Source organism: Podarcis erhardii (genome assembly GCF_964252035.2).
Source record: "Podarcis erhardii genome assembly, chromosome: 12".
Lineage (NCBI taxonomy): Eukaryota > Metazoa > Chordata > Lepidosauria > Squamata > Lacertidae > Podarcis > Podarcis erhardii.
In genome coordinates, this window is record NC_138513.1 from 20825613 (window position 1) to 21111845 (window position 286233).

A 286233-nucleotide genomic window follows, 5' to 3' on the forward strand; every position below is an offset into this window, starting at 1 on the left:
GATGAAAACAGAAATTGTGCTCTGGCAGCACAGCAGCAGCAGGAGGCCCCATTAACTAAAGTGGTGCTTCAGGTTAAGCACAGTTTCAGGTTAAGTATGGACCTCTGGAACGAATTAAGTACTTAACCTGAGGTACCACTGTAGTAAAATGCTGAATAAGGCCCAGTAACAAATCAGCAGCCAGAGCAGATCTTTGCAGGGGTACTATTCTGCCAGAATCTTACCCCTGTTAGCAATTGTGCTGCAACATTCTGTACTAAGGATAGCTTCCAGACTGCTTTCAAGGGAAGACCCACAAATAGTGCATCGCAGTAATCTAATGCTTGAAGTGCTGTGGCCAAGCCATCCCAACCAAGGCTGGCAATAAGTGCCAAGCTACCTGGGATCTCCAGTGGCAAACGTGGATCCAGGAACATCTCCAGATTGCATACCTGCTCCTTCAAAGTGAGTGCTTCACCTTTAGATTGTCACTTTGCAAATGAGTCTGCTGAGATCAACCTGCTACCTGTAGCACACGACTTTTATCAGCTGAGTCTGAGGCTATGCCTGTAACACTTGCTCAAACCACACACCCACACACGCACACCACTGTCAGCTGTACGTCCTCAGGCCAGTAATGAAGTAGAACAATTGTTCTTATCTGAGGAGTACTGTACTGTAGTTCTCTTTGGATATATGAAGATCATCAAATGGGGTTTGGTTTCCCTCTAGTGGCTGAAGGCAGGAAGACCTGAGATTCACAGAAAGGAGTTGAGACTCAGCTATATAACATTTTGAATGTGTTGTAAAGTGCAATATACAATTGTGATACTAGAAGGCGAATGTGAGCTATAGCAAATTCAATGCAATTTTCAAAACCATTTAAAAGAAAAAGCATTTTCACAACATTTTAAACATGTGTGTAGATTCCACCTGAGTCTTCTCCTTCATTTCACTCAACACTTGGACCAGAAGAGGCAGTGGTGAAAATGTGGAAAGAGCTAAAAAAAAGAGCTAAAATAGGATGCTGTGCACCTAAACAACAAAGAAAATGCAGTACTGTACAGAGCCAAGAACTTTTTATTGCTAAGTACCTGGACTGGAACTAGTGTTGGGCTAGAGATACTTGCTAAGTATCCTGTGAACAGAGGAGAAAAGGTAAAGGTAAAAGTAAAGGGACCCCTGACCATTAGGTCCAGTCGTGGCCAACTCTGGGGTTGCGGTGCTCATCTTGTTTTATTGGCCAAGGGAGCCGGCATACAGCTTCCAGGTCATGTGGCCAGCATGACTAAGTCGCTTCTGGCGAACCAGAGCAGCGCACAGAAATGCTGTTTACCTTCCCATGCTTTCAAACTGCTAGGTGGGCAGGAGCAGGAACCGAGCAATGGGAGCTCACCCCGTCGCAGGGATTCGAACCACCAATCTTCTGATTGGCAAGTCCTAGGCTCTGTGGTTTAACCCACAGCACCACTAAGAACACTGCTAATGGTAACATACCTCCTGAATGCTGCAAAATCAACCACACACCCGTGAAATAAATTTCTCCAGCTAGTTGAAACTTTTCAAACCATGCACTGAAAGAATATCTCTGTGCCATGAGAACACAGGCACTTAGGGTCCATCTGCACTATACATGTCAAAGCAGTGCTATACCATTTTAAACAGTCATGACTTCCCCCCATTTGTGAATATGCAGATACACAAATAAGCATAGCCATTTCTCCATTATTATTAATTCAGCATTTATTTGCTCTATCCATCAGCTCAGTCGTCAACTCAGGGTGGCCATTGGGCAAAATACTAGCTTTGCGTATTTTGAATACAAAGCTGCTGAATTGCCAAAAAAAACCCAGCGAAACTATTGCTGCTTCTAGCATGCAAACAAAAGTTCTGAATCAGGTGGGATTTGGGCAACTATTTTGTAAAGGAAAGACCGGGTTTGGATAGAATGCTTGTGGATTTCCATATGCGGTGTTGGTGTTGTTTTCCCGAATGAAGGACAGTTTGTATTATCCTGGACTAAATGGCAGCGTGCTCATTGCACTCCATGTTCATCACCAGGTCCTTTGTGTCGCTCGTTTCAGGGGTGGGGCTGCTATTGAAATAGAGAGAGTTCTCGAAGTTGTCATCTGTGAGGACGAGCCGGCTTCTTTTCTTGTAGAAATAGTAACATGCAATGGCCGCTACCATCACAATCAGGAGAGTCACAACAATCGCAGCGGTAGCTCTCCTACTGGAAGGCGCAGGAGTGTCGTCTGTCTTTCTCGGTTCTGTAATTAATGCACAGCAGTTACAACAACAGAATGGTGGAAATTATTATTACTATTGTATTTTGAACTCGGCCATCTTCCCAGTAGCTCTGTGTGGCATTCAAGGTCCTCCTCTCCCCATGTAACCTTTACAACAACCCTGTCATGTAGGTTACACTGAGACCAAAGGTCACCTGTTAGCATTGTGTTAGTTTAAATTTGCTGAAATGGGAATGTTTAAAGTATATTGCCATCGATGTTTACAGAAAGCCCTCCGAGTTTTGATTGGTTAAATAGCTAATCCCAGTATGTTCTCTAGTAAGCTCTAGTCACATCTGCGTTCTTGAGTTCCCTGTGATAAACACAGGGAGCATAGGAAGTTGGCTGTGAGTCAGTAAGATGTTATAAATACTGCTGTGAGAGAGGGCTGTGTAAAGAAGATTCTCTGAACAATGCTGAGAGAAACAGCGTTAATGTTCTTTTTCTGAATGAAGAAGACAGAAAGGTCTCTCTAAAGGAATAGAGGGGGGAGAGCAGTGCCACAGTTAAGGAGGTCTCTGAAATTAAACACTGAGAAAGACTGAAAGAAAATGGATTTAGTCACACAGCTGCATGGCCTATATGGAGTGCAAGGCTGGAAGAGGGAGACATAAAGATAGAGCTTCTGATTTAAAAAACCATGAGTGAAACCTGGATAAGCATATGTCTTGTGAATGCATATATATTGTTCTTTACCATCTGTTCTGCAAGTAAAGCTTTTAAATATTTATACATTTACCTGAACGATGATGTACTTCCTCATGCCTGAGGAAGCATCTTAACATTGGTTCTCCTCAGTTCTTGTATGGCACTAACACAACCTCCCCCAGCCTGGCATTTGCTCAGTGTTTTGGTCTTCAGCTCTTATCATCCCTGACCTTGACCATGTTGGCTGGGGATGATGGGAGCTGTAGTCAAAAACCACTAGGTTGGGAAAGTCCACTTTAACCACTATGCAGCACTAAGCGACTAAGAGTCACTCAGGCATAGGAATCATTAGGGCAGGGCTGGCTAATCTGTGGCCCTCAAAATGTTGAACTACCATCAACCCCTGTCAGAATGGCTAATGCTCAGGGATGATGGAAAAATTATCATTCCTTGCATATTCTAAATTAACTTATTCTTTTATTCATCTATTTTGATTATATAGTCTTTCGAAACTGCCATTTATTACAGTAATCCTGCCAATGTCTTTATCTGTTTACAATTTGTTTGTAGATATTCAATCAACCATTTCCATTTTTTTATTAAAAAACGTTTGTTATCTTGTTTTCTTATTCTTCTGGTAAGTTAGCTCAACAACATTTATAAAGCACAGCTCCCCCACCTCTGCAGTAGGGGATCAATAAGGGAGTCAATTCGGTGTAGGAAACAGTAGGGGACCAAATATTATTTACTTAGGTCATTTTCTATCTCCAGAATATAAGGTGGTATAAAGGATCACCATACATTTTTGGCATTTCATTTTTTTTTTTTTGAGACAAAAAAACTCAAAACAACAACAACCAATATCAAATGCCAATCTAATTATCGACTGAAAGATATTTAAATTTTAGACAACAAGTAGAAGTGGATGAAGGGAGGCTGAAATGAAAATGTTCTATTCTGCAGGAAATATATTGGCTTTTTATATAAGATACTCAAAAGATAAATTCCATCACGGTACATCCTTAATTTCTCATTTTATTTTTTCTTTATTTTGATTTTATTTCAAAACCTTACCTTTATTTTCTGGAACCTTCTCGGTAGACACAATTTCAATAACTAAAAATTGGAAGAGAAAAACCAAATGACCATGTGTCAAAAGCCTTTTTATTGCATATTCTGATTCAACTGAATTATTCAGCAGGGTTTGAAATGATCTTGGGCAATGTTTTGTAAGGGTATGGGAGACTCCCTCTGGTTCAAAAGCATTGGTTCAAAGCATATTTTCCTTCTAATTTTGTAACTGCTGATCTTACTGCTGAACCAGAAAGTTTTGTATAATTTATTTCTGGAATCACTCTTAACTTCAGAAATTGCCTGTTAACTCCCACCACTCTCTCTCACCTCAGAAAGCCCCCAACATTTCCACAACCTCCTTTCCCTTCCCTTTAAACTAGTGATGGGGAACCTCTTCTGGCCATTGGGCCAGATCCTTATCTCCATGAACCTGGTGAGCCAAATCGGAGAGATGGTAGAGTTTCCCACCTGTCAATCTCCTGGCACTACTGTTTGAGCCTTTGGTTTCCCGGGGTTAAGGGAACAGTGTGGGGCTGTTTAAAGGCGCTTTTGCAAATTGCCCCATGCTGCTCTTTAAACGTTGAAAGACAGAGGTTAAAGGAGCACTACAAGGGTGTCAACCAGCTCCACACTATTCTTTGAACCTTGTTCCAGGAGCGGGTAAGTGCTTTCCACTGAAACTAGAGTTAAAAAGGGAAGAAACATTCTCCCATTTCAGCAGCAGTTTCAATGGAAACCATTTTCCTCTCCTGGAGCAAGGTACAACCATCATGATGGGTGGGGGAGCATAACTTGTTCCAGCAAAGAAATGACAGGAAGCTTGCTGCAGACTCCTGGTTGTTCCTTTAATGCCACACCAGTACATACCCCACCACTGATGTAATATATGACAATAGGTGTGGGGTGAGTGGACATGTTTGGGGAAAATGCCTTGTGGGCCAAACTGAGAATGCTGGTAGACCAAGATTGGTCTGTGGTCTGGAGCTTCCTCCTCCTTCCTTAAAACTCTTACATACTGGCTCTACAAACTGGCTGAGCAAGCTATGGGGGCAGTGGGGGCAGCAGCACTAGCCCCTCTGTAAAGATAGGGAAGGAGGAAAGCCCACCCCTGTTCCCCAAGGAGAAAGGTCCCAGCAGTCCTTGGGAAATGGAATTTCCCCAAGGCCTACTGCAATGGAGATGGCACTCCTTTAGATTGCACTGTGGTCAGGAAAAGACCTCCAGTAAAAGGCAAGAATTGATGCTTTTGAATTATGGTGCTGGAGGAGACTCTTGAGAGTCCCATGGACTGCAAGAAGATCAGACCTATCCATTCTTAAGGAAATCAGCCCTGAGTGCTCACTGGAAGGACAGATCCTGAAGCTGAGGCTCCAATACTTTGGCCACCTCATGAGAAGAGAAGACTCCCTGGAAAAGACCCTGATGTTGGGAAAGATGGAGGGCACAAGGAGAAGGGGACGACAGAGGACGAGATGGCTGGACAGTGTTCTTGAAGCTACCAGCATGAGTTTGACCAAACTGCGGGAGGCAGTGGAAGACAGGTGTGCCTGGCATGCTCTGGTCCATGGGGTCACAAAGAGTCGGACACGACTAAATGACTAAAAACAACAACAACAAAAGGCAAATCTCAACCCCAACCACACAACCTCTTGATGTACAAGGTCTCTGAGGAAGCCAGACACTTCAGCTTCATTATAGAGTTTCAGGCATGCGGTGAACTCCCCTCACTTTTCCCTGTGGGTGCTTGCCACCTCCACTTGGTTTTTAAGAGATGGCAACTGGGTTGTGGGTGGGGGGCAAGATTGGATTTCATTCAAGATCAAAAAGAATTTGGGCCAAGGCTAAGGTTCCCTGGCATCACTTTTTGCAATGTAATGAATATTTCCCAGGAACTACTAAACAGAGTAAAGTATAATAACTGTATTACATACTTTTAGGTCTTTTGCAAATATACGCCCTGTAGGAGCTGCAGTAAAAATTATTCCAAGTCCCAGATGAAGAATACATTTCCACACAGTCTTCATTAGTTTGAGGCGAGGGCTCTCCTTCGTTCCAGTTAACAAAATCCACTACGCTGTTGTCGAGCCATAACCAATTGCCTACGGTTAAGTTAGAAAATAAATGAGAGAAAGAGCTCTAGCAGGTCTGCTTCTTGTATATGTTGAACAGGGTTTTCTGAACAAGGATGTGGAATTTCCACTGTGTATAATATATCGGAGCTGCTGGGCATGCTCATTGAGAACTTGATTCTTAATGATGTCAATACACTAAAGTAAATGGGTGTGTGATTTTCAGTTATGAGACTAAAACACGGGAGCAGGTGATTTCCTGGCCTTGTACATATCTGTGCCTGGAGGAGATCATGCATGATGCAGTGCTTGGGCTGGCCACCAGATTTTGCAGATTTTTATATCACTGTGGCAAATTAAGCTGCTCCCCCCCACCCCCGATCACTTTGGACCCTCTTCCTACAGAATTCCTCAGCAGACAACTAAGCAAATATAAAATGAAATTGTGCACAGTATTGATTTCCTTCTTCTCTCAGCTGAGTTACTTGCCAGTAAAGATGTTGGGACAAGATGGTCATGATCTCATTGGTATAGGGTAGGAGTGGGGGGGAAATTTGGCTCAGCGGATGAGATTATCTTTTCCATATCTTGCACAGTAAGCCATCCACCTGCCAATCACCTGATGTCACAATCACGTTAGGTGATCTTTTCAAAGCATTATCTTGTGCAGCGCTTTGAAAGCGGCTCCAGAAGATCAGCTGATGGTATAGCCCTTTCCAGGATGTCTGTACACATCCTTTCAGCTGAGCCAGGTTTTTACCTGCTCCGTATCTGGTGACATATATGGCATCAGGTATAGGGCAGATGGGCGCGCCCTTTCTAAAATGGCCTCATGGGCCAAATGGGGAGGCATATGGAGGCTCATTAGGCCCACAGTCTGGAGGTTCTCCCACCTGGTACAGGCCTTCAGAGAGCCTAGCATAATTGGTGGTACAGTCAATAAAAGACTTATTTAAATTGTAAACCCAAATGTCTACTTGTTCGTCTTCCTTAATAACTTCCTATCTGTTAAATTGTCAGTTAGCTAAGCAGGATATACTTCAGACTTGAATTTTTTAACAGGTTCAGCATTAAATCAATGTAATTTGTAGAATCTGATTTTCTAAAGAAAAGCTTACATTTTGGGCTGTGACCAGGATGAATGCAAATACCAGGTCATCTACCTTCATCCTCATCTTTCACTTACAAAGGATAACGTGCTGGTGAAAAAGTGGAGTTTTTAAGCGGTAGAGTTAGATTTCTGTCTTTTGAATTTGGCCAGATATGATTAACATTTAGATTATTTAAGTGTATACAGTGGTACCTTGGGTTAAGTACTTAATTCGTTCCGGAGGTCTGTTCTTAACCTGAAACTGTTTTTAACCTGAAGCACCACTTTAGCTAATGGGGCCTCCTGCTGCTGCCGTGCGATTTCTGTTCTCATCCTGAAGCAAAGTTCTTAACCTGAAGCACTGTTTCTGGGTTAGCGGAGTCTGTAACCTGAAGCGTCTGTAACCTGAAGCATCTGTAACCCGAGGTACCACTGTATAATAAAAACATTCACTGATTACATAAGCATACACTAAAGATTAAACAAAAAATGTACCATGTATATTTCTGAACATTCCTGTCCAAAACGTTCGCACTTTACTTTCAAGAGGTTCCACATTTTCTGCCAGAAAATGTGATTCAACTGCATCAACTACTGAAACCAGACCACCACCTGCAAACATGAGTAAGAAAACAAAGAGAACATAATTTAGGTGGTTAGAATGGCTAATTTCTAATTCTCATGCTCTGAAGACTAACTCCTGGGTGGGACTGTTACTCGGGCAAAATGAATTTTTGCAATTCAGAATGATAGATAATATTTTGACATTCAAGGGGGGAAAAGATCATCTCCTTCACTGTGTCTGATATTATTTATTTTTCAAACACTTGCTGACATCAAGATGGGCTGACCATGGCAGATTCTACACATGCCACTGAAGTATTTTTATTAACCCACTCACTGTGTTTTCTATGGAGTTATGTATATTCACAAACCGCTTTTTCATATTCTAATCTCTTTTATGCAAGACATACTCTCTTTCACTAAGCTGAGGTTTGCAATACCTCTATCACTTGTCTCTGGGGGAAACTGTTGTAAACATAAGGATGGGAAAGTTGGCAAATTAATCACAAAGCTTTGAAAGATGCCATATATACACTAAAATGTTTACCCAGCACCTGCACAAAGCACTTCAGGTGTTGTTGGGTGTAGTGAAGGGTTAACCTTCTGTGTCTCGTGCTTGAGGGGACGTGAGGTAAACAGCTTGTTATGCTGTGAACAGAGTGCTTTCGATTTCCACAGATCATTCGCTGTACTGAGGGAGAAAGGACGCAGAGACGATGCAGCTGGACTCTGATGGCTGTTATGGATTGTAAATACGCTATTTGTTTCCAGTAAAGAGATAATAGGATAGAAGTAACGTCTGGACTTATTTACTGCCCTTTCTACACAAAGAGGCTGTGCAATTCTGCTAATTGCTTTACGACGCTTCGAAGCTACACTGCGTAAACAGAAGCTGCAGAGGTCCGCAAGGGAAGCGTGGCTGGGCGCCAAACAATAAAGCAATAAATCTATCCAAGAGGTTTAGAGTCTGGACTCATCATTTTTCAGCTATCCCAACCTTCCTCTGTTGTTTTTCTCCCTACTTATCACTATTGCTGTTTGTTGGGACTCGGCCTTTACAATGGTCTTTGGAATTATGGAATATGCCTTAGACAGCTGCTAGAGAACAGTTAGGGCCAGAGGTGCCAGCTTGCGAGGGCAATTGGAGCTGGGGGGGGGGGAGTCACAAACATGAGCATTGTGCCTCCCTCCCTAAACCAGGCAGAAGCTTCCTGGGCTTTGGGAAGGAGATGCCAAGCTTTAATACTCTACTTTACTGGGAACATTTAGAGGACTAGCCTAGTCCCCCTAGTCCACTGATTGCTATTAATCCAAGGTTTTTGGATACTCAGATACATATTTCTCAGGTCAAGTCCCACCTTAGGTTGAAGTTTCTGTATGTACTAGATATCTCTCTCATTCTCTCTCTGATCAACAGAACGAAGCTTTCTAAGATGCTACAGTTTAGTGTATGATTTGCTACTAATCTTGCATTTTGTATATGCCTTTTGTTGCTAAAAGCCAACTCACTCCTAATGGAAAGGGGGAGAGTATCATGTAACTAAACAAGATGTAACGTCTTGCATCTTGCATCTATATGGAAAGGTACTTACCTAACTGTAAACAAGCTAAAGAAGCCTGAGGCCAAGATTTTTTAGATGACGTCTCAAAGTGGTAGCAGTGGCCACGGAAAGGAATCCACGGTGTCTCCAGTGATTCTGGACACTTTCCAGGTAGTTGAGGTGGCTCAGTAGGTGCCTTCACTATTGGGGGGGGGGGAGCAGCAACTTGTAATTCAATTAACTTTCCACCAGATTTTCTATGCTATGGCACAGATAGGTTTCTTGCATGAGGAACTTAATAGAAAGTCTGCTGGCGCAATTGAGACATCCCTATAACAGGTTATCAAAATGCCATTTTTAAATTAAACCGTTCATAGTACACAGGTACCAATGAATTATTAGTAATTCAGTGAACTGGAAAATCCAAAAACAGTGATTCAAAATAGAGGCAACTAACATTTTATTTCAATATCTATACTCTGTTTGGGATAGTAGACTTAAAGATAGTTTAAATAGATTCTGAAAAGAGAAATTAGTTACCTGACAAACTCCCTCCCCCCAAAATAAACTAAGGGTACTTCCACACACTCTGTTTTAATGTGGAATTATCACTCTTTGCCTTGTAAAAATTGAGGAGAGATTGGCATGATATTGAATAGGGGATGTACCTGCTGAAGTGTAGAAAACAATGCAGCTTACAGTAAGGTAAAGGTAAAGGACCCCTGGACTGTTAAGTCTAGTCTAAGGCGACTATGGGGTTGCGGCGCTCATCTCGCTTTCAGGCCAAGTGAGCCGGCGTTTCTCCACAGACAGCTTTCCAGGTCATGTGGCCAGCATGACTAAACCGCTTCTGGCACAACAGAACACTTTGATGGAAACCAGAGCGCACAGAAGTGCCGTTTACCTTCCTGCCACAGCGGTACCTATTTATCTACTTGCACTGGCATGCTTTCAAACTGCTAGGTTGGCAGGAGCTGGGACAGAGCAACGGGAGCTCACCCCTTCACAGGAATTCAAACCTCCTGATTGGCAAGTCCAAGAGGCTCAGTGGTTTAGACCACAGCGCCACCCGCATCCCTACGCACCTTACAGTGGGAGACCAATGACTGGGCAATGCTAAAAACAAAAAACCCCAATCCCAACCCAGTATAGAAACATTCAGAGTAAGACTGGAAAAGTCACTAACTCAGCTCCTTTCCATGTTCTCTTTGAATGAGTCGTGATATTTCCCCCTCTGGCTCATGGTAATGAGCCAAGATATGACAGGCTGCTTTCCACCATGTGACATGAGCAGGAAAGACTGGGCACTCGCTTCCCCTACCCTGTTCAACCACATTCAGCCAACCTTTACCCTTGGTTTAATGTGGGAACTTCCTGGCCATTGGACTGATGTTGAACCATGCAGGAGTTTTTCCCATACCAGGCCTAGACTGGACCAAGGTTTTATGGAGGTGGTGGGTTCTACCCCACTGAGTGAGTTGGGAGGGCATTATTAATTTGTAAAAGTATTTATATAACACCATTCATAAAAAATTATCAAAGTGGATTACAATGACATATAAGAAGCTTAAAAACATGCATCAGTTAACTATTGTGGAAAGATGCATTCTTAATCTCCTATTTAGGCCTGGCGGAATAAAAAAGTTTTCAGCAAGTGTTTAAAAGTTGAAACGGAAGGCGCCTGCTGAATCTCTGTTGGTGGAGTGTTCCACCATACTGGGCTGATGACACTTAAGGTGCCATTACTTGTTGTTGTCAAATAAGCCTTGCCAATTTAGGGAATGGCATGTGATGCTCCTGCAGATGGATCTCAGTGATCAAGCTGGGATATAAGGGCTCAGGAGGTCCCAAATGGGTAAGTGGGATAATCTTAAGGAATTAGCAGGTAGAAAAATGCTACAAATTGAGTCCTTTGGAAAATGGCGCAAGTTACACAGGGGTGGACCTTTCAAAATATTTTTGTTTATATAAACATATTTTGAAACCTCTGTGAAATGCAAAAGCCATGCTGTTCACTGCAAAAAGGCTAAATTATCTTGCCTGTGAGGCGATGCTTCAACGTGAAAGACAAGTAGTGAATGAGAAGTGTTGCTCTTCGTTTGCTTACCGTCAGAGTGTTTACAGAGTGGGAAATAATGTTCATTGCATGATCCTGTCTTCCAGCTTCCATCCAAATCCAGATAAACACAACCAAAATTTTGTTTTGGTTCCCCTGGAGCCCATTTTGTAAACTTCATTTTGAACTTGTCAATCCATGTATATTGTCCATCGGTCTGAAAAAAATTAGCATATTAGCAAAATGCATTGAGTATACAGGTTGAGACGCAGACCATTACAATGGTGTCAAGAGTCACTGCCATCTGAAGTACAGTCTCTAGGTTTGTTCTGGTTGTACATTCTATATATAGAAGGAGAAGATGAGAGGTCAGAGGACAGGAAATGCAAAGGTACAGGCAGTGATAACGACCTTTTTAACAATGACTGTTCTCAAAAAAATCCCCAGTGACTGATAATACAGAACTCCTGGCATTGGTAAGCCACTTTACACATGTAGTATGATATAAATCCATTGTGTCAATTCATCCCACAACTGATAGCATTGAATATCTCGATGTATTGCAATTCAGTGGAACATAACAGACAGTTTGGTGTCAACAAACCCTGTTCTCTGCATGTGATTCTCACTGCATGTGATATTCTGAACAGGGCTTTTGTCCTTGTAGCATAGGACAGGAAAATCTAACTGACTCAGTATATTGGAAAGTGAATTTAATATTAATCTCCTTCACCTAGGCTTCTTTTGGATTGAACTTACTTACTTTGCCAAACCTATATTAAGCATTACAAATATAGGCCATCATAAAACATCCATATATACAATTTCAAAATATATACAAATAAACAGCCATGTAAAAATATGTAACTAATGATTTTCATTGGAGTTTCTTCCTGCTAAATAGTGCCATTCATCACCCTAAGAGATACTATTGATAAAAAGTCAGCTTCCAGGTTAATATCAGAAAGATAGAATCTGGTATTTTCATTGTGCCATGATGTTAGACTATTCAGGAAAGGGGATGGCATGTCTTTGTGTAGCTTGTTGTACAATGGACAGTAGAAAAGAATATGTTCTACTGTGTCCGGCACATTCAGAAAACATCTACAATGTCTATCTTTTCTGGGGATATTTAAATATCTGTCCTTGACAAAAGCTGAGGGGGAAAGGTTCAGTCGGGCTATTAATTTTGAAATATGGGACACTGTTATCTGTTGTGTTTGAATCATAAAACTTGGGGGAGCAAATTTTATTTACAGCTGACTCGTTTTGTTTTTCAATGTCCCTTAGTCTGATTTGAATATTACAATACATATATTGCTCACTTTAGCAAGTCAATACCAATACATTTTGCTATGTAAGAGTTGGAACCATCTGGGTTTATAAAAGTCCTTAAGTAAGTTAGAAAGCAGACTTGAAATGTTGGCTGGATTGAACTGAATGTGTATTGTAACCTATTGTCCTATTTTAATTGCATGCTGATTGAATGACCTGAGATAAACAAATAACTAGAAACAAATAGAAGCATCCATATTAAGGCCCCTTCTAGATAAATATGTGATGTACTTACCACATTAGTATTGAGGCCAATCCACACTGGGCTTTTATACTTCAGCAGCCGCAACCAGAGGAATGAGTGGGTGAAAGGGTCTAAAATGCTAGCAAGGTTAAAGCTTTGTTGTTCACAACTTTTCTGAGCATCTTTCCATGCCATTTTGCTTTCAAAGAAGAAGTAGGTATTGTTATTGTAACGGATACGATATGCTGTTGTGGGTGTTGGAAGAACAGGAGTTTTGGGGTCTGCAAAAGGGAAAGGAAAATTAAATCCAATGCAGTGTTACTTTAAAGAAAAATATATAAAGGAGAAAAATAACTTTACAGACATGGGGCACTATCCAACTAACGTGCTCCATCAATGCAGTTTTCCACTCGTCCCACAGAATGCCCCCCTTCTCTTCCCCCATGCGGCCTCTAAACCTATTCTGGGGGTTCCACCAACCCTCCAGTGCAAATTTGGGGAGGATGTGAGGTACATGTGGAGAGAGGGGAGGGGACAGAATCCACTGCGCAAATGGAAATACATGCGCTGACAGAGTAAGTCAGTTGGATGCTGCCCATAAGCTTGTGATGAGATGTAGATTGGATAAGTCATTGCATGGAGGTAATGGGATGGAATGGAATGGAATGGAATGGAATGGAATGGAATGGAATGGAATGGAATGCAGCGGCCACTGCTTTGACCTAGGATATTGTGTGCAGAAATGTACGTAAAGAAAGGCCACAACTCACTGGTAAATATGACTCAAACACAGAAGGTCCCAGGTTCAGTCCCTGGCACCTCCAGTTAAAAGATCTCAGGCAGCTGAGCACTACAAGAAAAACCACCACCTGTGACCTTGAAATAGGATGCCCATGACCATTGCCATGCCTTGAGCTATACCTTGGCAACCTCCAAGATCCGAACTCGATGTGGCAAAAAGTGCTCTAAAACTGTTCCATGTGTCCAAAGGCCACCTTGCTATCTGGGCCACTTTAAAATCATTGAATTGTAGAGTTGGAGATTACCTTCTGCAATGCCCTTTACTGAAGCACAGAGGAAACCATGAAAGCTTAATCAGAGCTTGCATGAGATTTTCTTCTAATGTAAGCAGGGGAAACAGATTAGCAGAAGTACCCACCTGTATCTGTCTGGCAAATGTAGCCCTTTTTCTCAGAACAGTGAAAATGTCTCCATTTCCCCGATTCTTGAAGAGGCCTGTTTTTCATTGCGACACAATCTTCCTATGAAAGAAGAAGAAGGAGAAACAAATCCTAGAAATAGTAGTGGGATATTCAGAGCATCTTTGATTTCTTCCCGAGCTATATAAATTTAATTGCAGAGAGCCACCAGGAGTAGAATCGGGACATTTCAGATCTGTACGCTGTTGCCCCTTATGAAACCTCTTATTTATTCCCATGCTCCAGGGTGATTCCACTAACCCAACAACCTATTCATTTTCCTTAATATCATCAGGCTTCTGGGTCAGGCTTTGGCTTTGGCTGGCCAGGTGTCAGAATTGCCCTTGCCTTCCTAGCAGCTACCATAGGATCTTGTTTCCCTACCTACTAGATTTCCCTCTGCCACCATTCCCTCTTGGAACTCCTGCCTCAAAATACAACTTGCAGTCTGTGATGTGTAGGACCTGGTTTTATGGCAAAAAGTATCTGAAAAATACTGATTTTCAGTATTATATTTTTCCAGTTCAGTATTGCTGGCAATTTTGCTGTTCCTATTAACAATTAACTTACTTTTTGCTCCTCCACACTGCCTCTTTTCCCCTCACAGTATAGTTCTGACTTGAGGCCATGTACAGGAGAAGCTTGTGGGAAAGGAAGTGTTGTGGGGATGATATGGAGCAGTCTTCCAATTAACATTTGACATATTGTGCATTCATCAAATACCTACCCTCTCTGCATCGTAATTAGATGATGGGAAGCCTTTTGCCCAGTTGGTGTAACTGACTCTGCTTCCATCTGTCCAGAGGTACATCTCTTCTGAATTGATATCATTGAATCCTATCCATGCATCCGTTGGGAAATTGTTCAACTGGGAAGTAAGGAAAGCTAAGGAAGGGAAAGGAAAAGTGGAAGGAAAAGCTGACATCTCCAAAAACTGAGAACTATTCAAAACCAAACAGCCTTGAAAAACACTGAGTTTTGGAATGAATGAAATGAAAGGGGAATGCCTTGAAAATTATATATTATTATTATTATTATTATTATTATTATTATTATTGTTATTGTTATTGTTATTGTTATTGTTATTGTTATTGTTATTGTTATTGTTATTGTTATTGTTATTGTTATTGTTATTGTTATTGTTATTGTTATTATTATTATAAAACACAGAGGACTATGAGAAATATTAAAACCACAACTGTAAGTTTTAGATTCTGCTTGAGAGTGCAGAGAGAATTTCAGTGTTTCATAGCTTCAAATATTGAGCATTATTATACACTCAGGCATCAATTGTATTCAGATGGTATTTTGAACAGAGGCAGACTCAAGCCTACATGCATATATATTTGGTTTGCACATCTAAAGACATGAAGGTCCTCCCGCTCCCCACAAAATGGAAAAATTGTGGGAAACCCCTTCCTCCCGTTTTTTGGTTTTTCAACTTTTCAGAAACAAATGGGGGAAGTGTCCCCCTCAAACACACCTGGGGGAAACTCATGGTTCTCCCCCCTCCTGCTCCCCTTCCCAGGTGCCTCCATCCCTACATGAAGAAAAGAGCTTTGGAGTTTCCATTTTTGGCTTGTTGAAATTGTTGCTTTCCATTCCCAGGTCCCTGCAAACAACAGTGTTTACAATGTTTGTGCAAACAATATTTGCCTCAGGATCTTAAAGCAGGATCAAGCGGTGATTTGGGATCCAAGCTCACAGGCAAAGTATGGTTTGCCATTATGTCTATTTGAAGTAATGGGCAGGTGCCCATGCTGCCAAAAACATTTTTGTAGGCTTTATTGTATCATTGTTGCGTTATACAATTCACATTTTGTTTTGTAATCAATAGAAGATGAGTATCAGTATACGATAATACCATTACAGCCTTTCATTGCATACTGAAAGAGATGGGTGTGCAGACTGATGGCACATTAGTTCCAGAAAATATAAAACTGAAGTAATATTTTGCAAGTATTACTTGTGCTTGCATCTATAGATGCAAATGTGGAGTACCTTGAACCCTTTCACTAGATATGGTAGCCAGGTTTCCTCGTAAGCCTTTGCAAACTGTTCGTGCAGAATCCCAATTATTTCGGTCTTCATCTGCCAACCCAAATACTTTGTAGCACTAAAAAAATTGAAGAGAGAATGATTAAAAAAGAAAGAAATCTGAGTATAATCTAGGTCTAGGTAGGATTGTCATCTTCGAACCCAGAAAACAGACATTGGCTTTTAATTCTCCCTTTTCTTTAAAGCTGTGTCCTTTTTTGCACTTGAAATATGAACATTTTGAAATGCTTTCAGTTGCTTTCCTCCCCTACCCCTCAAGCTAGTGAACCAAACATACAGTTGGTTCAGATGTCATGCTAAGCCACTGCCTGGCACATGAATAGGCCCTCTGTTCACATGCTCCATCCTTCCATTTGTAACTTTATGGTCTCAGCCAACCATAGTTTGCCATTACTTCCAAATCAGCCAACTGGCCCCAACAAACCAGCATTAGAATCAAACCTTGGCTTTCTGTTACATCTGAATTAAGGGTATGTTTACATTACTCCTGGAGAAGTAAGATCTGAAAACATCCAGAAATATTTGTAAGAAGAACCTTCCCCAAACTCAAGATGGAATTCGTTTTTTTATTAAGCATTTTCTTTTTCAAAATAATTGGTGAAATTAAGTTCATTGTACCACAACTGTGGTTACCTTAAACTATTTGTGATAAGTTATTGAACCTCATATATATAGACTCATCTTAGCTCAAGCATGCAAATACTATGTCAGCTTCAGATATTTAAGAATCCCAGATTTTCTCTGCTAGGCTGTTTTCCTCAACACAATAAGTCAGCAAATTAACCTCTGATTTCTTTTGTACACTGTAGCTATTACAACTCAAACTTTAGACATTGTCAAACGGGTAAAGACGGAAACGACGATTCACAGTGCAGGATTGTCAATAGCAAGTAGCATCTAAAATTTCATGCAGAGCCAATCTGTTGCCAACCTTGTGCTGTGAAAGGCACAACATTCTCACATGCTTCTCTATTAACACAGAAGGTAGGAAGTTGCCTTAAAAGGTAAAGGTAAAGGACCCCGGACAGTTCAGTCGCAGACGACCCTTGGGTTGTGGCGCTCATCTCGCTTTACAGGCCAAGGGAGCCGGTGTTTGTCTGCAGACAGTTTTTCCGGGTCATGTGGCCAGCATGACTAAGCCGCTTCTGGCGCAACAGAACACTGAAACCAGAGCAGCACACGGAAGTGCCGTTTCCCTATTTATCTACTTGCACTTTTACGCACTTTCGAACTGCTAGGTTGGCAGGAGCAGGGACCGAGCAACGGGAGCACACCCCTTCGTGGGGATTCAAACCACCAACCTTATGATTAGCAAGCCCAAAAGGCTCAGTGGTTTAGACCACAGCGCCACCCACGTCCCATAGGAAGTTGCCTTATAACAAGTCAAACCACTGGTCTGCCTAGCTCAGTATTGTGGCTGCTGACTGCCAGCGACTCTTCAAGGTTTCAGGGAAGATTCTTTCTCAGTCCAACCTTGGGAACACTAGGAATTGAACTTGGGACCTCTTCCACACAAAGCATACCACTGAGCTAAAGCCCTTCCCTGGTAAATTTATATAAATTTATAGAGAGATAAGAGGGGGGAGGGAATTATTAATATTACAGACATAAGGCCTCTTTTTATTGTGCATTCCAGATGATTTGTGCTCATAATGCTGTAGGGACTGTGACACATGATGCTGCTTTCAAACTTTTGCAGCACTCACACTGCTTTGTTTCCAATTAGCACACATCCTATTGAAATCCCATACCCTTTTTCTTTTTTACCACAAACGTCCTGCTTCATTTCTGTCCCACTTCTCTTGTTCTATTGCAACTCCCGGCAACAATAATGTTGTAGCGCTGGGGAAGCACCACAGAAACAACTGAAGCAGAATGAAGCCACCACTCGTGCACAATTAGAGTGTCAATAACATGTTGGACCACATACCCACAACACCAATCTGGAAGTGCCCCAAACAAATGATACACAGCGCAGAATGGAAAGTACCAGATAAATGAGATCCATGCTCATTTTGATCATGACCAGCTGTATGGAGCAGAGCTGCATTATGATGGGGGTCTGCCAATACACATTTTGAATACACAAAAAATAAAAACAGACAAAGCCATGTGGGGCAGTATTGTACATATTTATAGCTGTTTCCCAGTGTTCCTTTGAAACAAGAACATTATAATGGTACCTTGTTTTCAAATGAAAGCCATGATTCTGGACATCCTCCTGGAACAGAAGGGGCTGTAGGAGCAACTGTTGCATTGATTGAACTGTTGTGTCTTTCACATATGAAAGGATTGGGGTAGCCACAGTTTATATCATTCCAAAGTCCTAAACAAGAAAGAATAAGCAATCTGCCATAAAAGTTAAACCATGCATAGCATTTAGGAATACCGTTCACCCTGTACAAATAAGATGCCTTATTATTTTTCCTGGAAATTTCATGTGCACAATGTGTTGCCACAAAAAAAAAAAAAATGTCGACAATCGGCAGACTACCCACCTGTCCTTCTGTAAATGACCACACAGTTTTCATCATTGTTTGCAAAGTTGGGTTCATGCGGTGCCCAGGCTAAATACTGCACGGGGGTTCCGTCCATCCAGCTTAAAGACAAATTATTCGGTTATCTTGATTTGTTTTCAACATGGCTTAAGGTGCAAGGGAAATTCAAGGGTAATCTTTAGGGAGCGGGGAACCAATAGCATCTTCGCAATAATGACTGCATCTTAAAAATCCAAGCTGAGAGCTGAACTAGATAAGAAGGAAAAACCCAGTGTTTGATGAAGATTCCTTGTCGAAGAAATATAAAGCAGGATTGCGGAGTCCTGTGAAGGAAGCTCAGGGGTTGGTGTGGATGTGAATCCTTCCGCTGCTTGCAACCTCTTCCCTATCTGCTTCCATCATAATTTGTATTTCAGTTCCACTAAGCAGCCCAAATATGACCTGGTTTGGAGTTTGAGGGCTGGGTGTCATCAGGATGTGAATTCCATGTTAACTTCCTTTAACCTGCCCATGAGTCAGCTTCACTGGAACAGTGATGGACTTTGGGCTTTAATATTTCAGCGGTGCCTTGTGCAACGCCAAAATTGTTCATCATTTTTGCTGCACCCCCTGCAGCACCCTCTCGGCTTTGCACCCAGTACAAGTGAATGGATCATGCTCCCCTAAATCTGCCTCTGGCTGGAACTAGAACCTTAATTCTAGTATTCTAAAAAGAGAGGGAGAAGGACTTCCCTCTACTTTTTTTCTACATCATTTTATAAACCTTGATCTTGCACCCCCTCAATTCCATGCCCTTTTCAAAACTAGAAAGCCCTGCATGTTATACAGTGGTACCTCGGGTTACATATGCTTCAGGTTACAAACGCTTCAGGTTACAGACTCCACTAACCCAGAAATAGTGCTTCAGGTTAAGAACTTTGCTTCAGGATGAGAACAGAAATCGTGCTCTGGCGGTGCAGCAGGAGACCCCATTAGCTAAAGTGGTGCTTCAGGTTAAGAACAGTTTCAAGTTAAGAACGAACCTCCGGAACAAATTAAGTACTTAACCCGAGGTACCACTGTATCTGTGTTTGCACCATACATTTAAAGCACATTCAAAGCATATACCCCTAAACACAAAACTTTCAGTTTACCACTTACACAGCTACCCTTCCCAGCTACAGTTCCCAGGATGGGGAAGAAGGTTACTTTATACAGCATACACATTATATACATCCCCACTAAGCTGATGCAGCCTTTTTCCAGCTCTGCAATATGTGTGCACACGCGCAGAGAAGTTACAGAATATACTGTATTGGGCTTGATTCTCTATATAGTACTACAATGGTACCTCGGGTTAAGTACTTAATTCGTTCCGGAGGTCCGTTCTTAACCTGAAACTGTTCTTAACCCGAAGCACCACTTTAGCTAATGGGGCCTCCTGCTGCTGCTGCGTGGCCAGAGCACGATTTCTGTTCTCATCCTGAAGCAAAGTTCTTAACCCGAGGTACTATTTCTGGGTTAGCGGAGTCTGTAACCTGAAGCGTATGTAACCCGAAGTACCACTGTAAGCATATTTATCTAGTGTTAATAAATTGAGTCACATGATAAGCTCCAATGTTTTCTGTTTACTTACCTGACGTCTTTATCAAGGCTCAGTTTTAAGCCAATGTAGTAAGCGTTGGTCCAGTCGTTTTTCGAGATCTAAAGCATGAAGATGAAAATGCTATGTCTGAGGCAAACATTAAGTTTTTAGACAACAAATGGCCATTGTAAATGTAATCCCTTCAAAAACACATTGAGAATAACTAAAGTCCCTAGCTACCCAGTTAACTGGGCCTTCTGAAATTTATTTAAAACAGTGAAAAGAAAAGAAATTTATTATTCCAGGTCGCCTACTATTGGATTGAACCCTGTGGAGGCCCCTAGGCAATCAAAACCTCAGGGGGGGGGGGGGCTCGTAAAATGTTTCCTAATATGTTTTTGATTTTTAGAGATAAATCAAGCAAGCACCTTCACTGTTCTCTTTTCAGCGCTTGCTAAAAACATTCTTGTTTAGACAAGCCTGCCCAAATACTTAGAAAGCTGAGGAAATTTTAATCTGTTTTAAGTATTTAAACTTTTGTATGTTTGAAAGTACAGTTGTGAATTTTTCTTGATTTTACTGTTTTATCTTTCATAAACTGTTTTGAGGTTTCTTACAAATCAAGCGGTGCATGAATCTTACAAAATAAATAAATACATAAAATAAAATAAAATAAAATAAAATAAAATAAAATAAAATAAAATAAAATAAAATAAAATAAAATAAAATAAAATAAAGGTGTGTAATTTAAATGGCAAATTGCTGTTACTCGGGGATAACAACATGAAAGGGAACAAAAGGTATGCCAAATTTCTAGAGCCAAATTTCTAGAGCAAGTGTTTCACGAAATGAAATTTCTGAAAAGGCATAGTCTTTTATAACAAAGAATGCTTACTACTCTGAAGTATTTATTTGAGGAAATAATAAACTAGCGCCTTACATATTTTGTTAAGAATCTTCTTTCCGTGTAGCTTTCAATGACTGCAAGATCTCCAAAGTTCTTCTTGCAAAACTCACGTCCTGTTTCCATGGGAGCAGTGTAAGTGCTGAAATAATACTGCTTGTCTCCATTGATGAGCCATCCATCACTGCTATATTGAAATTCTGCGAGAGAGGTGGTATGGATTAGGGGGGGGGGCGTGCATCGCTAACCACCCCTACCTGGGTCACTTCCTGCATCAGATCTGGGCTTTGAATAAACTTCTTAATGCAATAGGGCACAGTAGGGTAGAGCAATGAAGGGGTGTGTAAAAATTATCTGAGTAGGTCAGATCCATAGATGCCTGCCCTATCGCGTCTAGTTTTGGACTCTGAGCAACTGATGTGGAAGAAGCTGTGCTTGATAACCTTATTCCTGAAGTGCAGCTCTCAAAGAAATTGGAAACCTCCATCTGCCTGGGTGGGAACGGCAACACTCACTTAGCTTCAGTCCCTAGTTATTGACATGACATGATTTCTTCAAAGGAAGCAATGCAAACTTACTTGGTAGAGGTGGTTCTGTTGGTTCAGGCTTTGGTTCTTCTCCTGGGGGGGAAATGTGATCCACACATGCATTATCCTATTAAAACCAATAATTAAGCAATGCCTCGGGGTAATCAAGGCAGCAGGAGCCCCTGTGCTGGTGGACTTTGGTGAAGAGGAAGTTCAACAATATCTTTTTTAAAAAAATATATTCTTAGTTTTTAATTTAACTATTTGTACACATATTCCATTTGTTCTTCAAAACATGTTATCTTATTCACAAATGCAAACCAAAATAAATCAGCATTTCTTCACATGTGAGTTCCCACCACCTCCTTGCGACTCCTTACTTCTTCCTTATCTTTTAACTGCGTTTTTTTCCCTTAGTTCACTTCTCTTACATAAAGTATACACTATCTATCTATTATTTACTTTGCAAAATTTAGTCAAAACACATCAAAGATTTTGTTTGAGAACAATGTTTTTCCAAGTACTCTTTGAAGCAGTCCCACTCCTTTTTAAACCTTCGGTTTGGTTGATTCTTGATCATCTCTGTCATTTTTTGCTAATTCCAAATATTTGCACAATTTAATTTGCCGTTCTTCCTTCGTTGGTGTCCTATCCCCCTTCCAATTTTTAGCAACCAGCATTCTCGCTGCTGTTGTAGCATATAATAACACCCTCCTCTTATCAATTGAGATATCAATTTTCAGAATGCTCAGAAGAAAGGCTTACAGTTTTTCCACAAATGTTTGTCTGAACATTTTTTTTTAATTCATCGTAGACAATACCCCCCCTTTTAAAATTTTATCACAACCCCACCACATATGGTACTTTGTTCCTTCCACTTGCTTATACCCCCAGCATACATTTGAATTTGTTTTGTATATTTTGGCCAATTGGGAAGTTCAACAATATCATCCAGCATGTTGAACTGGGGGTTAGGATTGCTCTGCCCAATTCCCACATTATTTCCAAGTGGTATTTTAATATTATTAAGTTGAATTTGGATTTCTGTGTCACTCATATTTCAAAAGGATCTCATTTTGTAACAAAAATAATAATAGAATGACTCTTCACAATGGATTTTGAATTTGACAAATGGTGCCAAAGAAAAAAATGGCATAACTTTTTTGTATAAAAAATTGAAGTTCACAGCGATCCCTGTGAAGGTGGCTACATAATATGTTCAGGCAGAGTGGGGAATTTGATAGGTTTGATAGATTGCATACAATAACTGAAAATGTGAAAACTGGTGATCATATTCTAAGGTAGTGGTCAAACTATTGGGTTTTATTCTTTTGCAACTTTTTTTAGCACATCCGCTTACACTTAATTCCTCCCTAATGCATTCACCTTCCTCTAGTTTGGAACAGTGGTCTGAGGATGCTTCAAGGTGGTCTGTTTATTGAGATTTGTTTGAAAGGTAGGTTGGATGGCATTTGCTATTTCATGAGCATTTATTTGTTGGTTAAGGTTGCATCAAAGCAACCTTAACCAACGGAAGCAAAAAGCAAGTCATCTTGCTAGAGCTAAAATGGAAGTCTGTGAAAGTTGATAGAATTTCAATCAAAATTTTGAATTTAGAGTTTGGCTTCTAACTCCGAAATTCAAGAGGATTCCAACAAAAGGGGGAAAGAAACTTTTGACTAGCTCAGCTGAGCAGGATTACCACCAGATATGCAACATGACCAATACCTTTTTTTTTTTTTTTTAAGGATTTCAGTACAATTAGGGCATTCCTTGGAGAAAAATTATCCAAAGGTTATTCACTAGCAATGTAACCAATATTTCTTTTGTCTCTGATCAATCTCAGGGCTGATTCCACTCGCTTTGCTGCCGACTGTATTTCAACTCTGCTGACGCCTGGTATGAAGTATTTATGGCAGCTTTCACACCATAAACAGCCACAGATTTATTATTGTCCACATCTTTGAGATATGTGTGTGTGTGTTGAATTAATCAGAATGCTGATTTGTTTTAAAAACATTTTTAGTATTTATTTATTTTTAAATACCGTAGTATCACAAGCAATCTTCTGGTGACGTTACAGCTTAATAAGGCAAGAAATCTTACCTTTTTTAATCTGACAAATCCAGTTGTACAAGTCCTCACAGTGTATATCATTCCAGCGCATCCGATAATTTGCATTCAACTCTCCACAGTGCTCAATTTCATTGTAGTTATTGGGCTCTCCATACTCCCAGTTTGTATATCCAAGCTGAGGAGAAATAAGTTCGTTACATTGCTTGTCTGGAAATAAGGTGGTTTCATTTTAATGAAGGGTGCCTTCACACAGCAGGTTATTGCATACTCAGCACTGATCAGGCATGCAAATTCTTTTGCAGTGTCCACACTGCATTGTCCTCATCAAAATGCCATCTACAGCCTAGGACTCTCGTACCTATGGGACCGCCTCTCCTGGTATGCCCCACAGAGGACCTTACAGTCTGCAAATAATAACATCTTGAAGGTCCCAGGCCTCAAGGAGATTAGACTGGCCTCGACCAGGGCCAAGGACTTTTCAGCCGTGGCCCAGCCTGGTGGAACACTCTGTCACAAGAGACCAGGGCCCTGCGGGATCTGACATCTTTCCGCAGGGCCTTTGGTCAGGATTCAGTTTGACTCCCCTTTCCCCCATAAGAACTTGCATGAAAGTGGCCTCCTAACTTTTCGCACAAGCTCATATAAGTTCAGCACAAACAGCAGGGCCTGGTGAGCATTGAAAGTCTAGGATGATTCTAGGATGTATTTTAATTGATTGCTTGATTTTATCTTGATGTGTTACATAATTGATGTTACCTGCTCTGAGCCTGGTTTTGGCTGGGGAGGGTGGGGTATAATTTTATTTATTTATTTATTTATTTATTTATTTGTTGTTGTTGTTGTTGTTGTTGTTGTTATTGTTATTGTTATCTCCCCCCATTTTAATATGTTTTTACAGTGCAGGGGGTTACATCAGATGGAAATGTTAAATCCAGATGAAGTAGGAAATTAATATGGGATGGCATTTTGTACAGATGATGCAATGTAAACGCTGTGCAGAACATAAGCAGCACTAAGTCTGCAATAAAGTGCCATGTAAAAATGCCTATTATTATTATTATTATTATTATTATTATTATTATTACCCCACCCATCTGGCTGAGTTGCCCCAGCTCTCTGGGCATCTTCCAACACATAAAAGCACAATAAAACATCAAACAATAAAAACTTTCCGATAAAGGGCTGCGTTCAGATGTCTTCTAAAAGTTGTATAGTTGTTTATCTCCTTGGCTGGATTTATACTCACTCTTTAAGCATTCTAGAATGATGTTTTTGATATCATTCTAAAACATAAATACATCCTACTCTTCCTTTTCTACAAGGTCTACCCACTTATTTCACACGGGGAGAACTCTCAGTGTCCTCTGGTGTATCAACTTAATAATGCATTGTTGATGTCTTAAAATAACATCATATGGCTATATGATTATCATAATTATCCTTAAAAACCACAAGTATAGATGAGTCCCTTGACATCTAATGGCAGGGTGTTCTACAGGGCGGGTGCCACTACCAATAAGGCCCTCTGCCTAGTTCCCTGTAACTCCTTGCAAACTTCTCCTAATGGAACTGCCAGAAAGCCCTTGGAGTTGTATCTCAGTGTCCGCACTGGTGGGGGATGGAGACACTCCTTTGGGCATTTAGCATTTTGCAGTATTTGGTTTCAAAACTTTATTTTTAGCGTAATTTTCAGGCTCTGTATGTTCATTTGCTTCTCTTGGTTTTTGACACGTAAGTAGTAAAATTGGAACCACAATATTTTAAAAACAGTGCAAGTCACTCACTGGAGAGCCATCGCTCCACGAAAATCCTTCAGTTGGACTTTGTAAATTTAAGCCTAGCCAGAAATGTGAAGAGCTGAATCCTTGGTCCCTAAGATATCACACAAACATAAGGAGACTTGGGTAAATAGACATGTTGCTTTATGAAATCACTTTTAAACTAACCCAACTATGTTAGCTTGTAATTGTAATGCTTAGTTTCCAACTAAGCTTCTTGGCTTGTCTTTGAAATAAGATTCACTTTATGCAGCTCAGTATTCTGCCTCAAAGACCATCTGCTTATTACGACATATGTTATTTGTCACAGAGTGTGTTGTTTGCTATTTTTCCAATAGTCAAGTCGTCTACTGGTCTTATTTCTGTCAGATCAATACATTTCCCATCTGAGGCAGAACCACAAATATTTCCCCTTGCCTGCTCTCTGCCCAAATCGAGGTGCATAATGCCCAAGATGAGTCACGTTGTTTAGGCACCTTGATGCAGAAAATCCCACAAACACAAATCTCCCCTCCTTGACTAAAATCTACAGTTATAGTTACATTGAATAACTAACAATTCACCCAATGGCACCCAAAATCAGCTGATTGGAAGGACTTGTGGATTCACACAAAACGGTACTGCACAAGGGACTAAATGGCCATTTCCATCTTCTTATATGTAACATCCACACCATGGATGCACTCTTCTCCCTCTTTAATAGTCATGGCTTCACCGCAAAGAATCCTGGGAACAGTAGTTTACTCCCCACAGGACTACAACCATCAGCATCCTTAGCAAACTGCATTTCCCAGGATTCTTGGGGGGGGGGGGAGCCACGACTGTTAAAGTGGTACAAGAGTGCTTTAAATGTGGGTGTGAAATAGCTATGATAACATGGATAAATCAATTTACTCACGACAAATAGCGCTGCAGTGAACGTTCCTCTTGTGAGCTACTAATGGAGGCCAGCTCACCTCCCATGGCTCTACAAAAACTCTGAGAATCCGCCCACGATTTTTTATCATCACCCCTCATGAAAGCCTAATGATGATATATTATTTTAGTTAGGCACAATAAGATCTGTACATGACAAAAGTAAGAAACATTGCTTCATAATAAGGGAAGTGATAAATTGTGTCCATTATAACAAAATAAATGTAATATAATTTAGATATTTTCAGTTCAGCTCAGCCAGTGCTTTTCTTCTAGAAAAAAAATGGTGATGGAACTGTGTACACTTGAGTACCCTCAGAAAAAGAACCACTGAGTTCAGCTAACGTATTGTTATCATCATCTCTCTTAAACCAAGTCAGATGATTGGTTCACCTAGCCTATTATTATCTATTCCAGCTGGCTGCTGCTTTCCAAGACCTCAGACAAGTCTCTTTCCCTCTAACCCTTTTTCAACAGAGAGGCTGGGGATGGAAGCTAGAACCTTGTGCATGCAGAACAGATGCTCTATCATCAAGTTATCTATGGTACTTCAGCTATATCTGGAGTGAGAAAGGAGGACCACCTGTGTTACTGAGCTAGTCCAAACTTCACTTGCAATTTCTCAGGTATTTTCCCTCCAAATTGTATCCAAGCTTTTGCTCTATACATTCTTTAATAGCCCCATGGCAAAGTTGCCAGGCACAACCTTTCGTTAGGGAAACTACAGGTGCTGTGTATATCCGTAAATGAACACAATTGTTACAAAATGGCAATAAGCCTTCAGGGACCTCTTTCCTAAGTGCTGTATCTCTGGACTCTCCCACTGCTTGGAAAAGCGGGAAGAACATAAGGATGAGGGAACGCAACGTGTTTTTAACAAACGTTTCCTGTGCTAACTACAAAGGCAAATAGATGTAAACAAACTGCAGTACATATTTGGTAAGATTCATTAAAAAAAAAAAACCTTGCAATTGAATGTCATACTTTGAAGCACAAGTTCCTACTGTCACTTGGACTCCAGCCGTCAGCGCATCTGGGGGCAGCAGATGTCGTTGGTATCGGCGGAGGAGTCACTCCATCCGCAAAGCGCTTGCAGAGGAATTTTGCCTTTGTCTCACATTTCAGAAGATCCCATAAGCCACCTGTGATTCCAGTCCTCATGGCAACACAGCCTGCTTTTCTCCCTTCGTGGGACATGAAGAGAGACACACAGGGCCATGTAATTGACACAAAAAAGGAAAGGGAAAAACACATCCACTGCCAATTAGCAACTTAACCCCTAGATTTGTTTTAGCATAAAATCTCAATGGTTGAAAAAAAAATATTGTACAATCAACACAGCTTTTTTCTTGAGATCTGTGCTGGAGGGGTTGCTCAGAGGTGCCCAGCTGTGGAGATCCTGGTTTGGTGGCTCCAGTTGTGGGACCCTGCCTTTTAAGAGATTTGGCAGGCCTCATTCCTTGCAATCTTTGAGAAGTGTTCGATGTATATTGAGGGTCTTGCATGAGCCTCTTGGATTTCAATTTTAATGTGGTTTCATTGTTTTATTTTGACAGATTAAATATAGAATTATTATTATTACAATTGCTGTTATTCATTATTACTATTATCATTAGCCACAAATCATGAGCCGATCCCAGGGTAGGCTACAACTATTTAAAATTCAGAATTTGTAATGCTGTAATTTTAAATATAGTTGTAAGCTACTTTGTAGAGAAAAAATTCTCAAAGAACAGGGAATAAATTTATGAAAAAAATAAATTCCTTTTTTTCTATACTGCAACAAAGCTGAGGTTTAAGCAAGGGGGTTTCAAAAGTAATACATTTTCAGATCTAACCAGGCCTGCAAAAACTTAACAAAGCAACTTACTTATACCTTGAGCAAGCAGAATGGAAAGTTTAAATGGGGCAAGGTAAGTGCCAAAGAAGAAATATTTCATCATATATTTATTTGTTCTTATGTCTGTGAGCAGTTCTGTCTACAAAACAGACAGAACATTCTGTGTAATAAGGAGAGTAGTCAGAATTTTGCCTTTCACAGTATCTCTATAGAATTGGTCTACATACCAGGCATTTCAACATTCCAGTGGGTATATTCAACAGTTTCACCACTGGTCCACATGAATGTTCCTCTTTCTTGTATGTCAGAAAGACCAATCCAGAAATATTGTTCTGGCCTGAGCCCAATCAGACTAGTAAAATATGCTTGTTCGTATCTGCAGAAAAGGAATAAAAGGCAAAAGTAGCATTTCATTTCTATGAAATGTTTTGTGACGAAACCCCTGCAAATGTAGCCATGAAGTAGCATGGGCTTGTATATCTATCTACTGTACAAATAAAAGTGTTGGCTCCACTGAGATGGCACATTCATCCCTATGGGAATAAAATAATGTCTTTTTCAGGAAGGAAATATTACAGCACCCAAGAAGGTTCAAGAGACCAGAGGAGGACATGTTCAGACATTGCAGAATTAATGTTCAGAAATAAGTCTGGATCCTGGGGGCATGCTCTGCTTTAAGCCTCCGTATGCTAACCATTTAGCCTACAGGGCTTGGATCCTAAATTTCCATTTGTGAATTGAAGATTTCAGATTTATGGAATGGGCCTTTCCCACATATCCTTTCCCTTTGAAGCCCCCCACCCCATACCCCTTAAAAATATTCTCCTGGGGGTTAGGGAACAGAATTGAATGTGTTGTGGGGGCAGGGGTCCTATGGAAGAGGGAATTGGCAGAAATTACAAGAATGGAGGAGCAATTTTAAATCATCATCATCATTATTATCATCATCATCATTTATTATTTGTACCCCGCGCATCTGGCTGGGTTTCCCCAATTCAAGGTATGGATTCTCTAAGTTTGAAATCAAATGTGCAAGTTGTATATCATCAACTTCCTAAGTAAAACAACGTAACAATATCACTTTGAGTGGATGCAGTTAAACACTCCTAAATTCCATGCTCCCACCTTCCTAACCCTTCCCTGGCATGTTCCCACCTATCTTTCTCTTCCTGGCCTTAACAATAGCCAAGGTTTATGCTGCTACTGCTCTAAACTGTGGTTAATAGACACCACAACTACCATTTTTTATCTGTGATATAGCAGGGTGAGCAACCTCTGGCATGTAGGCTAGATACAGCTCTCTGGACCCCATCCTGCCCATACAGCTCTCCTGGTCCCCTCCCATCCATCAGTTTTTCAGAGGAGAGTAGCTGAGAGGGAAAATAGCTGTGGTGTTGTGCAAAGGGTACAATTGCAGCTCCTTCCTCTGCAAGAAGGTCTTGCTTCAAGAAGACCAGAGCACGGAGAAAATATTTCAGCAGAGACGGGTGTTCCCTGCAAATACGCCAAAAAGTCATCCATGAATTTTGCAGTTGCGTGCATGCATACGATTTTTACAATGCAATTGTGTTTTGAAGTTTTCTTTTTTCTTTTCAAAAGCCCTAAGACTTGCAGTTGATCTTGCATTTATGCTATGTACATATTTTTGCTGGGATTACTGAATTATTTTTGACTTTTGCATATTCAGGACAGAAAAGGGGCAATGCAGTGCTTTTGCATTTTATAACCTATAAAAAAAAATGATGTAAAAGACGGAATGTGCAACTTGAGTGAAATTACTAATAAATCAATGCCTCTGTTTCCATGAGAAATAGCTTTGTTGCATAATATTGAGGTATGGTGTATGAATCTGGCTCCTCCCATTTTTATGTCTAGTCCCACCCACTATCGGCATGTAGCCACTGGCAGCTTTCCAACAGAATTATGTAGTCGTCCACCTGAAAGGTTTTTCATCCTGCCTTAAATAGAAGACGTTTTAGGGAAGAAAGAATCCTGAGATTTCTGCATGATGGCACCAGGCCTTAGCTTAACAAAAATGTCATATTTTCACTTCAGACAATTATTTTTATAATTAATAATAATAATAATAATAACCTGTCTGCAACAGAAGCTAAATGAGCATTGTCCTTTATACATGTTTGATTTGCTTCTGCGAATGTTGAATATACATTTCCAATCATGTAGCAGTATAAACTGTGTCTTTTCCAGCCCTGTTTGGAAGGAAGAATAATGTACTTTACAGACAGCCTGTGAGGTCAAGTGTGCATATTATAACCTTTTAAAAACTCTGTTGAAGACTGATGAAGGTTGAGCAAGAGACAAAAACAGAATGAAAGGAACAAAAACTGGGTGAGTGCAGAAAGTAATACAGCTAAAATACTTCCTTAAATGAAATAGGATATTAGGAATGTTTAATCAGTAAAAAGGCCCTTTCCTGTAGGGATATCCGTTTCATTAAGAGTCTATTGTTTTATAGGAATATTAAACGAATTTAACTTATTATTGCATTTGCTCTGCTCCCTTGTGCAATTATGTTTGGGGGTTTTTTTAACTTTCTAAGCATGAATTCTGTTGAAATGATTTTTTGGTGGATCTGACAATTGTCTACTGTTGATGTTGGAAGATGGTCAGTTCCAGCTAATCAAGACTTTATTTTCCCAGATTAAGGGTTCAGCCAGACTGCCTTCTGTGCAGCATTTCTAGGCACACATCTGGGATTTCCTGGTCTGTGCCTGAGAGGGTTTTGGTTTTTTGCCCCACCACTTTCCCCGGGAAAGCCCATGTTCTACCCCTGAATCAGAGCAAATAGCAACCGGGTTGAGAACTTGATTTTATTTAATTATGCCAAGCGAATAACAACTGTTTATTCCTGTGTTTTACTATTTCCCTTCCAATAAAATAGCTGAGAGAAAAAACTCTGTACAAGAGTGAAAAAGACCAAAAAAGGAGGGGGAAAGGTTAGGATCCTGACAAATGCCTGGCACATAAAACAAGTTTACAAAATACCACTAATTCAATCTGCATTTTCCTAAATTAATGCTTCCATGGCCAAAATACAAAACTTACAGTGAGATGATTGCTTTAATTCCACCACATCAATAAATATGGTTTTGGGTTGGTTTTTTAAAAAAAGAAGGCTTACAGTTACAAAGCAAGTAAGATAAAATGGCACATCAAGACACATAACTAAAGACACATAACTAAAAAAGGGGGGGTAGCAGGCAGATAACATCAAGACAGTTAAAGGTCTCAGATTCCAAAAACTTCAGCCAAACAACCACCACCGTAGACCAAACATTAAAAGCCTGGATGAATAAAACCATTTTTACCCTTGACAAATATCCGTAAGTCTAGAGATCAGGAATATGGACCTGAGCAAGCCTCAGACAGGAGGATGTTGTGCGTGTTTGTTGCATGTTTGTTGTGATGCACTTTTTGAAAGATAGGCTGTTCAATTGCTATGGTTCTGCAGAGCATTTCGGAGGTGGTTGGAAGAGAACCTGAAGAGAAGGGGGAGCCTGGGGGATTTTTTCAAATAAAAAACCACAATATACAGTAGCTACAAGGTTTCCAGAATAACTAGTTATTATGAGCACTGACTGATGGCAACAGCAGGTGACCACCGAAGTGTAAGGTAAGCAACCTGCATTGGACACAGGAACAAGGTTTTATCCCTTGTTGCATTGTAGGTGCTGCTCATTGAATGTGAGCACAACAACCACTTGGGGGAAGTGGGCCAAAGAGCCACTGGGAATTCTGTATTGATCTACTTACTTTCTGGCAGCCTTCTTTGACTACATCTGCATCTCCCAGAGTTTCTTTTAGTGGTTTGCTTTTGCAAATGTATCCATGTTCCACATCACAAGGTTGATCTGCCCAGAACCCTTGCTGCATTGGACAAAAGGAGTTGCTTGGATAAGATTTGTGACATATTTAGACAGGAATATACTTGGTATAGTAGAAGCACATCGAATGAGCCATCTGCTTTACTTTACCTTTCCTTTCATAACCACACAGTCTTCTTGTCTGTTGTTAGCATGTGTTGGCTCTCCACGCAGCCAGTTCGTGTATGTTACAGGAGTCCCATCCGTCCATTCAAAGTACATTTGAACCTTGCGGTCATTCAGCCCAATCCACAATTCATCAGATGAGCCTAACAGGATGAGCATAGGCAAAAATGACACTCCGTTGGATGCAGATGAGCAAGGGGAAATGTAATTTCTGTACAGAATGTCTAAGGTCCAGGCATTTTGCTATTGAAGCAGCACCATGTCAGCCATTGCATGCCTAAGAACTATTTTCTCCAAGGTCAACCTGTTGGCAATAAATGTTACTCTGGAATTCAATAATGGGATCTCAGTTTCCTCTACCCACACATGAATTAAAATCTGCCCATTATTTTTAGCTTGCTGTTCTGAACTATTTCCTGTAAACTACTCCAGCTCTCCCCAAAAAGGAAAAGGTTTCTTTAATAGTGAAAAGGGACATTAAGCCTCTTCTTTAATTAACCAAAGTGGGGGGATGAAAAAATGAAATGTCCTTTATGCCAGCTTTCACTAACTTGATGTGCTGGCTGGGGCAATTTGGATTTGGTAATTACCGTATTACTGTTCTTATCCTTTGAATTATTTGTTCTCTTTGGACCAAGCTTCCTATGAACATCCCATGGGATGTGAAGCAGAGCCTCTCTTACAGACTTTAACATCTGGGCATGTTAAGTACATAAGCATGCAAAAGCAGATCAGTTCAGTTCAGTATCCTGTTCCCCACAGTGGTCAAATCAGATACCTCTGGGAAGCCCACAAACAGGGCATGACAGCAATACATCCTATTTGCCGCAATGGTCCTGTAGTAGCTCGACTATCCAATGTCATTTCCAGCACTTGGGTACTAAGTAGCGCACTACTTCTTGTACTCAGAGACATATGCCTGACCTCATTTAGATCTTCAAGGATTTGTGCTTGGATGGGAATCCAATGGAAGTGGGCAAGAATTGCTTTGTACGGCCAGAAGTGCCAGCAACGAAAGCAGAACCCGCCTTCTGAGCCAGCGCAGCTCTCAAATAAATTTTGAAGAACAGCTGCACATAAAATTGTAGAGTTGAAAGGGACCTAAGGGTTACATGCAGGTGACTCATATGGGGAATCAAACCCACAACCTTGGCCTTATCAGCACCACACTGTAACCAACTGAGCTAACTTTGGGGACACTAGACAAAGTGTCTGCTGTATCTCAAACCTATTACTGATAGTACTTTAGTGTGGTGGCATCGTTCTTTAACTCTGAAATCTGCCTTGGGTTAATGAATAAATCAGAATATGGATTTCAAAATCAGTAGCAGTGGCGTGCAGGCATTGGACTAGGGGGACTAGGCTAGTCCCCTAAATGTTCCCCTGGCACCTCCCTCCCAAAGCCCAGCTTAGGTAGAGAGGTGTGATGCTCCAATGGGCCCAAGAGCCCTCCCGCCACCTTCCCAAAGCCTGCCTAGCTTTAAGAAGGAGGCAGCAGGGCTCCAGCATACTGCCAGAGCCCAGGAAGCTTCTGCCCAACTTAAGGAAGGGGGCACGATTCTCACGGGCATGACATCAGCACACACACCCCAATCACCCTTGCAAGCTGGTGTCTCTGGCCCTAACTGTTCCCCTATGAAAAATTTCACTGCGTGCCACTGAGCAGTAGCAACAAAGAAAGGGAAATTATAAGGAAGGGGAGACAATGCTCTGGGACATGAGAATTTGCACAGAGGGATGAAGGGACACTGAATGGGCTGGATGAGAGACATGCAGAGACCGCTGATTTCCTGCAATGATCCCTCACCTTCTCTGTGCATATATCCATGCATACCCATAGATAGAGGAGCAGAGATGAAGCGGGAAACGATGGAACTGGTAGGAATCTTCCACTCATGGGCACTAGCACATCAGTCGTAGGCCGGATGGATTGCTCTTCAATGATAGTTTCCCAATTTTTTTTTTTAAAAGGCTACATCCAGCAATATTCAATTGTCACCATATTATTTTTTTTAAGAACCAGCGGCAAGTTAATATCTAAAAGTGTGTTCCTGGAGTTTCTTGCCCTTAATTATAAGAGATGTCACCACTGAGGCTGAATCCTGAACCCGAGCCCAAACATAACAGGTGTTTCCTTTCCAATGACCTGAATCACTAAGAACAAGATGGTGCTGCCAAGATGTGTACACAGGACTTCCTCTGACTAATTCAACATTCAAGCAGAATGTAGTACACTGTTTGGTTTTTCTGGCACCTACTGTCATTATAACCTCTGCTTCATGACAGAGATATTGCTTTTAAATGAGATTTTCCATTGCTCCTGGTCCTGCATTCCTGACACTTACATAATGTTTTTCCCCCTGTTTGTTCCCACAACAAGGTCTTCTCCCTCATTTTTCCACTACAGCATATCTGCATTATGCTGCAAGACACAGGATCCAGCCAGCTAGCACAGAAAGTTATGGCAGAATCCTCAAAACATCACCTCTCACTGAAACAACTTTCTAGACTGGTTCTCAAACGGCTTAGTTGCCGAACAAATCAGCTCCTGAACGCCACAAACCCAGAAGTAAGTGTTCTGGTTTGTGAATGTTTTTTTGAAGCCGAAAGTCTGACGCGGCTTCCGCTTGAGTGCGTCTTGGTTTCAGAAGTCGAACGGACTCCTGGAAAGAATTAAGTTCGAGAACCAAGGTACCACTGTACATACTGTATTGACTAGTATCTACGCACTTTTTAAAAATCCCAAAGGTCTGTATTGAAATAATCCTAGTTCTGCAGCAAGAAAAGATGTATTTTGTGATCTGTGCAAACTACACAAATTTTAAATTTTGTTTTGTTCTACAGTGGTACCTCTGGTTAAGTACTTAATTCGTTCCGGAGGTCTGTTCTTAACCTGAAACTGTTCTTAACCTGAAGCACCACTTTAGCTAATGGAGCCTCCCGCTGCTGCCACGCCGCCGGAGCACAATTTCTGTTCTCATCCTGAAGCAAAGTTCTTAACCTGAAGCAGTGGCGTAGCGTGGGGGGTGCAGGGGGGGCCGGCCGCACCGGGCGCAACATCTGGGGTTAGGGCAAATCCACGGGTTAGGGGGCGCAAATCCACGGGTTAGGGGGCGCAAATTATTTGCCTTGCCCCGGGTGCTGACAACCCACGCTACGCCACTGACCTGAAGCACTATTTCTGGGTTAGCGGAGTTGTAACCTGAAGCGTATGTAACCTGAAGCGCATGTAACCTGAAGTACCACTGTATTATTATACCCACGAAGAATGCTAACAAGTTGTTCAGGGTTTCTGATGTTCCATCACCTACTGAGCATGATATCTTATTCAGCAATCCCTTCCAGCAGGCTATCTTATACCAGGTCAGACTGGCCTATCTAGCCCAGTATTATCCTCACTGACTTGTAGCAGCTCTCCTGGATCAAATGAAGTTGTCTTCCTCAGCACCTGCTACCTTATTTTTGTTGATGACAATACCAAGCTTTGAATCTGGCACCTTTTTCAAGCAAAGTGTTTTCTCTACAGCTAAGCTAGATAGAAAAGCTTCCTCATATTGAGTTACACCACTGGTCTACTGGCTCTGTATTATCTGCATCAGGGATGAGGAACCTGTGGTTCTCCAGATGTTGCTGGACTACAACTCCCATCAGTCATGCTGGCTGGGGCTGATGGGAGTTGGAGTCCAACAACATCTGGAGGATTATAGCAGCTCTGCATGGTTTCAGACAGAAGACATTGGACATCTCCATACCTGGAGATGCTGGGATTAAACCTGGAATGATTTGCATGCAAAGCATGGACTCTGCCACAGTGTGATGGCCCTTCACTGCCAAGCCTTCTCTCCCAGCTGTACTGCCTGCTGTGCATTTTCTGCCCTTGAACCAAATCATAGCATTGGCACAGCCCAGTCAAAGCCGTTAGTCCAGGGGTTGTCAACCTGGTCCCTACTGCCCACTAGTGGGCATTTCAGGATTCTAGGTGGGCGGTAGGGGGTTCTACGGCACAAGCTGAATCCTCCTTCCATCAAGCACTGGTGGGAAGTAAGGAAATTTTACCGGCATGAAAGATGCATTAGTGGGCGGTAGGTATAAAAAGGTTGACTACCCCTGCGTTAGTCCTTGGAGCCTTCTGAGCCAATGCCTTATCTTTTCCCCACTGGCTTAGCATTGACATTTCATTAGGTCACTACAGATAATAATGATGATGACAATAATGATAATGATAATAATTTATACCCTGCCCATCTGGGCAGCTCCCAACAGAATTTTAAAAACACAATAAAATATCAAACATTAAAAACTTCCCTAAACAGGGCTCCCTTCAGATGTTTTCTAAAAGTCAGGTAGTTGTTTATTCCCTTGACATCTGAAGAGAGCATGTTTCACAGGGCGGGTGCCACCACCGAAGGGCCCTCTGCCTGGTTCCCTGTAACCTCACTTCTCACAGGGAACTGCCAGAAGGCCCTTGGTGCTGGACCTCATTGTCCGGGCTGAACGGTGGGGGTGGAGACGTTCCTTCAGATATACTGGGCCAAGGTCATTTAGTGCTTTACATCTATTGCCGTACCTCAAGCAAAACAACCTCTCCACAGATGCATCTTAATTCCCACAAGCCTGAGAAATTGCTAGGCTGACACATATGAAATCAAAGACAAAAGGAGGCACACTAGAGAAGAAAGCTTTACTGAGTTGAAAAATGTTGCGAAATAGCCACTAAAATTCTTGATACCATTGTAATATTTATTAATCCTAGATGGGGTGAAAGCAGGTGCCAGTTATGTAAACTACTGTTGCTACACAAAACATGCTAATTGTTAAGATACCATGTACAAATACTCACTGTACCCAAGCTGGGAAATTGTAAAGCTGTACTCTTCAACGTTGTGTATACTCGCCAGATCTCCACCTTCCTTTCTGCATGATGCTAAGGCATCATTCCACAAGGCCGGTGTTCTGTGAATCTTGTAACAGTGGCCTGCATATGATATCCATCCCTCAGGACACTTAATATTCACATTTGTTTCTGGGAAAACAACAGCCACAAACAATGATCAAGTAGGCACCTATGCACACAATGCTGTATAGATTCCACATAATGTTAGGGGCATGCACATCAGAAGGTCAGCAGTTCAAATCCCCGTGACAGGGTGAGCTCCCATTGCTCTGTCCCAGCTTCTGCCAACCTAGCAGTTTGAAAGCATGCCAGTGCAAGTAGATAAATAGGTACCACTGTGGCGGGAAGACAAATGGCGTCTCTGTGTGTTCCATCACAGTGTTCCAATGCATAAGAGGTAGTTTAGTCATGCTGGCCATATGACCCAGAAAGATGTCTGTGGACAAATGATGTCTTCCTTGGCCTAAAGTGAGATGAGCACCACACCCCATAGTTGCCTTTGATTGAACTTAACCATCCAGGAGTCATTTACCTTCTTTTACGTTACATACACACACCTTTTCCTCATCACTTAAGCCCCATCTTCCTCCAAAGATTTCCTTTTAGTCCCCAATCCAGCACACACACGATATTGGTGATCTAAGCCTCCTTCACAAGTTTGCAAACCATCATAAATTAAGTCTGTTTCTCACACTATTGATAAACAGGTGCATCAGCAGGGAAACTCTGCTAAACAAGCTCCCCACTTTAATTACTAAATATAATGATTGTGTCGCTAAAAGGAGCGGGGAAATCTTTTAAATAACGTAGAAATGCATTTAGGAAACACCTGGGCATGTTTGCGTAGAATGCTGAAAGGGAATGGAAGGAAACTGTGACAACGCTTTGGCGTAGCACACAGGGATATTTATCAGAATGTGCTTTTAAGAGCAAAGTGGTGTTTTCCTGTCTCTCAGTGTCAGCGTCTCTATTACAGATAATGGAATTTGCTGCCATAGCTGTCTAGAATCTGGATGCTTCCTTCTCACACTGAAATGTAAATACAATGTTTTAAATTCAAACTTCTGATGCCGAGGACATACACGTTCTTACATTTCAGGTGGGCTCTACCATAAAGGGACCCAGAATTGTCTCGTCAACTGCAGACTCCTTTAAAATAAAATACTTTGCATTCTGTTTCCTCTCATGTTCTCTTTGGATAATACAGCAATAAATAAACCTGAAGCCATGGGCCAGTTTATAAGGAAGACTTTGAGCATGCAGAAGCCCTTGGCTGCCAGCACAGAGAAGGAGGCACTACTGAAGGAAGAGGATGGATTATTGAAAGTGGAAGCAGCTGCTACTGCTGAAAGGGCAGAAGAAGGTTCTTCATGGATGGCTGCAGGAGCTGTCAAAGCTATAGCTGAGATGCTTGCACATACTAGGGATGCTGACTGTGTAGACGCCTGTGTTACGCAGCCAATAGACCCTTTTGAAACAACAGAAAACAATACTATCCTCTTCAAGAACTGGGTGTTTTGAAGACTCCTCTTCACAGAGCTTTTTGAAAGAGCTCCAAAATACATCTGAAGCTTTCCCTTTTTTCATCAGCCTACTGCCAACTTCTATTCATCAACCTACCTGAAGAAATAGTGAAGGAGTTCAGACTGGAATTCTCTTTTTTACAAATGTAACCAAGTTTCTGACTGCATTCTAGAGTTTCCCATTTGCCATTTTTACTGGGATTAAATGTTCCACAGGTTTTTCCAGGCTCTGGAGAAGGACTCCCTTTAAGAAACGGGCACAAATAAGAAGGATATTCACTTTACAGAGTTCAAGGTCTTCGTTACAAAATTCCATTGTAGCCAACGGGCATGTAAGAGGCGTTTACTACACAAAGTCAGCTCAGTAATCAGATCAGCACATTTAATTGATCCAGGCTGCAATTTTGCTCACGGCAAAAGTGCTCGGCTCAGTGTTTCGCCTCAAGATTTCAGGCCTTCAAGCTATATTTGTAATGAACATATGAATGATTCCTCACAAGTCATCATGGCCAGTGATAGGATGATGGTATGTATAGCTAAACATATCTGGAAGGCCATAGCATATTGGACCCAAGAACACATGTTTTGGATATCTAAACAAAAATTTCAGCATAAGAAGATGAAATGGGGCATCACTGCACTCTTAGTGGGGAAGGGACATTTGAAATTGTGTGTTTTTGTGCTGTTGATGTTGTTCTCTACTGCAAAAAAAGAGGGAAAACTGACAGATATGAGGAAAATTGAAAAGACAAATGCATTTAGAATATATAAACACCCAAACAACAGTGATTACCTGGTGCCCAGTTTAGGTATCTGAAAGGATGGCCACCACTCCATTGCCATCCACGGTTGGAGTCCAAACTGTTAAGACCAAACCAGAGTTCAGTAGTCAAAGTGGAAGTTAACCCTAAATGAGCATGCAAAACACAGCAAGGCATCAGTCTCAGGAATGCGGACTCTACAACAGGCAGTAGTAATTACAGGTAAGTGGGTAAGGATGAGCATCAAAGTTGCAGAGCGAAGGAGAATTTCAGCAATCGAAAACTTATTTTACTACTGCAGCATTAAGAAGGGAGAAGCACCATCTGCCAAAAGTTTACTTTGTGGGCACAACAACACCTTACTGAATTTGGTAAGTCTACTTCTAGACCTGCCTTTCATGGTTACGACAAGAAGAACCAGACAAGATGGAGCCAAGTTCTTGCAGAAAATAAGCATTTGCGATCAGTCTCATGCACCCACTCTCCTGGATTTTGGTGATCAAATACATGAAGTAAAATTTAAAATGTGCAAAGTACTTTTGGCTCACCACTAAATCTCCACAACCTGTTCCTACATATCTGGTGTCAGGAAGTGTGACTCCCACAGCAGAGAGTATGAAACATTGGCAGTTTGGACTGGGGCATCTGTTTTCACAGATTAAGCAATAAATCTGATCGTTTCACATTGAAATTGAAAATGTGAAAAGAGGCTTGAGCAAATAGTTTCTTGTGAATGCAAATCGGTTGCTCAGTATGTGCAAGACAGTCAAGCAACAAACGAGCCCACCTAACAAGGTTTAGAAAAAATAAGAATAAGACAAGAATTTGTTTGTATTGTTTGTTTTTCTCTTTGTGTTTATTTGTGTGATAAAATGAATAATTTTTTTTTGAAAAAAAAGCAACAAACAAGACTCTATAGTTTGGGTGCATGAGTTTAAATTTCTTCATTGCTGTGACAAGGCAGTGCAAAAGTAGGATTCTTAAGCAGGAGAGCTTGCTTTTGACATTTATGAAGCAAAGCTACAAGATCACTTTTCAAATGTTACCTTGCACACAGGGGAGGCAGAAAACTTAGGAGTGCCATCGCCACTCTCAGCCTTCACACATTCAGCTTATTGTGTTCATGTCTAGATATTACATAGAATCATAGAATTGCAGAGTTGGAAGGGACCCTGAGGATCATCTAGTCCAACCCCCTGCAATGCAGGAATAGGCAGCTGTCCCATATGGGGATCAAACCTGCAACCTTGGCGTTATCAGCACCACACACTAACCAGCCGAACTATATAGCTAGACTTCTTTCTGTGCGATTGGGAATCCTGCTTTTTCAGAGTTCTCAGTCGTAAAGACAAACGGACAGGCATAGTAGAAGCATAAGATCTATGCACCTGTTAATGCAGAGAGATCAGGAACGGGGATAATGCAAGTTCTGTTGTGCAACTTTCAAGTCTTTCACTTTAATTTATTTGGGATATAATATATGACATCCTACAAAATATCCATGCACGTGGATAACTTACCTGTTAGGTACATTTGCTCATGTAACTCAGTAATTCCCAACAAACGTGCACCTTGTTGCTGACAACTTTTACTCGCTTGGTACCAGGTTAGAGCAGCGTTTGAGTTTATTTGGTACTGAACATTGGTCAAATGGTCTGTATTCCACAGCTTGTCCATTCCGTCAGCTATAGGGGGAAATAAAGACAGGCTTCCAATGTTCATTACGACAAAATGAAAGAAGCATTATTTACTTATAAAGTCTGAATCCATAGCCCTGAAATTAACATAGACTTATAACTATTTTCAGAACTGAACTAAGGGACTTCAGAAACACCCCATTTGTGGTAGGTGACTTCTGCTTTGTTTTTTCTAAGGTAGCTTGGACATGCCCTCTCAAACAATGGATATCTAAAGTATATAATAATATTTTCCTGTTTCTGTCTGGATGGTTCTGTCAAATCTTCACCTCCTGTGGTCTCTATTGAGCCAGACAGTTTGTGAATTACTTCTACTCAGTGACACAGACTGCTTTCTGAGCTGGCTGGATCTATAGGTTTTTGGTTTTTTTTGAATAATATTTATTCAGAATTTTAACAATTACAAAAAAGTAAAAAACAAGGAACAAGAAAAATAAAAAAATAAAAAACAGAGAAAAAATACAGTCATTTTAGAAAAAGATAAGAGAGAGAGAAAAAACAACAAATCAAACCTTTACATATTTTTCTTTCTTTAACTTATTTCCTTGACCTCCTCACACCTCCCGTTTTTGTATTCTAATTCAAATTGATAATTCAGCAAATCCTTGCACATTCTCTCTTTCCTAACAAAATCCTTAAATTTACCATATTTTTTTAAAAAAAACGCTTTTACTTTATCCAATCTTAACTCTCATCCAAATCTATATATCTATACTTATTCTTAATACGTTTCCCTAAGGTCGGAAAAGGTTCCATTCCACGAATTTCCCCACTCTCAAAAACAAACAAACAAACAAACAAACAAACAAACAAATTATATTATATGCATATTGAGTTCCCAATTTCCCTTCCACCCAAACCCCTTCCCGGTTTCAGTCCCCAGTATAAGTCCATCAATCTCAAAAAGCCATCAACCCAGAGATCTTAAATCCGAGGCTCTTAAATCTCTCTCATGTCCCCTCTGCCAGTCTTTTTGATAGTCTTTAGTATTAAAAGCCAATTCTCGGGGAAGCTCCAACCCAGCAGCATCCACATTCCTTCCAGCCAAACCTCCATACTTAAGAGTAGGGCCTATAAGATATTCCAAATCTTGTTTCATTCTCCTTTCAGATCCAAATGTCCCCAAAGCTCCAACTTCCACCTGAATCAGATTTGTAATCCAAAGGTCATCTGATTTCCACATAAGGAGATCTCTCCATCTTTCACTTTCCAATTCAGCCAGGCTTCCATCTTCAAAGATTTATCTCTCCTTGTTACCATCATGTCAGGCCTCAAATTGTAGCTCGCCCTTCGCATCTGCAGGGTTACGGCTCCTCTTTTCTTCTCTTCAGAGACAACATAATTCTCCTTCTCAAATTTTCCTGTTTGTTCAGTTGAATAAAGTTCCTGCGCCAAGTTCTTATCAAGTTCTTTACTAGTGTTCACTCTTGTGCCCAGAGTTGTAACATTTGTAGTCAAAACACTTATCTGACCTTGCAACTTTCCCAAGAGAAGGAATGTCCTATTCAATTCAAACTGAATTTCCTTCCTGGCAGCCATTCTTAAACAGTCCAGGGTCAAAAAACTGTTTCTCAGCTGGTTCTTGATGCAATATCCCAAAACTCCCTCTAGGGGAATTTAAGTTTCTTTTTACTCCTTTCAGCACAGACCCAAAGGTCCCATACGTTAGATTGTAACAGTCCTTCCTTCGTTTTAAACATAAGCTTGTAGCAAATGTAGACAGTAGAAACAAAGTCCTCTTTTTGTATCTTGACAGCTAGCTTGACAGCTGTCAAACGGTTCTATTCCTCATCAACGGGCTCTCAGGGACCACTCCCGGGTCCGGGGGGGGGTGCGTCAAATCCCAAATTTTGTTCTTCTCCTGCAGGCTCCGCTGCTTCCAAATAAAATTTCTGATAGTCTCAATCAGTAGAATTAAAGTCCTTTACAAAAAAAAAAACTTTCCACGACCTTAGTTGACAGGTTCTTTGCTTTAGATTATTTACAGAAAGGGGAGGCGGACTTCCTGTTTGGACCTTCCCCGATCGGTGCCTAATTTAAAATTATTTTAAGAGTCCAATTTCCGTACTACTCACGGGTTGTTGTTTGAAATCCAAATATCCACAGGAAAGAGTCAGCGCTCTCCGGCAACGACTGTGCGGCTTCACTCCGCGAAAATAGCAGTCGATTCGAAACACCGCGCCGCTCACCCCACGTCACTTCGGAACAGGGTTTCCCTGTGAGTAGGGGGGGCGCTCCTGGTGTCAGCCGAATCCCACGTTCCCAGGCTTCCTCCGCCTGGGATTTTTAAAGGGTCTCCGCCTTTGCCGCGGCGGCAAGACCCGATTTTTGCGGAGCCGGTTCCTCTGACTCAGAGGAATTCCGCCATTGCCGATGGCGCTAACCCGGTAGTCCTCTGGCTGGATCTATAGGTTTGGCCATTCCTGTTAGTTTTAGCTGTTATCTTTCTGCTTTAAACATCAATAAAGATATATATATATACGAAAGCAAATATATATATATATATATATATATATATATATATATATATATTTAAATGCAATGACAAGCTACAATGCGACTCCAAGCGGTGGGACTGTAATAATATAGTGCTAAAATTCATAGGAAAATTCCTCCTGAGTTGTTCTAGGGCTCTGTAGAAAAATACAGAGTTTTGACATTGGGACAGTCAGACATGTGATCTTCTTTGATTTTGCCTTTATGTGTTTCTTTTCTTTTTGTTAAAGGCATTGACTTTTAACCCTTTGCCCACACCATGGTCCTGATAGAAATTGCCACATTCCCCCCACCCTTGCTATCCACAATGGAAGCTTTTCTCCAGTTGCAGATAACAGGCACAAGGACACCCTAGCTCCAGTCAGGACCCCGGCAGGAACAAGCAGTTAATATTTGTTAAATCATATTCATTTGTAAAAAAAGGAATATACAATGGGATAGACAGGAAGTCCAAAGTGTTGGCACATATATGATTTTGGAATAGTTTTTTGTCCTTGTTTCTTTTCTTTAGGTATATAAATTTTGTATATAAACTTTGTATACATGCTGAAAAATATATTATAATAAGCCTTGTGATGTAATATGATAATGTTTACCTATGTAACATAAGAACGTTAATAAATAAAACTCAAAAAAAGGTTTGTTAAATCATTACATCCCTGGCCTTTTCAGAAAAGTTGCCTATCTTCACAGTTCAATAATATGCACATTTATGTATGTTTTATTGACTAAATGATCAATTAAAATAGTGGTTTTAGCCATCCACATTTAGCCATATATTTAAGGCACAAAACTTCCACCAAGGAATCATGGAACTAGAGTTTGTTAACGGTGCTGGGAATGGCAGCTCCATGATGTAAACAACAGTTCTCAAGGTTCTTTGGGAGAAACAATGTACAGTCGTACCTTGGATCCCAAACGACTTGCAACTCGAATGTTTTGGCTCCCAAACACAGCAAACCCGGAAATAGGTGTTCTGGTTTGCAAACGTTCTTTGGAAGCCGAACGTCTGACACAACTTCTGTGGCTTCCTCTTGAGTGCAGGAAGCTCCTGAAGCCAATTGGAAGCCACGCCTTGGTCGTTGAACCTTTTTGGAAGCTGAACCGACTTCCGGAACGGATTCCGTTTGACAACCAAGGTGCAACTGTACTTTAAATATATGGTGTGTAAACGGCCTTAGATAGTGACATTTCATGATCCAGGCTTAAGAAAGAACTACAGAACTTACATTTCAGTGGGCAAAAGCCATATTTCTTGTCTGTATCATAGTTTCTAGTAGTTGAACACCACAGCCAGCCATCGGACCTGCCAGCATTTGTACACTCTGCGTACCAGTTACCATCATACTGGAAAGGGAATACACATGGTGCTCCATTGGCATTGCCATTCAGAGTGAACATGTCTGGAAAGAAAGAGGAAGAGAAAAGTGTAAAAGCAATAAAAGAACCAGTAATAAAGTAATCAAGTATACCATTACTCTGCTATACTTTAAGACAAAGTGTTAGCCAACTAGCCATGGCTTACAGCAGACACGGAACAATAATTGTGTAATTGTTGTACTGTTTTAGTGTTGTTAGCCGCCCTGAGCCCGGCTTCGGCTGGGGAGGGCGGGATATAAATAAAATTTTTTATTATTATTATTATAATACTTTAGAAGCTAGCAGGTGCATTATTCCATAAGCTTTTGTGGATTATCAAAATGATGCACCTGATGAAGAAGACTTTAACCTAAAAACCCCCACTAATGCCAAAATAAATTTGTTAATCTTTAATACCTTACTTAGTCTTTGATACAAGCACTGTTCTCTTTGTTGTTTGGCTCAAATTATATTGTGGTCTACTTTACAGCATTTTCACAGGGATAAAAAGACTAAAGCACTTTGGCAAATGTAAAAAGCTATTCCACAAAAATGGGATAGTGCCAGAAATGGTTTAGAACAAAGTGTGCAAAGCTCATATGTAGGAAGGCAGTCTACAGATGCCTATGCAACCCAACTAGCAAACAACCATACCGTTATAGGCCTGAATATCCTATCTGTGTTCAATATTCTTATTTCTTTTATTTTTAGAGGTTTTTTATTATTATTTCAAACATGCCTCCTTGCCCTAGTTCAAAACCAGAGACAGACAGGCTAGAGGAAGACATTTCATTTCATTTCATTTATTTGTTTGTTTGTTTATTTATTTGTTTGTTTGCTTGCTTGCTTGCTTGCTTGCTCGCTCTTTATTTATGCTTATATTCCTTCACTTTATTCCACATTCTGGAAAAAGGTATAGAAGTGAATAATCTGAGAGGGAAATAATCTTCTCCCCTAGGGCTGGACTTTTAAAAGACATCTGAAGGCAACCCTGTTTAGGGAAGCTTTTAATGTTTGATGGATTACTGTATTTAAATATTTTGTTGGAAGCCACCCAAAGTGGCTGGGGAAGCCCAGCCAGATGGGCGGGGTATAAATAAATTATTATTATTATTATTATTATTATTATTATTATTATTATTATTGACGGGGATGTGTGGGAGGGAGCTAGGCTACAGTTCATAATCACATGAAGAGGGTACGGCGAGGCAGGGAAGAGAGAGGATGACTGAATATGGCTTGGATGCTCTTCCTGTCTCCGTGTTGTCATGGTTACTGGCTGGGATGCCCTGGTTCATAAATCTGAGGTTGACATCGAGATGTCACAAAGTAGAGGAACTGTCTGAGCACTTCCCCTCAATGACACATCCAAGTGCAAACCTGGCATCACTTGCAAATATTAAATTGGGTAGAGGTTTCATAGAATTGTGGAGGGGAAGGGATCCCAAGGGTCATCTAGTCCAAAGCAGGGACCTCAGCTAAAGCATCCATGACAGACAGCTATCCATCTGTGCTTTACTTTTCTTTTTAAAAAGGGAATTAATAACATTTTGAACATCTCCACAACTGGATATTTGCATGTTGGTTCTGCCTTACCCTAGATGTTATCTATTGTTCATATAATTGGACACGGCAATTGAGTCATGCTCTAACTCAGGGGTACCCACACTTCAGGTGTTGCTCGACCCCAACTCTCATCCTAGCTGGCCACTGGCCATCAACCAATTGGGTTGACTGTGGCAGATGGGAGTTGTAGTCTAGCGATATTTGGAGGTCACCATGTTGGCTACCCTTGCTGTGACCATTTGTTGCCTATTCTGACAGAAATGATCTTACAGCTTGGCATTTCATTATACTTAGGCATTCGATGTGTGGCTAAATTCACCTTGCCTATTGGGACAATTCGGATAATTATGCTATCCTAGTTGTTGAGCTTTTTTAAGGAAGCCACTTTTTGATTGACTTGATGTATAGCAGCCCTGTCCTAGGATGACAAACCTCTAAAGGGGCAATTTACTTTATTTGTATGGGCTCTTAGTTCTGTGCATTATAATAATAATTTATTATTTATACCCCAGCCATCTGGCTGGGTTGTTGGCTTATATAACAACATGACTAAAGATTCAAGTAGCCAACTCAGAAGGAAAATGAAACAAAAACCAGGAAAATTTACCTTCATAGCCCCGGGAGCACAAATCGTCGCTGGTTCCATAGACCTTCCACCGACTCCATACGCCAGATCTCCGGTATAGCATAATTCTTTTTTCATTTCTGTTGCCATAGTTGAAATGCAGATCTGCTCCTTGGATGGCGAAAAGTGTGTCATTTTTGCATTCCCATCGCTGGAGATCGCTTGTTGAGTCACATGGGTACAGAGTAACTGGTGTCCAGTCAACCTTTGAAGATACTCCTAAACATAACTTCAAAGACATGCTCATCAGCTGGTGGCTGGAAATCCATCTAAATTTTTGTTCATCACTTTCATGGTTGCAAGTACTGGTAGTGACATAGCTTGCAGACCGTACATGAACACAAAGGCTGTGGTTTTCGTTATATATTAAAAATTTGCTGGTATCTGTAACCAAAAACAAAAAAATGTAAGTTCTATGGCACAGAAGACCAACTAGTCATGTGTATCACAAGCAGAAATCTGATTCAAGAAGCCCTTGAACCAGATTTGCACATTAATATGGAGTGAATACAAAACACAGCTATTAGGGCTCAGTGTGATCTCTCCAACAGATCTGTCAAAGCTCTATGAAAGTGTTTAAAGGAGAGAGAGAGCATTCTGGGAAATGATATATAATGAACTGGAAAAAAAGTTTAAAATAACTTTTACAAAAAACCCAGAAGCTTTTCTATTAGGAATTCTAGGTGCCAAAATCTTAAGGGAACAGAAGAGATTATTTATGTATGCAACAGCAGCTGTACAGATGCTGCTAGCCCAGAGTTGGAAAGAAGACAAAGTCCCTACCAGAGAAGAATGACAGGTCAAGTTGCTGGACTATGCCAAAATGGCAAAAATGACCAGAGAAATCAGGGAGACCAAAATTTTAATAAGGAATGGGGTAAATTTATAATTTACCTTGGAGACCACTGTAAACAAATAAAATCGTTAGCGGGACTGCAATAATACTTGTAATGTAATGAGAACTGGTGATACAATGGAGATATGAAAAGATCTGGATTGCTATAAAGATGCAGCAGGAAATGTTTAATAACAGGACCCACAGAGGGGAGGAGGGAAGTCCAGAGATTCATGGGAATCTTGTATTTATGGAAGGTGTTGTGGTATGATTGTAAATTTTAATATGTAAAATCAAATAAATTTGTTATACACACACACACATATATATACACATACATACACACACACATACACACACACACACACACATGCCAAATAGATGGCTCCACAATTGTTTTAAGATGCAGTGGCTAGCTCTTCTGCAAACTGGAAATGAATGTTTTTTTTGTTTCAGTGAAAAAGCTGACCTACACTTATCTAGAAGCTGGTTTCTTCCTCTTGTCCTCCTTGGCTTCCAACCCATTAGGAAGCAGCATAAAGTTGATGAGTACTGGAGACACAAACCCTTGCAGTTTATCAGTCAGTTTTCCTTACAGACAATACAAGGAAATGTACAATTATCACCAACGGTGATAAAGTCTTTCACTATATTGTTGTGCTAACAATTGCTCTGCATTTTTGTAAACTAGTATGTGCAATGCTTGCAAATTCTTCCTAAATACTTTTAGGGGAAGTCGAGCACAAAGTGGAAAAAAAGAAAAGGTTACTACTAATTGAAACATTGTCTTTTTTTTAAAAAAAAAAGGGGGTAAAACTTTTCCAGAGTTGCTGGAACTAAGACAGAATATTTGAACCAGGTGCTTAAAAAACAAATTTATACATTTGGATTTAGACTGCATACCTGCAGTTGTATTTTATATATATATATATATTGTTGAAACAGATATTAGACATTTCCTATGGTCACAACACAAATATGTGAAGAAATTTTTAAGCATAAGATTCAAATGTGGTTTTGAGATTTTGGACTTATCATGCATGTGCATTGAAGTATGAATGTAACTAATGCCATTTTTTAATGTGTTTATGTTGTCCATTGTCCAAAGAAGGATCATTTGTATTCCTCAACAAAACAAGCTATGTTTAAGATTGTCCCAGTGAGCATAGGCTTCTCTTTTTTTTCCTGATGGGAGCTATAATCCAACAACAGGGGGGCAACAGGTTCCTTTCCCTGCTCTGCCTGCTGCATGCCATATTCCAGGGGTGGAAGGACCTGTGGCCCTCCTGCTGTTGTTGAATGACAGCGCCCACAATTCCTGTCCATTGGCCATGCTGACTAGGGCTGACGGGAGTTGGAATTCAACACTTTTGGGAGAGTCATAACTTGCCCATCTCTGTTCTGTCCCTTTATTTTGCTTAACTCTGCGCTTCATCTGTTGAAGGAACTGGAACTAGAGATGTGAGGAAAAATAAGAAGCAAATTGAATGGGGAATTCAATTCAGTTCACATTTAAAGGTGAATCTACCTATTTCTCACCTTTTGAAATAATCTTTGTAAATCGCATTTTATTATTTTGTAAAAATGATTATGATGATAATTTATTATTTGTATGCTGCCCATCTGACTGGGTTGCCACTCTGGGCAGCTCCCAACAAAAAATAGTAAAAGCACAATACAACATCAAACACTAAACACCAAATGCTGAACAAGGCTGCCTTCAGATGCTTGCTTTTTTAAAATCACGTAGCTGTTTATCTCCTCAACATCTAATGGGGGACTCTTCCACAGGGTGGGCGCCATTACCGAGAAGGCCCTCTGCCTGGTTTCCTGTAGCTTCACTTCTCACAGTGAGGGAACCACCAGAAGGCCCTCAGAGCTAGACCTCAGTGTCCGAGTTGGACGATGGGGGTGGAGATGCTCTTTCAGATATGTTTTACAGTCAAATGGAGTATAAATTTTATGAAATAAATAATACGTGAATTGAAACACAGCCATGCTTTGAAATTCACAAATCTCTCTGAATGTTGCAATGCAGTTCTTTGGCCATCTAATGTTTACGAAAATGTATGTAAACTGCATAAAATGCAAGTATTAGTGAAAGCAACATTAAAAATGTGTTATATTGGGGAAAATATAAATGTTAGGGAAATATGCTTTGCTAAAATATGTACATTAGACAAAACTGCACAGACAAGTTATTAGAGGAAATAAGCACTAAAATGTTGAACTTTCATGAAGACTTCTTGTAAAAAAGAATCACAAGCTGGGAAACAGAAATAATGAGAAACCCAGAGAAAGGAAACAACTCTGGACAGGAATGAGCAGTGGCATATAATGCAGGAATGGGGAACCGGCAGGCCTACCAATGTTGCTGAACTACAGCTCCCATAATTCCTGTTCCTTAGCCATGCTGGCTGGGGGTGATGGGCGTTGGAGTCCAACAACATCTGGAGAGCCCATTCTAAAGGATACAAAACAGCAAAGTACCAATCCCAACACAGTATCTTGCTGCAGAAGCAGCTACTAAAATAAAGCAGCAGGACTGAGCCATAGTTTGAAAACCCTACAAATTTAAGGCAGGTAGGGTAATATAGCAGCCAGAATAGAGTCACAAGCTCAAGCTCCATCCCTGATATAGCACCCCTGTTGAGCATGGGGCTTCCTGTGTTGAGCATGGAGCTCCAAGGAAGGGATCCTTCTTGTAAGGATCTGCTCATGCCTAGGGGCTCCATACAAGTAAAACACCTGGTTGGCCAGGTGTCCTGCTTGCATAGAGTGGCTGCCCATGCAGCTTTTCTCATCCTTTGGGTTCTATCTGGAGCAGCTGGAGAAGGAGGAGGAAGAGAAGAAGAAGAAGAGTTTGGATTTGATATCCTGCTTTATCACTACCCTAAGGAGTCTCAAAGTGGCTAACATTCTCCTTCCCTTCCTCCCCCACAACACACACACTGGGGCTGAGAGAATTCAGAGAAATGTGACTAGCCCAAGGTCACCCAGCAGCTGCATGTGGAGGAGTGGGGACGCGAACCCAGTTCACCAGATTACGAGTCTACCGCTCTTAACCACTACACCATACTGGCTGGAGGGTGAAGAAAGAGCTCATACCCTCCAACATTTCTTAGATGAAAATAGGGACGTCCCATTCCAGAATGATAATTTTACTATTTAAACCCCACACATCTTATTGGGTTGCCCCAGCCACTCTGGGCAGCTTCCAACATATATAAAAACATTAAAAAAATTAAACATTTTTAAAACTTCCCTATACAGCAGTGATGGCCAAACTTGGCCCTCCAGCTGTTTTTGGACTACAACTCCCACCATCCCTAGATAACAGGACCAGTGGTCAGGGTTGATGGGAATTGTAGTCCCAAAACGGCTGGAGGGCCAAGTTTGGCCGTGACTGCTATACAGGATTGCCTTCAGACGGCTCAGGGGTCGGATAACTCCATACCTTCCAACATTTTTCTAATGAAAATAGGGACATCCTAAGGAAAAGTGGGACATTCAATCAAATCAGAAACTGGGGTGGCTTCACTAAATCAAGGATGTCCCTGGAAAATAGGGACACTTGGAGGGTCTGAGAGCTGTGAGTGGAGGGTGTCCTTTTTCCCTCATTTGGACCCCCTGGGAAACTCAACAAACCTGCTGTACCTGGAACTGGGTGTGGAGACTACAGCTGAATTGACAGCCTGAGGAAGTACCATCCACTTTGGGCCTGCCCATAAAAAGCAAGCCTAGGGTGAAAGGCTAGTTCCTCTTTCCAGGAACCCTACTCTTTGTAAGGCTTTTGTGGATGAGCTGAGAGTTTGTTTGGATCCTGGGTGAGAACCCGGAGGGTGTGCCAGAAGGAAAATGAACTGATACTGATTTTTATATATTAGTAACATGCTATTAATGTAACATTTTAATATGTATCTGTGTATTTTTGTAGTTGTTTTTTTTAAAAAGTTGTCTGTTGCTTCAGTTTTCTGTACACTGCTCATAGATATTTTTAATATATTAAGCTGTACAGAAATTAAATAATCACTCAATCAATGCAGAGATTCTCTTTTCAGGAATTCATGATCAACGCAAAAATTTAGTATAAGAGTCAGAAGTATAGCCCACAGCTCCTGCTGCACATTAGTGTGCTGCATGCAACTAAATGTGTGAATAGGCCAGGGCATCTGATGTACTAAGCAGCTAGTCACATGAAAAATGAACTATTCTTGCCTTCAAAGCTAACCCCCCCCCCCCGCAAAGAGACAGACTTGTACGTAAAACCAGTACATTGCCAGGTGCCCAAAATTACATCCTCAGTCCTAATTTATTTATTGCGTTTTTATGAGTATTGATTTACAATAATTAGGTAAAACCATGAGCTAATTTTATTTTCAACTTTGCATCTGAATATTATGCAACATGGAGAAGCATTCAATATCTTCTGCACTCACAGCAGCAACAACAACTGACTATTTCAACCTTGCAATTGTTAATTCAGGTATGAAACTTGCACATCAAAACTGACAGCTGCAGTTAGCCTCAATAAACCTAATTTGGAAAGTCAAAACACCAAGCAGCAGGAAAAACCCAGTTGGGCTGTTTGCACATGCCGAACCAGATTACAACTGTCTCGTAACACTCAGCATGCAGTTCCAGTCACTATACTAAATATATACAGTATTTGTATACTTGTTTTAATGATCCAAAATAGAAATCAGATTTGCAAGCCCCATTCTTGCCCCATTTTTGGCAAAGCCCCATTCTTGGCAAAGAACTGATTGGAACTTACCTACTAGCGAAAAAACGCAATGTTGTAAGGAAAGGAAAACCAGAAGCAAAGAAACAGGCATTTTACGCAAGTTTACTACTGTCTTCCCTTCCGCCAGAATGCGCCATACAAGGTTTCCCTTTTGTAGCAGATCTTGTTGAAGCCAGCAAGGAGGAAAGCCGTGTTCATTTCTGAGAACTTATAGTTGAGGGAGTGCATTCTGGTTGCCTAATGATAAGGAAATGCCCTGCCACACAGGGCATTGTGAAATAACAGGAATTCACCGTTCAGACTTTGCTTCTCTAAGCTAATTTCACCGCTGAAGGAAAAAGGAAGGAAGAGCTTCCACAGAATGGCAGGTGATAAAGTGATGAATGCTCAGCATTTTTTTATTTTTTTTTCTGGGAATGCCTCAGTTGTGTGTGGGAAACAGATTGGCTCATCAAATGTCTCCAAGAATTGTGTGTGTGTGTGTGTGTGTGTGTGTGTGTGTGTGTGTGTGTGTGTGTTATGATAGCTTTTCTACTTGTTGTGATTGTTTTGCCTGTACTTGTTAATTTTTATTTCTTATTTCTATCTTGCGTTTCAACATGTAAAGCCAAACTTCAACATGTAAAATCAATGTAATTTAAAACAAAAACATATTTAAATAGAAATGCCTCAAAATGGACTTTATTATGTTGACTCATTCCTAGATGCAGCCCTGCATGTAGCATTATAAAACAGCTTAAAGCAATATTGAAGATCCCACAGTGGTTCCTGTCTTCAAGGGGGAAGATTGGAATAATTAGTCTTAAAAACGAAATAACAGCAACTCAGCAAAACACCAGAGCTATCAAGAACAGCAAATGAATACAAATCAAGACAAGTGCCACCCCATATCATCAGGCAGAGAGAGGTAGTTAGTTGCCTCAGGTGGCAAAGACTATGGGGCAGAAACTAGGCAGAGCTATGTGTGCCACACAGCCTGTCCTTTGCCCCCAAAGCTAGTCTGCGCTCCTCAGGTGCATTTTACTTCCTGGATTTATAACAGAAACCTGTTGCAGTCAGCAAGCATCCAGAGTATGTCTATGCTCTATTTTCAAAGTGCAGGTTTAAACCTTTAAAGTACTTATGTAACCTTAGCCCAGCTCATCTTAAGAGAGTAAGCTTCTGGTCCAAGGGCCACTCACTCCAGGATTTCAGCTGGCCCTCTGTGTCTCCACCCATCAGCTCTTCAATGGAAAGCAGATGAGAGGGAAGTTGGCTTTGATGTTGCACAAAGAATGCCATTTCAGCTCCTTCCTCTGCAAGATTTGCTCCAAGTGGAGGGAGAAAAGCCTTAATAGATTCATTGCTGTGCCGGGCCCGGGGGGTAACCTGAGCAACGCGAGGAGTTAGTCCGACAGGGCCAAGGCAGGCCACGAGGCAGGAAACCAGGCAAGGTTAGGCACAGGGTCTCAGGCAAGTTCTGGCAAACAGCAATGTTGCTCCTGCTACCTGGGGTGGGGTCCAACAGCCTTTTATCTTTGTCAGGTTAACGGCTGGTCCTGATCCCCCGGTGACTCACCTCCCTGTCTCGCCCAAAGGTGAGCACTCCTCCTGCGAGTACTCAGGTCTCTCCTTCTCTCAGACCTTAGTTGCTGCAGCTCGGGAGTTGTCGGTGGGTTACCAAACCCAGAGGCCACCTCAGCCTCTCCTGACCCAACTGGTAGTGAAGCAGCTGTAAGTGATTGCCCAGCTGGAGGCAACGAGGTAATCCCCGCATCTGGAGCCAGGGCAGGCTCAGGCCCCTGACTCGGCCCAGCTGGTGCTTGTTACAGGGGAACCTGTGCAGACTGGGGCTCTTCAGAATCAGGCCCCAGACTAGGTTCAGCTGCTGCCTGAGGCAAAGGATCTGGTGCGGACTGAGACTCCTCTGGTTCCAAGCCCGAGCCCGAGTCGCAGGCCATCACAGTTGCAGACATGCAAGAAGGCATCCAGGCATTTTGCAGTTCCATGTGTTATGGGGTGCATCTGGATTTTGAAGTTTACAGCTTTGAATAGTTGCAAGAGAGAGCTATTTCAAGATCAAAAATTATTTGCACTGTTCTGTTCACCTCTGCCTTAAGACAATGTCTCCTCCTGTATGAAAACCCTCCTCCCTGCCACACACAAGAGTCACCTGAGCAGATCCCGTTTTTGAATTCCAAATATGCATCTCCTTCTACAGAGATGCCACCCACTTTAATTTCAGATGGTTTGGGGGGGCAGTGGCGTAGCGTGGGGGGCAGGGGGCGGCCACACCGGGCGCAACACCTGTGGGTTAGGGTTAGGGGGCGCAAATCCACGGGTTAGGGGGCGCAAATCCATGGGTTAGGGGGCGCAAATTACTTGCCTTGCCCCAGGTGCTGACAACCCACGCTACGCCACTGGGGGGGGGTTATGATTTCTGCTCTAGTAGGCCTTTGAGAAGTGGCACCTTGTTGATAAATGGCCCGGTGCACCATATCCTGGGGGTTTGGAAAGAGTTCTTGCTGTGTGGGGAAGCCTTGCAACAGGCTTCTCCTAACAACCGGAGCCAGAACTTCAATAGCTGTACAGATGTACCTTGGAAGTAGAATGGAATCCATTCCAGAAGTCCTTTGACTTCCAAAATGTTCGGGAACCAAGGCGCAGCTTCCAGTTTGGCAACTGAAGGAAGGCTAATTTAAACTCTGGCTTAAGGCAACGTCCATACACCTTAGCTGAGTGCACAGATTTATTAAATTCATTTGCTTCTCCTTTTAAAATAAAAGCTTTTAAATAAGAAACTGTATCACCTGTAACATTACTAATAAATGTAATTATGTCTGGGTTGGTATTTTGGGAATCTAGCAATCCCTGAGTCTCAGGAAGTTTTCAAAGCAGATTTATTGGGTTCACAGGAATCAGAGTTATGGAGAAGTGAATGTTTTCACATGCCTCCAATCAAAACCTACAAAAGCCAACATGAACCTTTCCAGCCACACCACATGTCTGTACTCTGGAAGGAAGCCTACACACCCGAAAGGTCAGGCAACTGTACAAAACAGGTGCCGTTTCCAGCAACAAATTTGTCCGTTTTGAAAACAATGTGTTCCAGTCGGTTGTTGATGCAGTTGTTATTGACATCTAGGCTCTTTTAATTTTCATTCAAAACATGATACTCATTGCTACATAGGAGAAAGCCTCTTTAATTCATTCCCAACTATCATTGTCCTTGAGATCTTGACTGGTGTGACTGTGTACACATTCTGGCTGTGTATCCATTCTCTTAGATCTTTAAACAAGTGTGTTTTCTGTTGGTGATTTGTGGAACATTTAGAAGACCACATATGATGGGAGGCCTCTTCAGGGCTAAAACTGTGTAGGCCAGGGGTCAGCAAACTTTTTCAGCAGGTCAGTCCACTGTCCCTCAGACCTTGTGGGGGGCTGGACTATATTTTGGGGGGAAATGATGCAAGAGCACCACAAACCCCAGTGGCTGCTTACCTGTGTCTTATGAGCGGCAGGGGCTGGTGATGACAAAAGAGCTCTGGAGAGGGGCTGCTTAAAATGGCGGCCGCTTAAGTGCTGCTGCTGCTGCTGGCACCAACAAAGCCTAGCCCCCTTCCTCCTCTAGGCAGGGTGGGGAGAAGCCAGAAGGAGGGAGGATGCGGCGGTGCCATAGCTGTGTGAGGGAGAGAGAAAGAACGCGCACTGGTGATCCATGCAGCGATTCCCGGACTGTCCACAGGCCAGATCCAGAAGACAATTGGGCCTGATCTGGCCCGCGCACCTTAGTTTGCTGACCCATGGTGTGTAGATGGACAGGGTTGTTCACACAAGCCCCGTCCTCAGTGTTCCATGTGCACAGGCTTTCCTCTCTGTGTGCTTCCTAAATCTGTTCTAGGGGTTCCTCCGATCCTCCAGAGCAGATTTGAAGAGGATGCAGGCAGAGGGAGGCAGGGAAGTTCCATTGCGCAAGCAGAAATCATGAAGCAGAATGAAGCAAGTTGCTTCCACTCACTTCCTTCCTCCATGGCTGGAGTTTGGTACAGTCATACCTCAAGGTGAATGTGCTTCGGGTTGAGCGCATTCGAGTTGCGCTCTGTGGCAACCCGGAAGTAACGGAGCACGTTACTTCCAGGTTTCGCCGCTAAATCCACCTCTGTCCACTACACACCCCTTCCACTCCTGCCTCCCACCCCACCCTGCCCATCAACCTCCGCTCTTGTTGCTGCATTTCCCTTTCTCAGGGAAGAGAGGTAGCTAATGGAAGGGGCACTCAAAACCACCAGCCTCCTCCTCTGCTGCGTGCCAGCTGCCCTGTTTCCTGTTATTGCAGCAGCCCATCAAGTGGTGAAGAAGCTGCAGCATCTTGTTCACATTATAACACGTATTCTTCCATGTGCTGGGGCGGTTGGGAAAGACATGGGAATATGCTTTATCTTCTTATTATTTCTATTCCCTCCCTTCCTTATCTCTGACATAAATCAATTAAAATTGGTGGAGAGGTCAGGCACGCGTACGCGTACACACACACACACACACACACTGTCCTTTTTTTGGAAATGGGAGTCTTTGCTATGACTGCACAATTTAAATGGCAAGTTCACAAGATAAGCACTTTGAAGTATAGCTTGCTTATAACATGTTTCTATGTTTGCAAGAATGCATGTGCCTAAGGCTCGGATCTAGAGGACAACATACATGTTTACGTCATGTGAATACATAAAGAGGACACTGCTCCATACAATCAGCTACAAAAACAGCTTTATGTTTATACTGAAAATGTCTGCACCCAATGAAGGCAATGATGAATACAAAACACTTTGTATTTATCCCTTATTTCAAAGGAAAATGTCACCAATCCACTTCAAATTCTTTAATTGCAATGGTTCAATATCCTGCATTTTTTTTATGGAGCATGTGGAGTGTTTATTCCTTTATTGCAAATTGATCCTTACACTGCAAGCCTCTCTGAGTTTAATGGAGCTTATTCCCATGTAACTGGGTAAAAAAATTGCAGCCTTACACAACAACCCTAAGCATTTTTGCTCAGAAATTAAGTCCCACTGAATTTTTTTATTATTACTATGTTTACTTAGATTCCACCTTTTTCCCTGAAAGGGATTCAACGCGGCTTGCAGCTAAAATAGAAATAGCTGGGTGGGGGGAGCAATCATTAAAAACGATCTATCTATCTATCTATCTATCTCAACATACAAAGCATTGCAATAAAAATATCACAGCACCAGCCCTTTCTTTAATAAGTCAATTCTTAAAAGCCTGTTGGAACAAGAAAGTCTTTAACTGCTGGTGGAAAGATAGCAAGGAAGGAGGGAGTCAGTTTAATTTTAAGAGACTTAATTAGAAATGAAAAGTCACTGCGGTTTACAATACCCCGAAAGCAAGAAATCCTGCTATTAAAGATTTTTTTTGTCCTTCAAGGGGGAAGTTCTGTGAAGATATTTCATAATAGCTGGTTCTCAATTTTTTAAAGAAATGGTGCAATAACTCCATCTTTGAAAGAGAGAGACTGACTAATATTGTGTTGCAATTACATCTTTAAAAGATTTAATTAAAAAAATGTGCATTCATATTCACAGACTTGAATCTGAACATCAGGAACTGCAATTAGATCAGCTTTTGCCCAGATTCAGAGCTGAACTAATTCAGTAGACAATACTGGGCTGGTTTTCTATGTGCTTAACTTGAACCCTTAGAAATCACTGAAACTTAGTGAATAGCATGACCTATGGATAGCTCAGTTAGAGTGTGGTGCTGGTAATGCCAAGGTTGCAGGTTCAATCCCCGCATGGGACAGCTACATATTCCTGCATCGCAGCGGGTAGGACTAGATGATCCTTAGAGTCCCTTCCAAATCTATAATTCTATGGTTCTGAGATTGATTTCAGTGGAACCCAAGTTCACTAACTTGATCTGGTTCTAGCTCATAGTATTTTTACATTGGGTGGGGGCACTGCAAGCAAGATTTGTACATAAAGAAATGAGTTTTATTTCAAGAACAGGACTCCTGAATTATGCAATCCTGAATCCAATTCTACTTTAAAGCACTTAATCCACTAATTGCCATTTATATGCTGCTGAAGACCACTAGCTAGATCTTCATCTGAAGATCACTGAATCACTACTCAACATCAATACTGACCATAGTTTTATTATGCCGTTTCAGAATAACAATAGCATTTTGCAAATGTGTTTAACATTTTGCATTTTAGACATTGGTTGTTGTTTAGTAAACTGCGATAGTAAACCCAAGTAAAAATGTTTTTATTATATATTGCAATAAATTGTCACTCCTGACAATTTGTACCATGCAAGACCAGTATTTCCTGATCCAGATGGCAGTGGCTCAGAGGTCTCTGGTGCAAGTCTTTCCTAGCTCTTCTACTTGAGTTCCGTAGCCAAAAATGTTTACAAGTGATTTATGGGTCTTCCATCTTGCTGTATTTAGTAGATATTCTCCCAAGAGTCATCAGGCAGGTGTCCTCGTCACTATTCTCCTCCAAGAGTCCTTGCCCACCTCAGGCAGAGCAGATGGTAGGGGTACTGCTAAGTTGTGGTTAGACTGAACACACAGGAAGACTATGTCATTGACAAAGGATCACGACTGCTGTTTTTCTGAGGATAAGAGACAATCCATGGGGTTTACTTGTTCCACATATAAACATAGACCATCACTGAGGAAAGATGAGTTAGACAACAGTTTGGCAGAAGCTCCAAAGCTCTATCTGAAGTGATATGATGGACCTAGAAGTTTATCATTAGTAATCCATTGAAAAACAGGAAGCAAGGAACTGTAAGTGAACACTTTTTGAAATGCAAGACAGACACATATGGACTTTCTAAAGATCTGTACTGGAATCAGTGCTAATTAACTTGTTCCTAAGTGAACTGGAATTAGGGGGGAAATGGACAAGCTTGCACATGACACCAGTTTAGAATGGTGAAAAACAAAGCTTACTGCACAGAGCTCCAAAAGGGCATCTCCAAAACGGGGAAATGGGCAATAATAAGGCAAGTGAGGTTAAATATAAATGAAGTTGTGCATACTGCAGCAAACAAGCTGCATGTGGCTGTATGTACCGGCTAATAGGGTCTGAAAGATCTTCGGGTCATGATGAATAGCTCAATGAAAATAAGTGGGCAGCAACTGTAAGATTATTAAAATAAAACAGACCATATTGTAATGACCCGTGGTACAACTGCATTTGGAAAATGCGACCCAAAAAATGCAACCAGAATGATCATGCGATTGAAACAGATTCCAGATGAAGCCAAACTGGTGTTTGGGGCTTTTCAGTTTTGAAAAATACACTGGGGTGGTGGTGGGGAAGACATGAGAGGTTGAGATTATTATTTACATGAGAAGAACATGATTTTTTTTTGTTCCTCGCTCATAATACCAGGTGTTGGAAGTAATTGGCAGGATTCAGGATGGACAAAATAAAGCACATCACATGATTAAGGAACAGATTGTCCTAGATGTGATGACCACTAGGCTTAAAATAGCATAAAGGAGGGAAGACAAACTAATGGAGGATCATTTTATCAATGAGTATGAGCCATGCTAGCTACATCCAAACTCCAGCGGCAAGAGAATATGCCACTGAATATCAGTTGCTTGAGGATAGCAATGGGGAAAGGTTTTGCCTTCCCACCCTACTTTTCGCTTCCCTAGAGGCATCCGATTTGTGACTATAAGAAACAGGTTATTTGACTAGATGGACCTTTGGTTCATTCAGCAAGGCTCTTAAGGTCTACCTAGTAATGGGAAATTTGTAGTCCTCCAGATGCTGCTAAACCACAGCTCCCGTCATTCCTGACCTCTGGCCATGATGACTGAGGCTATTGTGAACTGGAGTCTGACAACATCTGGAGGGCCATAGGTTAGCCACCCCTGGCCTGCACTTATATGAGAATCGCACTTGGAGGGATAAGGTAACAGTCTACTTTATTCAACGCTAGGACCATACAACACAGTGGAGGGTACAGATCAAGAGCAGGAGTAAAGAGCTTTGGAACAAAAGAAGTGGGTATCATAGCAGTCAACAGTGACCTTGGAATCCCCACTGTAGATACCAAGAAAGAGCCAGCTGTTGGATCAGCCAGAATTGGAAGAAATGCTGTGCAATTCTATTATATAAAGGCAAGTCACTCAAGTTCAGTGTTGGTTATTCTCAATGCTGCATCTCTGCAAGGTAAGCAGGAAAATGGTGATGCTTTAGAGGACCAATCCTAGTCAACATTTTTGGGATCTTGCTCTTCCCAAGCCACTAATGCTATTGCAGATGTGATAGAATGATCTGAATGCTGATTCAGCATTCCAATTGTGTCTGAAATTTGGATTTGTGGTCCCAAGAGCTAAGAGGAGTGGCAAAACTCAGAGGTTCCCAAACTGTGGTCCACAAGCTTCATTCAGGTGGTCCGTGGCATGTCTATAAAAATGCAATTAAAAATCACACAGCACTTAGCACAGCACATTCTAATTGCTAGAACAGACAGAAAATCCGCAAGGACTCTCAGCAATGTTCAAATGGTCAGAGTAGGTGGAAGAGTTTGGGAACCACTGACTTAAACAATATCAGGCAAAACAGAGCCATAGGTGCCTCTGGCTGAGAGAAGGCAGAAGCATTCTCAGCATTCTCCTTGAAGACCAAGATGAGCACATGGACTTATCCAAAGTCATCCTGTGGTCCTGGGGAGGAATTCAAAGAGGTATATAAGTTACTGTCCTCCATCCTGTGTGTAGGTTCCTGGTTAGTCTGAAGGTCATTAACAATCCTTATTTATCGCCTATTAGATATTGCTTTATTGAGGCAAACTTAGAAACCCAAACCCAAAGCAGCTATCATGCTGGCGTCAGAAGCAGATACAACAGCAAAAGGGATAGCAGAAACAGATGTGGTGGGTACCACAACAGGCACCAAATGAGCCAACAGTGGGCAGATTATCTCCTCTGTACTCACAGATCGAAGATCCATTGTTTGATCTGATCTCATAATGCCCAATATTGTGTCCTGCAAGGTGGGAAATTCTTAAATGCATACCAGGCACTACTTCTAAAAAGCTATGCCCTAAGTGTGCAGCGAAAGACAGAGATAAATACCTGCAGGGAAATAGCAATACCTGCAGGTAGAAAGAAATAAGTGGAATTAAAAACAAAACAAAACAGAGAGAGAAAGAGGTACCCACTATTCTATGTTCAGATAAATGCTAAAGTTCGCTGATGAATTCTACAGAAAATGTTCCCCAAGCTGCTGCGAAGAGAGAACTAAGCTTGCTCCACCGCTCAAGGCACGAACAGTTAATCAGAAGTCTCCCCATGAAAACAGAGGGCATAAACACCATTTCCATGGCTAGAACTTCTGGATGTAGTTGGGAGATGATCTGCATTAGGTGCAGTAGACATACTCTGGAACTACACAGAGACTATGAAGGATAAAAAGGTTACCAATATTTTAACACCATACACATAACGAAACAATCTGACAATTATGGCAGTCCTTAACAAGACTTTAATAAATGTAGTGTTTCTTCTTGTTCCAGTTTAAAAATGCCACTCACTCACATCCAAAGTGCCCCCTCTCTGTCTTTGGTGTGATCTCCACCAACGTACACAGAATATAACTATTCAGCATTCAGGTGACACAAAACTAGCATGAAAATGTAAGTTACATAATTTAAACAATAAAAGATAAAATGATTCAGATGTGTTTCATGGTCCCATATGTTTAGCAGCTTGCAAGTTATTATTTTGAAACCATTATTCATAAAAGCAGAATCTTTTCTGAATGCAGAGTGTCTGAAGTTCTAGACCCCTTACTTTGGTAGACAGTGTCATCTAGTAGCACCCAAAGGCTACAGGAAGGAAGGAAACACTCACATTCAATGTACAATTAATGAAAAAACTAGGCAATTCAGTTTCAAGAGCATATCCATAGCCAGTAAGTATTTGTGATATGCAGGTTAGAGCCTTCTCCTACACTCTGAACAAACATCCTTATAAAATCCATGAACATGTTCCATCTGTTCATGATTAATAAAACAGTAAATTATTTTAACACTGTGTTATATATTCACATGATCACCATAGTAATTCAAAACGGCCACTAACACAAACACACTATATGTACATAAACATATATGCCACAACAGTTTGCCAAGTTGACTCGTCACAAACTAGCCAGTTTCAGCAGACATAAATAACCTTGTACCAATTTTAGGCATTTTTAAAGGAATTAAATGTCCTCTAAGTATTTTAATTCCTTTGCAAACTAAAAAAATAATAATCCTAAAAAGTCAGTGCAAATAGAATCATTATACTTGTTCACCAAGAAAGATTCCTATTAAGCCGAGGATAACCCACGTTTAAGATATTAAAGGAATAAACTCATAACATTGTAAACTGCCGTCAGCAGAGGTTAGAGTAGATTAGGAATCAGAAGTCCTCTATCCTATAGTAGTGCCTTCTGGGAATAAGTGTTTTGTTGTGATGATGGAGGTTGTTGTTGTTGTGGTGGTGGTGGTTGGCTGCCTGGTGGCTGCGGCAGGGATGAGGCGACTAAGTTATAGTTTGGCACCTGAGATATAGTTCCAGAATTCTGGTAAGCAGCAACATCAGCAGTAGCAGCAGTTGGGGGTGGGCTGTAGACTGAAGCTTGGCTAGAATATGTGCTTCCTGGAACAGAACCAACCATTGTGCTAGAGGTAAGGGTGAGAGGGGGGAAAAAGAGTAAGTAGACTGAAAAGAGGTACGAAACAAAACAAAAAAATGGAAATTGGATCCTTCATCTTAAAAAACAAACAGGTCTCCCCACCCTACTGCATGCCTTGAGCCTGTTTTGCAAACCTAAGGAAAGCAGAGGTTTCTGTAACCTGATACAGAATGTCCAATCCAAACATACTGCAGGTGTCACAAAGATAGCTTTAGTGATCAAGTTGTCAATTATTATTTCCCTTAAGCATTTCTAGCTAACATTACATGCAAGTTTTGGATATTTGAAGTTTCACAATTACTTTGTGTAAGATGTCTGAACTGGCTGACTAGGTAATCCAGAGCTTGCTGCTGGAGTAATTGTGCCTTGATTCAGAGGTGGTAGCTGCTCTGATGGAAGACTGTAGGCTTGAACATGACCCATTTGGGCATTTCCTGCCACCAAATATGCATTGCTTTGAGGTTGTCCTGGATAAACCTAAACACACACATTGGGAAGAGATAAACACAGGAATAAGCTAATGTCAACTGACGCTTATTATTTTGTTCCACTTAAAGCCATAAAAACAGGATTTGAAACCATCTTAATAGTCACCGCTTTAAAGGCTAGTTTATGTAAACAGTGCTAGCTAATGACTCTGTCCCACCCCCAATTGTGAGCACCCCCACACCACTGGCTTAACCCCACCCCTACAAACTCCAGAAGCCTGGATCAGTTCCTCCCAGAATGCATGGAAGTTGCAGTTTCTTGTGTCTCTTGATCATATACAATGAATTGGGAGGCATAGTAAATGATGTTTTGTGAAATCTGTTAAATAATATAACCTCATTATATTTGGGTGCAGGAGCCCTCACAAGTTATAGGCCTCACAAGTTACTAATTTATAAATGTTAATGTTGAAGGGTTCAACTATACGTAACTGGCTTTATCACTTGAATTATGCATTATCCACCAGTTTCTTGGAACAATGCCACAACACAATTATCTACCTCAGATCTTTACAGCCTCCAAATACATACCTGAGAGCCAGAAACACCGGACTGAGCCATATAATACTGTTGGTTTTGTAGTTTTGAGTACATTGAATACATTGGATCCTCATTCATCAACTTGGTATATAATGAGAGTGCCTCCATCACTTTCACATTGAGCTCTGACAGCTCAGAATGTTTCCTGAATGAAACATTTCAATATCAATGAACATTATTTTACACAAAACAGATACTAGCTTTATAGTTTATCATAGGGTGGCTGGACCTCCAGATCCTTTTGGAATACAACTCCCATCAGCCCCAGACAGTCTAGCTAATGATCAGGGATGATGGGAACTGTAGCCCAACATTGGGATGGCCACAGGCTCCCCAACCTTGACTTATCCACTGAAAGAGGCATCATTTTACTGCAAATGGAGGAAGGGTAAAGTTGCAGTCAGAGTCTTTAAAAGAGAAAGAGTGCTCTCATGCTTTTTGACAGCAGCAACTAAGGGAACTTCCATCCTCTTCCTCCAACCTCCTAAAGAACCGAAGTGCTACACAGAGACAGCGGATGTTTCAATTTATGCAAGGGAACCAGGTATGGAGACTTCATGAAAGGAGGTAAGACAGAGAATTGAATGCCTGCCCTAAAGTACTACACAGACACTCAAAGATAACTAACAGATAGCTGCCAGGGAAGCCATCCATACCTCCTACTATGAGAAAATGACCACAATTTTTTGGGGGGGGGACGGGGGGTTGGAGACAGAGAATTGTGATCCTTACCATGAAGAATTAGTACAGGATATAAAGAAAGTTGTCTATGTACAAATACTAGTCAAATGTCTGGTCCATAACTTTAAAAAGCTGCATTAGCTGTCATTACTGAAAATGCACAAGACCTTCTGTTTTGAAATAGCTACCCTATCTCTAAAGATAAACCCATCTCATTTTAAACTTATTTATTTAATTTAAAGGGTTTTTTATCCCATTGTTAATCCAAAAAGGATTCAAGAGTAGCTTACGAAGTTCAGAAGTAGGACACATAAGTGGTTAAAACAAAACAATTGCTGCTTTGCAATATCAGGTGTTTCTCTCTTGATATCTGTTCTTACCTGTCAATATCTTCTAGCTTTTCATCAATGAGAGGTCCCATTTGATGGCACATTGCTAGAAACACAATGAAAATAGAAAAACTATAAATCTCAAAAAAAAAATTAATAATGAACATCAAGCTAGCTAAGAAAAAGTTATACTAAAAGAGAAGACTTTCCACAAAACAAACAAGATGACTTGAGATAATCATGGAAATATTTTAGAGAAATGATGAAGTTAGCATCCTGTAGTCCTTAGGTGGGAACTTGTTTGTGACTATGAGGACAGAACAGGGGGAAAGAAAGCTTACTTTCAAGGTGGATCAGCTCTGGGAGGTCTGGCTGATCATCACCTGGATCTGCACTTTGCAGCATCTGCAACAGTTGGTCCATTTTATCCTAGAATAGGACACACACATTATTTATTTGGGTTCAGATCTATGAGCAGTCCAAAATTTATGTTTCAAAGAATTACTTTAGGCACTCCCAGCAACTTGAGCACACGCAATGACTTCAGCACAACCAACAGCATTAAAAAAAACAACAACAGCAGCAGACCTCCGTGACATATCAGAAAGTGCTTTCAAAAGATCAGAAACTTTTAATTCTAAAAGTTGTCTGGCATGTAGCATGTGGGTGGCTGCTGAATCGGAAATATTAAGTCCAGGGTCCACTTCAGCATGAGAAACTATTTGCATTTTTCTACGGGCACAGTTGAAGTGTTACAATAGTTCTAATAAAAACATTACATGCACCGTTTATTAGCTGTTAACGTTCTGTCGTTCTATGAGAGAAACAGTGCCAGCACGGACAATACATTCTACAAGCAGGTTTGACAATAGTCATGTTTTCCTCTCAAGGTCTTAACAATAAGGATGTCCCTTCTATGAACAGCCTTGCCTTAATGCACACCTGGTGGAAGTTTTAAACTAAAATTTTTATAATGCATATACTGTACTGTAGTCACCCAAACAAATAATCTAAAATTATACTAAACTGCATAGCATTATAGTTCTGAAGGGGGAAAAACACTTTATTTTAAAAATGCTGCAAGAAGCATTCCCTCTTCAAAGATGCTGCCTCTCATCCACGTTTTTTGTAAGTTCGTACAATAATAAATAAATGAGTCAATTAAGTGGAGACTTTTCTAAATATTTTAAATTGATTAGTTAACTGGAATACAATAGAAATAACATTCTCTGGAAACTGCACATCTACTAACATGGTTATTAGCAACTTTTTATATGCAAGTCTTTTGATATACAAGTAAATAATAATACACCCACATGCACAACACACTGTGCAAGAAGTTCACAGCGTCTATATCCTTCAAACGCATAAGCTGTTTTCAACTGTCACTCTATAAGAATTTCTGAAATGGAATGCCAGTAGTTAATGTTACTCATACAGTACGAGCATCACTGCCACCTAGTGGTGCAACTGCAAATATTTATGAATGTGACAAGGATTTTTTTCCCCTGGCAGAAATATCCCAGGATATGATCTGAAGACACATGAAGCCACTACCTTGCTGAAACTAAGTAGATCTGGGTCTGGCCAATGCCTAGATGGGTGACCAAATGTGGGAACCAACTTGGCTTCCATGACAAAAGAGAGGCAGGATACAAAAATAAGAAAATAAAAATAGAAAATACACAAAACAGAACACAGCCATTCAAGCTGATAATCCAGAAGGCAAACACTTCACAAAAGACAATAATTTGATATGAATACACTATGAGAGTAAGCTGGGCCTCATTTAATAAAACAATACAGAAACACTATTAAAAAAAAAAGGTAAAGGTAAAGGACCCCTGGATGATTAAGTCCAGTCAAAGGCGACTATGGGGTTGTGGCGCTCATCTTGCTGTCAGGCCGAAGGAACTGGCGTTTGTCCATAGACAGCTTTCTGTGTCCTGTGGCCAGCATGACTAAACCGCTTCTGGCACAACGGAACACCGTGATAAAAACCAGTATCAGGTATTCAGCATGCAATATTTGGTGGTCTCTGCTAAGAAATGTTTCAACAGAGTTCAAGATATAGGTGTTTTCCTTTCTTTTTTCAAAAATATTTATGCAGAAAAGTAACACACTGGACCTTTAAGATTCATAATCTTCCCTTTTTTGTACTTCACCTGTGCAACACTACAAAGGTTTACCTGAAGTAAATCTTGCCATTCAATGGGAATTGTTCAGAAATAAGTGTGTTTAGTATTTCTAATAAAGGGTGTGTCTGTGTCAAACTAAGTTCTACTCAGAATGCACCCATGGAAATGTTCGCCATGACATCCATTTCAATGGGTCCACTGCAAGTATGACTAATGCTGAACACAATTCAGGAGAACTGGTTACTGAATACAGGAGAAGTCAGAACAAGACAGTTTAAGGAAGTCCAGACAGTAGTGTGGACTACTTCTTTAAATTAAAACAGAAAGTGAAGCGCAAAGATGGGGAGACACAAGAAAGCCATTATATTCTGCTTCAAAATAAAAATATTTGAAGTTATTATAATAATCTAATCACATTTTAAAAATGAAGGAAAGCATTAGTATTTGTGTAAGTTGAAAAAAGTGCTTCCAAGTCTCAAACTGAAAAGTTTTATAAATATTATCATATACCCCTTGTTGGTCTACATTTTTGTACTTACTTCATCAATATAAACTGGTTCAGGCTCCGGTTCAATTGTTTCAACTTGAACTTCATCACTAAATTGCACGGTTTTCTTCTCGGTTTTCACTGCGGAAATATAAGTTGACAGAATACTGAACAGAAACACAAAGTTTTAGACTGAGGAAAAAAATGTAATCGAGGCATTTTATTTATAAGGTAAAGGGTAAAGGGACGCCTGACCATTAGGTCCAGTCGTGGCCAACTCTGGGGTTGCGGTGCTCATCTCGCATTATTGGCCGAGGGAGCTGGCGTACAGCTTCCGGGTCATGTGGCCAGCATGACTAAGCCGCTTCTGGCGAACCAGAGCAGCGCATGGAAATGCCGTTTACCTTCCTGCCAGACCGGTACCTATTTATCTACTTGCACTTTGACGTGCTTTCGAACTGCTAGGTGGGCAGGAGCAGGGACCGAGCAACGGGAGCTCTCCCCGTCTCGGGGAGATTCGAACTGGCAACCTTCTGATCGGCAAGTCCTAGGCTCTGTGGTTTAACCCACAGCGCCACCTGCGTCCCTATTTTGTTTATAGTTTATAAACTATTTTGTTTATAGTTCATGACATAAAGGTATTTGGTCTCAATATGATTCTGTGGAAAAGATCCTGCATCACCACCAGCAAGTGGAAAACACTGTTCACACATGGTGGCAAGAACAACATTTATTTCTGACAGTCACCTCTTATGGTGCCACTCTGAAAGGACCTCAAACCTTGGGTGGGTGTGACTTTGGGAGTATAATAAATGGGACCTCTGTGCATGAGTGCAGCAGTCACTCAGGATCCAGATTCTAGTCTATAGATATTTGTTTATATGTTTCTGTGTTTTTTAACAAATTATCATCACCATCTTAACATTTGCAAGGTACTTTCAAGTATTTGTAGCACTTCACATGCATTCTTATAATTGTCATAACAGTCTTGTAAGTTTAAATCGCTATTGCTATCTCCTGCATTGCAGATGGGGAGATAGGCTCAGAGGGAGTGTGCTGGGTTAACCAACTAGGGCATGGCAGATTTAAGATTCAGGCCAGTGAGTTGTAACTCAAGTCTCTTCACCGTTATGCTAATATTGAAGTTTTCAATAACTGGAATCTTCCAAATGGAAAAAAAGAAGAATGAGGGGATCGTTTTCAAAAACGTATTTCATGTACAGATGTACAATATTGAAATTACATGCAGTACTGCCTCAACGCACATTTAGAATTAAACAAAGGAAAGTAGAAGTACCCACCTAACACACACACCAGTAAAGCCAATAGGGGAAAATAAGATTGAAGATAAAATGGGTCATCGTCACATAAGTTTAGACATTCATGTTTTATTCATATTATACTCAGACTAGGAAGGACTCATGTTTTGGATATCTAGGCATTCTAAACCAAGGGTTGTAGACAACTAAGTCCTACTCACAGCAGACCCAATGAAATTACTGGCCTTAAGTTTGTTGCGAATAATAATTTCTGTGGGTCTACCCAGAGTTAAACTTACACTGAATACAACCCTAACTTGCCTTTGGACTGGCTCTTGGGGATAGAATGCTAATGTAATAAGATTAAGTGAATGGTGGAAGGAGGAGCCTTTTACAAAACCTGTCTGACTTTGCAAGATGGCAAATACGATCAGAGATTCCCACACTAAAAAAATTACAGAATACTTTTCTTTGATACTTCATTTCCCCCTGCATCAAGGGATCAGTGAAGGGAATAGGCCATATCTAGCATAACCCAGGGTATTCTCTTCGAGACAAACGGCATCCTCTTTGCCTATCTGCATTTGTAACAATATTAGAAAATACGCAGAGGCGGGAATCGAGCTTTCTATTACATGAGTTAGCTTCAGAACTCTCACATAACTAGTCCTTCTGAGAGGGCTAAATAATGAAATTATAAATTATTCTAAGAGGACAAAATTATGAAAAGTTCCTCTCAAATAATAAAGCTAACAATTCAAGAAATAACTATTAAGACTGTTTATAAAATGATATAATCTATGTAGAGGGGGGTGTAAAACAGGGACTTGCATTTGATGTATTAAGCTTTAATGTGCTAAAACCACTGCACTTTTCTGTGTGAACATTACATTACTCACTCATTTCTGGTTCAGCAGTAAGATCAGCAGTTACAAAATTAGAAGGAAATAATCCTGTCCCTTGATGTGTTTCACCTTTCCACCAGTTTGGATCACTATAGGTTAGAAATAAAAGAATTAGACATGAAAGATTGGAAAACGTGAGCCTCATAATCTCAGGGTTGTGGGTTCGAGCCCCACGTTGGCCAAAAGGATTCCTGCATTGCAGGAGGTTGAACTAGATGATCTTCATGGTCTCTTCCAACTCTACAAGTCTATGCATGTGAGAGGAAGAGTTCAATGGTCAAAAACATTAGGCCAATTCCATCTCTATCCACCCTGAAGGGCAAATTTCAAGAGGCCCTTTCATTATTCTAGCAACCATTTGGGCCTTTGATTTTTCTTCTGGTTCATTACAGTATGGAAAGAAAGACAAGACAGGATCCACTTTTATAGGAATGACAACATACTCTCGATCCAATCCAATGAAGTTAAGATCTAAAACTCCTGGGTCTCTTTGGAAGTAAGCATGCAAAAAGGGCTTCAAGATTTATATCACAATCCTGTACGGTTGACAAAATAGAAGCGCTAGTAAATGGAGCTTGCAAGTGTGTCAACTGTGAATTGCAGCTTCACGAGTCTGCCTGCCCCAAATATCTACTGTGCAAATGTGATTTGTGGACTCCAGCAGATTTACCTGTCATCAAGTACAGTGATAAGTTCTCCAGCTTTAAATGTTAGTTCATTATCTTCGGCAGCTTCAAAGTCATAAATAGCCCGAACCTTTCGGCCCTCATGCTTGTGATTAGTTAAGAGGCTTGAGGTGCTTGGATAAAGAGTGGAAAGAGGCGTTTGTTGTTGTCTTTGTTCCTTAAGTGACAATTCAATAGCTGGAAAAAAGTAATAAATCCAACTTAAGTGTAAGCAAAACAAAATAAGGATTTCTCTCTGAATTTATTCACACGAGGGAAGCCTATGGAACAGCATTGAGGGGATGCTGAAAGCTGCAAAGGGCAGGGGGAATCTGCCATAATACCTCCCTCTTCCGTCTCTATCAGAATGATACTGTTCTATTCACAGTATGTGGATCCAGCCCATGGGGAGAGGAGTTGAAATCTGGAGCCCCAATCATGAGCTGTGATCATCTGAAGATTCTGATCAAGCAATAACCAACCTTTAGCTAGATCCTCTTCCTCCTTCTTGTTGGCTACTATCCCAGGATCTTTGGCTACTAGAGCTGGGCTTGCTTTCGCTTGTTCTGCAGCCTTACAGGAGCAAAGAGGGTAGATGTTATTTGAAAATTCAATGCAATATATTAAATCCAGCATTTGTGGCCATATCAGAAATATATTAGTAAAAAAAATCAGCTTCTTTTGAGGAAGGGGCGGGGGAAGCTGACCTTTTAAGAGTTCACCTCGCAGTAATGGTTAGTGGTTGCATCAGCGCACGCAAATGAAAAACCTTCCTCAAAATGAGCCATGTAACTCATCTCATGTTACATCTGAATTGGCAACTAGAAATCATGGGTAAATTACTGTTACAGTATTTTCTCGACAGGTCATAGAACATTTTGTGAATGGTCTGTTAAATTAGCAAGGTGGTATTAGGACAGGGAATGGGGAACCTCTGGCTTGTGGGTTCCCCATCTGGTTCAACAGCCTTTTCTATGGCCCTTTTACTTCTCTCCTTGGACACATTGCTCCCAGATGCTGCAATCTCTGATCAGTGAAGAAGTGGAGGGGGGCAATCATGGAGAAGCTTACTACACAAGTTTTAGACATCTGAAGGCTGCCCTGTGTCAGGAAGTTTTCAATGTTTGATATTTTATTATGTTTTTATATTCTGCTGGAAGCCGCCCAGAGTGGACAGGGTATTATTATTATTATTCCACATTCCTCTTCTCCCAGGTCTGTGGCTAATTAAACAATCTATGGCCTTTTAAACTTAGAGGGGGGGGTCCTGTTTTGTCTGTTATCTATTTCTTTGTTTTTATATTGTGAATTATATTTTATATTCAGCCCTTGGCTGAATTCAATTATTTGGCAAGCAAGCAAGCAAGCAAGCAAACAAACTGATTTACTTATTTTAAGCTGTAGTCCCCCAGATACTGCCAGACTACAACTCCCCTACCATTGGATATACTGAATGGGGTTGATGGGAATTGCAGGCCAACGACATTGGAAGGCTACAAATTGCCTACCACTGCTTTACAAACACATCCCCTTGCCATGAAAATAAGCAAGAAAACATGGACTAGTAGCGTGCATCATTATTGCCTTCCAAGATGTAGGCTTGAGCCATTTTCAGATAACAATTTAAACAATTACAAAGGATATGAACTTGGAAGCCACGTGGATGTTCTTCATAATGACGGGTAGGGATGACATTTCCACCACTCAAAAATTGAGACTATATGCACTTTCAGAATCATGTTGCCCACCCATATATTAAATTAATGAGCTCAAACTTATTTCAGTGAAAGCCTTTGACATACCAAAGCTCTCATCTTCACTCATGTAAATTAAGGCTGTAATCTAGCAACACCATTTTGGCACACAAAAGTGTTTGGACCTTCTTCTCTAACTTCTGCATGGCCATCAAGTTGATCTAGCATTGTAAGGGTCTGCATCAGAAGACGAAAGTTTTAAAATGAAAAAGAGATGCTTCACTGAGAACAATGACTTGGTGTTCATTTTTATGAACAGTGACATGGGAAAGAATCAACAACAGCTATATTCAGGAAGCAAAACAGCAGACTGATAATTCGTAGACCTTCTTAGTATTACATCTCACATTAACTACAGTTTTTGCAAATTAGCACTTTACCTGTGAACCAATAACTGGAAACATAACACCCTGTTCCTTAAGGTTCTTTATCATTGCAGATATCAGACTAAGCTGGGGATCATTCTTGAATTCGTCTGTCCATTCCACCATGAGTGCTTTCAATTTTTCACAGACTTTTGGATGACCCTGTAAAAAGGATAATGCTAATATAGTTTACAAATATATTTATTTGTAAGCAGTCATTTATTTATAAGCAGCCATTCTGGACTATGCCCACTGAATGAGGTAAATAAAATACAAGTATAAAAATAATGTAATAAAATCTGAACATATAAAATTGAAAAAACCCTCAAAAAAATCAATTAGCAAAAAACCATTTCCAGAGCCATAGCAACAAAACTAGTCCATGTTAACTGCACTAGTCCATGTTAACTGCACTTGGGTCCCACTTAAATCAGTTTGATGTAACTTATAATGACTAACTTTTCATACTGATTTCAGTGCTGTTTACTATAACCCTCAAAAAGAAGCACAAATTGTTTTGCTATGTTTGTTCATATCAACCCCAAACCAGTTTAAAATTTATCCCCCACCTCAAATCATTAAGCACTCCTTTAAAATATAAATAGAGCCACCATGTGAAATCAATACTGGGATATGTATTTAAGTTAGCAGCTTTCAGGATGTTCAAAAGTCTTCCCATTTATTTACAGAACAAACTAGCTCTAGAATGGCTCAGATTTCCCAAGCCATAGGTGTGGCCTGCTTCCCTAAAATCTGAGAGTCCTCTTAGTCTTAATCCGCAGCCGTCTAAGCACTGTATTCAGATGAAAAGAGGAAAGAGAGATGTCCTGACAAGTATGAGATTCTGTCTCTGGGAGATCACCCAAACCCACCTAACACTAGTTTGGGCCAGCATTTGACAACAAGAAGTTAAATCAGAAGAAAGAAGGATCTTCTGATTATCTTGAGGCAGAGGAAGTGTTATAGATTAACAACTTTATCTCAGAAACCACTCTAAAGTCACAAGCAAGAGCCCTGTGGTAATTTAAAAGCTTAACAAATTTATGGCACAAGCCATAAATTTTCTTGTTTTTGTAACAACAGACTTACAAGACTATCCCTCATTTCATCCATATGTATATGACTCCATTGTCCAAATGTATTTTACCCCACTTCAGGAATCATTTAACTTGACATAACCAAATTGAAAAGACTCAAAATAGAATACCTTATTTAGCACGTTGCTTACTTCACTAGCAAAATCTCTTGAACATACTTCTAAATGAAATATTTTACCGCAGTTTGAGACACATGCTCCTAAAAGCTAGAGAGAGAGAGAGAGAGATTAGAACTAAAGTATTTTATAGTAGAACATGAAAATTAAGCAAAGTTTTTTTTCCAAAGGCCACGTACGGTCAGCGCTTGCATAGCAACATGGGGATCCTTGTGGTTCACTCTCTTCATAATAGACCGAAGACAGTCCCTAGGCCTGATAAATAAGATAAGCAGTTTTTTAAATATACTGGCATAAACAACAATATGCATTACAATGAAAGGGATGGACACACACAACAAGAGAGTAAGAGCAAGCTTCTGATTCAGCTACTTGGGAGGTAGCAAACCCTCTCTTACAAGCTAGCAGCTAAGGAAAATGTGTTTGAAAATGACTGAGACACTCCATAACATAATTTGCCTGTTTTTCAGTGGCAAGAGTCCCTGTGGCACACCCTCAATGCAATGATCCCCTTTCTCAAGGGGGGAAAAAAACTGTGCAAAGAAAATACAGTACTCATTTCTCTCAATGAGATTTTTCCGCTTCCTGACACAAGATTAACCCAGTGAAAAAGGCAACGGCAAGTAGCTAGTCTTGGTTGCTGGAGACCACAAATAATGACTGGTTCAATGCACTAAGCCAAAATTGGTGTACTTCTATCCTATGTATATCCACCTATGGCATCTCAGTCCAGGGAATTTTTGTAGCGTGACTTTCCATAACAATTTTCCTTCAATTTTCTCTAGGCAAGATAAACAGTTCAATTCTGTATCAAAGTTAGCTCCCTGTAGAACTTGGGACGATTTGCTAGAATCTGGAGTTTCTCAGCACACATAGTGCACAACCTAACTGAAAAATAGCAAGAGATCAGTCATTTACTGGCCCAACATCTACAGCAAAGGGGTTGAATGACAAACAACTCAAACAGAAGGATGGATAAACTTAAGATTCAGAGGTTAGGTACAAATGCCAATGTTCTAGCCATCCCAGACAGCAGCCTATTTACAGACGTTTCAGCATCTGAGAAAGTATGAGAAGACAAAAGTCACTGTAGAAGACCAGAAGCTAACAGACTGCATTACTGTCAGAGTGTAACTAACTGCTACCAAGAGATATTTTGTATATGAAGGAAATAGATACTGTATTTCTTGAAGTATGGAGTTGCAATTATACATGCCATGTTTTAGTGAGAAACAGGAGAGTAAATGTAGCCCATCTTCACTACATAATAGAATCTGCTTTTTCAAAAGACTCCAGTGAGGAAATTTAGCTGTTTCACACAATATTGACTAATGAAACAAATAGCAGCTAACATTTAGATTTCTATCTTTATGAGATCACTTTTTTAAAAAATGTTTGCAGCTTTTTTTGGGGGGGGGGAGTGTATTCCTGATTTCATTTTAACATAAAGCACTGATACCCAGCCACATAAAGGAAGCTGTAGTTTAAGTTACACTGCAGCTTTCAGTAATCTATATTTGGTGGTGTCTGTTTTACAAACCACTGCTTCATACTTAACACTACTAATTATAGAAAATGCTGTGACATAGCATGGTCACTTCACTCTGTACAAAACTGTGAACTTGTCTTATTCCAAGAAGCAGCTGCTATCAAGTTTTCTATCAAAATAATTAGGAGGAAAATGAATAAATTACATTTATGAACTCATATGCAAATAAATAGGGAAAACTTCAACAAAACTTAAAATACTTATCAATATAACCACAATCAATCAATCAATCAATCAATCAGTTTATTAGGGCATAGACCAGCAGTTTATAATCACAATCTGTTAACGTAGCACTAAAAACTAGCATTTATGGTGATACTTTAATTAAAATATATGCTCTATTCCATAAGCAGCACATATTTCATTTTCTTGCAGTCAGCAAACCTGTTGAGTTCAGTTATAAAAATAATATGACATTCAAGGCCTTATATTTAAAGAGTTTATCAAATTATCAACCGGAGTCTCAGATGGCTATATTTATATGTTTGAAGCTGCCTTGCATTTGACCCTAAAAGGCAACCTAACAATATATTAAATGAAATAAACTCTCATGCTGTAAGGCAAAGTTGATTCATGGAGTGACAAGATTTGAAGGGATCTGTTTGCCATCTGTCCAATCTGTAAGCTAAAGGATAATTCTCATATCAACATCTGTCCTTCTCCCCCAACTCCCAGATTGATTCAAATTGCTCAAGTTTAAGTGAATTAAGTAGAACTAAGTCCACAGAGCACTTGCAGATAAGAAAAAGTTGACAATTATTGGCTGAAGGGAAATTAGACAGATCATAAGTAATATTCTCACTAAAATTCCATATAGGGAGACAGTAGCACAGCATTTTAAGGGAGGAATTAGGCAAATCAATCTTCATTTTCAGCATTTGTTTCTTTGAATAATGCAGACACTAGACTTAGAATTAATTTAGGGTAATTTAATCATGTCAGTAATGATGGGTTTGAGTTACATCCCAAATATTTTGTTTAAAAACTCCTACAATACAGAACTGCAAATAAGTTTCAGAACCAAGTTGTAAAGCGCACTACACTCTTACACATGCCGATACTATGACACATTGGTACAGGGGAGAGGAAAATGAGTTGATAAATTACATCAATCAGCCAAATGGTTCTGCTAAGATGAGGTGTGTGCTCTAAGCTCTCTTTCTAAAGTGCTTTTAAATGGTATGAGAAATTATTTTTAAAAGAAACACTTTATTCAACAGGTGACAGTATTTAGATAACTCAGAGGAAAAATTAATGGTAGACTGCTTGATCATTTCAGAAAGAAGATTCAAGAAGAGGGCGCTTAATTTCTGCCCAAAAAAGGTGATGAAACAAGCTTTCAATATCAAACTGATTTCAGCAGTGCATTACACAAATACTGCAAAACACAACATAAAGTCTCTAATGAAACTTTTTAGAAAATACTATTTTTTTTAATCACATGCATTAATCACATAAGCAATTCTGCTGAAAGCACTCTCCAAATTTCCAGTGCCTTTCAAAAATTCTAGGGCTATGAATGCAGTGTACATAACTTGGCATTAACACATTTAGTTTTCTAGTTTTCCCACAGGTGTTATGCAGTTTGATCTTATCTAGTTTTATTTATGCTTCTTCCAAATAAAATAACGAAGTGTTTCAAACAAGAAATGTATACTTACCCAGTTCGTGACTGTCCAACTTTATCACAAATATCTAAGATGAGCCCCCAGTCTTCAGCAGTATTCATTTCACTAGTTGCTTTTTCTAAGTGACACAAAAATGCTTGGAGTGAACTTTATCAAGTAAGTGAAACTTCAGTATCAACTCTAAATAGAAATGCATCAAAACGAATATGGTCATCCTACTCTGAATTATGTTGACACATTCCTAGATGCAGCCCTAATGTAGCATTGTATAAAATTCAGGATGAAACAAAGCAATATATGAACTCTGAAGAAAACATAGCACACTTGTAGTTCTGAGGGTGTGAACATGTTCAATAGCAGCATCTCATTACTCAAGACATTAGCACATTGGTTTGTCAAGTCAACACATTTCTGCTGCAGCCGCTCCAGCAGATCCTGCAAGCCAATAATAATCACCTACACTATCATGTACTTGCTTGAACTTTGCCTTGAAATGTAGCTCAAAAACACCATTCCTCTGACTTATAGTCAGACCCAAAGGTGGGGCTAGGAAGATCTGAAACAAGTTAGAACAGGCCAATTCAGATTGGGATTTACCACCTCACCACCCACTGTGTAATACCTCTGCTGCTACCAGCCCTTCCTTCTTTCTAGATCTAACCTTTACAACAGAGTTGAAGGACCTGTGGCCCTCCAGATGTTGGGACTCCCACCATTTCTGGCTCAGGCTTATGAGAATTAAGAAGTCATCAACATCTTAATTAAGGGGTCTCCATCACTGCCTTACAAGCAGGGACACCAATGGGGAGCAGCTTTCAGCATTGGAGGCCTTAGGCAAGGCTTGAAACTCTCTACTTCCAGGAGTCCTCCATACTGTCATTCTCTTTCCTAAGGATATGTTTGGAGAAAGGGGAAGGAGAATGACAAATCAATCATCTTTCATATCAGTCCTGCAATGGGGGAATGGAATCGGTCCCAGAGGCTGTAGCAAAACCTTCAGTTCACGGTTTCATTCCTGTTTCTGAAATTCAGTAGCATCACTACTCCAAGCTGTTTCAACATTTTATAACTGATTGGATAATCCCGTGCTATCGTTAGCTGGCCAGTTTGCTAATTCAATTCTAAATACATACAGTTCTAGGGGGGGGGGGAGAAAACAGTTTTTCTCCAAGTCACAACACTTGGCTGTACATAATGAACTTAAGCCCTTAAAGATTCCTCAGGTGTTCTGCAATACATATGCTATGGCATCCCACCTAGCTACAAGTGGAATGAAACTACCATTTGCTGTATGTCCTGGGGTAGCATTAAGTTGTAAAACCTAAGTTTGTTATATACCCAATATACAATCCTAAATATGCATTAAAAACAGAATTAAGGTGATAATAGCTAATGTAAAGGTTTGATTTGCATAATAAACTCAAATGTTCATGTCTTTCTACAAAGAAATCAAAGATCTGGCATCAGTATAATGTTAGTGCTGCTTCTGCAATGAGCAAGACTATTTTTATGAATTCATTGACAGATTTATTTTTTTGTAATGTCAGCTGGCTAGAATGCTTTCCAAACAATCTTGGACACAGTCTTATATGGCTCTGGTTCTTCAAGAAACCTCTGGTTGACAGCTATGCACACACATAATATTTTCCTTTCCAAACCAATTCCCTCCTACTAGCACACAGCCAGATGAAGCTACATCTCTACTAAAAATTAAACTACACCTCCATCCACCCCACCAAAAAAAAGATCTGGGAAGAAGACAAGCCAGAAAGCTGTCTTATGACTTGTTCGAACTTCCAAGACTGATAATCTGAAGAATGTATTTCAGTTTGTAGCCTGCCTTATTTCCAAGATATAGAGCAGACTCAACAGTATTATAGGCACAAGAGACATGTGGGGTTTTGGCAGGGGCTGGGTTGAATTAGACTGCTTTCTTATCATTACTGTTCCTTCCCTTGAAAGTCTGCTGAGGCAGCTGAGACTGTTCTGCACATCCTGCTCTGCCAGGAAACCAGCAATTCAGCACTATGGCAGTTGGGCACATGCTTTCATTCTCATGTATCTTTCACAAGCTTACCATTCTTTTGCTTAATCTTTCAATATAATATTTCACACACAACAAAGTTAAAAATATTTTAAATAAATAATTATTAGTACAGGAATTACGGTATTAAACTAAACCATTTTGTACTATGTGCTAGGGTCTTCGATAACTTTAATATCCAAGACAGTGGTACCTCGGGTTACATACGCTTCAGGTTACACACTCCGCTAACCTAGAAATAGTGCTTCAGGTTAAGAACTTTGGTTCAGGATAAGAACAGAAATCGGGCTCTGGCGGTGCGGCGGCAGCAGGAGGCCCCATTAGCTAAAGTGGTGCTTCAGGTTAAGAACAGTTTCAGGTTAAGTATGGACCTCCGGAACGAATTAAGTACTCAGCCTGAGGTACCACTGTACAGCTTTTGCATCTAAATATCATGGCTTGCCCACAGACAGACATTATCGCCATTTAAGTTAAAGTAAATACTCACTAAACAAAAATGCTTACCTCCCTCAACCAGGACTAATGACAGAAAACAGCATCTCTGCCTTTGAAAGTTTCCAGACTATAGTAAACCTGCAAGATGCTAATACTGCTATCAGCCCAGACTGGCTCACTCCTCTAGTAGGAGAGGAAGAACAAAGCACTGTCCTGTCTACCAACACTAATACATATCCAACAGTAATTAGGTCAAGCACCAGCTGTCCACAATAAACAAACCTGTAACAAAATAAATCCTTGCAATAAAAAGCCACCTTACGTATTCTAACTGCAAGTTAAAACCTATACATTTAAAAAAAAATGTAAGATAGCATTCAAGGACCCAGGAATAAGGCATGTGAGCCTTGTGGGTTTAATAGCATTTGACTGCCATCACAGGCCTGAAGTGCTTGAACACCAAAAAAGGCCAGAAGCCCAATGGTGGTATAACTAAAAATATGTAATACTGCATTATTTCTATAATCCCTGGTATTAGTAATTTAAAAAATAATAAATGCTGTATACTATGGTAACACCAACACATTATTCAAAGCAGCACTAAATTAATTTGTGGCTTTATTTTATTTAATTAAAATAATTACATTAAAAAGGATCAAACTCTGCCCACAGGCTTGTGATCTAAACTAGAGGTGGGAAGACTTTAGGCCTGTTGGACCTACTTTGTTTGTTTTACTTCCACACAAGGATCTACCAGTACCACATGCAAAATATATACAGTGATAATTAAATAACAGGGTGCATTTCTGAATACCTTTTGGGCTTTGAACTTTATTTTCACTACCAGAACTGAACTCCCAGTCCTTTCATATGAAAACCCAATCCCAGTCAACTTTCCTTATTCCAGCAGCCTAATATAGGTGGGAAAGTCATTTTGTTGTTGCAATTAACAACCAAGTAAGGAATCCTTGACAATCTATTGCAAATCCTGATCTACTTTCTGCCCTCTTCTAACCTAAACAACTGCATTTTTTTCACTGATCAGATTTCCTGGTTTAGCCCAGTTCGCAAACAGCAACTTTCTTTGGTAAGAAAGCAATGGCTACCGCACGGCCACCACAATGCTATTTCAAGAAAGAAAAAGATAGTCATATTGAAGCTACATGCCTTCTCTTCTAGCTCCTCCATGAAATTCATTCTCAGGAATAGAATCTGCAGTGTTGCTTCCCAAACAAAATTAAATACTTACTATTAATGCAAGATGCAGCCTTTTACTATGAATGTTTACTCAAAAGTAAGGCCCACCATGTTTACTAGAACACACACAAATGTGTGTGTATTCAGTTGCAACCCAAGTTTTGACAGTGCTGTAGTTAGCTTTTTGAGTTCAGTGACTGTGCTCGCAAAGTAATGTTAAAAACTATGGTGGAAATGAAGTATCCTTTTCAAAGAATGTTGGCTTGTCACGTTGTTTGAACAAGGAATGCTGACAGGTTAATTACACAAGTCACCTTTGCAACCAATGGTTTGAAGCTGGCTTGTTTTAGAAACTTACTAGTAAACTGTGTTTTCTAGCATGTGTAACAGAACAAGCAAAAATTCTCTGAAAGGGAAACAAATCTCTGAAAAGTGATATGGATCAAAGCTTGTAGGCCCAATGCTTTGCTTGGACTCACTGCAGTTCATCCATACAGCACTACACAGTGTGGGACAGAGGGAGAGAAGGAATTCAATGAAGCACCGTGTAAGCTCTGATAAAAACAAACATTATGTTTTTACATGTCATCAGTTTATTCTACCTTCAATTCAAACATTACTAGAGTGCTGGACAACTTCATTAGTGAGCTACACCAGAAACACTAAACAAATCCAATGCATTTTATGGTAGTACACAATCATTCATTGCAATCCATGATGAATCAGCCATTACATCCATCACACCTCATTTCTGAGGTTCGCAGCAGCATCTGGCTGACCACTTCTTGGGCCTATCTGGACATCCCTTTGACACATATTGTGAAACTGGAAGGTCTTAAGGCGTGTGCAAACATATTCACTCCCTCTCCCTGCTTCTCTGTACTGTGGGAGAAACAAACATTTGAACCTTAACATTCCAGTTCTTTTAACACAGGAGCTCCCCTGATGCTGGCACATTAATCTTCCCCTGTGGGAGGAAAGTGCAGGACAGGCAGGAAAGTTACTATATGAACTCGTCTGTTCCCAATCTTTCCCCAGGGAAATCTTGATACAAAAATAACATCTGAATAAGACTGTGTGCTCAGCTATCCAGTGGCCCCTCTTTGGTGTGACAGAACAAGGAAGTTCTTATTTGCTGGACATTCTATGCTCAGTCTCTTCTGAAACAACCGTTTCCCCTGGATTTCTGCATCTGAAGACATAATACAAAAGCTGCATTTTGCATTCATACTTTGTTTCAGCTCCCCTCAGACTATCCCACATTAACAGGTGTGGTCTTGTGACAAATATCCACATGTTTTTATGAATCACTGATGACTCTACATAAATACTGAAGTCAGCCAGTCATGAGCTGAATGAATTCCAGCTTACAACTGACAACAATCTTGCTAAAGCTCTTGTCATTAAACTATGACTGCAAAAGCTGCTACCTCTCTACATATTATATAGCTGCTTCCAACATATTAATGTCATTAGTGTTAAGTTCTGTGTAGTATTGACCCTATCTACCCCAAGCCTTTTGACTTTTAGTTCCTCTTTCTCTCACCAGAAAGAATATATATTTTAGAGATAAGCCAAATATGAATGGGTAACAATTCAGAGTGAGTGGCTCATTTTAAACAATTCCTACAATGAAGATACTGTAGGAAAGATTATGAATGTACCATACAGACCATAATATACAATGATCCTGTGTATGTGTGTATGTGGGAAAGGGAGCTGGCCATATATATACAGTATACACACTGGTAGGTCACAGATGGCTGTAACTTCCAAGTGCATAGCCAACCCTATCCATGACAAGTAATTTTAATCAGGTGGTAAGGATTTTATAACCCACAAGACCTTCTACAAAACAGTTTACAACAGCAAATACCATCTGGCAAACCACTAGAACTGGAAGCCGCACACAGTTAAAAGCCCATTACTTCCCCTTTGGTGGACCTTGGGAACCATAGTTTGTTGAGGATGCTGAGAACTGCACCTGTGCATGAAGCAAACTGCAGTTCCCAGGATTCTCCCCTCTCCCAGGAAGGGTGTCAGGGCTTTAAATGTATGATGTGTATGCAACCTATCTAAAAATCACATCCATCTTATTACAGGAATTCTGAAGCAGTCCCAACAACAAAAAGTTACTGGATAGGCACTCAATGAGGAATTACTTTAGTGGGAGAAGAGGAGATAGAAAGGGCTGAGAGCTACCAAGTGTAACTAACTTAAAGAAAGAACACATAACTTGTGAATGTACAGTGGTACCTCGGGTTAAGAACTTAATTTGTTCTGGAGGTCCGTTCTTAACCTGAAACTGTTCTTAACCTGAAGCACCACTTTAGCTAATGGGGCCTCCTGCTGCCACCACGCGATTTCTGTTTTCATCCTGAAGCAAAGTTCTTAACCCGAGGTACTATTTCTGGGTTAGCAGAGTCCGTAACCTGAAGCGTTTATAACCTGAAGTGTCTGTAACCCGAAGTGCCACTGTACTTATCTTTGGGCAAGTCACACTCTGGCAACTTAAGCTACCTCCTAAGATGTGCTGCAGCGATAAAAGGGAGAACCAACCTACACATTTCCTGAGCTCTGGGGCGGATTTTAACCTTAATTTTTTAAAAAATAATAATCTGGAAAATAAAGAAGTGTGTCGTGGTGGGGTGGGGAAGAGACCCCTTGTCCTCTCTTAAACAGCTTTGAAAGATGGAAATAAAGGCGATGGAAAGACACATGACGCGCCTTTCAAGAGCTAAGCCCCACCCTGCCTGACATATGGGAAAGGGAACTTGACAAAGGCGAGGCGGGACCCTCGTGCAGGGAGAAAAGAAAGGCAGGTGGGAGGCGGGTCGACCCCCGAGGGGAGATGGGGAGGGGGTCGCACCCAGGACGGAGGAGCGAAGGAAGGGCTGGCGAGGGGGAATCTGTGGGTCGGGCCCAGACTGAGGCGACTGACTGCCCGGGCCTCCTTCCTGACTCACCCACATCCTGGTCGAAGGGGTTGCTGGTGAAGAGCGGCATCTTCCCAGGGCGGCGCGGGGGGAGACCGGCGGCGGCGGCGGCGGCTGAGCGAGGCGAGCTTCCCTGCCGCCCCTCCTGGGCGGAAAACAACAAACAGCCACAGACGCCTCAGCGCAGCGACTGACGGAGCGAGGCCCCGCGGCGGCTTAGGCTCCGCCCCCCACTCCCCCCCTCCTCCTCCTCTTCCTCGCGCTCCCTCTGTCCGCTTGGTTCTCCTCAGTCGCCGACGCTTCCGGGCGCGCGGTGCATGACGGGGAGCGGCGGGGAAAAAGAGGTGTCCACCGCACTTGCCTGACGGCGAGGCGGGCACGGCGAGGCTTCCCGACGGGAAGCGCCTGGGAAAAAGCGGTCGTTTTTCTCTCCCCCCCCCCCGCCCCAAGTTTCCCAACCCTGCTTCTGGTTGTCAGACAGGGTTGTGCGGATGTGTCAATGGAGTAAAAGGCCCTTCAGGCGCGCTTAGGAAAGCCGCTTGCGTCCCCCTCCAATGAGATCTCCTGGGTTCTAGGTGTGTAAGGATGCCTGGTCTGCCAGGTGAGGATGCGGAGGCTGGGCGAGGCAAGTGGGACCTGAATCAATGCATAGCAAACCTGTATGCACACACGCTCTCTCTCAACAATCAGGAGAAACTATGACATCAGGGACAGCCATCACTCGCAAAGAAAATGGGCTAAATGAATATATGATATGATATTTCACTATTGGGCAAACTCTGGCTGGGCTAGGCAAGAAGGAAGCATGGAAACTCCATTTCCCGCCTCCGTCCCTGGCACAAGCTAGTGGCCAGCAGATTGAAAGCTGCAGCACCTGACATTTCTGGGAGCTGTCCAGCATGCCTGAGCCTCAGGGATATGGCCAGACAGAAGCTTATATTGTTGCCCACAATGCTGCCTGATCATGGACCAAGGAACGGGTGAGAGACACTGTAGCCTTGCTGTTATAGGATATTGAGAGGGAGGGCATAACTCTCGCATGGAGGTCACAGCTGACTTGGGTTCAGCTTACTCAGGACAGGACAGGTATATCCTTCTCCCTCTTTCTCTTTACTTTAGCAGTGGGTACTGTGGCAAATTGTCACACTCACTCTTCAGGCTTTGGCATAGTTAGGGGTCCTATACTCTCATAATTAAGGTGTGTGCTGAATGATTTGCTGTCTGCCCTTCTTATTGGGCATAAGCTTAAGGGCAGAAACACATGTTCAATGAGACAGAAGAGTGCCAATTTCATTTTTCAGCTAGGATGTCCTAATGTTCACTACTGGAAATACTATAGAAAAGAAACTTTAGGATGAGCCAGAAACAAAAATTCATGAATCTGTTTTATATTAGAATTGCTTTGCACATTAAAAAAGAATATTTGACACATGTTCAGTCTCTCTGGGTGCACATGTATTCCCCAGCTGTGTTCCCTTATCTTAATTCAGGTGGTCTGCAGCATGCTGATATTATATTAATTTATAAATGGATTAGCATTCCTTTTTTATTTCTCATATTGCATTTTATTGTATTACAATTTGAATTCTAATCTAAACCTAAGACAATAAAATGTAAGAAATAGAAGAAGCAACAAAAATACAGTTAAAAATCATACAGCACCTAGCCCAGCACATTACAATTGCAGAAGAACCAGTGAGTGGTCTGCCAAGACCATCAAGCAATTTTCAAGAGGTCCATTGGGGGGAAATGGTTTGGCAACCATTGTATTAGGAACAAAAGAAGGGTCCTGCTGGTCCGACCAAAGGCCTTTCCTATATGTTGCATTCTCACAGTGGCCAACTATATGCATGTGAAAAACCTTGATATTTCATATGGGTTAGTAATTTATAAATATTGTGTGTTTGGGAGATTCCATTGTTGAAGGAGCCAGGCAAGTTTCTTGGTGAGTTCATCACCCTAAGTAGTGGTCCTTAGTATAAGAAAGGAAGTTGCTTTCTACTGGGTGGCCGATGGGTGGCTGGTAGTGAGAAGGACAAAAGCCAGAGTTGAGTTCAGTGAGAAAGCTGGGCTATAGACAGGCAGAAACCAGAGAGTGAGAGCCATGCCTGATTTCTGCTTGAATCCAAAGCTGTGACTATGGGAGAAGCAAAACCTTCTGGGATGTTAATGCTGTGAACCATCGCAAGTTGTATACATGTGTAAATAAACCATATACCCTAAAGACAACACAGTCTCTGCTGTCCCTCACTGCAAGGAAGCCAAACGCTGGGCGTGCAACAATATGTTTTATTTTAAAAAATAATTAAAAATAAAATAAATGCATATTTCCACCACACTTGTCAAGGAAGATGGTCCAAGAGGATGGTCCTGTTCGAGTGAAAGAGCAACGTGGCGCGGGAAGGGTGCGGACGAGTCCCAGCTTGAGAGGCGAGTCTCGTCATCCTGGCGCACAGAGGCGGCCGGGTCTCTGGTATCCTCCGGAGCCCCTGCGCGGCCGGGAGGGGGCCGGGCGAAGCCTCCGAGCAGCTGTCCAAGCAGCAGCTGCCGCCCGGCTCGGCGAAGACGCACGGGGCGAGCGCCAGAGCCAGCTGCCTGCCTGCCTGCCTGCCTGCCTGCGCGCCCGACTCCGCCTCCGCCTCCGCCTCCTCCGCCCGCCCCCCACGTGTCTCCGTCTGTCTCCGCCTGGCCTCCGGGGAGGGAAAGCATGGCGTCCAGCGAAGAGGACGGCGGAGCCGGCAGCGGCTCGCTGGAGGAGAAGGAGAGCGGCAAGGCGGCCGCCCCTCGGCGCCGCGGCTCCGTCACCACCGCCTGGCTCATCTTCTACAACATCACCATGACGGCGGGGTGAGTGAGGGAGCTGGCCGAGCGGCGGGGCCGGGGCTCTGTGGCCGGCTGCTCTCTCGCCCACTCGCCCGCCCGGGAGGAGAGAGGGGCAGCCGGGGAGCCCTCGGACAGGGGGGGCGGCGGGCGGCGCAGCAGGGCGGCGGCCGCGGGGGGCGAAGCTCTGGCTTGCCTGCATTTCCTAATACGGTGCAGCCTTCCAGCGAGGCGAGCACGTCATGCCTCTAACCCGCCGCAGAGGTTAAGTATAGCCCCAGCCCGGAATGCCGGGCGGGGGTGCACTGGGGGGGCAGACTGCTTCCCTCGGCATAATTTACGGCGGCTGCCGCGCAAGACGCATCCCCGCTCGGCCACTGGCGGCCGCTTGCTTCCCCTGGCGAGCGCGCCGCGCTCCCCTCCCACTCCGGCAGGAGCGCAGACTGCTGCCCTCCGGAGAACTCCTGCTCGCCGGGCCAGAAGCCGAGCGGGGACAGACTGCGCCTTACGCCACAAGCCAACCCTCAGCCACCCTCCAAAACAGAAGAGCCTTGTGCCACCTTGAAGTGTGCTGCCCAGCTTTCGACGTGGACTCACATCAAAGAGCAGAGAGGCGGCAAAGCTCTCTTGTTCTATGGGCAGCTTCTTCCCGAGCCAACTAGACGTGGCTGCTGCACTAAGGATTTTGTTGCACCCCTCCCCCCATGCTGGCCGTGTTAAATGTAAAGATATACATTAACACCGTTGTGGTATAGTGGTTAAGGATTGGGACCTTGGAGAGCCAGGTTCAGCCACGAAGCAGCGCACTGGGCGACCCTGAGTCCCTGTCCCTCAGTCTAACCTAACCTGCCTCACAAGGTTGTTGCGGCCATAAAATGGGAAGAGTGATCTCCTGGGAAGGAAAAGAGGGGTATAAATAAGTGGAATAATAAATGCATGGCTGGTCTGGCACTTCCACAAGCCGTGCATATGCTAAACGTGTCTTGCATGAGACACCAACACAGGTTTTCACAGTATGCATTTTTTTTCCTACTTGAAAGTGCTCTTCATATACTGTAGGAAATGTGGCATGCAATTATTGAAAGTGTGGTTTTTCAGTATGTGTGTATTGTGAGGAGTTTCAAAGGATCTGAGTGAATAGGCATTAAAATTGCAAATGTTGTTGTTTAGTCGTGTCCAACTCTTCATGACCCCATGGACCAGAGCGCGCCAGGCACTCCTGTCTTCCACTGCTCCCGCAGTTTGGTCAGGCTCATGTTTGTAGCTTCAAGAACACTGTCCAACCATCTCGTCCTCTGTCGTCCCCTTCTCCTTGTGCCCTCCATCTTTCCCAACACAAGGGTCTTTTCCAGGGAGTCTTCTCTTCTCATGAGGTGGGCAAAGTATTGGAGCCTCAACTTCACGATCTGTCCTTCCAGTGAGCACTCAGGGCTGATTTCCTTAAGAATGGATACGTTTGATCTTCTTGCAGTCCATGGGACTCTCAAAATTGCACAAATTTGGACAAAATTGCAAATGTCCAAACAAATTTGGACAAAATTGCAAGTGTGGCTTAATGTAAGTAAATGTAAAGTGATGCATGTAGGGACAAAAATAAACAAATCCGTACTTTGCATCATAATGGATTCTGAACTGGTGGTGACTAACCACCAGAAAAAAGAACTTGGGGTGGAGGGTTCTTAGCAAATAGTGTGATGAAAATGTCAGCCCTTTGCAGCTGTGAATAAGGTGAATTATGTGTTGCAGATCATTAGGAAAGCAATTGATAGGGGCAGTAGGAAACTACCAATAACATAATACTGTTATACAAATCTGTGGTGCAACTACACATGAAATACTTTATGCAGTTCTAATCCCTGCACCTCAGAAACAATAGAGTTGAACTGGGGAAGGTACAGAAAAAGGTAACCAAAATGACCAATGAAGAAATGTTATGACCTTTGGGGCTTTTTAAGTTTAAGGGGAAAACAGTGAGTGAATGAAAGGCTTGATAGAGGTGTTTAAAATTATGCATGGTATGGGGTAAACTAGACATAGTTTTTCTCTCACTTTCCCATTGGGTCATCCAATGAATCCGAATATTGGAATATTCAGGATAGACAAAAGGAAGTAAAATACCTAGTTAAACTATGGAATTCACTGACTGAGGGTGTAGTGATGGCCACCAACTTAGGTGGCTTTAAAAGGGATTAGACAAATTAATGAGTGATAAGGCTATCACTGACAACTAGTCATGATGGCTAAGGACCAACGTCAGTATCCAAGGTAGTATGCCTCTGAAAACCAGTTGCCAATGGTCACAAGTGGGAGAGGGTTCCTGTGCTCATGTCCTACTTCTTGGCTTCCTGTAGGCATCTGATTGTCCACTGTGAGACCAGAATGCTGGATGAGTCTCTCTGGGCTCTTCTTTCGTTCTTTTGTAACCAGGAGGACTAGAGGAACATGCTGGTGCCTTTCGCCTAGCACATCTTCAGTGTCTGTAGGAGCTGGTCCATCTGTGCTATGTCAGCTAGTAAGCAACAGCATTCTCAGAAGCGCCTCCCACATGCAGATCACAAGACCAAGAGGGCTGTGTATGTGAAATTTCAGCCTGAAGAGGAACTACAGGAGCTGCAGAATCCAGGGTAGTTGGTATAGAAGTGCCATAGACATTCATCATTATGGAACAAGGCGTCTTCTATTTGCTTTTTGTTTTGATCATGGACCTTCTGAATGCACACCACAGTCCTGATAAACAACAGCTGCCTTAGCAGGATGGAACTTGAAATCCTACTGCACACTTATCATAGGAAAGTTGAATTGGAAGAGTGGCTCTTTGTGTTGGATTGGCCATGGGAATTTGAGCAAACCCTGGCCTCAACGTCTTGTATTCCAGAACTAGAGTAAAAAGCCCTGGTTGGACTTTGGACTGGGGTTGAGACCATGGTTTCTAGATGTTTCGCAAGGAAACCTACATGTGGAATGAATGCCTTTTTTAAATGGTGGCAAATACGATAGCACTTTTTGGGTGTCCAGATGAGCACGTGTAGGTCTAAAGGATGGGGAGTTATACTCACAAGCCTCACCGCTCAATGTCCACACATGTTCTAGCTCTGCTTTCAGTATGTGAAGGTCTGAAGGGGGATTTCAGATGCTTTGGATTGAAGGTGCTTAGAATCCTCATTGGGATCAGGAATTCTGCATAGTCAGGCTTCCCCATTCAAGGGTGGGTTCTAACCATATTCAGCAAAGCACAGGTCAGGAGAGGTGTGGCCAGGGCTGGTACGCACATAGATGTCCAGCGCAGACCCAGTACAACCTCCTACATGTCTGAGCTCTCACACATTCCTTTGAACACCTAAGGGGTCTTGTATCAGTTATGGAAGGAATTTCTAATTAAAATATATATTATTACATTTATATCCCACCTTTCATTCAGTAGTGCAAAGCAACATAAATTATTCAACAAACCTGTGAGATAGATGAGCCTAGGGCTTTTTCCCCAGGAGGAACTACAGGAACTCAGTTCTGGCACCTCTCAGGTGGGCGCCATTGCCATTCTAAGAGAATGAGAGAGGTGTTCATGGTGAGTTCTGGCACCTCTTTTTTTGAGAAAAATAGCACTGGGTGAGGCTAAGAGAGTATGTCCAGTGAGCTCTATAGCTGATCTCCCTTTCTGCAGCCCTCCTTTTCGCAGACGCCCTCCATGGTAACCTCTTACATTTTCCTCCTATGACACATTGCAACAACTAAACACCCTTATCATCTTCTGTCCAATTATAAAGCCACTGTTCCCTCCTATTCTGCAGCCCCTTTTGTACCCCTGCTTTCATCTCCGCCTCCCTTTTCATGCTTCCTGCTCCCTCCATTTTGCAGCCGCCTTTGCACCCCCCCCCATTTTCACTTTTACTTTCTGTTTTCTCCATCCTGCCTTTTCTCAACTCCCTCCCTCTTGCCTACAGACCACGCTCCCCGCTATTTCCATGCCTCTTCCTCTCTTCCATTATACAGTCTCCTTTGCACACCCACCCAGCGTTATGTTACTGTATCTTTAAGATGAATACAATCTTAAGAGCAAGAGTTAGAGATGGAGAAAGTTCAGTTTAGTTGACAGATGCTGTACATATACAGGTGTTTGCTTGGTAGTAATTCCTACATTGAATCTGGAACTTCCTGTTGGACAACACATGGTATTGGGTATGAAAGTACTATGGAATAGTTGAGGGTTCTTAATCCTTTATCTCCCTCATGTGAGGCAACTGAGGAATGGAAGTTTGAGTACAGTAAAAAGGAAGTAACACTGAAATAGTCCCCTTTATTTTTTTCCAGTGCCCCCTTTCACTCCTACACAGCATTGCACATGTCCCTTTTAATTCAATTCACTTCCATCTGCCCCCTGTCCAATTTTGTGTCTCCCGTTTTCTTCCCCCATCACCAAAGCCTTAAAACTCTCTTCTCTCACACCTCCCTCCCCTATTATCCCACATTCCTCCAAATGCCGCATTTACCTCCACTCTGTTCAACCTGCTCCTGCTCCAATTCCCCCTTTCTCTTCTCCCAGTGACCAGAGGTCTAAAACTGTCACACACAGAGACACTCTTTCCCCCACAAGGCATTCTCTTCACCCCTGCATCAAACCATTTACTACAGACATGAGTACACTCCTTTTTCTTCCTGCCTGCTCCTTCTTCCCCTGCCTCTACTTTCGATCCTTGAGAAGCAGTGAATAAAAGCAGTGTGATGACAGACCAGTGTAAATACAGTATAGAAAGAAAGAATTTTGCTGAACAGAGTTCTTGAATCCACCCCCCCCCCCATTCTTCTGAGGCACATTGGGGTTCTAATCCTACCACAAACTATGCAGATGAGCCTAAGTATCTGTGAGGAAACTTTTGTAATTGCAGCAGTTCTATTAAATGTGGTAAATGTCAGCTGAGGTAGATGAGATTTTGTGTCAAGGGTGCAGTGAGGTAATTTACGCTCTGAACTTAGTGGAGTTTATAGGGGAGCTGCTGTTTCGATGGCAACATATTTTATGTCATTTACTTCAAAATGCGGTAAGCCAAAAAGTTTGGGAGGCCATTCTGCTCATGCTTTGGAATGGGGTGCTGGACTCCTGCCTCAAAGGCCTGACTGGAAAGTAGTGCTGCTTGGTAGAAGGTCTGGTAAGAAATAAGTTAACTGCACGAATTCATTATTCCATTAAGAATACTGCTTCTCCTCTTTCTAGGTGGCTGGTTTTGGCTATTGCCATGGTGCGGTTTTACATGGAAAAAGGAACACACAAAGGCTTATACAAAAACATTCAAAAGATACTTAAATTTTTCCAGACTTTTGCTTTGCTTGAGGTAAGTTTTTTAAGCAATGCATTTTTTTTTAATGGGACAGTGGTGGTCTGGGGAAATACTTTCAACGAAAAATTAACGGACCCAAAGAAGTTTAGTCTGTTGGCAAGCCAACAGAAGTTCCCATACCTTCAGCCAGGGGGAACGGTTCTCATAAATTAGGCAGCCTAAATTAACTGTCTCTGGACTGCTGAGTTTGAGGTCAGAAGCTCCATACACGGAGACGGGACCAGCCCCTATCCTGGCAGCTACCAGTCCGCGTGACATGCTGACTCTAGGCCTATATGGAGGTGCTGTTTGTATCAATGGGTGCCTCTTCATGGAGGCTGTATTTTTAGCTCAAGGAGTATGATTTGTGTGGTTGCAGTGATCCTTTATCTGAGCTGTCATCGTTATGCAACTTTGTTATTCATTTACAGTATTTCATACACACACACCGACACCACTTTTCTGCCACGACATCCAAGATGGCTTACAGTTTTAAGATATTAAAACATGCTGTGATGGCACTCAGTGTGGTTGGCTGCCAGCTAGGATGAACCAGGTCATACAGATTTATTCTTGACACAAAGCTAGCATGCAGATTTGCTAAACATTATTTAAACATAATGAATGTCTAAATAATTTAGAGTGATTATGAGTGCTTTGTGAAAGAGCTTGCAAACTATGCAGAATTTGGGAGAAAGGCACTTTAACTTGGGCTTTTGGTAAATCACCAGTCTTTTGAGTTTCCCACTGATTTGAAATTGAATTTTAAGTTTCTCACCCTCTTTTCCACATAGTTTGCTGCCAGTTATTCATGGAACCCCTGCTGTTTTTCTATATCTGTTGCCAACACTTTGTGTGTGACTTCAGCTCCATGAGTTCCCAAGGTGGTGTTGGGGTTGCCTCCCCATGCTGTGATTCTGTTCCTTAGTATGATCCTGGGCATGAATATGCTTTACAGGCCCAATGCTGTGTTCATCAGCTAGCTGAGAGGGAGGGAATTAAAGTGCACCACACAATGGCATTTGTCTCCAATAGGGGTGGGTAGCTACACCCACCTGCACTTCTCCTGACATTATATATGGCATCAGGTGTGGGGCAGTTAAAGCGGGGCTTTGCAGGCACCGCTGATTGGCACTGCCTGCAAAGCCCCATGCACAGCACTTCCAAAGTGTCTACTATCAGCTGATCATTGGCGGTTGGAAAGCACTGCACACAGTTTTTTGCCTGCATGGACTGATTTCAAACTGTGCAGGACAGAAGGAGCCACCTTATATTACAGTCATACCTCGGGTTACAGACGCTTCAGGTTGCGGGTTTTTGGGTTGCACACCGTGCTGAACCTGGAAGTACTGGAATGGGTTACTTCTGGGTTTCGGCGCATGCGCAGAAGCACTGAATTGCGACCCGTGCATGCACAGACGCGGCGCTGCGGGTTGTGAATGCTGCGGGTTGCAAACATGCCTCCCACACGGATCATGTTTGCAACCCGAGCGTCCACTGTATTGTGATGAATGATTGGCAGGTGAGTGACACCACTCACCTGTCAAACATGGCTCAGTGTGTGTGTGTGTGTGTGTGTGTGTGTGTGTGTGTACATAAGAATCTGCCCCACTGGCCAGAACCAGTTTTCTTCCTCAGGTGTGCAACATTGTACAGTACAGGCAATGTATGTCGTACAGCTTGCATGCATTTGATCTCAGACTTGCTCCAGCCCTCCTAACCTCCCTGGAGTTTGGAGGATGGCAATTTTTTAGGAATCCTCATAGACCCAGATGTGGCCCACCAGCCATTCACTGTTAGTCCCATGTACAATGTTTATTTAGCTGTACCATTATTTTCAGAGACACTCTCTTGTGTTTTTGAAACCATAGAATTTTTATTTTATTTTTTTAAATCTCACTTCCTCATTTGGAAATCCTGTCTCCAAAATAGGACACCAAAATAAAAATCTGAAATAGTCCCACAGGGTTCCATTTTGTCCTCCATGCTATTTAACATCTATAGGAAGCCCCTGTGAGCTGTCATGAGGAGATTTCAGGTGAAGTGTCATTCATATGCAGATGACATCCAGCTCTATCTCTTTTCCATCTGAAGCAGGAGAGGTGAGAGTTGAGGTGTTAGGCAGGGGCTTGGAGGCAGTGATGGGTTAGATGTGGGCCAACAAACAGAAGCTGAATCCCCAAAAGACAGAGATGGTGTATGTCTAAAGCAGGCTTCCTCAACCTCGGCCCTCCAGATGTTTTTGGCCTACAACTCCCATGATCCCTAGCTAGCAGGACCAGTGGTCAGGGATGATGGGAATTGTAGTCTCAAAACATCTGGAGGGCCAAGGTTGAGGAACCCTGGTCTAAAGTCTTCATAGGCAGGAGGTAGGAAGATGGTCTGCCCTGGACAGGGTTGAACTTCATTGGAAAGAGCAGGTCTGCAGTTTGGAGGTGCTCCTGGATTCAGTACTGTCACTAGAGGCTCAAGTGGCCTTAGTGGCTTGGGGTGCTTTTTTCCAGCTCTGGCTGGCTTGCCAGATGTGGCGGCGGTTCAAATCCCCACGATGGGGTGAGCTCCCGTTGCTCGGTCCCTGCTTCTGCCAACCTAGTAGTTCAAAAGCATGTCAAAATGCAAGTAGATAAATAGGTACCGCTCCGGCGGGAAGGTAAACAGCATTTCCGTGCGCTGCTCTGGTTCACCAGAAGCGGCTTAGTCATGCTGGCCGCATGACCCGGAAGCTGTGCACCGTCCCTCGGTCAGTAAAGTGAGATGAGCGCCGCAACCCCAGAATCAACTGGACCTAACAGTCAGGGGTCCCTTTACCTAATATTGTAATATCCTCTTTGTGGGGCTGCCCTTGAAGAAGAAACTTCAACTGGTCCAAAATGCAGCAGCCAGATTACTGGCTGGGGATCCATTTAGATCTCACATAACCCCTGCTTTAAAACAGCCTCACTGGTTGCAAGTTTGTTTCCAGGCCTAACTTCCATACCATTGATTTCAGTGGCTCTATAGAGAATATGACTTGTGTTGCATATACAACCCAATTTAAACAACTTAAGGTAGCAATCAAAATTTGAAATTGAGTTACGAGCCCCTTTAACATTGCAAATGTAGTGAGCTGTTTGGCTTCTGGGTTCTAGTGCCATGACTGGTCAAGGGATGCATGACTGTACACCTAACAGCAGCCAGTTCGCAGTCATAGAAATATATTGAGATAAATAGCAGAACATTGTACAACCCAAATAGTGCAGCTAACAATTCTAGTAATTTTTATTTTCTTTTTATGCTCATTGTATTCCAAGCCTTATGCTTTCCAGTGGAGTGGTTGAAACTTTTGCCAGATGTTTTACCTTTCCTGCCCCTACATGTGCAACTTTAAAAAAAAATATTTTTATTGTTTTGCTGTTTATGAAGTGCCTAGTTTTGCAACAGGGTGGTGGTATTCTTCATGCTGTCATGTGCCCACCTGCCAGTAGAGTCATCTCCTGATGCTCATTTCTCCATGATTGCTGTGAGTCTTCTATAGTTTGCATTTTCCATGTTAAATTCTATCCCAGCCTAGAAGTTCCATTTCTGTGTTTTATTTCTCACATGACTATGATGAGAATAGACCAGTTATGGTTTTGCTTTTGAAATACCCAGTTGTTCATCCTCCCCATCTCTCTCTCTTTAAATTTACAGATAATCCACTGTGCATTTGGTGAGTCATGGTTTCAGTTTCTCAGTTAACTAAACAAAATCCTGCCCTGTGAGACAAAGGTGACCTGTTTCTCTTTTTAAGGAGTAGTGCACACTTCTATGCTTGTGACCGGGGTCCAAGTGAGTTCCAGAATCTTCATGGTGTGGTTTATTACACATAGTGTAAAGCAGGTAAGTGTCATGAAACTGTTTGTCTCTTCAACTCTGCGTGTGTTTTTTGTGACAATTCGCAGTCTTCTAAAAGTCAGCAAAGATGTGTCTTCAGCAAGGCTGAAGGAACCTTCAGAGGGCTGAGGCTGACTTGTAACAGCACACAGCTCTGCAGGCAGAACTTAAAAGTTCCTCATTTGTGTCTGCCTTACGCTTGGGAGATGAGGACTTAAAGGCCATTGGAGATGGATATCTGAGCTAGGTTGGCCTCCTGCCTGGTTTGCTCTCTCTATGAAACAAGATCAAAGGCTGACACATCTCTTTGGCAACCGATTCACCAAGCTGTCGGGCTGTCCCTGTTTCAGAGAGGACTTAAAATTAGCACATGTTGAATGGACTAAGTGAAAGTAAGCCTTAAGCTAAATGCATGTGAATTAATCTTTCATGCAGGTGTTTTCCTAGTTAGCATTAATGTCATTGTTCTTAGGTATGTGCAGTAAGTGCTTATAATAGGTATAAGGAAAGACTCCTACCATTCCTTTATAAGCTCCCAGGGGAAATTAGCTGAGGCTGGTGAGGTGTATATTACAAAGTTAAATTGGACCAGAATGATTTTATGCGAAAGCCTAGTGCTTGATGTTAATTACCACTAACTAACATCATACTGATTTCCATTGGGGTAAATGTTAAGGATGTGCTTCCATTGGAAATTTGTGCAGGAATCCTAAGCATTCCTACTAGGAAGGCAAATCACACTCAACCAAACTCAGACTTCTGCTTAGGATTGCCCTGGAAAGTGTGGCATTTTGGCTGGACGATGCCCAATCTTTCACGGAGTGTAGAATGTGCTTTACAATAGTTCATAATTTCAGGCTGTGATAGTTGCTCCACAATTCAATTTTGTTTTGAATATCTTAATGTTTACAACCAAAATTAACCCTAGCTTTTTCCCCATTTCATTTTGATATTCATTTGCTGCAAAGGGCCCAGCCATTAAACTGTATCACCAGCAGGTGGCAGTTTTGACCATCTGCTTATAGTCACGAACGGCATAATTTCTTCATTCCTTTTTATGTTTGTTTTAAACAGGCTTGCAGGTGAGAACTCTTGGGCTGATTATTATTTTTAAAAATTGGTATCCCAAACTGTGTGCAGTTTGCTCAGAACCACAACAGCTTGTTTTTAAATGATAGAAAAGGTTTAACATTCAAATTCATTTTTCTTTATTTTTATGCCTTGGTACAAATGTTTTGTATTATTTCCTAAGATGCCATGTCCGCATTTGAGGAGAAGGAGGAACTAGATTCATGCAGTCATTGGCATATATCAGTGAGTTTGGGAAGAGGCCCCACCTAGTAAGAAGTTCCCCCTAAGTAAAGGTAAAGGTAAAGGTAAAGGTAAAGGGACCCCTGACCATTAGGTCCAGTCGTGACCGACTCTGGGGTTGCGACGCTCATCTCGCTTTATTGGCCGAGGGAGCCGGCGTACAGCTTCCGGGTCATGTGGCCAGCATGAGTAAGCCACTTCTGGCGAACCAGAGCAGTGCACGGAAACACCGTTTACCTTCCCGCTGGAGTGGTACCTATTTATCTACTTCCACTTGACGTGCTTTCGAACTGCTAGGTTGGCAGGAGCAGGGACTGAGCAACGGGAGCTCACCCCGTTAGGGGATTCGAACTGCCGACCTTCTGATTGGCAAGTCCTAGGCTCTGTGGTTTAACCCACAGCGCCACCTGCATCCCATCCCCCTAAGAAACAGTCATATAATACATTTACTAGCACAACTGAAAAGCAGCCTTTTGAGATAATTTAAACCTGTGGTGGAGAAATTCTAGGCCACAAACCAAATAGGGTCTGCTGGGACTCGGAGGCTTGCTCCATCAGGCCATTTGTGGCCAACCACGCCAACCCTTCCTCGGTCTCACATCCTATTTGAACTCAAGCCAGGGATGCAAAGGATTCTCCTTTGCAGATGTGACTTGTACTCTAGCAGGGGATGCAAACAAAGAATCTCCCTTTTCAGTCCTTTGCAGCCATCTTGAATTTTGAATCACCTGGCGTCATATGACATCAGGTGACTGACAGGTGAGCAACTCAGCCCACCCGTCAGAGTGGTCTGTGGAGGGTGGCCAAGTTCGAGGTATGGCCAGCATCAGAATCTACTTCTGCACTCCTAATCTAAGCTCTTAAGAGGCTGGATTTTAAAGCAAAAATAAACCACGATTAAGGTCTAACATAAAATAAAGAAAGAAAACAAGGTCAGATAAATAATAATAATGTCGCTAGGTATGATGAATAAGTCCCAGTCTGCAACTGATAATTAAAATGAAGGAGGGAAGGTGTTATTCAAACGCAATTAACTTAGATTGGGCAAGGTGTAAAAATGGAATTTTGATTCTACCAAGAGCAACATAAAAGACATGAAACATAAAAGACAGCAATTCCGTTCTGCATCTTGCACTAATCGAAATGCAGGGGTCTCTTGTAGGGCAGGGCACAGCACAGAAGCTGCTTTTTTGCTCACAGGGAACTGCATTTTTCCTCTTGCAGGAGGGAAACCAGCCAGTCTGTCCAAAATAAGCTGATAACATTGGCATTGTAGAAAGAAGTGTACTGTATCTGCATTTCTGCATCTTTGCCATGTTTTGTATTTTGCTAGGATAGTGGTCTACATGCTTTATGCTAAGCCATTAATTTTTTGGTGCACAGAGTTGTGGGATATGGCTACATAGGAGCTTAAGCTTAAATGCTTAACTGTAACTGGATTGTGAACAGAACTATTATCAAGCTCATCATCCATATAAACTGTCAGCTTGCTCTCTTTTTGTAACAGAATGGATAAAATCCAAAAGATTAGATCCCCACACATAAATGAGCCTTATTACCTGCTGTGGATAAGACATTGCAAAGAATCCTCCTGAAAACCCATGCTCATCAATTTGCTGAGAATGGAAACTCTTTGAACAAGCTCGAAGTTTGATCAGTCAAGGTTTTAATTCAATTTTTGTATATATTAGCTTGTTAAGGCTTCTGTTTCCTCAGAATTTCAGGTGGGCAGCAGCACATTAAAAATAGAAAGCTGTGTATAAACTGTTAACAAACAACAACACTAGACTGCAATTTTGTTCACACTTACCTGGGAGTAAACCCTTTACTGAGCAGAGTAGGAGTTGCTGCTGAGTAAGCATGCATAATACATTTTTCTTTTATTTTGTTTTAGGGATTTACAAAATACAGCCACCTCTTAATCAAGTTTGCATTAGAGGCATTGCCATTTCTCTTATAAACCAAATTAATTTGTCAATTTCTGCTAATTCTAAGCATTTCAGAAACCATTCCCATGTAGATAGAACATAAGGATATTTCCATTTTCTGGCCTGCACTACTCTGGCTGTGATTAACAAGATTTTCACTAAAGAATCTGTTCTGCAAACACATCAGCCCCAATCTTACCAACATTGGAGAAAGACTAAAATCTGCTCCTATCGTCAATGTAATCTGTTGCATAATATGTTTCCAAAACCCATTGGCAAGTTGACATTCCCACCAGTATGTTGGGTGAACATTAATACAAAACATTTGAAGAGCAATAGTAAACACTTGGTGCTACGCCTTGACCTCATGTGGTACTTGAGATGCTCACCTATCTGAAAACTTCACGGTCTTTGGATTTTGTCAAGTAGTTGAGCATGGGATCCCCTTCTGGTCTTGTGACAAAATCTGTGTTGCTTTATCTTATTTCACAGACACCCATGGAGCTTTTATTAGTTTTCAGGCACTTTAACGAAAAAGAAAATTATTTATCTGTAATTCCTCTTCTCAGAATGCAGTAAAAGAGATCCCTGCCCCTCCTTTGCAGAGTTAGAAATTAATCTGTTGTTGCTAGTTTCAACAGCTCTGGGTAGCCTCTGATATCTTGAAGTGGTTGGTAGATGTCCAGCACCTGCAAAGACAGTAGAATGACTTGGTTGTTGACCAAGCTGCAGATGAGCATATAGTCAGCTACAGTGCCTAGTTCCTTGCGCCATGTTGTACATTTGGAGATCTTACTGCCTAAGTGATCCTCTTGCAGAAATGATTCCAGCCAGCATTCTGGCATTGGGGTCTTTTTGCAGCCTGTAGCCTCCTTTTGGTTGCACAAGACAAAGTGAAATTATCTTAATTTATTGGAAAATGTGGAGAGGAAAAATCTGCAACAGCCTGTTGAAGAGGACAGGCCTGGCACCAGATAATGGGAATAATAGGCCTGGAAAGGCCAGGGCTCCAGAACCAGCAGAGGGCTTATCATGGGCACAGTGGTACCACCTCTACTCATCTACGAAGGTCAGATGCAGCCTAAGAGTGTTCTCACTTTGTATGTCCAGCCCCTTTTTCTGATTAGGGTTGCCCAAGGGCCCCCGCCCCCAACTCTTAGATCAAGCACTGTAAAGAGGAAGGTTTATTATACTAGACGAGGCACGAAGGCCAAAAAGGATGTGCAAGCAAAAAAGTAGCTGGGTTGAAAACAGATGTGTTTTGTCAGTGATTTAAATCAGGGGTGGGAACCTGTGCCCCTTCAGATGTTGTCAGATTCCATCTTCCATCTGCCCCAGCCAGCATGGCCAATGGTTCGGAGTTATCAGAAATGTAGTTCAGCAACATTTGAAGAATAACAGGCCAAAGAATTATTATTTGGGAAGGTAACTAAAAAGGTTGTGGGGGAAGGGGGAAGAGAACCATGTGCATATGTGAATTTGCTATATTTAGTTATTGCTCTGTTCCATAGGCAATCTCTCAGTTTGGTGCGGGATGTTTAGCATAACATGCATTCTTCTTAAAAACATTGATTTGGGTGTACTGCCTTGCCATTCTGTTGCCAGCTTTCTTTACAATTTAAGGATGCAGAAAATGTTGGTTCTTTATACTTCTACAGATCCAGAATGAGGACAGCGTTATTCTTTTTCTGGTCGTATGGACTGTGACAGAGATTACTCGATATTCCTTCTACACATTCAATATGCTCAACCACTTGCCATACTTCATAAAATGGGCCAGGTGGAGAATGCCTTGCAGTTTAGTCTCTCATTGTTCTGTGCATGCTAATTTTCATGCATGCTGAATCGGCAAGGAAATAAACAGTGTGTGGTTTGTTTTTAAAGCTGAGAAGTTGTGTTTGTACTTTTGGATCTGCTTTTAATGCAGAGTTTGCTGGTTTTAAAAAATTAACCTGTCCTGTGTTCATGCCATTAATATTTCTAGAGAGTTCTTGTGTGTCATTTGAAAATTGCATATTGAATAAGATAGAAAAAATGTTTGTTCACAGGTGCTTTGCTTTTGCTTGGATAATATGCTATTTTGGGATTCCCTATAGATAAACAAGGCTTTTTATAAGTGAAAGTGCAAAAGCTTGCAAAGTGCAACACCTGTGCGAGTCTTTCTGTTATGTCAATTTGGGGATATAATTCTGCTGGAATTTGATGCAAAAGTAGACTAGGTGAAAGAAATACAAGGGATGCAGTTTGGGGGAAGGCAGATGCAACCTTAATTGAAAATCTTCCTACCCCAGGGGTGAGGAACCAGTGGCCTTCCAAGTATTGTTGGACCAACTCCCTCCCCGATACATTGGTCATGCGAGCTGAAGAGTTGGAATCCTTTGGCAACTGTGGTTCTAGCCTTTTGCCATGTTGCTGCTGTTGGCCAGTGTGCTTGTATTGTAAACATTGACCCAAGTATTTTGGGTCAATCATAGACATATTTACTTGGAAGTAAGGTTCGTGTGTGTGTTCAGTGGGCTTCTCCCTGGTAAATGCATATTATTGGCAGTTTCAGTGGCTGGTGCTGTTGCCATTTTGTTTAACAGCTTGCGTCAACTGAAGCAGACACTTTCAACTGCACTCTGGTGGTGAGCATGTGGTAGTTTAGAGACCCAGTCATATTCACATACATGGCAAAAGCTTCTGTAGCTGCAACACCTGCAGCTCTTTTCTCTCAGGATAGACATTTTTCCTTTTAAAAAAAAATACAGCTGGATAAGTGACCGGATTTCACTGATCTAGAGTTCTTTTCTAAACTGAGCATTCAGTTTCAAACATGGCATGTTTAATGTTACGCAATGTGCATGCCAAATCATAACAAACTAATGTTAGGACTGTATATTTCTTCTTCTAGCATCATATACTCTTGACTAGCAGTCACTATCCAGTGTCTTGCTGGAGCTCCTTCCCATCACTTGCTACTTTTAAAGTGGAGATGCTAGGGCTTGATCCAGGATTTTCTGCATACAAAGCATGAGCTCCATCACTGAGTTTTGGTATCTCTCCCCCCCCCCACCTGCTGCGAAAACACTACAAAGCAAAGCAGACAACCATATTCTGATTCCACCGCCCCCCTCCATTGTGTATTATCTCTTAAATGAGATTTCAGAATTCAAAGGAACTCATTTAGCACCCTGCCTTTCAGCGCATTAAAAAAATGTGACAAACTATTATTCTGTACTTCTTTGTAATAGTTTGGGATTTTCTAATCCTCTTGTATTTGCTGCCAGAGGAGCTTTGCCGCTTTGTGCATAGTAGAATATGTGCAGCTTAGCTATATGAAAACTCTCCTTTCATTAATTGGCTTCTGATGTGCCTAGGTAGTATTATTGAGTTCTCTTTCTTTCTTTTTGCATGCCGCTAATGTGTTTGGTTCTCTTGTGCACCCCATACAGTCTACTCGAGTTGAGTTCTTTTGAGGGTTTCGGGTTCCCTGGCTGCACCAGTTTTGGTCATGGAATGCACATGGTGCATTTCCTTCTGACCCTGGGAGCAAACCATCTTTGCCTTTTCCAGCCTGAGTTCAAGAGGCTGGTTCTTTATGAATGGCTGCATTTGTATGCTTTTACCTTGTGCAAAAAAAAACCCCTCTGTCAAAGTATTTATAGCTTTAAGTGTCCGGTGTGTAAGGTGACAAAAAAAAAAAGATAATATGTTTAATAAAGCCAGTACTTTTTTGGGTGTGTGTAAAAAAATGAGGTGCAGATACCTGTATATTGATAAAAGTGCCAAAGGTAAAAGTGCTCAAAATTGCTTCCATGGCTAGCAGGAAAAAAGAGGTTCCAGTATTTTGTACCAGTGAATACCCGCCCCCCCCCCAATGCTCTGAATAAAGCAGTTGCACCTTTCAAGACCAGTGTTTTTTATATTTCGGAATCGACCAAGAGAATCTTTTGCCAATTCACTCTTCCCCTTGCATACCTCAGTGAATTCCAAAAACCAGTCCCAGAGACTTGGGAGACCCTCTAGAACAGGGTGGAAGGTGGCTGGGGGCTTAAAAGACTGCAGGGGGAATAGGCAAAAATCGCTTTGCCCCCTTTTCCGTTTTGGAGGCATCTACTTGATCAAAAGTTCTTTTGTGAGCACAAGCACACCCGTTGAATCCCACCACTGTTTGGTGCTACTTTAATGGTGCTCCTTTGTCCACACAGCAGCAGCAGCAATTGTATACACAAGTGCATTGGCTGATATTTCTCTGATTAGGATGTGTGTGTTTTTAGTATCTTCAGGGTAAACGTTTAAAGTCTGATCTTCAGGGCCAAAGTTTAAATTCAGATCTTGATCGAACATTTCCATGTTCAATAAATAAAAGTTTATTTCATGCCAATGAAAGTTTATTCAATAAATAAAAGTTTATTCATGCCAATGAAATGAAATACTAGGCAAATTAGACCATATTTCCCAATTGCAGGCTTAGGTAAACCTGATTGCAAAGGGAGAAATAACAATATATTAATAACCCCCCACCAAGGAATTCTTCATGGGGATTAAAAACTCCATCCCAAAATGGAGTTGTTCCATTTGTCCCTGGCGATTCTGACAGCCAACATAATTGAGGAAGACAGTAGGGAGACCCGTGGCTGCCCAAAGTTGACTGAGGTGTGTATTCAGTTGGCTGGCTCATTCAGCCGAGTTTACAGCTTTTGAGGAATTTACAGCATTTTGCTCAGCCAGAACACATGGGCAGCAAGCCTATGCATGGTAAGTTCCATGGCCTCTAGGGGAGCTTACTCCCAGGTAAGTGTTGTAATCCAAAGCAGAAAAATCAGAAAGATAATGGTTGGAGTGATTTGTTTAGTTATATTGTTTCTTCCAGGTACAATTTTTTCATCATCTTATATCCCGTGGGAGTCATCGGTGAGCTTTTAACCATTTATGCTGCCTTACCTTACGTGAAGAGATCGGGGATGTTTTCAGTGAGACTTCCCAACAAGTATAATGTCTCTTTTGACTACTACTATTTCCTCCTCATCGTCATGGCATCCTACATACCATGTAGGTATCGATAGATGCATGTGGAAACATTTGTCTTTTAAAAGTGCCATTCAAAAGCTTATCCTATCTTCTTTTATTACTCAGTTACCATACCTTGCATCTTTCCATAACAAAGTAATATGCAATAATCCCACGCCATCCCCATTCTTCCAAATTCAATCACGCTAACCCCCCTGTGCTTTCTGCCTTCAATGAATTGCTCAGGATGAAACACTGCTTTGGGCTACATGTTCTTTCAGCTTATTTTCGTTGAGAACTTTTCTCTTTACGATTGCTCTTTTTAGAAATTGTTTCCATCATTCTCTGGTGGAGGTTTTAAGACTGCTGCTTTAGGACTTGGCTGATGTATGCATTTAAAATTTATTGCATGATTGTTTGTAAGCTGTCTTGAATCCTTAAAAAAGAAGAAGCTGGGGCATATGGCTGAAATTCAAACTTTGACTGGGGTGGAGCCATTCCTCCATCAAGCCCACCTCCAACCCATGGAGCGATGGCCCAATCCCTCTGTGATTCCCTGTTCTGTCCCTATAAGAAATGCTGTGGTTGGATCCCTGAAACTGGGCATTCCAGGTGTGGGGACAGACTGAGCCAGCCCCATTACCACCTCTGATTTGCCTGGCCCCTCCCTGCCTTGCTTCCTGACCAATGTGAACAGCAAGGCAATGGTGACCCTACTGCAGCCATGGTAGGGGGTTTGGATGACATAAAATACCCAATTCCGTTTGCTACAGTTACACATCTCTGCTCTTTCTTTTCTTCCCTAACAGTGTTTCCGCAACTGTACTTCCACATGCTTCGTCAAAGAAGAAAAGTGCTTCACGGCGAAGTGATTGTAGAAAAGGATGATTAAAAACAAGCCCTTTTAACCACGGTGCTTTTTCAGAGTAACAAACCAAAATCCAGAATGTGTTGCACGAGTCCAAGTGTGAAATCATGGAACAAAAATAACCAGTGCACAAAACCAACATAGATCATCTTATTTAGTAATGCTAATATTTTTCGGACTTCGCTATTTCAAGTCTGCATTAATTTTTGGTACTGTCTCCACCCCCACTCGTCAAATTTAGGGGCCTTTTCATATGTTCAAAACACTGCATGTACTTGGAGGGGGCTCCTTTCTTCTGCGGAAGGGTCCTCCTAGCCATTAGGAGAGCTTTTCAGGGGAATGCAGGAATGCTGGGGGGGGGGGAGCTGTAGAAAACCACACACATCCCTTGGGATCCTGGCCTGCGTCTTCCTTTAAATGTCATCATAGGCTTATCAGATTTCCCGCCTGTTAATATCTAATAAGGAGAATTAATAAAATGTACCTTTTATCTGTGTACATATAATAAATTAGAAACTTAAGACCATTTCAATGGCTGCAAAAACAAAAACCTGAATGGTTTTCAGAAGCATCTCCTTGAAACTGATGCCAAGTGGGCTGTTCACTGTAAATGGAGATGGGAATGAGCTCAGTCTTAAATGCTGCAATTTTTTTTTTAAGCTCCTGGAAGGCAGTTGTCCTATTTAAAGGAATTCTGCAATACCTGCAATATGTTCTACACAAAAAAAGATCAGATAAAAAATTCAGTTGTCCAGATAATTGAAGGGCAAGGGGTATTTTTGTTCATTTTGAGAAATGTTTATGTGCCAAAATACAATCAAAAAGAGAAAAGTGTATGTTTGCCCTCTGCGCATTGGCAATCTGTGATACATGAAATTTTGGTTTACTTTGGTTTACATGACTGTTTAGCAGTTTGCTCAGTAGACAGGATCCAAAGAACCGCACAACTAATATACCCATGGGACCTTTGGGCTTTTATTTTTCAAAAGGCAGTCCTCTATGTAATATAGAAAACGAGTTTTGAAGCTGAAGGTTTTCTGCTCAAAAACTGATGGGGTGGAGTCAAATGATTGCATGTGCATTATGCAGATCTTTAGATCCCAGCCTTTGTGCCTTATTGTAAAAGAATGTAAAATTGTGATAAAGAAAGTACAGTGGTATCTCGGGTTAAGTACTTAATTTGTTCCGGAGGTCCGTTCTTAACCTGAAACTGTTCTTAACCTGAAGCACCACTTTAGCTAATGGGGCCTCCCGCTGCTGCCGCACAATTTCTGTTCTCATCCTGAAGCAAAGTTCTTAACCCGAGGTACTATTTCTGGGTTAGCAGAGTCTGTAACCTGAAGTGTCTGTAACGTAAAGCGTATGTAACCCAAGGTGCCACTGTACAAGTAAAGGAAATTCAGGGAAAGAAAAACACTGGATATCTCCACCCAGCACCTGCAGTCTAGTCTCACACATCCTGAAATCTGACTCAAGGGTCAGGGGATTCTACAGAGCACCTGACCTTGGGAAGCTGCCAATAGGGGTGTGTGATCCCTTTCTGCTTTCTGCTTGTGCTATAGGATCTTTGGATCCAAGCTGTGATGTGATTATAGCTTGTGGTAAACTCTTTCTTCAAATATACTTGAGTTTATGTGTCTAGTCCTTTCAAATTGTGTATTAGCAAGGTCTTAGCTGAGGGGAGGGGGGTGCAGCTCTTTACTGTACACTTTTTACTGTAAGTGCTTTTCCGGCAATATAACAATTTTATTTTGGGGGTGGGGCCTCTGCAATTTTTTAAAAAACACAAAGGTGCTCTAACCATTTTTCATGTTATATAAAGCTTTTAAAATATAGTATCACACAAAATCATTCAGCTGTGTTTAGATTAAAGGGTTTCAAGTTGCATCAATTATATTTTTGCAGTTACTGTTTAAGCCTGATTTTTTTTTTTTCCTTTTAAAAACGTCAAACTATTTCTTACAAAATATCCAGGCAGCTCTTTGGTACGTTTCTGAATTAGTACGGAGAAGAACTATGTGAGAAGATCTACTATTTTTTCAATGGTTAATACGGTTACCTTTTCTAGCATTTTAACTTCTTAATGCCTAAGTATATTATGTGCCTCATCCTGTAATTCTTGCTGATCTAAATTGGATTTTCTGCAGCTGTTCTTTAAGTAGAAATATTTGGTTCTCATGTATGCTGTCGTTAAACCTGAGGATGTTGTCATACAGTAAACAAGGAAATATTGTAGGTATTTTTTTTACCATTTTGTACATCCAATATTAAAATAATACAATTTCTTGCAATCATGATTTCTGATTTTCCACAGAGGAGCCATGTAGTATCCCTGGGTTATATTTTAAGGAAGAAAACATTTTAAGGTGATTTTACTCTGCTAATACTCTGCAAAATTGCACTTCAAATAAACTATTAAATCCACACCCAAATGTTTTTATAGTTCTGCAGTTTCCAGATGTATAGAACATAAAGGTTTTTCAGTGCAGGGCTGATGTGATATGGTCACTAATATGTTATTAGCTTCAAACATAATAGTATTTCTAACACACCACCCACCTGACTGGGTTGTCCCAGCCATTCTGGGCAGCTTCCAACAAAAATACAGGAAAAACAACAACACTTTGTGTCTCCAGATTGACTAGGAAATTATGAATTCAATACATCCTAGATAATCTGGAGACCTCTGTAAATAGTTCCATTTACATAGAATGTATTGCTTAATTTTGGCAACAGATCCCACCAAGAAAATATGATAAATGTAAACAATGTTTGGTTGCATTCACGCAATATTATTCTCATAACTGTCTCATTGTCTTAGTTCTGAGCACTGAATGTATGTGGGGTTACTCTAGTTACATAATCCCTTTAGGCTGTGGTTGTTCGCCTCGCCATCTGTGAGAATCAGGTCCCCAAGTTGAGTGGCAGGGCTGTGAACTTGAATAAAATATGGGTGGGGACAGATAACCCCCGACCCGCATAACCGATCACAAGACACTGCACACACACACTGTTTGAATGGCAATGCCAATCAACCTTGCCCCCCCCCCAATATTTTATTGCATGGGGGCGAAGGGACCTTAGCCCCTAGGAGTTGGCTCCTATGCTAAGTGTCCTGTATTGAGCATATTTTGTGGCTTGATAACAAGTGATTTCCCCCTTTTTTCAGAGGTCTTCTGCTTAGATGTAATCCAGTCATTTCATGTACAGGTATTTCATGCTGTAAACATAACTCAGCCTATAAACTTGAAGTTCACCAAGGTGTATTTCCCCAAATACTGTTGTACAATGTAAGTTCTCAAAATGGGGTTGTTGCTTTTTTGAGAAAAGCAGAAAAACTGAACTTTTAAACAATTTAATTTCACAATGTTTACATAGCACCATTTTTTGGGATTTGGCTGCATACTAGCCTGCAAGCTAAAGCATATTATTTCTGGTACTGTGGCTAATTAACTTAATTCAGTTAAAATTTGTGCTTCCTGTTAATTTGGATATGTCTGCTTTTACCAAGCATTGACCAAAGGGCACCGGTTGGTTTATGCAGCTGAAGTTTTTTAGAAGGTTATAGCAGTCATTGCATGGATACAAATATTATGTTTCCATAACCAGGATTACTGCACACTCAAGTTCACCTTGAGATCGTAACTGCAATAAATTACAGCACACTTTTTGGCACATATCCATCTTGTATCCTTCCTCCAATATCCTTCCCCTTTAAATTCAGATATTACCTTATTTAGGAAATAGAGCTTATATTTGTGTAGCCTTTGAAAACATACACACAAACTTGGAAAGACTAGTTTGCTGCTAAACCTTGTTGATAATGATTTATTTGTTTACTAACTACCTAGGGACTTACACATGAGTCCGATCCTGCAATGTGCTGCTGCGTGTATTAAATACCAAGCACATTCCAGTGCTACAGATTTCAGGAGCTCTCAAGAACGATCCCTTCCTCCAGTAGTAACTTTTGCATGTTTGATACTGTACAACCTTCACTTAATGGGCCATGAATATTTATCTTCCTTTCCTCAAATAAAGATCTCTCATGTGTTTTGATCTGTAAATTAGTCTTCAACCAGTCATTTTGCTGTATATGTATCTAAGTCTGTCTCTCTCCCATTCCTGTTTTGTAACTAAACATAGGTCCAAGTCTTTCTCAGCATAATCCTATACATGTCTTGGTTCAGTGGGCTTGCTCTCAGGAACTGAGTAGACCATTGGAGCCTCAGTTTCTCTACACTTAATGGTAAAGGGACCCCTGACCATTAGGTCTAGTCGTGATCAACTCTGGGGTTGCGGTGCTCATCTCGCTTTATTGGCCGAGGGAGCCGGCGTACAGCTTCCGGGTCATGTGGCCAGCATGAGTAAGCCGCTTCTGGCGAACCAGAGCAGCGCACGGAAATGCCGTTTACCTTCCCGCTGGAGCGGTACCTATTTATCTACTTGCACTTTGGCGTGCTTTCGAACTGCTAGGTTGGCAGGAGCAGGGACCGAGCCATGGGAGTTCACCCCGTCGCAGGGATTTGAACCACCGACCTTCTGATCAGCAAGTCTACACTTATAGAGTGACTATTCCCCCATTTCTTAGAATGCATCCAGTCATACTTGATAATATGTTCTACATAGGTTGCATCCCTCTACAGTCATATGTAAGATTTCTATCCAACTCACTTTTCAAGTTGTTCTTCCAATGTTTCATCTAGGAATGATGCCTTTGCTTGTTGGAGTCCCAAAGAATAAATTGAAATCTAATAAATCAGCTGTAGGAACCTGTTCTATACCACAGAGGATGCTAAATCCTTTCCCACCCCAAAAAATAGGTTTATAGCAACTCCTAGGATACAGTCCTCAGGTTAGGGGCTACTGCTACTTGGGGTAACAAAAGGATGTGGCTGAACCTCAGAGGTGGAAGACTGTACCTAGGAGGAAGAAAGACTTTGCATCTTGAGATCCTTCTAATTCAAAGTACAGGCAAGGTGGGCAAGCACCTACCCTCAGCAGCAGCATCTGTGAACTTTAATCTGGCAGTTGGGAGGCCAGTCAAGGAGCCCAGATGGGTTTAGAGAAGAGAGCTAAGGACTACATTTCTGAGAACATAGATGAGGTCACATGGTGTTTACACCAGCAGGAAATCAGGATGGCTGGAATCCAGATTCTACTGAAACCCACAGCAGAGCTTGGAAGGGGTGCTGATGTCATGATGGGTATTCTTTTCCCATATAGGTTCTGATCTATAGAGCAGGAGATTGCTGCTTCAGTTATAAGATCTCTGATGGCTTGTTTGATAGTTCTATAATCAAGTTGGGAGCCACTTCAGTTAAATGGCCAGCTAGGTGACACTGTGCTAACATTACTGTGATCCAGCTAAGTGGCAACCATCCCATGGATGTTTTGTAGGAAGTGGGTCGGGCAGAATGAGCAATATACATATATATATATATATATATATATATATATATATATATATACATACACACACACACACACATATATATATGACTTTGAAATCAAATATATGCTTCTGCTTATTAGTTCAGCAAAGGAGGAAACACTTGGGCCCACACACCTACAGAAATAATCTCAAAATGCAATCCTCTACGAGGCGTCCAAGTCTAAGGACACATCCTATTAAAAATAGGCAGTGCCGTCCAAGCCTCAGCTGCTGTGACGTTCCCAGCTTGGAATGCTGTACCTAGTTAACCTCCTTAATTTTCTCTCGCTGATCTCTCCTCATGCCATTCCAACATAATGGCATTTTGCCTGTCCTGAAGGCAGTGCTCCCAGCTACAGGATGTAGCAGATGGCAGGTTACAGAGGAGAATGCAGACAGAATCTGCTGACCAGTGGTTCTTTACCTTTAAACTTCTGCCCACCAAGTATTATCATCAAATGCTCCCCAAATGCTCCACAATATTATCCCCAAATGCTCCACAATATTATCATCAAATGCTCCCCAAGTCATGAGCAAACAAAACTAAGTAGTATTAGGACTACCACTGCTTTTGCTCCCAAGGCTGACAATGGTAGAGAATCAGGGATCAAGGTGGGTCTAAGGACAGGGGAGGCATCTCTGAACTGGGGCTCTTCAAGGTGGCTTTGGGCTGGTGCAGCTTCCTTTATGTCTTCAGAGCGAGAGAGGTTCTTCCTGAGGGCCCAAGTTTTTCCAAGGTCTCTCCAGGAGATTGGCCAGGATCTTGGCAGGTGTTGGCTATTGTTTTCAAGCTGGAGTGGCAGAGCATGGGCATGGAGAGGGTGGAAGGAAGTAAGGCTGGATGGATGGTCATGTAATTGTTCTTTCAGGTGTTATCAATTATATATATATATATATATATGCAGGTTTTGGTGTCCTCGGGTGTCTTCCCGTGTAAAAGTTGGGGTGTCTAGGCGACGTTTCGACGAGGTCTCACTCGTCATCTTCAGGCTGGTGCTTTCGGCTTCTTGTTACTGGAACAGAGCTGGATCTCAGTGTTTGAGTTCCTATAAATACTGTAGAGGGGGTGTGGTGTATAGCCTCCAATGTTCTGGGCAGAGAGGAAGTTCCCAGGCTAGTGTGCCTTTTCTTCTTTTGTTCCTTAATTACTTGAGAGATATCTTGAGTGATTTCTTGAGTGATATCCTGAGTACCACTTAGGTGGGTCATTAGGTGTGGATTAGTTGTTAAAGTCTTTGTGTCTTGACCTCTTGAACTTTGTGAAGAGTTTTCCTGAGAAGATGGCTGTACTGTACTTTGTTGTGCTCTGGCTTGGCTTCGTGTATAGGGGCGAGCTGTGGTTTTGTGGCTTGTGTCAGCCAGGTCTGTGTAGGGATTGCAGGGGGGTGCAGCATCCGGAGGTGCCACCATGGATTGGCTACTGGATGGTGTCTGTAATTCATCTGTGGAGAGGGTCTGGGTTTGGGTCTGGTGTGGTTGATTGGTGTTGGCGTTCTGTGTGCCTCTGGATCTGGTGTCAGTTTTTGTGGGGAGGGCTAATTTCCAGATGTCTGGCAAGCGGGATGTGTCGTCACGCTTGTTCATGTTGTGAGGGTGTTTCTCTATCTCGATGGCTTCCATGATTATTCTCTTGTGGTGATGTTCCGTGTTAAAGAGCAATTTGGAATCTGCAAAATTAATTTCGTGTCCTGTTTCTTTCATGTGTTGGAAAAGAGAGGAAGTTTTTTCTTCTTTTTTGACGGCATTCTTGTGTTCTGCGATACGTGCATTTATTCGTCTGTTTGTTTGTCCAATGTACGTGGCTGGGCAGACTTTGCAGGGTATTTCATAGATCCCTTGGTTTTCCAACTGGATTTTATCCTTGGGGTTTCTGAGGATATTGGCTATTTTTTGGTTGGTGCAAAAGGCTGTTTTGATATTGTGTTTATGGAGGATTTTGCTAATTTTATCTGTAGTGCCCTTGATATAAGGAAGGAGGGCCATGCCATTGTTTTCTTCTGTGTCTTGGTTTTTGGGGGGTGTTTCCTTTTGGATTAGCTTCGTAATCCTGTTTTGCTGGTATCCATTGGCAATTAACACGTTTGAGAGATTCTGTAACTCAGTTGTCAAGTGGTCTTTGTCCGCCAGGCGTTTGGTTCTGGAGATGAGAGTCTTGGCTACGGAGTTTATTTGTGCAGGGTGGTGGTGTGATTGTGCATGTAAGTAGCGGTTGGTGTGTGTTTTTTTCCGGTAGATAGTGTGTCCTAGGGAGCCATCAGGTTTTTTGTAGATTAGGACGTCAAGGAAGGGAAGTTGGTTGTTGGCTTCTATTTCCATAGTGAATTGTATTTTGGGGTGTAAGTTGTTGAGATGTGTGAGGAAGCTATCCAGTTTTTCCTTCCCGTGTGGCCAAATTACAAAGGTGTCGTCAACATATCTGAGCCAAAGTTTGGGTTTGTGTTCTGACTTGTCTAAAGCATTGGTTTCAAAGTGTTCCATGTACAGGTTTGCGATGACCGGTGAGAGGGGTGATCCCATAGGTGCTCCTTCTATCTGTTTGTATCTTTGTCCATTGTGGATGAAGTACGTGTTGGTTAGGCAGTGGTTGGTCAGGTCCAAGATGTATTCGGGGGGATTGTATTTGTTTTGAATAGCTGTCAAGGCTTCATTAATGGGCACTTGTGTGAAGAGAGATACAACATCGAAGCTCACAAGTAGGTCATTAGGATGTAGGTTTTGCTTCTTGATTGTTTCTATGAACTGGAAGGAGTTTGGTACGTGTGAAGAGATGGATTCTGCATAGGGCTGAAGTTGCTTGGCGAGAAATTTAGCGAGATTTTGTAGAGGTGAGCCTATGGAGCTGACTATTGGTCTGAGTGGTGTTCCTTCTTTGTGTATCTTGGGGAGGCCGTAGAGTTTGGGGCATCTGGATGATTTTTCTCTGGGGATGATTCTTAGCTGGATTTCTTCACTGATAGGAGAGGCTTTTATTTTGGATTTGGTGGTTTTTTCCAGGTAGGTGGTGGGATCTGTTTTTATAGGTTTGTAGGCAGGATCTTGGAGTAGATTTGATAGTTTTGCTTGGTAGTCCGATGTGTTCATCACCACTGTGGCATTACCTTTGTCTGCTGGGAGAATGATTATGTTGTTGTCTTTCCTCAGGTTGGTGAGTGCTTTCTGTTCTTCTAATTGCCAATGGATACCAGCAAAACAGGATTACGAAGCTAATCCAAAAGGAAACACCCCCCAAAAACCAAGACACAGAAGAAAACAATGGCATGGCCCTCCTTCCTTATATCAAGGGCACTACAGATAAAATTAGCAAAATCCTCCATAAACACAATATCAAAACAGCCTTTTGCACCAACCAAAAAATAGCCAATATCCTCAGAAACCCCAAGGATAAAATCCAGTTGGAAAACCAAGGGATCTATGAAATACCCTGCAAAGTCTGCCCAGCCACGTACATTGGACAAACAAACAGACGAATAAATGCACGTATCGCAGAACACAAGAATGCCGTCAAAAAAGAAGAAAAAACTTCCTCTCTTTTCCAACACATGAAAGAAACAGGACACGAAATTAATTTTGCAGATTCCAAATTGCTCTTTAACACGGAACATCACCACAAGAGAATAATCATGGAAGCCATCGAGATAGAGAAACACCCTCACAACATGAACAAGCGTGACGACACATCCCGCTTGCCAGACATCTGGAAATTAGCCCTCCCCACAAAAACTGACACCAGATCCAGAGGCACACAGAACGCCAACACCAATCAACCACACCAGACCCAAACCCAGACCCTCTCCACAGATGAATTACAGACACCATCCAGTAGCCAATCCATGGTGGCACCTCCGGATGCTGCACCCCCCTGCAATCCCTACACAGACCTGGCTGACACAAGCCACAAAACCACAGCTCGCCCCTATACACGAAGCCAAGCCAGAGCACAACAAAGTACAGTACAGCCATCTTCTCAGGAAAACTCTTCACAAAGTTCAAGAGGTCAAGACACAAAGACTTTAACAACTAATCCACACCTAATGACCCACCTAAGTGGTACTCAGGATATCACTCAAGAAATCACTCAAGATATCTCTCAAGTAATTAAGGAACAAAAGAAGAAAAGGCACACTAGCCTGGGAACTTCCTCTCTGCCCAGAACATTGGAGGCTATACACCACACCCCCTCTACAGTATTTATAGGAACTCAAACACTGAGATCCAGCTCTGTTCCAGTAACAAGAAGCCGAAAGCACCAGCCTGAAGATGACGAGTGAGACCTCGTCGAAACGTCGCCTAGACACCCCAACTTTTACACGGGAAGACACCCGAGGACACCAAAACCTGCATTCCTGTACCCGTGAAAATCTACGAAAGCAAATATATATATATATATATATATACACACACACACAAAAATACACACACACACACGATATATATATATATATATATATATATATATATATATATATATTTGCTTTCGTAGATTTTCACGGGTACAGGAATGCAGGTTTTGGTGTCCTCGGGTGTCTTCCCGTGTAAAAGTTGGGGTGTCTAGGCGACGTTTCGACGAGGTCTCACTCGTCATATATATAACATAATATTACATATACATTATACTTGCAAATTCACATTTTTCATTTCATTACATATCAACATTTAGTCATTTCTTACTTGCATTTCATCTTTTCCCTATGTCTTAACCCCGTGTCTTCCCTCCGCCCGTGCATGACTTCCTAATTTTTATATTATAACTTTATTATTGTGATTGTACTCTTATATCTTAATAATTTAAACATACATTCTTGTATTTCTGTTTATATTAACTTTGTGAGATCATTCTATGCATATAGATAAATTTTTGTTGGAGCATCTTTTAACCATGTATTCGTCTACACACTTCCATTCCTGTTTGAGATTTTGTTTAGATTACATTCTAATTGTTGCCGTCAGTTTTGTTTCAGGTGTTGTTGGAATAAAGCTTCCATCCTCCCTGACCATGCTGGCTGAGGAAGATGGGATCTGGAGTCCAACATCTGAATGGTTACAGGTTCATCATCCCTGTCTCAAGTGGTAGAACAGAGAGGTGGCAGACTCTGGTAGATTATACAAATGGAGAAACACTCTCTATTTTTAAATTTTTTTATTTGCTAATTTTTACCTGAGCCTAACTGGATTGAATTAGTCTCAGAAGCAAAAAGGCAGCTAATGTAATTCTTCAGGGATTGATATAAAATGCCAGCACTTCCCAGAAGAACTGACAAGGGCCTTATACATAACTGAGCTTCTGTGGTTAAAGAGCACTTCATGTTGACATTGTTATCTTGCCAAGATAGGCCCAGTGTCGTGGGGTGAGCAAGCTCATCTCCCCCATCCCACTAATTGCCGGCATCTCTGCAAGACGACATTAGAAAGACTAACACAGGGCTATGAGGTACAGTGCTGCACAGAGACTTCACCCCCACCCCACATCTCTGCATGACCTTTCTTCCTTTCCTCTCTAGACTCTCTCAGAGCAGAAGCTTCAGTGATGAGCCAGGTACCAGGTTGTCCATGAGAAAGTGGACTGCTGGGGGCAAAGGCATACTCCCCTCCCTTCCCTCATGGTTAGTTAGTTAGCTTCAGTATATGCTTCCTATAGAATATCTCAAAGCCATTTAACTACAGAAACTACAACAATATAAAGCACAAAACCATTTCAGATGTAAAACCAATTGAATCAATTTCATCAGTAAAAACAATTTCAAACCTAATCCTGATACAGATTGGGGTAAGAAGAAGAAAAATACATCCACTTAAAAGGCTTGTTGAAAGAGGAAGGACATCAGTAGGTACCAAAAAGCAACTTATCTGATGTGTAACAGGAGGGAGTTTCAAGGGGCAGGTCCTACCACACTAAAGGCCCACTTTCTGCACTATACAGGTCAACTCTGCATGAGATGGAACTCTTAATGAGACGGAAATGGAAGGCCAGGGATGATAAGGAAATAGGTTTGGTTCTCACTTCAATACAAACCTACCCAATGCATGCCTCCCAAAGCAATATGTGAACCAAAAGAAATCCTACCCTTTCCTGAATTTTGCAAAGCATTTCTCCAATCCAAAAACTATTTACAAAAGCATGCATCATAGGGGACAGTGGGCATAAAAATGCACATATTGTTGAAAATAGCATTTAAACGCATTATATGCTAAAATGTGCATATTAGGCAAACTTGCATACAAAAATGAGGACATCAGGAGCAGTGTGCACTAAAATGCTGACCAATTTCTGTTAGGACCTTTAAAAATAAAAATAAAAAATTGCAGACTGATGCAGAAATGTGACAAATTGCACTTAAGACTGGAAAACAGAGAAACCTGCATTGACAGAATCATCCATCCCTAATCCCGAACTAGGCAAGTCAGAAATAAATTGCACAATAGCTCTCATCATGACCTTGAATAACAATTCAGAGTCTTCTTTTGGAATATTTTCAGTGATTGTCTTTTGTCCTGGCATTCATTCATTCTGCACATTAAGGCTGAGGGCAAAAATAAAGTAGATTGGCAGAGCGGATTGGAGATATGATAATGGAAAGCCTGGCACTTCCTATTAGAGGAGCTCTTGCGGAATTTGAGAGATCTTGCTAATGTCTTGTCATTGCTAGCTCTTAACATATGATGTAGTTATACATATTCTAATGCATTTGCTCTGCATAAAGAGAGGCTACAAACAAGTTGTTTTTAATGAAAGCAAATTGTTACACATTAAAGCAGCAAATGATGTTTCCCAATTTGTTTTAGTTTTTACCAACACAGTGCACAGGAGGGGCATTCTGGGAAGCATTTTGTAGACAAGGGTGAGGAACTAGAAATGGCCACACGGTACAGGGGTTGCCAGATATTTTGAGCCAGTGTGGGCACATTTTGAGAAAGTGTCACGGGCACCAGTCTCAAAATTACCACCAAGGAATTGTGGCTTAATGCAAAATGACTGCTATTGAGGTATGTAATAATGCAAAATGGTTGGCTTGATGGCGTAGCAGAAGGTCCCATGTAAAAGAAGAGGAAAAGAGGCAGGGGCATAAAATGTCATAGGCATGGCTGTCGTCAGCTCCTCACATCAGTGGGGTAAAGGCCCTGTTAGCCAGCACTACATTTGCTCATAAAGGTAAAGGAACCCTGACCACTAGGTCCAGTCGTGACCGATTCTGGGGTTGCAGTGCTCATCTCGCTTTATTGGCCTAGGGAGCCGGTGTACAGCGCACGGAAACGCCGTTTACCTTCCCATCAGAGCGGTACCTATTTATCTACTTGCACTTTGACGTGCTTTTGAACTGCCAGGTTGGCAGGAGCAGGGACCGAGCAACGGGAACTCACCCCGTCACAGGGATTCGAACCGCCGACCTTCTGATTGGCAAGTCCTAGTCTCTGTGGTTTAATCCACAGCGCCACCCGCGTCCCGCATTTGCTCATAGAGAGAAGCTATTTACATCTCTTCTTTGTTCAGAATGGAAGGGAAGAGGTGGAGGCATCTAATGAAATATGGGCATGTTTAATGGGGCATGCTCAGTGTAGGAGAGACCAAGCCAATGCAATCAGGATCTGTGGGTATTTAGGGGCTATTGACTGAGGCTTTCATGGGCACCGTAGGTGGGTACACTAGCACCCATAGGTGTTGCATTAGTGACCCTCAATCTGTGCTCTAGAATGAGCAGAAATTTTGGAACTCTTCAATGAGTTGATGCTGGGGAACTGTCTTCTGAGTCGGGTGCCACTGTGTACTTAGAGCCCAGACTCGGAACAATCACAATATTTCTGTTGTGTTTTGCTTTCTAGCCATGTGTGTACTGAGATGAATAGTATTTTATTCTTCCACATCAGCTGTTTTGTCTGTAATGGATACTGTTTGTTCACTCAAGGTTTGTAGGGAATCCAGATGATCACTAACAAACCATTGAAGTGATGTTTTCTGTACCATTTTCCCATCTCTTTTTAGAACTGGGTTTTGTGTGTGTGTGTGTGTGTGTGTGTGTGTGTGTGTGTGTAGGGAGCTTATATTGCAATTAGGAAACGGGAAACTAAAGAAGTACAACTGGTGCAGATCACAAAATTGTAGAGTTGGAATGGACCATAAGTGCCATCTAGTCCAACTCCCTGTAATGCAGGAATCATAGAATCATAGAATCATAGAATCATGGAGTTGGAAGAGACCACAAGGGCCATTGAGTCCAACCCCCTGCCAAGCAGGAAACACCATCAGAGCACTCCTGACATATGGTTGTCAAGCCTCTGCTTAAAGACCTCCAAAGAAGGAGACTCCACCACACTCCTTGGCAGCAAATTCCACTGTCGAACAGCTCTTACTGTCAGGAAGTTCTTCCTAATGTTTAGGTGGAATCTTCTTTCTTGTAGTTTGGAACCATTGCTCCGTGTCCGCTTCTCTGGAGCAGCAGAAAACAACCTTTCTCCCTCCTCTATGTGACATCCTTTTATATATTTGAACATGGCTATCGTATCACCCCTTTACCTCCTCTTCTCCAGGCTAAACATGCCCAGCTCCCTTAGCCGTTCCTCATAAGGCATTGTTTCCAGGCCTTTGACCATTTTGGTTGCCCTCCTCTGGACACGTTCCAGTTTGTCAGTGTCCTTCTTCAACTGTGGTGCCCAGAACTGGACACAGTACTCCAGGTGAGGTCTGACCAGAGCAGAATACAGTGGCACTATTACTTCCCTTGATCTAGATGCTATACTCCTATTGATGCAGCCCAGAATTGCATTGGCTTTTTTAGCTGCCGCATCACACTGTTGGCTCATGTCAAGTTTGTGGTCAACCAAGACTCCTAGATCCTTTTCACATGTACTGCTCTCAAGCCAGGTGTCACCCATCTTGTATTTGTGCCTCTCATTTTTTTTTGCCCAAGTGCAATACTTTACATTTCTCCCCGTTAAAATTCATCTTGTTTGTTTTGGCCCAGTTCTCTAATCTGTCAAGGTTGTTTTGAAGTGTGATCCTGTCCTCTGGGGTGTTAGCCACCCCTCCCAGTTTGGTGTCATCTGCAAATTTGATCAGGATGCCCTTGAGTCCATCATCCAAGTCGTTGATAAAGATGTTGAATAAGACTGGGCCCAAGACAGAACCCTGTGGCACCCCACTAGTCACTCTTCTCCAGGATGAAGAGGAATCATTGATGAGCACCCTTTGGGTTCGGTCAGTCAGCCAGTTACAAATCCACTGAGTCGTAGCATAGTCAAGACCGCATTTTACCAGCTTCTTTACAAGAATATCATGGGGCACCTTGTCAAATGCCTTGCTGAAATCAAGGTAGGCTACATCCACTGCGTTCCCTTCATCTACCAGGCTTGTAATTCTGTCAAAAAACGAGATCAGGTTCGTCTGACATGACTTATTTTTCAGAAATCCATGCTGACTATTGGTGATCACAGTATTCCTTTCTAGGTGCTCACAGACTGTTTGCTTAATGATCTGCTCCAGAATCTTCCCTGGTATTGATGTCAGACTGACTGGGCGGAAATTATTTGGGTCCTCTCTTTTCCCCTTTTTGAAAATAGGGCAACATTTGCCCTCCTCCAGTCTGCCGGGACTTCGCCTGTTCTCCAGGAATTCTCAAAGATGACTGCCAGTGGTTCTGAGATCACATCTGCCAGTTCTTTTAATACTCTTGGATGCAGTTCATCTGGCCCTGGAGACTTGAATACATCTAATCTAGCCAAGTATTCTTGTACTATCTCCTTAGTTATTCTGGGCTGTGTTTCCTCTGCTGAAACATTTGCTCCAAATTCTTCAGGTCGGGCATTGTTTTCTTTATTGGAGAAGACTGAGGCAAAGAAGGCATTGAGGAGTTCAGCCCTTTCTGTGTCCCCTGTTTGCATTTCACCATCTTCTCCTCTGAGCGACCCCACGGTTTCTTTGTTCTTCCTTTTGCTACGAACATACCCATAAAAGCCTTTTTTGTTGCTTTTAACCTCTCTAGCAAGCCTGAGTTCATTCTGTGCTTTAGCTTTTCTGACTTTGGGTCTACACGTGCTGGCTATTTGTTTGAATTCCTCTTTGGTGGTTTCCTCCCTTTTCCATTTTTTGTACACATCCTTTTTTAATCTTAACTCAGTTAAAAGTTCTTTAGATAGCCACCCTGGCTTCTTTAGGCACCTTCCATGTTCCATGTTTCCGTCTCATTGGTATTGCCTGAAGTTGTGCTTTTACTATCTCCCTCTTAACAAACTCCCAGCCATCATGAACTCCCTTTCCTTTTAGTATTACTGTCCATGGGATCTCACCCAGCACTTCCCTAAGTTTTATGAAGTCGGCTTTCTTAAAGTCAAGAAATTGAGTCCTAGTATGCTTGGCTGCTCCTTTCCGCTGTATAGTAAACTTCAGAAGAGCATGATCACTCGCGCCTAATGATCCTTCCACTTCTACCCCACTAACCAGGTCATCAACATTGGTTAGGACCAGATCTAAAATGGCTGTTCCTCTTGTTGCTTCTCCCACTTTCTGGACAATGAAGTTGTCTGCAAGGCCAGTGAGGAATCTGTTTTACCTTATGCTCTTCGCTGAGTTTGACATCCAACAAATATCTGGGTAATTGAAGTCCCCCATTACTACTATCTCTCTTCCTTTTGCATGCTTGGCCATCTGTTTCAGGAAGGCATCATCTATGTCCTCTGTTTGGCTTGGGGATCTATAGTAAACTCCCACAATGAGGTCCCTGTTATTCTTCTCTCCCTTAATTTTGACCCAAATGCTCTCACTTTGGCTTTGAGGTTCTAAATCTTGGATCTCTTCACAGGTATACACATCCCTGACATGTAACGCCACTCCTCCTCCTTTCTTGTCTGGTCTGTTTCTCTGAAATAGATTGTATCCCTCCATTATTACATTCCAATCGTGGGACTTATCCCACCAGGTTTCAGTGATGCCTATTATGTCATATTTAGTTTGCTGTACCAAGAGCTCAAGCTCATCTTGTTTATTTCCCATGCTTTGCGCATTAGTGTACAGACATTGAAGTCCATTAATCATTCCCCCGTGTCTCTTATTTAAGGATTTTTTCCTCCCACCACTAGATCTGCGTGCTGTTTGCTCCATTTGGTCTATGACATTTGGGTGATCATCTTCATCAATTGATAGACTCCTACCTTCAGGAGCACTGTCTCCCTCCCCCACATTAGTCAGTTTAAAGCCCTCCTGATGAGGTTTCTGAGATTTTTGGCAAAAAACATTCCTCCCAACTGTTGTGAGGTGCAGCCCATCGCTTGCCAGAAGTCCATCTTCAAGAAACTGCAGTCCGTGATCTAAGAATCCAAACCGTTCCTGTTTACATCATTTGCGAAGCCAGCTGTTCACTTCCACTATTTTTCCCTCTCTCCCTGGGCCACGTCGTTCAACTGGGAGGACAGATGAGATGACAATTTGTGCATTTAATTGCTTCAATTTCCTGCCCAGAGCCTCGTAGTCTCTTTTGATCTTCTGGAAGCTATTGCTTGCAGTGTCATTGGTTCCCACATGAACCAAGAGGAAGGGGTATTTGTCAGTGGGTTTTATGATTCCTTGCAGTCGTTCAGTTACATCTTGGATCTTAGCCCCGGGGAGACAGCACACTTCCCGAGACATCTTGTCAGGCCCACAGATCACTGCTTCTGTTCCCCTCAGTAGAGAATCCCCTATCACCACTACACGCCTCCTCTTAGGTTTGGTCGGGGTTCTTCCGTGAGCTGTCCGTTCCAAGGTCGCCTGCACATTCCCTGAGGACTGACTTTGCTGCTCGTCTTCATATACCTGACCGACTGTAATGAGGGAGAGGTCCTCAAATGGAGTCTGCTCTTCGTCTTCCATGCTAGGGGAGAGGACCTCAAAGTGATTGTGTATTTCTAAACAATCAGAGCGAACCCTGGGCCTCCTACTTCTTTGAGTCACGTTTCTCCATATATCTGGCTCCTGTGTTGGTGAACTAGCCTCCTTCTGAGGGGAGTCTCCTGTCTCCTCCTTGGTGGAGACGGTGTGCTCTGTTGCTTCCAAGAAGAGTTCCAGCTCTCTAATTCTTTGGAGCATAGCTACACGTTCCTCCAGTTGCTGGACTTTGTCTTCTAAGAGGGCAATCAACATGCAATTGCTGCAGGTAAAGCTGCCTGCAACCTTTGGCAAGATGGCAAACATTGCGCAGGAACCGCAGGCGACTGCAGCTGCTCCCTCACCCTCCATCTTGAGAACGTGTCGTTGGGGGTGGCTACAGCGGTCCTCCATCATAAGAAGCATGAAGACAGGACAAATAACTCCCCCCCCCCAAAGCTAGGTCTCCCCAACAAACGTTTGAGACTAGCTTCCCTAAATCTAAAAGATGGATCAAACTGCACGCACTGCTGTCCTGCAAGTTCTGATAAGCTCCTCCCACAGCTAATCACCTGCCTCAACAGAAACCCTGTCCCCTCTGACCTTTGCACAGGGAGAGCAGCTAATTAGCCACAAAGAAACACACACACGAGAAAACCCCTTTTGCTCCTTCTTCAGCTGCTGCCCTGCAAGCTCTGATAAGCTCCTCCCATAGCTAATCACCTGCCTCAACAGAAACCCTGCAGAATCTTTGTGCCCAACATAAGGCCCAAACGCATGACCCCTGAGATTAAGAGCCTCATGCTCTACTGGATGAGCTATGACACAGTGAGGTAAGCTAAGTGGGTGAGCCAATAAGATAAGTCAAGAACATGATAAAAATCCACGTAGCATTATCTGAAGAGGTCTGATTATGGAACAGCTTCTGTGAAGAATGTGAAGGGTCAGTTTGGATAGTGTCAAGGGACAAGAGAAAGGACACACTGTTGGCTGGAGGAGGTGAACACAAGCTGGTTTGCTGGGAACTCATAGATGCTGAGCTCTGAATGGATCAGTCAAAGAACAGGGAACCCCAAAGAGAAAGAAGTTAAAATAGACATAACTTGAGTGTGGTGTCCTATGTTTACTAGCATGTTTAAATTTGGAATAGAAAGCAATAAACTGAGAGAAAGAGGAAATGCAAGCTCAATATTGCTTCAATATATTTGATTTTGGAAGCCACTGCAAATGTTCCATTGGCACTATATGATATATGCCCTCAGAACACTGAACAGGCTTTTATAGTAATTCCCCTAAAGGCTCTTTTACAGGAGAAATGTCATAACAATAGGAAACGAGCCTGCTTTTCTGTGCAAATTTTACTTAAAAAAACATGAACACAGTTGCTCACAAGTGCAACATAATTAACAATAAAACCCACTTAGTTGCATAGGGAATATTATCCTATTTCCATTGTGTTTTCCCTCTTCTTTCGAGGCCCTTTTCTCATTTGGTTTAAACTAGAATCTGAAACAAGGGGGAAAGGCCAAAGTACATTTTGAATTGTTTTATCCTGCCAACCATATTTCATAAACACAATCCCAGCATGTTTCTTCATCAGGTGAAAATGGATTCTGTATAAACTGTAACCTGACTAGAGCCATGTATACATTATTGGCTTAAAATGCAGTGAGGTTGTTTCTCTTCTCTGTGTTTCAAATCTTGTTCTTACATTGCTGTACGCACCTGAGAAGGTGTTTGTCTTCACCTAATGCTCGATACCTGATTTATTTCCCCATGCCTGCAGCAGGGGCTGGCTCACTCCTGAGGCAAGGTGAGGCGACTGCCTCATGTGGCAGGATTCACAGGGGCAGCACATTCAGCCTCCAAGGAATGCATCAGCACCTGTGGCTGTTGTGGTAGCAGTGATGGCTGCAGCGCCCTCCTTGGTCCACTCCTGAGGTTTTCAGTTTGGGAGTGCTGCTAGATCTAGCCCTTACTTTGAACTGGGTGTTGGCGGCATGAAGGCCTTTTGTAAGCTTTAACTGGTGCACAACTGCAGCAGCTCTCAGAGAGAGGTAGCCTGAAAATGTTTACCCATTCTCTAATATCATCCAGAAACAACTATTGCCTTATGCCATGTGTGGGGCTACTTTTGAAGATTTCCCAGAAAATTCGGGGTGCAGGATACTTCAGCGAGCCTACAAAACAGCAGCCCATTGTTCCAGTTTCAAAATAGTCATACAGTGCTGGCTTCCCAGACGCTATTGGGAACAGTTCAAAGTACTCTACACAAATCTGTGCATGTTTTACAACCAGGCTGTCTGAAGGACTGCATACCCCTGACTTAATTGGCCCAAAATTTTGAGTGAATCTGGGGAGACCCTTTTAGAGGTGCCCCACCACCCGAGATGAGCTTAGTGGGGATGAGGGATCGTACCCACTCAGTGGTGGCACCTCAGCTCTGGAATGCCCTCCCTGGGTCCATATATACCTAACAGTTCCCTACATGCAGTGCTTTTTTCCTTAAAAAATGTTCGCGCTACTTTCATTTTGACTCAAGAAAATCCCCATTTTATATTTCAAATTGGGAAAAATAAATACAGTAAATGGACAAAAGTACAAAGATTCACAAAATGTTTAGGGGTATGTGTACCCCTGTGCGCGCGCCCCCAGAAAAAAGCACTGCCTACATGAGTTTTAGGTACCAAGAGGTAACAAGTAGAAGTATTCATTTGTTCAGGCTACTTGGAGTTCTATTTGCTACTTTTAAGAGTTTTCATCTCTGCATTTTAGAGTTACTTGTTTTAATGTTCTGCTGCTAGGTATTTTTACCTCCTGCTTTTTTCTTTTACTTTACATTTATTCTAAACATTTGATTCATGCTTTATACAAACCTCAAAAAGCCTCTTAAAGAAGTGGAACATGAATCTATTAAACACACAAATTTGTCTTTTGAATCAGGGAAGATATTTATAGATTTATTATATCGGTACCTGTGTGAGGGGAGATAAAACTGTATTAAGTTCACACTGGATGGTGCTGATGTCCTTATTTCTTTCTCCCTCATTTGATATTTGTAAATGCCTTCGAGGACATGCAGAATGTTACATGGTGTACTACAGAAACTCAATACTGTCTGCTGAACAGAAGCAGTGAACGGAGGGGTTTCTAACAAGCACTGCTAAAAGGCACTATACCAGAGTTTCTGAAACATTTGATACCCAGGCCACAGGTTCGCCCCCCAACACTCCATCGCCCTTGATTAAAACTGGGTGGAACTGTCTTCCTTAGACTGAAGATGAAATGGGTTGGTGCTGCGTCACAGCAGGATTGAGCAACCTGCTTCAGACAACGCTGCGGAATAGATGGAGGCAAAAAATTGTGTCTGAACGGTTCAGCAAAACATTTCCAAGTGCTCACCCTGATAGTGGTGGGTAGGAACATTTTGGGCTCCATTTTAGGCAGCAAAATGTCTTGGGCCAGCAGTGGAGAGTCACTGAAAAGTAGGGTTGTTCCAGAAGCATATTTGCTAAATGCAAGGTGCTTCCAGACAGGGACTTTGGAAAATTTACATCATTAATATATTGGTTATTTGGGCTTTTCCCAGAATAGGAAAATTTCAAATTTAATGGGGCGTTTTGATGCCAACAACACCATGTGGTTACTGCAAAAATGAGCATTCATGAGGAGCACCAATCCCATAAAAAATATCCATCTGGCAGCTCCCATAGTCCAAATGGTGCCTATTCCTTTCTGCTCATGTGAATGAGAATGGGGAAGTCTTCTACAAGTTTCAAGCAGATGCCTTGCAGATTGCCTTCCTTCATGATGTTACTGAGACCACATCCATACCATACAGTCCAACAAAAGCTGAGTGGTAAGTACTTGCCTGGTGCTGAAAATATGCCAGGGAAGCACATTTCAAGCATGTAGTTTCACACAGAGAATCCTGGGAACCATAGACCCCCCCCCCATAGAGAGCAGTTTACAAAGAGCAAGTATGTAGCAAGAAGCAAAAAATATAGGATGAAATGCCCGAAGTCTGATCACATAAACAAGAGTGGGGGTAAAGAATATTTATTTTGCAATCTAACACCTCTAAACACGACCTAATAGGGAGCTGTGCCAGGGATGTTAATAGGTTCAAAGACTTTTAGAAATCATCCTAGACAGTTGTGATAATGACAGTCTTGGTTTAAGCAAGAGATTTAGGTATAAATTATACAGTTATGCAAAATGCAAGCCCCCAGCTAGAAATGTGTTGCTGAAGTCCAAGGGCACACTGGGCAGTGGGGGGGGGTGGAGCTGCATTATAAATGGATGAAAACACACACACGTCAAATTATCCAATAACCCTTATCAAGCTGGTGCAGACTGTAATATAAAGTCAGGCTCACATTTCAGGCTCATGTTCCTTCCCCTTGCCTTTCCCATATTGGCCCGTGTTCTCCTCGACGTTTTTCATTACAGCCAAACTGGGCAAACGTTCAAATAAGAATCCAAAGACCTAGTTTTGATTTGCAGGCAGACTGTGGTTTGTGCAATGCATAGTTTGCCCACTTCAGATGTACAACAAACTCTGGATTGCTGTGAAAGAGAAAGTCAGGCAAGCCACAAGGTGAGAGAGGAGGAAGCAAATGAGCCCAAGGTGCCCTCACATAACACCAGTATAGCATTAAATTCCTGGGGGCTGAGGTCCCCTTGCCCCCCATAAAATATTTGAGCCCCCACCAGTTGATGGGCATTGCCATTCAAATGGTGCGTGCGCGCCACATCTCGTGATCTATTATGTGGGGCAGGGCTTACTCCCCCCACCCTCAATATTTTAGTCAAGTTGGCACCCCTTATTCAAACCATTGGCTGGAATGCAGGAATCAGATTTCCAGGGCCAGCTCAAGACATTTTGCTGCCTGAGGCACAGAGCAATGTGACATCCTCCACAATCCACATACAGATGCTGACTGAAGTGGCAGCTGAATCTGACTTCAACACTGCATCTCCCATGAACCCTTGGGCAACAGGCTAACTTAGGAAGCGCAGGAAAGGTGGTGTAGCACACATAGCTTTGACTTCCAACAGAGAGGAAGAGTGGGGCCTTAGGAGAAATGCCTGGGGGCTGCTACCACCGCCCTTCCACACCACCCAGCATTTTCCATATGGTGGTGGTCACATCACCCTGCCTAGTAATAGTAGGGGCCGGCCCTGGCCTTTATTCCTTTTTTGTTAGCAATTAGATTGGATGCTGCCTGCACATTTCCCCTTATTTCTCAATATATAAAAGAAACAGAAATTTACATTATATGAAATGACATCTCAAAATGCAACGAAATGTTCACATATGCCATTGAGAGGTCCCGTGCTATTTTTTCTAGAAAAAGAGGTGCTGGAACAAACACCTCCCTCATTCTCTTAAAATGGCAATTGTACCCACCTAAGAGGTGCCGGAACTAAGATCTGGCAAGTTCCAGTTGAAAAAAGTTCTGGAGAGCTTGGAGTGGAGTGGAACAGGTCTAGACTGTCACCAGTTAGCTATGGCTTCATGATCTGCTTGTGTCTCCTACTGAATCCTGCCAGGAGAAAATTATTTGCTGGCCTAGGATTCAACCTGACTTCATTCCCTTCATTGCTACTATACTCCTCTCTGCAGGGGATCGCCTTACATATTCTTAATTGCAGAGACAGCTTGTAAAGCTGGCAGCAGTTTGTACTGAGAAATGGATTTTAACAGTGTGCACTTCATTTACTGCCTTGGAATTGAGACCTGAATCACAGCACCCAGCAAAGGCTAAGCTGACAGCTCTTGTCACGGGGGGGGGGGGGGAGGGGAGGGGGGTTTAATGGAGGCCCTAACATTTTACTGTAAGTCTCACGCTCTGAAAATGGATGGTCCAATGTGAAGGATCGTTTCAATGCTTGATTTTCACACCACAAGACTTCTGACACATCCATCTAAAATACCAATTCTCGTGCCACTACATGTCGTCTCCCACAGCAAGGGGTGTTTTCTCTATTTATGGGAAGAGAATAGCACCATCTCCACAGTCAATATGACTAGTGGAAATGTGACGACGCCAGTGCTGACCTTCCTTAGGGCACCTCCAGCCAGGTATTTTATTGCAAGTGTATTCTATAGTCTGCCATGCGCTCTTCACCCAGTAATAGGGCATTAGTGGTGGACTTACTCTGCTTCAGCTTCTTCTGCAATGCATTCCCAATGCTACCACATTATTGCTCTCTGAAGGGCCTATAGTGCAACAAAAACAGGACAAAATAAGCCAGAGCATTTGTGGTATAAAAGGCCACGAAATTTCAGCAGGAAGTTGTGGAATATGCGCTGATCAGAAATGAAGCAGTGTGACTGCCCCAAAAACTTTGCAGGTGCAAACAGTATTAAAGTAGGATCACATGTGACCATCTCAGTACCACAATGAGCACACAAATAATTGTGAATGTGCAATAAAAAGGATGTCTGGGGGGCCCTTAGAATTTTAAGAATTGTCCGTGTAGTGTGTTGGGCTAGTTCCCCATTCTTGCCTGTCTGTGGCTGTCAGTACTGTCAGTGGCCCAGTACATAATTACTGTAGGACATTCACTATTACAAAATATGATGGCAAGTATGTCCACATGCCATTGTTTTGTTTTTAAAAGGGATAGACAAATGGCAGATACGTTTATCCATAATGTTTAGGCTTGACAAGTGGGATTTGCAACGGCATGGGGTACCTGTTTCAGCCAAGCAGCCATGCTTTCTTCCTGAATATTTCTGTCTTTCCTTCCCCCAGCAGATTTTGCGGCCACTGAACATGCTCAATACTCACTGAACAGCTTTGTGTGCCCCCTGCTACATTTCAAAACAATACCTTTTTCAACTTCTGCAAAAGTGGGAGTTCTCTGAAGCCTGCTTGAGTGTGGGTTGTGCCACTTTAGCATTGACAATAAGGATGGACAGGCCTGTCCATTTTGGTTCTCTTGGTTTCTCATGTTTTCCTGTTCTTAAATTTGGTTCTCTACATTTCTTGGGCGGGGAATGCATGATACCAGTGGTGGGCAGAGCCAAAACTAGCATTGCCCAGGACCCAGAGCCAAAAGTGGGATGCCATCACTTTTTGTGCTCTCTCTCCCCCCCCCCCCCCATCTTTTCTGCTCACATCTTCTCCTAGGCTGCTTTTGCCAGTGGTCTGAACAAATCACTTGCAGAAGGCTTTTCCTCCTCCTTCCATTAATTCATCTGTTTTGGCTCCTTCCATTTTTCTCCTCCTGTCCTGCTTCTGTCCTTCCAAGAGCCCCGCATTAACACCCTTTAAATTATGCCAAGGGCTGCATGTAGCCCAGGCTTCCTCACCCTCGGCCCTCCAGATGTTTTTGGCCTACAACTCCCATGATCCCTAGCTAGCAGCACCAGTGATCAGGGATGATGGGAATTGTAGTCTCAAAACATCTGGAGGGCCGAGTTTGAGGAAGCCTGATGTAGCCCAAAGTCATAAGTTGACCATCCCTGCTATGTATTTACCCACTGAACTCAGTGGAACTTCCTTCTAAGTAGAGATGCATAGGTTTGGGCTGTCAATTTACCTAAGGCTGAGTACACACTATGGCTTACTCCAGCTCCTGTGCGCTCCCGCTGTTGGCATGAATACACATGACATTAGCCACAATCCTGAGGAAAAACTACTGTTTGCTGCACTTTCCCCTCAAACCAGCTTCCATTCGATTAGAAAATGGAAGCTGCAACCAAGCTGAGGTGTACACAGTTCAGGCAGCCATTGCACATTTGCAGATCATAGCTTCAGTGACTGAGGTTCAGCACAAGGAAACAAATCAGGTAATGGGAATAGGGTAAAGACATCCCCATGCTTTGTCTGGTCTGTACAGCAACTTAAAAATGCAACTTCAAACATAGTGAGGAGAAACTACCTTCCTGCATTTCAAGCCACTAATGTACATAGGCTAAATTTAAGTTGATGAGGCATTTGAAAGTGCCATCCATGAAAAATAAATGAGACCTACAAAAGATTGCCCTTCTATGTCTTTTGTTGAAAAAAAAATGTATTTCTTAATAACTGCTAAAGTCAGCCATCCACCTGTAATGTAGATTAGGAACCTCAATGGCCAGCATTTCAAGAAGGAAACTGATAATTCAGCTCCGGGAATCTAAGGCCCCTTGAGCAGGCTATTCCATTGCAAGACATTAATTAAAATCTCACTTCTACTTTAAATTATTATTACGCTGCAAAAGCAGAGTGCTGAATTCATCTTTTGGCAAGCCAGCAGCAAGCTGAAAAGGAAGGAAAGGAGAAATGGTAATATTTATAGGATGACAGAAGGAAGATTTGGGACCATTTAATGGTAATAGCAAAGCCCACAGCAATCTGCCAATGTCAGAAAGAAGCCCGGCTATATTCAATATTAATGCCAATCGCAAATGGAACCGTCTTCCTAGATTAAGGCATGATGTAATTCTGTTTCAGAAAGAAAAGTTCTGTGATCTCTCTCAAGCTGCTGCAGCTCAAGTTTCCAAGTACAGCTGCTTCACCAGCAGCCTATGACTTGGAGAGAATGGAAAAGGTGGCAAGGAAATTAAAAAAGAGGAGACAAAATTAAAATAGTTATTGCTTTGCTTTACTCTTTCTAAAGTTTCTCCTAAAATTAATCTGTGTTTGTCAATACTGTACACATCTTGCATGTTCTTTCGTTATTGATAGCTGGAATTAAACTTGCATTTCAGTGTCTATTAGCATTATTCTCGTGTTTATATATATTTGAGGGGGAGGGGACAGAGCTTTGAGGAAGCAATTCTATGCACAATGACACTTACGTCTGAGTGAGTATACATAGGATTGCACTATTAAATCTGAATGTGTGTCAAGATGAGTGTGTGTGTGTGTGTGTGTGTGTGTAGAAGAAACCTCCAATTTCTACCATGCTGGATTGTAGCCTACTGAACAAAGGTCAGGAGCCAGCCAGCCACTACAGGATTGGCATTTGTCTCCTGGAAGTTGTGCCACAAGATAACGTGGCTTCTGCCTTACAAATTCTATGCAGATTGACCTGTTCTGTAACTCCCAGACTAACGTGAAGATTTGAAAATAGGTTTGATCCTCACTTCTCTATCATGAAGCAGTTTTCAGCTCAAAAACAGAATCATGTTCTGACATAAAACACATTCAGAAATGCATGTTTTGAGAAGGAATACATTTTAAGAGAAAGTAGATTTTAAATATATACCGCATTTTTTGCTCTATAAGACTCACTTTTTCCCTCCTAAAAAGTAAGGGGAAATGTATGTGCGCCTTATGGAGCGAATGCAGGCCGCGCAGCTATCCCAGAAGCCAGAACAGCAAGAGGGATTGCTACTTTCACTGTGCAGCGATCCCTCTTGCTGTTCTGGCTTCTGAGATTCTGAATATTTTTTTTCTTGTTTTCCTCCTCCAAAAACTAGGTGCGTCTTGTGGTCTGGTGCGTCTTATAGAGCGAAAAATACGGTATATGTATTTTTGCATATTGATAGTATCACATTTATAAATTGTAATAAGTGATCTAACAGAGCAATCTATATACAAGGACCCTAGCTTGTGCCGTTTGTGACTTGTTGTTTCACTAAATCAAATACAAATTGTAAAACAAAAAGTAAGTAGCACAATATGCATAATGATGACGATAAAACACACAAGAAATGCCTATTTAAATGTGAATTTCCACACAATTTTTTTTAAAAAAGAAAATTTGCAGAAAATGTGTCAGAACAGAAATGAACATTTGGGGAAGAAACATGGACTAGAAATAGACTGATCCATCAAACGACATCAGCGGCTGTTTTGTTTCTCCTATCTGAAGTATTTTGATCCATCTGGCTCTGTGGTTTATTAAGCATTGGCTTTGCATCTTGATTTGGAACGGTTACCATGCCATCTAGTGTTTACTTTACCTTACTGATGGATGATGTGCAAAATGGCAATGACACAATAGCTTTCTTTTGTTTTATTAAAAGTGTTACAATAGCACCTCAGGAGTTTCAGGAAGTTTTTTTTTTTTTTTTTATTTTATTTTATTTATTAGAAAAAGAATTCACAATACATAACAAACATCAGTTAAATTTACATCTATATGTACAAATAAAGAATAAAAAAAGAAAGAAACAAGGATAAGAAAATAAGAATAAAAGAAAAGAAAGAAAAAAACAAAACAAAAAAAAAAAACAAAAGCACATTCCAAAACGGAAAAGGAAGAGAAGGAAGAAAAACAGTGAAAAAATAGACTTCCGTTCAGCTCGGTTTAGGATTACATAACCATTCTCTGATCTTTGCAGTAGAACTTACATTATATATTAAACATCGGAAGTAATTAATTATCATCTGCTGTTATTTTACTGATACCCATGTTATTCTCGACATAAATTAAAAATTTCTTCCATTCATCTTTAAGTTTCTTTGTATTATTTTGCCTTATTTTCTGTGTTAATCTCGCTAATTCTATGTATTGGAATAATTTCACTTGCCACTCTCCAATCGTGGGTCTATCAGAGGATTTCCATTTTTGTGCGATTAAGATCCTCGCAGCGGCTGTCGCATATTGGAAGAAAGTCTGGTCTGGCTTTTTTATTTCATCACCGATCATACCCAACAGAAACAACTCGGGAATTTTGGGAAAATTGTACCTTAAAATTTTTTTCAATTCGTCATATATCTTCCCCCAGAATTCCTTTACTACATCACAGGTCCACCATATATGGAAAAAAGTCCCAATCTTATCCTTGCATCTCCAGCAATTTCTGTCAGCCGTTTTATACATCTTACCTAGTCTTGCTGGGGTCAAGTACCAGCGGTACATCATCTTCTCTAGGTTTTCACGAAGGGTTGCACACGCTGTGAACTTCATACCCCTCCTCCAAAGTGTCTGCCATTTATTATAATCGATGTTATGTCCAAGGTCCCTATCCCACTTAGTCATCACACCCTTCACCAAATCCTCCCTTGTGTCCCATTCCAGTAATTGTTTATATAATTTGGAGAGGTGTTTATCATTACTCTCTAAGATTTCCACCTGAAATCTTGATTTTTTATCCCTCATCCCCAGTTTCTTGTGCTCAGACCACAATGCATTAATCTGGTGAAAGTGAAACCATTCTTTAATCTTGTCTTTCAGTTCATCATAGGGTTTCACCTTCCAACCTTCCTCTGTCTTAATTAAAAGATCCTCATAGGTCCACCTTTCCCCTGTCATATTTAATTTTTTAATTTTAATAATATCCACTGGGGAGAGCCACCAAGGAATTCCTTCTTCAAATAATTTTTTATATCTATTCCACACTTCCAATAGTGCCCCTCTGACAATATGACTAGAAAACCCTTTGTGAACATCACCTTTCCCCTGCCACAGATAAGCGTGCCACCCGAACCTAATATTAAAACCCTCCAAATCCAATAAATCAGTGTTTTTAAGGGTGGCCCAATCCTTTAACCAACTTAAACAGGCTGCCTCGTGATATAATCTTATATTCGGCACTGCGAAACCACCTCTTTCTCTCGTATCTGTCAAATATTTAAATTTTATCCTGGCTTTCTTCCCCTGCCAAATAAACTTAGTCAGGGTCTTCTGCCATTTCTCAAAAAGAGTAGTACCTCTAATTATTGGGATATTCTGGAACAGAAACAGCAGCTTTGGAAGAATAGACATCTTAATCGCCGCCATCCTCCCTGTCCATGAAAGTTTCAGCCTATGCCAGGTGTCCAAATCTTTTTTAATTTCCTGCCAGATCTTATCATAATTATCATCTACCAAATTTATATTTTTAGGAGATAGCCAAATTCCCAGGTATTTCACCTTATTCACAATTTTTATTCCAGTCTTTTGTTCTAATTTTGCTTTGTCCTCATTGGCCAGATTCTTTATTAAAATTTTTGTTTTTTTCCTGTTCAATCTAAATCCTGACATTCTGCCGAATTCCTCCAATATTTCTATCACCTTGCATGTGCTGTCCATTGGTTCTTCCACGGATAGGACTAGGTCATCGGCATACGCCTTTAGCTTGAATTCTTTCTTTCCTATTCTTACCCCCTTCACTCCCACTGCATCTCTTATTTTATTTGCAATAACTTCTAAAACCATTATGAATAACAGGGGGGATAGGGGACAGCCCTGCCTTGTCCCTTTCCAGATCTTAAATGGTTTGGTCAAATTATTATTTATAATCAACATGGCCTGTTGTTCCGAATATATTGCTTTGATACCTTTCATATAGGGGCCCTCTATACCTGCCTTTTCCAAACATAATGATAGGAATTCCCAGGAAACATTATCGAATGCCTTTTCGGCATCTATGAAAATTAAGGCTGCTGAGATGTCTATCCTTGTATCCAAATATTCAATAATATTTAAAATATGACGAACATTATCTTTCTGGTATCGGTTTGGGAGAAATCCCGCTTGGTCTTTATGTATATATTTCGTTAATAACTTCTTAAGTCTATTTGCCATGATGTCGGCAAAGATCTTATAGTCATTGTTGAGCAGAGAAATTGGCCTGTAGTTCTTTATATCTGTTTTCTCCGTTTCTGATTTTGGAACTAAAGTTATATATGCCTCCTTCCAGGAGCCGGGAATTTTTCCTCCCTGGAGGATGTTATTAATTACATCTTTAAGCACCGGAGCAAGAAGTTCCTCTAATATCTTATAATATTTTGAGGACAGGCCATCCGGCCCAGGGGCTTTCCCATTTTTCATCCTATTAATGGCCTCCTTAACTTCATTTACTGTGATCTCCTTGTTTAAATGTGTTCTGTCCTCCTCCAACATATGTTTTCCTCTAACCTGCTCCAGGTAGCTTTCAATTTCTAACCTGTCTTCAGTTCCTTTCTCGTACAGCTTTTCAAAAAACTGAACAAACCTTTTTTCTATTTCATCTGGATCCTCTATAATGTTATCCTCCATTATTATTCTATTTATCACATTTTGCTTCTTTCTCTTTCTCAACTGCCACGCAAGTAATTTTCCCATTTTATTTGCCGATTCAAAATATCTCTGTTTCATATATTTGATTCTCCAATCCATCTCTTGGTTTAATATAGCTGAATATCGGGCCTGTAATACTTTAGAGGCACGAAAAGCCTCCTCGTCTGTCGGATTTATGGTCAGTTTCCTCTCATAGTCTCTCAATTGGGTAATGATCTCATCTTTCTTTTGCTCTCTTAGTTTCCTCCTGTAGTTATTTTGTTGGATAAGGATACCCCTCATAACCGCCTTGCTGGCGTCCCATACCATATCTATGGTAGACACCCCCCTCAAATTCAAATCAAAATAATCTTTCAAACTGCCTTTAACCTTTTCTTTCACCTCATCGATATCCAATAAATTTTCATTCATCCGCCATCTGTATTGTCCCTTAAGCCCACTTTTAATTTCCATAGCCAACGCACAGTGATCAGAAAGTGTCCTGGGCTGGATTTCACATCTCTTTACCCTTAAAATAAGGTTTCTTGTCATCCAAATTTGATCAATTCTACCCCAACTTTGATGGGGTTCTGAGTAATGGGTAAATTGTTTGGAAGTAGGGTTTTTATTCCTCCAGACATCGATAAGGTCTAAATTTTCCTCTAAGTTATTAAAGGATTTCGGCAGTTTCCCTCTGTTTAAATTCCCTCTCTTTTCACTCCTATCTAACTCCGGTATTGGGACACCGTTCATATCCCCGAGCAGAATTAATTTGTGTGTATCTAATTCTGTTAAAATTCCTTCGAGTTTCTCAAAAAACTCTGCTCTGTTTGTATTTGGGGCGTAAACCGTTACAACATTAATTTTTTCCCCCCGAAAATTTAGTTGGATCCCTAAAATTCTTCCTTCTTCATCTTTACAAATTTCTACAGGCTCCCACTTCTCTTTTACGTATATCACTACTCCTTTTTTTTTATTTACCTCGGAGTTAATAAACTCTACTCCCAATTTTTTATTCATCAGGATATGTTTATGTTTCTTCGCAATATGAGTTTCCTGGAAGCAAATTACGTCATAGTTTTTATTTTTCAACGCTCTCTCAATTTTATTCCTTTTAACTTTCTCATTCAGCCCATTCACATTCCATGATAGAAAGTTTAATGTAAGTGTTATTGTTTCCTTTTATCTACTGCGGTTTCTTTGAGTCTCAAACTAAAATCTGTTACTTAAGAGCTCCCCCTCCTCCGCCGCCCCTGCTCCCACCACGGCGTCACCATCTTCCTCATCTGTTTCCCCCGTCCTCTCCTCCTCCTCTCGTCCATCCTCTTCTCCTCCCCCTCCCGTCTCCTCTTCCCCTTCCTCTCTACTCCTGGGCCTGTTCTCTGTCCTTCCCAACTCTTTCTCATATCTTCTCAAAAACTTCTCAGCCTCCTGTGTGTCCATCAATCTAAATTTTTTATCCTTATAGTAGAAAGCAATCCCTTCTGGGAACTCCCATCTAAAGTGTATCCCATTTCTCTTCAAAGCAGCTGCCACCTGTTTATACCCCTCTCTTTTACGTAATAACCTAACCGGTATTTCTTTATAGATGATAATGGGTCTTCCGTCAATTCTAAATCTATTGTGGTAGCTCTTCCTTAAAATTAGGTTTTTCATTTCCATTGAGTTAAGAATCACCAAACAGTCTCCCAAGAATCTGTTAGTTCTAAAGTTCTTTGGTCTTGACATCCTAAAGACATTCTCTATGGAGGAAGCCATCTCTTCCTCTCTTATATCTAACCATTTAGAAAGTTCTCTAATCATTTTTCCTCTTATATCTTCATTTCTCTCCTCTGGTACTCCCCTAAATTTCAAATGTAACTGCTTTTGTCGCATATCTGCCATCGCAAGATTATCCCAAATCCTCTCTTGCGAGCTGTTTAGTTCTCTCAACTCTTCTTTCATTTTCATTGTCTCCTTCTTCTGATCCCTCATCTCTTTCTGTAATTTCTTATTAGATTCCTCAATTATTCTAGATTTAATGGACAGATCTTGAATTTTCGCTGAAAGTTCTCCAACAGCTCCTTCTATCCTTTTATCAATTCTCTCTTGCACCTCTCCTAACTTATTTTCCATACATAATATGTTTTGTTTGAATTCCTCCTTTATTCTCACCCACAAATTGTCTAAATCTTTAATTTCTTCCTGACGGGACCATTTCCTCTCCCCCGGAGTCCCCCCCATCTTTCTCCCTTCTTTCCCATCCTTCCCCGCCATTTTCCCCACCAAAAATTCTTTCCCCTCCCACCCTTACTGCTTCCCCTCTTAGGTCCTTTCTTAGAATTTCAACAGATACTAACAAAAGTGGGCGAGATCAAAGCAGAAATAAACCAGAAAGACAAAACAAAAACCAGAACAACTTTCCCCCCTCAAATATCTCTGGTCTCCTCAAAAATTATCCAAATACTAATCACCACACACAAAGTTCTATGTCAGAGTCTATACCAAAGTTCCAGAGTCCTAATTCAAAAATGGATGCTAAAAAGGGAGGTATAAGAGAGGTATAAGAGAGTATAGAGTGGTTCTTCCTTAGTTTCCGGCGTCTTCTTTCAAGTCTCTCTCGCCAACACTGAATCACAAGGCAGAAGGAAGTTCTAACAACGATTAGGCTAATAAAGTTATAATCCACACTTTCCGTTCCCACTCCAATTACTGGTCCAAAGGAAGTAGCTAAGGTGTGGAGGTAATGGAGGTTAGAGAAGACTGGTGATGGAGAGGGATGTCACCCAACTCTAATCTCCTCCTTCCTCCTTGCCGCTGTCTCTCTCAGAAACTGCTCAAATAAACCGTCCGCTCCTCAAAGTTCCCCGGAGCTATACTGTAATCCTTCCGTGGGCGGCAGGAGGGAGGAGAAAAGAAGAAGAAACGCCCAAAGGGTTTGTTATCTCCACTCCAAAACAAAACAAAACAAAAACAAACAAACCAGGAAATATAAAATCCAAAAACAAGTTGGACAGTTTAAGATCCAAAGAGCAAGCCGCTTAAAAGAGCAATCCAAAGAGCAGGCAGCTTAAAACGGCATAAGCAACACGTAGACGGCACGGAGGAGTTAGCTTTTACCCCGCCGCTGCGTAATCACTCTCGCTGGTCACCAAATTCCACACGCCCAAGCGTCTTTTAGCGTCTTATTATTTTATAGTTTATAATTTTGTCGATCTTTTAGTCACTTGTAAGCAAATAGGCAAATAGCCCACACTTCGCATTCGTCCACTTAAAGTTCGCTTATTCAGGCAGACTTTACTGGGAGTCTCCTCATACCGCCGACTTCCAGCTGCGCCATCTTAACTCCGCCGCCGAGTAAACTCCCAAACACACTTCTAAAAATTAACCAGGCAACACACAGCTCCGCAACTAGCTACTGGCTTTACGCTTCTTAGAAAAACGCGTTCTTTATAGACGCTATAGCACACTGTGGCAGCCTTTCTTCTCTCTAGGAAGCCCGTCGCCTCTCCTGGTGGGAGCTCGAGGCGTCGTGCTGCGGAGTCGGGACCTTCCCCAATTGCGCTAGCGGTCTCCGTCTTCGCTACCTTACCGGAGCATAGGGATGGTGCGACCGCTTCCACGCTGCTGGGGACCTGTCACCCCAGAGTACCCCCCTGGGGTTTTTTTCGGGTTCGCTGCGCCCTAGCGACTCCCCCGAGCCTCCGCTGCACCCGAAAAACCAGGAGCTGGTTCTCCGCGCTCCCCTCCAAGCCGCGACCGGAACCGGAAGCCCCGAGTTTCAGGAAGTTTTTAATGTTTGACATTTTATTATGTTTATATGTGCTGGAAGCTGCCCAGAGTGGCTGGGGAAACCCAGCCAGATGGGCAGGGTATAAATACTATCTAGTTAATAATAATAATAATAATAATAATAATAATAATAATAATAATAATAATAAACAATAATTAGAGTGGAACCTCGGTTTTCAAACATAATCCATTCCAGAAGGCTGAGGATCAATGGGCTGGCTGCAAAGTTAATGGGGAAAAAATAAAAAACGCACCTCAGAAGCTGTTCAACTTCCGAGGAACGTTCGAAAACCAGAGCACTTACTTCTGGGTTTTCAGCATTTGGAGCCGAAATGTTCATGAACAGAGCCATTCAAGTTCCGAGGTTTGACCGTAATAGTCATCTTTGGAAGGGATTTCTTCCAAAAGACCCTGTGCACTAATTTCTCAGGAGCACTGAAGGGAAGTCAAGGCACATTAAGAAAGACGTCATTCACCAGATGCCATTGGACTCCAACTCCCACCAGCATGGTCAATGGTAAGGGATAATGGGAACTGTAGCCCAATAGAATCGGGAGGGTATCCCTTTGGCTATATTCCTGCCTACATGGTTTGCTTTTGAAGCAACTCAGCTTGTTCAGGTCCTTGTGTTAAGGCAGGATCCAGAGCCAGAGACACAACAAAGCCAGGAAGACCAATGTTCCTCAGACAAAACCACAAACCAAAGCACAAAGCCATCCACTCATCAATTTTATTGCATATACATACATACTTTCCCCCTCCCCATGTTATCCACACAACTACCCTGTGAGGTCATGAGTGATGGCCTCAAGTCACCCAGTGAGCTTCATGGCTGAGTAGGGATTTGAAGCCTGGTTTCTTAGGACCTAGTATAACATGCTAACCACTGCACCACACTGCCTCTCTTTATAGCCCCTTCTGAGTAGGCAGGAACAGTCGGGAGCCTAAGAGCATTCTCTGCCAAATGGTTCACCACATAGGGCAGCTGCACGCAGAAGGGAAAGTTCCCAGTTGCCCCTTAATTTGCTGCAATTAGCAGATGAATAGTATATTTGCCTCCAAGCTATTTAAAAATAATAAGTCTCCTACATATCAAATCCTGTTAAAGGAACAGGAAAAAGACCAGGCCATGTTTATTCCCCTCGTCAGTACAGTGGTAGGCTTATTATGGCCATGTAGTGTTTATTCCATGAGCATCCTGTACCCCTGGCCTACCTGGAGGCAATTCCCGCTGGCATATACAGTACATCAAGTCCAAAGTTCAACAGTCAGGACCAGTGGTCTGGGGGTCAATCCATGTAAGCAAAGTCCATAGTCAAACAGTCAGGAAACACAGTCCAGGGTCAATCCAAGTAAGCCAAGTCCAGAATCAAACCTGAAGCACAGTCCCATAGAGGTCCAGGAGCATCCAAGCCAAGTTCCCTCAACATGGGTACTTGAGCAGATAAAGCACCTCAGCTCTGCCTCCCTTTTATGCCTTGCATTTTGATTGCAGCACCTGGGCATGATGAGGCATGTGACCTTCACCTGTCCTGAGCCTACTGCAGCTGAGGAATCACCCCTCCTTCCCAAGCTAATGAGCCCCACCTGGGCTGTGGGCCCCTGCCTACCTCAGCCTCCCAGAGCACGCCTCCTGCTGCTCTCTACGCCTTAGAGCTTGCCTTGTTCGTGGAGACTGTGGCCTCTCTGACTCTGATGAGGGGCCTGCGCTTCTGGTCCCTGCATACTGACTCCCATCCCCTTGCCATCCTTGTATACTTTCACAACCCCAGCCTCTCTTTTCCCATCCCCATCTTGGCCTGGTGGGTCCCAGTCGTGGCTGCACCCCTTGCTGGGATCCTCTTCCACTTCCCCATTGTCCTGCCAGTTCATGGCAGTGAGGAATAGTCCTTCTCTTGGATCTCACCAGCCAGATTCTCCAACCTTCACCTTGCATTTGCACTGTTTGCCTTGACAAGACCTGGAAATTTTATGTGGTGATGCGAAATTGACAAATGACTCTCTCCTCACAGAGGCCAGGGAGCAAGGGCTTTTCCTCACGATGCTGTGGCCATTTTGTGTTTCTGGAACAACTGAAGAGTGGTGGTCCTCCCAGTGTTGCTGGTCTAGGGCTGAGCCCAAAACATCCGGCTGCTTGAGGCGAAGGTGAAACTGCCTCCCCCTCCACAAACAACAACTGGCTGAAGTGGCAGCTGAATTTTACTTCAGTGTGGGCAGTGGGACAGCATCCTCCATAAGCAGGCTATCTTAGAGAGTGCAATGCAGCATATACAGATATTATGTATTATGTGGCATATACAGGTCTGTTGCTACGCACCCCTCAGTATCTGGCACTCTGCCCTGTTCCGGACTACCGCTCCCATAATCCATGACCATTGTCCATTATGTCTGAGGCTGATAGGAACAGGAGTCCTACAAGATCTGAAGGGCTGTGGGTTCCCCACCTTTGCTTATCCACAATGTTCTTTACCATGCTGAACTATGGTGAAATTTCAGTTAAGAGAGGCATAAATGGGGTCAGGGGTGTGAACTGTGCTGATTTTCTCATGTCAGGTTTAGGAGCTTGACCAGAGATAGGGATAATTCTACTCCTTGTGGCTGAATTTAAAGCAGCCTTTTGTGCATTTGAATACACCCTCAGATAAATGTAGATGACTCAAAAAGATCAGAAAACGGCTGCAATCCATTAGCAGGGCAGTAGGTAACAGATCAATCCTTAATGCATCCTGCTTTTTGCAAAATCAGTTCTTCACGATTAGCTTCATGCCTATAGTGACTAAAGGCACCTCACCTTTCCCCCTTTTCAGATTATCAGTTTCGATGCTTGTGGCTTTCACCACAAGTGTCTGTGCCTCCTGCTCCATTTCTTGACAACTGCGCAAAACTCTTAAATGATGGCAATACATCTTGGAGGAAGCCAAAAGAACAGAATCTGCTGTACCTATAAATACTGTCCATTTTCTCTGGCACTCCTATAAGAGCTTGTTTGTTTGAGTTGCATGCATGCATACATGATAAGTGTTGAAAGCACAGGAGTTCTCAGTCTATGCAGTATTTTCTCATCCTCTATAGGAATTTCCAATAAAGCTGATTGTACTACATGTATAGAAAGAAAACCAGAAAATTCAAGACAAGGTGATACAAAGCATGTTACATCTTCCACATCTTATAAACCCAGCTAGAATAAATAACTTTTACCCACAACATTCCACACCTGATATATGCGTCCTAACATTATCTTGTACAAACCTTGTCTCCTTAAATAAATAAAACAAATATCACTCTTGAAGAAAATGACTATCATTCTCATCTCCCTGAACAGGTATGGATAATTGCTATGATCTTGCTAATAATTTTTACATGCCACGCTTTTTGAAGCTACTTTAAAAAATGGTGGACCGGGTGAGCTGTGTACCTGCTCAGTCTGCTGTCCAAGTGCTGTTAATGGGCAACTTTCAGGCCCCTCTGCGCAGGATGGTATCTGGGCAGCTTATGTTTATGGGATGGGGTAGGACATCTTACTCTCTGCCTTGAGTAGCAGAATGTATTGGGTCTGCCATGCTGAAAATGAATCTCAGAAACTTAATGCTGTGATTTCTGCTTGTGCAACAGAATGTTCTCTCCCTCTCCTTTCCCCATGTAGCCCCTAAATCTGTTCTAGGGGTTCCCCCAACTCTCTAGAGCAAATTTGGGGAGGCCAGAGGATGTGCATGGGCAGGAGGGAAGGAGAGGGAGGAATGTCTCATGGCGCAAGCAGAAATCCTTGCACTAACAGGATGTGTTAGTTGGATAATGCTGCCAGTGGACCAAAGGCTGAGAAGATGACAACTCTAGCCCTGAATAAAGTAAATCTCCCTGTCTCAGAGGTATCCTTGAATGTGTACCACTCAGACAAAATGACAAGACATGACCCTGCAGGAGATCTCAAGTATATGCTGTTTGTCTGGCTCTGATCCTGCCATGACTTATTTCTTCTTGAGGAGCCTCATCCTGCCCATATTAAACATGCTCTCCAAGGCTACTAGTGCTGCATCTATTTCTCTTTGTTCCATCCACTCACTGTACATACAATTGTTAAAATTAGCTCCCTGAACTCTGGAAGAAGCTACTACAAATGAAAGGAAATGTGTGCTGGTCCTGGGGGGGGGGGGTGTACCGTGAGGCATGGTCAGAGTCCGGTCCTGGGCCGAGGGTCTGGAGACTGTCCACCAAGGGCGAAGCGGGGTCCAAAGCAAGAAGCCGGGCGTGGTCGGGAACTCCGGAAAAAACAAGTCTGGATGCTGGCAGAAGCAGGTTTCCAATGTCGTTGCTCCCGCAACCTGGGACCGGGCTGACTGGCCTTTATCTTCTCTGAGGCCAGGGGCAGTCCCGGCCCACAGGTGACCTGCCTCTCCTGGCCTTAAGGTGAGCACTCCTCCTGAGAGAACCCAGTTCCCTCCGCCTCTCTGCCCTGAGCCTCTGCAGCTCAGGAGAGGCTGGAGGGTTACTGGACCCAGGGGGAGGCTCACCTTCCCCGACAGGGCTGGGAGAGGCGCACCTGCAGGCAATGGGTCCTCAGTCACCTCCGGAGCCAGAGTGGATTCACCTGGTGCCTGCTCCTGAGGATCCGGCACAGGTGCAGACGCTTCAGACTCAACCCCCTGCCCCGGCTCAGCCGGCCCTGGAGGCGGGGACTCCTGTGCAGGCTGGGACTCCTCAGGTTCAGCTTCTGAATCAAATTCCCAGGCCATCACAAAATGGTTCATATACTTCACATTTCCTTATACATCAAGGAGGCTCAGGGATGGACTTTTATTCATGAAGCAATTGTCAAACATCGGAAGTTATACATTACACAGCAGGTTAACATCTGAGTCCAATTAATTCAGATGAGCAGAGCTGTCCATATGACTAACTGGTGGGACGCAGGCAATTAGGCTCCAGAAATGATGCAAACTACTGAATAGTGCGTAATAGGATTTATTAACTCAAGCCAAATCTTCTGACTGCAATTAGGCCTTATGCTAAAAGCCCCACAGATGTATTTGTATAAGTGATGGTACAATATAAACTCTTAGGTTTAAATTCAATTTGGAGAAGACGTATGACGCTTCTTGTTTACAGAATCAAAGTTGATAAATCCAGACGACTGGTGTATGAAAAAACCAATCTGAACAAGAAAACTCTGGTTTAATCCTAAGTATATGCAGGGGGGAAATCCATTCAAATACTTGGCAGTGCCTTCTATGTAAATGTGTTTAGAAATGGATTTGGGTTGCATTTTCCTCTGAAAACCAGTGGGATTTCAGCAATTAACTCAGGGTTTGAAGCCCATTGATTTCAAAGAGATTTGCAGTGCAATTACATATGTGTTTTATTGGAAACAAGTCACCTTGTTTTAACAGGACTTGGTCCCAACTAAGTGGAAATAAGATTGCCGCCTAGGCTATACCATATACTCACTTCCCTGGGAACAGGAATAGCAGGTGGTGAAGGCTGTGGTAGCAGACCTGACCTCCCACCCTGGGATCACTGCTGTTTACTAGGACAGTGCAAAGGCAGGACAGGGTGGTGGCAACGTTGCGAGAGGACAGTGTGGGCACACCAGTGGCAGCACTGGATTTGCACCACCCAGACCTCACTGCTGTGCCCCAGCTCAATAAGGGGCAGTGATGCTGGTGTTAGGAGGTCAGGTCAATTATAGTATCACTCCCTGCTGGGCATAAGGCCCTAGCACTGACCCCACTTACCTGGGAGTAAACCCTACTGAATCTAGTAGGACTTACTTCTGAGTAGGCATGGTTAGGCCTGCACTGTTCTATTTAATTCCATGTGACTTTTGAGAAGGCATATATAAGATTACACTGTTGGAAACATTTAATCTTCTCTGGGTTGCAGCCAATAACATCTTGTCACTTACTGTTTTCCTCACATTTCTTCAACTTCAAAGTTAAGAAAGTGGAATAAGTGTGTTATTCTACGCTGCATTCCCAAGGCTGGAATTGAATCCTATGCATATTAAATTGGGGGTAAATCCACTGAATTCAGTGGGGTTTATTTTTGAATAAATATGTATCGGATTAGACTGCAAATTTCAATCTTATACGAGCTGCCCTGCCAAAAAGCAGGTATCCTTGGAGCAACAGAAATTAGCACCTACTTTTCATGATACTGAAGGCACAAAATCTTCAGCGACTGGGAGGTTATACATTTGGGGAAACTTTCCCACTGCAGGGATGGCAACAGTGGTCTAACAATGGTCCAGGCTTCCACCTGCTTGTCTCTGAGAAGGCTGGCTCTTTATACTTCCCTTTGTCATGGAGGTTTTATCTATTGAAATCACCTTGCATATTCACAGCTCAGAACAAATAATCATTGCAATCCTTCCTTTTCACCATGTTGCCTGCTCCAAGTTAGATAACACACACTTTCAATAAATCATAGTTGGGGGTCTGCAACTGCCAGAAAACTGCAGCACAGAGGGGTGGCTTGTAATGGCCCTCCTGTGAAGCTACTGGCACCGGGAACTACGGTAATGTCTAAGTGTTAGCAAATACCTGGAACAGACAGACAGACCAGCTAGGCTGGTGGACACTCCCAGCGGCAAATTGCCTATGTGTTTATCTCCAAATTATCTCCAAATGTCTAATTGTAGACATTTTTAATTACATGTAAAAATGAACAGCTACCCTTATGTGGAATGCGCTTTAGACTAGCAAATGACATAAATTAACAAATAAGTATCAAGAAAAGAAAACAGAATAATCAGCAATGGTAAAAGGTACAACAAATGTTTCATCGGATGCATATATCTTACTATATAATAAAATTGTAAGGTTGTTGTCATGCTGCAGTTTGCATGGCTACTAACAGGACAAGACAGGCTAGGACAGCTCCCAAACAAGAATGCTGCCATTGTGCATGTCATACTGACACTGATATTTTGACCTCAGCAGCCAAGGTGAAGGACTGCAGAGCAGAATGGATCCTGGGGATCTGTCTCAGCCTGTCTTGCTTGTTCCTCTGCAGCTTGCCTGGGCCACAGTTTGGCAGAACTGTAAGGGGAGGAGCATGGTTTGACTGAGCAGGCAGGCAAGTGAATGAGTTGCTGAGGCCAGCAAGGAGGTGAGGAGGAGGCAACTGGAGGCAGGTAGATGGAGGTGGGCAGAGTGGAAAGTAGAAGGTCATATCAGTGCAGCTGCTTGTGGGAAGAGGTCCTTCTTCCCTTCATTCCCCTGCCCTGGCACCACCACTGCTATAGATGATGTGTGAGTGGACTGGGTGTCCTCAGCTTCAGCAATCAAAACCTGTAATCAAGGTTTTGAGTGATTTGTAAGGGGGTGGGGTGCAGGTCTGGGCAATCTGTAAAGCAAGGGGCATGCAGCTTGGTGATCTCTAAAGGAAGTGAGGAAAGGTGTTGGGCTGAATTTGTTTTACCAGCCTTCCTTCCCTCCCTCTCAGTCCCTTTTCCTTTATGTGTCATGTTCAGGCATTGGTGGTCCAAGCACTGGTTACCTTGAGATGGGATTACTCCAATGTGTTCTGTGTGAGACCAACCTTAAGGTTGATCTGAGAGCTACAGCTAGCACAGAACATGGCAGCTGTCTGTTAATGGGTGTGGACAGCAGATAACGCCTTGGCTGAAGGATCTACACTGGCTGCTGACATACCAGTGGGTCAAATGGAAGGTGTTGGTGCTGGTTTATAAATCCCTAAACAGCTTGGGACCAGTTTACCCAAGGGATCATTTTATCCCACTACGTTCAACAATGGAGGTGCTTCTAACAGTGTCATATTATGTCTGTTCTCTAGCCAGCAGGAGCAGAGCATTTAGTGCCGCAGCATCAGTGTTATGGAGCTCCCTTCCCATGCATATTAAGAAAGCTCCCTCTGTTTTATCCTTTAGATGCTTGCTAAAAATGCCTCGTTTAACCGAGCTTCCCCTGAAGTGTAACCAGCTTCTGTATTATCCCTTTATTGGATTGCTGAATTGTTCTTAGCATGCTGAATGCTCATATTTATGCAATTCAGTTGTTCAGTGCTTGTAGATAATTTTGAGTAGCGGTATGCAAAGTGGTATAGGCCTTTCAGCAGGGACTGCCTGGTTACTGTCTGTTGCAAGCAGCTGTTGGTCTGAAGCGGAGTGCAAAAACACGGTAAATAAAACAAACAAACTACCGTTTCTTTTTTAGCTGGGCTCCACTTCTGCAGTCTAGGCTGCAAAGCCAGTTCCTATAGAAATAAACGGCACGTTGAAGAGGACTGGGGAGCTGTAATTTGAAATGGGTTGTTTCAGAGCTGATTTGATCATGTCAATTTGTACTCTTAATGGCAGTATTAGAACTAATTGCCCTGGCTGGAGTTCAATATCATGCCACTGGCCAGTTAGGATCTGCTGGAGTGTGATGTGCTCTGCTTAATTTGCATTCACAGTGTGCTTCATAATGATTCCTTGAGAAGTCGTACTGCGAGTGTGTAGGAACAGCCGAGCAGATTTGGAAGATGTGCTGCAAATGCTCACTCGCAAAAGCAAGCAAGCAAACAAACCCTTCGCTACCCAGGCTAATGTAGGATGTCTGGAATTGCCAGGATATAATGAAATTTGTACTTGTTTCTTCGTTTCTTTGTTGTGTGAGTGTGTGCACGAATACTGTATACAGGAAAATCCAATGATGGAGAGACTGGCTTTTGGGGATGTAGAGTGGAGCTGTGCTTGATCGTTTCATGCTGCCTTCTCTTTAGAATTCTCCCCCATCCCTTCATATGCCTCCATGTGTGATCTGAGTGTGATGCTGTCTTCTAAAAGCTCCCCTCTAGGCAGTTAAGTGTGATGGGGCAGAATGAGGATGGGCAGGGCTTACAGGGACCTGGTTCAATGCAGCTTGTCTGCTTCTGGGGACTGAGTACTTCTAGACCAAGCAAGATCCATGCACCACCAGATTCCAAACCAGAACCCCTATAAAACACAATTCATTTTTTGTTTTGTTTTCATGAAAAAGCCACGAGTTTGAGTAGCTAGGCAAGCACTGTGCCTTTTCTGTGCAACCTCTGTATGTGTGTTGTGACAATATTCTTCATCCGTCTAGAGAAGTTTGCTTACTTCTTTGCTTATTTATTTGAGAAAGGCACTTAAATTTATCTATTTAAAGCACACCCAGGGCTGCTTACAGAAGATCATCAGCAGAAAAGACAGCATTCTCCCCCCCCCGCCCCCCCCGGCTTCAGGCTCACAATGTAAAAGACATGACTTGAAAGGAAAAAGGAATGGTGGGGTGGGAAGAAGTGGCGGGAAGTAAATTCATGCCCCAGGTCCTGGAGAGATGATCTTGCCGTGCTTGCTGCTTTTGGAATAGTATACTGGCTAAGGAGGAAAAACCTGAGACTCAGACTGTTTATTCCCCCACAGCTGGCTTTTGAATCTGTGTACCCATGACAGTACTCACGACACAAGGCTATCCTTGGGAAATAATGAGAGAGAGATTTTCCAATGCATTTCAATTTTCAATGCATGTTCAATGCATTCCCCCTCAAAGCAGCTTTAATCCAAAAGCAAAACCCAAGCCACAGTCACCTTGTGTGTACATTTGAGGTTGCCATTGCACATGCGTGGATGACAGCTTCAGGGATAGGAGTTGCATAGGCAGTAGATCACTGATGGTCCATGGCCTGCGGAGAAATAGAATGGCACAATAGGATGCAGGTGCCTCTCTTGTTTCCTCTGTTAGATGATAGCTCACGCTTCACTGAGGGCTTCCCAAAGAGGCCTTCAGAAGCTGAGCAATTTAACTGTTGTGAAATGAAAAGATGCAAAAGGGAGTCCATATGACTGACAACAGGAGTGAGCTTTATTCCATCCTCTGCACTGAAATGGAGAACACACAGGCTTCCCCCATTGTAAAAGCCAAGGCTATTTTGCAACTGCAACTGCAGCATCACCCAGTACTGTGTAACAATGGGGTCTTTCCAGATTACAGCTTTTTTCAAGGAGCACACAGTCAGCACTCAGGGGTGATGGAGAATCCCTTTTCTCCAAATGAAAGGCATCCTCAGGAGTCTCCTCAAGTGACAGGATCCCCTGGAGGAGAATGTTATGTACTGAAGTTCTCACCCTGGGCCAGCAGGGGGATACTGTAGATAGTTATGCAAATAAGGGATTGAAAGTGACGTTCAGTGATTGGATAGTTTTAGAAAATTGTTACAGTTACGTTGTACTGGAGCTCTATATAAGCAGGCTGGCTGAACCCTTCAGTTCAGTTCTGTTCTGGCCTGTGAATAAACAAGAGCTGTTTGAAGAATCACTGTGTTGTCTGATATGTTCACCCACAACTTAACAGAGAACCTCTGGAGGTGATCCCAGTACACTGAGATTTATAGCAGCTGGCAGGTTGACGTGGGAAAGAGCAGTCCTTCAGATTCCCTGAGGTTCCTCCAGATGACCTGTCTAGTGAACATTCAGCCTACTTTGCTTGGCCAAAGCTTGCACAGAGATTATACAATGCCCAGTCTTAATTGAAGATTCATCCTGATTTATTTGTGTGGAAATTACAGTATATGACTTCTGGTCCATTTATCCCACACATTTCAGTTCATTTTACAATCTCAAAAGTATGTTTTTTTAAAAACTGAATTTGCTGTACCAGAACTCTTTAATCCACTTTAATTAAACAAAGCTAAATGTCTGGAATGTGACGAATCTCTTCCACAAAATAGTGACTGTCTGGAAGAGACCCAGATAAGCACCAGCTCTTGTAAATAGACTGGGAGCTCTTTATGCTCTGGCAAGATATGCTCCCAATTACCAGTTTAGGATTTAAATTTCAGCAACCCACTGGTAATATTTTTCAGAAACCATTTCCATAAAAAAGCTCTACTGTGTTTCCACCCCCCCCCCCCCAATGTAAACCGGCTATGAATCCTTCTGGGTCAAAAATCAGGATAGAAATCAATTGATAATTTTTTTAAAAATCCAGACAAGATGCTGGTAGCTAAATTCTGGGGATGTCTAACACAGTGCTGTTTGCTGTTGTGGCTCTTTGGGTTGTGAGCAGTGGTCTTTCCCAACATAGTTGTTGGGGTTTCCCTAGGATGGAGATGACTGAGATTGAGTCAAGCATCTTTGGCATTTAAAGCCTGTCCTCCTGGAGAACAGAGATGTGGCCCTTTCCCTTTGTCTGCATCAGCCAAGATATTGCCCTCTGTAGAGTACGGCAGCTGGAAGGCCAGCAGAGCTTCAGTGAAGTCATTTGGTCACTAGAAGGCTTCATCAAGATGCATCTTCAGATGCAGTCCTGGTCTTATTAAAACCAATGGGCAAACTCCTATAGATCTTAATGAGATGGCAGCTTGGACTCTGGTTACCAGTGTCTTCAGTGCATGGCTGGACCAAGACATTTTTCTGTTTAAGGTATGTATAGCAAGCCATGAGGCACACACACCTCTGTCCTGGGGCCATAGGAAGAAGCTGCCTAATAGTATTGATCAACCAAGCTCAGTACAGTGGTACCTCAGGTTACAGATGCTTCAGGTTGCAGACTCTGCTAACCCATAAATAGTACCTCGGGTTAAGAACTTTGCTTCAGGATGAGAACAGAAATCGTGCAGCAGCAACGAGAGGCCCCATTAGCTAAAGTGGTACCTCAGGTTAAGAACAGCTTCAGGTTAAGTACAGACCTCCAGAATGAATTAAGTTCTTAACCCAAGGTACCACTGTACCGGCAACCTTGACTGGTAATTGCTCTCCAGGTTTTCAGGCGGGGTCCCACCTAGAGATGCTAGGGGCTGGAACTAGGACCATCTGCTTGCTCTAGCAGTGAGCTATGGCTCCTTCTCCACATTGGACAAAAGATTCCTGCATTGCAGTGGGTTGGACTAGATGAGCCTTGTGGTTCCTTCCAACTCCACAATTCTGTCTCCCCACTCCTGTGCACCTGCTGACTCACTTTCCCGTTATGGCAGAGCCAGTCCTCCCTGAGATCTTTCATCTTTCAAATCAGTTGAAGTTGGAAAAGTGGATGCACTTTAAAAATAGGGTTCTAAAAATAGCACCCTCCATAATTCACAACAGGTCAGGTGATCTGCCTTCTTACCATGCTTCCTCTCACTTTGTTCAAACCTGTTGTTTTTATGACACTGCACAATAGTGAAATATTAATATAATTGGGAGATTCTGATTGAAGGTATCCAAGGAAATGGAATTTCTCCTTGAGTAGTTGATAGTTGGCTGCGTAGCGCCTATAGAAATGGACCTGAGAGGAGACCATCATCTTAGGCATACCTACCTTACAAACAGCTTTGAGATTTCATTGCAATCAAGTGGTATATACATTTTGTTACATAAATAAATATCAGGGATTCCACTGAATCGATTGTAATTTGATGACTGCCAACATGAGCTTGCTCTGTACTTCATTACAAGTGCCTCCAGTCCTGTTCATATTTCTTATGTAAGAAGCATGCATGAGATAGGCTGCCCAGGTATGAAAGGCACATACAAGTGGACTCCTGTTGGAAATCCATTCAGCATCTGCAATAGCTGAATTGTCACACAAGCTCCATGTTCCGAAATAGCAGGCCTCTGAATGTCAGGTGCTGGGAATGGACAATAGTGGGGAGCTGGCATGACTAATGACTTGACTAATGACTTCACTGCATGCCCTACGTGTAATTTTCCCAGAAGCAGCTGGTTGATCACACTGCTGGAAACAAAATGCCAGACTAGATAGACAATGTCCTGATTCAGCAGGACTCATTTTATGTACTTAATCTCTCCATAGACTTTCCCCTTTTCTTTCTGCTTTGCTTTGTTGAATGCCCTGTAGCTATTTCAAATTTACTGTAAACCAACTTGAACATTCCAGACACTCAGATCTGTCTGCATGACTAAATTATGCCAGAGTTTGTTCTGAAATATACTATTGCTGCATGTTGCCCCAATCTCCCCGCGGTGCGAGATTCTAGGGGGTTCTTGGTGGCTTACCCAGGGTTCCTGTTTCCCTTTGGAAATGAGGCACAGCTGAGACTGTGGTGTCTTTAGGATAGATGGTTTATTTACACACACACACACACACACACACACACACACACACACACACAGGGTGAGTCCTTTAAAAGAGGCCCTGTGGATACAGAGTACACAAGTTCCACAGGGCCTCTTTTAAAAGACTCACCCTGTACAACCTGAGCCTATGATGGAGCGGTTTGCAGCATTAATACTGCAAGAGGGTATTGCTTCTCCTGTAGTTGTAGCCTGGGATCCAAACAGCCTATACCAGACTGTAACGCGTCCTCACATCACAGCCAACACTGCAAGCCCAGGAATTTGGTGTGTATATGTGTGTGTGCTCCCTCAACCTGCTCTCTTGCCTCATCCATCCCCATGATGGATGAACCCCACCTCCCTCTCTAGGGTTGTCAGAGAATCATCTCTGACACACCCATGGTGCTTGTTGTGCAACCCACCCTGGCGTTATCAGATACCCAGAAGGTGATATTTCACCAGTCCTGGCCACCTCTCAGAAGACATAGTCACCTCCCCCTTCACCTAGGTCCAGGAGGATCCACTATGCCGGCTAGGCATAGTGAGAGATTGCAGAAGATGGGTGCACCTCATTCCTACACCAAAGGTGTGTGACGGTGTTGCAACAACATCCAAAGTTTGGGCAGTTAAAAGCACTTGCCTTTTGTTGCAGCTGTAGTTAGGATTAACCATGTGCATTGCCTGAAACCAGTGATTTGCATGTGTACCAAAGTGATCTAAACATTAAGGCTTTGGGAAAGAATCCTTCTTCAAGGACATCTACTATTCTACACAATAAAATGCCAACTTCAGCAGGTTATGCCTGGGAGTGACTTAGATTCCCCCCCCCCCCCAGTTGAATAGGTACTTGGTGGACTCCTAATTTATGAGATGCCAAAAATAGATGTTCACTGGAGCACCAAAATCCTTCTCCCACCTTGTACAGACACCTTTGAAGGGCAGGAATAAAACATAGTTCCTTTCATTGGATCACCCTGATGAATATCTATTGCCCAGTGCCATCACTGTATTGTAGAAAATTCGATGACACTCATAAAAGCGGCCCAGGACATTCTGGCATCTCCAGGTTTTTTCAGCACATCAGCCTCTTCTTATGACATTTATGGCTTCTCTTAAGGGACTGTGGGAATTGCAATTGGTGTTCGCATTCACAGTGTTTATCAGATTCTCGTTGCGAACCTCTCACAACACTGTATATATATATATATATATATACACTGAGCACAACTAAGTACAGTACAGCCATCTTCTCAGGAAAACTCTTCACAAAGTTCAAGAGGTCAAGACACAAAGACTTTAACAACTAATCCACACCTAATGACCCACCTAAGTGGTACTCAGGATATCACTCAAGAAATCACTCAAGATATCTCTCAAGTAATTACTGTACAAAAGAAGAAAAGGCACACTAGCCTGGGAACTTCCTCTCTGCCCAGAACATTGGAGGCTATACACCACACCCCCTCTACAGTATTTATAGGAACTCAAACACTGAGATCCTGCTCTGTTCCAGTAACAAGAAGCCGAAAGCACCAGCCTGAAGATGACGAGTGAGACCTCGTCGAAACGTCGCCTAGACACCCCAACTTTTACACGGGAAGACACCCGAGGACACCAAAACCTGCATACACTGTATATATATATAGCCTGCAAGATTTCTTGCATGATCAGGCACGTTTTCACACATGTAATTTAAATCACCTTCTGAGATTTCCTCATGCTCTTTAGAAGAATGTGTCATCGTATAAATTGAAAGCACTGATCCATCCCCCCGCTGCCAAGATTTCCCCTCTTTCTGTGCCACAGTACAATTAAAATACAATACAGAACAACAATACAGTCATTAAAAGCCAGTAAAAATTAATCACAGGCACAAGCCCTTGAATGTAACATGTATGGCAAGCAAGAAAGAGTCACATCTCTCAAGCCAAGCAGGGAGAAGCCCTCACCCTGGCTCCTCACCTTGAGGGTTTCCCAGAGTTTAACTGGACAGGGCAGAATGGTCTGCCTCCTCTGGTTAAAAGAGGAGTTTGTGACTCTGCTCTCCCTATCTCAAGGGTGCCAACTTGAATTAAATATTGGGGGAGCCCAGGTGTGAATAGAAATGCCCATCAACGGGGGGAGGGGTGTTCAATTATTTTATTGGGGCGAAGGGACCTCAGCCCCTAGGATTGGCTCCTATTCCCCACTTTGTCATTTCCCCAACAGAAATCCTCCTAGGCTGCGATTTGCTGGGGGGAGGGGGCTGGAGGAAGAGGCAGATTTATGGCAGCAATCCCCCCCGCCGCGCTTCTTCTGCTAGTGGTAACTTTAGAGGGGTGGGCGCGACGGCTCATGGCAGCCGCCCACAGCGGGGGGAATGGTTGGCAAGCCCTCCGCCTGGGCTGCGAGCCTGATCTCCATCCTGCCTCTTCCTTCATCAGCTGAGTTCCCGTCTACCTCTGGCCCTCCGCTGACTCTCTGCACATGCTCAGAGGCAGCCTTTGCCGTTTCCAATGAACCCGGGTCTTGTGGCTAGGAGAGCTCGCCCGCCACGATCTTCCCAAGGCACAGATCTCCCCGACCCCCCCCCCCCGACTTCCCCATCCCTTCTCTCCGGATCTCTCCTCCTGCCTCTGTGAGACGCGAGCCAGCGAGAGTTTGAGCGACTAGCTAGGGCTGCCGAGGGGCTGGGATGAGCTGAGGCCCCTCCGGCGGCAGCTCGTCTCCCCAGACCCCGCAGGAGGCGAAGCGGATCCGCCAGGAGCCGGAGGGGGGCGGAGCCAGAGCGGCGTCGGGGGGCGGGAGCGAGCGAGGGGCGGGGGCGAGAGCAGCCGAGCAGCGCCGACCCTGCTCTGCCGCTCGCCGCCGCCCCTGCTCTGCCCGACGGGGTCGCCTTCGCTGCAGTGGGAGGCGGGCGGGGGCAGCGGCGACGGCGGCCGGATCCCGCGGCAGGCAGGCAGGCAGGCAGGCAGGCAGCTCTCCTCCCCACGGCGGCGGCGATGCGGGCGGTCCTTGCCCTGGCGGCTCTGCTGGGCAGCCTGCTTCTCTGCCTGTGCCTCGGCTGGCTCTCCGCCGATGGCTCCGGCGGCGCGAGGTACTGGAGGGGTCTTGCCTGGGGGGCTGCTGGGGGTGGCGGGATCCCACGCGGCGGGGATGAAGTCACGGGGATAGGGTCGGGAGAGAGGCCAGCTCCAGCTTCCCTGCACGAGGGAGGCTTCCCCAAGGTAGGGGGCAAGCGTTTTTTTTGCGGGGGGGGGCGGTGCACGAAGGTGCCCAGGTCTTTGCTGTGGCTGGACTGGGCTCCTTCCTCGCGCCACTTAATGCTCTTGGCTGGCCAACTTGGGTTTGTCTCGCTTGCTTGCCAGGGGCTGGGAGAAGGAGGTCAGGGCGACGACGAGGGGCACCCCCAGGGTGATGCGATCTCTCCGGGCGCCGTCGGCACCTGCCCAGCTGGAGCCTCCGTTGGCCACCAACAGGTAAAAAGGCTGAGCTGTGTTGTTGTTGTTGTTGTTGTTGAAACGCCTTTTCTCGCCTCCGTGTTGGGTTGGACCGAGAAGGGAGAGTTGCGCTGGTCCAGCGTGAGAAAGGCAGCCTCGAACATCTGGATTGTGGACCAGCGGTGTTCCAAGAAGGGCCGATCATCTTGAAAACACCCACGAGTTCCTGATATTGTGGTTGGTCCCTGATTGTCCTGCTCTCACTTCCAGATCCCAACTTTCAGGGGTCAACATAGGTGACCTTACTTTTTCTTTTCTTTTTTTCACAAAACATTGTTCACCAACAGCGGTGAAAAGCTTGGCGGTAGATTATCTTATACCTGTATTATATCAGTTACTTTTAAAATTGCATTTTAAAGTGTTAATGATATATTGCAACTGAAGCAGCACAATGAATCATTTGTTCATTTCAAAATTTGTAACTGGTGGTGGAAACCAGATTCCTTTCCAGGAAAAAATGAAATCAGAATTATTTCCCATTTAGGTTAGCAGAGGAGCCATCTTCAGCTTTGAAGATATTCTACCCCCACTTTTGTTTTCTTTATTCTATCTTACTTACTTTAGCCATCATCTTCGCTTCGCTTCAGTCCTTTCTGCTGTGACTCACCATCCTCAAGCTCAGGTGTTTCTCTTTCAAACACTTTAGCTGTGATCCACGAGACCACAGTAATTTTTTTCTTGAGAAGTTTCTTGTCTCCTCAACCCACTCATTAAACTCCCACAGCATAACAAACAAAAATAGTTTTTAGGATTTGGTGTGAAAACTTGCAGAAATGAAAATGTCACCGGAGTAAGATGAACAGTTTCACACAATTTGACCTTTGGAGAGTTCTCAGGTCCAGCCCCCGCCTGCTTTTAGAATCTCAGCAGTTTGTGACTACAACTCTATACCAGCCTCCCAATCCCATTTAACTAAGACTCTTACTTCTAAGTAGACATGTATATGATTGTACTGTAAATAGCCAGTTAGGTTCAGGTTTAAGAGGAAGATTATGAAAAAGTTTTGCATGAAGAAAGATTTCAGATTGAGAACATTCTTGTGTGGGCAATCTTTTCCAGCTGGATGGGATTGGTAAGGTTTCTTTTGGGTCTCTGTTTCCATTGTTTGGTTATACTGTTTTTAAACCTAGTAGCTTTTATTGTAGGATTGTAAATTGCCTTGAGATTCATGTCGTTCATATAACAACAAAATGCTACATTGCCTGGAATGGACTTTTTGAGAAGATGCCTCAGAGTACTGTGATCATTTGGGTATATAAGGGGTGAGACAATCTTTCAGGTGAACTGGTCCCAAGCTGTATATAGGGTTTTATCCCCCAAAGCCAATACTTTGAACATAGCCTAGTAGCCAATTGGCAGCCAGTGCAATTTCTCCAGCAATAGAGGTAATGAGCAGTTGAGTCCCTGCATTTTGCACCAGTTGCAGCTTCCAGAATCCAGATCAACCTCAAGGGTAGCTCCACATAGAACACATTGCAGTAATCCAGCCTGGAGGTTACCAGTGCATGGACAGTAGAATCTATAGGCAAGATCAATACAGCCAGGGAACTGACCAGTGTTAATTCTGTTGAGCTTGGAGCTGATCACCATGCAAACTCCATCCCTTAACTGAGGGCTAAACAGAATGAGAGGGGGGGTTATCTGGTTTGGAGCCTTGCGTTACAACACTGATGGATGAGCTCGCACTATGCCTACTAACATTTTGATCAGGGCTTTAAAGGGGAGTTATTGCCTTTGGGTGGGTTCAGCAGCAGGTTCAGACTCCACACCCAGAAGATCTGAATCCCTTTTCTGACGCTAGCAACAAATTCTGATTCTCAGGCAGGTCTACAGGTTATTCTTCCCCTGTATTTTGGGTGGGTTGGGGGCTTTCTCTCCATATTTACATACCTCTTTTCCTCCAAGGAGCTCAAGCTGGTGTTGATGGCTCCCCCACATCCCATTTTATCCAACAACCTTGGGTGTTGAGTTAGGCACAACCTTGGGTGTTGAGAGATGGTGGCTGGTCAAAGGTCACTCAGTGAGCTTCCTGACTGAGTCGGGAATTTGAACCCAGGCCTCCCAGCTCCTAATCCTACACCCTAACCGCTACTTCACTCTGGTGTTCAATTCCATATGTGACAGGATTCTCCTCAACCTGACATTATAGGCTGCTCTGCATTGGTTTTAAGTCTCCCGGGAGAGAGACTCATTCTTCTTATGTAGCTAGTTCCTCAGCTGATTTGTGCCTTTTGCAAGTATTTCCCCCTAGCATTCGACTGACATTTTTCTATTACTAAAGCGCTTGCTTCTACAGCACTTCCAATATCAAATAAGTCTTCCCACCTAGATTTTGATGCTGATTAAAGGTATAAACGGAGGCCTTACAAGTCTTATTCCATTACAATTAATAAAGGATTTGCCAAGTTAAGCCGAGCAGTGATTTCTTTCTGTTTTCCTTCTTCTTTTTAAGCCATGGCACAGAACATCCATTTTCTTTGTCAAAACTCTTTTACAGTAAAATAGAATGTTTTCCTGTCTCTTTTGCCTTTTGTGACTCCTGTAATTTCAAATTACGTTAGGGTTCAAAAGCAGTGAAGGACTGACAATATTTATTTCATTCTGTGATTGAATGTTCAACATTTGCTGCACTTCTGTAGAACACTGGGGACACCTCCAGGGGCAATAATTGTCAATCCACTTATATAAATTTCCCAACGGCTTTTTAAAGAGTTCCTTTTGTTTGCTTACATCTAGTGTTTAATTGTGTGGAAGGAAAGATAAGAAAATACTTTGCACAAAAAAAGCAACCACAGGAGTAGCAATGCAACAACAAAAGCCTTTCCTGGTAAGCCTTTCCCTACCAGGATGCCAGGTGCTGAACTGCAGGACACACAAACAGATGTGGTGCCTCTTACAGTTTTTCCCCAAACATTCTTGACTCTCCTGTCAGTTTCCATTAAAGTTTGTAATGTGCATGTTGTAGGAGCAGCAGTCAGGCAAGAGAGATTAACTGACTAATAAAGAGGGGAAAGCACCTGTTTCCAGGGATGAAACATTACATCGATATAATGCACTGGAATTATTTGGCTAAAAATTATGGCTGATTATTGTAGAAGTGTTAGCAAAGTCACTTAAGTAATGCAGATGGAGTCCAGTGAAAAAAGAATCTTTGTAACACTTTATTGAGGAAAACTGAGGGAAATGGTGCATAATTTGAAGAGAAAGGAACAGAGGGGTTCAGTCCTTGTTTTGTTCAACCAAATATACAGAGGAAAACACTCTCAGGACATTTGCCACCAAATGGGTGGCGTATAAATAATAAAATTGTTGTTGTTGTTGTTGTTGTTGTTGTTATTAAAGAGCATGCCACTCTGGTTGCTAAGCTATACCTCCACCCACCCACCTCTTGGCTAGTTGACTTTAACATTAACAGAATTAACCCTTGAGATCCAAATAGAAATATCTCTGCTATTGCACTTCCAGAAAAGGGATCGTGTGAAATTCTTTCCACCAGTTGTCTACTCAGCAGCATGCTGCCACTCCTATTTCTAGGCCCTGTGTGAGCTGTCTCTTCCCTTCTCCATCCTGTCTCCTGACTATCTCTTCATCTCACCCCGTTTATCTATACCTCCATATCCTCTATGCCCACTTCTGCCCAGTTTTATTATTTTGTTTCTACTTTCTTGCTCGACAGCTCCTCTGTACCACACAACCTCTCCAGGCACTTGGCCAGGCGAGAAGGGTTTTCTCCAAAACTGACACCGCACCTTCCCCACAGCCCCTGCCCTGATATTTGACCTTCCACAATGACAGACTTTGCCTATAGAGCTTAGAGTGCTTATAAACATTCTATGACATCACAGCAGCTCACGCAATGACCTGGCTTGTGCGTGGACACAAGAAACAGGGGTGGTGTGTGCTTATGTGATTGTTATTTTTTTCATGGCTCCTGTCTACAACAACAGACCCTTTTGGAGAGGCTGTGAAATAATTAACCAAATGTAATTAATTATTAACCGTGCTACAGAGACCTCTATGTTCTTTCTTCTGTCAGAACGTTGTACCCCTGAGGGTAAAATAGTTATTACAAAGAATGGGAATAGTTACTTAGCACATAAGTAATGGACTGCAATATACATTGCTCAGCAAGCCTGGCAGCTGTGCTAAATTGACTGCCATCATTAACATTCTTATTTCCTCCCAGACTATGTCTTTAAGACACATTATGAAATAGCCTTTCTGGGGTGCACCTGGCAGAACTGATATGCCGGAAAGCATCGGCCAGCTATCCCCACATTTCTCCTGCAGGGGTGTTGACTTCTGAACTCTCCCTTCTATAGCTGTCCCTTTAACAGGAATAAATAGGTGATTATGGCCACATTCACACGCTGCATTTAAAGCACTATGATACCACTTTAAACAGTCATGGCTCTCCCAAAGAGTTCTAGGAGCTGCAGTTTTTTTTAAAAAGGGCTGAGAGTTAAGAGACCCACACCCCACCATGTTCCCCTCCCAGGGCTACAAGTCTCAGAGTGGTTTCACAGTCAATCCTCACAGGGAACTCTAGGAATTGTCATTCTCAGAGGGGCACAGCGGTCTCTTAACAACTCTCAGCACCCTTCACAATCTGCAGCTCCCAGAATTCTTTGGGGACAGGAACCATGGTTGTATAAAGTGGTATCATAGCACTTAAAATATATGGTGTGGACGAGGGGTATGTTCAGCTTCACTTGCTGCCAGTCATACATCTCTTCTGTCAGTCATACATCTCTTCTGCTAAAGGGGCAGAAAATAATCCCCACTCCTCTTTTCTTCCTGAATGACATCTCTACCCCTGACAAGCGCAGGAGAGGTGGAACTTAGCAGGGATCATGCTTGTCTTCCAAATGCAAAAATACTCTTGAAAAATCTGTGGACCCCATTATGGAAATGAAGTTTGTCAATGTGATCAACTATCTAAAGTCAGTGTTCCACCTCAGGCTGTGTTGTGGGTGAGCTTGGGGGTTGGCTTCTTTGTGCCAAATTCCATCCCAGCACAGCCCTGTACGTTACTCTGCATAATCTTAAAGCTCCACAGCTGCTACCTCTCTGCTCCTGTTTTCCCCAATCTAGTTGCATAGGCGGCATCTTCCACTCTGTCTCTTGCATGTTCAAAAAGCACTCCCTGGATCTGAGGACAAAAGGCACCTCAGCTTTTCTGGAGCACATACCTTTGGAATAAGGTGCAACCCCTTTAAGCCCAAGGAATCCCCCCCGTCCAGCTTGGAGGAAGCAGAGCTGGAGGCACCCACCTTGCTGTGCAGGACCACATAGATCTGCAGGTGGCTTCTGACACGTCTAGCAAATCTGTGAGGCCTGCTGCGTGCCCTGATCTTGAATGCACAGTGAGCTATCCATGGTCCTGACTCTTAGTCAGCAGATCCATGCTTTGGCTCCTGGCTGGCCAGAAGGCCCCTGCGAACCACAGCAGGAGCCCTGAGCATGGGCAGGAGTGAGTTTATTTCAGAGCAGAGCTTAGGGCTCATCTACACTTGTCCCATGATTCCTAAGCACGGGCTTGAGAGGTCTTCCTTTTGTCTCACTGCTTTCCCCCGGAGAACACTGTATACAGTGGTACTTTGGGTTAAGAACTTAATTCATTCTGGAGGTCCGTTCTTAACCTGAGTGAGGGGTTCTGGGGAAGAGGACGTCATCCCATTCTCACCAGCTGCTGAACCCAGAGTAGCTGTCAATTGAATTCAGCATTCAGTAGTGTTCTTGCCCCTCCAGGCAGAGTTCTGATTTGATTAGGCTCTCTTTTCACTGAGCTTGCTCATGTAATCTTTCTGCACCTGAGTTATAGAAGAAAATAAGCTTGGTGCTTGAAGAGGAAGGAGTTCACAGCCCTGAGGCTTCCTTGCTTCGCTTTATAGTCTCTGTGGACATCACCTTATTACCAAGCAATGGCATAGTTCAGTAATTTTAGATTCTTGAGTTAATGGCCTTACAAAGGCTCTCTCTTTTAGGGGATAATTACTTTCCTTTGAAATGTGGTCATCCAGCCCTGCCGCTGTTGCATTTGAGGGGCCTTCCTGCTTCTGCTGTGTGGGGGCCCTGGACCTCTGTCTCAGAGTCTGGCCCTGATGGCACTGCTGTTTCCAAGACTTTTGGGCACATGCTATCAGTTGGCCACCCCTGCCTTAGAGGAGAGTGACTTCTTGATGATCCTCACCACAGCATTTCCCAAGGGTCAGTCTCTTCTTTTCCCATGGCTGGAATGAGTCCTTGAACTTTGGTTAATGCACAGGGGCCTTTGCTTATGGCAAATATGCCATGCTGATAAGTTTATGGGACAGGCAGGGCCAGTCCTGCCATTAGGCAGAATCAGACACCTGCCTCAGGCACTGGTTTTGAGTGCCATGAATTGGCAGCAAACTGTTAGTTACTTAATTGATTGTGTCTGTATTTTGACTGACCGGGAACGTGGAGAGATACTTGTGGGATTTTTTGCCTTAGGTGCCAAATGAATTTTATTGGCTTTGTGGGGAGGAGCGGGGAAGCACTTTCTGCTGACCCAAACCAGCTTGGCTTTGTTTAAAATGTCCTGAGATTTTTCTGGATTTGCTGCAGAAACTGGAATTCAGAATGCTAAATATGCTTATTAATTCCCATTCCAGTGGCTTAAATAGTTTGAAGGTTTGATCTTGCTTGGGGCTGTCCATACTATTAGGAAGAATGAGGCAACCACCACAGGCAGTAGTTGCTGGGTGGGGTGTGTAGGAGCAACATGTTGGAAGGCAGATCTGAATGTGTCACTAGGCTTACTAGCCTGCCATCCTCAGATGTTCCCCCATTGCCAATGTCAAAGACAGATTCAACTGCCAATGCAGTTGGCTTCTATACATGGACTGTGGTGGAAGGAGTGGAGTTCAATGGTAGGGCATCTTCTTTGCATGCAAAAGTCCTAGGTTCAATTCAATGGTCTGACTCAATATTGAGAAGCTTCCTACGTTCCTAAGAGTTCCATATTGATCTTTGCATCAGAAAGCAAAATGTCTTGAGCCAGCCATGGGGCGTGGGAAGCAGATGCCTACCGCTGATGTCTGGCTTCAGCAACCTTTCATTGGCCTAAAACATTAGTGACAATTCCATTGGGGGAAGGGGGGGGGAGAGTGGGAAGAGAGTGTCAGACAACCTCTTACACAGTCGCCGTGATTAATGTCGGAAGACAATTTGTTACTTCTGCCGTTTAAGATTTTACAGTCCATTTCACCGAGCATTTAGATTGCATATTACCTTATTAATCAAAGTGTCACGAACCCTAAAACAGCAATGCAGTCTCATTATCTAATTCGACAAAATTAGTGGCAGAATACTTAAGAAGTTAAAAGCATGTATCCTATTGGGGAACAACTATTGGTTTATAATGGCCATAGAGTAGCTGACTTAATAAAAATGGGAGAGAATGAAGAATGAATAGCAGTGTTAGAAATAGAACATGGTAGGGTATTTTCAAAATTTATACATATTTTGTCACTTTGGGGAGTGTCCAAACTGTAATATGGGGGTAGGAATCCTCAGGCCAGTGGCCAAATGAAGCCTTCCAGTTCTTTCTACCTGGCCCCAGGCCTCTTCCCAGACCACACTCCTCATTGGCTCGACTTTTAACCCACCTTGAGTGTTTTCCCATGGTTGGAATGAGTCCTTGAACTTTAGTTAATACCCCTTGTTTGTCTGGGATGGGTGATATGTGCACAGTTGTATGTGCAGAAACTAGCCTAAATACAAATGTCAGGGAACTGCCATCAGCTCAGGGGGGAGAGGGGAAAAGCCCTATGGATTACAGAGAGCCCCCAAAGATCGTGGGAAGCAGCTCCTCCTCAGTGGAGGAGAGTAACCACACCTCCAGTAGAGAGGAGCTTCAGGGCTCGGAGGAGGCGAGGCGGTGCCAGGAAACCTTGCCTGAGCAAAGCGGGGAGGAGAGAGGTCCTCCGTTACCCACACCCTCCTTGCGCAGTAAGCTTTTGTGCTGAGAGGGGAGGTGCAGACTGGGTGTCAAGAAACTACTTTGCTGGGGAAGGTTTAAGGACCGCCCACTCACAGATTCTGCCAGTGAATGAGCCAGCCACTGGAGAGTGGCGCTCTGGACAGATAAAGTTTATTTTGGCATCAAAAGCAAGGCTTCACAGCCAAGCAAGGAGGCATTTGCCTGCTTGCTCTCGAGCAACCCCCTTGGAACCATAGCAACAAAGGTATGATAACTTCCATTCTTCCACCCATTTCCCCTCTGGGCATAGCTGTCAACGTTTCTCTTTTCTTGCGAGGAATCCTATTTGGAATATGGGAATTTCCCTTAAAAAATGGGAAACGTTGACAGCTATGCCTCTGAGCCTGCCCTCCATTGCATGTGGCCCCAGGATGGTTACACAGAAGGGAATGTGTCCCTCAGGCTAAACAACACTCCCCCCCCCCCCGGCTGTAATAGCAAGTGAATCCTGGATTTGGGGAAGAAGGATCATAGTTGGGGTAACTATGTGGGTGTCTATCCAGTCCGTATGCTAAGATCCAGCTGCCCATGTGCCAAGATAGTGCCAAGTACTTGAGACAAGTGTAGAGTTCAGATGGAGAATTGTAGCCAGCTATCAGGGAATCTATCAGCTCTTTCCAATAATTTTTGAAAGGAGAGGGGAAAGAGTGCAAATATAAAGAGCATGTATTGTGAGCTGGCACAGTTTTTGACTTCCCACTTGAAATCCAGAAGCTAAGATGACTAGAAGTAATGAGTTTTAGGCAGTATGAGAGTCAAGGCTAAGAAAGAAGGGAATGCTAATATGCAGAAAAGGTCAAAGTCACCCAACCTTTGAAAACTGGAGATTATATTGTGATTGGGTAAGAAAGCATTGGACCAGGAAATATAATATTACCCAGCTTTTGGGAATCATTGGCTACCACAGAGGAACTGCAGCACACAGAGCTCGTTTTTCATGTTATTAGCTTTCATTTTCCCCCCTAGAGGTGGCAGTCATTTGCACTCCCATGCACTCAGAAGGAAACTAAAAGCGAGATCCATGTTGTGTGTTTCCCAAGCACAAAATGTCAGGAATGGCTCCTGGACCTCAAAAACCTGAAGAACAAGAGCAAAATGATAGGTGTCCTGGAGATTGGAGCAGAACTAAGCCGAGTGACACTGGGCTATTTGCTTTTCTTCTATAAGTAATGATGGATTTTATTTAAAGCCTGTCACCACTCTTAGGACACTCTGAGGCCCGTTGGCTGTGGAAGATGGAGCTTATTTGCTTCAGTCCCTTTTCTGCTTTACACTCTCCTCCAAAATATTTGAGCGGGCACACCTGTTTCTCATGACAGCATAACACATTTGCAATTCTTACACAGCCTCATGCTGGGATAGCTGTGAACTTGTGCTGTTCATAAGCAATTGCATTCTTGCATGTTGACTTGGTCTGCTTGCACTGTCCCATTAAAGCTATTTAATAGAGATACATTCAGAGATAAACTCAGTGTTTGATTTTTATGGTTGTGTGTGTATCTCGGAGCCAGTTTTCAATACCACTTTTATTTTTAGTGTGGCATTTTATTTTCTCTTGTATTGTTGTGTGCCTGTCATTCATTCCTACTGTGAAGATGAAAGCAATGTATTTGGAGACATCATTGCCAGGGGAATGAACAGCGGTCTCCTTCTGAAGGCAGAACCAAGGTTGAAGGGGAAGAGGAATTCTGATCCTGAAATCTCCACCCACCTGACAGAACCATGAACTTATTATGGGGAATAAGATGAACTGAGGTGATTTAGAGTAAAAGGGGAGTAGGGCCAGGGGTGGGGATGGGTGGTATGTCTAGGAGAACATTTGCCAACTTGGTGGCCTTCAGATATTTTGGACTGCATGCTTTGGGTTGTGGCTGAATCTGGTGCACAGCCCTAATATCTGAAGAGAATGCAGGCAAATTAAATTTTCTGTGTGGAGCATTTCATGCCATGTTGAGGTGGTTGCCTGAAGTCAAGGCCTAGAAAGTAGGTTTAAAGCAGTGGGTGGAAGCCTTTGGTCCTCTGAATGTTGTTGGACTACAACTCCCATCATCCCTGGCCACCTGAAGGGCTGAAAGCTCCCCACCCCTGTCTTAAGAGCACACACAGCAGTAACACTGCAGAAGTGAAGCAGCACAGAGTCTCAACATGATACAAACAAAAGGTGGCCTTGAGTTCAATCATGGAAGAAAGGCAAAGGTAACAAATACAGCTATAATGATGCTATTTGAAATGCACATTCATATTTGAAGTGAGCATCTTAGGTCTTTGTAAATGCCATTAATGTTTATTGTTAAAATAGATGTGCCTTTCTGAAATGCAATTATGTTGAAGCTGTGTGTGGTTAGATAGATAGATAGATGATAGACAGATAGATAGACAGATAGATAGATAGAGATAGATAGATAGATAGAAAGATAGATAGATGATAGATATCACATTTCTGATTTACATCAAAATCAACATAACACACCGAACAATGCAAGCAAAACTCACCTCTTTATAATAAAATCTGCTTCTGGTGGCAACTCAGAGCAGCCCACTTCTGGACAGAAACCATAGAATGAGAGTGAAACAGACTTTGCCATCCTGAGTTTTCTCCCCTCACAAGCTGGCGCTGCTGCTGCTTATCTTTGCTTCACAGCCATCCCTTGTGCAGCTGCTGCCAAGACCATTTTTATTCTTTCAAAGACTGATTTTCCCTTTTATGTTAACAGAACGGCTCCCAATCAGACTGGAATTCAGAAGTCTGAGCAAGCCTCAAAATGCAAAGAGCTGTGGAACAACAATTGGTCTTCATCTATCAAGAAAAAAAGGTAGGGAGGTCTGCTTCTGTTCTTAAATTCAGTTGGTTTACATCCAAATACAGCTGCTAAACACAAACCAGGTTACCCAAATGTGTGTTGGCAGTAGTTCCAAGGGTGAGATGCTCAATGCAAAACCAGGGTTATAGTGGAGTCGCGTTGTAAAGAAATGAGTTACAAGACTGACTGAGGTTGCAGATCAAAGTGCAGAGTGGCCAGACCTGAATCTAGACCTGGAATCCATAATCTCCAAACCTGAGTCCCTCAGGCCAGTGACACAAGATGGAGTGAAGGACTTGAACTGGAGCCTGAAGTACACATAAAACAGGCACAGGTAGAATCCCAAGTTCCCAGTATTTATATAATTGACATCTTGGGGCACCTCCCAAGGCCCACTGCTGATGCTTGTCCTGGGCAACTGGGAGATTGGGTCTAGCCACCATTAAAATTTCCCCACAATGCCCTCAATATAGTATCACCCTGCGGAATTGTGGGAAAGATAATTGGCAGCTACTGCCATCTAATTTCTGTTGGAAGTGCAACAGCAGGAATCGTGCTGCTTGTAACTTAACAGTTAGTTCTGCTATCAATATGTCAGTTAACCAAGTTGGGGGGGGGGTGTTGTTTAAGCAACAAGGCAGAGTGGAATGATATTTGTTGAGGTAGCATGTGACATTATTGGCAGTGTGATTCTGAGGGAGCATTTCCTCTGTATGTTTGGTTGAATGTCTCCCTACTATGTACAAGACCTCAACGAGAAAAGAAAAAACTTCTCTGTTCCTTTTTCAAATTTGATGCTGTTTTTGTGTTCCTCAGCAATGTGTTGTCAGGATTTCTTTTTTCTCTGGACTGCATTATTTAAATGACTTTGCCAGCCACCCCACCAGCACCAATCAATGGCACCCTGGCAATCTAGGAGCATAATACTGCTGGTCAGGTACAAGGGTTGATGCTTCACATCTTATCCCTCTTCCTTTCGGTGCTTGAAGAGGCTCTGAGGCTGGAGCTCATACAGTTTCCATTAGTCCGCTAACCCAAGTTCAACTCGGAGCAAACCCACTGAAATTAATCAAGAACTAACTTTGGATTCAACCTCAAGTCCCTGTCTACTTCACGTCCCAGAGTTCCTGGCTGTATGGTGTTCTTTGTTGTTGTTTTTCTAGCACAACAAGCATATTACTTCTAATTTCTTCCCTTTCTTAGTCCCAGAACTTCTGGTTCCACTGTAAAACAGATGAGCAACCTGTGGTCTAATTTCAAAAAGTCTTTTGCAAGCAGCCTGTTGAGTGGGAAGGAAGGAGCACCAGATGAGAGTGGGAAGCAGGTGGTGGAAAGAGGGACTGGAAGAAAGCAGGGTGGCAGAAAACAAAAGAGGTGGGCCTGCCTTGTTTTTGCTCTGGCCTCGCCTACCACTGGATTCCCCAAGGGGAAAAGGTTGTCCCACCATGTCCTCTCACATGATGTGTCCACAAATGTTAATGCAGTGGTGCACAAGGACAAAGGAAGCCTCTAACAAACACCTTCAGTGTTTTGTTCTTTTCTCTGTGTATTGATTTTTATCCTGCATGTTTCAACAAGCAACAATGACTATACCTATTTCAGCGAGGTATTTCATTTACTGCTTCTCCTGAGAAGTCTCCCATTCCCTTTTTTTCTCGTTAGACTTCAAGCGTTCCAAAATCCTTCATTAGGACAAAAAAACATCAAGACACTATCTTCATTTAGGCTTCTTCTTTTTTAAAGTGTTTTGAACAGCAGATAGCGTTTAAAAGTTTGCCTCAGTTGAATGAGATGCCTCTAGGTCCGTTCTCGCATTCAAATTGCTCTGACGAGTCACAGTGTGATGGAAGAGCACACAGCACAGCATATCAGAGCAGTAGCCCCTCGCAAGGACGTGTTGTGCAATTCTGGACCACCACTAGGGAGTGGGGAGCAAGGAGAGAAGTGCAAAGTCGTGATTCCGACGGCTCAGCTAGGGTGACAGGCAAACTCTGGAGTAGTCAGCGGAGCAGCTTGCTGGTGCAATACCTGGCTGCTAGGATGGGGTGTGGGGGAATTCCTGCCTATATCCTTAAGACCAAGGATAGCCAACCCATGAACACATTTGCAAACCATAGAAAATGTTTTGGACACCACCTCTGTGATGCAGATCTCTGCTTTCCAGATGTAACCTCCCCTCCCCATAGCATAAAGGTAAAGGGACCCCTGACCATTAGGTCCAGTTGCAGACGACTCTGGGATTGCAGCGCTCATCTCGCTTTATTGGCCAAGGGAGCCGGCGTACAGCTTCCAGGTCATGTGGCCAGCATGACTAAGCCACTTCTGGCGAACCAGAGCAGCGCATGGAAACACCGTTTACCTTCCCACCAGAGCAGTACCTATTTATCTACTTGCACTTTGACGTGCGTTCGAACTGCTAGGTTGGCAGGAGCAGGGACTGAGGAATGGGAGCTCACCCCGTCACAGGGATTCGAACCGCTGACCTTCTGATCGGCAAGCCCTAGGCTCTGTGGTTTAACCCACAGCGCCACCCGCGTCCCCCCATAGCATAATTAGGCTTAAAAAAACTTTCTATTGGTTATGGAAAGCTTCTTTCACACTAGTTCAGATGGGAGCCTGTGGCTGTCAAGGGAGACCTGTTATAGCACATGTGTGCTCACAGGCATCATGTTGGTGACCCATGCTTAAGGCATGAATTGGGGAAAGGATGTAGCTCAGTGACAGAGCATCTGCCTTGCATTCAGGGGTCCCGGGTTCAAACTCTGGCATCAATATATGTAGGAACTGTCTGTTGTCAGAAGATTCCAAGGTCATTAAGGAGAAGCCTGCTTCCTAATGAGTTTGTAACATATGCTGGCTGGGAAGGAGATATCTCCACTCTCCACATTGTGGTGTGCAGCTGTGTGCTGTCCCCATCATCTCTATCTCCTAGATCTACTTAGTTCCTCCTTGAAGGCTTCTGTGGCTCCTTAAGGCAACCGAATTTGCAAGCAAGTCACTCAGCTTACCCAAGCCCATTAGAGAGCCAGTGTGATGTAAAGGTGAGAGAGCCAGACTGGGAGATTGGGATCCGAATCTCCACTCAGCTCACTGGGTGACCTTGGGTCAGTCACCTTGGACCACTCACTGCCTCTCAGCCTAACCTACCTCACAGGGTTTTGCTGAGGATAAAATGAGGAGGGGAGACTGTTGTACACCACCTTGAGCTTCTTGGATGAAATGGCATGGATAAATGAATGACAGCAACCAGAGAACAGCTGGCCAAGATGGGAAATACTAAACTTTGGCCACAGCTTTATTGTAGGGAGATTTGGGGAAAGGCAATGCAAGGTCATGAATGCCTTGCTGAAAAGAGATGTGTGTGTGCAGGAGTGCCCAACACTGACATGGTTAGGCCTCTCCCTTTGTAGAAAGCAGCCATGCACTGGCAAGACTAGGCCAATTGATGGAGGATATGACTTTCGACAGCTATTAGGCAAGATACATACTGTGTTTAGCCCCCATTATGTAGGCTACTGGGGGCTCAAAAATCAAAATGGAGACTGGAGTTCACCAGAGGTCACCTCACCATCCCTTCACTAGATCAATTGTTGGAATTATGTAAGACCGTAAGAAACTGCCATATACTGAATTAGACCACTAATCAGACAGCCCTGTCTAGACTTATTGGCGGGGAGTGTACTGCAAAGAGGTCTTTGCTAGCCCAGCTAATTGAGCTCTTTTCAGCTGGAAGTTCCAGGGATTGAACATGGGAAATTATCCATGCAAAGCATAGGCTTTTTCACTAAGCCTCTTCATTTTATATTTGTTCATACACATCTCCTCATTATTTGAATTCATTGTGTGTCCTTCTAGTAGATCCTTGCCAACGTAAATGGAATTTCCATTCATTTAAATGTCTGATTAGCTGATCAGTTTTGATGACCTTTAAGTTATTTAGCTACATGGGTTCCTTCTATTTCCCTCCATTATCGCTATAAGATTGTCGCCTGCCGTTCACACTTGTGCACTGTTTTCTGCAGGCTGCATCTGGAGATGTTGGTCCTGGATGTACCATTTACCCACATTTGAAGCAAAACACTCCACTTGAAACACCCAGTTCATATTGGGTTGCATTTTGAATATGTTTGTAATCCCATGAACACTGATGGGATAAATGATTGTCATCTTGAAAGAAAGAAACAAAGAAAGAAAGAAAGAAAGAAAGAAAGAAAGAACAGCTGTCTTAAATAATTACAAAAATAACAAACAAAAATGACTGCCCTGGCTGTTCAAAACATGAATTATTATTTATAAAAAAAAAAAATCAATGGAGACAGAATGAAGAAGTTTCAAAATGTGCTGTAAACTGAAATGCTTATCTCCTTCTGCAAAAGCTGTCAATAAAAGCACTGAAGTCTCCTTGAGAAACAAATAGGCACTTAGAGACCAAGCAGAACTATTTCATGTTCAAAAATGAAAGGGAGGAGATTGAAGACTTTTCCCCCTTTTTGTTTAACTGGTATTGAATGGGCATTGTGCGGCACAGCACGCAGTTAATGCTTGATTCTAACACAACCTCAATAAAACCTTGCGAAACTCTCAGTCTTGCCCAATTTGAGGGGCTTTGTGGATTGACAGTAAAACTTCTAAACCAATACAATACTTAAAGGTATCTTGTTTATTTCACATTAGGATCTGTTTTCTCCACCACCTGCCACTGGCTACAGATAAACAGCCAGTTTGGAAGCCTCTGTTGACTCAAAAGTTGGGTGAAAAAATTGTTGGTTCACTAGCATGGGGGCAAGCAATGGAGGCTGCCTTCACCCTGGTGTGGATCCCCTTCATTATATATACAGCAGAAGAAGACTATGACTTATCCTCCCCACCAACAGCATACGAATCAATATAGCTAACTTGACTCAGCACACACACATACAACCAAACTACACTGCAACCAACCGAATGCAACCAACCAAACTCTGGACCCTCCAATCTCTTGCAATGCCCACAAAAATAAATAAATATTTAAATAAAGGACCTACCCACATGATGCTGATACAAAAACCCTGAACAAAGACTATGCAATAGAATGAAATATCGTTATCCCTCCTCTTTCTCCTCTCTCTTTCCCCCCAACTGCACTATGTATATGACTACAGTGTCTCAAACTGAAAGCAAACAAACTGTGAAAAAGATTCTATGAATGGAAAGTGGAAACACTATATATGTACTTTTAGTTTTATTTTGTTTGTTTGTTGCACAAGAAAATCTTTAATTAAAAACTAATTATTAGAAGTTGGGTAAAAGCTTTGATCTCTTAATTCCTTTTATTCAACTTTTGTGTCACAGAAGTGACGATGACTCAACTATTGCTGAGGACAAGGCATCTATGCAGAAGCAGGAAAGCTGCCGATAATCACTTCTAAACCTCAGGATAAATGGGACTTGGAGGGATTGGGATAAAGTGTTGAGAGCTTAAGGGAACAGAACAATGTCAAGGTTTATCACGCTTCCCTCTCCAGTTAGCATCTTCAGGGTGAGAGATTTGTTGCACAAGGGCTCCAGTTGCCATTCTGAACTTAAGTTTCTTTCAAGAGTTGATGTTGCTATAAAATCATGTGTGAGGAGATGTTGGGGTGATCCAGCTGGAAGGTGACAGAAAAGGATGAAGTGGGAAGAAGGTACTGATGATTCAGCCTGTTGGAGGATACAGGTGGGGTCAAGAGATGCCTTTGGTGTGGGTCCCAGACACTGAGAAAGAGAAGAGGAAACAGGAGCAGGTCAACTGACATATGGGAAGAGAAGTGGGATCAAAAAGGACAGCAGCAGCAGCAGAGAGTATGGATGAGTTAGAAGCTAGGAAGAAGGAAGAAGAATGAAGAAGAGAGACTGAGATGAGCTGGAATGGAGAAAGGAGTGGGAATGTGTGAGTGAGCATGGAGGAGGAAATGGAGGAGGAAACAGAGAGTCAGGGAGTAAACGGGGGGGGGGGGGATGGACGCAAGGAAAGTAACAAGGGATGAGAGACAAACTATGTTCTCCAACATTGAGCTGATGTCTGCTCCCTAGTCTATACAGTGGTACCTCGGGTTAAGTACTTAATTCGTTCCAGAGGTCCGTTCTTAACCTGAAACGGTTCTTAACCTGAAGCACCACTTTAGCTAATGGGCCTCCTGCTGCTGCTGCGCTGCCGGAGCACGATTTCTATTCTCATCCTGAAACAAAGTTCTTAATCTGAAGCACTATTTCTGGTCTGTAACCTGAAGTGTATGTAACCTGAAGCGTATGTAACCCGATGTACCACTGTACAGTTGTACCTTGGTTCTCGAATGCCTTGGTACTCTTACGTTTTGACTCCTGAACACTGAAAACTCAGAAGTAAGTGTTCTAGTTTTCAAACATTCTTTGGACGGGGCTTCCGCAGCTTCCGACTGAGTGTAGGAAGCTCCTGCAGCCAATCGGAAGCCGCACCTTGGTTTTCGAACAGTTCTGGGAGTCGAACGGACTCCTGGAAAGGATTAAGCTCAACAACCAAGGTGCCACTGTGTATCCCTGCACTTAACATAATGGACAGTGTGACCATGCCAGATACTTCTACAGGCTCAATGCTACATAGTTGGAAGGATTCTGAAGCTGTCCAACTTCCACACTAAACAAGAATCTTCAATAACCTTTTTAGATTGATCTGTTATCCATATCATGTTCTACTTGAGCATGAGATGGTATAATCCATCTTCTGTGTTTTATTCTTCAGGATCTATTCCCTCACAGTGAATAAATTGGCTTATTTATTAGAATTATTTATACCCTGCCTTACAGCCCCCCATGGAGTCCCTGGAACAGTCCACAAACATACATGTATTATACTAGTCTCTCTCTCTCTCTCTCTCTCTCTCTCGCTCTCTCTCTCTCTTTCTCAGTAGGTCCTTCATGTGACCATTGAGCTGGCGTCTAAACGGAGTGCTTTGATGTGCTTCGAAGCTAGACATTGGTTCTGTGGCTTTTTAATATGTTGCCAGTCCAATGACATCTCTTCCAGAATCTGACAGTTGTTCTCATTTTGTGATCTCCAACTTGCTGATGTCCTGAGGCAGAAGTCTGCTTTTAGAACCGTGCAGGAGTTTCCCCTCGACAGCATAATTGCCCCAAGTCACACACTCACACACTGTCCTATCTGTTATATCAGCTTTATAGTCTTTCCCCTTAATTTATCAAGATTTCCCCCTTAGGCCTCAATCTTCTAAGTGAAATTATTTTGTGGTATATGATGATATTCAGCATCAAAGAATGGAACTGTCAAGCGGTTTTCCCCACAGCCAACTAATTCTCTCTCTGTCTCTCCCTGGCTGAACTGCAGCCTGCAGCTAATATAACCATACTTTTTATGTAAGTGGTTGCTTAGTAAAATCAGCTAAGTTGGAGTGACTTGGAGGGGGGTTGTTTTAAGGAATCTTCTTCGGATGTGTCTATCAGCTACAATGTGTCAATGTCTATTACATTGAAATGTTTATTTTAAGAACAATTCTGTTCTGCTCATCCTGTTTGTTCTGGGTCTCTCTTTTGCCAAGTGTCCTTTTTACAAAAAGAAGAAAGAAAACTATTCAGCAGAGTCCCTCGCTTCTTGGCTTCAAGGCTGCATGACCTGCTATCTTTATATGTGCTGTAAGGGTGCCTGACCTTCAAGGCAGAAAGAGCAGCCACCTGTCCTGTCATCTCAGATGATCTCACCCTTTACATACCCAGCCGATCACTGTACTCCTGCAGATCCCAGCTCATCAGGAAAACCCTTTCCATGTAATGTAGGAACTGGGCCTTGAATGTGACAGCACCCACCTGCCGGAACTCCCTCTCATGATATATCAAGCAGGTGCCATCGCCATCGTCTCTTCAGTCCCTACTGAAAACCATCCCTTCCAACGAGCCTTATCTCTAAACCACTGAGCCTCTTGGGCTTGCCAGTAAAGAAGGTTGGTGGTTCAAATCCCCACAATGGAGTGAGCTCCTGTTGCTCTGTCCCAGCTCCTGCCAACCTAGCAGTTTGAAAGCACGCCAGTGCAAGTAGATAAATAGGTACCGCTGCAGCGGGAAGGTAAACAGTGTTTCTGTGTGCTCTGATTTCCGTCACAGTGTTCGGCTGCACCAGAAGTGGTTTAGTTATGCTGGCCACATGACCCGGAAAGCTGTCTGTGGATAAACACCGGCTCCCTCGGCCTGAAAAGTGAGATGAGCACCGCAACCCCATAGTCACCTTTGACTGGACTTAAACTTCCAGGGGTCCTTTACCTTTTAACTATCAGTGAAGATTTTTTTTAAAAAGAAAATATTATCTGTATTGGCCTATGAATGAATGAATGGATGAATGAATGAATGAATGAATATATATGGTTTATTATTTAGGTTTTTGTTTTTGCTTCAGGGTGTTTCACAGGAAGTGATTCGTGCATGAAATTGTTGTGATCTCAATGATGGTTCTCTGGGGCTGATGTTCTGCTGTACGTGTTCCATTATTGGCTCCAGTTGGTAGGAATCACTTGCTTCATCCTGGCTGTGTAGCTGGTGTGGCAAAGAACAGTGGTCGTTTGGAGGGGTCGCCAAGGATGGGAACTTTAACATGATAATTGCCAGAGTGGGATCTGTGGGGTCTCACTCTGCTCTTGAAATCCCCCATGCTACTTATTGCTAGCCAGCAGAGCTGCTCCAGCAGTGAGTGATTCCTGGTGGTCTCCTAGTGTTGAGTCCCCAGACAGTGTTGTTGGGGCATAAGATTGCACACACCCTTACTTTGAAAAATGTACACAGGTCCAGCTTAGACAACTTACAGGATATGTATTCAGGAGTCCAGCTTTTCTTGGTCCCTTCCCCCATTTCTTTTTAAATGGATCTTTCCCTTAATCCCAATCAAAGGAAGCTGCTGAAATCAGGGAGCTGGGATAGGGAAAGATGTGTGAACCTCCCCAGGTATACCAATGTTTCCCTCCTATTTTAGAGCTGGGAAACCAGGATCCTGCACTATTTTTGGATGGGGTGCAATGAAAATAAGTTATGTTGGAGAGTATGGAGTTATGCAACCCTCCCAAGCAAAGGAGATAAGTAGATTACAACTTTTAGAAGACATCTGAAGGCAGCCCTGTATAGGGAACTTGTTAAAAAAATTAATGATTAATTTTGTTTTTGTATATGTTGAAAGCCGCCCAGAGTGGAAAGGGCAACCAAGTCAAATGGGCAGGGTATAAATAATAAGACGATGATGCTGATGGTGATGATGATTGAATAGGACATTCCTATTTTCATCAGAGAAATGTTGGAGGGTATGTACCCACTTGGAAGTAAATGTCACTGAACTCAATATGGCTGCACTTTCAAGGCACAAACAGAATTAGCACTGGCAGCAAACACACAGAATATTTGTTTTTCAAAGTCGTATGAAGTCTTGTTTGCAAGATGCTTTATCAAGGGGCGAAACATTTCAATGGCTTGCATCTTTGTGAGGCCTTTGCCACTGAGGCTCATTGCATCTGAATGTGATGTTCTGCTTAGAATGCGTCTCAGCAGACAAACATTCATTTTTGCAACAAAAATATTGAACAGCCTTGAACACAAAAGGGAAGCTGTTGAAAGAGCCCAAGAAATAAATAAATGAACATTCAAGGCAGCGCAGGGCAGAATGTTGCTTCACAAGGCTTGCCTGTCTCTCCAAACATCATAAATGTTTAAAAACCTGGTTCAACAAGAAGGAGATTATCTGTGGCACAAATGGGAAGAGATGTGTGTTTCAGAGAGGCTGTTTCAAGTAGGGCTGCCAGGTTTTTTCTTCAGAAGCAATTCCATTATACTGTGGAGATCTGTGGAGCAATGTCCATGTTGCTCAGCTGGAAATTTCCAACTTGAAGAGCTCACATCACTTGCTGACCTTTTACCTGCCTGCTCGGCCTTAATTCAAAACCATTGCTCATCTTCTGCTGTGTGTTTTGGAAAGTGGTTTGTCTGTCTGATTTCTACACATCTGGACACCTCTTCAGATACCATATATCCAAATTTTACATTATTATTCCTGAGATCAAGGAGCAGGTTTCCATCTATGTTTAGATAGAATTGGATGCCACTTGGAATCAAGATGGCGAATTGTGCCATTCAAAGCAGTTTTTAACCAACATTTACATATTTGTTTCTGAGATCAAGAAGCAGCTTTTCATCTATGTTTCCCTAGGAAGAGGGACTGATTGTTAAACCTTTTTGGGAATTGCTGCTGCTAACAATTCTCAGCACCCTTTACAAACAACAGTTCCCAGGATTCTTTGGGGGAAGACATGGCTATTAAAATGCTATAAGGATGCTAAAAACGCATGGTGCAGATGCGGTCTATGCCACACCATGTATTAAAGGGCAAAAAAAAAAGGGTATGCTTTTGATGCACGTTATTTTAATCTTTTCAGATATTCTGAAGACTATTATCTGCAGATAGTTGGGAAACTACAGAATTGTACGTGGAAGAAGAAGCCACAAGAGTATGCAAGATTCAGGTAAGTTTGTTTCCTTAATTTTACAAAACTCTCTGACAGAGAGTTGTCTATAAAAATGTGATATACTGAGATAATCAAAATCGTGGGGTTTTTTACATCCGTTGTACAGATCATACAGTTGACTGTTTCTTGCTGCTTTGGGAATAGAATGCTATATTAGGGCAATTTTCAGCAGTGCAAAAGCTGAAGGAATGAATAGAAATACTGCTTTGTCTACCTTGCTGCCCTGGGAGGGAGGGTAGGATATAAAATAAACAGTGAAATACCTTCACTATATAAAGAAATGCATAGCAGAATTAATCCAAGCTATTTCAGTGGGTTCAAAAGCAGTGTTCATTATTTACGTATAGAGAATGGGTGGCATGTGCCTTTCAACAATGACACAGATTCCGTAGATTTGTGGGCAATCGTAGGAAATTTATCTGTCTTCCACCCATGCCTTTGCACTTTAACCTTGTGGGCGAAGTTTTCCATTAAAGCAATTTGACATTGTTCCTGATACCAGAATCCAAGGAGATTAAGAAGAGAAGTCTTCCGAAGCTTTGCAATTATTATTCTAGCAGCTGTTAACTAGCATAATTATCAAATCCTTAAAGAGTATGTTCTTTGCTGATGAGAAATTACTGCTGTGGAAGACCTCAGAGGGCCCATATAGTATTGCTGGAACACATCTGATATACACTAACAAAGATCTTAGGTGGTCCTTATGTAGCCAGGGGGTCGGGGGAGAAGCACACCCCAGTTCAGTTCAGTAGGAAAGTATCAGCAGACTTAACTGTTTGCAGAAGAACAGAACTATCTTTACAGAGGAAGTAGGACTTTCGTGTTCACAAAAGGGTGACCAGAATGATCAAGGAGATAACAACAACAACAACAACAACAACAACAACAACAACAATTCATTTATGCCCCAACCATCTGGCTGGGTTGCTTAAGCCACTCTGGGCAGCTTCCAAGACATAAAAACATGATAAAACATTGAACATAATAAATTAAATTAATGCTCTAAGCTGCCCTGAAGTCTGAAGTTACTGGGACAAATACCTGAGTTTGATGGGCTTTGGGTCATGCCGCTAAACTCTTGATGCAGATGTGTGGCAATAAGAGCTAATTTTAAACAGTACCCGATTGAAAAGCTATTTCATTATAACTCGCATGCAGCAGCAGTGACATTATCTTTGTAGAAGGTTACCAATTAGCTGCTTTTCAAAAACAACCCACAGATTTACTTATTTTTAATGTGCTTTTAAATATAAACTCAAACTATAGGTTCTGCAACTGGAAGATAATTAAGAAAATGAGGCAGAATCTAAGGCTTTTGTTTTTGGTCTGCTTTTCCTCTAATAGAATGAGGCAGGGTGACTTTTTGTTTCTGCATACATAACCAACTGAGTTGCCGGTGGTTCTGAGGGAGAAATGTTTCTTTAACAAGTGCCTGTTTTCATGTAACTCCCCCCACCCCCGCCCGATATCTTCTCCTTTTTGCACTTTTCAGAAACAGGATATTAAAATTTCACAGAGATCTTGCTTTGACAACACATCAGAGGCTGGCAAGAGTTCTGATCTTTTAATACATCTGAGAAAACAGGCTTCTCCTGTTAGAACCGACTACATCCCCTGAATTTCTCAGTAATTGTGAAGACACACATGTTGTGGATTGATGTCTCTGTGCCCCCATTAGAGAAGTAGATCAACCAACCATCTGGGGTGCCAACATTCTTGGGGAGTCTGTTTCCGCTATGGAAATGTTTTGAAAAGGAAACTGCTGCTTAGAGGAGGCTCATCGTGACCCTTGGGCTGCAGTCTTCTATATGCTTACCTGAGAGTAAGTCCTATTGAATGAATGGGTCTCCCTCTAAGTAGATGCCCATAGGATTCTGCTCAGTTGCTCTCCTTACAGCTGCGGCATAACTGAGACTCTTCTCATTTCTTCTGGCTTCCCAGCACATAAGCACTGAGCCAGCAGAGATGATACAGTGGTACCCCAGGTTAAGTACTTAATTTGTTCCGGAGGTCCGTTCTTAACCTGAAACTGTTCTTAACCTGAAGCACCACTTTAGCTAATGGGGCCTCCCGCTGCCGCACGATTCCTGTTCTCATCCTGAAGCAAAGTTCTTAAGCTGAGGTACTATTTCTGGGTTAGCAGAGTCTGTAACCTGAAGTGTATGTAACCTGAAACGTATGTAACCCGAGGTACCACAGTACTTGGAAATGGAAATCTAAGCCATTTGCTGCCTCAGACTGTGCAAGGCTGCTCCAACCAAGCGTAATTTCACACATGCAATATGATGCGCACACAGGCGCCTGGCTTTCATCTGGAAGTCAACTCTAGGTTTTTGGCTGACATTTGCAGGCTTTTATGCAGATAGACCAGAGGTGGGAAGCATTCTCTTGTGGACAAACCTACAGGGGTGGCCACATGCCAACTCTGGGGGTGGTCAGAAGCAAAAGTGAGTGAGGCAGCTGATTCCAACCTTCTCTACACTAGGCTACGTTCCAGCCAAGCAGAAGTCAAAGGTTTCCACACATGCACACAGTGGTGCCAACTTGAGTGAAATATTGGGGGGATTCAAGACAGCCATGCCCTGTATAATTGATCTCAAGACATGGCACACACACACCATTTAAATGGCAATGCCCATCAATTTTGGGGGGACCCTCAAATATTTTAATGAGGGGGGAAGGGGGGAAGGAACCTTGGCCCCTAGGAGCTGGCTCCTATGCACACATGTATCTCTCTCCATCTGGTCAAGCAAGAGGCATTCTCACACTTAAAAGACACTTTTTGGTCAAGCAAAAGCACTTGAGAATGCAGAGCTGGTAAAATATGGTTTAGGTATAGGTGATGTGGCCCGAGGTCCCCCATGTTAGCGGAAGTGTTTGAATAATGCAGACAGAGTCCAGACAGAAAAGAAATTGATAAAACTTTACTGAGTAAAGAACAATGTATAGCACAAGGATATATAAACAGAGGGGTTTGGTCTTTCTTAGGTCAGGAGTTGTTCATAGCTGGAAAACATGCAAGGGGAGAAACCGTCCAAACTATACAGCCAATCAGGGCGTGAGTTACTTGAAGTGGTCTGATCTAGGTGGCACCAACACACACACCAGTTGGCTGACTGTTGACAGAAGTAACCCTTAGTTTACTAACTGAATGATCTCTCCTGTTGTACTTCCAACACTCCATCCATGGTATATAGACCATGTGCAGATGAGCCATCCCTAAGCCCGAGGCTGGCTTTGCAAACTGACTCCATGCAACAAGGTGAATTGGTCCTTTAAGTGTTGTTGAAAGGGGGAGAAAGCCAGTGGCATAGCGTGGGTTGCTGGTGCCCGGGGGTGGGGCAAGTGTTGTGCCCACTGGGCAGCTGGGAGGAAGTAAAGAAATGATGGACAATGAAATAAAAATAAGCAAACTGCATGCCAGTCAGCTTTTGTTAATTCATATTACTCATTGTCTCATTGCTCAGCATGTGATAAGGACAGACCTTGGGCTTTGCATGTTGATCACCAATACTTGTTGCCAGGCACAGGTAAAGCCACCAGCAAGCAGCTCTGTCAGTGTTTTCTGGTGTTTTTCAGTGTGTCATTACATTAGGTAAGAGGTGTCAATGCATGCAGATAGTTGCATCAGTGTGGAATCTGCACTCCCATGCGTAGCAGAAAAAAACCCATGAACACAATGGGCTGAGTTTATATTGGATCTAAACAGGCTAAGGAGGACAGTCATGACGTATCTGTAGCAAGTTCATAAATACAGACCTGAAGATAAAACTTGGAAGTAGAAGAAATCAAAGCTATTCACAGTTCCTTCTAAATATTAACAGGGTGTAAAGGGCTTACACTGCTATAATCACCATGTTAGTGACTTGCTTTCTTGAAGTCTGTCACACATTCCCATCTATTATTGGCACTGTATCGAACATGCAAGAAGACCGATATTTAATTAATGAGCAGCTTGAAGTGGTGATCACGCAGAGAGGGCTTGACACATCCATCACCAGCAAATGTTCCCTGACACATAATTTAAAACCAAAAGTTTGAAACAGGGAAAAATGTCAATCACAGAGCACAGTCACAAATCAATTCTCTCCGGCTGCTCAGTGAACCACACGACATACTAATTAACCTACATTTTTGGTGTCTGTTTCTGCCCTAAATACAGGACCATTATGATTCTAAGCTAAAGCAACTGTTGAAACAGGAAGAAAAGGTTGAGGGCAGAACTTGATGCACATCAAACAAAAGCAGCAGGAGGAAAGTACCGTATTTTTCGCTCCACAAGACACACCTTTTTCCTCCTAAAAAGTAAAGGGAAATGTCTTTGTGTCTTATGTAGCAAATGCGTGGTCCCTGGAGCTGAATTGCCCAGGGGTGAAAAACAGATTGTGCTTTTTTTTTAAGAAAGAGGGAAGGGGGTGTTGAAAGGAAGCCATTGAGCAGCTGATCGGCAAGATAAGGGATGTTAGCGATAAAGGAGGCTGCCTGGGAGTGGGGAGGTACAAGCATATGGATCCTCAGGATTTTTGCCTTGGGTCACCCCAAATTCACCATCAGATCACATAGCATATCCATGGCTACAGCCTGCACGCACAAAAAAACCATGCATCCACTGTTTTGTGGGACTGCAGTGGCGCAAAAACATGGTTACAAAGCACGGATCCGCATGGATTCTCAGGATTTTTGCATTGGGCTACCCCAAACTCACTGTCAAATCACATATCATGTCTGTGACCACAGCATGAACCACAAAAATCATACATCCACTGTTTTGTTCAGAATATATTTTCTTCTTCTTTTCCTCCTCTAAAAACTAGGTGTGTCTTATGGTCAGGTGCATCTTATGGAGCGAAAAATATGGTAGCTTCGGGTGTGGGTGATATTAAGCAGGGAATCAGCCTGGGGAGGGGTGCTTATCCCTTTCCCTGCCAGCTACTTCTCCACTATAACCCCACTTAGCTGCTACTTCCCACCTCATCCAACAGTTCTATAGGGAGTTTTGCATTTGCCTACAAATGTCTGCAATATGGGGAGGGCAGGGAGTAGTCTTGGAGGAAGCAATTCCAGAAGCTGCACAGAGGACATGGGTTAAGTACTCTTTTCCCCAACACATCTCCACTCAAAACCAGCACCTCCCAAAGCCACTCTTCCTTAGGTCAGACAGCTGTGTGACTTTTCTTTAGAAATGTAATGTATAGTTCTTTGTAGTCTCCCCATATTCTTATTTGATAATAATAATAGTAATAGTAATAATAATAGACACAATCTACATCCAATGGAAGGAGACCCATTTGCTTAAGCCCACATTAGACCAGTCATGCACAAAATAGGGAAAGGGGGGCCAGGTTTTAGAGAAAGGAAATTTTGTGAGGGTATACTGAGCACTTGCTCTACTTGCAGCCACATGCTTTTCTCCCAAGCCGAGCTGGAGTTGGGAAAGTGAGTCTGCTGGTGGACCCTTTTATCTTCTGCCCACCCTGCTTGTGCTCTACTACTGAGCTATGATTCTTTGGTAAAGGATGAGCCTTTTTGAACTTCAGGAGTCTATATTTCAATCTCCCCCAATTGCAAATTAGCCCCCATCACTACTTTTTGCAAAATACAATCCTGGGAAGGGGCTTCTTAGCACTCTCCCCTTTAGCATTTTTTCTTCTAATTAGCCCCCTTCAAGTCCCTTACCTCCCCATCCTCACCCGCATAATAGATAGATGTTAAAGGTAAAGAACCCCTGGACAGTTAAGTTCAGTCAAAGGCGACTATGGGGTTGTGGCGCTCATCTCGCTTTCAGGCTGTGGGAGCCGGCGTTTGTCCACAGACAGCTTTCAAGGTCATGTGGCCAGCTTGACTAAACCGCTTCTGGCACAATGGAACACCATGATGGAAACCAGAGTGCATGGAAACACTGTTTACTTTCCCGCCACAGTGGTACCTATTTATCTACTTGCACTGGTGTGCTTTCAAACTGCTAGGTTGGCAGGAGCTGGGTCAGAGCAACGGGTCCCCCATAATAGAATACATGGAGCACGTTTATAATGGTGTCAGTATAATCATGGATGTTTTAAATGCCCTAATGCCATTATACCATGTGCAGAATGCAGACTATCCAATTTGGTGGGAATATCCAATAGTGTGGGAGTTCTGGAACATGGGGTGTTTGCAGATCATCAGAATTTTCAAGTGAGATTCAATCACATACTGTTAAATTCAGGTTGTGTCGTTAAAGTCTTGCACAGCAAACCTGCTTCCCTGAAAGATAAGATTTTGTGATAAGAAAAGGGATGGGAAAAAATGCACTGGAACATGTGAGATAATCCTTGCTTTGCCACATCGCCATCTAACCTTCCTGCAAACCAATTCAAATGAATGCTTAATAAATAGTGAATGTCATTTAATCTCTCCGCAAAGATATCAGGATGAATGCTCAGTAAACAGGCCATCTAGAAGTGACCATGACTGCTGGTTACTGCTGTATTTTTTTTTAAGCATTAGATTATAGGTAACTCCCAAAGCCATGGTTCTCCATCATTTTGAATCTAATGAGCCTGAATTTCTGCCTAAAGACCCTCTTAGTCAATTGAATGCAGCAGCAGAGCCGTGCATAGCATGTCATTGGAAGCAAGCTTCTAAAAGGCAGCGGATTAATAAATGTTTGAGAGACTGTTTGCCTGGGTAAACTTGCTGAGCAAGTGCAGCAAGCAAGGAGCCCCAATTCTTTCTTAAAAGATTGTATGGCTGTCACTTATATAGCTGCTGTTGAGCAAGCTTCCCCTAAGGCTGAATTACTTATACTGAGGGCTGTAATTAGTGGAATGATTTCCAGAAGGTGTTAGCCGCTTGTAGCAAAAAACAACAATAGAGTCGCCATAAGCCGCTAGCTTTATGCCATAATGAATTTGTTAGTCTTTAAGGTGCCACAAGATCTTTTGTTGTCTTTGCTGCAATCAGCGGTTTTCCTTGAAATAAGTGGGATAAATATTGCATTGTTACATGTGTTCTTTTTTTCCACTGCCTGTATTTTGAGCTTTATTTCAGAATACATTCTGTGCTACAGACTGGACACATTTCAGTTGTGTGCTTCAACCCAGAAGCAGGGAGGCAGCGAAGGCTGGACCTTGAGGCACAGGAAAGGGGAGCTAAATGACTGCCCAGAAAGCAGCAGGTGATGAGGGCTGTGGCAAACATCACAACATCACTTTGGCTGGCATGGATGTGCCAAAGCCCTCTGGGACTGGTGCTGGTCTCCTCTTCTTCCCTTTCTTCTTCTTTCCTTGGGGGGCTGGCCAGCTCGGCACATCCATGGTTACAGATGATTTTGTTATTGTTACTTTAAAATTATGCCTACAGCAAAATGATGCTCATTCCCAGGTAAATGTGCTTAAGCACCAGGCTAATCAGAAGTCAACTGTAGTCGTGATGGTGCTGTGATTTAAGCGAGTTTTTTAAAAATAAAATGCAAAACTGCATATATATATTTTTTAAAAACAACAACACATGGTTAGCTTGATCTTTCTTCCTCTCTCCAATGTATCAGGAATGTAGAAACAGTTGTCAAGTACAGAATGGTGGTGTTGGGAGGACAAAAGAAATATTTATTTGCTGCTTTAGAGATTTCAGAGAATCCCAATGGAAACAGAAGCTGAAATTGTCCATTTTGCCTTATTTGTCCCATATCCAGAATGAAAATCAAATATGCTCAGTATTCACTGTTGCTGTTTTCAGTCTGCAAATGATACATAATTGTATGTGTGTCCCATCCCCCCATTTGCATTGCATTTCCTTTGTATCAAAATGAATTATCCTTTCAACTGAAATGAATGGTGTAGAATAATGTTGCCTTGGTCAGAAATTGAGCTGCAGCGGAACGGAAACAGCACTGCATGCACGGGACACAGGTTGGAACAGATAGGCAAACTCGACCCTCCAGATGTTTTGGGACTACAACTCCCATCATCCCTGACCACTGGTCCTGTTAGCTAGGGATGATGGGAGTTGTAGTCCCAAAACATCTGGAGGGCGAGTTTGCCTATACCTGGATTGGAATGTAAAGCAATTCCGTCTTACATGCTTAGGTGCTTCACATCTATAGTAATACACATGGCTGTACAACTTGTCTTAACTGTCTATTAAGACCATGAAGTCCAGGGCCTAAACCTACCTAGCTGCACCATCACCTGGCAGGACAGAATCAGGCAGTTCTGCCTTAACAATAATAAAATTGCACGTCAATGGCCATGGAGCAAATTGCAATTTGTGCAGCAACATGCGAAGCTGATCCATAGGATCTGGCTGCAAGAAAGAGAGATAAGACAGATGAGCTCAGTCTCAGTCTACAAAAACAGCAGGAATAGCTCTAGGGTACTCAGAAAGGTATTTGCTCATTAGATAAAATGCCATTTTTTTCTGTAAACATCAGAGCTGGTCTGATGCAGCCTGCCTCACACAACCTGTGAGTTTGCCCGCAGTGAAAACCTTTCAGTTTATTAAGGGTGCCATTGTCAGCCTGAGTATTTTAATGAAAATTTTGCCGTCACTGGTTTTCTGAGTTGTGTTTGTTTTAAACCTTAGTGTTTCTTCTGTTCTGTTCTTTTATTTTGCTTGACTTTGGACATTTTAATGATTAGAAAAGCAACTTATTTGTTTCATAAAGCATTATAAACGATAGTAATCTCATGCAAAGTCCAATGTCAGGGATGGTTAAGTTGCTGAGAATTTAACTGAAGGGACCTCTACTCATTGTATATGATCCCCCCAAAAGAGAATGTGTCTACTGCAGAACGTCATCAAGTTTTATTGTGTTTATTGATCTCTCAAGAAAGAAAAATGAATAATTTCAAACTACTCTTCTGTTATTCCCTCCATGGCACAGCTTTGCGTTGCATTAATATCGCACTGCCTGACTATGTTTTATCACATTAGCTAGACCATAACATTAATTAGAAACAATTCTTTTCTTATTAGTTCTGAAATCTCCTTTTATGCTAGACTGTTTCCGATTATATTGAAGCATTCCCTTTTATGCTGGGGGCAATAAAGAAGAGGTGCGCACCATCATTGCTAATGAACGTTATCCACCACAAAGGCATTTCATTTGATGCTCAGATCTTGAAAGCCCAAATGTGCACTGTGCTGCCCTAAACTTCTCTCTGGATTGCATGTGAACACTCCAGAACACCTTTGGAAAGCAGGAATTCAGCTTAGAGCTGCATCGGAATGATCAACTTCACGGGTTCAACTTCATATTTTTCTGCCATGACTTAACATTGGCAACTTTGCACCATATTCTTCATGGTAGTGACTGGGCTGGTCAAAGCATGAATGAAATTTAAAAAAAATAAAATTGCTGGCACAACAGACAGCCAAGAGAGTTGGTGGAAGCAGCGTGGATGCGAAGCACTTCCTACATATTCAAGCAATTTCTTGGGGAGTGGGGGACACAAATGTTCAGTTGCCTTGAATGCAAAACACACTTCCGTCCAAGTGGTTTTGCCTTTGCCCTGATGCTGCCTCCACCCTGCAAAACCTCCTCACTGTTTAGCACTAAATCAGAACAGCAATCGAAAACCTGATTGCTGTTTTCCAAAGCAACATGGCAAATGGAGGCGTAAATGACCCCTCACAATCTGATGACCATCAGTTAAAGGGAGCCTCTTTGAAGTTTGAGTTTTCAGTGTTGATCAGCTAAAATGGAAAAAAGTAAGGTCTCAGACTTAGAGCCTAAAAGAATACGACACAAAAGGAAAGTGGATTGGAAGGAAGGAGGAAATACGGAAAGTCAGATGCAAGTTCTTTGTTCCAAGTTCTTCTGATGACTATCTGGCGTGGAAAAATTCAAAGAAAAAACTGTGCCTCTTTGCTATCTGGATGGGGTGGTTCCTCACCCCTTTTCTTTCCTCCTTTACTGGAGTCTCCTGGGGCGGCTTCTGCCAGGTGACAGGTGATGGAGCGAGGAGCCTGGCTTCTCAGCAGAGCTGTTCATGGTCTTTCATCCCTCCTCTTCCCTCCTCTATTACAATCGGATGCACTGGGTGCTGCCAAGGGCCAGGCGTAATAAAGCTGGTTTTGTTTTGTGTTCCTTTGCCGCCTCCACAATGTTTATTATGCTGATCATTTATTTATTTATTGTTGTTGTGCAGGTCAGAGCTTGCCTCGTGCTGCGATGCTGCTCACAACTTTATCGCTTCTCAAAATAACACCCCGCTGGGAAGCAACATGAGTTATGAAGTGGACAACAAAAAAACCATTCACATCACAGAGGATATATTCAGAATGCTGCCTGAGGTAATAAGAGCTCCTTGGATGGTTTCATGGCCATAAAAATGTAATCTAAAAGACACACACACCTTCAATCCTTTGGTATTCTGTGGGTGCCTCCAGACCCAGTATTTTGCAGGAAGGACTCACACATATCAATAAATGTAGGTTTGTGTAATTGAAGTGGAATAAAGCAATCTGTTGCCTTAGTGCAACAAATCACTTAAAAAACAACTTTTTGTGATTAGGAAAGTGATAGGGAAATCCACTGGAAATGGTGGGATGAATGAATAATTAATTGTGAGATGCATTAGTACCCAACAAGCAACTCAGGATGAAAGCAGGAGGAATGCTCTGTGCCATATAAGCTCTCCACAAATAAATCAGAATAAACAATCAATAAAGTTGGCATAGATTAACCTCCATGCAAGCAAATCAAGATGAATACTCAATCAAGTGGGGCATCTACAGGAAACCTCTGTGGTGCTGTACCTCAATACTTTTGCTCTATTAAATATTCCTCTTTTTTTCTTCATTTATCAGTAACCTAATAGCCAGAGTTCTGTGGGTGATGGGCCAATTAGAACCAAAACTCCCAAAGAAGCCCAGTCAAGAGCAACACAAAAAAGGTGTAAAGCGAAACAACCACGTCAAAGCAGAAATTAACACAGTTTAAGGCAAATGTCATAGGGTACAGAGAGCCATGAAATGATCCCCACACAATTGAAAGCCACCACCCTAACACTCCAGTTAAGACAGAAATTAAAAAGTATAATCAATGTGTTGTATTCAAAGTTAGTTCTGCTCAAAGTAGATTCACTGAGATTAATTAACATGACTAACTTGGGTCCATTAATTTCAATGGGTCTATTCCAAGTAGAACTTAAAAGACCTAAAACCTTCTTTGCTTGGTGCCTAAAGAATGTTAACAAAGGCACCAAGGTGAGCCTCTCTGGAAAGGACATTCCACAGAAGAGGTCATCTCCTTTAGAGCCACCCTCTGCATCTCAGATTGCAGGGGCCCTTGAAGAAGAAGGGTCTCAGCTGATGATCTCAGGGCCCAGGTAGAAACCATAGTTCAGTGGTAGAACATCTGCTTTGCATGCAGAAGATCCCAGGATCAATCCATGGCATCCCCATGTTGGGTTGGGATAGATCCCTGCCAGGAACCCTAGAGAGCTACTGTCAATGTAGACAATAATGGGTTAGAAGGAATAGCAACCAGATCCTGTATAAAGAGATCTTCCTGTGTTCCTAGGCATATCTGGCTGATTCCAGCGTCCCCTAGTTGTGAAGGCTCCATCATCATTTTCAGACCAATGGTCAATAAATAACTTTTATAGCAGCTTATTAGAATTACCGTATTTTTCCCTCTATAACACGCAGATTTTTTCTCCTAAAAAGGAAGGGGAAATGTCTGTGCGTGTTATAGAGCGAATGTGTGGTCCCTGGAGCCGAAAAATCAGGCAAAAATCAGGCAAAAAATCAAATCGCGGCGCTGCACGGAGAAGCGAAACCTGAAAAGAGGAAGTGGCTGCTTTCCTGCATTCTGCCTCAGGGTCTTACTGCCCACCCTCCTCTGTTTCTTTGCTGTGCTTGCTGAAACGGAACAAAGAGCAGGGGAAGCCCCTCCCCTCCAGGCAAGCAGAGGGGAATTCCTCTCTGTGCTGCTGGGGGAGAGGGAGAGAGAGGGGGGGAGGGAGAGAGAGAGGGGGGAGGCGGAGGGAGAGAGAGAGGGGGAGGGAGGGAGGGAGGGAGGGAGGGAGAGAGAGAGAGAGAGAGAGAGAGAGAGAGAGAGAGAGAGAGAGAGATGGCTGGCTTGGGTGGGGGGAAACTTTTGCCTTTCTTTCCTCCCTCCCGTTAAATCCCTCTCCTGCATTCTTAGCCAGCTGCTTCTCTGCACACCCCTCTCATGTCCCTTCTTTGTTTTTCCTTCGCTCCCCACTTAAAATGTGGTTACAAAGCATAGATCCACATGGATCCTCAGGATCTTTGCATTGGGTCACCCCAAATTCACCATCAGATCACATAGCATGTCCATGGCTACAGCCTGCAACAAAAAAATCACGCACCCACTGTTGCCTGGGGCTGCAATGGTGCAAAAATGTGGTTACAAAGCATGGATCCACAGGGATTCTCAGGATCTTTGCATTGGGTCACCCCAAATTCACCATCAGATCACATAGCATGTCCATGGCTACAGCCTGCACCAAAAAAATCACGCACCCACTGTTGCCTGGGGCTGCAATGGTGCAAAAACGTGGTTACAAAGCATGGATCCACAGGGATTCTCAGGATCTTTGCATTGGGTCACCCCAAATTCACCATCCGATCACATGTCTGTGGCCACAGCATGAAGCCCAAAAATGATACATCCACTGTTTCATTCAGAATGTTTTTTCCCTTGTTTTCCTCCTCTAAAAACGATGTGCGTGTTATGGTCAGGTGCGTGTTATAGAGCGAAAAATACGGTAGTGGTGGTGGACACAGGACCTATGAACTCTTGGTTCTGCTATGCAAGAACAGAGTGCACCCGTTGTTTTTGTTTTCAGTCGCAGCCCCTGGATTACCCATTCAAGAACTGTGCCGTGGTTGGAAATGGGGGGATCCTCAAAAACTCCAGCTGTGGGGCAGAAATTGATAAATCCGACTTTGTATTTAGGTAAGAAACTCTAAACTGTTATGCGTGCAATAGCTTGCACAGGGTCATAGGCACTCTGACACCAGCATCCTTATTTTTGCAGTTTTTCTTGCCCGTTTTCATAAGGCTCAGACATGGTTATCAGAAGTGCATGATTTCTACTTAAGGAAAAATTTCTGGCCACTTTGAAGAGCAGAAATGTGCTCTGAAATATGGAAGTAGCTTACACGAGCATATTTGTGGTCAGTTCCTAGTTGACTTTTCTGTTCTCTTAGGGTCTGTGAGAGCTGAGGCTAATAGTAGCAAGAGAGAAGAAATTCAACACCCCCTGTGTTTCAGACAAAAATGTCCCGGTGATGATGATGATGATGAAACCTGGCAGTGGCATCTGCATTTAGTGCCACATCTAGTTTAACTCTTAGGTTTGCTTTTGTTAAGAGAATGGCTACTATGCACAGAAAGAGGGGTCTCCTGTTGCCCTGTCTCTCCCTGCCACTGTTGTGTGTGTGTAAATATCTACATCAGGATCTGCTGTCCCTATGGATCCTGCCACCTGAGGCAGTCTCCTTACCTTGCCTCATGGCTGGACTGGCCCTGTGTGTATAATATTTACAGCAGATGCATGTTGAAAGACCCATTGCAGACAATAGAACTTGCTTCCTAGTTACGTGTGCCTAGGACTGCAGCTGTAGGGACCAGACTCAAGTGACATGTCGAAGAGATGTCTGGATGCTATAACAATGGGATGTTTGAAGTGGCTCCTAAATGGCTCTTGTAAAACTTCAGGTGTAACCTTCCCCCAACAATGGGAAGCATCAGTCAAGATGTTGGCAACAAGACAAACCTTGTGACTGTCAACCCGAGCATCATAGCACAGAAGTGAGTATGACTGCAATGTTCTTTGTGTGACTCGTGTTTAATTGCTTGATTCTCCATTAGAGAAACACATCGGCATGTCACCACTACAGCCACTGAATTGCAATTGCTTCGTTAGCGGTCCCAAGCTCCCTTTTAACTGGCAGCCTAATGCAGATTGAAAGCCCTTAAGCTTTTCGTGCTTTTGGAAAGAGCTGAAGCTTTGGTGAAAGGAATAAAGCAGCCATTTGCGATTTTGCTCCCACAAATTCTCAGCTGTGCAGCAAGAACGGTTTTACAAAAATCATAGCCACCATCTAAATCAGGGGTGACCATCGGGGGGGGGGAGTTGCATGCTAATGGTGGGGCAGGGGCAGAACGAGGGGTTGTGGGGAAATTAGATTCAGTTCCCATTTCAAGGCTAATCTACCTAATTCACATTATCCAACACACTACCGTCCTTTGAAATTCACATTTATCCAAATGTTGCAATGCTGTGCTCCAGCCAAGTAATTTTTACCAGGGTGAGGGTGTGCATAGAAATGCAAATATTAGTGAAAGTAACGTTTTGTTAGGGGAAATGGCATTGGGGGAAAAAGTGTTCATTGGCTTAAACTATGTACAAAAATATGTATATTAGGAGAAATTCCCACTAAGATACACTGAATTTTCATGAGGACATGAAACAACGGTCTGTTGTTAATACATGAAGAACTGAACTCAAGCCTGGAAAACAAGAAACCAAACTTCAGGTTTTTGCCCATCCTTAAGTCTGAACCTTCACTCTCTCTTTTTCTGCCACCACCATTTTCTCTCCATTGTTTCAGCCTCTCCTTTGTCTCTTTCCCCCTTTTCCAGCAGGCTGCAGCAGGTGGGACATATTGCTTTTGCAAAGGTTCTGAAATAATCACTTGCAGAGGACTTCTGCCATCCCAGATCTAAATGGCAGTCAGGTTCTGCTTCCAGAATCTGCTATCTTTCACATTCACCAAGTTATTTTAATGTGTGTGCGTTCATAGAAATTATATAAACCACTTGAGAGAGAGAAAAAGTCTCCAAGTAGCTCAGAGTACTGGCCTAACTCACATGGGGCACTAAGCCAAACTATGTATGGTTTAACATGAACAAGCAATCATGCTAGTGCACAGTTTTTTTTAAAAAAAACCACACACCTACTTCTCCCTTGCCACACCATTAGGAGCTAAGCCATGGTTTGCTTTAGTGTTATGAATGAACCCAGACATGTGGTTTCACTCCAAGCTTGTGGTTTAGTGCTTGTGGTTACTTTGTAGGAAAGAAACCATGAGCTCAGGCACTCATGATCTATAACATAAGACAAACCATAGCTTACTTCCTAGTAGCGGAGCAGCAGCAGGACTGTGAGAGAAGTGAAGTGGCCTCATTTTTCTTACTGTGCACCACCACACTTGCTACTGTGCACCACCACACTTGCTTGTTGTTGTGTTTGTTATTATTTATTAAATTTATATACTGCTATGGCTTACTCATGCTGGCCACATGACCCGGAAGCTGTACGCCGGCTCCCTTGGCCAATAAAGCAAGATGAGCACCGCAACCCTAGAGTGGGCCACGACTGGACCTAATGGTCAGGGGTCCCTTTACCTTTTTAAACTATAGTTTGGCTTACCATTGCACACAAACACCACCACCATAACTCAGTACAGCAGCTAGTTTTGCCATACAAAGTGCGTTGATTAGATAATAAATAGCAAATAAACAGAAATGGGGCAACATTTAGTCTTCTTTTCCATGTTATTTGCTTCCAGGGGTGGGGTGCGGGAACAGTTTGCAAATAATATGGAATTGCGCTATATTCCATGCTGTTTCTGGAAGCGGCTTTCGCATCATGTAAAAGCTCAAATATAATATGAAAATTAAGGAAACGTCAGGAAAATGGAACAAAATATCATGTGAATGCAGCTAGAGTCTCACAGGACTGAACAGGGCATCGCTCCTGTTGTTTATATAGGAGGGATTTAATTCTCATTCTGTTTCCAGTGGTGAGCAGTTTATAAAATATAATAATTGACCCCACTCAATCGCACTCAGAGTACCTGTACTGATGAAAAATTTTCACATGTCTTTTCGTCTCTGTAGATATAACAAACTGAATGAAAAGAAACTCACCTTCCTGGAGAACATTGCAAGCTATGGTGAAGTTTTCCTTTTGCTCCCTGCCTTTTCCTTCAGGAGCAACACAGCAGCTTCTTTCAAAGTGCACCAAACTCTGAAAGAGTTCAGCGCAAAGCAGGAGGCCATATTTTTCTATCCCAGATATCTCAGAAATCTTGCCCAGTTCTGGAGGACTAAGGGCGTCAAAGCCTATCGGTTGTCTTCAGGCTTTATGATCACCAGTGCGGCTGTGGAACTGTGCGAGAACGTGAAGCTCTATGGCTTCTGGCCTTTCTCAAAAAGCATTGAGGGCACGCCTATCAGCCACCACTACTACGACAACCAGCTACCCAAGCCTGGCTTCCATGCAATGCCCAAAGAGTACAGCCAGATTCTCCAGCTCCATGGAAGGGGTATCCTCAAGCTGCAGTTTGGGAAATGTCTAACTGACTAGGCCAAGGTAGGTTTCTTTGTGGGAATGTCCTGCATTTCATTAAGCCAGGGGAGTCCCATGCCTCGCATCGGGGATGGGGAACCTGTGTCCTTCCAGATGTTGTTGGACTACAATACCCATCAGCCCCAGCCAGCATGGCCAATGGTCATGTACGATGGGAGTTGCAATCCAGCAACATCTGGAGGGCTAAAGTTTCCCCACTTCAAATGTTTTAGGCAGAAAATTCCAGCCTGGTCTACATGTTCTTGCAATGATTGAGCCTGCCGTGTAACTTGCAGGGCAGCCCTATAAGGTGGCCATTTCTTGCTTTAAAAGAAAAAGTGAGAGTGGCCAAAATTACATTATGTTTGATTAATCACCAAATGCCAGAGAAGCAATATGGGATTTTAAATTGAGACAAAACTGAAGTGACTTGTCTGACTGCTCATTCATCAGTGAAGTGATGCAAGCTGATTTATTCATTTGACTTCTTTAACCCCTCACCCTTTTTAACCCAGAGGCAGATAAATGCCAACTGTAGCTTGTGATGCACATGTGGTACGGTTTGCTCACAAATTAATAATAGTCATGGCATATTTTCTTCTTTCAGTTCCAGAGTGATGATTGCTAAGAAGAGAATTTGTATGCACCGCTGCGGTTTGATGTTGGATTTGATCAAATGTCAACTTGTGAGCATTAAATTGTGCTACTATAATTCAGAAGTATTTTGCACTTCAGGATGGCAGTCTTTTCCTTTTTTTCCCTACCATAGTGGCGTGTGTGACTTTAGATTACTGTAACCTGCCCTTTTTCTTATATGGAAACAAAATTTTCACAAAACCCAGAATATCCACGAGAGAGAACAAAGCCAAATCTCAGGATGATAGCTGGCAGTTACATTTGTAAAACTATTTATTCTTTTTGCTTATGCCATCTAAGATGCGGTCTGCCTTAGTATCTTGCAGCTATAATATGACTGCACCATTTTGCTGATCTGCAAACAATTACACGTGGTTACATCTTCAGCTGGCAGTCTGAAGCGCCGCAGCCCACAAACAGTTTTACCTCCTCATTGTTGTATCCAAAGGACTGTGCTCCAGGTCTCTTACATTTTGTCATAATGATTTCTTTTAACACGGAGAAAGGGCTTGAATACCTGCTCCAGCATCTCCAGCATCTCCAGCATGAACAAGATGTGACAGGCCAGCTAATTTATCCTTTATTCTCACTTGTGGCATCAGAGCTGGAGTTGTGGTGGGGTGGAGCTGTCTAAAACAACGAAGTGCAACAAGGAAATATAAGCAATTTTATTTCAACTTCCCCCTTTCCCCTTTTCCGTTTAAAGAGACACCCACACCCACTTCGTAGTTGAGCTGAAGAGGTGTGTGGGAAAAGATCTGTTTGTTGAAAGCCAGGCATCCTCCAGTCATACAGCGCATTGTTCCAGTTTTAAGAGCAAATGGGACTTGCGGGTGCGGAGAGTGAAATATTCCCCTTGCCTGTGTGAGGAGCACAAAATTCTCCCCCTTGCCTATGGCTTACCTCCTTGCAGTTTGACCTCCAAGGTGATGGAAGTCAGCCCTACTGGGAGGAAATTATGGACTACACAGATGACATAATGAAGGGAGGCAAGTTAGAAGGTAAAACAAAATTAGATTGTTAATTGTTGGCCTATGTGTTAGGATGAGGCTGTGGGCAGGACTCTGAGGTGAGCCAGGAGCTCAGGAAGACCTTGTTGCTCAAAAGGGCTAACTGGAATAGGACACTGTCTCATGTTCCTTTCTATCTAGTTTAAGTGAACAGAGTTCAGGCCTGAGGGTGCTTCACAGAGAAACTGCCACCTGAACATCATGTTCTCGCCACACGGGGCAGCTATCCACAGACCTCATCAGCTCATGACAATTTCTGACTTACCAGCTTTCTGTCACGAAAGGTTGCTGTGGTTCCAGGCTCCATCTTGTGCACCTGTGAATCAAGGTATATTTTTCAAAAGCTACATCTGTCTCTAATTGATGCATGTTTTACAGAAGAGCTTCACACTGGGCTTCTACGTTTAAATTCTTAATGCTCATTTCATCAGACTACCTATTAGAATTAAATTATTTAAAAGCCCTGATTAAATTTTCTTCTATCAATATGAGTCAAGAGGGAATAAGGTACATAATGTTACCTAATAAAAAACCATCATATGCCCCTAGAGTAACATTTCCAGGCCATTTGTAGACCTCTGTCATCTAATAAGGAGCATGGCTTCTGAAATAACTCTGTGGGTTGAGTCTTCCCTAGGTGAGGAAAACGAGGGAGGGTTCTTTTTCACATGGACATGGACATAGCAATTTCAGAAATGGAGGCTAGTTCTATGTTGGGCTTAATTTGGGCAAAACAAGCAGAAAGCAGTCTCATCTAGCTGTGAATGGAAGTCCACTGGGGGCTTGATAAACCCAACTTTGTCCTCTGAGACCGTAAATGTTTGGCTGGGTGTCAGACATCTGGCAGGCCATAAGACAAAGGCTGGTGTCACAGGCTGTCCTCAGATTGCTGGGACACAAGTTTTGCACTCCTAACATAAAAGCTCCTAAGCTTTGAAATGGAACAGTCAGTATACACCTAATACCTGCAATCCACTATGTCAGGGGCCGAATGCTGCCTCCCAAGCCTCTTTCTCTGGCCCTGTGGATTCGCTGCAGGCCCCACCCTAGCCCTGCTTTGCATCTTCCTTGAGTGTCCTTGCCTGACTGGGATATGTTTTTGAACCATGAGATTGTCCAAGCAAATGAGTGTAGAAAAAAACTAGCTTACTGTCCAATGATAAAATTTACAAGAACTGCTCTGCCCACCTGGCAGAGTCCTCTGGCACCACCAACACTGGCTGGCATATGGCCCCCAGAAGGTTGCCTGAAAATAATGTGGCCCTTGGATTGAAAAATGCCCACCACCCCTGCATTGCATGCTAACACACACACACTCCATACTGCACACTGTTTACATTACTGGACGTATAGTATCACCAGAAACCAGTGCTTTTTTTCTTCTAAAAAAACAGGAGCCAATACTCACCATGTTGTTGTTATAGTACGTGCCACCGTACTGTTGTTTTTAACAGCAACAAAAAGAGGTGCTGGTATTGCGTACCCTTGAGTACCCCCTGAAAAAAAAGCACTGCCGGAAACTTAATTTTTAAAGTTTCTCTGCAATCGTCAGTATGGTACAGTGGGTTTAGAATGTGAGGAAATGGGTTGTTGGGACAAGATGTGTCGTCCGCATCTGACACAGGGTGTTTATCTCCCACAGACACAGAGTTGTAGAATTATAGGATTGCAGAGTTGGAAAGGATCATGAAGGTCATCTTATCCAACCCCCTGCCATGCAGGAATATTTTACTCAACACAGGGCTCAAACTTGTGACCCCGAGATTAGGAGTCTCATGCTCTTCCGACTGAGCTATTGAGCTGTGAATCCCACAGAGGGTCAACTGCTTAACAAGGTCCTTACAGGGAATCCTTATACAGACTTTACTCGCCCTGTGATGACAACAACAGGCGTCTTTCAGTTATAGTTGAAAGGTTGTCTTTAAAAGACCATTTTACGTATCTCAGTAAATATTTGGATATCCTTTCCTTTTGGCATGTGATACTATCAGGCTTCACCAACCTGGTGCCCTCTGGCTATTTTGTACTAAAGATTCAATCACATGCCAAAATAATGGGGATTGAAGTCTAAAACAGCCAGAGAGCAACGGGTAGCTGTAGGCTGGCCAAGATTGACGAACGTTGCATTTCGGGATATTTATACTTGAAAATTGTAGTAACTACTTGCAGCTTCTTGTCTCCTACAACTCTCACTGTATTGGGACCTCCCTTTTTCATGTTACTGTATGAACATAAGAAGAGCCTGCTGGATCAGGCCAATGGCCCATCTAGTCCAGCATCCTGTTCTCACAGTGGCCAGCCAGCTGCCAATGGGAAGCCCAAGCACAGCATCAGGGCCCAAGCTCAACAGCACTCTTCAAACTTCGGAGTCCCAGCAGAGGTAGAACATAGCCATCATGGCTGGTAGCCATGGATAGTCTTCTGCTCTAGGAAATCTCCCCCATCGAAAGGTCCGGTGTTGCCAGGAGGCATTTGATGCTTTAAAATCTAAATGTGATATTATGGTCTGTTTGAAACTGTTGCTAAGCGTCTGACTGTATTAATGTATGGATAACTTCTCTTTCTGTGTGATGTATTGAGAGGAGTGCTGTGTCATACTTCTGTTTTTAATTTTATTGTACTTTGAGGTAAGGTTTTATTGTCAGCCAGATGATGTCGTCGATGCTCTGTATTGATGAAGTGCCTCAGTGCCAAAGACTGTTTGCTTTCATGTCATGGTGTATACAGTGGATGTTGCACTCATTGGATGTTGCACTAACTAGATGTGAACTGGAATATTTTTGCAATTTTATTTGGAAATTAAAAAAACAACAACGCCTTGTTATAGCCATGTCTTCCACTAGATTATACACATGCCTTCAGCCAGATCAGTAAGACTCCAGTCCTAAACACACTTACTAGACAGTAAGCTTCAAAATGGACTTAAAAAGGTAAAGGGACCCCTGACTATTAGGTCCAGTCGTGGACGGCTCTGGGGTTGCGGTGCTCATCTCGCTTTATTGGCCGAGGGAGCCGGCGTACAGATCATGTGGCCAGCATGAGTAAGCCACTTCTGGCGAACCAGAGCAGTGCATGGAAACACGTTTACCTTCCCACTGGAGTGTACCTATTTATCTACTTGCACTTTGATGTGCTTTCAAACTGCTAGGTTGGCAGGAGCAGGGACCGAGCAACGAGAGCTCACCCCATCGCGGGGATTCGAACCGCCAACCCTCTGATCGGCAAGTCCTAGGCTCTGTGGTTTAACCCATGTCCCTTCAAAACGGACTTACTTCCAAGTAAATGTGCATAGGATTGCACAGGGAAAACATACCTCACCTGGGATTTCTTCTGCTCTAGCTTTGATGCTCTTGCACAGCTTCCATTTATTGCAATGAAACCCAAATCATGGACCTTGATGGAATCACTGGGCAGGGCCAGCCCAAGACAATGGGACACACACACAACACACACATACCCTGCACACCCTGCTTCCTCCTCTTCCACTGCCTGGGGCAACTGGAGGTGGTCCAGGGAAGCTCTGGCATGCTGAAAGCAGCGGGGAAGAAAAGAGGTTGGACAGGAGTAGGCAGCAGCGGAGGGACTGTCTCCCTCAGGGTTACTGGGTTGGTGGCAATGGCAGCCACTCCTATCCACAGCCAAAGGAGAAGTGGAATTCCTCTTTCCAGATCTGCCATCCCTTCCAGCTGCCCCAGCCTGCCACCTGAGCTGACTGCTTTGGGTGGGCTCTGCCACTGGGTTTCTTGAAAACCTGTTTGGAAGCATCAGCCCATTGAAAGGTTTACACACCCTGATTCTGAACATTTGTGGCTCTTCCTCTCTTCAGCTTAGTCATCATAACCATACAACCAGTAGCAAAACCAACAATGAGCACTGTAGGCCTTTGACAATGGCACATCATGTAGGGAAACACAGGCAAGATTGTGGACCTTGGACATTCAAGAAGACAGGAAGCTGCTTTACACTGACTCAGACCATTGGCACATCTGGGGCCATATTTTCTTCACTGACAGGCTGCAGCTCCCCAGGATATCAGACAAGGGTCTCTTGCTGCCCGACTTGGAAATGCCAGAACTTGAACCTGGAACAGTCTACATATAAAGCAAATGCTACTGAGCTATGGCCCTCCTCTTAATCAGTGTTCCCTAAGGCTGCAGTCCTATGCATGCTTACCTACAAGTAAGCCCCTTTGGACTCATCAGGATCAGTTTCCGAGTAGACATGCATGAGATTGCTTTGTAGTCATGGATTTGTTTGGATGTGTAAATCAGGCCACTAGTCAATCCTCCTGCTTTTCTTTGATTAACTGAAGAACAAATAAGCTTAAATAATTTTTTTATGTTGGCCAAGTTTGCATGGTTGAAACTCCGTCCAGCCTCACACAGCCCTTTTGCTGCCGCCTTTACTTTTCCCATTGCATAAGCAGGGAAACAAGCCAGGAACTTGTAGTTAATAGCAGTGCAATGAGTCTTGGCCAGACAGTGAGGCAGTTTGGCTCCTCACCCACCCCGGCTGCCTGGGTTTAAGCCCCAGTGAAAAGGTGTGGATGGGGCCAATTCTGCTTTATAGGCAGAAGAGAATGCTGAGGAAAGAAGACAGAAGCAGGAAGGACTAGCTGGATGAAGTTTGTGCAGACAGTGTGAATTAGGTAAATTCACCTTCAGATGTGGACTGAAACGATCTTCTCTTCCCCTCCAGTGACATGAAAGAGGGGGCAGCGAACTCTCTTAAGATATTGTGCTCTTATGGGGAACACCAAACGTGCCTTCCCATTCTGGGCAAACCAAGAATGGTAGCTAGTGACTTGTAAAGAAGTCAGAATATGAAACCATAATTTAAAGTTGACTTGCAGATCTTTCTTGGAAGCCATGAACTCTAATTCCTGACTCACAGGTTAACTCTTCACTGCGACTTCCAAGCTTCTTTTCTTGCTTGTATGAGGACTGAGTTGTGCAAACTAGGCCACTGTCTCACTGGAAAATATCAAATTGTTTCCCCTGTTTGAACAGCGGGAGGGAATATTAACAGTCCTTGACAAAATTCTGCTAAGCACATCCTGAATCAAGTGAGGGAAATAATTTTTTTACCGTGCCATCAGCACCTAGGACTGTTTTTGCAGGTGACAGCTCTGATTAAAATTTGCTGGGAAATTCTCATTTGCATTGCTTAATTAATTAATGCTCTCGGTCCTAGAAATAATGAAGGGGGGAGGAATGAGAGGAGCATCTGCTTTGATTCCTTTAAAATGTTTGCTCTGTTCAGTAGCAGTCTGCCTTTTTTGTAAAAATCAAAATAAGAAAACCTAGCGGGGGAAAGTGAAGCATAATCCAGGGAACTTCCAGGACATTTGACTTTGGTTTTTTTGACCCCCATTCAACCATAAACATGCACATACACACTGCAGCACAAATCAAATCCAAGTTAATAAATAATAAAGCTTTGTTGCTGTGCTGATCTTGATTGCAATCTGCCCACAAAAGAGGCTGTTAATTTATGGAGCAGGTTGTGTAGCAGGAGTCTCTAGCCTTTTCAGACTCAGGAACCACTTTTAACCAAACATCCCTCCCTCTTTTTTGCTGTATATCTGTGTGGTGGTAGTGCTGCTTTTGCAACTATTATTATTATTATTATTATTATTATTATTATTAATCCACCCTTCACCCTAACGTCTCAGGATGGGTTGCAACATTGAAACACAGTGCTAAAAACAGCCTAAAACAACTTACAACCGCAAAAATACGTGGGTCCTAGAATATACATCTCAAATGACAACCCGAGCAGCTGTTCTAAAACAGGTGTTACATGAGAGCTAAAGGAAACCCCAGTCAGGAATCTGCCGCTAACTTTTGAACCAACAGAAGTTTCCAAGTCATCTTCAGGGACGGCCCGTTATAGAGGGCCTTGCACTGATCCAACCTGGAAGCTACTTAGATCAAGCTACCCCCAGATAATGTGTCCCAACCCAGCAGTTTAAAACCAAAGCTTTATAAGAAGGTCCCTATAAAAAGGCTTCCAACAGGGGCCAGGCAGATGTTTCTAGGCCGCTTATAAGCAGTACATGAAGGCAGTATTCTTATTTAACCCCCACCCCCAGTTGTCAACAAGTAACCGGCATATAGCCATACTGCCCCATTCTATGGTTCCCAGCAACCAGTATTCAGAAGCATACTGCCTTCCTGGTCCATTGAGGCAGAGCATAACCCCCATTGTGAACTTGTCTGATCCCTTTTTAAATCCAGCCAGTTTGATGGTCACCACTGCCTCCTGTATGAGCGCAAATGCATAGGGTTGGACAGTCATTTCCTCCTTGTGGAAAGGCACGCTGCAGATGAGAGAAATATTCCACTAGCTTGTCTGTACATAGAAATGTACAGTTCCGTCCATGGAAAATCCACAGAAGTGGGAGGCTGTGAATTCGTAGCTTTGCTAAATTATATTTGCATCAAAAGAAGCCATTTCATATCATTTCAATTACTGGAAATGTTTATTTGATGAGGCGCAATTTGACTGACGGCCTCATACACTCATTTGCAAATCTAAGAAACCCCCACGGAATTTGCTATTAGCCGTGTTGATATGAAATAATTGCCGAATATTCTGAAGTGCAAATGTTAGTTTCTCTGCTGCTGGTTAAGCTAGAATTGCATGGGAGCAATTTCTTGGAACAGCCACATTGGAAAGATTAAAAATAATAATGAGAAAGTTGGTTTGTGGGACAGGAGGCAAGGGAATAACTCCCCCCCCCCCCCGATTTTCTGTGCAGAAAGCTCTCAAAAAGGTGAGCGCATGCTCCAGATACTATATCCTCTGATGTGTATTTTTTGTTATTCTCCCCTTCCCACCAAGAAGTTTGGGGCTATACACATGCCCTCCCATGACAATCCTGAAATATAGGGTAGGACTGAGAGAGACTGGCCCAACTGGAGAACAATGTGTCGCACAGCGGTAAATTAATCAAAGCAGAGTCTTCTTCATAAACAGAATAAAACTTTACTGAAGAAAATAAACTTCTTCATAAACAGCATAGTCAAAGAGCATACACAGAATGCTCATAATAGCTAGCTGACTCTTCACAGAGGCACAGATCTTAGTTACTGATTAACTGGAGTCCTGGAGTCGCTCTGTCTGCAACAACACAACATACTGCCTGAGACACACACACACACTCTACACAACAAACTGAGCACAGACTCTGAAGGCTGGTTACATTTATAGGGACCCCAAGATGAGTCACAAGTCACAGTGACACAGCATTTTACTGCTAACAGTTAGGCTTGAAAGATTTGTGTAGGCCACTGCCTAGGCCTTGCCTGCTTCTGCTCTCAAGAACCTTTGTCTCATGACACAATGGACCCATGTGTTTACTTCCTCACATCCTCCCCAAATCACTGTGACTTGAGTGTACTGGGGGCATAATTCACATGATTAAAAACTAGACCTGCCAATCAAAAGTCCCCCTTCCCCCTCAAGCTCTGAACATTTTCCCAGTAATCTTGGTTTCATCGCCTCACTATTTGGGGTACACCCACAACCAATAAACACACCTGTACTAATTTCTACACCACACTGTCTCTAATTCAGAGAGGGCTTTCCTATCAACCAGGAGAACACAAAGTGTTCTATGGCAAGAAAAAGGCTGCCGTGTGAACCGCTTGCCGCTCACCCCCACCCCCCCACTTGATATTTTCACTTTCCTACCCTGAGGGTAGATGGGCAACTTTTTTTTGCTGCTGTGGGCTGCCTTCCCCGGGGGTGGGGGGGGGATGTCAGGGAGCAGGAACAGGTTCAGAGCCAAAGGTGGAATAGGGTAACCCCCCTCTCACTGCCATTCCTTTCTCTCTCTCTCTACTTCTCCTTTCTCCCACCCCACAACATACATCCCCATTTGCCCCTACTATATTTCCTCCTGATGGGCACAAACGAAAGAAGCTGCATGCTCAATGCTGGGAACTTGTAGCACGCAGCTCACAAAGAGTGAAAAATCATTAACGATGGAGCTTTTTGTTGTGCAGTAGTGCAAGAGGGCCCCTCCGGATGGCAATAATGCAGTAAAACTCGAGAAGCATCGCAGAACAACAAATAAAGTGGAAATATGGGTGGGTGGTCCAGTATTGCATCAACGACATGTTTGCATGTCAGCTGCACATATTGACACAGGCAAAAACACAGCACATGAAGGCACTAGCTGAACCTGCATTCTTTCTCCTGTGCATAATAGCACCCCCACACACCCTAGCCTGAGTGGGGGATATGCTGCAGAATTAAGGGGGAGCTGAGACCCTGCATGGAGTAACAATTCAGTGTTTCTTCCTCCAAGTTCAAGCCAAACTTCTTTGCACAGTGCCACCCCGTGGCTCTTTTGATTGCAATCACCACATCTCCTTTCCTCCAGAGAAAGAAAATGAAAAGCATACAGGAAGATGAGTTAAAAACATGACAGGACTAATACAGAGTCACTGTCAGGATTGTTGGCAATTTCTATTTTCTGATTGTCCTTGCATATGTAGGCTGTGGAAGTCAGGCTGGAACTAGGATGAAAAACGGAGTGGAATCTAATTTCTCTTCCTTCAATAGCTTTGTCTGGCTGATGCCTCTCCTCAGCGGTCTTGATTTATCAGCCACCTAGTGGCCTTTGTGCTTATTTACACTTATTTAAAACTTTTCATGGTTTTTCCCTCAATGTGAGCTCAAGGCTGCCTGCAAGGCAAAAATTCAAACAACTCCCCCCCCCCCTTTAAAAAGAGTCAATAAAGCTAACTGTCCAATGTATAATAACGGTTAAACAATCCAAGAGCAAAGTGAGGCAAAAGCAATGACGCATCAACAAATAATAAAGAAAAGCCCAAGGAAATAAAAGAGTTTCCACCTGGTTTTTAAATAATAAATCAGCCCCCCCAACCTGGTGGCCTGCAGATATATTTGGATTACAGCTACTGTCATCCCTGGCCATTAGCCATGCTGATGGGCATTGCAGTCCAAAACACCTGAGGGCACCAGGTTGGGAAAGCCTGTGAAGTAGGCATTTCTGAAGTGGGCTACAAAACAGGAGGCTCAGAACAGGGTTCAAGGTGTTGTTCCATTCTTACCTGGATTTGCTGGGTAGCTCTCTTCTTGCTCCTGAAAACGATAGATCTAGAATCACATCTAGTTCTTTCTTCAGATGGACTTAAAACCTGTTTGTCCTCTGCTTTCTTGAGGGGTCCCTGCTGGTGTACCTAGGTGCTGGTCAACTGACAATGCAGAGTGCCACTAGGCGCTTGCGAGATCATTCACATCATTGTCAGCTTTGTCACATTTCTTTTCTCCAGCGATGTGTGTGCATGTGATTTGGCTTTGCAGACACTCCTGTTTGCTTTCCAGTGGTGTGCACATGACATCTGCCACAGTTCACATCTATCTTGTTGTTTGTGCGGCAGTCACAGGTGGCAGCCTGGGAGGGCGGCAGGAATGAGCACAACCAACACACCTTTGCAGGATGAAACAGGCCACAGCCTTATTGGGCTTTATGCAACAATGGGCTTGCAATTGTATTAGTGCAAGGAATTTGACTCAGTTACAATCTGTTCTTGCTGCCAAAATGCTATTGCCACTTGGTTAGAAAGTCACTGGAGCTGGCTTGTGATTCTCCTGAGCAAGGGCCATGATGTGAATCATGGAGGGAAAGGCAAAAAAAAAAAAAAAAAAAAAAAAAAGCCCTTTGGAGGGTTGAATTCCTTTTCAACCCTGTCAATCAATGACCCAAGAGTTCAGTGAAGCTCAAGCGTTGAGGGTGGGCTGGCTTTTAATCTCGGGTATATTCCCCCCGCCCGCCCCCCGCTGTGAGTGTTTTGGTACTGCCTTTCAGTGTTTTCATTGTGTTTTTTATTAGTTATTACAAACCACCCCAGAAATGTTGACTTGAAGGGCAGGATGGATATATATATATATTTAGTATGTGTGTCTAAAGACAGGATGACTAAAGGGCTTACAGTCAGCACTAGGAATTCTGAAAGCCAGGCTTGAAACAGAGGCCATGTTCACAGGGAGTGAATAAATACCATCCTAAATGTTAATATAATTTGCATGTTGACACCATATGAGCATTGGTCTTCAAGTGCCATATTTTCCTCGCCTACCCCTTTCATATCATATCAATTTATACAAATGAAATATTAATGTGTGGCATTAATGTTAATGCTGCTCAATCAGAAATAATGGCTTTGAAGATAAGAAAAGGTTGCCCGATAAGAGATGCTTAGTAAAAAAGTCATTGGAGGCTTCTATCTTTTATATAGTCACTTAGGTGGGATATTTTCAACAACGGGAAAATAGAAAAAGAAGATGGGAGTGTGTTATCCCAGCTACATTCAATCTAGTCTAGCTTGTTTGTTTAAAATGAATGGGTGTCACTAAGAAAAACAGGGATATAGACATAATTTCAGTGCAGCTTCATTTTCATTGTAAGCACATCTGGAATCTTTTTTTAAGGGCATAGTAAAAACAAAATGGATTTATAATGCTAAATGCCTATAGTAATGGTTATAATAACTAAGCAGCAAGACCCAACAACCTTTTGTTCTCACACTGTTCTAAATAACAGTTCTTAAAGAAAAAAAAAATTGAAAGGCATTGCATCAACTGCCCACCTGTTCTCAAGCTATCATTAAGAGCTTTCGCTCCATAATAAACAGAAAGAGGGGTACAGTATTTATAATTTTTAAAGGCCTGCTCACCCATGCTCTCGAAGGCTGGGGTAAGCCACATGATCACCCAACAAATGATTATATTAATTTACTCTGCTAACACTACCGGAGGCTTGACTTGCGTGAGACGAACTAGCAATTGGCTGTGTGGTCCCTACAGGGCCAAAGTCTGCTGGGAGGGAACAAGGGCCTAAGCCTTGTTCTCTGCCAGTCATGCTGGCACCACAAGCCCACCAGGGAAATAATTTGTGCTATGCAGACAAAGCAGATGTGAGCAAAACAAGCGCTCAGCTGCAAGAGCAAATGAATGGAAGCTAAACCAGCCATGAATACTGGCACGCAACACACACACACACACACACAGAGAGAGAGAGAGAGAGAGAGAGAGAGAGAGAGAGAGAGAGAGAGAGAGGTCAATGTGGTATAATGGCAGGAGTGTTGGGACTATGAGCTGGGAGACCAGGGTTCAAACCCCCAATCAGCTATGAAGCTCCATGTATGGCCTGAGACCAGTCCTACCTCACAGGGTAGTTGATATTTTTTAATTCATGAAGTTTATATACCTCTTGGTGGTAGGAAAAAACCTCAAAGCAGTTGTGAGGAGAAAAGGAGGCAGGGAGAACCATATGCATCACTTCGAGCTGCTCCTAAAATAAACCCATTCACGTGTCCCTGTTAAATTAGTACATAAAGTGGCATGAATGGTTGCCTGAAAGTTTGCTCAATTTGAAACTGCGCATAACAAGATATACAGGAAGCCTGGCACTACGTATATGTACATATGTGCTCCGTTTACTCCAGTCAATGAGACAAATGGTGATTTGTGGCACTCTCACGTTCCTGAGTCAAATTGTGCTGTTTACTAGACATGGGAAGGCAGGTCAGGGAGCTGCAAAGAGATAAAGAGCCTTACTGGTTTTCACCCCATACCAATGAGGGCTAAATGAGTGCACCTGAGCAACAACAAAAGCAGTCTATTTTAAAAAAGACTAGAGAATAATATGCATCCCATACCCACATTGTGGAACAGGCACCATTCAATAGATGGTTTGTAACATCAAGCACATTCCATGCATGTTACTATTGCAGCTAGTGATGTCAAAATTGGTGAGGCCATAAACTCATAAACTTCTGCCCCAAGCACTGGCTTATAACCAAATTGACCAATGCCTCTTCCCTTCCCCAAAAGTTCACCAGAAACAGTGGCAATGGCAAGACCTATTTGCCTTCACAGGCTCTGGAATGACATGGCATTATTTTAGGCACCTGTGGGAAAAAGTAGCTTGCAAGACACCCAAAATCTGATAGATAATAAATGTTTATTGGGCCACTGCTGTTGCATATCTAAAGCAAGGGGTGCAAAAGTCTTAGGCATCTCCAAAGGCACTGCTGCCAGGTAGGGTTGAGGGCAAGAGAAGATGCTCAGATCAGCTTATGGGAAGCACAATAGGGTCTGGGTTTTTTTAATGACTTCAGCTGAGTGCAAAAAAAGAACTTCACAGCTTTGGGGAAGGAATATCTTACTATCAGTTCAGCCCAGTATAAAAGCTGATCTGAAGGGAGTGTGTGTCTTGGTCACTAGGGGCAACTAGTGAGGGGGGGCACGGTCCACTTGCAGAGCAGATGGTTTGCATGCAAAAGGCTGCAGAGGTCGGTTCAATCCTATGTCTCTCCTTGTAGTGCTAAGACAGACAAGCTGTCTCAAATGCTAGAGAGTCACTGCCAGTCTGTGTAGAGTAGGGGTGGGGAGCCTGCTACTCTCCAAATGTTTCCAGGGCTGATGAGAGTTGAAAAATATCAGCAATGTCACAAGTTTTCCATCAATACCAGCCTAAATTGACCAGTGATCTGATGTGGTATGAAGAAGCTTCCTATGAGAGACACCTTTTTCCTATATTAAAACAAATATCACAATGAGGGTGTTGGAAAAGGAATAGTCAGGTGTTTGTACTCCAAGGAAAATATATTTATCCCCTCAGTAGTGTATAATTACTGTGTAAGAGCTAATCTTGACAGACATCAAGTTTCAAAGAACAGGTGTAGATGTGTGCGTGCGTGTTTTCCATTAAAAAAACAACCCTGGGAGCATTTCTTGCTGCTACAATGAAAGTAGATCTATGATTGTTGCTAAAAACTTGCTGCAAATTAAGAAGACATGAGAAAGCAATTTCCCAAATGTTTATTGAAGCAGTGAGAGGTTGCTCATCATACTGTGCTGAAAAAGCAGTTTTATTCAATTCAGAAACTTAAAAAAAACAACAGTATTGCAGCACAAGATAGTGCTATCTGAACTAGACTCCCTTTTTTTAAAGCTCTTCTAACCCATCAAGAGAGTCAGTTTTGCATGATCTAAGACCTATATCTTCTAGCATAACCACCTTGCGCTCTTGGAAAAAACTGCAGAAAGGCACTTGAAAAGCTGTTTCTCTTTTTTTAGTTTTGCTGGTAAGGGTTCATTTCGGCACAAGGAAGATGTGCTGTTCTCTTCTTCACTCCAGTTCATCATGGTGAGAAGTTTCATTGATAACCTATTAAGACAAGTATCGTAAAGCGTTAGAAGGGTATTTAATTGTCAATTGATCTCAGCTCCTAAAGCTTTCACAGGGAATAATAATAATAATAATAAATAATAAATTTTATTTATATCCCGCCCTCCCCAGCCGAAGCCGGGCTCAGGGCGGCTAACAGCAATCAACAATCAAACAATCAGATATTCACACATTATAAAAATATTACATTATAAAAATCAATTAAAATCAAATTAATGGCAACTAATTAAGCAAGATTCTAAGCAGGTTGCCAGAGGAGGGAGTCAGACTGCGCCCTGACCAAAGGCCTGGTGGAACAACTCTGTCTTGCAGGCCCTGCGGAAGGATGTCAGGTCCCGCAGGGCCCTAGTCTCTTGTGACAGAGCGTTCCACCAGATTGGAGCCGCAGCCGAGAAGGCCCTGGCTCTAGTTGAGGCCAGCCTAACCTCTCTGAGGCCTGGGACCTTGAGGATGTTAGTATTTGCAGACCGTAGGTTTCTCTGTGGGGCATACCAGGAGAGGCGGTCCCGTAGGTACGAGGGTCCTAGGCCGTATAGGGCTTTAAAGGTTAAAACCAGCACCTTAAACCTGATCCTGTACTCCACCGGGAGCCAGTGCAGCTGGTGTAGTACCGGTTGAATGTGATCTCGCAGCGAAGACCCCATAAGGAGTCTCGCCGCGGCATTCTGCACCCGCTGGAGTTTCTGGGTCAGTCTTAAGGGCAGCCCCACGTAGAGCGAGTTACAATAATCCAGTCTGGAGGTGACCATCGCATGGATCACAGTGGCTAGGTCAGGGCGAGAGAGATAAGGGGCCAACTGCTTAGCTTGGCGGAGATGAAAAAATGCCGCCTTTGTTATAGCTGTAATCTGCGCCTCCATAGAGAGGGAGGTATCGAAGATTACACCCAAACTCTTAACGGACGGTGCTGGCACTAATTGCACCCCCGCAAGAGATGGGAGTTGCCCCCTCAATCCCATATCATCCCGCCCCAGCCAGAGGACCTCTGTCTTCGAAGGATTTAACTTCAACCGGCTCCCACGTAACCATCCAGCCACAGCTTCCAGACATCTCGCCAGTGTATCGGGGGCCGAGTCAGGATGGCCATCCATCAACAGATAGAGTTGGGTGTCATCAGCATACTGATGGCAACCCAGCCCAAAACTCCGGACAAGCTGGGCGAGGGGGCGCATAAAGATGTTAAAAAGCATCGGGGAGAGAATCGCACCCTGAGGCACTCCACACACCAAGGAGTGGCGCGATGATAATTCCCCCCCGAGCGCCACCCTCTGTCCCCGACCAGAGAGAAACGAGCGCAGCCATTGAAGGACTGTGCCCTGGATCCCCACGTCGGCAAGGCGGTGGTCCAGGAGTTCATGATCGACCATGTCGAAGGCTGCTGACAGATCTAGAAGAATCAGCAGCCCCGACCCGCCTCGATCCAGCTGCCTACGGAGATCATCTGTTAGGGCGACCAGAGCCGTCTCGGTCCCATGACCAGCACGGAAGCCGGACTGGAATGGATCCAGAGCAGATGTTTCATCCAGAAACCTACCAAGCTGTTCAGCAACCGCTCTCTCAATCACCTTACCCAGGAATGGAAGATTCGAGACTGGGCGGTAATTGGATAGATCTAAGGGATCTAATGATGTTTTCTTTAAGAGCGGACGCACCACTGCCTCCTTCAGTTCCCCTGGGAATATCCCGGTGCCAAGGGACAAATTGATGATATCCCCCAGGGGGGCCCGCACCTCGTCTGGACACGCTCTAATCAGCCATGACGGGCACGGGTCAAGAGGACAGGTGGTGGGCTTTCCAGCTTGGAGGAGTCTGTCCACATCGGCTGGAGATATCCGGTCAAAATGGTCCAATACTGGACCCGAGGACAGTCGAGGGGCCTCCAGTTCCTTTATTGTATCCAAATTGGCAGGGAGGTCATGGCGGAGCAACAGGACCTTCTCCGCAAAAAAGCTCGCAAATGCCTCACAGCTGTGTGTCAGATTGTTATTTAAATTTGGCTGTCCTTCAAGGGACGTTAAAGACCGAATTATACTAAATAATTGCGCCGGGCGAGAGCTAGCGGATGCAATGGAGGCCGAGAAGTAAGACTTCTTAGCGGCCTTCACAGCCATCTCATAGGTTTTCATAAAAGCCCTATAAGATGTTCTTGAGGCTCCGTCACGGGCACCCCGCCATACTCGCTCTAGCCGTCTGAGGTCCCGCTTCATTTTCCGAAGCTCCTCGGTAAACCAGGGAGCCCGGTTTCTGCGGGGTCGCAGAGGGCGCTTAGGTGCGATCTCATCGATGGCTGCCAGGAGCTGGGTATTCCAGCCCTCAACAAGCTCAGTCAATGAGTCGCCAGGGAGAGCAAGGTCCCGCAAGGCTTGACGGAATCTATCAGGGTCCATCAGCCTCTGCGGGCGAGCCCAAATCGGCTCGCCACCTAAGCAGGGTGGGGGTGGAAAGTTAATCCTGGCTTTCAGAGCGTAGTGATCAGACCATGGCACCTTCATCGAAGGAGACATGATCACATCTATACCGGCACCAAAGATCAAATCCAGCGTGTGGCCTGCTTGATTTGTGGGGCCCGAAACAAACTGGGAGAGCCCTAGTGTCGCCATGGAAGACACTAGGTCCAGAGCCTGTGAGGAAGGAGCGGCATCAGCATGGAAGTTGAAGTCTCCCAATACCAATAGGTTAGGGAACTCCAAGGCCCAGCCGGCCACCACCTCCAGCAGGCCTGACAGGGTGGCTGCTGGTGCGCTAGGTGGCCGGTACACCAGCCAGACAGCCAAGCTCTCCTCGGAGCCCCACACTAGGCCAACACATTCAATGCCGGGGATCGATGGCGATGGTAGAGCCCTGAAAGAACAATCTTCCCGGATTAATAATGCCACCCCTCCCCCCCGGCCCACAGTCCGTGACTGGTGGAGGACAGAGAAACCCGGGGGCGCCATCTCTCGTAAGGTAACAGTTACCCCTTCGCGCACCCAGGTCTCCGTCACACAAGCCAGGTCGACCCCCTGCGAGGTAAAGAAATCTCGCAGGGTGGCGGTTTTGTTGCCTATAGACCTGGCATTGCACAACACCAGTGAAGGAGGTGAGTAATCCTTGCTCACCCTACCCTCGTCTCTCGGGATGGGGCGCAGATTGGAAGGGGTACGAGCATATCCGTATCTCGATCCCCTTCGCTTATAACATCTGCCCCCACCGCCATACCTCCCTCGCCCCTCCACGGTAGCAATCCCAAGCCTCATAGTAACCTCCATTTACAAAATAGAAAAACAAAACAACCAAAAACAATTGTGCCCAAACAAAAACCAATCCCCACCCCACTCAATATCCCACCCCAAAACAGAACAAGATAGAACAAAACAAGAATACATAGATAAAAACCACCATTCATGGTGGTACAACAAAATAAGCAATAAAAACACGTTTAAAACACATTAAAATATATAAAACATCTTTAGCATTTGCTGCAGCAGCACCGTCCTTAAAACTATCAGGGAGGTGAGCCTGGGCCCCGCCCCCTAGGCCAGATGGAGTTAGCCTGAGGAGGGAGAGGCCTTACACTCCAAGCACTCACGAAGCAGCAGCAGCAATGTCCCTGGCCTCAGTGAGGCCTCTTAAAGCCGTGGCGAAGGTGAGCCTGGGCCCCGCCCCCTAGGCCAGATGGAGTTGGCCTGAGGAGGGAGAGGCCTTACACTCCAAGCACTCACGATGCAGCAGCAGCAATGTCCCCGGCCTCAATGAGGCCTCTTACAGCCGTGGCGAAGGTGAGCCTGGGCCCCGCCCCCTAGGCCAGATGGAGTTGGCCTAAGGAGGGAGAGGGAGAGGCCTTACACTCCAAGCACTCACGATGCAGCAGCAGCAATGTCCCTGGCCTCAATGAGGCCTCTTAAAGCCGTGGCGAAGGTGAGCCTGGGCCCCGCCCCCTAGGCCAGATGGAGTTAGCCTGAGGAGGGAGAGGCCTTACACTCCAAGCACTCACGATGCAGCAGCAGCAATGTCCCCGGCCTCAATGAGGCCTCTTAAAGCCGTGGCGAAGGTGAGCCTGGGCCCCGCCCCCTAGGCCAGATGGAGTTGGCCTGAGGAGGGAGAGGCCTTACACTCCAAGCACTCACGATGCAGCAGCAGCAATGTCCCCGGCCTCAATGAGGCCTCTTAAAGCCGTGGCGAAGGTGAGCCTGGGCCCCGCCCCCTAGGCCAGATGGAGTTGGCCTGAGGAGGGAGAGGCCTTACACTCCAAGCACTCACGATGCAGCAGCAGCAATGTCCCTGGCCTCAGTGAGGCCTCTTAAAGCCGTGGCGAAGGTGAGCCTGGGCCCCGCCCCCTAGGCCAGATGGAGTTAGCCTGAGGAGGGAGAGGCCTTACACTCCAAGCACTCACGATGCAGCAGCAGCAATGTCCCCGGCCTCAATGAGGCCTCTTAAAGCCGTGGCGAAGGTGAGCCTGGGCCCCGCCCCCTAGGCCAGATGGAGTTGGCCTGAGGAGGGAGAGGCCTTACACTCCAAGCACTCACGATGCAGCAGCAGCCTAACTGCTGCTTGAAATATTTTCCGCTTGAAGCTAGTGACTAGGAATCTTGCACAAACACCACTATCTGGCTTGCCACATGGTCCACAGATTGTATAGGCAGCAAAGGGAAGGTGCAACTCAACAGGCAGGTGCAACACTGCGCCCACCTCCCCTCGTCCTCCCCTCTGATACCTCAAAGCATATGGAGGGACACCAGAAAGTCTTCCCAGCTTCCCACCACCTGCTCAAGATATCTACTTGGGAGCCAAGGGGGTGTGTGGAGGGGGGAGTTTAAAGCAAGGCAACTCAGCAATTTAGAGACAGCTGGCCTTCTGTCACCACATGCTTAAACCTGCCCAAGACATCCAACAAATGCAGAGCAGTCCTTGGAATTGCTACACCACACAGCATTTGAAGCACAGCAGTCAATGGAAAAATTATTCACATTGTGGAGGTTTTGAACAGAGACAGCAGCCTGACTTAAGGGCTCAGAAACCAGGGCTAGATAGGCTTGTTGATGACTTTTGGATGGAATTCTAGGCTTAACCTGGAATCTTTGTAGAATTGAGTCTACATGCAAGTTTTCATACCCCGTCACCAGTATCTATCCCTCCCACCGTTCCAATGAAACAACAGCAAACGCAGGATCTAGATCCTTCACAAATTTGGAGGTAGACACTCGACTTTCATTAAGCATCCTGGGCATAAAAGGTTGACTATTTCAACGGTCTTTGTGTGTGCACACACACAGCCAGTCCAGAAGAGAGGCAAGGTTACCCCCATAATATATTCCAATATGCTAAAGTAGTATGTTCCACACCCCTAGAAGATACGTTTAACAGCATAAATGTAAATATGTATGTATATATACAACCCCACATCTGTAATTGTTTGTAGCACTCACTTGTCCATCTCTAGTTTCAACAGTCTTGATAAGAAGTGTTCTCTTGGAGTGGGTGTCTATTGGGATAGACTCAAGGTTTGTTTCTGTAGATAAGAATAGCACAGTTAGAACTCTGTAGAGAATTCTCACTCATGTTAGAAAGATACCACAGCAATGCTGATCTTAGATCAGTGCTTGGGTAATATTGCTATGGAAAACCAATGAGATATCAGGCCTTTTGAAAGCTCTCCATTTAGGTTACCAACAAAACAATGTTTGAAAAAGCAAACAGCAAAGTCAGCCCTAAGTCAGGATCATCCACACCCACCCACTGGCAAAAGGCAGGACCACCCAGACCCAGACTTCAACAATTCTAGTCCCAGTTTACACATCTGATACAAGGTGGGCATTGCAACAAGGACTCAAGAGTGCATCAAGGGAAGTCTAGACCCTTTACATACATCAGATGCCAAAACCGAGACCTTCTATTGCCGAGTTAAACTCAATGTTAGTACTATTTACATAAAAATGGTTAATACACCAAGGACGCCCAGCTACCAGATATAGATGGCAGTTGCTTACCTCTCAGGTTCAGGGAAGCAAAAGTTGGAATGGGCATTGTGATTCTGAAAAAAGAAAACAGAAGTCATATTTAGATGCGGCGGCTGAGACTGTTTTCAGATATGCCTGCTGAGGGTCCACCGGATGAATCTAGTACCTGCTCTCTTCTCCCTCCAGCAGTTTCCTGTAAGTGGCAATCTCAATATCAAGAGCCATCTTTACATTCAGCAGGTCTTGGTACTCGCGCAGATGGCGAGCCATTTCTTCCTTCATGTTTTGGATCTCATCCTGGAGTCGGGCAATGTTGTCTTGGTAGTTAGCAGCTTCAAGATTAAAGTTCTCCTCCATCTCACGCATCTGGCGTTCCAGGGATTCGTTCTGGAGAGATTTTACAAAAGCATACACTGAGGCTTCAAGCGATAGCATTCAGTTCATGGGTAAAATGGTGAAATCAATAGGTTGTATCCAAGCAAGTGGACCCGAGTTAATAACGCCTATTAATTTCAATGAGTTTATACTCCAGTAGGATTAAAGCGGAACAAAACCCAATGGCTCAATTCATCCCTGGCCATTAAGCAATGCTGCCCAGGGTTGATTCAAGTTTACATATGTAAAAACGTATTTTTTAATCCAGAAACATCTGGAAGACCACATGTCTGCCAGCCCTGGTGTAGACAATCCTGAGCGAGATACAACTGTCTGCCTCAGTGTTAAGGCAGATTTATATGTTCCCAAGTGTAAACAAGGAAGACAGAAGCCTCCTTCACTTGCTACAAGAATGTGCAGAATGGACTCAAGAGTTGTAAGATTAGATTCATTTTACCAGTGCAGAACATTTTGCAAAGACAACAGCTCAGCAGCAGATCACATGCATAATGAGGCTGTACATTCAATCCCTAGAATCTCCGATTGAAAGAATTTTTAGGGTAGCCTGAGATCTTGGCCCTAGTTTTATCACCAGCTTGAGATCAGAGACAGAGGTGAACCACAGGCTTATTTTCACGTCAAGAAGCCCAGCCAGATGTGCAGAGTATAAATAATAAATTGCTGTTGTTGTTGTTGTTGTTAGGGCATATGCCAACTTTATTGTTTGAAAGGTCTCTTTTGCAAACATGTAATATTTAAGTTGCGCTATTCCGAAAGAATGGCTGAGAAATGCAGACCTAAACCTACTTTTCTTCTTAAAAAACCACACCACCTGCCAAAACCTTCCCCTCCAAGCGTCATCTTTCACTTACAGTTCCTTTAAGTGCATCCACTTCACAGGTGAGACTCTGAATTTGCCTGCGGTACTCATTTGCTTCTTGTTTGGCCTGGCGCAGGGCATCATTGTTCCGGGAGGCTGCTTCAGACAGATCTGCAAACTAACAACCACACCAAGGTTAACTAGATGAACTTTTTCAAGAGCCCACCTTTTAGCTAAGACACATATTAAGGACTGGGAGAATTAAACTCTGGTACCAAAGGGCATGATTGAGGAGCAGACCTCAGCTGATTCACACCTTACAGGACAAGTCACTTTGGGTGGGCTAGGCCTCTGCGTCATGAAGACTTGCATGCTATAACCCTGTCTTTTTTAACGGGCTCATTTCACAATTGCAACGTGACCTCCCAATATATGTGTCTGAGACATTTGTTTACCATGCAGAGAAGTCCCTACAGAATTCCAACTGCTTTTAACAACATAACCAAACCCATCTGCAGCTTGCCAGATGCTCCTTAGCAACAGGACACAATACTTTTAAAAAACAAACAAACCAGAATGTTACTGGCCTGCAACTATCCCTTCAAGACACATCAAGGTACAAAGAGACACACAATCCTGTCACAGGATTCTAGTTTTATGGGGAATTCCATATTTTTCCCTGTAGACTAGGGTTTTTTTAACGAAAACATTAGGTTTAAAATTGGGGCTCGTCTTATACACGGGTAGAGCTCGTGGAGTCCCCCAAAATACACAGAAAAATATGGTATATTCTTAGAAGCATTGAACTTACAATGCTGCACCTACATTTTTTTCAACTTTTACATGTTACTAAGTGCCACTTATCAAGGAACACCAGGAACCACCCTTATTTTAAAAATTGAAAATATGTATAAATTTAAAATATCCAAAATATAAATTAAGAAAATTTATATAACACGTATTTGACACAAAATCTCTAAGAGGTTAAACCCAAGCAACATTTTTTTAACCGAAATATAAATAAAATCAGTGATTCTAACAAAGAGATTATGTGTGTGTTTTCATGGCCCACCCTATTCCTGAAACTGTATTCTGTCTTAACTGCTTTTAATTCTGAATTTTAAATTGTTGTAACACACCCTGGGACCTGCTGGTTAAGGGTAGGCAATAAATAAGAATTATAAGAAGAATTCTAATGCTGATGATAAGAACCTAAAACTGCAGACTTGCCAAGTTCATGTGTTCACCCAATTCAGTTCCGGCACGGTTTCCGAAGTTGTGTGTTGTGTTACTTGGAGACTATGAGACTTGGAGACTATGAGTTGTTTCTTAACAACTAATGTTCTTTGGGGCACTGGAGGTTGGGAAGAGGAGAAGAGTGTACACCTTACGTAGCCTGAGCTGAGTGTAGCTTGTAAGTGTCCCTCTCTCAAAACAAGAGTGAAATGCTCTCATTACTAATTATGATTTATTTTTAATAGATTGCTTTTAATGGTCTCATTTTATTAAATAATTAAGCCACCTCTCAGAATCCTTTTTGTGACAGAAAGTGTGGGACATAAATCTTCTAACATACACAAGCTTTATTTTATTTTTTTAAAGAAATATACAGTAGACCGCCTTTTTGAGGCAGTGCTTTCTGTAGTATCAAGACCTACTGTAGATCCCTAATAGTCCCATGACCCTCATGTTCAGACAACTAGGATGAGCACTCTGCATCCAAATGACAAAATGTAGAACAACTGCTGAACTAAAGTCTATTTTATTTTATCCTATAATTGAAATATAGTGTATAGGGGGCGGTGATAGTCAGGCCATTCGCTTACTTTGGATTTGTACCACTCTTCAGCTTCCTGGAGGTTCTTAGCAGCAACACTTTCGTACTGTTGACGCACATCGCGCAGGGCAGCAGTGAGATCAGGTTTGGCAACATCCACATCGATCTGGATATGTTGTTCCTGGATCTGGGCCTGAAGCTCACGGATTTCCTTCAAGGGGAAAAAAGATGACATTCCATACATGGAACATTTTTACCAATGCAATTCATTTCCCTCCAAAGAAATCACATTGAAAAGCTGGTGGGAGTTCAAAAATTACCTCATCATGGAGCTTCTTCAAGAAGATAATCTCTTCTTGCAGAGATTCAACTTTGCGTTCAAGATCCAAGCGGTTCAAGGAGGCATTGTCAACATCCTGAGGGAGGAACAACAGGGGGAAAGGGTGTCAGAAACATTCATAAGCTAACTGGGAGAATGTTGTAATATGGGGCAAAAATGTCTGCAATGCAATGAACAAACTACTGTCTAAATAAGGAGCGGCTTGATTTCACTTCCTTCCTTCAGCAATTGAGGTGGAGGTTTGACATTTCTCCATGGAAAATTGTCTACAGCACAGAATCTGACCAAAGCTCTCCACATATTTTTTCTGCATACAATTTTCCATTTTGAGAAAGTCATTGTTTTGTAACATTAATTAAGGATCAACGAAGTCTAGTCAAATCTGAAACTGCAATCACTTTTTCTAGGGAGCTATCTTCAGAAAGGCTGCACAGCTTTCAGTCAAAAGAGGGGGGAGTATAAATCTTATTGGCACCTTCAATTGTTTTATTAATTAAAAAAAATACTATTGTCATGTCATGTCTTGATCATTCCATTATCAGTAATTTCCAATAAAATTTTTGATTATAATATTTTAAGTACAGCAAGTGCACTTTATTGAATTCCCTAACTAATTCAGAATTTCAGTTCAACTATTTTTGGCTACTGAAAAAACTTTAAAGTTAGTATGACATACTTTTAGTTTGGTGTATGAATACCAGTTTGAAACATGCAGAATCAGATCAATATGGAGTAGCAGAAATTTTCCAGTATTTTTTCTGGAAAGCCAGCATCACTGTATCTAGGTGATGTCAACTTAGACTAAACACATTTGACCACCAGGAAAAAAAAGTTTAGTTTAGATAGAAGTTGTATGCAGTCCAAGATAAAATGAATGGTGTGGCAAGTTTTTGTGTGGTTAAAGTAACCTATTTACACACTAAATTCATTGCAACAGGATCAAAGGCATACAAGTACTTTAGGAACTTTAGGATATTATGTCAGAAAAGTTACTGTATTTGAAATATTAATGCACCTGAAACAAGCTACTAATGAATGCCCATGAACTTTATCATTCCATTCCATTTAGGACAGCAGGTTTGTTACACAAAAGAGATAGTTGGTGTCATTTAAGACTCCAGGCAAAGGATTAGTTGGGCTGGAGAAGGACGGCAAAATACAGTAGGGCTCAGCCACAACAGAAAAGCAGATAATGTTTTGTTGTGTGTACTTGGCAGTAAGCAAAAGAGATTAGAGCTCATCTCAGAATCTACTTTTGTTTTCTCTGCAACTGTGCAAAGCTGCCAGTTATTTCACACAGGAACTGAGCAATGCCATTTCAGAAGTCAGATTTCATGCCTGAAAGCTCACTGCTTATCCCAGACAAGTGTGAGCCCATGGCAAGAATTCATATCCTCCTCTCAAGGCACCTGTTGCAAGTATAGCTGAAAAATGAACACGCTCAGTCCATTAAAAGCTAATGCAGATTGCTCCAGATGCACCAGGCTAGTGTTTGTGGCCCACTCTCCCCTCAAACTTTGAAAAACAACACCTTTAGGCAAAGAGTGAAAGACTACCATTGCCGGAAGATGTTTCTGGAGTGTCGTAAGTGGTCAAGCAAACTGTTATTTATTTTACTGTTAAAAGGGGGAGATGTTCTTATGCGATTTTCAGTCTCAGGTGCTAAAGCAGGAGTAGTCAATGTGCTCCCTTCCAGATGTTGCTTTACTCCCAACTCCCACCAGCCCAATTGTCAGTGCAGTACCATCTGAAGAGTACCACATTGGCTACCCCCATGCTAAAGTCACTTCGCTGGCCAGGGTTATTGCAGATTTTTATTTGAGAGTCTGGGAAAGCAACACAAGCTCAGGCAGCAAAAGTATTAGACCAGTTGTGGCTAGCACTAATAAATAAATAAATAAATAAATAAATAAATAAATAAAAAATCCACATGGAAGCGTAACCAGAGTGCACTCTTGCAGCTTGATTTGAGATGACAGTCTGGGTTTGAAGTATTGGGGAAGGAGTTCCTTTGAGTCCAATAAGCAACAGGTGCTGGCTCTCAGTGGAACACAATTATGGAGAAAACAAAGAACTATGAAGGAAACTTAGAGGGCATGTTCATGTAGACTGCAGAGAAGAGCCAGTTTTAGCTCTGGTGTTGCACCTTCAACAACCACATGGTTCACTCTGCCTGTAGAAGAACGCATGTGCAGCTGCAAGCTGGAGCACATGCCTGGCACACTGCATGGAGCTCCTTGCACACTGGGCTTTTTTCTACATGTGGAGCATGCCATTGTTGGGGGAGGTGACACAATTTGGGGAGAGGGAAAGGTAAAAGCAGAGTCCCGCTCTATGTAACTCTGCTTTACTTACTCAAGTTAACATGTGCAGAAGGCTAAGAACTCAACTGTATAAATATACATATAGAGATGCATTATGTTGAAGCAGGTCACTAGCCAAGAGATGCTGGTTAGGAACAAAGCGTTGCTGAGTAATGGAGAGTTGAGGTTTTATGCCTGAAGACAATGGCTGGGGTGGGTCGCCCCTGGATGCTTCAGAGGTTGCAAGACCACGACTCCCATCATTGCCTGAACACTGGCTATGCTGGCTGGGGCTGATGGGAGTTGAGGAATCCTACAACAGCTGGAGAGGCCATTGGTTCCTCACCCATTTTAGAGGAATGCCCTGAGACATTTATGGAATACTAGAGGAATACAAGCTTTGCCCCCCACCCTCAAGCATCAGGGATTTAGCATTTTCCTTCCCCATGTTACAACCTAGGGGAACGAAGCTTATCCTTCCTAAGCTCTTTCCAGCAGGACACCCTCATCTCTTTCAAGTCTCACTTTACAGACTTCAAAGACAGTTTGCTGAACACACCCATTGTGAGATGCTATTTCATTCTGAGCCAAATTATGGGGAGGGAAACTTGACACCACACACACACTTCACAGCCTTAAACCCCTATATTTGGGTGGTCACAATCAAATTTGGGATCCATAGTAGATTAAACTTGTAAAGGTATCTGGCAACTTCACTGCTGCAAAGAGTTGTGGCAGTTAGGCTATTTGGATGTGTGTGCTGGTTCTTCCATGGCCTCCATCTGTCAATCATGCACAGTAAAATGAGGAAGCAATTTTTACAGGCAGACCAGCCTGAGTATGTGAAGCTCTTATATCAAGTCAAGCTAGCCCAGTGAACTCCAGCAGAGTTGTTTTAGGCCTGCTGCCAGAGAGCTTATCAATTGACAGCAACCTAGGACCCTTCTGTCTAGGACAAGCTATGACCCAAGTCAAATGCCCCCTAAATGCGTGAGCAAAGTATATTTCATTCTACCTCTCTACAACACTGGTTTCTCTCTTCCTTCCCACAAGGTGTCCTAAGCATACTGGGAGATAGCTAGGAAGGTGGAAGTGGGGAATCAGCCTAGGGGCTTCCAAAAGCGAATGCCTAGCCTAATGTTAAGGATTTTAATGATTTCACCACCCTAAGTACCGTATTTTTTGCTCTATAAGAGTCACTTTTCCCCTCCTAAAAAGTAAGGGGAAATGCGCGTGTGTCTTATGGAGTGAATGCAGGCTGCGCAGCTATCACAGAAGCCAGAACGGCAAGAGGGATTGCTGCTTTCACTGCGCAGCAATCCGTCTTGCTGTTCTAGCTCCTGAGATTCAGAATATTTTTTTCTTGTTTTCCTCCTCCAAACTAGGTGCGTCTTGTGGTCTGCTGCGTCTTATAGAGTGAAAAATATGGTAGTTTTGTTCCAAGATCCTGCTTTTTCTCTTTCAAATGCCTAAGCTATACAGTGGTATTGTACCACATGTAGCATCTCGCCAGCAAAATGCATGCAGCTTCCTACATGGTGTTTTACCAGATCAGATATTGTACCCAAAGGTTCACTTCATTACATCATCTGTGCATGACCATCTCTTATCATATTCTTCCATGTGCTCAAGAACGCTGGAACATCGCCAGTGTGCTTTAGGTTTACAGTATGGCAGAGATAAAAGTAAAAACAGAATAAGCTCCTAAATGTTGCATCTGCATTATGGGTCTGGGCTAAATAATCCTCAATCAACATTGCAAACACATGAGGAAAGAGGACACAACACCATTGTGCATTGTTTCCTTTATTTATAGCTCCCCTAGTCACGTGGCTCGTGTAGGATAGATCAAGAGCCCCAGCAAAGCAAGGGGAATGAGTCAGGAAGATTCAGTATTTGGTAATCTTTTTTCTTCCTGAGTGGAAGTCTTGGAGAATACCCACAAGACAGATGTGGTCCTAGCAATATGCTATGTTATCCCATAAGTCACCCTTCTAGGATTCCCCACACTCAGAGGAAGACAACCATGCAAATAGAACTATCAGGCCAAGCACAAAGGAGCTCTGAGCTACTGCAGTACTAGACATATCCAAAGAGACTACCAAGACTCAGTTTAGGGTTACTCTGGGGGCTCACACCAGTACCTGTAGAAGACAACTCTGCAGTCCACATGTCTCATTCATGCTTGTGCACCCAGCTATCTCAAATTTCACCTTCCTCTTCTTTTACTTGAAAGTCTCAAACCAAATGCGCTATCCTACTTCAACTCTAAAGTAATTCCCACAGGATTCAATGGGCTTACTACAAGGTTGTGTATAGGAGTATGGGCTAAAGATGTTTCTTCCACAGGAGGAAGACTGGGAGAAATTCAAGAAGTATCTACAAAAACATTGTAACTTGGTTGAATCCTAAGAAGGATGCTAGATTATAAAAAACTGGCCACCACTAAATTAGATTTGAAATTTGATGATAAGTGAGACTAAAGAAAAAATAAAAAATTTTTTGGAAGAAGTGCTAGATTATATTTGAATGAGTGGACATGAGATTGTAAACAAGTTGATAATTTGTTTGGAAAAAACTTTTAACGATGTAAATGGGAGCGGGAGACGTGAGGGAGCCCAAAGAAGTGATGAAATTATGTTTGTGATAGAAGTAAGACTGTTTATTATTTGTGCATTTATATTTAAAAACTTTAATAAATATTTATAAAAAAAAAAATAAAGATGTTTCTTCCACAAACTGAGAATCTGGCTCAAAAAAAAGGGGGGGATATGGTCAGCAAAGCTGCAAACATTTTTATTTTAAGTTAATTGAAAAATGCAACTTATTTCATGAATTTTGCCCAAACTCAGACTCTCACTGTCTTATGGAGATGGCTTTACTTAAAAGGATCCGTTTCCATCTCACATTCTTATTTGAAATAGAGGTTTGAAAATTAGTTATTGTATTTAAAATTAGCACACAGAGAACTTAAGGTAGAAAAGCTTCATTTTTCAAAGCAAAATGGCTAAGGTTTGAAAGGCTCCAAATGTTATTTACTTCAAATGTCCAGTGAACCAGTCTAGTGGGACGGGAAGGAATGTCTGAAGCATTAATTATTATGCAGTCCTAAATTAACATCCTTGTTGATTTTAGGTCGGTCTTCATGTCAGCAATATAATTAGTGAACAATCTTGTTCAATAATCAGTTAGAGACTGGACCAGCTGAAGTGGCCAATGCTTTAAATTATGGGTTTCTAAATATGCTTGCATCATTACACATCCAGCAAGAATGCAGCCTGCCATAAGCACCCCCAGAACACAAAGGCTCCTATTATTTCAATCTGCTGCCACCACAGTCGCTGTTAATGCCTGCATCGGCATTCCATAGTGAATCCCATAGAAACCATTAATACCTTTCAGCCAAGCGAACAGATGGCTCCCTTTGCTCCCTTTCACCCTTACCAATCTGAAAAACCGATTCCACAGAGCTTCTCTGGGTAACAGGCTAGACATTGATAAAACAGAAACAATTCTTGGCCCCTGCAAGAGCGCTATGTGCTTGTAAGTGCCTCTGCTAAATCCAAGCACAGCTCAAAAAGCTGGACACAGCTGGTGTTAACATAGTGCCTGAAAGCATGACCAGCAAGTTTTGTTATAAAGTTTCTCCGCCACAAACTTACTACTTGGCCTTTGGCAATATGCTATCCTTTCATCTTCAGCATCTGAATGCAACAATGCTGTTATATGACAATGTGTCTAGATCAAGGTTAGCCAATATTGGTTCCATCTAGATGTTGTCAGACTACAACTCTCATCAGTCCCAGCCAACATGGCCAATGGTTGGGGGAAATTGGTTTAGGTCAACATCATCATGGTGGCTACCCCCGTATAGATCTTCATAGCTACTAGTCATCATGGCTAGATGAAAACTCCAGGAACAGAGGCGGTGTGCATCAGACTAAGTTGCTGGGGAGCCACCAAGGTAGCCAGCTTACCAGAGGAAAGCCACTGTGCAAAAGCAGAAAGCTGGTCTAGATTGACCTTTGGGTTTGATTGAGCTGGGCTCTTATGATCTTAACATTTCAATACTGCTCAAAAATGCGTAAATACTGTTTCGTATGAGTAAAAACAATGGAAATGAAAGAACTACCAAGGCAAATTAGGTGGAAATGAATTTGTACCGAAGAACCAGAACACTCCCATTATCCATTTTCAACCACCAGGTGGCTTTCTGTTCCGCTTCTTACTTGTAAGCGTTTAAGCACTAGAATTTAACAAACACTTAAAAACTTTCAAAGGGGGGGGGGGGGAATGTATGAAATTACAAACCTGTCTGAAAGATTGCAGGTTGTTCTCAGCTTCTTCCCTCTGAAGCATCTCATCTTGAAGTCTGGAAAAATTAAAGGGCCCATTCAAAGAAATGAAAAAAGCTGACCAAGTGAAGTTCAGATTTGATGGACAGTCAGCCACACCCATGAGGGAAAGAGAAGCAAAAGGGGGAAGAGTGTGGGAGGGGGAGGTCTTCCACACAAAAGCACCCCATGCCTTCATTTGTGTGGCTCTGTTTTCATTACAGTGTGACCAGACTTGGAGCAGAACTCTTGCAGAAACAGCAGCGTTAAATCCAACAATAAACATAAGACCAGCAAAAAAAGGGGGAAGAGGGGGGAGGCTACCCCACTTATTAAACTAGCTGAGTGGGAGGGAGAGCTGACCTACAATTGTGGATTGTTTGCCTAACACATTTTGTTAAAACTGGAGGTTTGCAGCAGCTCCCCAAACCATAATTTCAAACTTAGCCCTGATCTAGACCTTATAATTCTAATACCAACGTGGCAAATTACCAGGCACTTGCAACTATGCAACTTTGGAAAGTACCAGCATAAACTGATTCAACAATGGGCAGAGTAATAGTGCAATCCAATCTATGCAACTTTACACAGAAATAAGTCTGTGAGGAACTGCAGGCTAACACCACAATCCTCTACAAGTTTACTCAGAAGAAATTCCCACCCAGTGCAATGGGCCCTGCTTCTAGCAAAAAATTCAAATTGAAGCCAGTCTATTGAACTGGGTGGGGCTAGCAGCCCAATTCTATGCGCACTTACATGGGAGTAAACCACACCTCTCAATGTTTATTTGCAAGTAATTCCCCTTTAATGGAATCGCCCTGCTAGAGCATCAGAGTAAAACAAGAATGGAACTTCATCCCTTGTTCTTTGTGCTGCAGAGTGTGAATAAGGGGACCCACCACACTGCAGATTCTTAGGACAAAGGCGCTTGCCCAGCTGCCTCTTCAGTGCCTCCAGCCAGCGCAGGCTCAGCTGTGGAAAAGTTTTCTGAACTTTTTCACATGACGAGTCCTTCATGCGATTCACAAAGTGAATGTGATCATTCTGAATCAGCCCACGTGACTGAATTCACAAGCTTTCTGAATCAAAGGAATGAATGAACGCTCAGACTTTTATATTTGCTTAGCGCTGGTGCGACAACTTCATTCCTAAGGGGAGAGGGATGGATGGAGACAGGCAGAACGAGGGCTGTAACCTGAACGAGAAAGTGTGAACCATCCAATCAATCAATCAATCTCGCACAAATTTGCAGGCATTTTGAAACGAGACGCACATTTCCTTTGTTTGCAAAGGATGCGCGCGCGCCATCACAGACGGAACCACTACTAGAAGAGCAGGAAGTCTGGCAGGGCAAGCTGCTACTCAACCCCAAGTCCCATTGGGGCCAATGTAGTTTACTCAAGCAGCCCAGCCCCAGATGGCCCGGACCCCCCCCCCGCCCTGCCCCGTCCAGGGGACCCGCGCCTTACTTTTCCCGCAGGCGCATGATGTCTTCGGCCAAGTTGTCGCGGTCCACCTCCACGCGGGCCTTGTCATTGGTGAGCTGGTCCACCTGCCGGCGCAGCTCGCGCATCTCCTCCTCGTAGAGGTCGCCCAGGCGGGAAGTGCCTTTGCCCTTGAGCTGCTCGAGCTCGGCCAGCAGGATCTTGTTCTGCTGCTCGAGGAAGCGCACTTTGTCGATGTAGTTGGCGAAGCGGTCGTTGAGCTCCTGCAGCTCGGCTTTCTCGTTGGTGCGGTTGGCCTTGAACTCCGTGTTGATGGCGTCGGCCAGAGAGAAGTCCACGCCGCCATCGACGCCCAGCATCCGCATCGGCGGCAGGCTGCTCCGCAGGCGGACGGCCTTGGAGGCGTAGAGCCCGCCGCCGCCGGGCGCCGACGACACCAGGCGGACGCTGCTGGGCCGGGCGCTGCCCAGCGAGTAGCGGCTCGACGACGTCACGTAGCGGCTGCTGCTCGAAGAGCTGGGCCGCCCGCCCGCCCCGCCGAACATGCGGCGGTAGGAACTCCGGCTGCTGCTGGTGGTACTCATGGTTGTAATCCCAGAAGAGGAAGGTGGGCAATCCCGGGGAGAGAGCGCGAGAGAGCAGCGCCGTCGAGCAGCGGGAGGAAGAGGCGCGGGAGAGCGGCCGAGCGGGATCCGCGCGCCTCTTATACGCCAGTCACGCCCTCCCGCCCCGTCCAACAAAAGCCAAGCCCCGCCCCGCGCGGCGGCCAACCGCTGCCCGACGGGGTCCCCCGGGACGGGCGGGGAGGGGCTGGTCCCCCACAATCCCGGCCCATCTCTGATTGCAAAAGCAAGAAAAGCAGAAGCAAAGGCTCTTCCTGCTCAAGGGGAGGGAGGGGATGATTAATAGGGGAGAAAAGCCACGACGGGGGGGGGGAGGAGGAGGAGGGAGGCGGTGCCCACCCCCTGGCCTTGCAAACTCCTGATTTGTGGCTGCGCATGGTGCAGGAGGGAGGAGGGGGGAGAGAGAGAAAGGATGGAAAGGACGGGGGCGGAGAACGCCGGGGGGGGGGACGACACCGCAACAAGGCGGGTGGAGAAGTTGGAGGGATCTCAACGAGAAACAGATGTGGGGAGGTTGAAGGCGAGACGTGGAGATCGGAGCCTGTGGAAAGTGGAAGGAACTGGCTGCAGGATGAATACCGTGGGGGCGGGATGGGCAGGACAACCAAGCCCATGGGGGAACCGTCGCGTCCCCTTTTCCTCGCGCAGAGTTTTTGAGAAGCGAGGAAAACGAATGCGAGGGAGGGAGGTGCTGGGCTGGGTGGCGAAGGAGTTCCCCTTTGCTGTGGGGAGTCCCCGCGCGTCGAGGCGCCTCCAGCCCGAGAAGAAGGAGCCTCTTTGCCTCGCGAGCCGGGTTTCCTCGGGACAGGCGCTTGCAGAGACACAAGAGGCTGCGCGCGGCGTCATTATCAATCCCTTCCACATGGCACCAGCCGGGGCCCTATCTGAGGCGCCGGGGCCGTTATTTAGCTGGTTTCTCTCTCTCTCTTTTCCTTAAAAAAAGCAAAAACAAAAAAACTTTCGCAGCAGTTGGGCTGCATTTTCTGGTAAATGCTTCTCTTGCACGATCGGAGACGCATCCGAAAAGGGAAGGACGTTTAAGTTTGCAACTTCCCTTTAAAGCTATGCGCCAGACTCGGCACCCACGCAGCCTATTTTCCCTGGAGCAAACTCCGCTGAACTCGGTGGGACTTGCTTCTGAGTAACAGCTGCTAATGGCAAAAATCGGTGCAGGGAAGGTGTGCCCCCCCAGATGATGATGGGTGCCTATCTAGTCCAGTCAGTGGGATGAGGATGGGAGTGGGCGTGAGCTTTGAACCCTGCAGGAAAGACTACCTTTCCCCTCACCCCCCAGCCAGCCTAGCCGATGGGAGTTTTTCACGAGCAACATCTAGGGAGCCACAGATGTTTTTTCCTGAAAACGTACATCTTTTTGACATGGATTCTGCTGCAAATGGTTATCCTTTGCTGAAGCAGCATAAGTCATAACAGCCCTGTGCTTGTTTTACTCAGAAGTAAACCCCAGGGGACTTAATGAAACATAAAAAAATATCTGATGGATCTTTCCAAAGGTCCACATAGGGCAGTGTCCTGTTTTATGTAGCAGCAAACCAGTTGCATTTAAGAAGCCTGAAGAAGGACAAGCACAGCAATAGCTCTCTCCTGCTTCTCCTCCCATCAGTTGACATACTGTATCTGAACCTAACTATTCTGTATAACCCTTTTCACGCAGAGGGTCACATTCCCATCTGGGAAATCTTTGGAGAGCTGCATGCAGTGGTGAGTGGAGCCAGAGGCAAAAATGGCAGGAGCCTTTGTTCTGTCAGCTTCATGCTCTCTTATCCGCCATCCAAGCAGGCATTATCAGAGTTCAAGGGCACCTTCTAGCCAGGCAAAAACACTCGGTGGGGATTGTGATCAGTGGCGTAGCGTGGGTTGTCAGCACCCGGGGCAAGGCAAGTAATTTGCGCCCCCTAACCCGTGGATTTGCGCCCCCTAACCCGTGGATTTGCGCCTCCTAACCCGTGGATTTGCCCTAACCCCAGATGTTGCGCCCTGTGCGGCCGGCACCCCCTGCACCCCCCACGCTACGCCACTGATTGTGATGCAGGGCTAGTGAAGCATGTGGTTTGGAGAGACAGTCTAGAGAGACTGGCGGGGGTGGGGAATGCCCAACATTAGGTCCCGGGGCCTGAGATGTGCCACTTCTGTGCATAGTCGCCAAGGAATTTGCCCAGTTTGGCCTTCATCTCTACAGCCAAGGGGCGTTTCAGCGCAGTAAGCAGTGAAGAGGTGTATTGACATGCCACATCCTTGGCTGAAGGACAGCAACACAAACTTGGCCCTTGAGATTATAATAACCGTACATAGCTAGTCAGTGGGAAACAAAAGCCCAGTGTCTCATGCAGAATTCTTTACTGATAATTTATACAGTTGACAAAAGTGATTCCCTACCCCATATGCTCCTCTATATTTGTTAAATCTTTAAAGCACCCTGATACGGCTCCTGTTTTCTTTGCAAACTACAATTTAAACTTTTAAAAATAAAATGAAAAGGCAGATGAAAAATATTAAACTTATTACACATGTCGTTATTGCTCTTATAATCCATGCTCCTTCGAGGGAACTCAGGATGGTGCAGTGTTTCTCAAACTTGAGTCTCCAGCTGTTGTTGGACTACAGCTCCTATCATCCCTGACCACTGGTGCTGCTAGCTAGGGATGATGGGAGTTGTAGTCCAGCAACAACTGGAGACCCAAGTTTGAGAAACACTGGTAGGGGTTTATTTTTTTCGCGTGAGGAAGAAAAGGGGTGGGGACCTTCTAGCCCAGGAGCCTAATCGGGCCTGTTAGACTTCAGGCTATTTTGCTTAAGCCGCACCCACCTGCCCTACATCTGAAGTCATATACAACACCAAATGAGCAGGCCCAGAGGATCCCCATTACTGGTCTATTCTGATGACCTCAGTCAAATTCCAGCTACTTGCAAACATTTGGCACATGAGCTGGTCATCTGCATGCTGCTGCCATGTGTCACATTCAGCTTGAATCAGCTGTGGTCAGGCCACTACAAATGTAGCTTGTGACTGTCTCTAAAAGGATGAATGCTGAAATTGCTGCTCATGGGAGCTATTGCAAAATGTCAATCCCAGTAATGGCCATGGGTTACAGTAGATATTGAGTCAGAGCAGGGCGAAGTGGACAGAAAGAACTTGTTTAGAATGCATTGCTAATTCCAGTTCAAATTCACAGCATTTGTGAAATTTCAGCTTATGAATAGCTGAAGGTAAACAACGTATTACATTATCGAGACAGATTAACCTTATTCCTGTGTGTGGACAAAACAACAGCAATTGCAGCAGTGGAGACAACCTTCACATTCCCGCCCTACTGTTCCATAACTCTTATGAAGACCAAGATACAAGCTGACCATGAACATGTTGAAATCCCAACGGTGTTATGAAATTTTCAACACTGAAGCAGCTTTTGACAGGAAGGAAGTGCTCAACCCATTCCCTGCCTGCTATAATTCATCGTCTTTTCTAAGTGACTCTTCCTATGCTACACTCCCCCACAGGAATCCAGGAGAATCCTGTGGCAATCAGGAAGCACATGCCCCAATCACATTACACAGTGCACAGCCAGAAGTAGGGAACTGGATCTGGGCAATGGATCAGCTGATTGACAGCATCAGTGAGCTTTACTTGCAAGGGTACAATGGGAGCAATCCCATTGTACAAAGGTACAATCAGCGAGCTTTACTTGCAAAGGTACAATTGCACTTTAAGAATGCAATTCTTTCTTTAGAGGTGTGCCCTTACCTGCCCCACACCTGATATGACACCAGGTATAGGTCAGGTGGGCATGATTTGAGGGAAATTCCCTTCGGTCCAAATTGCTACCTATGATGGGCCTAATTAGAGCTGTTGGCTGAAGTATCCCCACCCCTGGTTGTACACTATCTCACACCCTGTACAGAAGTTCACCAATCCAGTAGAGCCCATGTTAGGCAAAAGATTCCTGCATTGCAGTGGGTTATGGTCCCTTCCAATTTTTAGTGTTCCTTTGGTTTATACCTCAGCAAAGTAAGTGTGAAGGGAAAATAGCCCGAAGCACTCAGGACATGTACCCTCTTCAAAAGAAAAGGGCTGCAAAACAAGCTCTTTAGGAGGCAAGTTTTAATAGGCATCGTGGAAGATTTTTATTATGGGGTGAGGAGGCCATTTGTATTATTACATGCAGTAATTAATTTATAGCTAACAGTTTGCTCTAATTCTCTGCTTGTCTTTAATACTGACCTGGCTCCCACTTGAAAGCTACCTATGCCTTGGCTTTGACAGAAGCTCTTGAGAGATAGCGGAGGCAGCTCATAACCTTATAAGGCCAAATAACCATTTTCATTATGGCTTAATAACTTTTGGGGCTTGTGACACATTTAGCAAAGCCCCAGAGTCCATGCACTACCCAATTCATTACCTAATTGCTTCCGCTGATACTGAATGTTGATCCGTAAGCAATGCTGATGCAAAGGGTGACTTTCACAGTGCACAGCCTTCACTCACTCTGTTCCCCAAACCTAGCCAACTTGTTCCCGAACAATTTCTCAGACAAACTTGAGCAATGTTGCTTTATGCATTCATGGTGTTCCTATAGGGAACATGGCTTTTGGGAGCCATGGTCCAAAACAGCTGGAACAGGGAACCTTTGGGCCACCTGAGGCTGCTGAACTACAACTCCCATCACCCCTAGTCTTTGGCCATGATTGTTTGGAGTTGTCATTCAACAACATCCAGAGGGCCAAACATGCCCTACACTTAATCTAAAGGGTTGGCAAAGGCTGGCTTAAGCCTTGCAATTTCACATCCTACTGGTAATTCAATAGATCAGGAGTGAGGAACCTCTAGCCCAGGGGTCAGCAAACTTTTTCAGCAGGCGGCCGGTCCACTGTCCCTCAGACCCTGTGGGGGACAGGACTATATTTTGAAAATAAAAAAATAAAAGAATTTATATGCCCCACAAATAACCCAGAGATGCATTTTTTAAAAAAGCACACATTCTACTCATGTAAAAACACACTGATTCCCGGACCATCCACGGGCCGGCTTTGGAAGGTGATTGGGCCAGATCCGACCCCCGGGCCTTAGTTTGCCCACCCATGCTCTAGCCCTTTGGATGTTGTTCAATTCCCATCAGCCTCCTTCACAGAATCATAGAACTGTAGGCTTGGAAGGGACCCTGAGAGCCATCTAGTCCAAACCCCTGGAATGCAGGGATGTGAACACGCAGCCCCTCATCCAATTTGAAACCATACCAGACCCTACTTAGCTTTGCAAATGTCCTAGCAGGGTTATTTTTTTTAAAGAAAGAATTGCCGGTTTAGGATGATGGAAATGGTAGTGCAGGCACATCTTGAAGGATACTCTGCATAGAACTATGAACAAGATGCTCCTGTTTCGGTGCCAAATTTATTGCATTTACCGTATTTTTCGCTCTATAAGACACACCAGACCACAAGACACACCTAGTTTTTGGAGGAGGAAAACAAGAAAAAAAAAATATTCTGAATCTCAGAAGCCAGAACAGCAAGAGGGATCGCTGCGCAGTGAAAGCAGCAATCCCTCTTGCTGTCCTGGCTTCTGTGATAGCTGCGCAGCCTGCATTCGTTCCATAAGACGCACACACATTTCCCCTTACTTTTTAGGAGGGAAAAGGTGAGTCTTATAGAGCAAAAAATATGGCATATACATTTTTATCCCACCTTTCCTCCAAGTTGCTGACAGTGGCATACATGCTTCCTTTCCCTTTTTCCACGTTATACTCACAACCACCCTGTGAGGTAGGTTAGGCTGAGAGTGAGTGACTGGCCCAAGGTCACTCTGTGAGCTTCATCGGATTTGAACCTTGGTCTCCCAGGTCTTAGTCCAACACACTAAGCTACCTCTACACCATGGGGGCTCTCACCGCAAGGCAATTGTTCTAAAAACTGGCCTTGTCAGAAGAGAAATGGTGCTGGTTTTAGACATGCCGATAGCAGGGCACCACTTATTAGCAGATGCCCAGTTTAAACTTTTGAGAATTGTGTCACTGAGAATTGCTCCGGTTTCGTCTGGAGTCCCCCCCCCCCACCCCAGAATTGCTTTGTCAATGTGAAGGACTAACTTTTGATTCTAGATGGGACACACAGGAGTATAATAAGGTTGTTTTGCAACTAAATAAAGAGATTTGTTTTAGCCCTCTGGGCTAACTTTATTTTGTTTTATTTGTGTCAGGCAGTCGAGAAAACGAAGCTGACGCGCCTGAATTGAAGGACTATTGGTAGCGCAAGCCCCATACAGAAGTCCATTTTGTTCTCTCATTCAGTGGGGATCAGAGGTCACACGGAAAGAAAACATTGCTGGGCCTAACTGTACTGGCACCCAGGACTGTATTTTGTTGAGCTGTCCAGTTCTTTGAGAGCTCTTTAGTTAAGCTGTCAAGTTTGAGCTATAATCCTTTGTGAGCCTCCCAAAACTCCTGGTACAGGCAAAAGAAAAAGAAATCCCTACAACGATCCTCTGCAGAGAAAAAAAGGATGAGGGCAAGGCTGTTCAAGCACTTAATGAACAGGCTCTCCTCTCAGGCCAAATATCCTCTGAACTGGTAAGTGCTCATGCCTGTGATTCAGTACAACAGCTGGCTATCTTGCAACCATTAGAAACAAACTAGTAGCCAAAGTTAGTCAGACTTAATGTTAGTCATGATTTCTGCGAGACTAATCTAAGTATGACTAGGCCAGGATCCAACCCTATTTCTGCAGTATAGGTTTCCCAAATCAAGGAAACAGACAGTTGTGTGTAGCCTAGCAACCACTCAGATGTGCTCGGTCCTTCTGAGGTAACTCGAGCTCTACTTGGTTTGTGGCCATGCCTATTTCCCCCTTTGTGTAGGCCTGTAGAATAAGGCAAACCTTTGCATATTTTTTCTAATGTTGCACTGTTTTGTTCGGTTCACCCTCAGTAAAGTACTACCAGTTTCTTTTCTGTCTGCTTTATTTCTGCCACTCTGTTAACATACCCAATCTGTGGATGTCCACTGTTCTTCCAGCTTGGATTTAGCAAATAACATGCCCTCCAACATTTCTCCAACAAAATAGGAAAGTCCCACTCCATAATGATAATTTTACTCTTTCTATCCCACACATCTTACTGGGTTGCCTCAGCCACTCTGGACAGCTTCCAACATATAAAAACTGAATAAAGCATCAAACATTTTTTTTTAAAAAACCTTCTCTGTACAGGATTGCCTTCAGATGGCTTGAGGGTTGGATAACTCCATACCCTCCAACATTTCTCCAATGAAAATAGGGACATCCTAAGGAAAAGCAGGACATTTTGGGATCAAATTAGAAACTGGGATGGCTTCTCTAAATCAGAGACATCCCTGGAAAATAGGGACACTTGGAGGGTCTGAAATAAATACAAGGGAAATAAGTGTTTTTTATTTTTTGAATCACTGTGTGGGTCAGCTGTTTTTGGTCTTGCATTTATTTCCTTCAAGCGTAGGAGAAAAGTTTTTTCTTCTCCGTTTCTTCAGGAACATTCTTGGAGCTGATGGCCCATGTAATTGCTGTTAGTAGTACTGGTGTGTGCATGTTTATGGGTTTAATTTGTCCCACACTGAAGCTTTGGAGAAACCAAAGGTGCCAATCTTAAAAAAATACACGTCGGTTAATTCAATCTTTTGGTGCTTATTGGTAAGCAACATTTCTTTTCCTTTCTTGGTAATAATTTATTTAACAAATGGAACCAAATACCTTTTTTCCGGTTGCCATGTAACCCCCCCAAACACACATAACAGATCTCTGAGCAGTAAGCTGGTGATTTAGCAACGGAAATGACTAGGGTTTTTTTCCTCTGTTCAAAACTATATCTCTCTCTCTTTGGTCTACATCTATGACTCTCTCACTCTTTTTCTTATTCAGAAAGGAAGCACCCCTCCAGATGATTCATTCTACACAAACCATACTGGTGCCATCTCCATAGTGATTGTGTTTGGTTTCTTGTGCTCAGTTCCTCTGGTCTTTCAGCTTTACTTTTGTAAGCTCTACAAATGGAACGGAAAGAACCTTATCCAACTGCCTGCTGACCTCCATTCTTTCCTTATTTTACCCAACACAGACCAATGTACCTCTGGAAAGAGTTACCACAAGAAGTTTAGTCGCTGCCATATAGGAGGTTCTAACCCTTATGCCACATAATCCGCGTTGACTAGCAGAGACTTGCTCAAGAGTCCAGTGGCTCAATATTATGAGTCACAATGAATGGGCAATAAATATGAAGGATAAAGTGCAAGGGTTTCATCACCACTTCAAATGTTGCAAGTTGTGCTGGTGCACCAATTTGATGAGGCAGACCCAGGGTATTTTGTCAGTGCTGCAGCAGATGTTCATATTGATCTGTCTCGAACAACAACTGCTATTATTTTTGTTATTTATGGCGTATCGGCAATGTAAATTCTGCTTTACAAAGTAATGTAAGTAAAGTAACAGGGCCCCTGTCTCCCCAAGGACTGCATTATGATTTACATTTAGACAGTGTACATGTGTGGGTACAGGGGGTAGAAACATAAACAGGAGGGATGAGGCATGGGAAATAAGACAATGTAGGGATAAGGCAATGAGAACAGCATCATCAAATGATAAATGCAGGAAACATCATTAAGCCAGGGATGCAGACCATGTGGCCTTCTAGATGTTTGAACTTAAAACTCCCATCATCCTTGACTATCATTTATGCTGGCTAGGGGCTAAGGGCTCACGTTCAGCTTACAAGATAGAAGTTTTCAGCAAAACATTCAGAACTTCCTGATGGCATGAACTGCTGTGGCAGGGGAATAGACTGCATTGGAAGATGAGAGAGGTGGCATCATGTTATGTATTCATAGAGGGCATTTGAATGGCATGGTGGAGGCATTTATCACTGCTGAGCTACCACAACATCAATAAGTCATTTCCTGGCAGGGGAAACCAGGTGGCATATGGGTGGCATACCACGTCCCTGCCTGCCTTCCCCCCCCCCCCTGCAGCAAAGCATGCAGCTTCGCCACTGAATACATCTGCACCTACATGCTGTGCTGGCCAGTCAACAATGTCCAGATATAATACATTACAATTAGTAATGTGTTTTAGAATGAATTCAGAACTAGGGACTCCAGCACGGGGCCTGCAGGCAACACGGGGCCTGCGAAGCCTCTGAGCCCATCCACCCTGCACTGTGGTTACTTCCCTCCCTCCAAAAAAGACCTTGAACTAAAGCAGGAAGTGAGAAGAGCAACATCATTTTCCGCTTCCTCTTTCAGCTCTTACTTGCGTTTGATGGCTCAGATTGGCACTTGAGCAGCTGAACATAAAACAGAGAGTCTGAAAGGGGTGGGAGGGAAGTGGAGAGCAGTCTGAGGGACTTGGGGGAAGAAAACAGGGTGACTGGGAGGAGGTGGGGCAAGAAAGTAGGGCACCACAGCAGCTGGGAGGAAAAGGGAGTGAAGCGCCAGAAAGAATGAGGGGAAGGGGGGGGGGAGGAATGGTGTCCTTGAGAAGGGGAGAAAAGGTACATGTGCATGTGTATATGTGCCATTTAAGGCTGTGTGCTCACTATACATTTAAAGCACATTTTCCTCCAACCCCCCAAAAGAATCCTATGAACTGTAGTTCTGTGAAGGGATAAGCTACAATTTCCAGGATCCTCATGAATTTTACATTTTTTTCACAGACCTCAAACCACTATCAAATCATACATGACATCTATCTCCATTTACTGAACTGTACAAATCAGGGTTCCAGTGCTTTTCGGGCCTGCCAAGAATATAGCTCCAAGGCATGGATCTTCATAAAATTTACAAGGCACCCCCTCAAACATACCATCTGGTCGTAGGTTACCTCTGTGTCACAGAAGTGTTCTGTGATTTCTTGGTAGCTTTGTTCTCACCCTGTGCAAAATAACAAGAAGGATCTGTGTCTAGGATAAATGTTGTTTGCATTGCTGGCAAGCACTGGGTCTGCAGTGTTTACTGCACAATCTACCAACGTAACCCATTAATTTGACAGTGCAAAACCATACAAATTCAGGAGGATCCATTTTTAATTCTGCTGGGTCTAACTTTTATCCAGACCCAATGAAAAAGCAAAGTGTGTGTGCATGCAGACACGTTTTCTCTCGGGGGTGGGGAGCAGTTGTGGGGAGCAGGAAGAGAAGGGTGGTGCCCATGGCACTCTCCCAAGTCCCAGAAAGTTGGAGAGCCTTGGTTTAGAATTACACAGTACACTAAATTATGTGATTCCTTTTCCTTCCAAAACGTTTTTCTTTTTTTTAAGGAAAAAAGGCAGCTGTGTTAAAGGCTGCACTTTGAAACAGAAGACCAAAACAGGGGGAAGGGGATGAACTAATGTTTCCCCTTTGTGCTGTTTCTCCACAAGAGGAGCCCTGCTGGATGAGGCCAAAGACCCATCTAATGCAGCATCCTTTTCTTACAGTGGCCAGCTAAGGTGCCTATGGCAAGCCTGGAAGCAGGACCTGAATGCAACTGCACTCTCCCCACTAGCAATTCCCAGAAACTTGCATTCAATGGCCTACTCCTGCCTCTGGCAGTGTAGGGAAGAGATAGTCAAAGTGGCTAGTAGCCATTGCTAGCCTTCTCCTCCATTAATTTGTCCGATCCTCTTGGAAAGCAACTGGGCAATATCTGGAAAATATAAGTGAAGGTCAGATAACGCTAGTTGGGTTTAAAAAAGCTCTGTGAAAAGGTTGGAATATTGTCTAAAGAGAAAAAGAAGGAAAGAGAAAATAATGTCAACATAAGCTAGGATTTGTGTGAATTTGTTAAATTAGGGTATGGATGATTTCAGGGGAAGCTGAAGGAAGTCTTATAGAAAGAAATCTGCGATAACAAGGTGTAAACTGTTTTATTTTCTTGTTTCTTATGATTTAAAAAACAATAAATATTATGCAGAAAAAAAAGGAAAGCAACTGGGCAACTCCCAACAAAATATTGAAAAAGCAATAAACCATCAGACATAAAAAAGTTCCCTAAACAGGGCTGCCTTCAGATGTCTTCTAAAAGTCAGGTAGTTGTCTATTTCCTTGACATCTGGTGGGAGGGTGTTCCACAGGGCAGGCGCCACCACCAGGAAGGCCCTCTGCCTGGTTCCCTGTAACCTCAGTTCTTGCAGTGGGGGAACCACCAGAAGGCCCTCGATGCTGGACCTCAGTGTCTGGGCTGAACAATGGGGGTGAAGATGCTCCTTCAGGTATACTGGGCCGAGGCCATTTAGGGCTTTAAAGGTCAGCACCAACACTCTGAATTGTGCTTGGAAATGTACAGGGAGCCAATGTAGGACTTTCAGGACTGGTGTTATATGGTGTCAGCAGCCACTCCCAGTCACCGGTCTAGCTGCCGCATTCCGGCTCCCACTGCTGTTGTTACCCACCTGGGGTAGTTCGATGATTTTAGACTCTAGATTTAATTAAATTGTATAGATGGGGGAGAAGATGTTTAGATGTTTGTGTACATTGCTTCATTTGCTTCGAAAAGCATTAAACCAGCCCAACTTCCTTTGGGGACCCTCCTGCCCACTGGACCTTTGCCCACAAATCCTGTTATGATGGTGCCACTGTATTCCCCACCCCTGGGAAAAGACGTTCCTGATCATATCCGCCCTTAGGCTGCTGCTGTAGCAACAGAGGGTCAAGGCATGCGATGCTGCATTGCATATCTGTGGGACTAAGAACCCAGTTCCATTGTTCTATCCTAGGCCAATAGCACTTTGGTTTCTATGGCTACAACCCCCAGATGATTTGCATCATCCTATTACAATCAATAGGAGCTCAATGTAAATGATTTAAGGTTTGCAGCTCACTAGGTCCCTTATGGCATACACCTGCTTCACTGCTCTCTTCAGTGAAACAAAAAATAAAAAATGTAGCCCTCAGCTGTTTTGGGACAATTGCTATAGGCCAGATTAGATATGTGTAACATTTGTACCATGTTACTTTAGGTTTTTTTTTAAAAAAAGAAAAACAACTTTGCTGTTATATATTGTATTTTTTTGAATGAAAAACAGCCTCAGGAGCAGAAAAATAACAGGAAAAGCAGCTAGATGGGAAATAGTTAATGACCCCCCCCCCAATTCCTCCTCCATTCCTGACTGCAGCCACTTGAGATTCCTTTCCATTAAAATAAAATATCCAGGAAACTTACATTTAGACATGAGCAACAGTGTTTCCCAACCTTGGGCCTCCAGATGTTTTTGAACTACAATTCCCATCATTCCTGACCACTGGTCTTGCTAGCTAGGGATGATGGGAGTTGTAGGCCAAAAACATCTGGAGGCCCAAGGTTGGGAAACACTGATCTAGTATGACCTTAAGCTGCTGCTAGATTGTTGCAGTCCACAACTGCAGATGTGAGCCAGCTCTGTTCCCCACCAATTCTTAAAAGATGCTTCCACCTTTTTGCAAAGGCCGTGGTATATATCAAAAATGTGTAGGTGAAAAACAGCCCTCATTTAGTTCTCTGGAGATGGATGGGGGGAGCAGCTTGAATTGTTGAAGAAGCTCCCTGAGGGCTGAGTTAGCAGGAGACAGGTCCTGTTTTTCATGACTGTCATCCCCATTTTTTAAGGATTAGAGAACCTTCCTTCCATAGCAATGATGGGCCCTCAAAAGCTCCCCAGAAGTTGTTGAGCTACAGATCCCATAAGTCCCAGTCAGCATGGCCCATGGTGTCATGGGCCAGGAGTCCGCTTCCCCTGCTAAACAGCAGCCTGAAGGTAGAGAAGGTGGAGTGACTCTACCTGCAACTGATCAGGAGAAGGCACAGATGAGAACCAGCTATCTTCTGACTTCTGGCTTCTTTCTGGTAGTAGTCAGACACTCGAAACAATGCCTGTGATTCCCAGCTCTACCTTGCTGCTTCCCACTCCCAGTTTGGACCCTTGTCTTCATGTCTGTTTGGATTCCATGGCCCATGAATTGGTGGATTACATGGGCAGCTGTTTGCCCAACCCTTGGAATGGACTGGACTTCACATATGGATTCTTCTTGCAGGTAAGCATATCTCAGAGACTCCCCATCTCTTGTTTGTTTGGCCTCGCATCCCACACAGCTCTGCACTCCATTGTTCAGCAATGGGATTTGAGACAGAGCTATGACACATTGGTCAGGGATGGTGGGGTTGTAATCCAACAAAAGCTCGTGTGTGTGTGTGTGTGTGTGTGTGTGTGTGTGTGTGCGCCTTTGGATAGTCATTGCCTCTCAGATGAACCTACCTCATAGGGTTGTTGTGAGGATAAAATGAGGAGGGAAGAACCATGTATGCCACCCTGAGCTCCTTGAAGGAAAGGTTAGATATAAATGCAATAAATAAGCAAGCAAGAAAGTATATGCAGGACCACAGGTTTCCTATCCCTGTACTTTTCTTTTTTTAACCCAAAGTTAAAGATGTGCATCCCTTTTAGAAGGCCTGGAATTTATTTTTAACAGTGTTGTGCAGAGCAATGGTGGAACCATATGCCCCATTCAGGAGAACTGGCAGTCAACTGCTGTTTAATTTCATTTTGGAAGGTTAACAGAAATCTGACTTAAGGGGGTGGTTAAGCAGCAGCCCAATAGATTTTCTAGGAAATGTGTTTAGATCGGACCCTCCTCCCTCCATCACCTATGCAGAACATAACTAACAGTAAAATGTTTTTGTTAGGTGGTTGGAAATGATGATGCTATTCCTGAGGACGAGGCAGAGCCCAGTAATGGAATTGCTTATCTGGCAATGTCTGCCTCTTCCTCTGAGATGCCCCAAGCCAGCCAGAGCAGCTGCCACGTTAAAGTGACGGCAGTGCTTTCGGCCAATTCCTGATGCCAAGTGCCCAAGCCAAATTCTCTGTGCCAAAAGGACTAGCAAACTGGCAACATGCTGATCTGGCTATTTGGGGGTTGGTAGACAAAGGGAGGTAGGGAGTCTTATAGGCCCCTCAGTGAGAGGCGGGCCAGTGGAGCTGCTCTGTATACAGGACGTGAATGCTGTTCTGTTATCCCTTTTTACCCAGCCTATATGTCAAAGGAAAGAGATACTTTCCCCCCTCCTTCTACCAAGGACTGCTTTATCTCGGTGTACATGGTTGGAGTGGTTGTCAGTGGGCAGGAGCAGTGGTGGATTGGGTCCAAAATAGGAGTGTTCTGATCTGTCAGATTTTACATCTCTCCGTTTCTCTTTTGCAATCTTAAATGGAGGTCTCCAGATTTCCACATTAGTTTATCATCATAATTATTTTCTATAAAAAACATCCCTATGAAAATTTATCAACATTTTAGTGCAAATTTCTCCTAAGGATTGCATGCAATTTTGTCCACTTTATCCATTTTTTAAAAAGCATTTTCATACACTATAATGCATTTTGGGGGGTTATTTTCACTAATGTTATTTTTGTATGTTATTTTCATATGCGGTTGTATGCACGCTCTACCCTGGCCCATGCATTTCTGTGCATGTCGCTCAGTTGGAGAACTGCATTGCAAAACTCGGAGAAGTACAAATTTTAAAGGAGTGCTGTGTTTTGGTTCTTATATTGTTTTGGAAAGGGCAGATTATGTAGGTTTGCATTTAAATGAGGATTGAATCAAATATCACCCCCATCCATAATCCAGAGTCAGAGGTGAGTGGGGTATCCAATTTCTGTCTCTCCCCCCCCCCACTCCTGCACTGGGTGTGTGTGGAAGATGGCATTTTGGTGCCTTTGGGAGGGACAGATAGCAGGAGTCCAGGGCTCAAAGTGGGTGGAGGTGCCCCTTGTCTCTCTGTGGCCTCTTTTTCCAGGCCTGGCACCAGTTTTGGGGTTCAGCTGAAGATTTTACCTTGGCACAGGAGTAGCTTCCACATGTTTTCTCTGCCACCACTCCCACTTTGTTTATATTAATTTTTTGTATTTTTATTTTTTATATATATCTTCTTTTTTATATCTTAATATTCATGTGTAAATTGTTCAATTTCATTGTGTCCTTTTTACATTTTATTTATTGTTTAGGATTATTTTTGCTATGTTTGTAGCTATGTAATTTTTTAATGTTGTAAGCTGCCTTGAACATGGTTTTAACTTTGGAAAGAGAGTGTATAAATAAAATGGTTGATTTAGCAGAGGATGAGCGGAGACTGCTTTAAATGGCAGTTAACAATGGTGTCCACTGACCATCTTAAATTACCTAAAATATAAATTACCCCTGCCCAGATATAGGACTTGCATAGATTTTATAGGTCTATAGTCTTAACCATGCTGAACCTCATTTCACACTCCGAAACAGATAACAATTTCGGGGGGAACTTTGCTTGATTCATGAAGAGTTGGACAAATTAACAATCCAAGATGGGACCACCTAGTTTTGTGCAGATTGGCCTAGACTAAGAAGGAAGTATTAGCTGTAACTTAAATTATGGGATGATGGCATCAGCCGGAGTATTCCCATTTACTGAAGTGGGCTTCAGAGTCGAAAGCATCTGTGATTCCAGAGCTTGCATTCCTAAGGAAACTTCCTTGAATTTAGATATATGCAATCACCGCTCCACTTTCCCCAGTCAAAAGAGAGTAGGTAATGAAAGTGATGGGGAGGTACTTTTGTTAGAATCGTGGGCGATTTAACCCATCTGCTTCCTTTGTCTTTACAGCACACTTGCAATACTGTCATGTCTGTAAGCAGTTTCCATCCTGCTTGTCTTTGCACATTTGTCATGCACAAATGCCAAAGATAAGGCAAATGATTTCTGGTCCTGTGTTCTCAAAGTTTCCCTTTGGGGAGAATCGGCTACTCATTCCTTCAGTTGGAAGGGTTTTCCCCCCTCCTTCTTTATGATGTTTCCTGTAAGCCCACAATGCTAGTAATTTCCAACTTTGTTTGCAAAATTTCCCTTCTGCAAAAATTCTTAGAAGAAATGGGCAACTGTTAATGTCAGGTTCCGATGTGGACTGACCGTACCAGAAACCTATTTTTCTCTTTCTCTTGCTCGTGTCCATGGCACTCAGCATGATGCAAAACACAAATCTGTGGGAAAAAAGTGTATTGTTGATGAATTCCAGTAACACCCTTGGCATACTACTGGGAAGAGCCCACAGGCTTCCCTTGTCTAATCTCCCCCCTTAATGTGATTGCCTTCTTGCCCTCAAAAGTGTGATGTCTGTCTTTGAAGTGTTGAAAATAGATCACTCCAACAGCATTGCCAAGCAGGAGTAGGGGGCAGCAATTCTCCCACCTACACAAAGCCTTTCAATTAGCAAGAGGTGTAGACTTCCACCCCTGCAGCCCTTAACAGAGCAAACACCAAAGGTGTGTGTGTGACGTGTGTGTCCAGTACGATATCATAGCATTTTCTCAGTTATACTTGGTGGCAGTCACAAGTGAACTTACAGCAGATGGGTGGGGTATAAATAACAAACAACAACAACAACAACAACAACTATTATTATTATTATTATTATTATTATTATTATTATTATTATTATTGAATCAAAACCAGAAATCTGCATGCTTGCATCATCAATTCTGCAATAAGCTGCTGTCTGGAAGAAAAAGTCTGTCTAACGTCTGAAAATACAGGCATTTGGCCACATCTTCAGGGGAAAATGCTCGCATCGTTGGTCAGTGTACCATGCTTGCTGCTGATCTTTCTATTCAGTGGATCAAGTTATGTAATTTCATCTTCAGCATTAGAACTCCTATTGTGCATGCGTAATCAAACAGGTTTTGGGCAATGTCAACATTCTGCATTTGTTCATGACTGTGACAGGTGAACAAGAGCAGGTGCAAATAGAGAGGCCAGCTGGGATAACAGAGATGCTCCAAATTAATAGACACCAGATGCAGGAAAAACAGGCAGGGCAAGGGGAGAGTTCAAAGGCAATCTGCAGGGGACTGGAGGCCCCTCTAAAAGAAGTGATGATAGATTGCACATAGATAGAAGTGCATGCTTTAATTAGATTGTGCAGATAGAAGGGCAGACTTCCATTACCAAAGTTTGGAATGTAGTGAGAAAAATAAATTTACAGTGCCAGACTTCTCTTCTTGCAGTTCATGCATCTTGATGCAGGAAGTATTCCCATGTCCTGAATGCTTAAGGATGTTTAATTTGTGAACTTGTAGCATAGGTCTGATACACAAATGCAGCCACAAAATTTAAAGCAAGCTCTGAAGTCATGACTCTGTTAACAAGTTCCACTCTAGTTTATACAAGGATGGGTATAATCTTTAGTCCACTTGCTTCTATGCAACACCACCAAAATAATCAGAATATAACTTTCTTAATTGATGTCCATGGAGATAAAGAACAAAAACAGCTGTGGTCTTTTAAACCTATTTTCAAAGAAACCACAACTTATCAGTGAAAATATGAAGGGGGGATGTTTTATATCATATGCTCCCAGAAAGTATATCTTGCGCATAATCTGTCATACACAAATGCAAGCGGAGGATAAACTCCCCTTGGATGAAAGTAATGATTTATGATGCCTAACAGTTTGCCGGATTTGAGGAAGGTGCCTAGCATAAGCGATGTATCCACCTTATGTTTTCAGTTAAAAGGCTCCCCTTTAGAATATAATCTTGTTTCTTTCTTCCTTTCCTCTTGCATAAACCGCTTGGTTATCATACTTTTATTTTTTCTTTCTTTGCTTTTTAAAAAAAGCATAGGAAGCGAAACAGTTTCACCACTAACTTCCTTCCTCTCCTGCTAGGCAGAAAAAGAAAAAAGAACTTTTAAGAAACAATGTTACTCAGTAAAACCATTGCTATAAAAAGAATGAGACTGAAATGTGGCTTCCAATAATTGGGTGGGAGTAGAACAAATCTTTTGTTTTAGCTCTGTGGTTTGCATCAGCACTGAAGACATCAGTGCTTTGATAATTTAATTGCTTCTAGAGGTGCAATTCTGCAGCTGGGAGCAAACTACACCAGGGCTTTTTCTCAGCTGTAGGGATCACCGCAAAGGTTCTCAAACTTTGCCTATCCTGGTTAGATGACCAAAGACATTGCTTCTGACAAATGTGTATGTGTGTTGTAGTTTACACGCTTTCTTGTTATTGTGTCTTAAACGCTGTGACCCATCTAACAGTTTTGCAGCCCCAAGAATTTACCTATAACTTGGATAAGCATTTTCACTAAAAGTATGAATCAATTTTTGTTCCCTATTCTGAAGTGAGGTACATAAAGAGCTAAAGTTTCATGGGCAAATATCACACTTACAGTACGGCCATGTCTATTGGAAACTGTAGAGAAAAGGTTTTCTGGCAAATGACCCGTGACCAATGTAACATGTGAAAATCCAGTGACAAGACAACCACAAATAGATGCCTCCAAAGCATGATCGTGTGTATGTGACACTTTATTATGCATTCACAAGTTGCTGGTCAGCATCAAGTCCATGTGGAAACTTGCAATGGCCAAGGGAATTTGCACTTAGCTATGGCAACACCCTAATGAGTTGTTTTTTCCCCAACATTGTAATGTAAAGACTCAGCTTGATTTATTTATTACCTCTATATTCCCCTGAAGTGTACATAATTATCCCCCTTCTGCATTTTAACCTCATAACATCCCTGTGAGGTGGGTTAGAGTGAGATGCAGAGAGAGAGAGAGAGAGAGAGAGAGAATGAAAAACAGAAAACTAAAAGGATACAAGTCAGTTGGTTGGAGTGCAGTGCTGATAAGGCCAAGAGGTTGAAGGTTTGATCCTCGTATTGTTTAGTCATTTAGTCGTGTCCAACTCTTCGTGACCCCATGGACCAGAGCATGCCAGGCACTCCTGTCTTCCACTGCCTCCCGCAGTTTGGTCAGACTCATGTTTGTAGCTTCGAGAACACTGTCCAACCATCTCGTCCTCTGTCCTCCCCTTCTCCTTGTGCCCTCAATCTTTCCCAACATCAGGGTCTTTTCCAGGGAGTCTTCTCTTCTCATGAGGTGGCCAAAGTATTGGAGCCTCAGCTTCACGATCTGTCCTTCCAGTGAGCCCTCAGGGCTGATTTCCTTAAGAATGGATACGTTTGATCTTCTTGCAGTCCATGGGACTCTCGAGAGTCTCTTCCAGCACCATAATTCAAAAGCATCAATTCTTCGGCGATCAGCCTTCTTTATGGTCCAGCTCTCACTTCCATACATCACTACTGGGAAAACCATGGCTTTAACTATACGGACCTTTGTTGTAAGGTGATGTCTCTGATCCTCGTATTAGACAGTTGCATATTCCTGCATTGCAGAGGGTTGGACTAGATGATTATCAGGGTCCCTTCCCTTCTATGATTCTATGAAATAAGTAAATGTTTACTTTTTTCCCCTGGGGGGGGGATGATCCTTATAAATGCTTTTAAAAAGAGCCAAAGCAAATGTTTGAGGCATGTTCCATTGAACGTAAGGGAACATGAACATCAGAAAGACTTTGCATGCCCAGACTCTGATCCTCACCTTACCCGAGTGGGTATGAATGATGGACATGACACACCTAGATTAGATTGAATAAGGCCACAATTTTATTTACAACAGATGTCAGAGGTATGGTAGATCTCCAGTGAAAATAGGAATGTCCTGCCATACCCTCCCTCCAACATTTCTCCAATGAAAATAGGGACATCCTGAGGAAAAGTGAGATGTTCTGGGATCAAATCAGAAACCAGGACGGCTTCTGTAAAACTAGGACTGTCCCTGGAAAAGAGGGACACTTGGAAGGTCTGCTAAAACCATCTGTATTAATGTTAAAAGCCCATTAGAAACACACGTTTCCATATATATTGCAATTGAGCAAGGAAGAGCCAGTTTGGCAGGAGTGTATATTTCAGTTTATGCTGTGGCCAATCCTATGGAAAGCTTAAAAAGAAACACCACTACAAGCATTTCATTGTATTCTGGATTTGTAGGGTGTTGTACTTTTCTGTAACAGCATTTTTTACAGCTTAGGTTTTTTTAAAAAAAAATGTAAAAAAGAAAATAGTTTTCTGCACAGTCAAAACTATAGGTGTGCTACAATGACTATTTTGTGAAAACTAGGATTTATTGCTCTAGTGACTGGTTTTAAAAATGGATAATAAGGTGCTTCCTATGCAAAACGCTATATACACTTGATCCCAGTTTATGCACAATCCCATCATCTTGGTCAGGGGTGGGGAACTGGATCTTCCTGGTGGGGCAGGCCCTTATCTTCCCCCACCCCCCACTGTCAAAGTTTGGCAGGTAAGGAACATGCAGGCAAAGGCACAGCTTGTAAAGCGCTGATAAGCATCTGGTTGTGGGGGTTTGTGAAGTCCAGTGCACAGCATTCTGCAAGACCCAAAGATTCTAGGTTTTATGCACATTAGAGTGTAGGAGAGAGGATGGGTTCCCTCACCAAACAAAGAAGCTTCAGTGTGAATTTAGGTCGACACAGGTAAATGCTGCAACTAGTCCATCACCCCATTACTGCACAGTTGACCATCTGTCCCCTTTTTCTGGCGAGCAAGTTAGTGATTCACACTGCAGGGTCTATATATAGCAGAAGTAAAAAGAAAGAAAGAAAGAAAGAAAGAAAGAAAGAAAGAAAGAAAGAAAGAAAGGTAAAGGACCCCTGACAGTTAAGTCCAGTCACGAACGACTCTGGTGCTCATCTCACTTCATTGGCTGAGGGAGCAGACGTTTGTCCACAGACAGTTTTTCTGGGTCATGTGGCCAGCATGACTAAGCCGCTTCTGGCAAAACCAGAGCAGCACATGGAAACGCCATTTACCTTCCCACCAGAGCAGTACCTATTTATCTACTTGCACTTTTGGGTGTGCTTTTGAACTGCTAGGTTGTCAGGAGCTGGGACCAAGCAACGGGAGCTCACCCTGTCGCGGGAATTCGAACCACTGACCTTCCGACCAGCAAGCCCAAGGCTCAGTGGTTTACACCACAGTGCCACCCGCATCCCACAGCAGAAGTAGAGATGTGCATATCTGAGTGCCCCCCTCCTGCCCTACGGTTTGTAAAAATATTCTGCTGAGGCTCATTTCAACCAGACCACAGAAATATTTCTGGGGCCTGCAAGATATAATTGTTCCCATTAATGTGTGAAAATTGCATGGTCTTTTGATATTCAAAGATGTATTTTCATAAAGCAATATATATATATATATATTTGTATATATATTTATTAAGAGTTTTTAATTACAATACAAATAAATAAAACACAGTAATACATCTCATAACACATTTTCTTATCATCTTTGGACTTCCTCGCATCTCCCACTCCTGCGTTCTTAATTTAAAAATTTAATCCAGCAATTTATCACCCTTTTTCTATTCTTTAATAGCTAATCTCCAAATGTTATTTCACACATTTTATCTACACTTGTTTGAAATCTTAGACAATTTTAAGTTTAACCTAATCATTATCAAATTTAAACTTCTCTTCATAAATCACATCGTCTATTTTAATAGTGCCAAGTTGTTTATGATCTAGCTTCCAGCTTAACATTCATACAGTTTATAATGTTTTTGCAAATAAATCTTGAATTTCTTCCAATCCTCTTCTACCGTCTCCTCTCCCCGGTCTCGGATTCTGCCAGTCATCTCAGCCAGTTCCATGTAGCCTATCAGTTGCGTCTGCCATTCTTCCAGTGTGGGTAAATCTTGGGTTTTCCAATGTTTAGCGACGAGTATCCTTGCTGCTGTTGTTGCATACATAAAAAAAGTTCGGTCCTTCTTTTATTTTCATAAAGCAATATAATCTCTTCATTTTAGCAATGTCCCCCTTTCAGTATTGTTTTCTTTTGCTTTCCTTTCTCTCTCTACTTAATCTCCCTTCCAGCTGAAACTATGCAGAAGCTGGTTGCATAGATTTAGTCAGTTTCACTGCTATCTAGGGGTTTGCTAGACATAGTCTGTGCTTAAATGCGCTGGATGAACAGAATGATCATACTGTAATGCTTTCCATCAGAACACAACATGATGGATATTACAAGCAGCAGCATATTCCATGTGATAAAAATAATCATGTGATTATAAGAGCATATCTAGGGAAATGGCCTGAAACATCTTTATACATAGTGTGAACTGGGCATTTGGTTTGCAGACAAAAAGTATTTTAAAGTCTGGACAGAATACATGAATTGCATACAAGATAATATCCCCTCCAGTGTACCATAAGCTAGCTATTGCATTGGTCTTGTACACCACATTGCATTTGTTTATAAATTAAGAACTCATCTGTTGAAGCTGATTTATTGCCCCACACTAGGTGTCAGTGTTAACTTACCTGATCTGTCATCTCAGGTACTGGCTATCCCTGTAGCAGAGCAAATTAACATACAGGTGACTAGTAATACAAGCACAAAGTATTGTTCTTGCTGCTCATCTGGAATGCTAGAGAAGACAACAAAATATGCTGATTTTAGAAATGTTTATTATAGTGGAACTTCTATATCAGATCACCTGTTGCTTCTTCCTTGTGAGGTTTACATCCTGTTTACTGTGAAATATGAGGTGCATCTCTGCAAAACAACTAGGATATGTGGGATTCCTTGAATGTAAGCTTTGATGCAAGGTTTTACTTCCTAGCTCACAAATACAATTGTTCTTTGCTTAACATTTAGTTATCAGCAGAGTGGCCACTTTTTTTACTGGCTGTGTAACAGCAACCCAATACGCAAATGTCAACAGCCTGATACGCAGCTGCGACCATTCCCTGTGTCCCACCTCAAAGGACGCATGGAGGGTGCTCATCAAAATACTGGCCTTCTCTGCAGTGGCCCCCTGTTTTTGCAATGTTTTCTACAGGGAGGCCTGTCTGTCACCAACTTTGCTATCATTTGCATTCCAGACTGAAACATTTCTATTCTCCTGGGCCTTGGGGCAGCTTTAATGATATTGTTACAGTTACTCAAACTGGGATTGTGTGTGTTCTTATTATGATTATTGCAGCAATACTCTGCATTGTTTAATAGGTTTTTTATTACATTTAGACCCAGTTGGAGGGGACTGCAACAGGAAAGCACTGTTGGCCTCATGTTCTGCTCCCCAGAGGCATCCATCTGGCCACTGCAAGAACTGAATGCTAGATTAGATCGGCCTTTGATTTGTTTCAGCAGGGCTTTGCTTTTATGCTGTTTTGTTCATTTCCACTGCCTTCCTTCCAGATGCCACCCAGCACACAGCTGTGTTGAAGGGCAACTTTACTGACCCCTTTGAGCTAATTGATTAAACTGAAATAACCTTCCACAGAGACATGTTTGGTTTCAAGGGAAATAAGGGCTGGTGCTCATAGTTTTGCTTGTTGGTGTCCTGTCGACCTTGAAAGCCCTGAGGCTCATGGCCTTGTACAGTTTATTGGAACAGCATGGAAGCAGAGTTTGCTTGAAGTTTTCAGTAGCTGCAGATTTTAAAAAGCCATGACTGCTCTGTTTTCCATTGTGACAGCTTCACCAGAACAGTTAGCTAGCAGTTTCATTTCAAGAACAGGAATAAGCACAACTGACTTTATGAAGGATATGATTCTTAACTAAATGACATTTTAAAAAGAGAAAGGGATGCCATTGTTCTGAAGCTGACTTTCTCCTAATTGTCCCTGCTTGAATTCTAGCAAGTGGCAGCCTTGCTGAAATGGTTGCAGTTGTTGTCAACACAGTGGCTAACAACATTTACACCCACAACTTCCCTACCACCCAACTGTGGCCCAAGACAATTGAGGTGAGGAGTCAGGATGATGCCAAAATCTTTTGGGCTTTTGATACCAGGCAATGTTGACTTGACAGGTCAGGTTTGGTAAGAAAGCAAATTGGATGTTCTACTTCTGGAGCAGTGGCATAGGAAGGGGGGTGCAGTGGGTGCAGGCCACCCCAGGTGTCTTCACGGGGAGGGGGTAACAAAATAGCAAAAATATGTGTTTTTAAAATAAACAAAATGGGGGACTCACGACACTTTCCCCCCGAAAAAATAATATTATTTAAAACAAGCTTAATAACTTTGTCTGACAATTAAATAACCTCAACAAGTCAGCACAATACGTATTGAAACTTTTTAGTTTAGTCAACAAATGCAATGAAATGTGGCTGAACTCGACGCTATGTAGTGGAGAGCATACGGATAAGGAAGGGGAGTGGGTGTTTATTTCCACTGATTCGTTGAAGTCTCTCTCTGCAGTTTGTACCCGTGCGAGACGTAAACAACCGGTGACTCATCCACAACCAATCCTATCCACTGCCATGCTGGTCAGTCACCCCCACGTCATTCTGTTGAGTTAGTTGTGCATTATTACTGAAGCTTATAAGTGCCGTGCTGAATTTATTTTTGTTACATTTTTTAGTTCATTGATTCATTGTGATCGTCCTCTTCTCTATGATATTGAGTTTGGTAAGTAACGTAAACGTCATGATGCATGCTGTTTGTTTGTATTTGTACGTTAAGCCAAAGCTGCAAAATAGCAAAATTAAGTAAAAAAATTCATTCACCAGAAATTCCCATCACAAAAAAAAAGGTTTTAAGTGCTTGTGCTCACAATGTTAAATAAATAAACCAGAAAATAACACTTGCAACTGTATTTTATTTTTCCTTCTTTTAAGAATTTCAATGTTTGGGGGTGGGGACAAGAAATTTTCCGCACCGGGTACCATCTGGCCTTGCTACACCACTCTTCTGGATTGCATCTGACCAAGCCACAGTGACCCATGTGCTGGTAACCTTGAGGCTTGATTACTGTAATCCACTCTATGTGAGTCTGCCCTTGAAGCTGGTTCAGACATTGCAGCTGCTGCAGAATGTTGCAACTAGGCTCCTGTGGCCTGCTGTGAACATATATCACCCATCCTGAAAGAATTGTGTTGATGGCCAAGCACCACTGTTTAAACATTGGTAACTATCTTAAAAATGCAGTTTTTGCTTCTTCTAGCCATTTAAATTTTGACACTGATAATGTTTTGAGATGTGTCCCCCCACCCCCCTCATTTTTGTAGTGAGCTCACTGTAAATCTCATTGGAATAGTTTTGGAACTGTTCCTGCTGTTCTGTTAAAGTGATTAGCTAATAACATTTTGGGCTATGCACATTCCTACTGACATCACTATGGTGGCTGGCCTTTGATATGACTTAACTGCAAATCTGCAAAGAACATTCTCTGTGTATTAGAGAACGGCCACCATTATGACAAACACATGGCATTAGCAGTGTTACTTTTTTAAGCTAAGGTGGTACTGCAGCATGCAATGGAATGTGAACACAATGGAATTTTAACGCAGAAGCAAAGAATGAAAGCATCCTATTTGTAATGTAAAATGCTAAATTAATTTCTTTATATGGGGAATATCATTACAGAGGTTCAACAGATTGTCTTTTGCTATGATTTTGATGAGCCCTCCTTGTCAACACTTTATGAGGTGCATGTTTCAAATTCCCTTCTTCTGTTTAGAAAGAGAGGAAAACATGCATTGATGCACATTTTGGAAGGTAAAATACAGCTCTCAAAAAGGCTATATGATTGCATTTTTAAAACCTTTTTTAATGATGTACAATACTATGACAATTAATGGCATTTAATAATTTTTTTAAAAGATCAGATGGGAACAAATAAAAGCAGAAGTGTGAACCAGCTTCAGCACAGCTGGGTTACTGGCTGTCAGATTTGTGTTCATCACCTATTATGAAAGGGAGCTCTCCTGTTCACTGGGCCTAATGGTGAAACAAAATGTTATGTTTAACTAGGTTTCTCTTGGAGTAGACCCATTGAAAGCAATGTCTCTAAGTAATGGATGTCTGTTGATTCCAATGGGTCTATAGTGAGCAGGATTTCCACCGAATACCACCCAAAACTGCAGTTGGGCAGTTTTCAAGCTTTTCAATCGTAAGGCAAAACAAAGCTGAATAAACTGCAGGCTTGCTTGTGGATGCAGTCACAGGAATGAAAATTATATCATATATAGTGCATGTGAATGAACAAAAACTGCACCTAACCTCTTGACTGGGGTCTAGTATTTGTGTGAAATGAAAGCCTAGCAATTATCCAGTCTGAATTCAGAGCTGTATGCACAAAAGTCACGTTTGCTTATAGCTTTGACTCTGTTCTCTTTCTCTCTACAGAGTTGGCTGACAGGGTGATGTTTCTGACCCCAGGACCTGGAGTTTTGTCTATATTCTTGATATTCTTCCAAGGTAATTGAATCAAAGCTTCTAAAGTGATTTTGCCTTCTTTAGAGTTTTTTTAGGTAACGACAATAGTGTCCCAAACCAAGCGTATTGCACTGCCAGCCTAATACTTGTCAGCTCTCAGATTAATAGGCAAAACACAGGGTTGCAGTATAAAATATTGCTGCAGAGTGAAGTTGTGTTGATGCAAGTGCTTTTGCAGGAATCTCAGGGAAAGGAAAGGCTGTCCCAGCAAAGGCAGCTGTGGCCCATTTGTGTCAGTTTCTGACTGGGTTGTGATACTGCTCTTACCAATCATTGTATCCCATAATAAGCACCTGAGCCTGTTTGTTGCCATTAAACATGATGATTTAGCATGTAAACACAGGGGGGAAAGCATCTGAATGTTGACTCCAATTCAGTCATTGTGAATATCCTCTAAAGCAGGGTAGCCAGTAAGGTGCCCATCAGATGTTATTAGACCAGGCATAGACATATTTGGCCCTCCAGAGACTACAGTTCCCATCATCCCTGACCACTGGTCCTGTTAGCTAGGGGTGATGGGAGTTGTAGTCCCAAACCATCTGGAGGGCCGAGTTTGCCTATGCCTGTATTAGACTATTGTATCCTCCCTGATCATTGACCTCTGCCTGCTGGGTTCCCTTCGTTTTCTGACTTCTGGTGTGCTAATCTGCTGCAGATAATAGTAGACCTTGAAAGCTTGAAAGGCAGAGGCTTCATCACTTACCCCAATGCTACGGTAGATGACATAGCTGCTCATGCTGTGCTGTGCTTCCTGCTCCCATTTCCCCTCCATTACATTTCTGATTCCCATCTGCTACATGATGACTGTCTCCATCAGGGAATCTAGAAATGAATGAGAAGAACAGAATGGGGTTTAATGCTGTTTCTCGCTCAAAAAGCTCACACATATGTGACGGATCTCTTCTTACCAATGCTTATTCGGATATTAAAAATTGTTTCTGGATTATTGTTATTATTAAAAGCATATCTTTCTTTTGCTTTTCGTACTTGATGACGTTGTCACAGTGCCTGCAGCTGAGATAACACTGCCTGTCACATGTAGTCATGATAACTGTTAAAAACGTAGTGCAGAGCGCCATTGACTCCCCCATGACCTCAAGCAACACTTCTCCGAATAAGGTTGGGTGGGTTTTGTTTTGTTTTGGGTTGTTTTTCGGCTAGGCCATGAATTTCCCTTTCTCTGAGTAAGAGACCGTGCCACGGGTACTGCTTTCACCTTTGCCACAAGTCACCCCCAATATTATTTCTTTATAGGCATTTCTCTCACCCTTCACTATGCAGTTCAGGGCAGCTTACATATAGCTCTGTTGTTGTTGTTGTTAAAGAATTTATTCATTTTCAATAACAATCTTCCAATTAATGATGAATTAAATCAAATCAATCCAAATTACAATAATAACAATACACCAATTATATATTCCAATTATAAAAAAATTCTTGGGACTTCCCATGTTCCAGATGTCTGGAGATAGTCATCCTCATTCATGTCTCTGTATTTTTGGTATTTTTCAAATTCAAAACTAATATTATCCATCCTTATTCTCAGTCTAATCAGCCGTTGTTTCTGTGACTTGCAACTTCTGTAGCAAAATTTTCATGTTGTTAACCCACAAGAGGCAGTTGTTTAATCATTTTATTCTCTGTCCAATTATTTGGTATTCAGTCCTCTTATCTCTCCTTTCTTCATCAAGTTCTCATTAAAGGCACCGGGCTTTGTTCCAAAAGTAAAGTTTATAAATGGCAAGTCAACAAATTCTCTCTGACGTCTTTTAATTAGCTGGTGTCCATATAGGTCTGTATATATTGCTGTATTGTGGGATGTGTTTCCCAGCTGTATATTATATGAAAATTATTTAAATACCTCCGAGAACAAAAGGGCCCCCCATCAAGCTCCTCCGGGCCTTAGAAGAGCTAGCAGGGATCCAGCACTCTCCGTCCTTCTGTCCACAATCATGTATAAAAATAATCCATACAGGTTGATATGTTTTAGAATGAAATACACCCCAAGTCCAAAGAACCTCTCTTCCATAAATATTCTTTCTTTTTTTTTGTAACTGCACAATAATGATCGCCATTTTGTTTCCATCTTCAGCTCGATCGGGGCAGCTTACATATAGCTCAATACACGGAACCCATTTAATACTTGGGGGTCATCCACACTTGTCCGACTCCCACAGGTGTGCTTTGACCTGATGTTAAAATCTATACATTGAAGAGGCCAGATGCACCTTGGAAGGGAGGACATTCCATGACCTGAGACCCACTACAGAGAAGGCCATCTCATGAACTGCCACCCTATAATCTTCACAGGGCAATGGAGCTCTCTATGGGGAGAGGCATTCCTTTCTATATTTGGGGCCCAAGCCATTCAGGGCTTTGTATGTCAGCATAAGCACCTTGAATTGGCCCCTGAAGCACACAGGCAACCAGGGAAGGTCTTTAGGAACTGGCGTAATAGGTAGCCAGCTATGTGTTCATAAGTATTTAATAACCTAAGCAAGAGAAAGCAGAGGTGAAATGGTACATTGTCCAACATCTAGAAGGCAAGGAGTGAATACACTGAAGTGTTAAAGTTACACGCTCCAGGTTATGCAGATCAAAAACAAACCAACGACAAAACTGGCCACAGTCTCTTGAAACTAAACCTTGTGAGTAAAATTTCAGCTAATACTGGACACCTGTAAGTCCATAGTCCTGGTGTTTGTCCATTATATTAGGGCAGGACAACCCTAATATTGTGTGTGGGAGAGGCCCATCATCTCATCCAGAGACCTGTCAGGTCCCTCTAAACCAGGGTGTGTGTGTGTGTGTGTGTGACTGTTTTCTCTTCCCTGCTCCCAGCTGCTTCTTTGTTGTTGTTTTAATATTCCTTTCCCCATTCACACCTGTGGAAGAGAAAATGTCTATTCCAGCTCCAGGCTGGCATAGCTTAGGGGCCTGATCCATGGGCATGTCAGGGGAGCAAGGGGGGTTGAATCCCAAGTCATTCTTTATTAGATGAAACACCCTGTTTCATCTCTTAGCACTGGCAGGACCTTTGGAACAGGTAAGCGCCTTGTTGGCAGACCTCCTCTCTGTCATCAGATAGGCAATTCTGCCTCACACCAGCTCTTCTTATCCAATCTTTCATAGGGATCGCTCTGTAAATCATTAGCTAGTTAATTAGCTGTACAGCAGCATTCTCTGCATATGTTACTTATAATTAAGTGCTACAAATTCCACTAGGAGTTAGTTCCAAGTGAATGGAACATATGAATGGAACTTCAGATACTTTTAGGAATATTCTGTGGGGAAAAAATTTTGTTGACACTTTAAAAAAAATGTAACGATTATTTATGAATTATATCATCAGCATTTGAGGTTTTATATATAGGGTAATAAATATATCTAATAAAGGAGAGTTTTTTTAAAATAGCATTTCCTGCCATCAATGCTTTAGTGCTGAAATGTAGAATTTGGAATGGTGCCTTTTTAAATTATAGCATCTCTTTGCTTACATGCAGAAATATTGTTCGGTAAGCAAACCATTTTGTGTAGCCTCTCCAACCCTCTGCAGCCTGAGAAGAGTCTAGTTTGGGTGGGTGACGTTATCTGGAAATATGCAAACGCACTTCTAATCTTCCTTGGCCATGTGTTTCTGAGTGAAGCTGCAAGCACTCAAATTCTTTAGACTCCCCCAGCTCTTGTGTGACGCTGAGATAGTGCTCACATGCTTTCATTGCCTGGGGCTCCTGACTGTAGAAATGTTGAACATTTTTGTCATTGTTTGTCAATTAAAAAAAAAAAAGAGGGAGGGATAAATGCACTGTCACACTGTTCAGATGTCAAATGTTAGCCTAATGGCGATTTTGACCCAAACATTCTTGCTTTATATCTATCCTTTAAACAAATTGTTTTGCAGATTTGTAAAGCTACCCAAATATTTACTTTTAGAAAATGTCAAAGGCTTTGAAACATCTTCTGCCAGGCATGGTGGAATTACACTTCTTTTCTAATTTGCTGGCAAGCTAGAGGAGTGGGAGGGAATCAATTGAAAAATAACAAAAAGGTATTTTCAGGCTGAAAAATGCTGTTTCCTGGGGACAGAACTGACATAGAAAATAACAGAAGATCTGCACTGGAAAGATGCTTGGTGGTCTTCCAGTCCAAGAGTGACTACCCTGTTGTCTCCCAGATGTTGTTTGACTCTCATCAGCCCCAGCCAGCATGGCCAAAGGCCAGGTTTGATGGAAGCTGTTAACCACCCTGATATAGTCCTTCCTAAATCCAACAGCCATGCAATTATATTTGACTTTCAACTATGGATGCTACCCCAAGATGACAGGATATAAGGATAAGGCAAGAAAAGGTAAAGGGACCCCTGACCATTAGGTCCAGTCATGGCCAACTCTGGGGTTGCGACGCTCATCTCTCTTTATTGGCCGAGGGAGCCGGTGTACAGCTTCCGGGTCATGTGGCCAGCATGACTAAGCCGCTTCTGGCGAACCAGAGCAGTGCATGGAAACGCCGTTTACCTTCCCACCAGAGCAGTACCTATTTATCTACTTGCACTTTGACGTGCTTTTGAACTGCTAGGTTGGCAGGAGCAGGGACCGAGCAAGAGAAGCTCACCCCGTTGCGAGGATTCGAACCACAACCTTCTGATTGGCAAGTTCTAGGCTCTGTGGTTTAACGCCACCTGCGTCTCCTTGGATAAGGTACATAACTCAAATTTCAGACTCAAAAGCTGTTCATGGTGGATTTTAGTGGTCAGCGGAGGCTGGTGAAGAAGCCTCTATAATTCTAGATTCACAATTGCCACCAGGAAATTTTAGGACATCTTATGCTATTGACATTTTTTTATATATATTCTGAAACTTGTGTTTCTAGGGAAGGACATATTGGCTTTCATACAAAATCCACCATTAAATCCTGACCCAGGAATGTGAAGAAGATGCTGCAGAGATGTTATCCTTTCACTTTCTCTTAAGCAGATAAGAATAAACCTGCTGGATCAGACCAAAGGCCTATATCTCCTTCAGCATCCTGCTCTCACCCAGCATTTTTCCCACAGGCCATAAAGGTTAGGGATGTAATCGGGACAGAAAGGAAAAACAGAAGGCTGAACTAATTCTCTTGAGGAGAATTGCTGACCCCAAGTGACTCAGCAAGCATAACAGTTTATCAGCAGAAAGTGTATTCTACATATAGCACGACCTGGGCATTTAACTTGCCATGGTGCAATTTGTGTTTTGATTTTTAAAAAATGTATTGCCAGAGATGAATTTATACGAACACTGGAAAACCGTGGATTTACATATCAAGAATTTTCTTTTCTCCAATTTGCATGAGTAATGTCATAATCAAAAGACCTCTTTGCAAGGAAGAGACGACAATGAATTTAAAAAAGATTGGAAGGACTTTATTGAATATATACAGAAGCAATGTTAAGGTTAATACATTAGCAGGATTTTAGAAATACTTGTACAGTAATGACATTATGAATGGACAGTAAGTAATATCAATGATTTTTCAGTTTAAAATGGACATGCGGTATGATGATAAACAATGGAACCAGGGAAAGAGCTAGGGGGAAGCCAACTTTTTACATTTTTCATGTTTGATTATGAAGATGTACTGTTGTTGGGTTTATTTTATTTGTTTATTTTTGGAAAATTAATAAAATATTATTTTTAAAAAGTCCTCTTTGCAAATAAATAAATAAATTGAATCACATAATATATCATTTGGAGTAGCCCTGCAATGACAGCCAAAGAACTAGTGTGTTTCTCTTAAGCCCAGAATAGAGAAAATTTCTTTAATTGCTTGCACATTTTTGTTGGTATTGCTTGGTATTGTCAAGATTTCCTGAGCTCAGAGCCAGTGGATTCAGAGGTGTCCAAAGGCCCTACAGACTTGGCAGAACACAGCTCCCCAGAGCCTACAAAATAGCCAGACTCTGGTTATGACAATGATGGCAGACAACACCCACAGAAGGAGGACGTTCTTTTCAAGCTCGAAACAGTGGGAGAACTGGAAAGCGGACAATGACTTTTCTTTGCAAATGCTGAAAGAAGACCTCCAAGATTATGTGATGGAAGCCCTGAGTCAGTACTTCCTGCCAGGAAAGTTATTACTGCGTTACGCTGTTCTTCTAGACATTGTTCCACCCTATTGCAGAGGATCTACGTGCTTCATAAAAGGGTAAGCCTCTCAGAAAAGAAGTATTGGTGAATATTAGAATACAATATTTTCTTTGTATTTTTTCTTTTTCTTTTTAAAAAAGCTAGCCAACAAACCAGACCATTCTGGAACATATTTTTCCTAACTGCATTCTTCCTGATTTAATAAAAAAGAATTGACTAGCCTGTGGGAACATCCAGCTCGAAACAGTGCTCACAAAGGACAATGCTGAATGGATTTCAAAGAAACGTGGCTATCCCTCATAAGAGCGAAGCCATGCTATGAGTTCCTGGCGAAATCATTTGTTCATGCACTTCATATGGTTTCTTCAAGACAACGATGCATTATGCAGAGTGATGTATCTAGCCCTCATTAAACTGCCACTGCTTCTCAGCTTGTTCAATATCATGAATGTCAACTATGTCCAACTATCTCTAGTTGAATATCGGAAGGATTCCAAATGCCAGCTTCCTCAGTGATGGCAGCTGCAATCTGAGAGGCAAAACAGGAGGTGCCTCATGGAGAAAAATATAAATCACAATTGCATTGTTGAATCACATCAACTGCTGCACAGTCCAGTATCCTGTTTCCAATAGTGCCATTTCAGGTGTGGCATGTTATATCCCCCTGGAAACGCACATGTTTATTCCACGAAAATACACACACACACACACACACACACACACACCCATACACAGTGGTATCTCGGGTTACATATGCTTCAGGTTACAGACTCTGCTAACACAGAAAGGAAAGCAAGGTTGGCAATTGCTGCCAACCAGCAGTAGAAGCTACAGACCCTGGTTTCTTTGTGCCATTGGACTTGAAAGATGAGGCTTTCCAATCGGCTGATCAATACTTGCAGCAAGCACCACTTTGCTCTGGGATAGGCTGCACTACAGTGTTCCCAGGAGTTGCAACCTCGTCCCATCCCCCCATATCTGTTTGTTTTATTTGCAAAGTCAATTGCTGTCTAGGACAGTAATTTAAACTCTTGTGGAATTCCATGTGTCATGCAGTGTGGTCTTTGCTGGAGTTCCTAGCTGACCACAGCCTTCAATACATACACTAAGCATTTCGCACTCCAAGTAGCATTGATGAAACAGTTGGCTAGCTACTCACTGTATAGATTCCACCCCTCCTCATCCCAGTGCAAACATTTACCTTCCTCTCCCCAGCATGCACCTTTTTAAATGTTTTCTATTGTTATATGCTTTTGCTATATGGGCAAGAGATCTAAAGTGCGCTTTCTAAAACTGTGTCTTTCCTCAGCCAGTTCTTCCTGAATGGTTATCAAGGAAATCAAGCCCATTTCTTAGATCCTTGTTCTATAATTAACATTAAATGACAGCCTGCAAGAGACTTCTGTTTACACAGAAAACCTCATTGAATCTAGAAAAGGCATAGCATCATTTAAAAAAAAATGCTGGACTCTCATTGTTAAGTGTAGGCATTTGTGTATGTGTGTGTCCTTTTGAAATAAACATGCTCAACATTAAGTTGAAAGTACTGATTAAAAACAACATCTGGTTGAATTCATTGCTCTGGGTCTTTTTTTGAAATAAAACCATATGTCTTTTACTAATGGTTCTGTCTGAATATCAGTGAGCCCAAACTTCTGAAGTGGCCCTGCTTTCTGTACATACAATAGGAAATGCATTTAGTACATCTGATGAAGAATCTGTGGACATTTAGCCACCGATTTCAGCAGGGCATGGCTGCCATTCAGAAGAAGCATGAATCACACAAGCACAGAAGAGTAGAGTGCACACTGTATTTTTCATTTTAGCAATTGCCCATAAAACTGTTTTTTAGAAAACTGAAAGGGAGGAAATGAAGCAAAGACTACAGGAAATTCCTGGCTCTGAGTACAAGCTGGGCAACTGGGAATATATACCCTCTTTGGATTGATTGCATTGTATGGTCTTCTATTTTTAAAATTCATACTGGCTAATTTTCCTATCCCCCAGATCATCTGCATTCAATAATAATGTTTTGTGCAGATTCTTTCATTAGGCTGTTGTGAGCACTGCCCTTTTAACCCCTGCACGCAATCAATACTGGAAATCTCACAGGAATCTTAATACCTTGCCCTAAATTGATTTTTAAAATGGTATGGTCCCTATATAGAAGGAACTGGCTCAGTGTTACAGACAGCAGAGAATATTCAGGTAAAGTAGCCTCATTTATATGTTCCTAGATTAATTTTAAGGTGTATTTAGGTGTGCTTTCACTGCATTAGTTAGTCTGGGGATATAAGCAGCAAAACACTTGACAGAAATAAACCTGGAATCCCAGATTTCATCAAATACAAATGTGGATATGTGTAATCAATTCCAGGTATATTGTTTGAAAGAGTGTGAACATCTCACTTGCAGGGAAGCATGCAAGAGCCCTTAATTTTCTGCATTTGTAAAATAGAGGTTACATTATGATAGAATGTAAGAATAACACATGGCCTTTCCCCCCGGAATAGACTACTTAAACACAAAAAAGCATGTTCCACCCTCAGTCTGATTATCTTAATATTATCCATTGAAGTTCTCATTAAACTGCTCCCAGGGAGAGCATTGGTCCTAGTCATTCTTGGGCAGCTATTGAGGCCTATGTGCCCTGATACTACAGCTCACCAGCACAGCTGCACTGATGCAGAGCTGGGAAGCCTTTTTTTGCTTCTCATGGGCCAACTCTGACAGGTGAGAAAGACAACCCACCTGAGAGTCACATGACATCATTATGATGTCACAGGGTTGGCAGGCAGGTGTGCTTTCCACTTATTCAAACCTTTACACAAGGATTGCAGAAACGACGGAGGGTGGGAGAGGAAGAAATGGTAGTTTTGAAAGCAAAAGCAACGGAGGAGACTTCTGGAGCTCTGCCTTTTCTTGCAAAATGCTCCAAAACACACCCTAGCAGTGGCGTAGCGTGGGGGGTGCAAGGGGTGCCGGCCGCACCGGGCGCAACATCTGGGGGGGCGCACTCGCCGCCTCCAGAGTCGCCGAAGAGCCTCGGGGCTCAGCTCCTTTGGGAGGAGGGGTCGGGCTGGGCGACCAGGGGGAGCAGCAGGCGCCAGCAAGGAGGTCCGGAGCCGGAGCCGGAGCCTGGCCAGGATCGCGCGCAGGACGGGGCGCTAGAGGGAGGGGAGAGTCGAGCCTGTCCCCCCCGCGAGGACTGCTGCGAAGAGGCGGGAGGGAGAGGAGGCCCCTTGGGAGGAGCGGGCAGGTGCTGGGGCAGCAGTGCTGGGCGGGGGCCGAGGGGTGGGCGCCCCCCTGCGCGGGCATCGCCGCGCCGCCGCCGCGGGCTTGGCTGGGCCGCCGGCTGAGGGGAAGCACCAAACAAGGCCAGGATCCAGGCCCTCCTTATTTGGCGCCCGGTTCCGGCTCCCGGGTGGCCTCCTCCCACCCGCTCTCGCTACCAGTGGAAAGAGAGTCGGAGGCACAGCGGAACCCGCAGCCTTTGCAGGCGCCGCCCGGCCGGGGGAGGGGAGCGCGGAGGAGCCCCGCGGGGCCTGGGCCCGGCCAGCCGAGCCTCCCGAATTGCGCCCCGCAGCCAGGATCTTGTGGCGAGGAAGGAGCCCAGTCTGCGCCCTCCTTCCCCACAGAGCTGCAGAGGGAAATCAAGGTTCTCCTGCTAGTTTCTCTTCTTCTCTTCCCCACACTGCGTTGCAACCGTGCCCCCCCTCTCGGTGCACATAGCACGATTGCAATCTCTCTCCCCCCCCCCCAAGTTAAACTAATGGAGCAAGCCAGCGCCAAAGATTTGTAGAACTGTGAATACCCCAGCCCAGGCAGCAGCAAGAAGCTGGCAGCGGCGGCAGGTTAGGGGTTAGGGGCGCAAATTACTTGCCTTGCCCCGGGTTATGGGGCGCAAATTACTTGCCTTGCCCCGGGTGCTGACAACCCACGCTACGCCACTGCACCCTAGATATCCAGAACACACCTTTCTTCCTTTCCGGACTAGGATGAAGGGAGAAATGAGTGTTTGCAAAACAACCCCTTCTCTCTTCCTGCCTCCAAGCCAAAAAACAACAACCCAGAGATCTGTTACTTTCAATATGCTCTCCCACAGCCAAGTTTAAAAAGGAAGAAATATATTGGATATCTAGACTATGTTTTGGATCTGTGATGGGGCAGGGGGAGGAGAAAGGAGCCTTTTGCCATCAAATGCAATGGAGAAGACTTCTTCTGAACATTCTGCCTTCACTTGCAGAACACTTTCTTCCTTTCTCCTGATGCTCAGGGATGTTTTTTGACTTGCCTTGACTGCCTTCTTTGGCTCTGTTCTCCAAGCACATTCCCAGTCCACATCTTAACACAGGGCAGCACAGGAAGGGAGGTGGAGGGTCATGTGCCGCACAGACAACGGGTGGTATTCAGTGAAGTCCGACTCAGAGTAAGCCCATTGAAAGTATTGAACCTAAGTTAATCATGCCCATTAACTTCAGTGGGTCTGCTCTGTGTAGGATTAGCCTTGAAAAGCATCCAAATAGCTTTCCCCTAATATTCCTAGGAGGTGTGGGTGGCACTGTGGGTTAAACCACAGAGCCTAGGATTTGCCAATCAGAAGGTCGGCGGTTCGAATCCCCGCGACGGGGTGAGCTCCCGTTGCTCAGTCCCTGCTCCTGCCAACCTAGCAGTTTGAAAGCACGTCAAAGTGCAAGTAGATAAATAGGTACCACTCCGGCGGGAAGGTAAACGGTGTTTCCGTGTGCTGCTCTGGTTCGCCAGAAGTGGCTTAGTCATGCTGGCCACATGACCCGGAAGCTGTACGCCGGCTCCCTTGGCCAATAAAGCGAGATGAGTGCCGCAACCCCAGAGTCGGTCACAACTGGAACTTATGGTCAGGGGTCCCTTTACCTTTACCTTTAATATTCCTGGACCCTCATGGTTGCTTGAATGAAAACCTTGGCCCTTTGTGGCATGGCTGCTTGGTCAACCTCTTCCTACCCATTTCACAGCCCAGTATCCAATGGGCCTGTGACAATAGAGTTTCAGCTCAGCTCCCCTAAAGGCTCCTTCAGGGAGTGTTGTTGTGGCAAGAAATTAATTGCTAAAGAAGTAGTGTACAAATGTAAGAATTATGTAAAGTGATTGTCTACCCAGAGCAGTTAACTTTTATGTTTTTCCACAGATTGATGGGAGTTGTAGTCCAAAACATCTGGGGGGCACCCATTGGGGAGGGCTGTTATATACTAACAGTGAGCTCATTCTCTGAGTGCGGAACCTTATGTGGCCAATTGGAACAATAACTGTAGCTATAGATGACTGGCCACTCTGCAGTACCTTTTAAAATCCATGAAGTGGTCCATAATCACAATTCATAGTCTCTTTGGCTATTAAGGATGGATTTATTGGTCCTCCTTTCTTCTGGATACAGGAGAAGTAGCTATGATGTGGAGTCATAAACTCTTCTAATTGTTTTATCATCATTAATATAATAGGTCTCCAAAGATTGCTGAAACAACATCATTATTGACCAGGATGTTCTTGCACCTGCGACTAGCTTTCAGAAGGATGACATCAGATTAGTCAGAAGATTTTTCTGCTCCTGAACATAAGACAAGAGAGTAGGGAAGTGAGGTGCAGGAATGATTGGTTGACAAGCAGGCTCAAGAGAGGATTACTTCACTTTTCCACTTGCAAACAAGGGATGCTTCAGAGCGTAGCATTTAGGACTTGAGCCACTTGAGTCTAGTTTCTCTGCAGGTCACTGGGCATGGATAAAAAGTGGAGAAAAATCACTCCAAACTAGGCAAACATATCCTTTGCCAAGCAGCCGTGAGAAGGCAAAGCAAGACAAGCTGTTCTCTAAATGGGAACACTCTGAAGAGAGCCACTTTTCAGTGTTGCAAATTTTACTGCTGGACAGTTGATAAAATCAATATCAAAAAGTGTTGTGGGCCTAATTGTAGTACATGCTGGATTTCTATTTTTTATGGATCAGGTCCTGTAGAGGTCATGTGCATTGGGTATTAGACGTCAGGAATTCCAAAACAGAGACGTTGGCCGCAGACGTTTAAGGTCCAGTGAAGGAACTGGATAATGTTATACATGTCAAATCAGAAGAAAGTCCAATTGATGTACCTCTGAGTAGAGGACTGCAATGCGGGACATATGTAGACAAATAACCATTTTTTACTGCACTTAATAGCATCTTAAAAAGCAGAGACATCACCTTGGCAACAAAGGTCTGTATAGTTAAAGCTATGGTTTTCCCAGTAGTGCAACTGGACTTCTCTGTGACCCATCCCCTCTGCAGGGAGGTGGGACCGATTCGGATGGTCCGCCCCCGCCACTTAATGGATCCAAATGGTTTCCAGAGAGTGGTAGGGGATGCTTTATCCCATGTTGATGGCCTTTCAGCCGATTCCCTGGTGGCCTGCTGGAATGTGGAGTTAACCAGGGCTTTTGACTGTTTGGCTCCGAAGCGCCCTCTCCGATTGCATGGAGCCTGGAGAGCCCCGTGGTTTTCCACGGATCTGAGGGCAATGCAACAATCGTTGAGACGGCTAGAGCGCCGGTGGCGGATAACTCATTCCGAATCTGACCGGACACAGGTTAGAGCTCAACGTCGAGCCTACCAAGTGGCGATAGCGAAGAAGACTTTCTTCGCCGCCTCTATTGCATCTGCAGAAAACAGCAGCAGGAGACTTTTTCAGGTGGTTCACAATTTAGCGGAACCACCTGCGACATCAGGGCCCAGTACGGGCCACATGATCTCCTGCAATGATTTTGCAAAGTTTTTGCAGATAAAATCGCTCAGATTCGGGAAGAAGTAGACTCCACCGTGGGAGCAGGGCCGGGGCGAGAGAGTGCTAAAGTCCTGTCTAGTCAAGTTGAGTGGGATCAGTTCCAATCTGCTTGGACGAGTGAAACCAACCACCTGTCTCCTGGATCCTTGCCCATCCTGGTTTATAAAAGCTAGCCGGGAAGGACTGGGCGATGGGCTTCGTGGGGTGGTGAATGCTTCCCTCCATGAGAGAGCCTTCCCAGACCCGCTGAAAGAGGCGGTTATTAAACCGCTTCTTAAAAAACCATCTATAGATGCGGCCACGATGGCCAACTATCGCCCAGTCTCAAGTCTTCCATTCTTGGGCAAGGTGATTGAGCGAGTGGTATGTGGTAGTATGCGGATGATACCCAGCTCTACCTCTCTTTTAAATCAGAACCAGTGAAGGCGGTGAAGGTCCTGTGTGAGTGTCTGGAAGCGGTTGGAGGATGGGTGGCGGCTAACAGATTGAGGTTGAATCCTGACAAGACAGAAGTACTGTTTTGGGGGAACAGGAGGCGGGCAGGTGTGGAGGATTCCCTGGTCCTGAATGGGGTAATTGTGCCCCTGAAGGACCAGGTGTGCAGCCTGGGAGTCATTTTGGACTCACAGCTGTCCATGGAGGCACAGGTCAAATCTGTATCCAGGGCAGCTGTTTACCAGCTCCATCTGGTACGTAGGCTGAGACCCTACCTGCCTGCGGACTGTCTCGCCAGAGTGGTGCATGCTCTGGTTATCTCCCGCTTGGACTACTGCAATGCACTCTACGTGGGGCTACCTTTGAAGGTGACCCGGAAACTACAACTAATCCAGAATGCGGCAGCTAGACTGGTGACTGGGAGCGGCCGCCGAGACCATATAACACCGGTCTTGAAAGACCTACATTGGCTCCCAGTACATTTCCGAGCACAATTCAAAGTGTTGGTGCTGACCTTTAAAGCCCTAAATGGCCTCGGTCCAGGATATCTGAAGGAGCGTCTCCTCCCCCATCGTTCTGCCCGGACACTGAAGTCCAGCTCCGAGGGCCTTCTGGCGGTTCCCTCACTGCAAGAGGCCAAGTTACAGGGAACCAGGCAGAGGGCCTTCTCGGTAGTGGCGCCCGCCCTGTGGAACGCCCTCCCATCAGATGTCAAAGTGATAAACATCTACCTGACATTCAGAAGACATCTGAAGGCAGCCCTGTTCAGGGAAGTTTTTAATATGTGACATTTTAGTGTATCTTTCATCTTTGTTGGAAGCCACCCAGAGTGGCTGGGGAAACCCAGCCAGATGGGCAGGGTACAAATAATAAATGATGATGATGATGATGATGATGATGATGATGATGATGATGTACGGAAGTGAGAGCTGGACCATAAAGAAGGCTGATAGCTGAAGAATGGACGCTTTTGAATTATGGTGCTGGAGGAGACTCTTGAGAGTCCCATGGACTGCAAAAAGATCAAATCTATCCATTCTGAAGGAAATCAGCCCTGAGTGCTCACTGGAAGGACAGATCCTGAAGCTGAGACTCCAATACTTTGGCCACCTCATGAAAAGAGAAGACTCCCTGGAAAAGACCCTGATGCTGGGAAAGATTGAGGGCACAAGGAGAAGGGGATGACAGAGGACGAGATGGTTGGATAGTGTTCTCAAAGCTAGTAACATGAGTTTGACCAAACTGTGGGAGGCAGTGGAAGACAGGAGTGCCTGGCGTGCTCTGGTCCATGGGGTCATGAAGAGTCGGACACAACTAAATGACTAAACAACAACATAGCTGCTGGAGATGATTGTGGCTGATTACAGGGCCATAAATCGAGAGTTTATATAAAAATTAAAAGATTAGTTTTTATATTATATAATTTATGCCTTATCTAAATGAACTTTATGGGTAACTGCAAATGTTTAACATTCCTTACAAAATGTTTGATGGAAGAATAAACCTCTCTTAGTTTACATGACTGTCGTAAGACAGTTGTGGAAATACAGAGCGCTACTCAAAATTAATACTATGTTTTAATTTGCAGGCACTATAACCTACATATGTTAGTGACAAATAAATTTCTACATTCTGTTAAAGAACAATTAAGATTTTTATGTCAAGCCATCTGCACGTTTCTGCACTTAAGCAGAATGTTGAGGTGTCAATGCTTTAAATAAACAAACTATTTTGTAAGAAAAGTCATAACCAACTGCAGTTACTTAGTACCATTATAAAAACATTTTAAAAAACCACAGAGTTCTAGTGTTGTGAGAGAAGGTGAAAAGTGTTTCACTTTCTTCATACCAGGCATAATTTTATGTACTTTTATCCTGTCACCTTTTATTCCTATAATTCATCTTAGTTTGTTCCTAAATTAGAACTGAGCCTTCATCTAACAGATTTGGCTAAAGGCTTGACTTGCACTGTGTCTCCATGTATCATTTTTAAAAACTGAAGTATTTGGCAATTAATTACGGTCAAATACTTTCCTTTTCTGCTTTCCACAGTTTCACTGTACTTATCCTAATGTAATATTTTTTCCACCCTGCAAGAGACTCTCAATATCAAATTCAGCTCAATTTCCTGTGTAAGTTTGTTTAAAATCAAAACCCATTAGTTGTTCAATATATCTTGCTGCCCCGATATATGAAACCTCTTAAGTGCTCTTGTGGTTTCTGAGTTTATAAGTCCTGAATCAATAAAGATAGCCTCTTCTGTCTCTGGCAAGGTGTAGCATACCCTCCTGGACGCATTCGTCGACAAACAGTGATTTAGTCACAGAATTCAGAGTCTAATATGCATAGAAATGGCAAACAGGACAGATAATAAGGGCGTGCAGATACACAGATAAAGGATTGGTGGCACCAATTGGTGACCTTTGTTTCACCCTTAAAAGCTGTGGATTTGGCAGACATACCCACTTCTGTGAATGAACAGTGTTTACTAGTTAATAACTGTAGAAAAAGAACAACGGGAAATATCTAAAAGAGATGGAAATGTTCTCAGACAGGATCAAATGCACCATCACAGCATCTTGAAATTATGGGTAGTTGCTATTAATTATCATTGTAAGTGGGATCATTGTGAGTTTAAAGGGGGAGGGCTCAGTGTAGGAGAGGCTGAGCCAACACGAACAAACTGAGTGGGAAGAGTCATCTACTGTGGTGGGGATATCTCCATGCCCAAATCAAAGTGCTGGTTTTGACCCATAAAGTCTTAAATGGCTCAGGACCGTAATACCTCAAGGATCACCTATCCCCATATGAACCTGCCTGCTCCTGAGATCATCTTCTGAGTCCCTTCTTCATGTGCCTCCTCCACGAGAGGTCAGGAGGGTGGCCACATGAGAATGGGCCTTTTCTGCAGTGGCTCCCCATTTGTGGAATGCCCTCCTCAGGGAGGTATACACCTTTAGGCGCCAGGCAAAAATGTTCCTCTCAGGCCTTTGACTGATTGATGCCCTTTTAAAATGTGTTGTGGAAGGTGGGGATCATTGGGTAGCCTTTGTTTTTTTTACAGTGGTACCTCAGGTTACATACACTTCAGGTTACAGACGCTTCAGGTTACAGACTCCACTAATCCAGAAATAGTGCTTCAGGTTAAGAACTATGCTTCAGGATGAGAACAGAAATTGTGCTCCAGCGGCGCGGCAGCAGCAGGAGGCCCCATTAGCAAAAGTGGTGCTTCAGGTTAAGAACAGTTTCAGGTTAAGAACGGACCTCCAGAACGAATTAAGTAGTTAACCCGAGGAACCGAACCACTGTATTTATTATGTATTTTCTGTTTTTTATATTGTGATTTTATATTGTGCACATGGCTGAATCTTCAGCCGTGTTTCCATTATTGCTGGGACTATGGAAAGGGTTCAAGGCGGGTAAAACCAAAATGCAGTTACATGGCACCCTCAGGATGCACACACTAAGATTACCAGTCCAGGGAGAAGTATTGGAAGATAGAGAAGCATTGCCCAGTAAGAAGTACCTGCTGACATGTCCCAGGAACTGCTCTTTCAAACCTACTCACCAAGCATATTGTCACTCCTGGCATATGAAATCTCCCTTTTCTCTCTTAACTAAGTTATGGATGGGTCAGAAGGGGGAAAGAGCTGAATAAGCATCTCTGTGAATATGCAAAGAGTCCTGTCAGGGCAAAGTACACCTGACACTGGGTTAATCCTTGAAGATAGTGCAGATTTCACTTTAACCCACTGCACAGTCCAGGAAGACTTGCGGGGAGGAATGTTGAGTCCAGGCTCTCTTCGGAGGGCTTTGGTGACATTCCTGATTATTTCTGGATTCAACTATGGATCTGAATCTACTGAGAAAAAGAGAGCAAAAAGGGGCATCAATCAGGATCAGTAAGTATCATTCTTGGGGTGTTAACCTGCAACCTGGCTTGCTCAGACAGAGCATAGATCAAGCAGCTTCATTATATCTCTGGCAAATTTAACACCACGTGAAATCTTCTTCCTTTTCAATGCACCAGGCCTCGCTTGTCCTCTGAAAGGGGCAATTTAGTGTTCCATACTGGCTCTGCCAAAAATATTGAATTCAGAACCGGATCGCAGGGCAGAATAAAAGTTAACGAAGAAGACCTTGTGGAGACTTTGATCCAGGTAATCTTTTGTGTGGTTTTATTTGGTTCATTGGTGTCCTTCAAATGGCTTTGGGATGCAAAGAGTTATAGTCAATCAGTATGGAGTTACACAGAGCCATCAGGGCGCATAGAGTTTCACAAGATAGGTCCCTGTCCCGAGGAGCTCACAGGCAATAATCTGGCACAGAGGAAGGGGAGGGGAGGTCAGCCAAAATGATTTGAGTATACAGTGGTGCCTAGCGCCACCATAATTTCAGGCATCAACTGTATTTGTTTATTTCATTAACTTAATTTATGAATCACTTCCCATAAAACATCCCAAATGAATAGCAATCAAAGCATCAACAATAAAATGATATATTACAATAATTTCAGAGCTAATACTGATAGACACTGGGATAAAAGTCTGCACCACAGATTGCATCCACTTAAATGGCTTGTTGAAAAAGGAAGGTATTGGATAGTCACCAAAATGACAACAGAGGTGGTACCTGTCAGATACGGAATGGGAGGGAATTCCAAAGTGCCTGATTCCTATTTCATATGGAACAGAGCTCCCAATAAGATGTTATCAGAGTTGGAAGGGATCCTGAAGATCATCTAGGCCAACCCCCTGCAATGCAGGGATATGCAGCTATCCCATACAGGGATCAAACCTTCAACCCTGGCATTATCAGCACCACAATCTAACCCACTGAGCTATCAGCACAGTGATTAAGTAGTTAAGGGGTGAGGCTGTATAGTTCCAAGCTGTATAGTACTTTATACTTTGAATTTGGTTTCGGTAGCTAATTGGCAGATAGTGCAATTTTCTTTCACTGTTGTATTGACAATGTTGATGGAACACTTCCGTCTGTTGTGAGTTAGACCACTTCAATCAATCCAGCTCTGGACTCGACTATCCCACACGGTGCATGCCTTTCTGCAAAAGTAATTGGGCCATGTGGAAAACACAGTTGTGATATGAGGTCTTTTCGTTGCTATGGGGACAGTCCAGGCCACGAGTGCTTCTGGAGTTCTTTAGCTCATGTCAGCCTCTCTTCATGGTATCCTTGGTTTCCCCCTTTTCATAAAACCAGGAAAAATCAAGTGCTATAGTCACGTGGCTTCTTCCAAACTAAGTGGGTTCAGAGCTCTTCAAAACATTCAAGCCCACAAATCCAGCATCTACTCCTGCTTCGATCTTATTCTGATCTTCTCCCATTTGTCTAAAGAATTTTATTTATTTATTTATTTTACTTCACTTAATAGCTGCTGGAGATGATTGTGGCTGATTACAGGGCCATAAATCGAGAGTTTATATAAAAATTAAAAGATAAGCTTTTATAGTATATAATTTATGCCTTATCTAAATGAACTTTATAATAACAACATCATATAATAGAAGTGACGTCAGGGTTAGCATGTGGCAACAACAGCTGAAATATACTGTGGCCTTGTAAGACCTTTTGATCCCAGGGTGGGCTTTTGTATGTGTACAATTGATGTGCAAAGCTAGAATTGGTGTCATCGCCCTTTCACCCCCTATTTTGTGAGAACCCCTCGACCTCATTGTTGCTCTTATTCCCTTACTTGCCCCCACTTGCTTGCAACCAAGCAGAAAGTAATGTATGTATTTACTTTTTATATGCCAAAATTTATACACTGCTTCTATGGGGTGTATAGGGTGTTAGGGGAGGGGTACTACTTCTGGTGGGGCACACATCATGCTCCTTCTGCGGTAGTTTGTCTACCTTTGGTCCCTACCCGGCACTCAGCTCTCACCTGTGGCTCCTAGAAGCACGTGACAGTGGCCACACCCTGGGAAGTGGTTTCGACTTGCCAGCTGAACCAGGTGAGGGTAGCCAAAGGGTATCAAACCCTCAGGGAGTTAGGGACGTCCCCTGCGTGTGAAGATGCAGGTTGGGTGGGTTGGGCAGGCGAGACCAATAGTGGGTCCAACAGTCAAGAAGGCGGTTTCAGCATGTTCTGTAGAGGGAAGTGAGGGGCAGATGGGGCTTGTCATCCTGGGGCAGTAGCCCATCTAGGAGAAGGAAAACTCTGGTCTTAAACCTCCACAGCCTTGCAGGATATCTTCGGGAGAAGAAAAGGCTAAGGAGTAAACCCTACACAAATCTGGAGTGGAGTTCCTAAGGCAGTTGGATGGTGCTTTGTAGGCCTCCCTCCATCATCCAACAGTGTTCTGTATCTATCTCCCTTTTGGATTTCTCACAACATCTCTGAAAACTGAGTACATTCCCTGCACTTTAAAGCACTGTCAATTTCTTTTAAAATTTAGATCAGAAAGAATAAAGATGAGATTCTGGAACTGAAAAGAATCGCTGGTATCCCTCAAAATATTTCCAGTCAGATCACACAGCTTCATTCTAAGGTAAGTCTTATTTTCTATAAAGTTATACACAAAGATATTTTCAGCTCTTCACCATGTGAAGAAAAAAAGTCAGCCTTTTGCCATAAGAGTGATGTAGTAGTTGGAATGTCAGGAAATGACCTTTCCAAATTTCCACTCAGCCATGAAGTTCATTGCACAACCTTGGGCTCATTCCTATTTTTCAGCCCAACTTACCTTACAGGATTACTGTGAGGATGAAATGGGGCAGTGAGGAAGCCATCTATACTGTCTCAAAATTCTTGGAGGAAATAGTGGGATATAACTGTAATAAAGTTTCATATCCTAGTTGAGAATTCTGCACTTTAAACCACATAGACAGTGCTCACAATACCTATTTTCAAAAATCATTGTATCTGTTTGTTCTATAAAAAGACATATACTGATTTCACTGGGTACTGGGCCAAATCCTATTTCTATGGATTTTTTTTTCTCCAGCTCCATGCTTTTTACCAACCTACTGCCACAATCACTCGTGCAAGCCTAGTTTGGAGTGTTGTTTTCGTTAAAAACAGCACATAATGTGTGCAAGAACTGCTAGCAAAGAGTTATCAGAGCTGGTTGAATTTGAAAATAAAACCCCTGTTTCTTATATCATTATTAATCATACACCCAGCACTGAAATTTGCTTGCTTTCCAGGCAAATCACAAGTTTTAGCTAGACAGATGGAAGTTGACAGTGCAGATCCAAATGTAAAATCCCATGACATGCTTTGTTCAGGTGGTGCATAATTCTGCACTAAAGCTATTGTAAATCCTGCTGATTTTAATGGGAGAAAGTTACTCAACTTTTTCCTGTTGAAATTAAGGACCACTGCAGCTGTTCAATTTCTACTGTCTTGTGCCTTTAAAAAAAAAATACACATGGGGAGGTGGTTCCTGCAATGCAGCAGGATAAATTCATCTCCTTCAGAGGGGACTGTGCAAACAGTAAATCCTGGAACTAGGTGTCTGACTGGTGCAACAAGATTATTAAAGTGGCAGCCCTAGTAGGGGAAAGAGAGGCACAGGCAGGAAAATCTCTTTGGTCAGCTCTGTTCATGAAGTGTCAAAGGCAAAGCATAACGATTAAGATAATGACGGAATAAGTGAGGAAAGAATCATCTTCACTATTGTGCTGAGTCATCGCTGTAAACTGATGCTTTCTTGTCCATTCAGGACTGGTGCTAGACGTCAGGCGATCATCAGCAGAGTGCTGCTGATGCCTCTGTGCGGCTGACCCCCTCCCCAAATGCACCACCAATACCTCTGTGGCAGTTGCGCTCCAGTTCCCCTCTTCCCTTGCTGCTCCTTCTCCTTCTCCTCTGACCCCCCTCTTCATTTTTTCTTAAAAAAGAAGAAGTGTAAGGTAGTTTTCAGCTAAGTTTTACTTAGAAGAGACCCTCTGAAATTAATGAACATGAGCCTAAGTTATCTTCATTAATTTAAACGAGTCTACTCTAAGACTTAGTTGACCACCACCCATATTCTTCGCTGTTGTGATGGCAGCAGAACCGATGGTTTCGCCACCACTTCTGGGTCCAGAACAGGCACCTGTCTGAGCTGGGCATTTGGAACAGGGTGGTGGGAGAAGTATTAGTACCACCACTGTGATTTGCTGCCGTGGCTAGAAAGATTGTGTTAAAACTTAGGTATATAGAATCAGCTTAATTTTTATTTATTTTTTTCAACTATGCTTTTTTGTATGTAGTATGCCCTGGCAAACTACATTTTCTGTGCTACCTCACCGCAAATGTCGGGCTCCAAGAAGGATACCTTTCTCAGAGTCCAAGCAAGGCAGACAGGAAAGTGGAGGTTGGAAACCAGCCAGTCACCATGGATGTAAGCAAGTTTGGCTCTCAAGCAAAGTAGGCTGTGGTGTCTGCACACATACATTCAGTGGGTTGGCCTGTGCGCGCCATGTGGTCTGTCCTGCACCCAGTGGCAGAGCTTCATGTTCCAACACCGGGGTGGGGGGCAGAGAGTAGGCGGGGGCGTGGCTGGCGCACATCCTGGGGAGCATGGTGTGTGTCCTGGGGGCGTGGCGCACTGCCTGCAGGGGCGTGGCACGCGTCCTGGGAGTGTGGTGTGGCGTGATGCCTGCAGGGTAGTGGCGTGCATCCTGGGGGTGTGGCGTGGTGCCTGCAGGGGTGTGGTGTGCGCCCTGGGGACATGGCACACTGCCCACAGGGGCGTGGTGCCCAGCGCAGGCGGGGAGCAGCCACGATGGCACCCTACCGGGATTGCGCTGCCGGGGGCGGTGCGTTCCCTCTGCTCCCCTCTTCCTCTGCCAGTGCCTGCACCCCGCAAGTGAGCCTGTTGTGGTTGGAGTACATTGCCCCACTGTTGAAATAGGATTCAGCTTCCAGTCTGTTCAACTTCTGTACATAGACCAGAGGGATTGGCCCCCATCTTGCTATTTTTGGATTAATCATTAGCTTCATTTGCAGCATTGATATTGATCTGTAGTTATCTAAGTATATTTCATTTTGTTTTCTATTTTAAGCAAATTTTAAAATTACTTTGGCAGCTTCGGGATCTTTAGTTAACTTAACTTGTATTGGTTTTTGGAAAATGCTATGTATACCTTCATAAATATGAAAACATAAAATGTGTACTTTAATGCTTAACCCACAATCCTGGGGTCTGGAGTTTTTGCTTCAAGTTTAGAAGATCACACAAGCACAGTTCTGTATCATGTTTTTCTTTTTTAAAAATGCTCTGTATTCAATATACAAAACTGTATCTCTATATAGATAGCGGGAGCAGAAACATAAAATTCTGAATTAGAGCATTTCAATCTCTTTAGGCTTGTTTTTGAAAACATTCAATGGTCAATTCATTCTTGATGTAAGTGGCTTTGGCTGTTGTAGGCCTTCAGAAAACATTTCATAGACTAAGAACTTATTCAGAAGCAAATATAAGAGTTTGTTGGTCTTTTTTTTTTTTACAGAGTTTTACATAACTTCATGAAATAGACTCAAAAAATGACTAGAGACAAATAAGTTTCTTTCACTAATCACTGATTTAGGTTACATGACAAAGAACCATAGAGTGTAACCGTCTTGGGAATCAAGGAATGGGTGTTCATGATTGCTACTGACTAACAAAAATGAAACCATGTTTTGTAAACTGAAGGAGAATGTTCTTTAAGCTTTAATGTCAGCTACTTCGTATCACATTGCTGGAAGTATGTTTGGAAGTTTGGAAGTATTTTCTTTTTAATTTGACAATAATTTCTATTTAGTTTGATAATTTCCTGCTTCTTATATTCTTATTTATTCAATTTATATACTGCCCTTTATGGAAAGGTCTCAGGGTGGTATACAACATTAGAAACACAAAACATCAAAAAAGGAATGGCAAGACAAACTGTTAGACTATATTGAATTGGCTAGATTAACAGAGGCAAGAGTTTCAAAAAGCATGGGGAAAATGCAGAGAATACTTCACAAAACTGTGCCCTAAAATACATACCTGGACTTGTTTCGATTAATGTCTGCAGGAGACTTTGTGGATATTTAAGTTATAATTAGAAAAACCTTAATAATTATTCATAAGGGAAACAGTTTATAAGAATTAAATAAGGAGGCCAGATACAGAATAAAGGAAGTCTTTTATTTGGTTGTTTGTACTGTTGTATGTTATGCTTATTGTATGTTATTTTCACGTTTAATGAGGGTGGATTTCTGTATTGGGGGGTGGGGGGTTTATGTTATGTTGTAAATAAAATTTCCAATCAAAATTTATAAAAAAAGAAAGAAACACAGAACTTCAACAAGAAAAACCTTATAAAAGCATAGTAAAAAGCATACAGACAGACAGCCTAATAGTAAAACAATCATAATAATAGCAGCCCCCCCACAACACACTTTCACAGGCCATAGATTATTAAATAGACATATAGGCCTGGGTAAAGAGGAATGTTTTTGCCTGGCGTTTTCCTGAGTGCTTGGAAGGTGATGATTCTTCATCAGAGCTTGGAGAAGAGGGGTGTGGGTGGGTGTGAAAAACTTTTTGGAAGAGAAAGATCTGTGAGCCCAGTCCTGGCATCTTAAGGGTACAAGATCTCTCTGGGGTTCTGATGTGGGACAATGGGTCTGCTGTCTTGTAGGAGTATGGGCTGTTTTGCAAATAAAGCAGATGCTATGAAGGTGCCATGAATCTCATCCAATGAAACCAGATCTGGACAGCCCTGCCCAGGGACCTTCTTCACGGCTTGTGGTGGTGCAGAGAACACAACAGGACTGAAAATATATTCTCTTTGAAATTCCACCCTTTCTTCTTAGCCTGCCCATTATGCTTGATTATAATGCCTAGCTATTATTCCAGGGATGTCTAGCTGTTATTCCCAAATGTTTGTCTTTATATTTCTGTTGTAGATTGTGAATATCGAAGGCAGACTTCAAAGCCTTGAGCAGGTGAGTACTTTTATGGAAGAAAACAAAGTGTTCTGTAGTCAGAAATCTTAGTAGTGGGGCAAGAAGGATAAATTGTGCTCAATCCTGGGCTACGCATGAATGTATCTTAAAAAAAAAAAACCCAAAAGGTGAAGTGGTGTTGATGGAATGAAGATATCAGGGCTGGGTGCAAACCCTAATCCGATGCAGGGCACAATCCAGGATAGTTGTGTGGACCTCCTTCTCCCCTCTGCTTGCTACCCTCCTGCCTCCCTTTTGAAAGTCCTGGATCACTCCGAGTAAATCTGATCTGATACCAGGTGTTCCAGGGCTGGCTCAACCCTGTGACTGAATCCTTGGTTGACCCAAATCAGCCCAATTCATGTAGGCATCCAGGGTTCAGCTGGGGTCAGCAGACAGCCCTCGTAAATAAACTTTAATGCTTATTTCTGAGAAATACTGTAGGTTTTCTATTGACAAAGCAAAAGGAGAGCTTTTGTTATGCACCCATTAAGTTTATTCTCCGAATTGGCTGTTTGCGAGCACCTAAACAGAGCCAAGTCCTCTACACACTATGAAGGTTATTTAAGAAAGACTGTGCCAATGAAGTCATAAACACTAACTGACTGGGTTTATTTTTGCCCTTGTTTTGTGCCAGACCATCCTGAGAAAAGCCTGTAGCAGCAATCCCTGCCAGAATTCTGGAACCTGCATTGATTTGCTAGATGCCTTCTTCTGTCTTTGCCCCAACAACTGGCGGGTAAGGTAGTCGCTCAACAACTTCCTATTGATGCAATATGTAAAGTTCAATCACTGCTACTGCCATCATCTGCAAAGGACCCAATCAATGCATTGCTTACAGAAGCATTTAGGGATATAAACATGGTGTTATCGATTAGGGGAAGGGCTGTAGTTCAGTGATAGGGCATCTGCAGAAGGCCACACATTCAATCCCTAGCATCGCCAGGTAAGGGCTGTGAATGTTCTCCATCTGAACCCCTGGAAAACCAGTGTCAGTGAGTGTACGGTGGTGCCTCGGGTTACAGACGCTTCAGGTTACAGACCCCGCTAACCCAGAAATAGTACCTCGGGTTAAGAACTTTGTTTCAGGATGAGAACAGAAATTGTGCAGCGGCGGTGTGGCGGTAGCAGGAGGCCCCATTAGCTAAAGTGGTACCTCAGGTTAAGAACAGTTTCAGGTTAAGAACGGACCTCCAGAACAAATTAAGTTCTTAACCCGAGGTACCACTGTACTGAGTTAGCTGAGCCAATGTTTTAGCTAAGCAACTTAGTACACAAGAAGAAGAGCCTTGCTGGATGAATAAGCCATTTACAAAGTAAAAATAAATAAAAACAAACCACTTACACAAAAGCAAAATATAAACACCCATCATTAAAATTTGCAATAACACAATCCTACTGAAGCATTAATGTGTGATTCAGTCCAATAGTTTTTAATATTTACTGTATTTTTTATTTCTTTTTGCAGATTTTTTAATTAAAGTTTTACAATACAGTACAACGAAATAATATCTAGAAAAAATGAAGTCAGAAATATCAGAAAAAGAAAGGAAAGGACAAGAACAACAAAAGTAAAGAGAGGAAAGCAAAGAAAGCAAAGGCAGGACAAATCCGTTAGAAATAATAATACACAAACACACACACACACACAAACACACACACAAACACACACACAGAGAGAGAGAGAGAGAGAGAGAGAGAGAGAGAGAGAGACCCTTTTCATTTTTTCTGTGCTGTGTTGCTGTCAGATGAGGAATGCACCATAGGTGGAAATGGTTTTCATTTAAACATTGATCATCTTATTCATGGGTTTCGCAAGTTCCAAAATTAAAATTTTATTCATGCAGAGGAAGGGGGGAGGCAAGTATGGATGCTTAACTGAACCTCTTGTATTAGTAGGATGTATTGTGTTTATGGCAGCACACAAATGGATCTCTAAAGATTAACCCCTTGAGCAGAGCATGTGCTCCTTTGCATATTTGGCATCAGGAGCTGGAGGGCTAATGGTGCATGATTTCACTCCCCAAGGAGAAGCTCCATGCTTCTACTATAATGGCCCCATGCTTTAAATTAAATAAAAGCATGCTATATTTCCATGGACAAGCAGGGGAGATCTGAACAACTGAGTTTTGTTTTAGTGTTTGTGAAGGGCAGTATTGCCGCAAGCCAACCAGATGCTGCGTTACAATCTTTTGAAATTCTATATCATCACATCGGCTCTGCGGACCCCATTGTGTGTCTGTTTTACTCAGGAAATAAGCTCAATTTCGCTCTGTTTTCAGGGGCCATTCTGCTCTGTCGACGTTAATGAATGTCAGATTTATGCTGGGACACCTCTAGGCTGCCAGAATGGGGCAACATGTGTAAATACCCCAGGTAGTTACAGGTAAGTAACTCCTGCTAATGTCCTTAGGAGGATGTCTGTTATAGTTTTGCTGAGTGCTACGAACATGCAAGATACAACAATAAAGACTGCCTCTAGATCGCCACAATTTGCAGGAGGAATTCAAGTGGATACTGGAAATTTAGGCTTGTGCAACAAAAGCAGATTAAACAATGGTCTGCCGCAATAAATCCACTTCTAAAACAACAAAAGCAGACTTTTGTGGTTAAGAAAATGAGCAAGAAACGCACAGAAAAAGTGTGGAAAGGACCCATGATTAATGGGAAGACATATCAACAGCCTGCTGCTGCTGCCCACCTTTAGCAGCAGCTTTTGTAGCTGGAGTCAGTCCCGTCCTTGAGTGGTTTAAAAAAGTATCACAAAGAAGAGGCCACTCAGGGAATTCATAACAACTCTTTTCAATATAAAACAGTTTATGGAGGGAACAAACGATGCTGCAGGTTGTTGCTTGCGATGAAGAACTAAACCTAAACTACACACTGCCTGAGAGCTGATTCAGCAGTTCCCAGTATGGTAAGCCAAGAGAGCAAATATACTACAGGTTTTTTCCTGGCTGGAATATATGTATTTGAACTCTGATTATACATATTGCTTGCCTGGAGAAGGATAGGGAGGGTGTGGGTGTGTGTATATATATGTGTGTGTGTGCAAAACTAGCCTACTGTTCACATTTTAAGTTCATTGCTCCACCCCCTTTTACCTCTGGCCCTTCCCATGCTGACATTTCATGCAGCCCTCCTAGCTTAGGCTTGTTTTAAGGTCCTGCTCCTTAAAAAATGGCTAGCTGGTAAAAACACCCATAATTTCCTGACAAAGCTTTCTCAATGGTACCGCAGGCCAGAGTTCTCTGCAAAGCATTTTGGTTTTGGAATAACAACACACACAAAATCCCTTCCTCTGCAAATATTTGCTTGGCATTCCTTGTGCTTTGGAAAGCTTGCAAGCTTTTACACAAATTAGTTCAGGGCAACTCTTGATTTTGATTTGATTATTCTTTAGTCCACTTCTTTGTCTGTGCACACATAAGATTAAAAACAAGAACCTTCCTGAAGTGTCACCCATCTCACTCTGTGAGTTCTCTCTTGCTTGCCAATCAGACCCTCTGAGAATTGCCTCCTGTTCCACCGTGTGTGAGAGACGGAGAAGGTGGGTGGGTAGAGAAGGAAAGCACTTCACATAGCACATAGATAAATCCTGGAATTTGGTTCCACAGCGAGAAATGATGGCTACCAACTTGAATGACTTCCAAGTGTCCCAGAAAAACTGGAACATCCCATTTCCTCCTGCAACAGCACTTAACCATCCAGAGATCCTTTACTTTTACCTTTTACCTAGTATGTCAGCTTCATTTGTTCACCTGGAGTACAGCCTGTTTCATCAGATTCAACACATGAAATGCCCTATTTGAAAATAAATGAGATCATCATCATCATCATCATCATAATTTATTATTTATACCCCACCCATCTGGCTGGGTTTCCCCAGCCACTCTGGGAAGCTTCCAACAAAATATTAAAATACAATAGTCCTTCAGATATTAAAAGCTTCCCTAAACAGGGCTGCCTTCAGATGTCTCCTGAAAGACTGGTAGTTGTTTTTTCCTTGACATCTGGTGGGAGGGTGTTCCACAGGGCGGGCACCACTACCGAGAAAGCCCTCTGTCTGGTTCCCTGTAACTTCGCTTCTCGCAGTAATGGAATCCCCAAAAGGCCCTCAGCGCTGGACCTCAGTGTCCGGGCAGAATGATGGCAGTGGTGACACTCTTAAAATGTTTTGTCCACCAAAAAGTACATAGGGATGATATCAAAGAGCTCATCGTCCTAGTTAAGAAAATGTTATTCTTGCTTTCTATCTGGCATTTTCTTAACTGGGTCACATTTCAATTCAAAGCAATGTTTCAGAAAAAACTAATGACCAGAAATGGAAAACAGTGACCAACAATTCCTTCATTCATTGCTCTGTTGAGATTGTTATGGAGCTGATCTTTTTGAACATTCTGGTTTCTAAAGCTTTGATCTGGACAGCATGATGGTAGTAATAAATTAATATCTTATTCAAATAGATAAAATATAATATCATTTTATACCACCTCAGGGAGTTCTATCAGTGCAGGACTTGGTGTTTTGAAGTCTGTGTGACTAATCACTGAGACTTGTGGTCACTTTTGTGAAGTGCCAACCAAATGTTCTTTTTCTTCTAAACCGTGCGATTTGTTTTATCTTCCCCAGATTGGCAGAAGGCTGGAAGATGCTTTGTGCTTACAGAGTCTAGCGCTCTGATTCTAAACACGTTTTTCCAGGAAATAAGTCCCACTGTCTGAAATCAACAATCTGTTAAAAGACAAGCCATTGCTTTATTACAGTTGGGAAGGGGGTAGTCAAGCATTAAAGCTTTGAAATCTGAGTTAATCAGTACCACTTCACTGGAGGCTGCGCTCAGTAACCTAGCTTTGCTTGCTTTTAATGTATCAAGTCAACCAGCTAATGGAACGTGGAACACTCTGAAAAGTTAATAATCTGGACTTCTGGCTACCAGTGAAACGGGGATCTGTGCATATACAGTTGCACGTACAATGAAATGTAACTGTAAATGTATAGTTAAAAAGCTTCATTTGCTTTATATAGCGACCTTGTTTGCATGGAACGCTAAGCCAAATCATGTCTTAGTGCAAACATGTGATGGTACTGGCTCCCAGACCAGGGAGGGGATTACAACTGTTTTACTCTTATTCAATTTGGCACAGTGTTTTGCCTGTTTGCAGTTTGTTGGGAGTGCAACAGCAGAGATAATTCTCTGTGTAGCTTAAGGGTTAGTTCTGTTGTTATTGTTAAAGTCAACTAACCAAGAAGGAGACAGGTGGGGTTGTTGTTTAGCAACCAAGCAGAGTTGCATAATATTTCTCAGTATAACTCATCCCCTGATTGCCTGTCTACTCTTTATTTTTTCTCTCTGTATGGCATGTGGACCTGCAACCAAATGTTGCATTGAGGATTGCTGCTGTTCAGGATTCCAGCCATTCTTTTCTATCTACCCCTCTCAGTTTTCCATCCCTACCACTAGCATTCTGTTGACATTGAGTATGCTCAGTCCTGATTGAACTATTTTGAGGAGCTTCTCCCCTTAGGTCTTCCCCCCTAAAGAATTTGTGTGCTTCTGCAGACCTTGGAGTCACCCCAAACCTGCTGATAGCTCCATCTAATGTGTGTGTGGGGGGGTGTTTTTTCTGGCTACAAAAGGAACACCACTTACAGTTGAAACACTGGAAATGGAGGGGATAGCTTTAGGTTAATGAAAGCAAGGCAGTCTCTAGATCCAAACACTAGCCAAGTTAACTAGATGTTACAAAGTAGAGAAAAACTTTGATGCAAGTCAAGGAACTCACGTAGAATACTCTGATGACTCATAAATTCCTTCACTTTAAAAAAGCATGACATTCTTACTGTTAATTCTTGCATTTTACACACACATCCAGTGGCGTAGCATGGGTTGTCAGCACCCGGGGCAAGGCAAGTAATTTGCACCCCCTAACCCGTGGATTTGCGCCCCCTAACCCGTGGATTTGCACCCCCTAACCCTAACCCCCAGATGTTGTGCCCGGTGCGGCCGGCCCCCTGCACCCCCCACGCTACGCCACTGCACACATCTCAAGGCAATGTACCACAAAACAGCTAAAAACTTTTCTAAATCAACACAAAAATTAGCAGATGTATTTTTAATTTTTTTTTTAAAAAAAGGCACCCACGGTAGAGGCCCATTTATCTTGTTGGGATCACCTGTTGGAACGTCTTCATTTGTTTTCAGAGGGCACCTGTCATATCTCAGCAGGAAAGCTCTTTTCCAGAAGAGAGGCTGCCACACTGTTACTGTGGAATGGGCTCCTGAGGTCTTTGGAACTTGCAGGAGATGCTGCAGATCAGATAAAAGTGTAGAAATTAAGACATCATAACTCATAGCATGAAACTGGTTAATGTTTGACAGGTTAAGGACAGACTTTAGACATGTGGAAGGGTGTTACAATGTTATTTCATCCTTCCTCTGAAAGCTGCTCCTGTACACCAGAAACTTATGGACCTCACTGCATGTCCAAATTTGATGACTGCCAAGGGAGATCTCCAGCTCTCCTCTGTGGGCATGGGCTCTGTGTTGATGGAAACAGGGAGCAGCCTGGTCAGGTAAGCAAAGAGAGCCGATCCAGCCCTCCTAGAAAGAAAGTTATGTAGCCTCCTGAACCATTTCTGTGAGATGAACAAGCCTAGCTGCTCCCATTTTTTTATCCGCTGAGTTAGAGCTGCAACAGGTGTTTGGACATCAGGCAATAGGAATACTGCTGCTTTCTGTTCCCCTTTAGTGCACTTTTCTGCTTTATTTTCTAGTTCTTGGAATATCTGCAGTTTGCCCTTCCTTTCCCCTAGCAACCAGTATGCATCTTTCCTAGGGTGGGTTTGTTTGAGATCACGCAGTCCCCAGAGGCAATTTTCTGCACATACTACTACATAATAAGTACACGTGAGAGTTAAAGAACTGCCCCCATCCCTAAATAGCATTTCCCTTTAAATAATCCCTTTAAATGCATTTCATCAGTGAATGAATAACCTTTCTTTGTGAATTTCCCCCAAAGCATAACAACCCACAGTATTCCAAAGACAGAGTAGCCAAGTTTATTTGCAGATGGTTATGTTTGCATCAGTCTTAGGATACACTACCAGGTTGTGCTCGCTGAATTTAATTATATTTAGGCTGATTTCATGATTACTGGTCATTCTCTGGCTTATTATGATTAAATTACAGGTTCCCTTTAACTGGAGCACATTAAGCCTCTGCTGCTAGTAGAGGAGAGCAAGCTTGGGGAAAGAACACAGACCATAATTGAAATGGGGCTCTGTAAAGGCAAATCACCATGGGACTGCAAGCCTGGCTTGAAATTAGCAATAGTGCAAAAGGTTTATTAGGAGCAGTTCCTCTTGTGGCATTTGCACTGGCATGTTCATGATGGCCCTGTTTTAACTTGGCAGCCCAAGTACAGCTGCATCTGTGATGCTGGCTGGATGGCGCCGCCAGGGAGTCCTGCCTGCACTGCAGACATCGATGAGTGTAGCCTCCCTAAACCGCCCTGCTCTCTGGATCCTCCTGTGCAGTGCCAAAACAATCCAGGCTCTTACTCCTGCGGTCCTTGTCCATCAGGTGAGTAAGGAAATAGAAAGAGTCCTGCTGCATCAGGCCAGAGGCCCATCTGCTCCATCACAGTGGCCAGCCGTATCATGCAGCTTTCTGTTTCCATAGGTTGGCAAGGAAACGGCTACACCTGCCAAGATATTGACGAATGTGAGATAGATAATGGAGGCTGTTCAACTGCCCCAATGGTTCGGTGCATCAACACCATGGGCTCCTTCCATTGCGGCTATTGCCCGCCAGGTAAACAATAGAGGTCTTCTGTATTTCTCAATCAGTTTCAGCTTTGCTGTTTTGTAGACCTTGATACTGCTGTACCTACTCCATAATATCTGGCAAATTGGTCAAACCTGTTCTTTGGGAACCTGCCCTCTTTCAGCTGTCTGCAGAAATACAAATACATTATGAATGGAAAGTTTCCATATTTTTCTTCACCTGGTTGTAATAATGTCATTTATTATGAGACTGTGAGGTTTTATAGGGATTTTATCAAAGAAGGCAAATTCCATTGTGATGCAGGGCAAAACTGATCCCAGTCTTTGAGACTGTAAAGGACTTTTATCCCAGTTCAGGTTGGGTAGAAAACTCTGTGAATTTCCTTCCTTACTTGAAAGCAGTGGACTTCTCTGAGTCTCCTGAGAGCATTTTAGGCTGCAATTCCCACTGCATTCAGTTGGACAGCTGAGAAAAAATGCATTGGCTTATCCAACAAATGTGAAGCACTTTGATTCTGTTTGCACGCGGTCCAGGAAATGGTATGAAGGCACATCATGCTTGCTTTCTGCCTGTGACACACACTGTAATGTGGATGACCGAGCATTGCTAGAGGATCCAGCAAGGATAGGTGAAGTGGCTATTAAGGTTCTTTTTGTACCCTGGAGTTTTGTGACACTATAAAACATGTACTCTGCTGTTGCCATTTCCAGTTCCCTCTTACCTGCTAAGCTTGTGTTGTGTGTTGGGGGGGGGGGCATCCACCCCACTGCTTTTTCCAGATCTACAAAGCACAACATTCCCTGTCCCCTTGATATGTTCTCCTAAGTTTTCCAGCCAAGCAATGTGTGCAAAAAGGCATATATTGCAGTAGAGTGTGCATAAACACACATACGTCAGTGAAAAGTAACATACAAAATGCATTCTATTAAGGGAAATCGCTTTGCAAAAATGTGTGTTTTAGGCAACAATTCCTTACAAACACATGTGTTTTAGGATAAATTAGCACTAAAATGCTGGTGGATTTTGAGGGGGACATTTAATTTTTTAAAAAATTGCCAACTGAGGAGGAAATCTAGAGAACCAAACTTAAGACAGGAAAAACTGAGGAATAGAAACTGAAAATGGCACTCCGTGGGAAGGAAGCCTATCATTCCCTTCCCCCCTTTGAGTGATTTGTTTCTGGGAAAGTTTAATGGAGCCTGGCTCCACAGGGATGTCAGCTTACATCTGGCTTGCACCAACCACTCCGGCCCCATTGCATCTGGGGCTGTTACAGGAACCCGTCACATGGCAGAGATCTAGGGAAGTTGCTGCAGAACCAAGTGCAACGGCTGATGATATCGTCCAGCTCATGAGACTTGGATTGCCCAACTTTCTGCTGATTTATAAGCTATATTAAAATAGACAGGCTTTGTGCTAATGTCAAGGAGACCCAAACAAGCCTTCCTTGGATGATGAAACTGGGGAAAATTTGCCTCTGGCTTCATTTGTCACTGTTCTTTGTCATCTTTTCAACGGCTTGACAGTATAAACACATGTTTGCTATCATATGACACCACAACTTGATAAAATTGCCGTTTTATTCAAACCAGGCTATGAAGGAGATGGGAAAGTGTGCACCCAGGTTAATATTTGCTCAGTAAACAACGGAGGTTGTCATCCACTCGCTGCATGTACCAGTATATCAGGTAATGCTGTTGCTAAATCACCACCGTCCTCATCCTGCTTTGTATGGGGTTGGGAGATGAACCCTAGTGTGGTGGAACAGAACACTGGGTTAACGATAAACAGACCCTGGTTGAAATCCCCACTCAGCCATGAAGTGCATTGGGTGGTCTTGGGCCTGTCACTGGTCACAGCCAAAAATAATGATGATGATGATGATGATGATATACTCCACCCATCTGGCTGGGTTTCTCCAGCTACTCTGGGCAGCTCTCAATGGAATATTAAAAACACAATAAAACATCAAACATTAAAAACTTCCCTAAACAGGGCTGCCTTCAGATAGCTTCTAAAAGTCAGTTATTTATTTCCTTGACAACTGATGGGAGGGCGTT

The 286233-nt window shown here is 43.0% G+C and overlaps 6 protein-coding genes and 1 long non-coding RNA gene across 10 annotated transcripts in view; 4 read left to right on the forward strand and 3 right to left on the reverse strand.

Annotated features, from left to right (window-relative positions):
* Positions 1-1704: 1704 nt before the first annotated feature.
* On the reverse strand, positions 1705-52929 carry LOC309353004 (macrophage mannose receptor 1-like). Its single transcript, XM_081881846.1, has 30 exons — positions 52731-52929; positions 47101-47502; positions 44798-44971; positions 40896-41060; positions 39408-39521; positions 38712-38858; positions 37038-37220; positions 32183-32340; positions 31962-32075; positions 30282-30397; positions 28415-28563; positions 27332-27531; positions 26331-26455; positions 25439-25526; positions 23685-23829; positions 21630-21671; positions 21088-21251; positions 20199-20266; positions 18584-18684; positions 18269-18411; positions 16029-16143; positions 14755-14912; positions 13988-14090; positions 12880-13109; positions 11361-11526; positions 9305-9454; positions 7644-7760; positions 5921-6088; positions 3990-4031; positions 1705-2249 (listed from the first exon to the last, which is right to left on the reverse strand). The coding sequence occupies exons 1-30, from the start codon at positions 52789-52791 to the stop codon at positions 1999-2001; spliced, it is 4359 nt and encodes a 1452-aa protein (XP_081737972.1). The 5' UTR covers positions 52792-52929; the 3' UTR covers positions 1705-1998.
* A 9260-nt stretch (positions 52930-62189) lies between these two features.
* Positions 62190-84282, reverse strand: STAM (signal transducing adaptor molecule). The gene is made up of 14 exons (XM_081882160.1): positions 84056-84282; positions 77447-77531; positions 74416-74491; positions 74231-74326; positions 73039-73185; positions 71387-71477; positions 70910-71102; positions 70234-70328; positions 68128-68216; positions 65792-65879; positions 65502-65556; positions 64432-64585; positions 63714-63889; positions 62190-63398 (listed from the first exon to the last, which is right to left on the reverse strand). Exons 1-14 carry the CDS (start codon positions 84093-84095, stop codon positions 63152-63154), a joined length of 1632 nt encoding a protein of 543 aa, XP_081738286.1. The 5' UTR covers positions 84096-84282; the 3' UTR covers positions 62190-63151.
* A 2359-nt stretch (positions 84283-86641) lies between these two features.
* On the forward strand, positions 86642-106882 carry HACD1 (3-hydroxyacyl-CoA dehydratase 1). 3 transcript variants are annotated; one of them, XM_081833911.1, is made up of 7 exons: positions 86642-86872; positions 92055-92172; positions 95827-95845; positions 95930-96015; positions 100907-101028; positions 104104-104282; positions 105050-106882. In XM_081833911.1, the coding sequence occupies exons 1-7, from the start codon at positions 86733-86735 to the stop codon at positions 105130-105132; spliced, it is 747 nt and encodes a 248-aa protein (XP_081690037.1). In that variant the 5' UTR covers positions 86642-86732; the 3' UTR covers positions 105133-106882. The 3 variants fall into 3 exon arrangements, with proteins under 3 accessions (XP_081690037.1, XP_081690038.1, XP_081690036.1); XM_081833912.1 differs by having other exon boundaries at positions 86643-86872; positions 95933-96015; XM_081833910.1 differs by having other exon boundaries at positions 86644-86872; positions 95927-96015.
* Positions 106883-154937: 48055 nt separating this feature from the next.
* ST8SIA6 (ST8 alpha-N-acetyl-neuraminide alpha-2,8-sialyltransferase 6) lies at positions 154938-194030 on the forward strand. 2 transcript variants are annotated; one of them, XM_081882304.1, is made up of 9 exons: positions 154938-155140; positions 155412-155522; positions 166266-166364; positions 176768-176854; positions 186988-187132; positions 189658-189767; positions 190533-190625; positions 192720-193194; positions 193778-194030. In XM_081882304.1, the coding sequence occupies exons 1-8, from the start codon at positions 155046-155048 to the stop codon at positions 193186-193188; spliced, it is 1209 nt and encodes a 402-aa protein (XP_081738430.1). In that variant the 5' UTR covers positions 154938-155045; the 3' UTR covers positions 193189-193194; positions 193778-194030. The 2 variants fall into 2 exon arrangements, with proteins under 2 accessions (XP_081738430.1, XP_081738429.1); XM_081882303.1 differs by having other exon boundaries at positions 193784-194030.
* A 13631-nt stretch (positions 194031-207661) lies between these two features.
* Positions 207662-226054, reverse strand: VIM (vimentin). The gene is made up of 9 exons (XM_081834047.1): positions 225402-226054; positions 223910-223970; positions 217276-217371; positions 217005-217166; positions 215231-215356; positions 214150-214370; positions 214014-214057; positions 213453-213535; positions 207662-208026 (listed from the first exon to the last, which is right to left on the reverse strand). The coding sequence occupies exons 1-9, from the start codon at positions 225959-225961 to the stop codon at positions 207988-207990; spliced, it is 1392 nt and encodes a 463-aa protein (XP_081690173.1). The 5' UTR covers positions 225962-226054; the 3' UTR covers positions 207662-207987.
* A 23481-nt stretch (positions 226055-249535) lies between these two features.
* On the forward strand, positions 249536-252050 carry LOC309325844. The gene is made up of 3 exons (XR_014150066.1): positions 249536-249635; positions 250089-250298; positions 252018-252050. It is a non-coding gene; the product is annotated as an uncharacterized lncRNA (long non-coding RNA).
* A 6007-nt stretch (positions 252051-258057) lies between these two features.
* The window catches only part of CUBN (cubilin), a gene marked incomplete at its 5' end in the record, with an annotated part of 145317 nt that continues 117141 nt past the window's right edge, over positions 258058-286233 (forward strand). Inside the window, 11 exon segments of the mRNA XM_081881783.1 lie at positions 258058-258290; positions 269135-269356; positions 269485-269614; positions 271874-271966; positions 276346-276384; positions 277022-277123; positions 278667-278770; positions 282831-282960; positions 283801-283969; positions 284069-284200; positions 285766-285861. Coding sequence (XP_081737909.1) covers positions 258058-258290; positions 269135-269356; positions 269485-269614; positions 271874-271966; positions 276346-276384; positions 277022-277123; positions 278667-278770; positions 282831-282960; positions 283801-283969; positions 284069-284200; positions 285766-285861 — 1450 coding nt within the window.

Excerpts from the sequence above, each read along its gene's own strand:
- VIM (XM_081834047.1), bottom strand. The coding sequence starts at position 225,961 with ATGAGTACCACCAGCAGCAGCCGGAGTTCCTACCGCCGCATGTTCGGC. Across the intron at positions 217,167-217,275 it reads TGAAGAAGCTCCATGATGAG|GAAATCCGTGAGCTTCAGGC; the intron begins GTAATTTTTGAA and ends TTCCCCTTGAAG. Across the intron at positions 214,058-214,149 it reads CTGGAGGGAGAAGAGAGCAG|AATCACAATGCCCATTCCAA; the intron begins GTACTAGATTCA and ends TTCTTTTTTCAG.
- HACD1 (XM_081833910.1), top strand. The coding sequence starts at position 86,733 with ATGGCGTCCAGCGAAGAGGACGGCGGAGCCGGCAGCGGCTCGCTGGAG. Across the intron at positions 96,016-100,906 it reads TTACACATAGTGTAAAGCAG|ATCCAGAATGAGGACAGCGT; the intron begins GTAAGTGTCATG and ends ATACTTCTACAG. Across the intron at positions 101,029-104,103 it reads TACTTCATAAAATGGGCCAG|GTACAATTTTTTCATCATCT; the intron begins GTGGAGAATGCC and ends TGTTTCTTCCAG.
- LOC309353004 (XM_081881846.1), bottom strand. The coding sequence starts at position 52,791 with ATGCCTGTTTCTTTGCTTCTGGTTTTCCTTTCCTTACAACATTGCGTT. Across the intron at positions 26,456-27,331 it reads GTAGGAACTTGTGCTTCAAA|GCTTTCATGAGGGGTGATGA; the intron begins GTATGACATTCA and ends TATCATCATTAG. Across the intron at positions 14,091-14,754 it reads CTAATTACGATGCAGAGAGG|GAAGATTGTGTCGCAATGAA; the intron begins GTAGGTATTTGA and ends CTTCTTTCATAG.
- STAM (XM_081882160.1), bottom strand. The coding sequence starts at position 84,095 with ATGCCGCTCTTCACCAGCAACCCCTTCGACCAGGATGTGG. Across the intron at positions 70,329-70,909 it reads ATCACTGTACTTGATGACAG|TGATCCAAACTGGTGGAAAG; the intron begins GTAAATCTGCTG and ends TCTAACCTATAG. Across the intron at positions 65,880-68,127 it reads AACCAGTTTATATTGATGAA|GATAAAATGGACCAACTGTT; the intron begins GTAAGTACAAAA and ends GTCCTATTCTAG.
- ST8SIA6 (XM_081882304.1), top strand. The coding sequence starts at position 155,046 with ATGCGGGCGGTCCTTGCCCTGGCGGCTCTGCTGGGCAGCCTGCTTCTC. Across the intron at positions 155,523-166,265 it reads CCTCCGTTGGCCACCAACAG|AACGGCTCCCAATCAGACTG; the intron begins GTAAAAAGGCTG and ends TTATGTTAACAG. Across the intron at positions 176,855-186,987 it reads CAAGAGTATGCAAGATTCAG|GTCAGAGCTTGCCTCGTGCT; the intron begins GTAAGTTTGTTT and ends GTTGTTGTGCAG.